The following is a 288358-nucleotide window of genomic DNA, read 5'->3' as shown; positions in this document are numbered from 1 at the left end:
TACACACACATACTCCTATACACACACACACCTATACACACACACACATACTCCTACACACACACACATCCATTCTCCTACACACACACACATACTCCTACACACACACACATACTCCTATACACACACACACATACTCCTATACACACACACACACACACACTCCTATACACACACATATACACATACTCCTATACACACACACACATACTCCTATACACACACACACACACATACTCCTATACACACACACATACTCCTATACACACACATACTCCTATACACACACACACACTCCTATACACACACACATACTACTATACACATACACACACAGATACTCCTATATACACACACACACACACATATACTCCTATACACACACACACACACTGATACTCCAATACACGCACACACACAGGTGCTCCTATACACACACAGACAGATACTCCCATACACACACACACACAGATACTACTATACACACACACACAGATACTACTATACACACACACACAGATACTACTATACACACACACACACACAGATAATACTATACACACACAGATACTACTATACACACATACACACAGATAATACTATACACACACACACACAGATAATACTGTACACACTCACACAGATAATACTATACACACACACACATACTACAATACACAGACACACACAGATACTACTATACACACACACACAGATAGTACTATACACACACACAGATACTACTATACACACACACAGATAATACTATACACACACACAGATAATACTATAAACACACACAGATACTACTATACACACACACATACTACTATACACACACACACACAGATACTACTATACACACACACACAGATACTACTATACACACACACACAGATATTTCTATACACACACAGACACAGATACTTGTATACACACACACACACACACACACACACACACAGATACTCCTATACACACACACATACTCCTATACACACACATACGCACACACATACACCTATACACACACACATATACTCCTATACACACACACACACACACACATACTCCTATACACACATACATACTCCTATACACACACACACATACTCCGATACACACACACACATACTCCTATACACACACACACACATACTCCTATACACACACACACATACTCCTATAGACACATACACACACAGATACTTCTATACACACACACAGATACTCCTAGACACACACACACAGATAGTCCTATACACACACACACAGATACTCCTATACACACACACAGATACTCCTATATACACACACACACAGATACTCCTTTCTACACACACATACTCCTATACACACACACACACCCATACACACACACACATACTCCTATACACACACACACCCATACTCCTACACACACACACACCCATTCTCCTACACACACACACACATAATCCTACACACACACACACATACTCCTACACACACACACACATACTCCTACACACACACACACATACTCCTATACATACACACATACTCCGAAACACACACAAACACATACTCCTAATCACACACAAACACATACTCCTATACACACACACACACATACTCCTATACACACACACATACTCCTATACACACACACACACACATACTCCTACACACACACACACACATACTCCTACACACACACACACATACTCCTATACATACACACATACTCCGAAACACACACACACACAAACTCCTATACACACACACACACATACTCCTATACACACACGCACACACACATACTCCTATACACACACACACATACTCCTATACACACACGTACTCCTATACACACACACACTCCTATACACACACACAAACTACTATACACATACACACACAGATACTCCTATATACACACACACACACATATACTCCTATACACACACACACACAGACACTCCTATACACGCACACACACAGATGCTCCTATACACACACACACACAGATACTACTAGACACACACACACACAGATACTACTATACACACACACAAAGATACTACTATACACACACACAGATACTACTATACACACACACACACAGATAGTACTATACACACACACACAGATAATACTATAAACACACAGATACTACTATACACACACACACACACAGATAATACTATACACACTCACACAGATAATACTATACACACACACACATACTACTATACACACACACACACAGATACTCCTATACACACACACACAGATACTCCTATACACACACACACAGATACTCCTATACACACACACACAGATACAACTATACACACACACAGATAATACTAAACACACAGACACACAGATACTACTATACACACGCACACAGATACTACTATACACACACACACAGATACTACTATACACACACACACAGATACTACTAGACACACACACATAGATACTACTATACACACACACACACAGATACTACTATACAAACACACAGATAATACTATACACACACACACAGATAATACTATACACACACACACAGATAATACTATACACACACGCAGATACTACTATACACACACACACACACAGATACTTCTATATACACACAGACAGATACTCCTATACACACACACACAGATACTCCTATACACACACACACAGAGATACTACTATACACACACAGATACTACTATACACACAAACACAGATAATACTATACACACACACACACAAATAATACTATACACACACATACAGATAATACTATACACACACACACAGATAATACTATATCCACACACAGATACTACTATACACACACACACAGATAATAATATACACACACAGATACTACTATACACACACACAGATACTACTATACACACACACAGATAATACTATACACACACACACACAAAAGACTATACACACACAGATACTACTATACACACACACACAGAAACTACTATAGACACACACACAGATACTACTGTACACACACACACAGATACTACTATACACACACACACACAGATATTTCTATACACACACACACAGATACTTGTATACACACACACACACAGATAATACTATACACACACACACACATAATACTATACACACACACAGATACTACTATACACACACACATACTACAATACACACACACAGATACTACTATACACACACACACAGATACTACTATACACACACACACAGATATTTCTATACACACACACACAGATACTTGCATACACACACACATACTCCTATGCACACACATACTCCTATACACACACACACACATACTCCTATACACACATACACACACAGATACTTCTATACACACACACAGATACTCCTATACACACACACACACAGATAGTCCTATACACACACACAGATACTCCTATACACACACACACACACACACACACACACAGATACTCCTATACACACACACACACACATACTCCTATACTCACACACATACTCCTATACACACACATACTCCTATACACACACACACACCTATACACACACACACACATACTCCTACACACACACACCCATACTCCTACACACACACACCCATACTCCTACACACACACACACATATACTCCTACACACACACATACTCCTATACACACACACACATACTCCTATACGCACACACACACATACTCCTATACACACACGCACACACATACTCCTATACACACACACACACATACTCCTATACACACACACACACACACACACACATACTCCTACACACACACACATACTCCTATACACACACACACATACTCCTATACGCACACACACACATACTCCTATACACACACGCACACACATACTCCTATACACACACACACACATACTCCTATACACACACACACAGATAGTCCTATACACACACACACAGATACTCCTATACACACACATGGTTACTCCTATACACACACACACACACACAGATACTCCTTTCTACACACACATACTCCTATACACACACACACGCCTATACACACACACACATACTCCTATACACACACACACCCATACTCCTACACACACACACACCCATACTCCTACACACACACACACATACTCCTACACACACACACATACTCCTACACACACACATACTCCTACACACACACACATACTCCTATACACACACACATACTCCGAAACACACACAAACACATACTCCTATACACACACAAACACATACTCCTATACACACACATACTCCTATACACACACACATACTCCTATACACACACACACACACACACTCCTATACACACACATACTCCTATACACACACACACACATACTCCTATACACACACACACACATACTCCTATACACACACACATACTCCTATACACACACATACTCCTATACACACACACACACTCCTATACACACACACATACTACTATACACATACACACACAGATACTCCTATATACACACACACACACATATACTCCTATACACACACACACACACTGATATTCCAATACACGCACACACACAGGTGCTCCTATACACACACAGACAGATACTCCCATACACACACACACACAGATACTACTATACACACACACACAGATACTACTATACACACACACACAGATAATACTATACACACACACAGATAATACTATAAACACACACAGATACTACTATACACACACACACACATACTACTATACACACACACACACAGATACTACTATACACACACACACAGATACTACTATACACACACACACAGATATTTCTATACACACACACACAGATACTTGTATACACACACACACACACACAGATACTCCTATACATACACACGTACTCCTATACACACACATACGCACACACATACACCTATACACACACACATATACTCCTATACACACACACACACACATACTCCTATACACACACACATACTCCTATACACACACACACATACTCCTATACACACACACACATACTCCTATACACACACACACACATACTCCTATACACACACACACATACTCCTATAGACACATACACACACAGATACTTCTATACACACACACAGATACTCCTATACACACACACACAGATAGTCCTATACACACACACACAGATACTCCTATACACACACACAGATACTCCTATATACACACACACACAGATACTCCTTTCTACACACACATACTCCTATACACACACACACACCTATACACACACACACATACTCCTATACACACACACACCCATACTCCTACACACACACACACCCATTCTCCTACACACACACACACACATACTCCTACACACACACACACATACTCCTACACACACACACATACTCCTATACATACACACATACTCCGAAACACACACAAACACATACTCCTATGCACACACAAACACATACTCCTATACACACACACACACACATACTCCTATACACACACATACTCCTATACACACACACACACACACACACATACTCCTATACACACACACACACAAACTCCTATACACACACACACACATACTCCTATACACACACGCACACACACATACTCCTATACACACACACACATACTCCTATACACACACGTACTCCTATACACACACACACTCCTATACACACACACATACTACTATACACATACACACACAGATACTCCTATATACACACACACACATATACTCCTATACACACACACACACAGATACTCCTATACACGCACACACACAGATGCTCCTATACACACACACACACAGATACTACTATACACACACACACACAGATACTACTATACACACACACAAAGATACTACTATACACACACACAGATACTACTATACACACACACACACAGATAGTACTATACACACACACACACAGATAATACTATAAACACACAGATACTACTATACACACACACACACAGATAATACTATACACACTCACACAGATAATACTATACACACACACACATACTACTATACACACACACACACAGATACTCCTATACACACACACACAGATACTCCTATACACACACACACAGATACTCCTATACACACACACACAGATACAACTATACACACACACAGATAATACTATACACACAGACACACAGATACTACTATACACACGCACACAGATACTACTATACACACACACACAGATACTACTATACACACACACACAGATACTACTAGACACACACACATAGATACTACTATACACACACACACACACAGATACTCCTATACACACACACACACAGATACTACTATACACACACACACAGATAATACTATACACACTCACACAGATAATACTATACACACACACACAGATAATACTATACACACACGCAGATACTACTATACACACACACACACACACACAGATACTCCTATATACACACAGACAGATACTCCTATACACACACACACAGATACTCCTATACACACACACAGAGATACTACTATACACACACAGATACTACTATACACACACACACAGATAATACTATACACACACACACACAAATAATACTATACACACACATACAGATAATACTATACACACACACACAGATAATACTATATACACACACAGATACTACTATACACACACACACAGATAATAATATACACACACAGATACTACTATACACACACACAGATACTACTATACACACACACAGATAATACTATACACACACACATAATACTATACACACACAGATACTACTATACACACACACACAGAAACTACTATAGACACACACACAGATACTACTGTACACACACACACAGATACTACTATACACACACACATACAGATATTTCTATACACACACACACAGATACTTGTATACACACACACACACACAGATAATACTATACACACACACATACATAATTCTATACACACACACAGATACTACTATACACACACACACACACATACTACTATACACACACACAGATACTACTATACACACACACACAGATACTACTATACAAACACACAGATATTTCTATACACACACACACAGATACTTGCATACACACACACATACTCCTATGCACACACACACCCCAATACACACACACACACATACTCCTATACACACATACACACACAAATACTTCTATACACACACACAGATACTCCTATACACACACACACACAGATAGTCCTATACACACACACAGATACTCCTATACACACACACACACACACACACACACACACAGATACTCCTATACACACACACACACACATACTCCTATACTCACACACATACTCCTATACACACACATACTCCTATACACACACACACACCTATACACACACACACACATACTCCTACACACACACACCCATACTCCTACACACACACACACACCCATACTCCTACACACACACACACACACATACTCCTACACACACACACATACTCCTATACAAACACACACATACTCCTATACGCACACACACACATACTCCTATACACACACGCACACACATACTCCTATACACACACACACACATACTCCTATACACACACACACACACACACACACATACTCCTACACACACACACATACTCCTATACACACACACACATACTCCTATACGCACACACACACATACTCCTATACACACACGCACACACATACTCCTATACACACACACACACATACTCCTATGCACACACACACAGATAGTCCTATACACACACACACAGATACTCCTATACACACACATGGTTACTCCTATACACACACATACACACACAGATACTCCTTTCTACACACACATACTCCTATACACACACACACGTCTATACACACACACACATACTCCTATACACACACACACCCATACTCCTACACACACACACACCCATACTCCTACACACACACACACATACTCCTACACACACACACATACTCCTACACACACACATACTCCTACACACACACACATACTCCTATACACACACACATACTCCGAAACACACACAAACACATACTCCTATACACACACAAACACATACTCCTATACATACACATACTCCTATACACACACACATACTCCTATACACACACACACACACACACACACACACATACTCCTATACACACACACACATACTCCTATACACACACACACACATACTCCTATACACACACACACACACACATACTCCTATACACACACACACATACTCCTATACACACACGTACTCCTATACACACACACTCCTATACACACACACACATACTACTATACACATACACACACAGATACTCCTATATACACACACACACATATACTCCTATACACACACACACACAGATACTCCTATACCCGCACACACACAGATGCTCCTATACACACACACACACAGATACTCCCATACACACACACACACACAGATACTACTATACACACACACAAAGATACTACTATACACACACACACAGATACTACTATACACACACACACAGATACTACTATACACACACACACAGATACTACTGTACACACACACACACAGATACTCCTATACACACACACACACACAGATACTCCTATACACACACACACACAGATACTACCATACACACACACAGATAATACTATACACACACACACAGATAGTACTATACACACACACACACAGATAATACTATACACACACACACATACTACTATACACACACACACAGATACTCCTATACACACACACAGATACTCCTATACACACACACACAGATACTCCTATACACACACACACACAGATACAACTATACACACACACAGATAATACTATACACACAGACACACAGATACTACTATACACACGCACACAGATACTACTATACACACACACACAGATACTACTATACACACACACACAGATAATACTATACACACACACACACAAATAATACTATACACACACATACAGATAATACTATACACACACACACAGATAATACTATACACACACACAGATACTACTATACACACACACACAGATAATAATATACACACACAGATACTACTATACACACACACAGATACTACTATACACACACACATAATACTATACACACACACATAATACTATACACACACAGATACTACTATACACACACACACACAGAAACTACTATAGACACACACACAGATACTACTGTACACACACACACAGATACTACTATACACACACACACACAGATATTTCTACACACACACACAGATACTTGTATACACACACACACACAGATAATACTATACACACACACACACATAATACTATACACACACACAGATACTACTATACACACACACACACCTACTACTATACACACACACAGATACTACTTTACACACACACACAGATACTACTATACACACACACACAGATAGTCCTATACACACACACACACACACAGATACTCCTTTCTACACACACATACTCCTATCCACACACACACACCTATACACACACACACATACTCCTATACACACGCACACCCATCCTCCTACACACACACACCCATACTCCTACACACACACACACATACTCCTACACACACACACACCCATACTCCTACACACACACACACCCATATTCCTACACACACACACACACAATCCTAAACACACACGCACATACTCCTTCACACACACACATACTCCTATACACACACACACATACTCCTATACACACGCACACACAAATACTCCTATACACACACACACATGCTCCTATACACACACACACACATACTCCTATACACACACACACACACATACTCCTATACACACACACACATACTTCTATACACGCACATATTCCTATACACACACACACACTCCTATACACACACACACACATACTACTATACTCATACACACACAGATACTCCTATATGCACACACACACATATACTCCTATACACACACACACACACAGATACTCCTATACACGCACACACACAGATGCTCCTATACACACACACACACAGATACTCCCACACACATACACACAGATACTACTATACACACACACACACAGATACTACTATACACACACACACAGATAATACTGCACACACACACACACAGATAATACTATACACACACACAGATACTCCTATACACACACACACAGATACTCCTATACACACACACACACAGATACTACTATACACACACACACACAGATACTACTATACACACACACACACAGATAATACTATACACACACTCAGATACTACTATACACAGGCACACACAGATACTCCTATGACACACACAAACACACACACAGATACTCCTATACACACACACACACACACATACTCCTATACACACACACACATACTCCTATACACACACATATTCCTATACGCACACACACACTCCTATACACACACACACACACATACTACTATACTCATACACACACAGATACTCCTATATACACACACACACACATATACTCCTATACACACACACACACACAGATACTCCTATACACGCACACACACAAATGCTCCTAAACACGCACACACACAGATACTCCCACACACACACACACAGATACTACTATACACACACACACAGATACTACTATACACACACACACAGATAATACTATACACACACAGATACTACCATACACACACACACAGATAATACTGCACACACACACACACACAGATAATACTATACACACACACAGATACTCCTATACACACACACACAGATACTCCTATACACACACACACACAGATACTACTATACACACACACACACACAGATACTACTAAACACACACACACAGATAATACTATACACACACTCAGATACTACTATACACAGGCACACACAGATACTCCTATGACACACACAAACACACACACATATACTCCTATAAACACACACACATACTGCTATAAACACACACACAGATACTACTATACACACACACACACAGATACTACGATACACACACACACAGATAATACTATACACACACTCAGATACTACTATACACAGGCACACACAGATACTCCTATGACACACACACACATACTCCTATCTACACACACACACATTTACTCCTATACACACACACACATACTCCTATACACACACACACATACTCCTATACACACACATATTCCTATACACACACACACACTCCTATACACACACACACACATACTACTATACTCATACACACACAGATACTCCTATATACACACACACACACACATATACTCCTATACACACACACACACAGATACTCCTATACACGCACACACACAGATGCTCCTATACACACACAGATACTCCCACACACACACACACACAGATACTACTATACACACACACACAGATACTACTATACACACACACACAGATAATACTATATACACACAGATATTCCTATACACACACACACAGATACTCCTATACACACACACACAGATACTACTATACACACACACACACAGATACTACTATACACACACACACAGATAATACTATACACACACTCAGATACTACTATACACAGGCACACACAGATACTCCTATACACACACACACACATACTCCTATATACACACACACACATATACTCCAATACACACACACAAATACTCCTATACACACACACATACTCCTATACACACACACACACACATACTCCTCGACACACACACACATACTCCTATACACAGACACACACACCTATACACACACACACATACTCCTATACACACACACACACACATATTCCTACACACACACACATACTTCTACACACACACACACATACTCCTACACACACACATACTCCTACACACACACACATACTCCTATAGACACACACACATACTTTATTACGCACACAAACACATACTCCTATACACACACACACACACACATACTCCTATACACACACACACACACATACTCCTATACACACACACACAGACTCCTATACACACACACACACACATACTCCTATACACACACACACACATACTCCTATACACACACACATACTCCTATACACATACACACAGATACTCCTATACACACACACACAGATACTCCTATACACACACACACACACAGATACTACTATACACACACACAGATACTACTATACACACACACACACACAGATACTCCTATACACACACATACACAGATACTACTATACACACACACAGCTAATACTATACACACACACACACAGATAATACTATACACACACACAGATACTACTATACACACACACACACACACAGATATTCCTATACACACACACAGATACTCCTATACACACACACACAGATACTCCTCTACACACACACAATCACAGATACTACTATACACACACACACACAGATACTACTATACACACACACACAGATACTACTATGCACACACACACAGATACAACTATACACACACACACAGATACTACTATACACACACACACACAGATAATACTATACACACACACACAGATAATACTATACACACACACAGATACTACTATACACACACACACACACACAGATACTACTATGCACATACACCCACAGATGATACTATACACACACACACACAGATAATACTATACACACACACAGATGCTACTAAACACACACACACACAGATACTACTATACACACACACATAGTTACTACTATGCACACACACAGATACTACTATACACACACACAGATACTACTATACACACACACACAGATACTTCTATACACACACACAGATACTTCTATATACACACACACACAAATACTCCTACACACACACACACAGATACTCCTATACACACACACACAGAGAATCCTATGCACACACACAGACACAGATACTCCTATCTACACACACACACACATATACTCCTATACACACACACACACAGATACTCCTATACACGCACACACACAAATGCTCCTAAACACGCACACACACAGATACTCCCACACACACACACACAGATACTACTATACACACACACACAGATACTACTATACACACACACACAGATAATACTATCCACACACAGATACTACCATACACACACACACAGATAATACTGCACACACACACACACACAGATAATACTATACACACACACACAGATACTCCTATACACACACACACACAGATACTACTATACACACACACACACAGATACTACTAAACACACACACACAGATAATACTATACACACACTCAGATACTACTATACACAGGCACACACAGATACTCCTATGACACACACAAACACACACACATATACTCCTATAAACACACACACATACTCCTATAAACACACACACAGATACTACTATACACACACACACACAGATACTACTATACACACACACACAGATAATACTATACACACACTCAGATACTACTATACACAGGCACACACAGATACTTCTATGACACACACACACACACATACTCCTATCTACACACACACACATTTACTCCTATACACACACACACATACTCCTATACACACACACACATACTCCTATACACACACATATTCCTATACACACACACACACTCCTATACACACACACACACATACTACTATACTCATACACACACAGATACTCCTATACACACACACACACACACATATACTCCTATACACACACACACACACAGATACTCCTATACACGCACACACACAGATGCTCCTATACACACACAGATACTCCCAAACACACACACACACAGATACTACTATACACACACACACAGATACTACTATACACACACACACAGATAATACTATATAGACACAGATATTCCTATACACACACACAGATACTCCTATACACACACACACAGATACTACTATACACACTCACACACAGATACTACTATACACACACACACAGATAATACTATACACACACTCAGATACTACTATACACAGGCACACACAGATACTCCTATACACACACACACACATACTCCTATATACACACACACACATATACTCCAATACACACACACACATACTCCTATACACACACACACATACTCCTATACACACACACACACACACATACTCCTCGACACACACACACACATACTCCTATACACAGACACACACACCTATACACACACACACATACTCCTATACACACACACACACACATACTCCTACACACACACATACTCCTACACACACACACATACTCCTATAGACACACACACATACTTTATTACACACACAAACACATACTCCTATACACACACACACACACACACATACTCCTATACACACACACACACACATACTCCTATACACACACACACAGACTCCTATACACACACACACACACATACTCCTATACACACACACGCACATACTCCTATACACACACACATACTCCTATACACATACACACAGATACTCCTATACACACACACACAGATACTCCTATACACACACACACACACAGATACTACTATACACACACACAGATACTACTATACACACACACACACACAGATACTCCTATACACACACATACACAGATACTACTATACACACACACAGCTAATACTATACACACACACACACAGATAATACTATACACACACACAGATACTACTATACACACACACACACACACAGATATTCCTATACACACACACAGATACTCCTATACACACACACACAGATACTCCTCTACACACACACAATCACAGATACTACTATACACACACACACACAGATACTACTATACACACACACACAGATACTACTATGCACACACACACAGATACAACTATACACACACACACAGATACTACTATACACACACACACACAGATAATACTATACACACACACACAGATAATACTATACACACACACAGATACTACTATACACACACACACACACACAGATACTACTATGCACATACACCCACAGATGATACTATACACACACACACACAGATAATACTATACACACACACAGATGCTACTAAACACACACACACAGAGATACTACTATACACACACACAGTTACTACTATGCACACACACAGATACTACTATACACACACACAGATACTACTATGCACACACACACAGATACTTCTATACACACACACAGATACTTCTATATACACACACACACAAATACTCCTACACACACACACACAGATACTCCTATACACACACACACAGAGAATCCTATGCACACACACACACAGATACTCCTATACTCACACACACATACTCCTATACACACACACACATACTCCAATACACACACACATACTCCTATACACACACACATACTCCGATACACACACATACTCCTATACACCCACACACACACACACACACACACTCCTATACCCACACACACATACTCCTATACACACACACACACAGATACTCCTATACACACACACAGACAGATACTCCTATACACGCACACACACACAGATGCTCCTACACACACACACACACAGATACTCCTATACACACACACACACAGATACTACTATACACACACACACAGATACTACTATACACACACACACACAGATACTACTATACACACACACACACCCAGATAATACTATAGACACACACAGATACTACTATACACATACACACACAGAAAAAACGATACACACACACAGATAATACTATACACACACACACAGATAATACTATACACACACACATACTACTATACACACACACACACACAGATACTCCTATACACACACACACAGATACTCCTTTACACACACACAGATACTACTATACACACACACACACACACACAGATACTACTATACACACACACAGATAATACTACATACACACACAGATAATACTATACACACACACAGATACTACTGTACACACACACACACAGATACTACTATACACACACACACAGATACTACTATACACACACACACAGATACTACTATATACACACACACAGATACTACTATACACACACACACAGATACTTCTATACACACAGATACTTCTATACACACACACACACAGATACTTCTATACACACACACAGATACTACTATACACACACACACACAGACATAGTCCTATACACACACACACACAGATAGTCCTATACACACACAGATACTCCTATACACACACACACACACATACTCCTATACACACACACACACACACACATACTCCTATACACACACATACTCCTATACACACACACACATACTCCTATACACACACATACACACATACTCCTATACACACACACACACTGATGCTCCTATACACACACACACAGATACTCCTATACACACACACACAGATACTACCATACACACACACACAGATACTACTATACACACACACACAGATAATACTATATACACACACACACACAGATAATACTATACACACACACACACAGATAATACTATACACACACAGATACTACTATACACACACACAGATAATACTATACACACACACACACACAGATAATACTATAATCACTCACACAGATAATACTATACACACACACACATACTACTATACACACACACACACAGATACTCCTATACACACACACACAGATACTCGTATACACACACACACAGATAGCCCTATACACACACACACACAGATACTACTATACACACGCACAGACAGATAATACTATACACACACACACATACTACTATACACACACACAGAGATACTCCTATACACACACACACAGATACTCGTATACACACACACACAGATAGCCCTATACACACACACACACAGATACTACTATACACACACACAGATACTACTATACACACACACACAGATACTACTATACACACACACACACAGATACTTCTATACACACACACAGATACTACTATACACACACACACACAGATACTCCTATACACACACACAGATAGTCCTATACACACACACACAGATACTCCTATACACACACACACACACACCGATACTCCTGTACACACACACACACACATACTCCTATACACACACACACACACACATACTCCTATACACACACACACACATACTCCTATACACACACACACACACAAACTCCTATACACACACACACATACTCCTATACACACACACACACACACTCCTATACACAGATTCACACACCTATACACACACACACATACTCCTATACACACACACACACATACTCCTTCACACACACACACACATACATCTACACACACACACATACTCCTACACACACACACACATACTCCCACACACACACACAAACTCCTATACACACACACACATACTCCTATACACACACACACACACATACTCCTATACACAGATTCACACACCTATACACACACACACATACTCCTATACACACACACACACATACTCCTTCACACACACACACACATACATCTACACACACACACATACTCCTACACACACACACACATACTCCCACACACACACACATACTCCTATACACACACACACATACTACAATACACACACAAACACATACTCCTATACACACACACACACTTCTATATACACACACACACTCCTATACACACACACACACATACTCCTATACACACACACACACACATACTCCTATACACACACACACACACACACACATATACTCCTATACACACACACATACACATATACTCCTATACACACACACACATACTCCTATACACACACACATTCTCCTATACACACACACACATACTCCTATACGCACACACACATACTCCTATACACATACACACAGATACTCCTATACACACACACATACAGATACTCCTGTACACACACACACACAGATACTCCTATTCACACTCACACACACAGATACTCATATACACACACACATGCTCCGATACACACACACAGATAATACTATATCCACACACGGATACTACTATACACACACACACACAGATACTCCTATACACACACACAGATACTCCAATACACACACACACTGATAATACTATACACACACACACAGATAATACAATACACACACAGATACTACTATACACACACACACACAGATACTACTATATACACACACACACACACAGATACTACTATGCACACACACACAGATACTACTATACACACACACACACAGATACTACTATACACACACACACACAGATAATACTATACACACACACAGATAATACTATACACACACACACAGATACTACTATACACAAAAACACACAGATGATACTACACACACACACACAGATAATACTATACACACACACACAGATACTACTATATACACACACACACAGATACTACTATACACACACACACAGATACTACTATACACACACACACAGAAACGACTATACACACACACACAGATACTTCTATACACACACACACAGATACTTCTATACACACACACACACACACAGAAGCTTCTATATACACACACACACAAATACTCCTATACACATACACACACACACACACATATACTCCTATACACACACACAAACATACACATATACTCCTATACACACACACACATACTTCTACACACACACACATACTCCTACACACACACACACATACTCCCACACACACACACACATACTCCTATACACACACACACATACTACTATACACACACAAACACATACTCCTATACACACACACACACACATACTTCTATACACACACACACACACACTCCTATACACACACACACACACATACTCCTATACACACACACACATACTCCTATACACACACACATATACTCCTATACACACACACATACTCCTATACACACACACATACTCCTATACACATACACACAGATACTCCTATACACACACACATACAGATACTCCTGTACACACACACACACCGATACTCCTATACACACACACACACAGATACTCATATACACACACACACATACACCTATACACACACACAGATAATACAGATAAACTATACACACTCACACAGATAATACTATACACACACACACATACTACTATACACACACACACAGATACTACTATACACACACACAGCTAATACTATACACACACACACACAGATAATACTATACACACACACAGATACTACTATACACACACACACACACACAGATATTCCTATACACACACACAGATACTACTATACACACACACACACACACAGATACTACTAAACACACACACACAGATAATACTATACACACACTCAGATACTACTATACACAGGCACACACAGATACTCCTATGACACACACAAACACACACACATATACTCCTATAAACACACACACATACTCCTATAAACACACACACAGATACTACTATACACACACACACACAGATACTACGATACACACACACACAGATAATACTATACACACACTCAGATACTACTATACACAGGCACACACAGATACTCCTATGACACACACACACATACTCCTATCTACACACACACACATTTACTCCTATACACACACACACATACTCCTATACACACACACACATACTCCTATACACACACATATTCCTATACACACACACACACTCCTATACACACACACACACATACTACTATACTCATACACACACAGATACTCCTATATACACACACACACACACATATACTCCTATACACACACACACACAGATACTCCTATACACGCACACACACAGATACTCCTATACACGCACACACACAGATGCTCCTATACACACACAGATACTCCCACACACACACACACACAGATACTACTATACACACACACACAGATACTACTACACACACACACACAGATAATACTATATACACACAGATATTCCTATACACACACACACAGATACTCCTATACACACACACACAGATACTACTATACACACACACACACAGATACTACTATACACACACACACAGATAATACTATACACACACTCAGATACTACTATACACAGGCACACACAGATACTCCTATACACACACACACACATACTCCTATATACACACACACACATATACTCCAATACACACACACACATACTCCTATACACACACACACATACTCCTATACACACACACACATACTCCTATACACACACACACACATACTCCGATACACAGACACACACACCTATACACACACACACATACTCCTATACACACACACACACACACATACTCCTACACACACACATACTCCTACACACACACACATACTCCTATAGACACACACACATACTTTATTACACACACAAACACATACTCCTATACACACACACACACACATACTCCTATACACACACACACACACATACTCCTATACACACACACACAGACTCCTATACACACACACACACACATACTCCTATACACACACACACACATACTCCTATACACACACACATACTCCTATACACATACACACAGATACTCCTATACACACACACACAGATACTCCTATACACACACACACACACAGATACTACTATACACACACACAGATACTACTATACACACACACACACACAGATACTCCTATACACACACATACACAGATACTACTATACACACACACAGCTAATACTATACACACACACACACAGATAATACTATACACACACACAGATACTACTATACACACACACACACACACAGATATTCCTATACACACACACAGATACTCCTATACACACACACACAGATACTCCTCTACACACACACAATCACAGATACTACTATACACACACACACACAGATACTACTATACACACACACACACATACTACTATGCACACACACACAGATACAACTATACACACACACACAGATACTACTATACACACACACAGATAATACTATACACACACACACAGATAATACTATACACACACACAGATACTACTATACACACACACACACACACAGATACTACTATGCACATACACCCACAGATGATACTATACACACACACACACAGATAATACTATACACACACACAGATGCTACTAAACACACACACACACAGATACTACTATACACACACACACAGTTACTACTATGCACACACACAGATACTACTATACACACACACAGATACTACTATACACACACACACAGATACTTCTATACACACACACAGATACTTCTATATACACACACACACAAATACTCCTACACACACACACACAGATACTCCTATACACACACACACAGAGAATCCTATGCACACACACACACAGATACTCCTATACTCACACACACATACTCCTATACACACACACACATACTCCAATACACACACACATACTCCTATACACACACACATACTCCGATACACACACATACTCCTATACACCCACACACACACACACACACACTCCTATACCCACACACACATACTCCTATACACACACACACACAGATACTCCTATACACACACACAGACAGATACTCCTATACACGCACACACACACAGATGCTCCTACACACACACACACACAGATACTCCTATACACACACACACACAGATACTACTATACACACACACACAGATACTACTATACACACACACACACACAGATACTACTATACACATACACACACAGAAAAAACGATACACACACACAGATAATACTATACACACACACACAGATAATACTATACACACACACATACTACTATACACACACACACACACAGATACTCCTATACACACACACAGATACTCCTTTACACACACACAGATACTACTATACACACACACACACAGATACTACTATACACACACACAGATAATACTACATACACACACAGATAATACTATACACACACACAGATACTACTGTACACACACACACACAGATACTACTATACACACACACACAGATACTACTATACACACACACACAGATACTACTATATACACACACACAGATACTACTATACACACACACAGATACTTCTATACACACAGATACTTCTATACACACACACACACAGATACTTCTATACACACACACAGATACTACTATACACACACACACACAGACATAGTCCTATACACACACACACACAGATAGTCCTATACACACACAGATACTCCTATACACACACACACACACATACTCCTATACACACACACACACACACACATACTCCTATACACACACATACTCCTATACACACACATACATACTCCTATACACACACACACACTGATGCTCCTATACACACACACACAGATACTCCTATACACACACACACACAGATACTACCATACACACACACACAGATACTACTATACACACACACACAGATAATACTATATACACACACACACACAGATAATACTATACACACACACACACACAGATAATACTATACACACACAGATACTACTATACACACACACAGATAATACTATACACACACACACACAGATAATACTATAATCACTCACACAGATAATACTATACACACACACACATACTACTATACACACACACACAGATACTCCTATACACACACACACAGATACTCGTATACACACACACAGATAGCCCTATACACACACACACACAGATACTACTATACACACGCACAGACAGATAATACTATACACACACACACATACTACTATACACACACACACACAGATACTCCTATACACACACACACAGATACTCGTATACACACACACACAGATAGCCCTATACACACACACACACAGATACTACTATACACACACACACAGATACTACTATACACACACACACAGATACTACTATACACACACACACACAGATACTTCTATACACACACACAGATACTACTATACACACACACACACAGATACTCCTATACACACACACAGATAGTCCTATACACACACACACAGATACTCCTATACACACACACACACACACCGATACTCCTGTACACACACACACACACATACTCCTATACACACACACACACATACTCCTATACACACACACACACATACTCCTATACACACACACACACACAAACTCCTATACACACACACACATACTCCTATACACACACACACACATACTCCTATACACAGATTCACACACCTATACACACACACATACTCCTATACACACACACACATACTCCCACACACACACACAAACTCCTATACACACACACACATACTCCTATACACACACACACACACATACTCCTATACACACACACACACTCCTATACACACACACATACTCCTATGCACACACACACATACTCCAATACACAGACATACATACTCCTATACACACACACACATACTCCTATGCACACACATACTCCTATACACACACACTCACATACTCCTATACACACATACACACACAGATACTTCTATACACACACACAGATACTCCTATACACACACACACACAGATAGTCCTATACACACACACACAGATACTCCTATACATACATACACACAGATACTCCTATACTCACACACACATACATACTCCTATACACACACACATACTCCTATACACACACACACATACTCCTATACACACACACCTATACACACACACACACCCATACTGCTACACACACACACACACATACTCCTACACACACACACATACTCCTACACACACACATACTCCTATACACACACACACATACTCCTATACACACACACACACATACTCCTATACACACACACACACATACTCCTATACACACACATACTCCTATACACACACACACACTCCTATACACACACACACATACTACTATACACGTACACACACAGATACTCCTATACACACACACACAGATACTCCTATACACGCACACACACATATACTCCTATACACACACACACACAGATACTCCCATCCACACACACACACAGATACGACTGTACACACACACAGATACTACTATACACACACACAGATACTACTGTACACACACACACACAGATACTACTATACACACACACACACACACACAGATAATACTATACACACACTTATACTACTATACACATACACACACAGATAATACTATGCACACACACACACACAGATAATACTATACACACTCACACAGATAATACTATACACACACACACAAACTACTATACACACACACAGATACTCCTATACACACACACACACTGATACTCCTATACACACACACACACAGATACTACTAAACACACACACACACAGATACTACTATACACACACACACACAGATAATACTATACACACACACAGACACTACTATACACAGACACACACAGATACTACTATACACACACACACAGATACTACTATACACACACACAGATACTACTATACACACACCCAGATAATACTATACACACACACACAGATAATACTATACACACTCACACAGATAATACTATACACACTCATACATACTACTGTACACACACACAGATACTCCTATACACACACACACAGATACTCCTATACACACACACACAGATACTCCTATACACACACACACACAGATACTACTATACACACACACAGATACTACTATACACACACACACAGATAATACTATATACACATACAGATACTACTATACACAGACACACACAGATACTACTATACACACACACACATACTCCTATACACACACACACAGATACTACTATACACACACACACAGATACTACTATACACACACACACACTACTATACACACACACAGATACTACTATACACACACACAGATACTACTATACACACACACAGATAATACTATACACACACACACACACATAATACTATACACACACACAGATACTACTATACACACACACACACATACTACTATACACACACACACAGATACTACTATACACACACACAGATACTACTATATACACACACACACAGATATTTCTATACACACACACACAGATACTTGTATACACACACACACACACAGATACTCCTGTACACACACACACATACTCCTTTCCACACACACATACGCACACACATACTCCTATACACACACACACACATACTCCTATACACACACACACACATATTCCTATACACACACACATACACCTATACACACACACTCATACTCCTATACACACACACACACACATACTCCTATACACACATACTCCTATACACACACACACACATACTCCTATACACACATACACACACAGATACTTCTATACACACACACAGATACTCGTATACACACACACAGATAGTCCTATACACACACACACAGATACTCCTATACACACACACACACACACAGATACTCGTATACACACACACACAAACATACTCCTATACACACACACATACTCCTATACACACACACACATACTCCTATACACACACACACCTATACACACACACACATACTCCTACACACACACACACCCATACTCCTACACACACACACACCCATACTCCTACACACACACACACCCATACTCCTACACACACACACATACTCCTACACACACACACACATACTCCTAAACACACACACATACTCCTATACACACACACACACATACTCCTATGCACACATACACCTATACACACACACACACATACTCCTATACACACACACAAATACTCCTATACACACACATACTCCTATACACACACACACACTCCTATACACACACACATACTACTATACACATACACACACAGATACTCCTATACACACACACACACATATACTCCTACACACACACACAGATACTCCTATACACGCACACACACAGATGCTCCTATACACACACACACAGATACTACTATACACACACACACACATACTACTATACACATACACACACAGATACTCCTATATACAAACACACACATATACTCCTATACACACACACACACAGATACGCCTATACACGCACACACACAGATGCTCCTATACACACACACACACAGATACTACTATACACACACACACAGATACTACTACACACACACACACACAGATACTACTACACACACACACACAGATACTACTATACACACACACACAGATAATACTATACACACACAGATACTACTATACACACACACACAGATAATACTATGCACACACACACACACACAGATAATACGATACACACTCACACAGATAATACTATACACACACACACATATTACTATACACACACACACAGATACTCCTATACACACACACACAGATACTCCTATACACACACACACACAGATACTACTATACACACACAGAGATACTACTATACACACACACACACAGATAATACTATACACACACACAGATACTACTATACACAGACACACACAGATACTACTATACACACAAACACAGATACGTCCATACACACACACACAGATACTCCTATACACACACACACAGATACTCCTATACACACACACACACACAGATACTACTATACACACACACAGATAATACTATACACACACACAGATACTACTATACACACACACACACACACACAGATACTCCTATATACACACAGACAGATACTACTATACACACACACACACACAGATACTACTATACACACACACACACAGATAATACTATACACACACACAGATACTATTATACACAGACACACACAGATACTACTATACATACACACACATACTCCTATACACACACACACAGATACTACTATACACACGCACACAGATACTACTATACACACACACACACTACTATACACACACACAGAAACTACTATATACACACACAGATACTACTATACGCACACACAGATAATACTATACACACACACACATAATACTATACACACACACAGATACTACTATACACACACACACATACTACTATACACACACACACACAGATACTACTATACACACACACACAGATACTATTATATACACACACACAGATATTTCTATACACACACACACAGATACTTGTATACACACACACACACACAGATACTCCTATACACACACACACACATACTCCTTTCCACACACACATACGCACACACATACTCCTATACACACACACACACAGATACTTCTATACACACACACAGATACTCCTATACACACACACACAGATAGTCCTATACACACACACAGATACTCCTATACACACACACACACACACACACACACAGATACTCCTATACACACACACACAAACATACTCCTATACACACACACATACTCCTATACACACACACACATACTCCTATACACACACACACACCTATACACACACACACATACTCCTACACACACACACACACCCATACTCCTACACACACACACACCCATACTCCTACACACACACACATACATACTCCTACACACACACACACATACTCCTACACACACACACATACTCCTATACACACACACACATACTCCTATACACAAACACTCATACACCTATACACACACACACACACACATACTCCTATACATACACACAAATACTCCTATACACACACATACTCCTATACACAAACACACACTCCTGTAAACACACACACATACTTCTACACACATACACACACAGATGCTCCTATACACACACACACACAGATACTACTATACACACACACACACATACTACTATACACATACACACACAGATACTCCTATATACAAACACACACATATACTCCTATACACACACACACACAGATACTCCTATACACGCACACACACAGATGCTCCTATACACACACACACACAGATACTACTATACACACACACACAGATACTACTATACACACACACACACAGATACTACTATATACACACACACAGATACTACTATACACACACACACAGATAATACTATACACACACAGATACTACTATACACACACACACAGATAATACGATGCACACACACAGATAATACTATACACACTCACACAGATAATACTATACACACACACACATACTACTATACACACACACACAGATACTCCTATACACACACACACAGATACTCCTATACACACACACACAGATACTCCTGTACACACACACACACAGATACTACTATACACGCACACAGATACTACTATACACACACACACACAGATAATACTATACACACACACAGATACTACTATACACAGACACACACAGATACTACTATACACACACACACAGATACGTCCATACACACACACACAGATACTCCTATACACACACACACACAGATACTCCTATACACACACACACACACAGATACTACTATACACACACACACAGATAATACTATACACACTCACAGATACTAATATACACACACACACACACACACAGAGATACTCCTATATACACACAGACAGATACTCCTATACACACACACAGATACTCCTATACACAGACACACACACATACTACTATACACACACAGATACTACTATACACACACACACACACACAGATAATACTATACACACACACACACAGATAATACTATACACACACACACAGATAATACTATACACACACACAGATACTACTATACACACACACACACAGATAATACTATACAAAAACACAGATACAACTATACACACACACAGATACTACTATAAACACACACAGATAATACTATACACACACATACACATAATACTATACACACACACAGATACTACTATACACACACACACACATACTACTATACACACACACAGATCCTACTATGCACACACACACACAGATATTTCTATACACACACACACAGATACTTGTATACACACACACACAGATACTCCTATACACACACACACACACACACACAGATAATACTATACACACACTTATACTACTATACACATACACACACAGATAATACTATGCACACACACACACACACAGATAATACTGTACACACTCACACAGATAATACTATACACACACACACATACTACTATACACACACACAGATACTCCTACACACACACACACAGATACTCCTATACACACACACACACAGATACTACTAAACACACACACACACAGATACTACTATACACACACACACACAGATAATACTATACACACACACAGACACTACTATACACAGACACACACAGATACTACTATACACACACACAAAGATACTACTATACACACACACAGATACTACTATACACACACCCAGATAATACTATACACACACACAGATAATACTATACACACTCACACAGATAATACTATACACACTCACACATACTACTATACACACACACAGATACTCCTATACACACACACACACAGATACTCCTATACACACACACACAGATACTCCTATACACACACACACACAGATACTACTATACACACACACACACAGATACTACTATACACACACACACAGATAATACTATATACACACACAGATACTACTATACACAGACACACACAGATACTACTATACACACACACACATACTCCTATACACACACACACAGATACTACTATACACACACACAGATACTACTATACACACACACACACTACTATACACACACACAGATACTACTATACACACACACAGATACTACTATACACACACACAGATAATACTATACACACACACACACATAATACTATACACACACACAGATACTACTATACACACACACACACATACTACTATACACACACACACAGATACTACTATACACACACACACAGATACTACTATATACACACACACACAGATATTTCTATACACACACACACAGATACTTGTATACACACACACAGATACTCCTATACACACACACACATACTCCTTTCCACACACACATACGCACACACATACTCCTATACACACACACACACATACTCCTATACACACACACACATATTCCTATACACACACACATACACCTATACACACACACACATACTCCTATACACACACACACACACATACTCCTATACACACATACTCCTAGACACACACACACATACTCCTATACACACATACACACACAGATACTTCTATACACACACACAGATACTCCTATACACACACACACAGATAGTCCTATACACACACACACAGATACTCCTATACACACACACACACACACACACAGATACTCCTATACACACACACACAAACATACTCCTATACACACACACATACTCCTCTACACACACACACATACTCCTATACACACACACACACACCTATACACACACACACATACTCCTACACACACACACACACACCCATACTCCTACACACACACACCCATACTCCTACACACACACACAACCATACTCCTACACACACACACACATACTCCTACACACACACACACATACTCCTACACACACACATACTCCTATACACACACACACACATACTCCTATACACACACACACATACACCTATACACACACACACACATACTCCTATACACACACACAAATACTCCTATACACACACATACTCCTATACACACACACACTCCTATACACACACACACATACTACTATACACATACACACACAGATACTCCTATACACACACACACACACACACATATACTCCTATACACACACACACAGATACTCCTATACACGCACACACACAGATGCTCCTATACACACACACACACAAATACTACTATATACACACACACACATACTACTATACACATACACACACAGATACTCCTATATACAAACACACACATATACTCCTATACACACACACACACAGATACTCCTATACATGCACACACACAGATGCTCCTATACACACACACACACAGATACTACTATACACACACACACAGATACTACTATACACACACACACAGATACTACCATACACACACACACATACTACTATACACACACACACAGATAATACTATACACAACAGATACAACTATACACACACACACAGATAATACTATGCACACACACACACACACACACACAGATAATACTATACACACTCACACAGATAATACTATACACACACACACATACTACTATACACACACACACAGATACTCCTATACACACACATACTCCTATACACACATACTCCTAGACACACACACACATACTCCTATACACACATACACACACAGATACTTCTATACACACACACAGATACTCCTATACACACACACACAGATAGTCCTATACACACACACACAGATACTCCTATACACACACACACACACACACACAGATACTCCTATACACACACACACAAACATACTCCTATACACACACACATACTCCTCTACACACACACACATACTCCTATACACACACACACACACCTATACACACACACACATACTCCTACACACACACACACACACCCATACTCCTACACACACACACCCATACTCCTACACACACACACAACCATACTCCTACACACACACACACATACTCCTACACACACACACACATACTCCTACACACACACATACTCCTATACACACACACACACATACTCCTATACACACACACACATACACCTATACACACACACACACATACTCCTATACACACACACAAATACTCCTATACACACACATACTCCTATACACACACACACTCCTATACACACACACACATACTACTATACACATACACACACAGATACTCCTATACACACACACACACACACACATATACTCCTATACACACACACACAGATACTCCTATACACGCACACACACAGATGCTCCTATACACACACACACACAAATACTACTATATACACACACACACATACTACTATACACATACACACACAGATACTCCTATATACAAACACACACATATACTCCTATACACACACACACACAGATACTCCTATACATGCACACACACAGATGCTCCTATACACACACACACACAGATACTACTATACACACACACACAGATACTACTATACACACACACACAGATACTACCATACACACACACACATACTACTATACACACACACACAGATAATACTATACACAACAGATACAACTATACACACACACACAGATAATACTATGCACACACACACACACACACACACAGATAATACTATACACACTCACACAGATAATACTATACACACACACACATACTACTATACACACACACACAGATACTCCTATACACACACACACAGATACTCCTATACACACACACACAGATACTCCTATACACACACACACACAGATACTACTTTACACACACACAGATACTACTATACACACACACACACACAGATAATACTATACACACACACAGATACTACTATACACAGACACACACAGATACTACTATACACACACACACAGATACGTCCATACACACACACACAGATACTCCTATACACACACACACAGATACTCCTATACACACACACACACAGATACTACTATACACACACACACAGATAATACTATACACACACACAGATACTACTATACACACACACACACACACAGATACTCCTATATACACACAGACAGATACTACTATACACACACACAGATACTACTATACACACACACACACATAATACTATACACACACACAGATACTATTATACACAGACACACACAGATACTACTATACACACACACACATACTCCTATACACACACACACAGATACTACTATACACACACACACAGATACTACTATACACACACACACTACTATACACACACACAGATACTACTATACACACACACAGATACTACTATACACACACACAGATAATACTATACACACACACACACACATAATACTATACACATACACAGATACTACTATATACACACACACACATACTACTATACACACACACACAGATACTACTATACACACACACACAGATACTATTATATACACACACACACAGATATTTCTATACACACACACAAAGATACTTGTATACACACACACACACACAGATACTCCTATACACACACACACATACTCCTTTCCACACACACATACTCCTATACACACACACACACATACTCCTATACACACACACACGTATTCCTATACACACACACATACACCTATACACACACACACATACTCCTATACACACACACACATACTCCTATACACACATACTCCTAAACACACACACACACATACTCCTATACACACATACACACACAGATACTTCTATACACACACACAGATACTCCTATACACACACACACAGATAGTCCTATACACACACACACAGATACTCCTTTACACACACACACACACACACACACAGATACTCCTATACACACACACACAAACATACTCCTATACACACACACATACTCCTATACACACACACACATACTCCTATACACACACACACACCTATACACACACACACATACTCCTACACACACACACACCCATACTCCTACACACACACACACACATACTCCTACACACACACACACATACTCCTACACACACACACATACTCCTATACACACACACACACACATACTCCTATACACACACACACATACACAGATACACACACACACACACATACACAGATACACACACACAAATACTCCTATACACACACATACTCCTATACACACACACACACTCCTATACACACACACACATACTACTACACACATACACACACAGATACTCCTATACACACACACACACACATATACTCCTATACACACACACACAGATACTCCTATACACGCACACACACAGATGCTCCTATACACACACACACAGATACTACTATACACACACACACAGATACTCCTATACACACACACACAGATACTCCTATACACACACACACAGATACTCCTATACACACACACACACAGATACTACTATACACACACACAGATACTACTATACACACACACACACACAGATAATACTATACACACACACAGATACTACTATACACAGACACACACAGATACTACTACACACACACACACAGATACGTCCATACACACACACACAGATACTCCTATACACACACACACAGATACTCCTATACACACACACACACAGATACTACTATACACACACACACAGATAATACTATACACACACACAGATACTACTATACACACACACACACACACAGATACTCCTATATACACACAGACAGATACTACTATACACACACACAGATACTACTATACACACACACACACAGATAATACTATACACACACACAGATACTATTATACACAGACACACACAGATACTACTATACACACACACACATACTCCTATACACACACACACAGATACTACTATACAAACACACACAGATACTACTATACACACACACACTACTATACACACACACAGATACTACTATACACACACACAGATACTACTATACACACACACAGATAATACTATACACATACACACACACATAATACTATACACACACACAGATACTACTATATACACACACACACATACTACTATACACACACACACAGATACTACTATACACACACACACAGATACTATTATATACACACACACACAGATATTTCTATACACACACACACAGATACTTGTATACACACACACACACACAGATACTCCTATACACACACACACATACTCCTTTCCACACACACATACTCCTATACACACACACACACACATACTCCTATACACACACACACGTATTCCTATACACACACACATACACCTATACACACACACACATACTCCTATACACACACACACATACTCCTATACACACATACTCCTAAACACACACACACACATACTCCTATACACACATACACACACAGATACTTCTATACACACACACAGATACTCCTATACACACACACACAGATAGTCCTATACACACACACACAGATACTCCTTTACACACACACACACACACACACAGATACTCCTATACACACACACACAAACATACTCCTATACACACACACATACTCCTATACACACACACACATACTCCTATACACACACACACACCTATACACACACACACACATACTCCTACACACACACACACCCATACTCCTACACACACACACACACACATACTCCTACACACACACACACATACTCCTACACACACACACATACTCCTATACACACACACACACACATACTCCTATACACACACACACATACACAGATACACACACACACACACATACTCCTATACACACACACAAATACTCCTATACACACACATACTCCTATACACACACACACACTCCTATACACACACACACATACTACTACACACATACACACACAGATACTCCTATACACACACACACACACATATACTCCTATACACACACACACAGATACTCCTATACACGCACACACACAGATGCTCCTATACACACACACACAGATACTACTATACACACACACACAGATACTCCTATACACACACACACAGATACTCCTATACACACACACACAGATACTCCTATACACACACACACAGATACTCCTATACACACACACACACAGATACTACTATACACACACACAGATACTACTATACACACACACACACACAGATAATACTATACACACACACAGATACTACTATACACAGACACACACAGATACTACTATACACACACACACAGATACGTCCATACACACACACACAGATACTCCTATACACACACACACAGATACTCCTATACACACACACACACAGATACTACTATACACACACACACAGATAATACTATACACACACACAGATACTACTATACACACACACACACACACAGATACTCCTATATACACACAGACAGATACTACTATACACACACACAGATACTGCTATACACACACACACACAGATAATACTATACACACACACAGATACTATTATACACAGACACACACAGATACTACTATACACACACACACATACTCCTATACACACACACACAGATACTACTATACACACACACACAGATACTACTATACACACACACACTACTATACACACACACAGATACTACTATACACACACACAGATACTACTATACACACACACAGATAATACTATACACATACACACACACATAATACTATACACACACACAGATACTACTATATACACACACACACATACTACTATACACACACACACAGATACTACTATACACACACACACAGATACTATTATATACACACACACACAGATATTTCTATACACACACACACAGATACTTGTATACACACACACACACACAGATACTCCTATACACACACACACATACTCCTTTCCACACACACATACTCCTATACACACACACACACATACTCCTATACACACACACACGTATTCCTATACACACACACATACACCTATACACACACACACATACTCCTATACACACACACACATACTCCTATACACACATACTCCTAAACACACACACACACATACTCCTATACACACATACACACACAGATACTTCTATACACACACACAGATACTCCTATACACACACACACAGATAGTCCTATACACACACACACAGATACTCCTTTACACACACACACACACACACACACAGATACTCCTATACACACACACACAAACATACTCCTATACACACACACATACTCCTATACACACACACACATACTCCTATACACACACACACACCTATACACACACATACTCCTACACACACACACACCCATACTCCTACACACACACACACACACATACTCCTACACACACACACACATACTCCTACACACACACACATACTCCTATACACACACACACACACATACTCCTATACACACACACACATACACAGATACACACACACACACACATACTCCTATACACACACACAAATACTCCTATACACACACATACTCCTATACACACACACACACTCCTATACACACACACACATACTACTACACACATACACACACAGATACTCCTATACACACACACACACACATATACTCCTATACACACACACACAGATACTCCTATACACGCACACACACAGATGCTCCTATACACACACACACACAGATACTACTATACACACACACACACACACATACTACTATACACATACACACACAGATACTCCTATATACAAACACACACATATACTCCTATACACACACACACACAGATGCTCCTATACACACACACACACAGATACTACTATACACACACACAGAGATACTACTATACACACACACACACAGATACTACTATATACACACAGACAGATACTACTATACACACACACACAGATAATACTATACACACACAGATACTACTATACACACACACACACACAGATAATACTATGCACACACACACACACAGATAATACTATACACACTCACACAGATAATACTATACACACACACACATACTACTATACACACACACACAGATACTCCTATACACACACACACAGATACTCCTATACACACACACACACAGATACTCCTATACACACACACACACAGATACTACGATACACACACACAGATACTACTATACACACACACACACAGATAATACTATACACACACACAGATACTACTATACACAGACACACACAGATACTACTAAACACACACACACAGATACGTCCATACACACACAGATACTCCTATACACACACACACACAGATACTCCTATACACACACACACACACAGATACTACTATACACACACACACAGATAATACTATACACACACACAGATACTACTATACACACACACACACACACACACAGATACTCCTATATACACACAGACAGATACTCCTATACACACACACACAGATACTCCTATACACAGACACACACACATACTACTATACACACACAGATACTACTATACACACACACACACAGATAATACTATACACACACACACACACAGATAATACTATACACACACACATGTAATACTATGCACACACACAGATACTACTATACACACACACACAGATAATACTATACACACACACAGATACTACTATGCACACACACAGATAAGACTATAAACACACACAGATAATACTATACACACACACACACATAATACTATACACACACACAGATTCTACTATACACACACACACACATACTACTATACACACACAGATCCTACTATGCACACACACAGAGATACTACTATACACACACACACACAGATATTTCTATACACACACACACAGATACTTGTATACACACACACACACAGATACTCCTATACACACACACACACATACTCCTATACACACACACGTACGCACACACATACTCCTATACACACACACACACACATACTCCTATACACACATACACACACATATTCCTATACACACACACATACTCCTATACACACACACACATACTCCAATACACAGACATACATACTCCTATGCACACACATATTCCTATACACACACACACACACACATACTCCTATACACACATACACACACAGATACTTCTATACACACACAGATACTCCTATACACACACACACTCAGATAGTCCTATACACACACACACAGATACTCCTATACATACATACACACAGATGCTCCTATACTCACACACACATACATACTCCTATACACACACACATACTCCTATACACACACACACATACTCCTATACACACACACACCTATACACACACACACACCCATACTCCTACACACACACACACACATACTCCTACACACACACACATACTCCTATACACACACACATACTCCTATACACACACACATACTCCTATACACAAACACACACACATACTCCTATACACACACACACACATACTCCTATACACACACACACACACACACATACCCCTATACACACACACACACATACTCCTATACACACACATACTCCTACACACACACACACTCCTATACACACACACACATACTACTATACACGAACACACACAGATACTCCTATACACACACACACAGATACTCCTATACACGCACACACACATATACTCCTATACACACACACACACAGATACTCCCATCCACACAAACACACAGATACGACTATACACACACACAGATACTCCTATACACACACACACACAGATACTACTATACACACACACAGATACTACTATACACACACACACACACAGATAATACTATACACACACACAGATACTACTATACACAGACACACACAGATACTACTATACACACACACACAGATACGTCCATACACACACACACAGATACTCCTATACACACACACACAGATACTCCTATACACACACACACACAGATACTACTATACACACACACACAGATAATACTATACACACACACAGATACTACTATACACACACACACACACACAGATACTCCTATATACACACAGACAGATACTACTATACACACACACACACAGATACTACTATACACACACACACACAGATAATACTATACACACACACAGATACTATTATACACAGACACACACAGATACTACTATACACACACACACATACTCCTATACACACACACACAGATACTACTATACACACACACACAGATACTACTATACACACACACACTACTATACACACACACAGATACTACTATACACACACACAGATACTACTATACACACACACAGATAATACTATACACACACACACACACATAATACTATACACACATACAGATACTACTATATACACACACACACATACTACTATACACACACACACAGATACTACTATACACACACACACAGATACTATTATATACACACACACACAGATATTTCTATACACACACACACAGATACTTGTATACACACACAGATACTCCTATACACACACACACATACTCCTTTCCACACACACATACGCACACACATACTCCTATACACACACACACACATACTCCTATACACACACACACGTATTCCTATACACACACACATACACCTATACACACACACACATACTCCTATACACACACACACATACTCCTATACACACATACTCCTAAACACACACACACACATACTCCTATACACACATACACACACAGATACTTCTATACACACACACAGATACTCCTATACACACACACACAGATAGTCCTATACACACACACACAGATACTCCTATACACACACACACACACACACAGATACTCCTATACACACACACACAAACATACTCCTATACACACACACATACTCCTATACACGCACACACATACTCCTATACACACACACACACCTATACACACACACACATACTCCTACACACACACACACCCATACTCCTACACACACACACACACACATACTCCTACACACACACACACATACTCCTACACACACACACATACTCCTATACACACACACACACACATACTCCTATACACACACACATACACAGATACACACACACACACACATACTCCTATACACACACACAAATACTCCTATACACACACATACTCCTATACACACACACACACTCCTATACACACACACACATACTACTACACACATACACACACAGATACTCCTATACACACACACACACACATATACTCCTATACACACACACACAGATACTCCTATACACGCACACACACAGATGCTCCTATACACACACACACACAGATACTACTATACACACACACACACACATACTACTATACACATACACACACAGATACTCCTATATACAAACACACACATATACTCCTATACACACACACACACAGATGCTCCTATACACACACACACACAGATACTACTATACACACACAGAGAGATACTACTATACACACACACACACAGATACTACTATATACACACAGACAGATACTACTATACACACACACACAGATAATACTATACACACACAGATACTACTATACACACACACAGATAATACTATGCACACACACACACACAGATAATACTATACACACTCACACAGATAATACTATACACACACACACATACTACTATACACACACACAGATACTCCTATACACACACACACAGATACTCCTATACACACACGCAGATACTCCTATACACACACACACACAGATACTACGATACACACACACAGATACTACTATACACACACACACACAGATAATACTATACACACACACAGATACTACTATACACAGACACACACAGATACTACTAAACACACACACACAGATACGTCCATACACACACAGATACTCCTATACACACACACACACAGATACTCCTATACACACACACACACACAGATACTACTATACACACACACACAGATAATACTATACACACACACAGATACTACTATACACACACACACACACACACACAGATACTCCTATATACACACAGACAGATACTCCTATACACACACACACAGATACTCCTATACACAGACACACACACATACTTCTATACACACACAGATACTACTATACACACACACACACAGATAATACTATACACACACACACACACAGATAATACTGTACACACACACACATGTAATACTATACACACACACAGATACTACTATACACACACACACAGATAATACTATACACACACACAGATACTACAATGCACACACACAGATACGACTATAAACACACACAGATAATACTATACACACACACACACATAATACTATACACACACACAGATACTACTATACACACACACACACATACTACTATACACACACACACAGATCCTACTATGCACACACACACAGATACTACTATACACACACACACACAGATATTTCTATACACACACACACAGATACTTGTATACACACACACACACAGATACTCCTATACACACACACACACATACTCCTATACACACACACGTACGCACACACATACTCCTATACACACACACACACACATACTCCTATACACACATACACACACATATTCCTATACACACACACACATACTCCTATACACACACACACACATACTCCAATACACAGACATACATACTCCTATGCACACACATATTCCTATACACACACACACACACACATACTCCTATACACACATACACACACAGATACTTCTATACACACACAGATACTCCTATACACACACACACACAGATAGTCCTATACACACACACACAGATACTCCTATACATACATACACACAGATGCTCCTATACTCACACACACATACATACTCCTATACACACACACATACTCCTATACACACACACACATACTCCTATACACACACACACCTATACACACACACACCCCCATACTCCTACACACACACACACACACACATACTCCTACATACACACACACATACTCCTACACACACACACATACTCCTATACACACACACATACTCCTATACACACACACACATGCTCCTATACACAAACACACACACATACTCCTATACACACACACACACACATACTCCTATACACACACACACACACACATACCCCTATACACACACACACATACTCCTATACACACACATACTCCTATACACACACACACACTCCTATACACACACACACATACTACTATACACGTACACACACAGATACTCCTATACACACACACACAGATACTCCTATACACGCACACACACATATACTCCTATATACACACACACACAGATACTCCCATCCACACAAACACACAGATACGACTATACACACACACAGATACTACTATACACACACACAGATACTACTGTACACACACACACACAGATACTACTATACACACACACACACACAGATAATACTATACACACACTTATATTACTAGACACATACACACACAGATAATACTATGCACACACACACACACAGATAATACTATACACACTCACACAGATAATACTATACACACACACACTTACTACTATACACACACACACAGATACTCCTATACACACACACACAGATACTCCTATACACACACACACACACAGATACTACTAAACACACACACACACAGATACTACTATACACACACACACACAGATAATACTATACACACACACAGACACTACTATACACAGACACACACAGATACTACTATACACACACACACAGATACTACTATACACACACACAGATACTACTATACACACACCCAGATAATACTATACACACACACACAGATAATACTATACACACTCACACAGATAATACTATACACACTCACACATACTCCTATACACACACACAGATACTCCTATACACACACACACAGATACTCCTATACACACACACACAGATACTCCTATACACACACACACAGATACTACTATACACACACACACACAGATAATACTATACACACACACACAGATAATACTATACACACACACAGATACTACTATACACAGACACACACAGATACTACTATACACACACACACAGATACTACTATACACACACACAGATAATACTATACACACACACACAGATAATACGAGAAACACACACAGATACTACTATACACACACACACATACTACTATACACACACACACGGATACTACTGTACACACACACACAGATACTACGATACACACACACACACAGATATTTCTATACACACACACACAGATACTTGTATACACACACACAGATACTCCTATACACACACACACACATACTCCTATACACACACATACGCACACACATACTCCTATATACACACACACACACATATTCATATACACACACACACACATCCTCCTATACACACACACATACTCCTATACACACACACATACTCCTATACACACACACACATACTCCTATACACACACACATACTCCTATACACACACACACATACTCCTATGCACACACATACTCCTATACACACACACACACACATACTCCTATACACACATACACATACAGATACTTCTATACACACGCACAGATACTCCTATACACACACACACAGATACTCCTATACACACACACACACACACAGATACTCCTATACACACACACACACACAGATACTCCTATATACACACACATACTCCTATACACACACACACATACTCCTATATACACACACACAACTATACACACACACACATACTCCTATACACACACACCCATACTCCTACACACACACACACACCCATACTCCTACACACACACACACACATACTCCTACACACACACACATACTCCTACACACACACACACATACTCCTACACACACACACATACTCCTATACACACACACACATACTCCGAAACACACACAAACACATACTCCTATACACACACAAACACATACTCCTATACACACACACACACATACTCCTATACACACACATACTCCTGTACACACACACACACACACACATACTCCTATACACACACACTCACACATACTCCTATACACACACACACACACACATACTCCTATACACACACACACATACTCCTATACACACACACACATACTCCTATACACACACATACTCCTATACACACACACACTCCTATACACACACACACATAATACTATTCACATACACACACAGATACTCCTATATACACACACACACATATCCTCCTATACACACACACACACAGATACTCCTATACACGCACACACACAGATGCTCCTATACACACACACACACAGATACTCCCATACACACACACACACACAGATACTACTATACACACACACAAAGATACTACTATACACACACACACAGATACTACTATACACACACACACACAGATACTAATATACAAACACACAGATAATACTATACACACACAGATACTACTACACACACACACAGATAATACTATACACACACACACAGATAATACTATACACACTCACACAGCTAATACTATACAGACACACACATACTACTATACACACACACAGATACTCCTATACACACACACACACAGATACTCCTATACACACACACACACAGATACTACTATGCACACACACACACACAGATACTACTATACACACACACACAGATAATACTATACACACACACAGATACTACTATACACAGACACACACAGATACTACTATACACACACACACAGATACTACTATACACACACACAGATACTACTATACACACACACAGATAATACTATACACACACACACAGATAATACGAGAAACACACACAGATACTACTATACACACACACACATACTACTATACACACACACACAGATACTACTGTACACACACACACAGATACTACTATACACACACACACAGATATTTCTATACACACACACACAGATACTTGTATACACACACACACAGATACTCCTATACACACACACACACATACTCCTATACACACACATACGCACACACATACTCCTATATAAACACACACACATACTCCTATACACACACACACACACATACTCCTATACACACACATATACTCCTATACACACACACACACATACTCCTATACACACACACACACACATACTCCTATACACACACACATACTCCTATGCACACACATACTCCTATACACACACACATACTCCAATACACACATACACATACAGATACTTCTATACACACACACAGATACTCCTATACACACACACACAGATAGTCCTACACAAACACACACAGATACTCCTATACACACACACACACACGCACACAGATACTCCTATATACACACACATACTCCTATACACACATACACATACTCCTATACACACACACAACTATACACACACACACATACTCCTACACACACACCCATACTCCTACACACACACACACACATACTCCTACACACACACACACACATACTCCTACACACACACACATACTCCTGTACACACACACACACACACACACATACTCCTATACACACACACACACATACTCCTATACACACACACACACACACACATACTCCTATACACACACACACACACACACTCCTATACACACACACACACATACTCCTATACACACACACACACATACTCCTATACACACACACACACACACACAGAGATACTCCTATATACACACACACACATATCCTCCTATACACACACACACACAGATACTACTATACACGCACACACACAGATGCTCCAATACACACACACACACAGTTACTCCCATACACACACACACACACACAGATACTACTATACACACACACACAGATACTACTATACACACACACACACAGATACTAATATACACACACACAGATAATACTATACACACACAGATACTACTACACACACACAGATAATACTATACACACACACACAGATAATACTATACACACTCACACAGCTAATACTATACAGACACACACATACTACTATACACACACACAGATACTCCTACACACACACACAGATACTCCTATACACACACACACACAGATACTACTATGCACACACACACACACAGATACTACTATACACACACACACAGATAATACTATACACACACACAGATACTACTATACACAGACACATACAGATACTTCTATACACACACACAGATACTACTATACACACACACAGATATTTCTATACACACACACACAGATACTTGTATACACACACACACACACAGATACTCCTATACACACACACACACATACTCCTATACACACACATACGCACACACATACTCCTATATACACACACACACACACATACTCCTATACACACACACACAAATACTCCTATATACACACATATACTCCTATACACACACACACATACTCCTATACACACACACACACATACTCCTATACACACACACACATACTCCTATGCACACACATACTCCTATACACACACACATACTTCTATACACACATACACATACAGATACTTCTATACACACACACAGATACTCCTATACACACACACACAGATAGTCCTATACAAACACACACAGATACTCCTATACACACACACACACGCACACAGATACTCCTATATACACACACATACTCCTATACACACATACACATACTCCTATACACACACACAACTATACACACACACACTACTCCTATACACACACACACCCATACTCCTACACACACACACACCCATACTCCTACACACACACACACACATACTCCTACACACACACACATACTCCTACACACACACACACATACTCCTACACACACACACATACTCCTATACACACACACACATACTCCGAAACACACCCAAACAAATACTCCTATACACACACAAACACATACTCCTATACACACACACACACATACTCCTATACACACACACATACTCCTATACACACACACACACACATACTCCTATACACACACACACACACACATACTCCTATACACACACACACATACTCCTATACACACACACACACATACTCCTATACACACACACACATACTCCAATACACACACATACTCCTATACACACACACACACACTCCTATACACACACACACATACTACTATACTCATACACACACAGATACTCCTATATACACACAGACACATATACTCCTATACACACACACACACAGATACTCCTATACACGCACACACACAGATACTACTATACACACACACACACAGATACTACTATACACACACACAGATAATGCTATAATACTATACACACACAGATACAACTATACACACACAGATAATACTATACACACACTCACATAGATAATACTATACACACTCACACAGCTAATACTATACAGACACACACATACGACTATACACACACACACAGATACTCCTATACACACACACACAGATACTCCTATACACACACACACAGATACTCCTATACACACACACACAGATACTACTATACACACACACACACATACTCCTATATACACACACACACACACATACTCCTACACACACACATACTCCTACACACACACACATACTCCTATAGACACACACACATACTTTATTACACACACAAACACATACTCCTATACACACACACACACACATACTCCTATACACACACACACACACATACTCCTATACACACACACACAGACTCCTATACACACACACACACACATACTCCTATACACACACACACACATACTCCTATACACACACACATACTCCTATACACATACACACAGATACTCCTATACACACACACACAGATACTCCTATACACACACACACACACAGATACTACTATACACACACACAGATACTACTATACACACACACACACACAGATACTCCTATACACACACATACACAGATACTACTATACACACACACAGCTAATACTATACACACACACACACAGATAATACTATACACACACACAGATACTACTATACACACACACACACACACAGATATTCCTATACACACACACAGATACTCCTATACACACACACACAGATACTCCTCTACACACACACAATCACAGATACTACTATACACACACACACACAGATACTACTATACACACACACACAGATACTACTATGCACACACACACAGATACAACTATACACACACACACAGATACTACTATACACACACACAGATAATACTATACACACACACACAGATAATACTATACACACACACAGATACTACTATACACACACACACACACACAGATACTACTATGCACATACACCCACAGATGATACTATACACACACACACACAGATAATACTATACACACACACAGATGCTACTAAACACACACACACACAGATACTACTATACACACACACACAGTTACTACTATGCACACACACAGATACTACTATACACACACACAGATACTACTATACACACACACACAGATACTTCTATACACACACACAGATACTTCTATATACACACACACACAAATACTCCTACACACACACACACAGATACTCCTATACACACACACACAGAGAATCCTATGCACACACACACACAGATACTCCTATACTCACACACACATACTCCTATACACACACACACATACTCCAATACACACACACATACTCCTATACACACACACATACTCCGATACACACACATACTCCTATACACCCACACACACACACACACACACTCCTATACCCACACACACATACTCCTATACACACACACACAGAGATACTCCTATACACACACACAGACAGATACTCCTATACACGCACACACACACAGATGCTCCTACACACACACACACACAGATACTCCTATACACACACACACACAGATACTACTATACACACACACACAGATACTACTATACACACACACACACACAGATACTACTATACACATACACACACAGAAAAAACGATACACACACACAGATAATACTATACACACACACACAGATAATACTATACACACACACATACTACTATACACACACACACACACAGATACTCCTATACACACACACACAGATACTCCTTTACACACACACAGATACTACTATACACACACACACACAGATACTACTATACACACACACAGATAATACTACATACACACACAGATAATACTATACACACACACAGATACTACTGTACACACACACACACAGATACTACTATACACACACACACAGATACTACTATACACACACACACAGATACTACTATATACACACACACAGATACTACTATACACACACACAGATACTTCTATACACACAGATACTTCTATACACACACACACACAGATACTTCTATACACACACACAGATACTACTATACACACACACACACAGACATAGTCCTATACACACACACACACAGATAGTCCTATACACACACAGATACTCCTATACACACACACACACACATACTCCTATACACACACACACACACACACATACTCCTATACACACACATACTCCTATACACACACATACATACTCCTATACACACACACACACTGATGCTCCTATACACACACACACAGATACTCCTATACACACACACACACAGATACTACCATACACACACACACAGATACTACTATACACACACACACAGATAATACTATATACACACACACACACAGATAATACTATACACACACACACACACAGATAATACTATACACACACAGATACTACTATACACACACACAGATAATACTATACACACACACACACAGATAATACTATAATCACTCACACAGATAATACTATACACACACACACATACTACTATACACACACACACAGATACTCCTATACACACACACACAGATACTCGTATACACACACACAGATAGCCCTATACACACACACACACAGATACTACTATACACACGCACAGACAGATAATACTATACACACACACACATACTACTATACACACACACACACAGATACTCCTATACACACACACACAGATACTCGTATACACACACACACAGATAGCCCTATACACACACACACACAGATACTACTATACACACACACACAGATACTACTATACACACACACACAGATACTACTATACACACACACACACAGATACTTCTATACACACACACAGATACTACTATACACACACACACACAGATACTCCTATACACACACACAGATAGTCCTATACACACACACACAGATACTCCTATACACACACACACACACACACCGATACTCCTGTACACACACACACACACATACTCCTATACACACACACACACATACTCCTATACACACACACACACATACTCCTATACACACACACACACACAAACTCCTATACACACACACACATACTCCTATACACACACACACACATACTCCTATACACAGATTCACACACCTATACACACACACATACTCCTACACACACACACACACATACTCCCACACACACACACAAACTCCTATACACACACACACATACTCCTATACACACACACACACACATACTCCTATACACACACACACACTCCTATACACACACACATACTCCTATGCACACACACACATACTCCAATACACAGACATACATACTCCTATACACACACACACATACTCCTATGCACACACATACTCCTATACACACACACTCACATACTCCTATACACACATACACACACAGATACTTCTATACACACACACAGATACTCCTATACACACACACACACAGATAGTCCTATACACACACACACAGATACTCCTATACATACATACACACAGATACTCCTATACTCACACACACATACATACTCCTATACACACACACATACTCCTATACACACACACACATACTCCTATACACACACACCTATACACACACACACACCCATACTGCTACACACACACACACACATACTCCTACACACACACACATACTCCTACACACACACATACTCCTATACACACACACACATACTCCTATACACACACACACACATACTCCTATACACACACACACACATACTCCTATACACACACATACTCCTATACACACACACACACTCCTATACACACACACACATACTACTATACACGTACACACACAGATACTCCTATACACACACACACAGATACTCCTATACACGCACACACACATATACTCCTATACACACACACACACAGATACTCCCATCCACACACACACACAGATACGACTGTACACACACACAGATACTACTATACACACACACAGATACTACTGTACACACACACACACAGATACTACTATACACACACACACACACACACACAGATAATACTATACACACACTTATACTACTATACACATACACACACAGATAATACTATGCACACACACACACACAGATAATACTATACACACTCACACAGATAATACTATACACACACACACAAACTACTATACACACACACAGATACTCCTATACACACACACACACTGATACTCCTATACACACACACACACAGATACTACTAAACACACACACACACAGATACTACTATACACACACACACACAGATAATACTATACACACACACAGACACTACTATACACAGACACACACAGATACTACTATACACACACACACAGATACTACTATACACACACACAGATACTACTATACACACACCCAGATAATACTATACACACACACACAGATAATACTATACACACTCACACAGATAATACTATACACACTCATACATACTACTGTACACACACACAGATACTCCTATACACACACACACAGATACTCCTATACACACACACACAGATACTCCTATACACACACACACACAGATACTACTATACACACACACAGATACTACTATACACACACACACAGATAATACTATATACACATACAGATACTACTATACACAGACACACACAGATACTACTATACACACACACACATACTCCTATACACACACACACAGATACTACTATACACACACACACAGATACTACTATACACACACACACACTACTATACACACACACAGATACTACTATACACACACACAGATACTACTATACACACACACAGATAATACTATACACACACACACACACATAATACTATACACACACACAGATACTACTATACACACACACACACACACATACTACTATACACACACACACAGATACTACTATACACACACACAGATACTACTATATACACACACACACAGATATTTCTATACACACACACACAGATACTTGTATACACACACACACACACAGATACTCCTGTACACACACACACATACTCCTTTCCACACACACATACGCACACACATACTCCTATACACACACACACACATACTCCTATACACACACACACACATATTCCTATACACACACACATACACCTATACACACACACTCATACTCCTATACACACACACACACACATACTCCTATACACACATACTCCTATACACACACACACACATACTCCTATACACACATACACACACAGATACTTCTATACACACACACAGATACTCCTATACACACACACAGATAGTCCTATACACACACACACAGATACTCCTATACACACACACACACACACAGATACTCGTATACACACACACACAAACATACTCCTATACACACACACATACTCCTATACACACACACACATACTCCTATACACACACACACCTATACACACACACACATACTCCTACACACACACACACCCATACTCCTACACACACACACACCCATACTCCTACACACACACACACCCATACTCCTACACACACACACATACTCCTACACACACACACACATACTCCTAAACACACACACATACTCCTATACACACACACACACATACTCCTATGCACACAAACACCTATACACACACACACACACATACTCCTATACACACACACAAATACTCCTATACACACACATACTCCTATACACACACACACACTCCTATACACACACACATACTACTATACACATACACACACAGATACTCCTATACACACACACACACATATACTCCTACACACACACACAGATACTCCTATACACGCACACACACAGATGCTCCTATACACACACACACAGATACTACTATACACACACACACACATACTACTATACACATACACACACAGATACTCCTATATACAAACACACACATATACTCCTATACACACACACACACAGATACTCCTATACACGCACACACACAGATGCTCCTATACACACACACACACAGATACTACTATACACACACACACAGATACTACTACACACACACACACACAGATACTACTACACACACACACACAGATACTACTATACACACACACACAGATAATACTATACACACACAGATACTACTATACACACACACACAGATAATACTATGCACACACACACACACACAGATAATACGATACACACTCACACAGATAATACTATACACACACACACATATTACTATACACACACACACAGATACTCCTATACACACACACACAGATACTCCTATACACACACACACACAGATACTACTATACACACACAGAGATACTACTATACACACACACACACAGATAATACTATACACACACACAGATACTACTATACACAGACACACACAGATACTACTATACACACAAACACAGATACGTCCATACACACACACACAGATACTCCTATACACACACACACAGATACTCCTATACACACACACACACACAGATACTACTATACACACACACAGATAATACTATACACACACACAGATACTACTATACACACACACACACAGATACTCCTATATACACACAGACAGATACTACTATACACACACACACACACAGATACTACTATACACACACACACACAGATAATACTATACACACACACAGATACTATTATACACAGACACACACAGATACTACTATACATACACACACATACTCCTATACACACACACACAGATACTACTATACACACGCACACAGATACTACTATACACACACACACACTACTATACACACACACAGAAACTACTATATACACACACAGATACTACTATACGCACACACAGATAATACTATACACACACACACATAATACTATACACACACACAGATACTACTATACACACACACACATACTACTATACACACACACACACAGATACTACTATACACACACACACAGATACTATTATATACACACACACAGATATTTCTATACACACACACACAGATACTTGTATACACACACACACACACAGATACTCCTATACACACACACACACATACTCCTTTCCACACACACATACGCACACACATACTCCTATACACACACACACACAGATACTTCTATACACACACACAGATACTCCTATACACACACACACAGATAGTCCTATACACACACACAGATACTCCTATACACACACACACACACACACACACACAGATACTCCTATACACACACACACAAACATACTCCTATACACACACACATACTCCTATACACACACACACATACTCCTATACACACACACACACCTATACACACACACACATACTCCTACACACACACACACACCCATACTCCTACACACACACACACCCATACTCCTACACACACACACACACATACTCCTACACACACACACACATACTCCTACACACACACACATACTCCTATACACACACACACACATACTCCTATACACAAACACTCATACACCTATACACACACACACACACACATACTCCTATACATACACACAAATACTCCTATACACACACATACTCCTATACACAAACACACACTCCTGTAAACACACACACATACTTCTACACACATACACACACAGATGCTCCTATACACACACACACACAGATACTACTATACACACACACACACATACTACTATACACATACACACACAGATACTCCTATATACAAACACACACATATACTCCTATACACACACACACACAGATACTCCTATACACGCACACACACAGATGCTCCTATACACACACACACACAGATACTACTATACACACACACACAGATACTACTATACACACACACACACAGATACTACTATATACACACACACAGATACTACTATACACACACACACAGATAATACTATACACACACAGATACTACTATACACACACACACAGATAATACGATGCACACACACAGATAATACTATACACACTCACACAGATAATACTATACACACACACACATACTACTATACACACACACACAGATACTCCTATACACACACACACAGATACTCCTATACACACACACACAGATACTCCTGTACACACACACACACAGATACTACTATACACGCACACAGATACTACTATACACACACACACACAGATAATACTATACACACACACAGATACTACTATACACAGACACACACAGATACTACTATACACACACACACAGATACGTCCATACACACACACACAGATACTCCTATACACACACACACACAGATACTCCTATACACACACACACACACAGATACTACTATACACACACACACAGATAATACTATACACACTCACAGATACTAATATACACACACACACACACACACAGAGATACTCCTATATACACACAGACAGATACTCCTATACACACACACAGATACTCCTATACACAGACACACACACATACTACTATACACACACAGATACTACTATACACACACACACACACACAGATAATACTATACACACACACACACAGATAATACTATACACACACACACAGATAATACTATACACACACACAGATACTACTATACACACACACACACAGATAATACTATACAAAAACACAGATACAACTATACACACACACAGATACTACTATAAACACACACAGATAATACTATACACACACATACACATAATACTATACACACACACAGATACTACTATACACACACACACACATACTACTATACACACACACAGATCCTACTATGCACACACACACACAGATATTTCTATACACACACACACAGATACTTGTATACACACACACACAGATACTCCTATACACACACACACACACACACACACAGATAATACTATACACACACTTATACTACTATACACATACACACACAGATAATACTATGCACACACACACACACACAGATAATACTGTACACACTCACACAGATAATACTATACACACACACACATACTACTATACACACACACAGATACTCCTACACACACACACACAGATACTCCTATACACACACACACACAGATACTACTAAACACACACACACACAGATACTACTATACACACACACACACAGATAATACTATACACACACACAGACACTACTATACACAGACACACACAGATACTACTATACACACACACAAAGATACTACTATACACACACACAGATACTACTATACACACACCCAGATAATACTATACACACACACAGATAATACTATACACACTCACACAGATAATACTATACACACTCACACATACTACTATACACACACACAGATACTCCTATACACACACACACACAGATACTCCTATACACACACACACAGATACTCCTATACACACACACACACAGATACTACTATACACACACACACACAGATACTACTATACACACACACACAGATAATACTATATACACACACAGATACTACTATACACAGACACACACAGATACTACTATACACACACACACATACTCCTATACACACACACACAGATACTACTATACACACACACAGATACTACTATACACACACACACACTACTATACACACACACAGATACTACTATACACACACACAGATACTACTATACACACACACAGATAATACTATACACACACACACACATAATACTATACACACACACAGATACTACTATACACACACACACACATACTACTATACACACACACACAGATACTACTATACACACACACACAGATACTACTATATACACACACACACAGATATTTCTATACACACACACACAGATACTTGTATACACACACACAGATACTCCTATACACACACACACATACTCCTTTCCACACACACATACGCACACACATACTCCTATACACACACACACACATACTCCTATACACACACACACATATTCCTATACACACACACATACACCTATACACACACACACATACTCCTATACACACACACACACACATACTCCTATACACACATACTCCTAGACACACACACACATACTCCTATACACACATACACACACAGATACTTCTATACACACACACAGATACTCCTATACACACACACACAGATAGTCCTATACACACACACACAGATACTCCTATACACACACACACACACACACACAGATACTCCTATACACACACACACAAACATACTCCTATACACACACACATACTCCTCTACACACACACACATACTCCTATACACACACACACACACCTATACACACACACACATACTCCTACACACACACACACACACCCATACTCCTACACACACACACCCATACTCCTACACACACACACAACCATACTCCTACACACACACACACATACTCCTACACACACACACACATACTCCTACACACACACATACTCCTATACACACACACACACATACTCCTATACACACACACACATACACCTATACACACACACACACATACTCCTATACACACACACAAATACTCCTATACACACACATACTCCTATACACACACACACTCCTATACACACACACACATACTACTATACACATACACACACAGATACTCCTATACACACACACACACACACACATATACTCCTATACACACACACACAGATACTCCTATACACGCACACACACAGATGCTCCTATACACACACACACACAAATACTACTATATACACACACACACATACTACTATACACATACACACACAGATACTCCTATATACAAACACACACATATACTCCTATACACACACACACACAGATACTCCTATACATGCACACACACAGATGCTCCTATACACACACACACACAGATACTACTATACACACACACACAGATACTACTATACACACACACACAGATACTACCATACACACACACACATACTACTATACACACACACACAGATAATACTATACACAACAGATACAACTATACACACACACACAGATAATACTATGCACACACACACACACACACACACAGATAATACTATACACACTCACACAGATAATACTATACACACACACACATACTACTATACACACACACACAGATACTCCTATACACACACACACAGATACTCCTATACACACACACACAGATACTCCTATACACACACACACACAGATACTACTTTACCCACACACAGATACTACTATACACACACACACACACAGATAATACTATACACACACACAGATACTACTATACACAGACACACACAGATACTACTATACACACACACACAGATACGTCCATACACACACACACAGATACTCCTATACACACACACACAGATACTCCTATACACACACACACACAGATACTACTATACACACACACACAGATAATACTATACACACACACAGATACTACTATACACACACACACACACACAGATACTCCTATATACACACAGACAGATACTACTATACACACACACAGATACTACTATACACACACACACACATAATACTATACACACACACAGATACTATTATACACAGACACACACAGATACTACTATACACACACACACATACTCCTATACACACACACACAGATACTACTATACACACACACACAGATACTACTATACACACACACACTACTATACACACACACAGATACTACTATACACACACACAGATACTACTATACACACACACAGATAATACTATACACACACACACACACATAATACTATACACATACACAGATACTACTATATACACACACACACATACTACTATACACACACACACAGATACTACTATACACACACACACAGATACTATTATATACACACACACACAGATATTTCTATACACACACACAAAGATACTTGTATACACACACACACACACAGATACTCCTATACACACACACACATACTCCTTTCCACACACACATACTCCTATACACACACACACACATACTCCTATACACACACACACGTATTCCTATACACACACACATACACCTATACACACACACACATACTCCTATACACACACACACATACTCCTATACACACATACTCCTAAACACACACACACACATACTCCTATACACACATACACACACAGATACTTCTATACACACACACAGATACTCCTATACACACACACACAGATAGTCCTATACACACACACACAGATACTCCTTTACACACACACACACACACACACACAGATACTCCTATACACACACACACAAACATACTCCTATACACACACACATACTCCTATACACACACACACATACTCCTATACACACACACACACCTATACACACACACACATACTCCTACACACACACACACCCATACTCCTACACACACACACACACATACTCCTACACACACACACACATACTCCTACACACACACACATACTCCTATACACACACACACACACATACTCCTATACACACACACACATACACAGATACACACACACACACACATACACAGATACACACACACAAATACTCCTATACACACACATACTCCTATACACACACACACACTCCTATACACACACACACATACTACTACACACATACACACACAGATACTCCTATACACACACACACACACATATACTCCTATACACACACACACAGATACTCCTATACACGCACACACACAGATGCTCCTATACACACACACACAGATACTACTATACACACACACACAGATACTCCTATACACACACACACAGATACTCCTATACACACACACACAGATACTCCTATACACACACACACAGATACTCCTATACACACACACACACAGATACTACTATACACACACACAGATACTACTATACACACACACACACACAGATAATACTATACACACACACAGATACTACTATACACAGACACACACAGATACTACTACACACACACACACAGATACGTCCATACACACACACACAGATACTCCTATACACACACACACAGATACTCCTATACACACACACACACAGATACTACTATACACACACACACAGATAATACTATACACACACACAGATACTACTATACACACACACACACACACAGATACTCCTATATACACACAGACAGATACTACTATACACACACACAGATACTACTATACACACACACACACAGATAATACTATACACACACACAGATACTATTATACACAGACACACACAGATACTACTATACACACACACACATACTCCTATACACACACACACAGATACTACTATACACACACACACAGATACTACTATACACACACACACTACTATACACACACACAGATACTACTATACACACACACAGATACTACTATACACACACACAGATAATACTATACACATACACACACACATAATACTATACACACACACAGATACTACTATATACACACACACACATACTACTATACACACACACACAGATACTACTATACACACACACACAGATACTATTATATACACACACACACAGATATTTCTATACACACACACACAGATACTTGTATACACACACACACACACAGATACTCCTATACACACACACACATACTCCTTTCCACACACACATACTCCTATACACACACACACACACATACTCCTATACACACACACACGTATTCCTATACACACACACATACACCTATACACACACACACATACTCCTATACACACACACACATACTCCTATACACACATACTCCTAAACACACACACACACATACTCCTATACACACATACACACACAGATACTTCTATACACACACACAGATACTCCTATACACACACACACAGATAGTCCTATACACACACACACAGATACTCCTTTACACACACACACACACACACACAGATACTCCTATACACACACACACAAACATACTCCTATACACACACACATACTCCTATACACACACACACATACTCCTATACACACACACACACCTATACACACACACACACATACTCCTACACACACACACACCCATACTCCTACACACACACACACACACATACTCCTACACACACACACACATACTCCTACACACACACACATACTCCTATACACACACACACACACATACTCCTATACACACACACACATACACAGATACACACACACACACACATACTCCTATACACACACACAAATACTCCTATACACACACATACTCCTATACACACACACACACTCCTATACACACACACACATACTACTACACACATACACACACAGATACTCCTATACACACACACACACACATATAGTCCTATACACACACACACAGATACTCCTATACACGCACACACACAGATGCTCCTATACACACACACACAGATACTACTATACACACACACACAGATACTCCTATACACACACACACAGATACTCCTATACACACACACACAGATACTCCTATACACACACACACAGATACTCCTATACACACACACACACAGATACTACTATACACACACACAGATACTACTATACACACACACACACACACACAGATAATACTATACACACACACAGATACTACTATACACAGACACACACAGATACTACTATACACACACACACAGATACGTCCATACACACACACACAGATACTCCTATACACACACACACAGATACTCCTATACACACACACACACAGATACTACTATACACACACACACAGATAATACTATACACACACACAGATACTACTATACACACACACACACACACAGATACTCCTATATACACACAGACAGATACTACTATACACACACACAGATACTGCTATACACACACACACACAGATAATACTATACACACACACAGATACTATTATACACAGACACACACAGATACTACTATACACACACACACATACTCCTATACACACACACACAGATACTACTATACACACACACACAGATACTACTATACACACACACACTACTATACACACACACAGATACTACTATACACACACACAGATACTACTATACACACACACAGATAATACTATACACATACACACACACATAATACTATACACACACACAGATACTACTATATACACACACACACATACTACTATACACACACACACAGATACTACTATACACACACACACAGATACTATTATATACACACACACACAGATATTTCTATACACACACACACAGATACTTGTATACACACACACACACACAGATACTCCTATACACACACACACATACTCCTTTCCACACACACATACTCCTATACACACACACACACATACTCCTATACACACACACACGTATTCCTATACACACACACATACACCTATACACACACACACATACTCCTATACACACACACACATACTCCTATACACACATACTCCTAAACACACACACACACATACTCCTATACACACATACACACACAGATACTTCTATACACACACACAGATACTCCTATACACACACACACAGATAGTCCTATACACACACACACAGATACTCCTTTACACACACACACACACACACACACAGATACTCCTATACACACACACACAAACATACTCCTATACACACACACATACTCCTATACACACACACACATACTCCTATACACACACACACACCTATACACACACATACTCCTACACACACACACACCCATACTCCTACACACACACACACACACATACTCCTACACACACACACACATACTCCTACACACACACACATACTCCTATACACACACACACACACATACTCCTATACACACACACACATACACAGATACACACACACACACACATACTCCTATACACACACACAAATACTCCTATACACACACATACTCCTATACACACACACACACTCCTATACACACACACACATACTACTACACACATACACACACAGATACTCCTATACACACACACACACACATATACTCCTATACACACACACACAGATACTCCTATACACGCACACACACAGATGCTCCTATACACACACACACACAGATACTACTATACACACACACACACACACATACTACTATACACATACACACACAGATACTCCTATATACAAACACACACATATACTCCTATACACACACACACACAGATGCTCCTATACACACACACACACAGATACTACTATACACACACACAGAGATACTACTATACACACACACACACAGATACTACTATATACACACAGACAGATACTACTATACACACACACACAGATAATACTATACACACACAGATACTACTATACACACACACACACACAGATAATACTATGCACACACACACACACAGATAATACTATACACACTCACACAGATAATACTATACACACACACACATACTACTATACACACACACACAGATACTCCTATACACACACACACAGATACTCCTATACACACACACACACAGATACTCCTATACACACACACACACAGATACTACGATACACACACACAGATACTACTATACACACACACACACAGATAATACTATACACACACACAGATACTACTATACACAGACACACACAGATACTACTAAACACACACACACAGATACGTCCATACACACACAGATACTCCTATACACACACACACACAGATACTCCTATACACACACACACACACAGATACTACTATACACACACACACAGATAATACTATACACACACACAGATACTACTATACACACACACACACACACACACAGATACTCCTATATACACACAGACAGATACTCCTATACACACACACACAGATACTCCTATACACAGACACACACACATACTACTATACACACACAGATACTACTATACACACACACACACAGATAATACTATACACACACACACACACAGATAATACTATACACACACACACATGTAATACTATGCACACACACAGATACTACTATACACACACACACAGATAATACTATACACACACACAGATACTACTATGCACACACACAGATAAGACTATAAACACACACAGATAATACTATACACACACACACACATAATACTATACACACACACAGATTCTACTATACACACACACACACATACTACTATACACACACAGATCCTACTATGCACACACACACAGATACTACTATACACACACACACACAGATATTTCTATACACACACACACAGATACTTGTATACACACACACACACAGATACTCCTATACACACACACACACATACTCCTATACACACACACGTACGCACACACATACTCCTATACACACACACACACACATACTCCTATACACACATACACACACATATTCCTATACACACACACATACTCCTATACACACACACACATACTCCAATACACAGACATACATACTCCTATGCACACACATATTCCTATACACACACACACACACACATACTCCTATACACACATACACACACAGATACTTCTATACACACACAGATACTCCTATACACACACACACTCAGATAGTCCTATACACACACACACAGATACTCCTATACATACATACACACAGATGCTCCTATACTCACACACACATACATACTCCTATACACACACACATACTCCTATACACACACACACATACTCCTATACACACACACACCTATACACACACACACACCCATACTCCTACACACACACACACACATACTCCTACACACACACACATACTCCTATACACACACACATACTCCTATACACACACACATACTCCTATACACAAACACACACACATACTCCTATACACACACACACACACATACTCCTATACACACACACACACACACACATACCCCTATACACACACACACACATACTCCTATACACACACATACTCCTACACACACACACACTCCTATACACACACACACATACTACTATACACGAACACACACAGATACTCCTATACACACACACACAGATACTCCTATACACGCACACACACATATACTCCTATACACACACACACACAGATACTCCCATCCACACAAACACACAGATACGACTATACACACACACAGATACTCCTATACACACACACACACAGATACTACTATACACACACACAGATACTACTATACACACACACACACACAGATAATACTATACACACACACAGATACTACTATACACAGACACACACAGATACTACTATACACACACACACAGATACGTCCATACACACACACACAGATACTCCTATACACACACACACAGATACTCCTATACACACACACACACAGATACTACTATACACACACACACAGATAATACTATACACACACACAGATACTACTATACACACACACACACACACACAGATACTCCTATATACACACAGACAGATACTACTATACACACACACACACAGATACTACTATACACACACACACACAGATAATACTATACACACACACAGATACTATTATACACAGACACACACAGATACTACTATACACACACACACATACTCCTATACACACACACAGATACTACTATACACACACACACAGATACTACTATACACACACACACTACTATACACACACACAGATACTACTATACACACACACAGATACTACTATACACACACACAGATAATACTATACACACACACACACACATAATACTATACACACACACAGATACTACTATATACACACACACACATACTACTATACACACACACACAGATACTACTATACACACACACACAGATACTATTATATACACACACACACAGATATTTCTATACACACACACAGATACTTGTATACACACACAGATACTCCTATACACACACACACATACTCCTTTCCACACACACATACGCACACACATACTCCTATACACACACACACACATACTCCTATACACACACACACGTATTCCTATACACACACACATACACCTATACACACACACACATACTCCTATACACACACACACATACTCCTATACACACATACTCCTAAACACACACACACACATACTCCTATACACACATACACACACAGATACTTCTATACACACACACAGATACTCCTATACACACACACACAGATAGTCCTATACACACACACACAGATACTCCTATACACACACACACACACACACAGATACTCCTATACACACACACACAAACATACTCCTATACACACACACATACTCCTATACACACACACACATACTCCTATACACACACACACACCTATACACACACACACATACTCCTACACACACACACACCCATACTCCTACACACACACACACACACATACTCCTACACACACACACACATACTCCTACACACACACACATACTCCTATACACACACACACACACATACTCCTATACACACACACATACACAGATACACACACACACACACATACTCCTATACACACACACAAATACTCCTATACACACACATACTCCTATACACACACACACACTCCTATACACACACACACATACTACTACACACATACACACACAGATACTCCTATACACACACACACACACATATACTCCTATACACACACACACAGATACTCCTATACACGCACACACACAGATGCTCCTATACACACACACACACAGATACTACTATACACACACACACACACATACTACTATACACATACACACACAGATACTCCTATATACAAACACACACATATACTCCTATACACACACACACACAGATGCTCCTATACACACACACACACAGATACTACTATACACACACAGAGAGATACTACTATACACACACACACACAGATACTACTATATACACACAGACAGATACTACTATACACACACACACAGATAATACTATACACACACAGATACTACTATACACACACACAGATAATACTATGCACACACACACACACAGATAATACTATACACACTCACACAGATAATACTATACACACACACACATACTACTATACACACACACAGATACTCCTATACACACACATACAGATACTCCTATACACACACGCAGATACTCCTATACACACACACACACAGATACTACGATACACACACACAGATACTACTATACACACACACACACAGATAATACTATACACACACACAGATACTACTATACACAGACACACACAGATACTACTAAACACACACACACAGATACGTCCATACACACACAGATACTCCTATACACACACACACACAGATACTCCTATACACACACACACACACAGATACTACTATACACACACACACAGATAATACTATACACACACACAGATACTACTATACACACACACACACACACACACAGATACTCCTATATACACACAGACAGATACTCCTATACACACACACACAGATACTCCTATACACAGACACACACACATACTTCTATACACACACAGATACTACTATACACACACACACACAGATAATACTATACACACACACACACACAGATAATACTGTACACACACACACATGTAATACTATACACACACACAGATACTACTATACACACACACACAGATAATACTATACACACACACAGATACTACAATGCACACACACAGATACGACTATAAACACACACAGATAATACTATACACACACACACACATAATACTATACACACACACAGATACTACTATACACACACACACACATACTACTATACACACACACACAGATCCTACTATGCACACACACACAGATACTACTATACACACACACACACAGATATTTCTATACACACACACACAGATACTTGTATACACACACACACACAGATACTCCTATACACACACACACACATACTCCTATACACACACACGTACGCACACACATACTCCTATACACACACACACACACATACTCCTATACACACATACACACACATATTCCTATACACACACACACATACTCCTATACACACACACACACATACTCCAATACACAGACATACATACTCCTATGCACACACATATTCCTATACACACACACACACACACATACTCCTATACACACATACACACACAGATACTTCTATACACACACAGATACTCCTATACACACACACACACAGATAGTCCTATACACACACACACAGATACTCCTATACATACATACACACAGATGCTCCTATACTCACACACACATACATACTCCTATACACACACACATACTCCTATACACACACACACATACTCCTATACACACACACACCTATACACACACACACCCCCATACTCCTACACACACACACACACACACATACTCCTACATACACACACACATACTCCTACACACACACACATACTCCTATACACACACACATACTCCTATACACACACACACATGCTCCTATACACAAACACACACACATACTCCTATACACACACACACACACATACTCCTATACACACACACACACACACACATACCCCTATACACACACACACATACTCCTATACACACACATACTCCTATACACACACACACACTCCTATACACACACACACATACTACTATACACGTACACACACAGATACTCCTATACACACACACACAGATACTCCTATACACGCACACACACATATACTCCTATATACACACACACACAGATACTCCCATCCACACAAACACACAGATACGACTATACACACACACAGATACTACTATACACACACACAGATACTACTGTACACACACACACACAGATACTACTATACACACACACACACACAGATAATACTATACACACACTTATATTACTAGACACATACACACACAGATAATACTATGCACACACACACACACAGATAATACTATACACACTCACACAGATAATACTATACACACACACACTTACTACTATACACACACACACACAGATACTCCTATACACACACACACAGATACTCCTATACACACACACACACACAGATACTACTAAACACACACACACACAGATACTACTATACACACACACACACAGATAATACTATACACACACACAGACACTACTATACACAGACACACACAGATACTACTATACACACACACACAGATACTACTATACACACACACAGATACTACTATACACACACCCAGATAATACTATACACACACACACAGATAATACTATACACACTCACACAGATAATACTATACACACTCACACATACTCCTATACACACACACAGATACTCCTATACACACACACACAGATACTCCTATACACACACACACAGATACTCCTATACACACACACACAGATACTACTATACACACACACACACAGATAATACTATACACACACACACAGATAATACTATACACACACACAGATACTACTATACACAGACACACACAGATACTACTATACACACACACACAGATACTACTATACACACACACAGATAATACTATACACACACACACAGATAATACGAGAAACACACACAGATACTACTATACACACACACACATACTACTATACACACACACACGGATACTACTGTACACACACACACAGATACTACGATACACACACACACACAGATATTTCTATACACACACACACAGATACTTGTATACACACACACAGATACTCCTATACACACACACACACATACTCCTATACACACACATACGCACACACATACTCCTATATACACACACACACACATATTCATATACACACACACACACATCCTCCTATACACACACACATACTCCTATACACACACACATACTCCTATACACACACACACATACTCCTATACACACACACATACTCCTATACACACACACACATACTCCTATGCACACACATACTCCTATACACACACACACACACATACTCCTATACACACATACACATACAGATACTTCTATACACACGCACAGATACTCCTATACACACACACACAGATACTCCTATACACACACACACACACACAGATACTCCTATACACACACACACACACAGATACTCCTATATACACACACATACTCCTATACACACACACACATACTCCTATATACACACACACAGATACTCCTATACACACACACACAGATACTCCTATACACACACACACGTATTCCTATACACACACACATACACCTATACACACACACACATACTCCTATACACACACACACATACTCCTATACACACATACTCCTAAACACACACTCACACATACTCCTATACACACACACACATACTACTATACTCATACACACACACATACTCCTATACACACACACCCATACTCCTACACACACACACACACCCATACTCCTACACACACACACACACATACTCCTACACACACACACATACTCCTACACACACACACACATACTCCTACACACACACACATACTCCTATACACACACACACATACTCCGAAACACACACAAACACATACTCCTATACACACACAAACACATACTCCTATACACACACACACACATACTCCTATACACACACATACTCCTGTACACACACACACACACACACATACTCCTATACACACACACTCACACATACTCCTATACACACACACACACACACATACTCCTATACACACACACACATACTCCTATACACACACACACATACTCCTATACACACACATACTCCTATACACACACACACTCCTATACACACACACACATAATACTATTCACATACACACACAGATACTCCTATATACACACACACACATATCCTCCTATACACACACACACACAGATACTCCTATACACGCACACACACAGATGCTCCTATACACACACACACACAGATACTCCCATACACACACACACACACAGATACTACTATACACACACACAAAGATACTACTATACACACACACACAGATACTACTATACACACACACACACAGATACTAATATACAAACACACAGATAATACTATACACACACAGATACTACTACACACACACACAGATAATACTATACACACACACACAGATAATACTATACACACTCACACAGCTAATACTATACAGACACACACATACTACTATACACACACACAGATACTCCTATACACACACACACACAGATACTCCTATACACACACACACACAGATACTACTATGCACACACACACACACAGATACTACTATACACACACACACAGATAATACTATACACACACACAGATACTACTATACACAGACACACACAGATACTACTATACACACACACACAGATACTACTATACACACACACAGATACTACTATACACACACACAGATAATACTATACACACACACACAGATAATACGAGAAACACACACAGATACTACTATACACACACACACATACTACTATACACACACACACAGATACTACTGTACACACACACACAGATACTACTATACACACACACACAGATATTTCTATACACACACACACAGATACTTGTATACACACACACACAGATACTCCTATACACACACACACACATACTCCTATACACACACATACGCACACACATACTCCTATATAAACACACACACATACTCCTATACACACACACACACACATACTCCTATACACACACATATACTCCTATACACACACACACACATACTCCTATACACACACACACACACATACTCCTATACACACACACATACTCCTATGCACACACATACTCCTATACACACACACATACTCCAATACACACATACACATACAGATACTTCTATACACACACACAGATACTCCTATACACACACACACAGATAGTCCTACACAAACACACACAGATACTCCTATACACACACACACACACACGCACACAGATACTCCTATATACACACACATACTCCTATACACACATACACATACTCCTATACACACACACAACTATACACACACACACATACTCCTACACACACACCCATACTCCTACACACACACACACACATACTCCTACACACACACACACACATACTCCTACACACACACACATACTCCTGTACACACACACACACACACACACATACTCCTATACACACACACACACATACTCCTATACACACACACACACACACACATACTCCTATACACACACACACACACACACTCCTATACACACACACACACATACTCCTATACACACACACACACACATACTCCTATACACACACACACACACACACACAGATACTCCTATATACACACACACACATATCCTCCTATACACACACACACACAGATACTACTATACACGCACACACACAGATGCTCCAATACACACACACACACAGTTACTCCCATACACACACACACACACACAGATACTACTATACACACACACACAGATACTACTATACACACACACACACAGATACTAATATACACACACACAGATAATACTATACACACACAGATACTACTACACACACACAGATAATACTATACACACACACACAGATAATACTATACACACTCACACAGCTAATACTATACAGACACACACATACTACTATACACACACACACACAGATACTAATATACACACACACAGATAATACTATACACACACAGATACTACTACACACACACAGATAATACTATACACACACACACAGATAATACTATACACACTCACACAGCTAATACTATACAGACACACACATACTACTATACACACACACAGATACTCCTACACACACACACAGATACTCCTATACACACACACACACAGATACTACTATGCACACACACACACACAGATACTACTATACACACACACACAGATAATACTATACACACACACAGATACTACTATACACAGACACATACAGATACTTCTATACACACACACAGATACTACTATACACACACACAGATATTTCTATACACACACACACAGATACTTGTATACACACACACACACACAGATACTCCTATACACACACACACACATACTCCTATACACACACATACGCACACACATACTCCTATATACACACACACACACACATACTCCTATACACACACACACACAAATACTCCTATATACACACATATACTCCTATACACACACACACATACTCCTATACACACACACACACATACTCCTATACACACACACACATACTCCTATGCACACACATACTCCTATACACACACACATACTTCTATACACACATACACATACAGATACTTCTATACACACACACAGATACTCCTATACACACACACACAGATAGTCCTATACAAACACACACAGATACTCCTATACACACACACACACGCACACAGATACTCCTATATACACACACATACTCCTATACACACATACACATACTCCTATACACACACACAACTATACACACACACACTACTCCTATACACACACACACCCATACTCCTACACACACACACACCCATACTCCTACACACACACACACACATACTCCTACACACACACACATACTCCTACACACACACACACATACTCCTACACACACACACATACTCCTATACACACACACACATACTCCGAAACACACCCAAACAAATACTCCTATACACACACAAACACATACTCCTATACACACACACACACATACTCCTATACACACACACATACTCCTATACACACACACACACACATACTCCTATACACACACACACACACATACTCCTATACACACACACACATACTCCTATACACACACACACATACTCCTATACACACACACACATACTCCAATACACACACATACTCCTATACACACACACACACACTCCTATACACACACACACATACTACTATACTCATACACACACAGATACTCCTATATACACACAGACACATATACTCCTATACACACACACACACAGATACTCCTATACACGCACACACACAGATACTACTATACACACACACACACAGATACTACTATACACACACACAGATAATGCTATAATACTATACACACACAGATACAACTATACACACACAGATAATACTATACACACACTCACATAGATAATACTATACACACTCACACAGCTAATACTATACAGACACACACATACGACTATACACACACACACACAGATACTCCTATACACACACACACAGATACTCCTATACACACACACACAGATACTCCTATACACACACACACAGATACTACTATACACACACACACAGATACTACTATACACACACACAGATAATACTATACACACACACAGATACTACTATACACAGACACACACAGATACTACTATACACACACACACAGATACTACTATACACACACACAGATACTACTATACACACACACAGATAAAACTATACACACACACACACACAGATAATACGAGAAACACACACAGATACTACTATACACACACACACATACTACTATACACACACACACAGATACTACTGTGCACACACACCCAGATACTACTATACACACACACACACAGATATTTCTATACACACACACACAGATACTTGTATACACACACACACACACAGATACTCCTATACACACACACACATACTCCTATACACACACATACGCACACACATACTCCTATATACACACACACACACATACTCCTATACACACACACACACATACTCCTATACACACACACATACTCCTATACACACACACACATACTCCTATACACACACACACATACACCTATACACACACGCACACATACTCGTATACACACACATACATACTCCTATGCACACACATACTCCTATACACACACACACACACACATACTCCTATACACACATACACATACAGATACTTCTATACACACACACAGATACTCCTATACACACACACGCAGATAGTCCTATACAAACACACACAGATACTCCTATACACACACACACACACACACACAGATACTCCTATACACACACACGCACACAGATACTCCTATATACACACACATACTCCTATACACACACACACGTACTCCTATACACACACACACAACTATACACACACACACATACTCCTATACACACACACACACCCATACTCCTACACACACACACACACCCATACTCCTACACACACACACACATACTCCTACACACACACACATACTCCTACACACACACACACATACTCCTATACACACACACACACATACTCCGAAACACACACAAACACATACTCCTATACACACACAAACCCATACTCCTATCCACACACACACACACATACTCCTATACACACACACATACTCCTATACAAACACACACACATACTCCTATCCATACACACACACACATACTCCTATACACACACACACACACACATACTCCTATACACACACACACACATACTCCTATACACACACACACATACTCCTATACACACACATACTCCTATACACACAAACACTCCTATACACACACACACATACAACTATACACATACACACACAGATACTCCTATATACACACACACACACATATACTCCTATACACACACACACACACACAGATACTCCTATACACGCACACACACAGATGCTCCTATACACACACACACACAGATACTCCCATACACACACACACAGATACTACTATACACACACACACAAAGATACTACTATACACACACACACAGATACTACTATACACACACACACAGGTACTACTATACACACACACAGATACTACTATACACACACACACACAGATACTTCTATACACACACACACACACACAGATACTCCTATACACACACACACATACTCCGATACACACACATACTCCTATACACCCACACACACACACACACACTCCTATACCCACACACACATACTCCTATACACACACACACACAGATACTCCTATACACACACACACACAGATACTCCTATACCCGCACACACACAGATGGTCCTATACACACACACACACAGATACTCCTATACACACACACACAGATACTACTATACGCACACACACAGATACTACTATACACACACACACACAGATACTACTGTACACACACACACACAGATAATACTATACACACACACAGATACTACTATACACATACACACACAGAAAAAACGATACACACACACAGATAATACTATACACACACACACAGATAATACTATACACACACGCATACTACTATACACACACACACACACAGATAATACTACATACACACACAGATAATACTATACACACACACAGATACTACTGTACACACACACACACACAGATACTACTATACACACACACACAGATACTACTTTACACACACACACAGATACTACTATATACACACACACAGATACTACTATACACACACACACACAGATACTCCTATACACACACACACATACTCCTATACACACACACATACGCACACACATACTCCTATACACACACACACACATACTCCTATACACACACATACTCCTATACACACACACACACTCCTATACACACACACATACGACTATACACATACACACAGATACTCCTATACACACACACACACTGACGCTCCTATACACACACACACAGATACTCCTGTACACACACACACACAGATACTACCATACACACACACACAGATACTACTATACACACACACACAGATAATACTATACACACACACACAGATAATACTATACACACACACACACAGATAATACTATACACACACAGATACTACTATACACACACACAGATACTTCTATACACACACACACAGATACTTCTATACACACACACACACAGATACTTCTATATACACACACACACAAATACTCCTATACACACACACACACACACATATACTCCTATACACACACACACACATACACATATACTCCTATACACACACACACATACTTCTACACACACACACATACTCCTACACACACACACATACTCCCACACACACACACACATACTCCTATACACACACACACATACTACGATACACACACAAACACATACTCCTATACACACACACACACATACTTCTATACACACACACACACTCCTATACACACACACACACACACATACTCCTATACACACACACACATACTCCTATACACACACACACACACACACATATACTCCTATACACACACACACATACACATATACTCCTATACACACACACACATACTCATATACACACACACACATACTCCTATACACACACACATACTCCTATACACACACACATACTCCTATACACATACACACAGATACTCCTATACACACACACATACAGATACTCCTGTACACACACACACACAGATACTCCTATACACACACACACACATATACTCATATACACACAAACACACATACTCCTATACACACACACAGATAATACAGATAAACTATACACACTCACACAGATAATACTATACACACACACACATACTACTATACACACACAAACACACAGATACTCCTATACACACACTCACAGATACTCCTATACACACACACACAGATACTCCTATACACACACACGCACAGATACTACTATACACACACACACACAGATAATACTATACACACACACACATAATACTATACACACACACAGATACTACTATACACACACACACACAGATACTTCTATATACACACACACACAAATACTCCTACACACACACACACACACAGATACTCCTATACACACACACACAGATAATCCTATGCACACACACACAGATACACCTATACACACATACACACACATACTCCTATACACACACACACACACATACTCCTATACACACACACATACTCCTATACACACACACACATACTCCGATACACACACATACTCCTATACACCCACACACACACACACACACTCCTATACCCACACACACATACTCCTATACACACACACACACAGATACTCCTATACACACACACACACAGATACTCCTATACCCGCACACACACAGATGGTCCTATACACACACACACACAGATACTCCTATACACACACACACAGATACTACTATACGCACACACACAGATACTACTATACACACACACACACAGATACTACTGTACACACACACACACAGATAATACTATACACACACACAGATACTACTATACACATACACACACAGAAAAAACGATACACACACACAGATAATACTATACACACACACACAGATAATACTATACACACACGCATACTACTATACACACACACACACAGATAATACTACATACACACACAGATAATACTATACACACACACAGATACTACTGTACACACACACACACACAGATACTACTATACACACACACACAGATACTACTTTACACACACACACAGATACTACTATATACACACACACAGATACTACTATACACACACACACAGATACTTCTATACACACAGATACTTCTATACACACACACAGAGATACTTCTATACACACACACAGATACTACTATACACACACACACAGATACTACTTTACACACACACACAGATACTACTATATACACATACACAGATACTACTATACACACACACACACATACTCCTATACACACACATACTCCTATACACACACACACACACTCCTGTACACACACACATACGACTATACACATACACACAGATACTCCTATACACACACACACACTGACGCTCCTATACACACACACAGATACTCCTGTACACACACACACACAGATACTACCATACACACACACACAGATACTACTATACACACACACACAGATAATACTATACACACACACACAGATAATACTATACACACACACACACAGATAATACTATACACACACAGATACTACTATACACACACACAGATACTTCTATACACACACACACAGATACTTCTATACACACACACACAGATACTTCTATATACACACACACACAAATACTCCTATACACACACACACACACACATATACTCCTGTACACACACACACACATACACATATACTCCTATACACACACACACATACTTCTACACACACACACATACTCCTACACACACACACATACTCCCACACACACACACACATACTCCTATACACACACACACATACTACGATACACACACAAACACATACTCCTATACACACACACACACATACTTCTATACACACACACACACTCCTATACACACACACACACACATACTCCTATACACACACACACATACTCCTATACACACACACACACACATATACTCCTATACACACACACACATACACATATACTCCTATACACACACACACATACTCATATACACACACACACATACTCCTATACACACACACATACTCCTATACACACACACATACTCCTATACACATACACACAGATACTCCTATACGCACACACATATAGATACTCCTGTATACACACACACACAGATACTCCTATACACACACACACACATATACTCATATACACACAAACACACATACTCCTATACACACACACAGATAATACAGATAAACTATACACACTCACACAGATAATACTATACACACACACACATACTACTATACACATACAAACACACAGATACTCCTATACACACACTCACAGATACTCCTATACACACACACACAGATACTCCTATACACACACACGCACAGATACTACTATACACACACACACAGATAATACTATACACACACACACATAATACTATACACACACACAGATACTACTATACACACACACACACAGATACTACTATACAAACACACACAGATACTACTATACAAACACACACAGATACTACTATACACACACACAGATACTACTATACACACACACAGATACTTCGATACACACACACACACAGATACTACTATACACACACACACACAGACACTCCTATACACACACACACAGATACTCCTATGACACACACAAACACACACACAGATACTCCTATACACACACACACACATACTCCTATATACACACACACACACATACTCCTATACACACACACACATACTCCTATACACACACACACATACTCCTATACACACACACACACATACTCCTAGACACACACACCCATACTCCTATACACAGACACACACACCTATACACACACACACATACTCCTATACACACACACACACATATTCCTACACACACACACATACTTCTACACACACACACACATACTCCTACACACACATATACTCCTACACACACACACACACATAATCCTATAGACACCCACACATACTTCTATACACACACAAACACATACTCCTATACACACACACACACACACACTCCTAGACACACACATACATACTCCTATACACACACACACACACAGACTCCTATACACACACACACACACATACTCCTATACACACACACACATACTCCTATACACACACACACATACTCCTATACACATACACACAGATACTCCTATACACACACACATACAGATACTCCTATACACACACACACAGATACTCCTATACACGCACATACACAGATACTACTATACACACACACACAGATACTACTATACACACACACACAGATACTCCGATACACACACACAGATACTACTATACACACACACAGATAATACTATACACACACACACAGATAATACTATACACACACACAGATACTACTATACACACACACACACAGAGATACTCCTATACACACACACACAGATACTCCTATACACACACACACAGATACTCCTATACACACACACACTCACAGATACTACTATACAATCACACACAGATACTACTATACACACACACAGATACTACTATGCACACACACACAGATACTACTATACACACACACACAGATACTACTATACACACACACACAGATAATACTATACACACACACACAGATAATACTATACACACACACAGATACTACTATACACACACACACACACACAGATACTACTATACACATACACACACAGATGATACTATGCACACACACACAGATAATACTATACACACACACAGATGCTACTATACACACACACAGATACTACTATACACACACACACAGATACTACTATGCACACACACAGATACTACTATACACACACACAGATACTCCTATACACACACATACACAGATACTAATACACACACACTCACACAGATACTACTATACACACAAACACACAGATACTCCTATACACACACACAGATACTACTATACACACACACAGATAATACTATACACACACACACAGATAATACTATACACACACACACAGATACTACTATACACACACACACAGAGATACTCCTATACACACACACACATAATACTATACATACACACAGATACTACTATACACACACACACACACAGATACTACCATACAAACACACACAGATACTACTATACAAACACACACAGATACTACTATACACACACAGATACTACTATACACACACACACAGATACTACTATATACACACACACAGATACTACTATACACACACACACAAATACTTCTATACACACAGATACTTCTATACACACACACACACAGATACTTCTATACACACACACAGATACTACTATACACACACACACACAGAGATAGTCCTATACACACACACACAGATAGTCCTATACACACACAGATACTCCTATACACACACACACAGATACTCCTATACACACACACACACATACTCCTATACACACACATACACCTATACACATACACACACATACTCCTATACACACACATACACACATACTCCTATACACACACACACACTCCTATACACACACACATACTACTATACACATACACACAGATACTCCTATACACACACACACACTGATGCTCCTATACACACACACACTGATACTCCTATACACACACACACACAGATACTACCATACACACACACACAGATACTACTATACACACACACACAGATAATACTATACACACACACACACATATAATACTATACACACACACACACACAGATAATACTATACACACACAGATACTACGATACACACACAGATAATACTATACACACACACAGATACTACTATACACTCACACACAGATACTACTATATACACACACACAGATACTACTATACACACACACACACACAGATACTTCTATACACACACAGATACTACTATACACACACACACACACACAGATACTCCTATACACACACACACAGATAGTCCTATACACACACACACAGATACTCCTATACACACACTCACACACACCGATACTCCTATACACACACACACACACACATACTCCTATACACACACACACACACATACTCCTATACACACACACACATACTCCTATACACACACACACATACTCCTATACACACACACACATACTCCTATACACACACACACATACTACTATACACACACAAACACATACTCCTATACACACACACACACACACACTTCTATACACACACACACACACACTCCGATACACACACACACACATACTCCTATACACACACACACATATTCCTATACACACACACACACATATACTCCTATACACACACACACACATACACATATACTCATATACACACACACACATACTCCTATACACACACACACTCCTATACACACACACACACACATACTCCTATACGCACACACACATACTCCTATACACATACACACAGATACTGCTATACACACACACATACAGATACTCCTGTACACACACACACACACAGATACTCCTATACACACACACACACACAGATACTCATATACACACACACATGCTCCTATACACACACACAGATAATACTATATCCACACACAGATACTACTATACACACACACACACAGATACTCCTATACACACACACAGATACTCCTGTACACACACACACTGATAATACTATACACACACACACAGATAATACAATACACACACACAGATACTACTATACACACACACACAGATACTACTATACACACACACACAGATACTACTATACACACACACACAGATAATACTATACACACACACACAGATAATACTATACACACACACAGATACTACTATACACACACACACACACACACAGATACTACTATACACATACACACACAGATGATACTATGCACACACACACAGATAATACTATACACACACACAGATGCTACTATACACACACACAGATACTACTATACACACACACACAGATACTACTATGCACACACACAGATACTACTATACACACACACAGATACTCCTATACACACACATACACAGATACTACTATACACACACACACACAGATACTACTATACACACACACACACAGATACTCCTATACACACACACAGATACTACTATACACACACACAGATAATACTATACACACACACACAGATAATACTATACACACACACACAGATACTACTATACACACACACACACAGAGATACTCCTATACACACACACACATAATACTATACATACACACAGATACTACTATACACACACACACACACAGATACTACCATACAAACACACACAGATACTACTATACAAACACACACAGATACTACTATACACACACAGATACTACTATACACACACACACAGATACTACTATATACACACACACAGATACTACTATACACACACACACAAATACTTCTATACATACAGATACTTCTATACACACACACACACAGATACTTCTATACACACACACAGATACTACTATACACACACACACACAGAGATAGTCCTATACACACACACACAGATAGTCCTATACACACACAGATACTCCTATACACACACACACAGATACTCCTATACACACACACACACACATACTCCTATACACACACATACACCTATACACATACACACACATACTCCTATACACACACATACACACATACTCCTATACACACACACACACTCCTATACACACACACATACTACTATACACATACACACTGATACTCCTATACACACACACACACTGATGCTCCTATACACACACACTGATACTCCTATACACACACACACACAGATACTACCATACACACACACACAGATACTACTATACACACACACAGAGATAATACTATACACACACACACAGAGATAATACTATACACACACACACACACACACAGATAATACTATACACACACAGATACTACGATACACACACAGATAATACTATACACACACACAGATACTACTATACACTCACACACAGATACTACTATACACACACACACAGATACTACTATACACACACACACACAGATACTTCTATACACACACAGATACTACTATACACACACACACACACACAGATACTCCTATACACACACACACAGATAGTCCTATACACACACACACAGATACTCCTATACACACACTCACACACACCGATACTCCTATACACACACACACACACACACATACTCCTATACACACACACACACACATACTCCTATACACACACACACATACTCCTATACACACACACACATACTCCTATACACAGATTCACACACCTATACACACACACACATACTCCTATACACACACACACATACTCCTTCACACACACACACACATACATCTACACACACACATACTCCTACACACACACACATACTCCCACACACACACACATACTCCTATACACACACACACATACTACTATACACACACAAACACATACTCCTATACACACACACACACACACACTTCTATACACACACACACACACACTCCGATACACACACACACACATACTCCTATACACACACACACACATATTCCTATACACACACACACACACATATACTCCTATACACACACACACATACACATATACTCATATACACACACACACATACTCCAATACACACACACACACATACTCCTATACACACACACACACACATACTCCTATACGCACACACACATACTCCTATACACATACACACAGATACTGCTATACACACACACATACAGATACTCCTGTACACACACACACACACAGATACTCCTATACACACACACACAGATACTCATATACACACACACATGCTCCTATACACACACACAGATAATACTATATCCACACACAGATACTACTATACACACACACACACAGATACTCCTATACACACACACACAGATACTCCTGTACACACACACACTGATAATACTATACACACACACACACAGATAATACAATACACACACAGATACTACTATACACACACACACAGATACTACTATACACACACACACACAGATACTACTATACACACACACACACAGATAGTACTATACACACACACACAGATACTACTATACACACACACACAGATACTACTATACACACACACACACAGATAATACTATACACACACACAGATAATACTACACACACACACACACACACAGATACTACTATACACAAACACACACAGATGATACTACACACACACACAGATAATACTATACACACACAGATACTACTATATACACACACACACAGATACTACTATACACACACACACAGATACTACTATACACACACACACAGATACTACTATACACACACACAGATACTTCTATACACACACACACAGATACTTCTATACACACACACACACAGATACTTCTATATACACACACACACAAATACTCCTATACACACACACACACATATACTCCTATACACACACACACACATACACATATACTCCTATACACACACACACATACTTCTACACACACACACATACTCCTACACACACACATACTCCCACACACACACACATACTCCTATACACACACACACATACTACGATACACACACAAACACATACTCCTATACACACACACACACACACACTTCTATACACACACACACACTCCTATACACACACACACACACACACATACTCCTATACACACACACACATACTCCTATACACACACACACACACATATACTCCTATACACACACACACATACACATATACTCCTATACACACACACACATACTCCTATACACACACACAAATACTCCTATACACACACACATACTCCTATACACACACACATACTCCTATACACATACACACAGATACTCCTATACACACACACATACAGATACTCCTGTACACACACACACACAGATACTCCTATACACACACACACACAGATACTCATATACACACACACACATACTCCTATACACACACACAGATAATACAGATAAACTATACACACTCACACAGATAATACTATACACACACACATACTACTATACACACACAAACACACAGATACTCCTATACACACACTCACAGATACTCCTATACACACACACAGATACTCCTATACACACACACGCACAGATACTACTACACAAACACACACAGATACTACTATACACACACACAGATACTACTATACACACACACAGATACTTCTATACACACACACACAGATACTACTATACACACACACACACACAGACACTCCTATACACACACACACAGATACTCCTATGACACACACAAACACACACACAGATACTCCTATACACACACACACACACATACTCCTATATACACACACACACACATACTCCTATACACACACACACACACATACTCCTATACACACACACACATACTCCTATACACACACACACATACTCCTATACACACACACACACATACTCCTAGACACACACACACATACTCCTATACACAGACACACACACCTATACACACACACACATACTCCTATACACACACACACACACATATTCCTACACACACACACATACCTCTACACACACACACACACATACTCCTACACACACATATACTCCTACACACACACACACATAATCCTATAGACACCCACACATACTTCTATACACACACAAACACATACTCCTATACACACACACACACACACACTCCTAGACACACACACACATACTCCTATACACACACACACACACACAGACTCCTATACACACACACACACACATACTCCTATACACACACACACATACTCCTATACACACACACACATACTCCTATACACATACACACAGATACTCCTATACACACACACATACAGATACTCCTATACACACACACACAGATACTCCTATACACACACATACACAGATACTACTATACACACACACACAGATACTACTATACACACACACACACAGATACTCCAATACACACACACAGATACTACTATACAAACACACAGATAATACTATACACACACACACAGATAATACTATACACACACACAGATACTACTATACACACACACACACAGAGATACTCCTATACACACACACAGATACTCCTATACACACACACACAGATACTCCTATACACACACACACTCACAGATACTACTATACACACACACACAGATACTACTATACACACACACAGATACTACTATGCACACACACACAGATACTACTATACACACACACACAGATACTACTATACACACACACACACAGATAATACTATACACACACACACAGATAATACTATACACACACACAGATACTACTATACACACACACACACACAGATACTACTATACACATACACACACAGATGATACTATACACACACACACAGATAATACTATACACACACACAGATGCTACTATACACACACACAGATACTACTATACACACACACAGATACTACTATGCACACACACAGATACTACTATATACACACACAGATACTCCTATACACACACATACACAGATACTACTATACACACACACACACAGATACTACTATACACACACACACACAGATACTCCTATACACACACACAGATACTACTATACACACACACAGATAATACTATACACACACACACAGATAATACTATACACACACACAGATACTACTATACACACACACACACACAGAGATACTCCTATACACACACACAGATATTCCTATATACACACACACAGATACTCCTATACACACACACACTCACAGATACTACTATACACACACACACAGATACTCCTATACACACACACAGATACTACTATACACACACACAGATAATACTATACACACACACACAGATAATACTATACACACACACAGATACTACTATACACACACACACACACAGAGATACTCCTATACACACACACAGATATTCCTATATACACACACACAGATACTCCTATACACACACACACTCACAGATACTACTATACACACACACACAGATACTACTATACACACACACAGATACTACTATGCACACACACACAGATACTACTATACACACACACACAGATACTACTATACACGCACACACACAGATACTCCTATACACACACACAGATAATACTATACACACACACAGATACTACTATACACACACACACACAGATACTACTATACACATACACATGCAGATGATACTGTACACACACACAGATAATACTATACACACACACACAGATGCTACTATACACACACACAGATACTACTATACACACACACACAGATACTACTATGCACACACACAGATACTACTATACACACACACAGATACTTCTATACACACACACACAGAGATACTTCTATACACACACACAGATACTTCTATATACACACACACACAAATACTCCTACACACACACACACACACAGATACTCCTATACACACACACACAGATAATCCTATGCACACACACACACAGATACACCTATACACACATACACACACATACTCCTATACACACACACACACACATACTCCTATACACACACACATACTCCTATACACACACACACATACTCCGATACACACACATACTCCTATACACCCACACACACACACACACACTCCTATACCCACACACACATACTCCTATACACACACACACACAGATACTCCTATACACACACACACACAGATACTCCTATACACGCACACACACAGATGGTCCTATACACACACACACACAGATACTCCTATACACACACACACAGATACTACTATACGCACACACACAGATACTACTATACACACACACACACAGATACTACTGTACACACACACACACAGATAATACTATACACACACACAGATACTACTATACACATACACACACAGAAAAAACGATACACACACACAGATAATACTATACACACACACACAGATAATACTATACACACACACATACTACTATACACACACACACACAGATAATACTACATACACACACAGATAATACTATACACACACACAGATACTACTGTACACACACACACACACAGATACTACTATACACACACACACAGATACTACTTTACACACACACACAGATACTACTATATACACACACACAGATACTACTATACACACACACACAGATACTTCTATACACACAGATACTTCTATACACACACACAGAGATACTTCTATACACACACACAGATACTACTATACACACACACACAGATACTACTTTACACACACACACAGATACTACTATATACACATACACAGATACTACTATACACACACACACACATACTCCTATACACACACATACTCCTATACACACACACACACTCCTATACACACACACATACGACTATACACATACACACAGATACTCCTATACACACACACACACTGACGCTCCTATACACACACACAGATACTCCTGTACACACACACACACAGATACTACCATACACACACACACAGATACTACTATACACACACACAGAGATAATACTATACACACACAGATAATACTATACACACACACACACAGATAATACTATACACACACAGATACTACTATACACACACACAGATAATACTATACACACACACACAGATAATACTATAATCACTCACACAGATAATACTATACACACACACATACTACTATACACACACACACAGATATTCCTATACACAGACACACAGATACTCGTATACACACACACACAGATACCCCTATACACACACACACACAGATACGACGATACACACACACAGACAGATAATACTATACACACACACAGATAATACTATACACACACACAGATACGACTATACACTCACACACAGATACTACTATACACACACACAGATACGACTATACACACACACACAGATACATCTATACACACACACAGATACTACTATACACACACACACACACAGATACTCCTATACACACACACACAGATAGTCCTATACACACACACACAGATACTCCTATACACACACACACACCGATACTCCTATACACACACACACACACATACTCCTATACACACACACACACACATACTCCTATACACACACACACACATACTCCTATACACACACACACACATACTCCAATACACACACACACATACTCCTATACGCACACACACACATACTCCTATACACAGATTCACACACCTATACACACACACACATACTCCTATACACACACACACATACTCCTTCACACACACACATACTCCTTCACACACACACACACATACATCTACACACACACACATACTCCTACACACACACACATACTCCCACACACACATACTCCTATACACACACACACATACTACTATACACACACAAACACATACTCCTATACACACACACACACACACTTCTATACACACACACACACACACACACACTCTCCTATACACACACACACACACATACTCCTGTACACACACACACACATACTCCTATACACACACACACACACACACATATACTCCTATACACACACACACACATACACATATACTCCTATACACACACACACATACTCCTATACACACACACACACATACTCCTATACACACACACACACATACTCCTATACGCACACACACATACTCCTATACACATACACACAGATACTCCTATACACACACACATACAGATACTCCTGTACACACACACAGATACTCCTATACACACACACACACACACAGATACTCATATACACACACACATGCTCCTATACACACACACAGATAATACTATATCCACACACAGATACTACTATACACACGCACACACAGATACTTCTATACACACACAGACACAGATACTTCTATACACACACACACAGATACTACTATACACACACACAGATACTACTATACACACACACACACAGATACTACTATACAAACACACACAGATACTACTATACAAACACACACAGATACTACTATACACACACACAGATACTACTATACACACACACACAGATACTTCTATACACACACACACACAGATACTACTATACACACACACACAGACACTCCTATACACACACACACAGATACTCCTATGACACACACAAACACACACACAGATACTCCTATACACACACACACACACACACATACTCCTATATACACACACACACACATATACTCCTATACACACACACACACACATACTCCTATACACACACACATACTCCTATACACACACACACATACTCCTATACACACACACACACATACTCCTAGACACACACACACACACATACTCCTATACACAGACACACACACCTATACACACACACACATACTCCTATACACACACACACACATATTCCTACACACACACACATACTTCTACACACACACACACATACTCCTACACACACATATACTCCTACACACACACACACATAATCCTATAGACACACACAGATATTTCTATACACACACAAACACATACTCCTATACACACACACACACACACATACTCCTATACACACACACATACTCCTATACACACACATACACACACAGACTCCTATACACACACACACACAAACATACTCCTATACACACACACACACATACTCCTATATACACACACACATACTCCTATACACATACACACAGATACTCCTATACACACACACATACAGATACTCCTATACACTCACACACAGATACTCCTATACACACACATACACAGATACTACTATACACACACACACACAGATACTACTATACACACACACACACACACACAGATACTCCTATACACACACACAGATACTACTATACACACACACAGATAATACTATACACACACACACACAGAGATACTCCTATACACACACACAGATACTCCTATACACACACACACAGATACTCCTATACACACACACACTCACAGATACTACTATACACACACAGATATTACTATACACACACACAGATACTACTATGCACACACACACAGATACTACTATACACACACACACAGATACTACTATACACACACAGATACTACTATACACACACACACAGATAATACTATACACACACACAGATACTACTATACACACACACACAGATACTACTATACACATACACACACAGATGATACTATACACACACACACAGATAATACTATACACACACACAGATGCTACTATACACACACACAGATACTACTATACACACACACACAGATACTTCTATACACACACACAGATACTTCTATACACACACACACACAGATACTTCTATATACACACACACACAAATACTCCTATACACACACACACACACACATATACTCCTATACACACACACACACATACACATATACTCCTAAACACACACACACATACTTCTACACACACACACATACTCCTACACACACACACATACTCCCACACACACACACACATACTCCTATACACACACACACATACTACTATACACACACAAACACATACTCCTATACACACACACACACACACATACTCCTATACACACACACATACTCCTATACACACACATACACACACAGACTCCTATACACACACACACACAAACATACTCCTATACACACACACACACATACTCCTATATACACACACACATACTCCTATACACATACACACAGATACTCCTATACACACACACATACAGATACTCCTATACACTCACACACAGATACTCCTATACACACACATACACAGATACTACTATACACACACACACACAGATACTACTATACACACACACACACACACACAGATACTCCTATACACACACACAGATACTACTATACACACACACAGATAATACTATACACACACACACACAGAGATACTCCTATACACACACACAGATACTCCTATACACACACACACAGATACTCCTATACACACACACACTCACAGATACTACTATACACACACAGATATTACTATACACACACACAGATACTACTATGCACACACACACAGATACTACTATACACACACACACAGATACTACTATACACACACAGATACTACTATACACACACACACAGATAATACTATACACACACACAGATACTACTATACACACACACACAGATACTACTATACACATACACACACAGATGATACTATACACACACACACAGATAATACTATACACACACACAGATGCTACTATACACACACACAGATACTACTATACACACACACACAGATACTTCTATACACACACACAGATACTTCTATACACACACACACACAGATACTTCTATATACACACACACACAAATACTCCTATACACACACACACACACACATATACTCCTATACACACACACACACATACACATATACTCCTAAACACACACACACATACTTCTACACACATACACATACTCCTACACACACACACATACTCCCACACACACACACACACATACTCCTATACACACACACACATACTACTATACACACACAAACACATACTCCTATACACACACACACATACTTCTGTACACACACACACACACACACACACTCCTATACACACACACACACACATACTCCTATACACACACACACATACTCCTATACACACACACACATATACTCCTATACACACACACACACATACACATATACTCCTATACACACACACACATACTCCTATACACACACACAAATACTCCTATACACACACACACATACTCCTATACGCGCACACATACTCCTATACACATGCACACAGATGCTCCTATACACACACACATACAGATACTCCTGTACACACAAACACACAGATACTCCTATACACACACACACAGATACTCATATACACACACACACACACTCCTATACACACACACAGATAATACAGATAAACTATACACACTCACACAGATAATACTATACACACACACACATACAACTATACACACACAAACACACAGATACTCCTATACACACACTCACAGATACTTCTATACACACACACACAGATACTCCTATACACACACACGCACAGATACTACTATACACGCACACACACAGATAATACTATACACACACACACATAATACTATACACACACACAGATACTACTATACACACACACACACAGATACTACGATACAAACACACACAGATACTACTATACAAACACACACAGATACTACTATACACACACACAGATACTACTATACACACACACACAGATACTTCTATACACACACACACAGATACTACTATACACACACACACACAGACACTCCTATACACACACACACAGATACTCCTATGACACACACAAACACACACACAGATACTCCTATACACACACACACACACACATACTCCTATATACACACACACACACACATACTCCTATACACACACACACACACATACTCCTATACACACACACATACTCCTATACACACACACACATGCTCCTATACACACACACACACACACATACTCCTAGACACACACACACACATACTCCTATACACAGACACACACACCTATACACACACACACATACTCCTATACACACACACATATATTCCTACACACACACATACTTCTACACACACACACACATACTCCTACGCACACATATACTCCTACACACACACACACATAATCCTATAGACACACACAGATAGTTCTATACACACACAAACACATACTCCTATACACACACACACACACATACTCCTATACACACACACACATACTCCTATACACACACACACACACACAGACTCCTATACACACACACACACATACTCCTATTCACACACACACATACTCCTATATACACACACACATACTCCTATACACATACACACAGATACTCCTATACACACACACATACAGATACTCCTATACACTCACACACAGATACTCCTATACACACACATACACAGATACTACTATACACACACACACACAGATACTACTATACACACACACACACAGATACTCCTATACACACACACAGATACTACTATACACACACACAGAAAATACTATACACACACACACAGATAATACTATACACACACACAGATACTACTATACACACACACACAGAGATACTCCTATACACACACACAGATACTCCTATACACACACACACACTTACTCCTATACACACACACACTCACAGATACTACTATACACACACAGATACTACTATACACACACACAGATACTACTATGCACACACACACAGATACTACTATACACACACACACAGATACTACTATACACACACACACACAGATAATACTATACACACACACACAGATAATACTATACACACACACAGATACTACTATACACACACACACACAGATACTACTATACACATATACACACAGATGATACTATACACACACACACAGATAATACTATACACACACACAGATGCTACTATACACGCACACAGATACTACTATACACACACACATATACTACTATGCACACACACAGGTACTACTATACACACACACACAGATACTTCTACACACACACACACACACAGATACTTCTATACACACACACACAGATACTTCTATATACACACACACACAAATACTCCTACACACGCACACACACACAGATACTCCTATACACACACACACAGATAATCCTATGCACACACACACACAGATACTCCTATACACACACACACACACACATACTCCTATACACACACACACACACACATACTCCTATACACACACACATACTCCGATACACACACACACATACTCCTATACACACACATACTCCTATACACCCACACACACACACACACACTCCTATACCCACACACACATACTCCTATACACACAGACACAGATACTCCTATACACACACACAGATGCTCCTATACACGCACACACACAGATGCTCCTGTACACACACACACACAGATACTCCTATACACACACACACAGATACTACTATACACACACACACAGATACTACTATACACACACACACACACAGATACTACTATAGACACACACACACACAGATAATACAAGACACACACACAGATACTACTATACACATACACACACAGAAAAAACGATACACACACACACAGATAATACTATACACACACACACAGATAATACTATACACACACAAATACACACACACACATACTCCTATACACACACATACTCCTATACACCCACACACACACACACACACTCCTATACCCACACACACATACTCCTATACACATACACACACAGATAATACTATACACACACACACAGATACTCCTATACACGCACACACACAGATGCTCCTATACACACACACACACATACTCCTATACACATACACAGATACTACTATACACACACACACAGATACTACTATACACACACACACACACAGATACTACTATACACACACACACACACAGATAATACTATACACACACACAGATACTACTATACACATACACACACAGAAAAAACGATACACACACACACAGATAATACTATACACACACACACAGATAATACCATACACACACAAATACACACACACACATACTCCTATACACACACATACTCCTATACACCCACACACACACACACACACTCCTATACCCACACACACATACTCCTATACACATACACACACAGATAATACTATACACACACACACAGATACTCCTATACACGCACACACACAGATGCTCCTATACACACACACACACATACTCCTATACACACACACAGATACTACTATACACACACACACAGATACTACTATACACACACACACACAGATACTACTATACACACACACACACACAGATAATACTATACACACACACAGATACTACGATACACATACACACACATAAACTACTATAATCACACACACAGATAATACTATGCACACACACACAGATAATACTATACACACACACACCTACTACTATACACACACACACACACAGATACTCCTATACACACACACACAGATACTCCTATACACACACACACAGATACTCCTATACACACACACACAGATACTACTGTACACACACACACACAGATAATACTATACACACACACAGATAATACTATGCACACACACACACAGATAATACTATACACACACACACAGATTCTCCTATACACACACACACACACAGATACTACTATACACACACACAGATACTACTATACACACACACACAGATACTACTATACACACACACACAGATACTACTATACACACGCACACACAGATACTTCTATACACACACACAGACACAGATACTTCTATACACACACACACAGATACTACTATACACACACACAGATACTTCTATACACACACACAGATACTTCTATACACACACACACAGATACTACTATACACACACACAGATACTCCTATACACACACACACAGATAGTCCTAGACACACACAGATACTCCTATACACACACACACACACACTCCTATACACACACACACACTCCTATACACACACACACATACTCCTATACACACACACACATACACCTATACACAGACACACACACCTATACACACACACATACTCCTACACACACACACATACTTCTACACACACACACATACTCCTACACACACACACACATACTCCTACACACACAAACACATACTCCTATATACACACACATACTCCAATACACACACAAACACATACTCCTATACACACACGCATATTCCTATACACACACTCAGACATACTCCTATACACACACATATACTCCTATACACACACACACACACACATACTCCGATAGACACACACACACACATACTCATATACACACACACATACTCCTATACCCATACACACACAGATACTCCTATACACACACACACAGATACTCCTATACACACACACACAGATGCTCCTATACACACACACACACAGTTACTCCAATACACACACACACACACACAGATACTCCTATACACACTCACACACAGATACTACTATACACACACACAGAGATACTACTATACACACACACACACAGATAATACTATATACCCACACACACATACTACTATACACATACACACACAGATACTCCTATACACACACACACAGATACTCCTATACACACACACACACAGATACTCCTATACACGCACACACACAGATGCTCCTATACACACACACACACAGATACTCCTATATACACACACACACAAATACTACTATACACACACACACAGATGCTACTATACACGCACACACACAGATAATACTATACACACACACACAGATAATACTGTACACACGCACAGATACTACTGTACACATACACACACATATAATACTATACACACACACACAGATACTCCTACACACACACACACAGATACTCCTATACACACACACACACAGATACTCCTATGCACACACACGCAGATACTCCTATACACACACACACAGATACTCCTATACACACACACACACAGATACTACTGTACACACACACACACAGATAATACTATACACACACACAGATAATACTATACACACACACAGATACTACTATACACACACACAGATACTACTATACACACACACACAGATACTCCTATACACACACACACAGATACTCCTATACACACACACACACAGATACTCCTATACACGCACACACACAGATGCTCCTATACACACACACACACAGATACTCCTATATACACACACACACAAATACTACTATACACACACACACAGATGCTACTATACACGCACACACACAGATAATACTATACACACACACACAGATAATACTATACACACGCACAGATACTACTGTACACATACACACACATATAATACTATACACACACACACAGATACTCCTACACACACACACACAGATACTCCTATACACACACACACACAGATACTCCTATGCACACACACGCAGATACTCCTATACACACACACACAGATACTCCTATACACACACACACACAGATACTACTGTACACACACACACAGATAATACTATACACACACACAGATAATACTATACACACACACAGATACTACTATACACACACACAGATACTACTATACACACACACACAGATACTACTATACACACACACACAGATACTACTATACACACGCACACACAGATACTTCTATACACACACACAGACACAGATACTTCTATACACACACACACACAGATACTACTATACACACACACAGATACGTCTATACACACACACAGATACTTCTATACACACACACACAGATACTACTATACACACACACAGATACTCCTATACACACACACACAGATAGTCCTAGACACACACAGATACTCCGAAACACACACACACACACACATACTCCTATACACACACACACACTCCTATACACACACACACATACTCCTATACACACACACACACATACACCTATACACAGACACACACACCTATACACTCACACATACTCCTACACACACACACACATACTTCTACACACACACACACATACTCCTACACACACACACACATACTCCTATACACACACACACATACTCCTATATACACACACATACTCCAATACACACACAAACACATACTCCTATACACACACACATACTCCTATACACACACAGACATACTCCTATACACACACATATACTCCTATACACACACACACACACATACTCCTATAAACACACACACACACGCATACTCATATGCACACACACATACTCCTATACCCATACACACACAGATACTCCTATACACACACACACAGATACTCCTATACACACACACACAGATGCTCCTATACACACACACACACAGTTACTCCAATACACACACACACACACAGATACTCCTATACACACTCACACACAGATACTACTATACGCACACACACAGATACTACTATAAACACACACACACACAGATAATACTATATACCCACACACACATCCTACTATACACATACACACACAGATACTCCTATACACACACACACAGATACTCCTATACACACACACACAGATACTTCTATACATGCACACACACAGATGCTCCTATCCACACACACACACAGATACTCCTATATACACACACACACAAATACTACTATAAACACACAGAGATACTACTATACACACACACACAGATAATACTATACACACACACACACACAGATAATACTATACACACGCACAGATACTACTGTACACATAAACACACATATAATACTATACACACACACACACAGATAATACTATGCACACACACACAGATAATACTATACACACACACACCTACTACTATACACACACACACAGATACTCCTATACACACACACAGATATACTCCGATACACACACACACAGATATTCCTATACACACACACACACAGATACTACTGTACACACACACACAGATAATACTATACACAAACACAGATAATACTATACACACACACGGATACTACTATACACACAGACACACAGATACTACTATACACACACACACACACAGATAATACTATACACACACACAGATAATACTATACACACACACAGATACTACTATACACACACACACAGATACTACTATACACACACACAGAGATACTTCTATACACACACACAGATACTTCTATATACACACACACAGATACTTCTATACACACACACACAGATATTCCTATACACACACACACAGATACTCCTATACACACACACAGATAGTACTATACACACACACACAGATAATACTATACACACACACAGATAATACTATACACACACACAGTTACTGCTATACACACACACACAAACAGGTACTACTATACATACACACACAGATACTACTATACACACATACACAGATACTACTATACACACACAGATACTACTATACACACACACACAGATACTTCTATACACACACACACAGATACTTCTGTACACACACACACACAGATACTGCTATACACACACACACACAGATACTCCTATACACACACACACAGGTCTTCCTATACACACACACACAGATACTCCTATACACACACACACACAGATACTCCTATACACACACAGATACTCCTATACACACACACACATACTCCTATACACACACACACACACATACTCCTATACACACACACACACACCTATACACACACACACATACTCCTATACACACACACACACATACTCCTACACACACACACACATACTCCTATACACACACACACATACTCCTACTATACACACACACAGATACTACTATACACACACAGATACTACTATACACACACACAGATACTACTATACACACACACACAGATGATACTATACACACACACACACAGATAATACTATACACACACACAGATACTACTATACACACACACACACAGAAACTACTATACACACACACAGAGATAATCCTATGCACACACACACAGATACTCCTATACACACACACACACACACATACTCCTATACACACACACATACTCCTATACACACACACACATACTCCTATACACACAAACACACACACACATACTCATATATACACACACACATACTCCTATACACACACATACTCCTATACACACACACACTCCTATACACACTCACATACTACTATACACATACACACACAGATACTCCTATACACACACACACAGATACTCCTATACACGCACACACAGATGCTCCTATACACACACACACAGATACTCCTATAGACACACACACAGATACTACTATACACACACACACACAGATACTCCGATACACACACACATACTCCTATACACACACACACACACATATACTCCTATACACACACACACACATATACTCCTATACACACACACACACACATACTCCTATACACACACACACACATACGCCTATACACACACACACACACACACACATACTCCTATACACACACACACACTCCTATACACACACACATACTCCTATACACACACACACATACTCATATACACACACACACATACTCCTATACACACACACACATACTCCTATACACATACACACACAGATACTCCTATCCACACACACAGATACTCCTATACACTCACACACACAGATACTCCTATACACACACAAACACAGATACTCCTATACACACACACACACACACAGATACTCCTATACACACTCACACACAGATACGACTATACACACACACACACACAGATACTACTATACACACACACACACAGATACTACTATACACACACACACAGATAATACTATACACACACACAGATATTACTATACACACACAGATAATACTATATACACACAGATACTACTATACACACACACACACAGATAATACTATACACACACACACACAGATAATACTATACACACACACAGATACTACTACACACACACACACACACAGATACTACTATACACACACACACAGATACTACTCTTCACACACACACACAGATAATACTATATACACACAGATACTACTATACACACACACAGATGATACTATACACACACACAGATTATACTATACAAACACACAGATACTACTATACACATACACACACAGATAATACTATACACACACACAGAGATAATACTATACACACATGCACAGATAATACTATACACACACACACATACTACTATACACACACACACACACAGATACTACTATACACACACACACACACAGATAATACTATACACACACAGATAATACTATACACACACACAGATACTACTATACACACACACACACAGATACTACTATACACACACACAGAGATACTTCTATACACACACACACAGATACTTCTATATACACACACACAGATACTTCTATACACACACACAGATATTCCTATACACACACACACAGATACTCCTATACACACACACACACAGATAGTACTATACACACACACACACAGATAATACTATACACACACACAGATAATACTATACACACACACAGTTACTACTATACGCACACACACACACAGGTACTACTATACATACACACACAGATACTACTATACACACATACACAGATACTACTATACACACACAGATACTACTATACACACACACACACAGATACTTCTATACACACACACACAGATACTTCTGTACACACACACACACAGATACTGCTATACACACACACACACAGATACTCCGATACACACACACACAGGTCTTCATATACACACACACACACACAGATACTCCTATACACACACACACATACAGATACTCCTATACACACACAGATACTCCTATACACACACACACACATACTCCTATATATACACACACACACATACTCCTATACACACACACACACATACTCCTATACACACACACACACACATACTCCTATTCAAGGACACACACACCTATACACACACACACATACTCCTATACACACACACACATACTCCTACACACACACACATACTTCTACACACACACACATACTCCTACACACACACACACATACTCCTACACACACACACACATACTCCTATACACACACACACATACTCCTATATACACACAAACACATACTCCTATACACACACACACACACATACTCCTATACACACACACACACATACTCCTATACACACACACATACTCCTATACACACACACATATACTCCTATACACACACACACACATACTCCTATACACACACACACACACATACTCATATACACACACACACAGATACTCCTATACACACACACACACAGATACTCCTATACACACACACACACAGATACTCCTATACACACACACACACACACACAGATACACCTATACACACTCACACACGGATACTACTATACACACACACACAGATACTACTATACACACACACACACACAGATAATACTATATACACACAGATACTATTATACACAAACACACACAGATAATACTATACACACACACACACAGATAATACTATATACACACACAGATACTACTATACACACACACACACACAGATACTCCTATACACACACACACAGATACTCCGATACACACACACACACATATACTACTATATACACACACACAGACACTACTATACACACACACACACACAGATACTACTATATACACACACACAGATATTACTATACACACACACACACACAGATAATACTATACACACACAGATACTACTATACACACACACACACAGATAATACTATACACACACACACAGATAATACTATACACACACACAGATACTACTATACACACACACACACACAGATAATACTGTACACACACACAGAGATAATACTATACACACACACAGATACTACTATACACACACACACAGATACTCCTATACACACACACACAGATACTACGATACACACACACACACAGATACTACTCTTCACACACACACACAGATAATACTATTTTCACACAGATACTACTATACACACACACACACAGAGAATACTATACACACACACAGAGATAATACTATACACACATGCACAGATAATACTATACACACACACACACATACTACTATACACACACACACACACAGATACTACTATACACACACACACACACAGATAATACTATACACACACACAGATAATACGATACACACACACAGATACTACTATACACACACACACACAGATACTACTATACACACACACAGAGATACTTCTATGCACACACACACAGATACTTCTATATACACACACACAGATACTTCTATACACACACACACAGATATTCCTACACACACACACACAGATACTCCTATACACACACACACACAGATAGTACTATACACACACACACACAGATAATACTATACACACACACAGATAATACTATACACACACACAGTTACTACTATACACACACACACACACAGGTACTACTATACATACACAGATACTACTATACACACATACACAGATACTACTATACACACAGAGATACTACTATACACACACACACACAGATACTTCTATACACACACACACAGATACTTCTGTACACACACACACACAGATACTGCTATACACACACACACAAAGATACTCCTATACACACACACACAGGTCTTCCTATACACACACACACAGATACTCCTATACACACACACACACACACAGATACTCCTATACACACACAGATACTCCTATACACACACACACACATACTCCTATATATACACACACACACACATACTCCTATACACACACACACATACTCCTATACACACACACACATACTCCTATTCACAGACACACACACCTATACACACACACACATACTCCTATACACACACACACATACTCCTACACACAAACACATACTTCTACACACACACACATACTCCTACACACACACACACATACTCCTACACACACACACACATACTCCTATACACACACACACATACTCCTATACACACACAAACACATACTCCTGTACACACACACACACACACACATACTCCTATACACACACACACATACTCCTATACACACACACACACATACTCCTATACACACACACATATACTCCTATACACACATACTCCTATACACACACACACACATACTCATATACACACACACACACATACTCCTATACACACACACACATACTCCTATACACATACACACACAGATACTCCTATACACACACACACAGATACTCCTATACACACACACACACACAGATACTCCTATACACACACACACACAGATACTCCTATACACACACACACACACACAGATACTCCTATACACACTCACACACGGATACTACTATACACACACACACACAGATACTACTATACACACACACACAGATAATACTATATACACACAGATACTATTATACACAAACACACACAGATAATACTATACACACACACACACACAGATAATACTATATACACACACAGATACTACTATACACACACACACACACAGATACTCCTATACACACACACACAGATACTCCTATACACACACACACACATATACTACTATACACACACACACAGACACTACTATACACACACACACACACAGATACTACTATATACACACACACAGATACTGCTATACACACCCACACAGATACTCCTATAGACACACACACACATACTCCTATACACACACACACATATACTCCTATACACACACACATATACTCCTATACACACACACACACACATACTCCTATACACACACACACATACTCATATACACACACACACATACTCCTATACACACACACACATACTCCTATAAACATACACACACAGATACTCCTATACACACACACACAGATACTCCTATACACACACACAGATACTTCTATACACACACACACAGATACTTCTATACACACACACACACATACTCCTATACACACACACACATACACCTATACACATACACACACAGATACTCCTATACACACACACACATACTCCTATACACACAAACACACACACACATACTCATATATACACACACACATACTCCTATACACACACATACTCCTATACACACACACACTCCTATACACACTCACATACTACTATACACATACACACACAGATACTCCTATACACACACACACAGATACTCCTATACACGCACACACAGATGCTCCTATATACACACACACAGATACTCCTATAGACACACACACAGATACTACTATACACACACACACACAGATACTCCGATACACACACACATACTCCTATACACACACACACACACATATACTCCTATACACACACACACACATATACTCCTATACACACACACACACACACATACTCCTATACACACACACACACACACGCCTATACACACACACACACACACACACACACATACTCCTATACACACACACACACACTCCTATACACACACACATACTCCTATACACACACACACACATACTCATATACACACACACACACACATACTCCTATACACACACACACATACTCCTATACACATACACACACAGATACTCCTATCCACACACACAGATACTCCTATACACTCACACACACAGATACTCCTATACACACACAAACACAGATACTCCTATACACACACACACACACACAGATACTCCTATACACACTCACACACAGATACGACTATACACACACACACACAGATACTACTATACACACACACACACACAGATACTACTATACACACACACACACAGATAATACTATACACACACACAGATATTACTATACACACACACACACACAGATAATACTATATACACACAGATACTACTATACACACACACACACAGATAATACTATACACACACACACACAGATAATACTATACACACACACAGATACTACTATACACACACACACACAGATAATACTATACACACACACACACAGATAATACTATACACACACACAGATACTACTATACACACACACACAGATACTCCTATACACACACACACAGATACTACTATACACACACACACAGATACTACTCTTCACACACACACACAGATAATACTATATACACACAGATACTACTATACACACACACACACAGATGATACTATACACACACACAGATAATACTATACAAACACACAGATACTACTATACACATACACACACAGATAATACTATACACACACACAGAGATAATACTATACACACATGCACAGATAATACTATACACACACACACATACTACTATACACACACACACAGATACTACTATACACACACACACACACAGATAATACTATACACACACAGATAATACTATACACACACACAGATACTACTATACACACACACACACAGATACTACTATATACACACACAGAGATACTTCTATACACACACACACAGATACTTCTATATACACACACACAGATACTTCTATACACACACACAGATATTCCTATACACACACACACAGATACTCCTATACACACACACACACACAGATAGTACTATACACACACACACACAGATAATACTATACACACACACAGATAATACTATACACACACACAGTTACTACTATACGCACACACACACACAGGTACTACTATACATACACACACAGATACTACTATACACACATACACAGATACTACTATACACACACAGATACTACTATACACACACACACACAGATACTTCTATACACACACACACAGATACTTCTGTACACACACACACACAGATACTGCTATACACACACACACACACAGATACTCCGATACACACACACACAGGTCTTCCTATACACACACACACACAGATACTCCTATACACACACACACACACAGATACTCCTATACACACACAGATACTCCTATACACACACACACACATACTCCTATATACACACACACACATACTCCTATACACACACACACACACATACTCCTATACACACACACACACATACTCCTATTCACAGACACACACACCTATACACACACACACATACTCCTATACACACACACACACATACTCCTACACACACACACATACTTCTACACACACACACATACTCCTACACACACACACACATACTCCTACACAGACACACACATACTCCTATACACACACACACATACTCCTATATACACACAAACACATACTCCTATACACACACACACACACATACTCCTATACACACACACACATACTCCTATACACACACACACACATACTCCTATACACACACACATATACTCCTATACACACACACACACATACTCCTATACACACACACACACACATACTCATATACACACACACACAGATACTCCTATACACACACACACACACAGATACTCCTATACACACACACACACACACACAGATACTCCTATACACACTCACACACGGATACTACTATACACACACACACAGATACTACTATACACACACACACACACAGATAAAACTATATACACACAGATACTATTATACACAAACACACACAGATAATACTATACACACACACACACAGATAATACTATATACACACACAGATACTACTATACACACACACACACACAGATAATACTATATACACACAGATACTACTATACACACACACACACAGATAATACTATACACACACACACACAGATAATACTATATACACACACAGATACTACTATACACACACACACACACACAGATACTCCTATACACACACACACAGATACTCCGATACACACACACACATATACTACTATACACACACACACAGACACTACTATACACACACACACACACAGATACTCCTACACACACACACACATACTCCTATACACACACATACTCCTGTACAAACAGACACATACTACTATACAAATACGCACACAGATATTCCTATACACACACATACTCCTATTCACACACATACTCCTATACAAACAGACACATACTACTATACACAAACACACACAGATACTCCTATACACACACACACAGATACTCCTATACACACACACACACAGATACTCCTATACACACACACAGGGATAATCCTATACACACACACATACACATACTCCTATACACACACACACACACACACATACTCCTATACACACACACACACACACTCACACACATACTCCTATACACACACACACAGATACTTCTATACAAACACACACAGATACTTCTATACACACACACACACATAGATACTACTATACACACACACAGATACTCCTATACACACACACAGATACTCCTATACACACACACACAGATACTACTATACACACACACACACACACACAGATAATACTATACACACACACAGATAATACTATACACACCCACAGATACTACTATTCACACACACACACAGATACTACTATACACACACACACAGATACTACTATACACACACTCACAGATATTACTATACACACACACAGAGATACTTCTATACACACACACAGATACATCTATACACACACACACAGATACTTCTATACACACACACACAGATACTACTATACACACACACACATACTACTATACACACACACACACACATACTCCTATACACACACACACATACTCCTATACACACACATACTCCTATACAAACAGACACATACTACTATACACATACACACACAGATACTCCTATACACACACACACACAGATACTCAAATACACACACACACAGATACTCCTATACACGCACACACACAGATGCTCCTATACACACACACACACAGATACTCCTATACACACACACAGATACTCCTATACACACTCACACACAGATACTACTATACACACACACAGACAGATACTACTATACACACACACACACAGATGATACTATACACACACAGATAATACTATACACACACACAGATACTACTATACACATACACACACAGATAATACTATACACACACACAGATAATACTATACACACATACACAGATAATACTATACACACACACACATACTACTATACACACACACACACACAGCTACTCCTATATACACACACACAGATACTCCTATACACACACACAGATACTCCTCTTCACACACACACACACAGATACTACTATACACACACACACACACAGATAATACTATACACACACACAGATAATACTGTACACAAACACAGATACTACTATACACACACACACACAGATACTACTATACACACACACACACAGATACTCCTATACACACACACACACACACAGATACTCCTATACACACACAGATACTCCTATACACACACACAGATACTCCTCTTCACACACACACACACAGATACTACTATACACACACACACACACAGATAATACTATACACACACACAGATAATACTGTACACAAACACAGATACTACTATACACACACACACACGGATACTACTATACACACACACACAGATACTACTATACACACACACACAGATAATACTATATACACACAGATACTACGATACACACACACACACAGATAATACTATACACACACACACACAGATAATACTATATACACACACAGATACGACTATACACACACACACACACAGATACTCCTATACACACACACACAGATACTCCTATACACACACACACACATATACTACTATACACACACACACAGACACTACTATACACACACACACACACACAGATACTACTATATACACACACACAGATACTACTATACACACCCACACAGATACTCCTATACACACACACACACAGATACTACTATACACACACACACAGATAATACTATACACACACACACACACAGATACTACTATACACACACACACACAGATACTACTATACCCACACACACACACAGATACTACTATACACACACACACACACAGATAATACTATATACACACACACAGAGATAATACTACACACACACAGATACTACTATACACACACACAGATACTACTATACACACACACACAGATGATACTATACACACACACACACACACACAGATAATACTATACACACACACAGATACTACTATACACACACACACAGATAATACTATACACACACACACAGATAATACTACACACACACAGATACTACTATACACACACACAGATACTACTATACACACACACAGATGATACTATACACACACACACACACACACAGATAATACTATACACACACACAGATACTACTGTACACACACACACACAGAAACTACTATACACACACACACACAGATACTACTATACACACACACACAGATACAACTATACACACACACAGATACTTCTATACACACACACACACAGATACTTCTATACACACACACAGATACTTCTATATAATCACACACACACAAATACTCCTATACACACACACACACAGATACTCCTATACACACACACAGAGATAATCCTATGCACACACACACGCACACAGATACTCCTATACACACACACATACACATACTCCTATACACACACACATACTCCTATACACACACACACACATACTCCTATACACACACACACACATACTCATATACACACACACACACATACTCCTATACACACACACACAGATAATACTATACACACACACACTTACTACTATACAAACACACACACACAGATACTCCTATACACACACACACAGATACTCCTATACACAAACACAGATACTCCTATACACACACACACAGATACTACTGTACACACACACACAGATAATACTATACACACACACAGATAATACTATACACACACACAGATACTACTATACACACACACACAGATACTACTATACACACACACACAGATACTACTATACACACACACACAGATACTACTATACACACGCACACACAGATACTTCTATACACACACACAGACACAGATACTTCTATACACACACACACAGATACTACTATACACACACACACACAGATACTACGATACACACACACAGATAATACTATACACACACACACAGATACTTCTATACACACACACACAGATACTTGTATACACACACACAGATACTTCTATATAATCACACACACACAAATACTCCTATACACACACACACACAGATACTCCTATACACACACACAGAGATAATCCTATGCACACACACACGCACACAGATACTCCTATACACACACACATACACATACTCCTATACACACACACATACTCCTATACACACACACACACATACTCCTATACACACACACACACATACTCATATACACACACACACATACTCCTATACACACACATACTCCTATACACACACACACACACACACACTCCTATACACACACACATACTTCTATACACATACACACACAGATACTCCTATACACACACACACAGATACTCCTATACACACACACACAGATACTCCTATACACGCACACACACAGATGCTCCTATACACACACACACACAGATACTCCTATACACACACACACAGATACTCCTATACACACACACAGATACTACTATACACACACACATACACAGATACTCCTATACACACACACACTCACATACTCCTATACACACACACACACATATACTCCTATACACACACACACATATACTCCTATACACGCACACACACACACACACATACTCCTATACACACACACACAGATACTCCTATACACACACACACAGATACTCCTATACACACTCACACACAGATACTACTATACACACACACACACAGATACTACGATACACACACACAGATAATACTATACACACACACACACAGATACTTCTATACACACACACACAGATACTTCTATACACACACACATAGATACTACTATACACACACACACAGATACTCCTATACACACACACAGATACTCCTATACACACACACACACAGATACTACTATACACACACACACACACACACAGATAATACTATACACACACACAGATAATTCTATACACACACACAGATACTACTATTCACACACACACACAGATACTACTATACACACACACACAGATACTACTATACACACACTCACAGATACTACTATACACACACACAGAGATACTTCTATACACACACACACAGATACTTCTATACACACACACACAGATACTACTATACACACACACACACATACTACTATACACACACACACACATACTCCTATACACACACATACTCCTATACAAACAGACACATACTACTATACAAATACGCACACAGATACTCCTATACACACACACACATACTCCTATTCACACACATACTCCTATACAAACAGACACATACTACTATACACATACACACACAGATACTCCTACACACACACACACACAGATACTCCTATACACACACACACAGATACTCCTATACACGCACACACAGATGCTCCTATACACACACACACACAGATACTCCTATACACACACACACAGATACTCCTATACACACTCACACACAGATACTACTATACACACACACACAGACAGATACTACTATACACACACACACACAGATGATACTATACACACACAGATAATACTATACACACACACAGATACTACTATACACATACACACACAGATAATACTATACACACACACAGATAATACTATACACACATACACAGATAATACTATACACACACACACATACTACTATACACACACACACACAGATACTCCTATACACACACACACAGATACTCCTATACACACACACAGATACTCCTCTTCACACACACACACACAGATACTACTATACACACACACACACACACAGATAATACTATACACACACACAGATAATACTATACACAAACACAGATACTACTATACACACACACACAGATACTACTATACACACACACACACAGATACTACTATACACACACTCACAGATACTACTATACACACACACAGAGATACTTCTATACACACACATACAGATACTTCTTAACACACACACACACAGATACTTCTATACACACACACACACAGATACTACTATACACACACACACATACTACTATACACACACACACAGATACTCCTATACACACACACACAGATACTCCTATACACACACACACACACAGATACTACTATACACACACACACACAGATAATAGAATACACACACACAGATAATACTATACACACACACAGTTACTACTATACACTCACACACACGCACAGGTACTACTATACACACACACAGATACTACTATACACACATACACAGATACTACTATACACACACAGATACTACTATACACACACACACACAGATACTTCTATACACACACACAGATACTTCTGTACACACACACACACAGATACTGCTATACACACACACACACAGATACTCCTATACACACACACACAGGTCTTCCTATACACACACACACACAGATACTCCTATACACACACACACACACAGATACTCCTATACACACACAGATACTCCTATACACACACACACACATACTCCTATATACACACACACACACATACTCCTATTCACAGACACACACACCTATACACACACACACATACTCCTATACACACACACATACTCCTACACACACACACACTTCTACACACACACACATACTCCTACACACACACACACATACTCCTACACACACACACACACTCCTATACACACACACACATACTCCTATACACACACAAACACATACTCCTATACACACACACAAACATACACACATACTCCTATACACACACACACATACTCCTATACACACACACACACATACTCCTATACACACACACATATACTCCTATACACACACACACACATACTCCTATACACACACACACACATACTCATATACACACACACACACATACTCCTATACACACACACACATACTCCTATACACATACACACACAGATACTCCTATACACACACACACAGATACTCCTATACACACACACACACACACAGATACTCCTATACACACTCACACACGGATACTACTATACACACACACACACAGATACTACTATACACACACACACACACACACAGATAATACTATATACACACAGATACTACGATACACACACACACACAGATAATACTATACACACACACACACAGATAATACTATATACACACACAGATACTACTATACACACACACACACAGATACTCCTATACACACACACACAGATACTCCTATACACACACACATATACTACTATACACACACACACAGACACTACTATACACACACACACACACAGATACTACTATATACACACACACAGATACTACTATACACACCCACACAGATACTCCTATACACACACACACACAGATACTACTATACACACACACACACAGATACTACTATACACACACACACAGATAATACTATACACACACACACACACAGATACTACTATACACACACACACACAGATACTACTATACCCACACACACACACAGATACTACTATACACACACACACACAGATAATACTATACACACACACACACAGATAATACTACACACACACAGATACTACTATACACACACACAGATACTACTATACACACACACACAGATGATACTATACACACACACACACACAGATAATACTATACACACACACAGATACTACTATACACACACAGATACTACTATACACACACACAGATACTACTATACACACACACACACACAGATGATACTATACACACACACACACACACAGATAATACTATACACACACACAGATACTACTGTACACACACACACACACAGAAACTACTATAAACACACACAGATACTACTATACACACACACACAGATACAACTATACACACACACACAGATACTTCTATACACACACACACACAGATACTTCTATACACACACACAGATACTTCTATATAATCACACACACACATATACTCCTATACACACACACACACAGATACTCCTATACACACACAGATACTACTATACACACACACAGATACTACTATACACACACACACACACAGATGATACTATACACACACACAGATAATACTACACACACACAGATACTACTATACACACACACAGATACTACTATACACACACACACACACAGATGATACTATACACACACACACACACACAGATAATACTATACACACACACAGATACTACTGTACACACACACACACAGAAACTACTATACACACACACAGATACTACTATACACACACACACAGATACAACTATACACACACACACAGATACTTCTATACACACACACACACAGATACTTCTATACACACACACAGATACTTCTATATAATCACACACACACATATACTCCTATACACACACACACACAGATACTCCAATACACACACACAGAGATAATCCTATGCACACACACACACACGCACACAGATACTCCTATACACACACACACACATACTCCTATACACACACACATACTCCTATACACACACACACACATACTCCTATACACACACACACACACATACTCATATACACACACACACATACTCCTATACACACACATACTCCTATACACACACACACACACACACTCCTATACACACACACATACTACTATACACATACACACACAGATACTCCTATACACACACACACAGATACTCCTATACACGCACACACACAGATGCTCCTATACACACACACACACAGATACTCCTATACACACACACACAGGTACTCCTATACACACACACACAGATACTACTATACACACACACACAGATACTCATATACACACACACACATACTCCTATACACACACACATATACTCCTATACACACACACACATATACTCCTATACACACACACACACACATACTCCTATACACACACACACACACACATACGCCTATACACACACACACACACATACTCCTATACACACACACACACACCTATACACACACACATACTCATATACACAAACATACTCCTATACACACACACACACACACACTCCTATACCCACACACACATACTACTATACACATACACACACAGATACTCCTATACACACACACAGAGAGATACTCCTATACACACACACACAGATACTCCTATACACGCACACACACAGATGCTCCTATACACACACAGACACAGATACTCCTATACACACACACACACAGATACTTCTATACACACACACACATAGATACTACTATACACACACACACAGATACTACTATACACACACACACAGATAATACTATACACACACACACAGATAATACTATATACACACGCAGATACTACTATACACACACACACACACAGTTAATACTATACACACACACAGATAATACTATACACACACAGATACTCCTATACACACACACACACAGATACTCCTATACACACACACAGATACTAATATACACACACACAGATACTACTATACACACACACACAGATACTACTATACACAAACACACACATACTCCTATACACACACTCACACATACTCCTATACACACACACACATACTCCTATACACACACATACTCCTATACACCCACACACACACACACACACTCCTATACCCACACACACATACTCCTATACACATACACACACAGATACTCCTATACACACACACACACATACTCCTATACACACACACATACTCCTATACACACACACACACATACTCCTATACACACACACACACACATACTCATATACACACACACACATACTCCTATACACACACATACTCCTATACACACACACACACACACACTCCTATACACACACACATACTACTATACACATACACACACAGATACTCCTATACACACACACACAGATACTCCTATACACGCACACACACAGATGCTCCTATACACACACACACACAGATACTCCTATACACACACACACAGATACTCCTATACACACACACACAGATACTACTATACACACACACACACAGATACTCCTATACACACACACACATACTCCTATACACACACACACACATATACTCCTATACACACACACACACACATATACTCCTATACACACACACACACACACACATACTCCTATACACACACACACACACATACGCCTATACACACACACACACACATACTCCTATACACACACACACACACACCTATACACACACACATACTCATATACACAAACATACTCCTATACACACACACACACACACACACTCCTATACCCACACACACATACTACTATACACATACACACACAGATACTCCTATACACACACACAGAGAGATACTCCTATACACACACACACAGATACTCCTATACACGCACACACACAGATGCTCCTATACAGACACAGACACAGATACTCCTATACACACACACACACACAGATACTACTATACACACACACACACAGATACTACTATACACACACACAGATACTACTATACACACACACACAGATAATACTATACACACACACACTTACTACTATACACACACACAGATACTCCTAAACACACACACACAGATACTCCTATACACACACACAGATACTCCTATACGCACACACACAGATACTACTGTACACACACACACACAGATAATACTATACACACACACAGATAATACTATACACACACACAGATACTGCTATACACACACACACAGATACTACTATACACACACACACAGATACTACTATACACACGCACACACAGATACTTCTATACACACACACAGACACAGATACTTCTATACACACACACACAGATACTACTATACACACACACACACAGATACTACTATACACACACACACAGATAGTCCTATACACACACAGATACTCCTATACACACACACACACACTCACAGATACTCCGATACACACACACACACACACACATACTCCTATACACACACACACACATACTCCTATACACACACACACACTCCTATACACACACACATACTCCTATACACACACGCACACACACACAAACTCCTATACACACACACACACATACTCCTATACACACACACTCACTCCTATACACACACACACATACTCCTATAGACACACACACACACATACACCTATACACAGACACACACACCTATACACACACACACATACTCCCATACACACACACACATACTCCTATACACACACACAGATACTACTATACACACACACACACACAGATAATACTATACACACACACAGATAATACTATACACACACACAGCTACTACTGTACACACACACACACAGATACTACTATACACACACAGATACTACTATACACACACTCACAGATACTACTATACACACACAGAGATACTACTATACACACACACACAGATACTTCGATACACACACACACAGATACTCCTATACACACACACAGATACTCCTATACACACACACACACAGATACTACTATACACACACACACACACACAGATAATACTATACACATACACAGATAATACTATACACACACACAGATACTACTATTCACACACACACACAGATACTACTATACACACACACACAGATACTGCTATACACACACTCACAGATACTACTATACACACACACAGAGATACTTCTATACACACACACACAGATACTTCTATACACACACACATACAGATACTTCTATACACACACACAGATACTACTATACACACACACATACTACTATACACACACACACACACATACTCCGATACACACACACACATACTCCTATACACACACATACTCCTATACAAACAGACACATACTACTATACAAATACGCACACAGATACTCCTATACACACACACACACACACAGATACTCCTATACACACACACACAGATACTCCTATACACGCACACACACAGATGTTCCTATACACACACACACACAGATACTCCTATACACACACACACAGGTACTACTGTTCACACACACGCACAGATAATACTATACACACACACAAATACTACTATACACACACACACACACACAGATACTACTATACACACACACACACAGATGATACTATACACACACACACACAGATAATACTATACACACACACAGATACTACTATACACACACACACAGATACTACTATACACACACACACAGATACTACTATGCACACACACACAGATACTTCTATGCACACACACACACAGATACTTCTATACACACACACACAGATACTTCTATATACACACACACACACAAATACTCCTATACACACACACACACAGATACTCCTATACACACACACAGGGATAATCCTTTCCACACACACATACACATACTCCTGTACACACACACACACACACACAAATACTCCTATACACACACACACACAGATACTCCTATACACACACACACAGATACTTCTATACACACACACACATAGATACTACTATACACACACACACAGATACTCCTATACACACACACAGATACTCCTATACACACACACACAGATACTACTACACACACACACACACAGATAATACTATACACACACACAGATAATACTATACACACACACAGATACTACTATTCACACACACACACAGATACTACTATACACACACACAGAGATACTACGATACACACACTCACAGATACTACTATACACACACAGAGATACTTCTATACACACACACACAGATACTTCTATACACACACACACAGATACTACTATACACACACACACATACTACTATACACACACACACACATACTCCTATACACACACACACATACTCCTATACACACACATACTCCTATACAAACAGACACATACTACTATACAAATACGCACACAGATACTCCTATACACACACACACATACTCCTATTCACACACTTACTCCTATACAAACAGACACATACTACTATACACATACACACACAGATACTCCTATACACACACACACACAGATACTCCTATACACACACACACAGATACTCCTATACACGCACACACACAGATGCTCCTATACACACACACACACAGATACTCCTATACACACACACACAGATACTCCTATACACACTCACACACAGATACTACTATACACACACACACACAGACAGATACTACTATACACACACACACACAGATGATACTATACACACACAGATAATACTATACACACACACACACACAGATAATACTATACACACATACACACAGATAATACTATATACACACACAGATACTACTACACACACACAGATACTCCTATACACACACACACAGATACTCCTATACACACACACATATACTACTATACACACACACACAGACACTACTATACACACACACACACACAGATACTACTATATACACACACACAGATACTACTATACACACCCACACAGATACTCCTATACACACACACACACAGATACTACTATACACACACACACACAGATAGTACTATACACACACACACAGATAATACTATACACACACACACACACACACAGATACTACTATACACACACACACACAGATACTACTATACCCACACACACACAGATACTACTATACACACACACACACACACACAGATAATACTATACACACACACACACAGATAATACTACACACACACAGATACTACAATACACACACACAGATACTACTATACACACACACACAGAAGATACTATACACACACACACACACACAGATAATACTATACACACACACAGATACTACTATACACACACACACAGATAATACTATACACACACACACACAGATAATACTACACACACACAGATACTACTATACACACACACAGATACTACTATACACACACACACACAGATGATACTATACACACACACACACACAGATAATACTATACACACACACAGATACTACTGTACACACACACACACAGAAACTACTATACACACACACACAGATACTACTATACACACACACACAGATACAACTATACACACACACACAGATACTTCTATACACACACACACACAGATACTTCTAAACACACACACAGATACTTCTATATAATCACACACACACATATACTCCAATACACACACACACAGATACTCCTATACACACACACAGAGATAATCCTATGCACACACACACACGCACACAGATACTCCTATACACACACACACATACTCCTATACACACACACACACACATACTCATATACACACACACACATACTCCTATACACACACATACTCCTATACACACACACACACACACTCCTATACACACACACAGATACTACTATACACATACACACACAGATACTCCTATACACACACACACAGATACTCCTATACACACACACACACATACTCCTATACACACACACACACACACATACTCATATACACACACACACATACTCCTATACACACACATACTCCTATACACACACACACACACACACTCCTATACACACACACAGATACTACTATACACATACACACACAGATACTCCTATACACACACACACATATACTCCTATACACACACACACACATACTCCTACACACACACACACACATACTCATATACACACACACACATACACCTATACACACACATACTCCTATACACACACACACACACACACTCCTATACACACACACAGATACTACTATACACATACACACACAGATACTCCTATACACACACACACAGATACTCCTATACACACACACACAGATACTCCGATACACGCACACACACAGATGCTCCTATACACACACACACACAGATACTCCTATACACACACACACAGATACTCCTATACACACACACACAGATACTACTATACACACACACACACAGATACTCCTATACACACACACACACACATACTCCTATACACACACACACACATATACTCCTATACACACACACACACATATATACTCCTATACACACACACACACATACTCCTATACACACACACACACATACGCCTATACACACACACACACACATACTCCTATACACACACACACACACACCTATACACACACACATACTCATATACACAAACATACTCCTATACACACACACACACACACACTCCTATACCCACACACACATACTACTATACACATACACACACAGATACTCCTATACACACACACACAGAGATACTCCTATACACACACACACAGATACTCCTATACACGCACACACACAGATGCTCCTATACACACACAGACACAGATACTCCTATACACACACACACACAGATACTACTATACACACACACACACACACAGATACTACTATACACACACACAGATACTACTATACACACACACACACACACATATAATACTATACACACAGACACAGATAATACTATACACACACAGATAATACTATACACACACACACTTACTACTATACACACACACACAGATACTCCTATACACACACACACAGATACTCCTATACACACACACAGATACTCCTATACACACACACACACAGATACTACTGTACACACACACACACACAGATAATACTATACACACACACAGATAATACTATACACACACACAGATACTACTATACACACACACACACAGATACTACTATACACACGCACACACAGATACTTCTATACACACACACAGACACAGATACTTCTATACACACACACACAGATACTACTATACACACACACACACAGATACTACTATACACACACACACAGATAGTCCTATACACACACAGATACTCCAATACACACACACACACACTCACAGATACTCTGATACACACACACACACACACACATACTCCTATACACACACACACACACATACTCCTATACACACACACACACTCCTATACACACACACATACTCCTATGCACACACGCACACACACACAAACTCCTATACACACACACACACACATACTCCTATACACACACACACACTCCTATACACACACACACATACACCTATACACAGACACACACACCTATACACACACACACACATACTCCCATACACGCATACTCCTATACACACACACAGATACTACTATACACACACACACACAGATAATACTATACACACACACAGATAATACTATACACACACACAGCTACTACTGTACACACACACACACAGATACTACTATACACACACAGATACTACTATACACACACTCACAGATACTACTATACACACACAGAGATACTTCTATACACACACACAGATACTTCTATACACACACACACAGATGCTTATATACACACACACAGATACTACTATACACACACACAGATACTCCTATACACACACACAGATACTCCTATACACACACACACAGATACTACTATACACACACACACAGATAATACTATACACATACACAGATAATACTATACACACCCACAGATACTACTATTCACACACACACACAGATACTACTATACACACACACACAGATACTGCTATACACACACTCACAGATACTACTATACACACACACAGAGATACTTCTATACACACACACAGATACTTCTATACACACACACATACAGATACTTCTATACACACACACAGATACTACTATACACACACACACATACTACTATACACACACACACACACATACTCCTATACACACACACACATACTCCTATACACACACATACTCCTATACAAGCAGACACATACTACTATACAAATACGCACACAGATACTCCTATACACACACACACACACAGATACTCCTATACACACACACACACAGATACTCCTACACACGCACACACACAGATGTTCCTATACACACACACACACAGATACTCCTATACACACACACACACAGGTACTACTATACACACACACGCACAGATAATACTATATACACACACAGATACTACTATACACACACACACACACACAGATACTACTATACACACACACACACACAGATGATACTATACACACACACACACAGATAATACTATACACACACACAGATTCTACTATACACACACACACAGATACTACTATACACACACACACAGACACTACTATACACACACACAGAGATACTTCTATGCACACACACACACAGATACTTCTATACACACACACACACAGATACTTCTATATACACACACACACACAAATACTCCTATACACACACACAGATACTCCTATACACACACACAGGGATAATCCTATACACACACACATACACATACTCCTATACACACACATACACACACACATACTCCTATACACACACACACACACACACATACTCCTATACACACACACACAGATACTTCTATACACACACACACAGATACTTCCATACACACACACATAGATACTACTATACACACACACACAGATACTCCTATACACACACACAGATACTCCTATACACACACACACAGATACTACTATTCACACACACACACAGATACTACTATACACACACACACAGATACTACTATACACACACTCACAGATACTACTATACACACACACAGAGATACTTCTATACACACACACACAGATACTTCTATACACACACACACAGATACTTCTTTTCACACACACACAGATACTACTATACACACACACACATACTACTATACACACACACACACACACACATACTCCTATACACACACACACATACTCCTATACACACACATACTCCTATACAAACAGACACATACTACTATACAAATACGCACACAGATACTCCTATATACACACACACATACTCCTATTCACACACATACTCCTATACAAACAGACACATACTACTATACACATACACACACAGATACTCCTATACACACACACACAGATACTCCTATACACACACACACAGATACTCCTATACACGCACACACACAGATGCTCCTATACACACACACACACAGATACTCCTATACACACACACACAGATACTCCTATACACACTCACACACAGATACTACTATACACACACACACAGACAGATACTACTATACACACTCACACACAGATGATACTATACACACACAGATAATACTATACACACACACAGATACTACTATACACATACACACACAGATGATACTATACACACACAGATAATACTATACACACACACAGATACTACTATACACACACACACACACACACAGATACTACTATACACACACACACACACAGATGATACTATACACACACACACACAGATAATACTATACACACACACAGATACTACGATACACACACACACAAATACTACTATACACACACACACAGATACTACTATACACACACACAGATACTTCTATGCACACACACACACAGATACTTCTATACACACACACACACAGATACTTCTATATACACACACACACAGATACTCCTATACACACACACAGGGATAATCCTATACACACACACATACACATACTCCTATACACACACACATACTCCTATACACACACACACACATACTCCTATACACACACACACACAGATACTTCTATACACACACACACAGATACTTCTATACACACACACACACAGATACTACTATACACAAACACACAGATACTCCTATACACACACACAGATACTCCTATACACACACACAGATACTACTATACACACACACACACACAGATAATACTATACACACACACAGATAATACTATACACACACACAGATACTACTATTCACACACACACACAGATACTACTATACACACACACACAGATACTACTATACACACACTCACAGATACTACTATACACACACACAGAGAAACTTCTATACACACACACAGATACTTCTATACACACACACACAGATACTTCTATACACACACACACAGATACTACTATACACACACACAGATACTACTATACACACACACACAAAAATAATACTATACACACACACACAGATACTACTATACACACACACACAGATACTACTATACACACACTCACAGATACTACTATACACACACACAGAGATACTTCTATACACACACACAGATACTTCTATACACACACACACACACACATACTACTATACACACACACACATACTCCTATACACACACAGACTCCTATACAAACAGACACATACTACTATACAAATACGCACACAGATACTCCTATACACACACACACATACTCCTATTCACACATATACTCCTATACAAACAGACACATACTACTATACACATACACACACAGATACTCCTATACACACACACACACAGATACTCCTATACACACACACACACTGATACTCCTATACACGCACACACACAGATGCTCCTATACACACACACACACAGATACTCCTATACACACACACACAGATACTCCTATACACACTCACACACAGATACTACTATACACACACACACAGACAGATACTACTATACACACACACACACAGATGATACTTTTCACACACAGATAATACTATACACACACACAGATACTACTATACACATACACACACAGATAATACTATACACACACACAGATAATACTATACACACATACACAGATAATACTATACACACACACACATACTACTATACACACACACACAGATACTCCTATACACACACACACAGATACTCCTATACACACACACAGATACTCCTCTTCACACACACACACACAGATACTACTATACACACACACACACACAGATAATACTATACACACACACAGATAATACTATACACAAACACAGATACTACTATACACACACACACACAGATACTACTATACACACACACACACACAGATACTACTATACACACACTCACAGATACTACTATACACACACACAGAGATACTTCTATACACACACACACAGATACTTCTTAACACACACACACACAGATACTTCTATACACACACACACACAGATACTACTATACACACACACACATACTACTATACACACACACACAGATACTCCTATACACACACACACAGATACTCCTATACACACACACACACACACAGATACTACTATACACACACACACACAGTTAATACTATACACACACACAGATAATACTATACACACACACAGTTACTACTATACACACACACACACACAGGTACTACTATACACACACACAGATACTACTATACACACATACACAGATACTACTATACACACACAGATACTACTATACACACACACACACAGATACTTCAATACACACATACACAGATACTTCTATACACACACACACACAGATACTTCTATACACACACACACAGATACTACGAGACACACACACACATACTACTATACACACACACACAGATACTTCTATACACACACACACACATACTCCTATACACACACACATACTCCTTTACACATACACGCACAGATGCTACTATACACACACACACACAGATACTCCTATATACACACACAGATAGTCCTATACACACACACACATACTTCTACACACACACATACTCCTACACACACACACATACTCCTACACACACACACACATACTCCTATACACACACACACATACTCCTATACACACACAAACACACACTCCTATACACACACACATACTCCTATTCACACACATACTCCTATACAAACAGACACATACTACTATACACATACACACACAGATACTCCTATACACACACACACACAGATACTCCTATACACACACACACAGATACTCCTATACACGCACACACACAGATGCTCCTATACACACACACACACGCATACTCCTATGCACACACACACAGATACTCCTGTACACACTCACACACAGATACTACTATACACACACACAGACAGATACTACTATACACACACACACACAGATGATACTATACACACACAGATAATACTATACACACACACAGATACTACTATACACATACACACACACAGATAATACTATACACACACACACAGATACTCCTATACACACACACAGATACTCCTCTTCACACACACACACAGATACTACTATACACACACACACAGATAATACTATACACACACTCACAGATACTACTATACACACACACAGAGATACTTCTATACACACACACACAGATACTCCTATACACACACACAGATATTACTATTCACACACACACAGATACTACTATACACACACACACAGATACTGCTATACACACACTCACAGATACTACTATACACACACACAGAGATACTTCTATACACACACACACAGATACTTCTATACACACACACATACAGATACTTCTATACACACACACAGATACTACTATACACACACACATACTACTATACACACACACACATACTCCTATACACACACACACATACTCCTATACACATACATGCTCCTATACAAACAGACACATACTACTATACAAATACGCACACAGATACTCCTATACACACACACACACACACAGATACTCCTATACACACACACACAGATACTCCAATACACGCACACACACAGATGTTCCTATACACACACACACACAGATACTCCTATACACACACACACACAGGTACTACTATACACACACACGCACAGATAATACTATACACACACACAGATACTACTATACACACACACACAGATACTACTATACACACACACACACAGATGATACTATACACACACACACACAGATAATACTATACACACACACAGATACTACTATACACACACACACAGATACTACTATACACACACACAGATACTACTATACACACACACACAGATACTTCTATGCACACACACACACAGATACTTCTCTACACACACACACACAGATACTTCTATATACACACACACACACAAATACTCCTATACACACACACACACAGATACTCCTATACACACACACAGGGATAATCCTATACACACACACACACAGATACTCCTATACACACACACACAGATACTACTATACACACACACACACACAGATAATACTATACACACACACAGATAATACTATACACACGCACAGATACTACTATTCACACACACACACAGATACTACTATACACACACACACAGATACTACTATACACACACTCACATATACTACTATACACACACAGAGAGATACTTCTATACACACACACACAGATACTCCTATACACACACACACAGATACTCCTATACACAAACACAGATACTCCTATACACACACACACAGATACTACTGTACACACACACACAGATAATACTATACACACACACAGATAATACTATACACACACACAGATACTACTATACACACACACACAGATACTACTATACACACACACACAGATACTACTATACACACACACACACAGATACTACTATACACACGCACACATACTACTATACACACACACACACACACACATACTCCTATACACACACACACATACTCCTATACACACACATACTCCTATACAAACAGACACATACTACTATACAAATACGCACACAGATACTCCTATACACACACACACATACTCCTATTCACACACATACTCCTATACAAACAGACACATACTACTATACACATACACACACAGATACTCCTATACACACACACAGGGATAATCCTATACACACACACATACACATACTCCTATACACACACACACACACACATACTCCTATACACACACACACACATACTCCTATACACACACACACAGATACTCCTATACACACACACACACATACTCCTATACACACACACACAGATACTCCTATACACACACACAGATACTCCTATACACACACACACAGATACTACTATACACACACACACACACAGATAATACTATACACACACACAGATAATACTATACACACACACAGATGCTACTATTCACACACACACACAGATACTACTATACACACACTCACAGATACTACTATACACACACACAGAGATACTTCTATACACACACACAGATACTTCTATACACACACACAGATACTTCTATACACACACACACAGATACTACTATACACACACACACATACTACTATACACACACACACACACATACTCCTATACACACACACACATACTCCTATACACACACATACTCCTATACAAACAGACACATACTACTATACAAATACGCACACAGATACTCCTATACACACACACACATACTCCTATTCACACACATACTCCTATACAAACAGACACATACTACTATACACATACACACACAGATACTCCTATACACACACACACACAGATACTCCTATACACACACACACAGATACTCCTATACACGCACACACACAGATGCTCCTATACACACACACACACACATACTCCTATACACACACACACAGATACTCCTATACACACTCACACACAGATACTACTATACACACACACACAGACAGATACTACTATACACACACACACACAGATGATACTATACACACACAGATAATACTATACACACACACAGATACTACTATACACATACACACACAGATAATACTATACACACACACAGATAATACTATACACACATACACAGATAATACTATACACACACACACATACTACTATACACACACACACACACAGATAATCCTATACACACACACACAGATACTCCGATACACACACACAGATACTCCTCTTCACACACACACACACAGATACTACTATACACACACACACACACACAGATAATACTATACACACACACAGATAATACTATACACAAACACAGATACTACTATACACACACACACACACACAGATACTACTATACACACACACACAGATACTACTATACACACACTCACAGATACTACTATACACACACACAGAGATACTTCTATACACACACACACAGATACTTCTTAACACACACACACACAGATACTTCTATACACACACACACACAGATACAACTATACACACACACACATACTACTATACACACACACACAGATACTCCTATACACACACACAGATACTCCTATACACACACACACACACACAGATACTACTATACACACACACACACAGATAATACTATACACACACACAGATAATACTATACACACACACAGTTACTACTATACACACACACACACACAGGTACTACTATACACACACACAGATACTACTATACACACATACACAGATACTACTATACACACACAGATACTACTATACACACACACACAGATACTTCTATACACACATACACAGATACTTCTATACACACACACACACAGATACTTCTATACACACACACACAGATACTACGAGACACACACACACATACTACTATACACACACACACACAGATACTTCTATACACACACACACACACATACTCCTATACACACACACATACTCCTTTACACATACACACACAGATACTACTATACACACACACACACAGATACTCCTATACACACACACAGATAGTCCTATACACACACACACAGATACTCCTATACACACACAGATACTCCCATACACACACACACACACACACACACATACTCCTATACACACACACACACTCCTATAAACACACACACATACTCCTATACACACACGCACACACATACTCCTATACACAGACACACACACCTATACACACACACACATACTCCTATACACACACACACACATACTCCTACACACACATACTTCTACACACACACACATAATCCTGCACACACACACATACTCCTACACACACACACACATACTCCTATACACACACACATACTCCTATACACACACAAACACACACTCCTATACACACACACATACTCCTATACACACAGTCACATACTCCTATACACACACACACGCACATACTCCTATACACACACACATATACTCCTATACACACACACACATACAGATACTTCTATACACACACACAGATACTACTATACACACACACATACTACTATACACACACACACATACTCCTATACACACACACACATACTCCTATACACATACATGCTCCTATACAAACAGACACATACTACTATACAAATACGCACACAGATACTCCTATACACACACACACACACACAGATACTCCTATACACACACACACAGATACTCCAATACACGCACACACACAGATGTTCCTATACACACACACACACAGATACTCCTATACACACACACACACAGGTACTACTATACACACACACGCACAGATAATACTATACACACACACAGATACTACTATACACACACACACACACAGATACTACTATACACACACACACACAGATGATACTATACACACACACACACACAGATAATACTATACACACACACAGATACTACTATACACACACACACAGATACTACTATACACACACACAGATACTACTATACACACACACACAGATACTTCTATGCACACACACACACAGATACTTCTATACACACACACACACAGATACTTCTATATACACACACACACACAAATACTCCTATACACACACACACACAGATACTCCTATACACACACAGGGATAATCCTATACACACACACATACACATACTCCTATACACACACACACACACATACTCCTATACACACACACACACATACTCCTATACACACACACACAGATTCTCCTATACACACACACAGATACTCCTATACACACACACACAGATACTACTATACACACACACACACACAGATAATACTATACACACACACAGATAATACTATACACACACACAGATACTACTATTCACACACACACACAGATACTACTATACACACACTCACAGATACTACTATACACACACACAGAGATACTTCTATACACACACACAGATACTTCTATACACACACACAGATACTTCTATACACACACACACAGATACTACTATACACACACACACATACTACTATACACACACACACACACATACTCCTATACACACACACACACATACTCCTATACACACACATACTCCTGTACAAACAGACACATACTACTATACAAATACACACACAGATACTCCTATACACACACACACATACTCCTATTCACACACATACTCCTATACAAACAGACACATACTACTATACACATACACACACAGATACTCCTATACACACACACACACAGATACTCCTATACACACACACACAGATACTCCTATACACGCACACACACAGATGCTCCTATACACACACACACACATACTCCTATACACACACACACAGATACTCCTATACACACTCACACACAGATACTACTATACACACACACACAGACAGATACTACTATACACACACACACACAGATGATACTATACACACACAGATAATACTATACACACACACAGATACTACTATACACATACACACACAGATAATACTATACACACACACACATACTACTATACACACACACACACACAGATACTCCTATACACACACACACAGATACTCCGATACACACACACAGATACTCCTCTTCACACACACACACACAGATACTACTATACACACACACACACACAGATAATACTATACACACACACAGATAATACTATACACAAACACAGATACTACTATACACACACACACACAGATACTACTATACACACACACACAGATACTACTATACACACACTCACAGATACTACTATACACACACACAGAGATACTTCTATACACACACACACAGATACTTCTTAACACACACACACACAGATACTTCTATACACACACACACACAGATACAACTATAGACACACACACATACTACTATACACACACACACAGATACTCCTATACACACACACACAGATACTCCTATACACACACACACACACACAGATACTACTATACACACACACACACAGATAATACTATACACACACACAGATAATACTATACACACACACAGTTACTACTATACACACACACACACACAGGTACTACTATACACACACACAGATACTACTATACACACATACACAGATACTACTATACACACACAGAAACTACTATACACACACACAGATACTTCTATACACACATACACAGATACTTCTATACACACACACACACAGATACTTCTATACACACACACACAGATACTACGAGACACACACACACATACTACTATACACACACACACACAGATACTTCTATACACACACACACACACATACTCCTATACACACACACATACTCCTTTACACATACACACACAGATACTACTATACACACACACACAGATACTCCTATACACACACACAGATAGTCCTATACACACACACACAGATACTCCTATACACACACAGATACTCCTATACACACACACACACACACATACTCCTATACACACACACACTCCTATAAACACACACACATACTCCTATACACACACACACACACATACTCCTATACACAGACACACACACCTATACACACACACACATACTCCTATACACACACACACACATACTCCTACACACACATACTTCTACACACACACACATAATCCTGCACACACACATACTCCTACACACACACACACATACTCCTATACACACACACACATACTCCTATACACACACAAACACACACTCCTATACACACACACATACTCCTATACACACAGTCACATACTCCTATACACACACACACACACATACTCCTATACACACACACATATACTCCTATACACACACACACACATACTCCTATATACACACACACACATACTCCTATACACACACACACATACTCCTATACACATACACACACAGATACCCCTATACACACACACACAGATACTCCTATACACACACACACACACACAGATACTCCTATACACACACACACACACAGATACTCCTATACACACACACACACAGATACTCCTATACACACACACACAGATACTACTATACACACACACACACAGATACTACTATACACACACACACACACACAGATAATACTATATACACACAGATACTACTATACACACACACACACAGATAATACTATACACACACACAGATACTACTATACACACACACACAGATACTCCTATACACACACACACAGATACTACTATACACACACACACACAGATACTATTATACACACACACACACACAGATAGTACTATATACACACAGATACTACTATACACACACACAAACAGATGATACTATACACACACACAGATAATACTATACAAACACACAGATACTACTATACACATACACACACAGATAATACTATACACACACAGAGAGATAATACTATACACACATGCACAGATAATACTATACACACACACACATACTACTATACACACACACACACACAGATACCACTATACACACACACACACACAGATAATACTATACACACACACAGATAATACTATACACACACACAGATACTACTATATACACACACACAGATACTACTATACACACACACAGATACTACTATACACACACTCACAGATACTACTATACACACAGAGAGATACGTCTATACACACACACACAGATACTTCTATATACACACACACAGATACTTCTATACACACACACACATACTACTATGCACACACACACACAGATACTCCTATACACACACACACAGATATTCCTATACACACACACACAGATACTCCTATACACACACACACACACACACAGATACTCCTATACACACACACACACACAGATACTCCTATACACACACACACAGATACTCCTATACACACACACACAGATACTACTATACACACACACACAGATACTACTATACACACACACACACACAGATAATACTATATACACACAGATACTACTATACACACACACACACAGATAATACTATACACACACACACACAGATAATACTACACACACACACAGATAATACTATACACACACACAGTTACTACTATACACACACACACACAGGTACTACTATACATACACACACAGATACTACTATACACACATACACAGATACTACTATACACACACAGATAATACTATACACACACACACACAGATACTTCTATACACACACACACAGATACTTCTATACACACACACAGATACTACTATACACACACACACACAGATATTCCTATACACACACACACAGGTCTTCCTATACACACACACACAGATACTCCTATACACACACACACACAGATACTCCTATACACACACAGATAGTCCTATACACACACACACACAGATACTCCTATACACACACACACATACTCCTATACACACACACACACTCCTATACACACACACACATACTCCAATACACACACACACACACATACTCCTATACACAGACACACACACCTATACACACACATACTCCTATACACACACACACATACTCCTACACACACACACATACTTCTACACACACACACATACTCCTACACACACACACATACTCCTACACACACACACACATACTCCTATACACACACACATACTCCTATACACACACACACACTCCTATACACACACAAACACATACTCCTATACACACACACACACACACATACTCCTATACACACACACACATACTCCTATACACACACACACACACATACTCCTATACACACACACATATACTCCTATACACACACACACACATACTCCTATACACACACACACATACTCATATACACACACACACACACATACTCCTCTACACACACACACATACTCCTATACACATACACACACAGATACTCCTATATACACACACAGATACTCCTATACACACACACACACAGATACTTCTATACACACACACACAGATACTTCTATACACACACACACACATACTCCTATACACACACACACATACTCCTATACACATACACACACAGATATTCCTATACACACACACACAGATACTCCTATACACACACACACACAGATACTTCTATACACACACACACAGATACTACTATACACACACACACACAGATACTCCTATACACACACACAGATAGTCCTATACACAGACACACAGATACTCCTATACACACACACACAGATACTCCCATACACACACACACACACACATACTCCTATACACACACACATACATACTCCTATACACACACACACACTCCTATACACACACACGTACTCCTATACACACACACACACATACTCCTATACACAGACACACACACCGAGACACACACACACATACTCCTATACACACACACACACATACTCCTACACACACACACATACTCCTACACACACACACACATACTCCTATACACACACACACATACTCCTATACACACACAAACACACACTCCTATACACACACACAAACTCCAATACACACATACTCCTATACACACACACACACACACATACTCCTATACACACACACATATACTCCTATACACACACACACACACACATACTCCTATACACACACACACACATACTCATATACACACACACACGCATACTCCTATACACACACACACATACTCCGAAACACAGACACACACAGATATTCCTATACACACACACACAGATACTCCTATACACACACACACACAGATACTCCTATACACACACACACACAGGTACTCCTATACACACACACACACAGATACTCCTATACACACACACACAGATACTACTATACACACACACACACAGATACTACTATACACACACACACACACAGATAATATTATATACACACAGATACTACTATATACACACACACACAAATAATACTATACACACACACACAGATAATACTATACACACACACAGATACTACTATACACACACACACAGATACTCCTATACACACACACACAGATACTACTATACACACACACACACAGATACTACTATACACACACACACACACACACAGATAATACTATATACACACATATACTACTATACACACACACACACAGATGATACTATACACACACACAGATAATACTATACAAACACACAGATACTACTATACACATACACACACAGATAATACTATACACACACAGAGAGATAATACTATACACACATGCACAGATAATACTATACACACACACACATACTACTATAAAAACACACACACACAGATACTACTATACACACACACACACAGATAATACTATACACACACACAGATAATACTATACACACACACAGATACTACTATACACACACACACACAGATACTACTATACACACACACAGATACTACTATACACACATTCACAGATACTACTATACACAGACACAGAGATACGTCTATACACACACACACAGATACTTCTATATACACACACACAGATACTTCTATACACACACACACACTACTATACACACACACACACAGATACTCCTATACACACACACACAGATATTCCATTACACACACACACAGATACTCCTATACACACACACACACACACACAGATACTACTATACACACACACACACAGATAATACTTTACACACACACAGATAATACTATACACACACACAGTTACTACTATACACACACACACACACAGGTACTACTATAAATACACACACAGATACTACTATACACACATACACAGATACTACTATACACACACAGATACTACTATACACACACACACAGATACTTCTATACACACACACACAGATACTTCTATACACACACACAGATACGACTATACACACACACACACAGATACTCCTATACACACACACACAGGTCTTCCTATACACACACACACAGATACTCCTTTACACACACACACACAGATACTCCTATACACACACAGATACTCCTATACACACACACACACATACTCCTATACACACACACACACATACTCCTATACACACACACACACTCCTATACACACACACACATACTCCTATACACACACACACACACATACTCCTATACACAGACACACACACCTATACACACACACACATACTCCTATACACACACATACTCCTACACACACACACATACTTCTACACACACACACATACTCCTACACACACACACATACTCCTACACACACACACATACTCCTATACACACACACACATACTCCTATACACACACAAACACATACTCCTATACACACACACATACACACATACTCCTATACACACACACATACTCCTATACACACACACACATACTCCTATACACACACACATATACTCCTATACACACACACACACATACTCCTATACACACACACACACATACTCATATACACACACACACACATACTCCTATACACACACACATACTCCTATACACATACACACACAGATACTCCTATACACACACACAGATACTCCGAAACACACACACACACAGATACTCCTATACACACACACACAGATACTCCGATACACACACACAGATACTCCTCTTCACACACACACACACAGATACTACTATACACACACACACACACAGATAATACTATACACACACACAGATAATACTATACACAAACACAGATACTACTATACACACACACACACAGATACTACTATACACACACACACAGATACTACTATACACACACTCACAGATACTACTATACACACACACAGAGATACTTCTATACACACACACACAGATACTTCTTAACACACACACACACAGATACTTCTATACACACACACACACAGATACAACTATACACACACACACACATACTACTATACACACACACACAGATACTCCTATACACACACACACAGATACTCCTATACACACACACACACACACACAGATACTACTATACACACACACACACAGATAATACTATACACACACACAGATAATACTATACACACACACAGTTACTACTATACACACACACACACACAGGTACTACTATACACACACACAGATACTACTATACACACATACACAGATACTACTATACACACACAGATACTACTATACACACACACACAGATACTTCTATACACACATACACAGATACTTCTATACACACACACACACAGATACTTCTATACACACACACACAGATACTACGAGACACACACACACATACTACTATACACACACACACACAGATACTTATATACACACACACACACATACTCCTATACACACACACATACTCCTTTACACATACACACACAGATACTACTATACACACACACACAGATACTCCTATACACACACACAGATAGTCCTATACACACACACACAGATACTCCTATACACACACAGATACTCCTATACACACACACACACACACATACTCCTATACACACACACACTCCTATAAACACACACACATACTCCTATACACACACACACACACATACTCCTATACACAGACACACACACCTATACACACACACACATACTCCTATACACACACACACACATACTCCTACACACACATACTTCTACACACACACACATAATCCTGCACACACACATACTCCTACACACACACACACATACTCCTATACACACACACACATACTCCTATACACACACAAACACACACTCCTATACACACACACATACTCCTATACACACAGTCACATACTCCTATACACACACACACACACATACTCCTATACACACACACATATACTCCTATACACACACACACACATACTCCTATATACACACACACACATACTCCTATACACACACACACATACTCCTATACACATACACACACAGATACCCCTATACACACACACACAGATACTCCTATACACACACACACACACACAGATACTCCTATACACACACACACACACAGATACTCCTATACACACACACACACAGATACTCCTATACACACACACACAGATACTACTATACACACACACACACAGATACTACTATACACACACACACACACACAGATAATACTATATACACACAGATACTACTATACACACACACACACAGATAATACTATACACACACACACACAGATAATACTATACACACACACAGATACTACTATACACACACACACAGATACTCCTATACACACACACACAGATACTACTATACACACACACACAGATACTATTATACACACACACACACAGATAGTACTATATACACACAGATACTACTATACACACACACAAACAGATGATACTATACACACACACAGATAATACTATACAAACACACAGATACTACTATACACATACACACACAGATAATACTATACACACACAGAGAGATAATACTATACACACATGCACAGATAATACTATACACACACACACATACTACTATACACACACACACACACAGATACCACTATACACACACACACACACAGATAATACTATACACACACACAGATAATACTATACACACACACAGATACTACTATATACACACACACAGATACTACTATACACACACACAGATACTACTATACACACACTCACAGATACTACTATACACACAGAGAGATACGTCTATACACACACACACAGATACTTCTATATACACACACACAGATACTTCTATACACACACACTCATACTACTATGCACACACACACACAGATACTCCTATACACACACACACAGATATTCCTATACACACACACACAGATACTCCTATACACACACACACACACACAGATACTCCTATACACACACACACACACAGATACTCCTATACACACACACACAGATACTCCTATACACACACACACAGATACTACTATACACACACACACACAGATACTACTATACACACACACACACACACAGATAATACTATATACACACAGATACTACTATACACACACACACACAGATAATACTATACACACACCCACACAGATAATACTACACACACACACAGATAATACTATACACACACACAGTTACTACTATACACACACACACACAGGTACTACTATACATACACACACAGATACTACTATACACACATACACAGATACTACTATACACACACAGATAATACTATACACACACACACACAGATACTTCTATACACACACACACAGATACTTCTATACACACACACACACACACAGATACTACTATACACACACACACACAGATATTCCTATACACACACACACAGGTCTTCCTATACACACACACACAGATACTCCTATACACACACACACACAGATACTCCTATACACACACAGATAGTCCTATACACACACACACACAGATACTCCTATACACACACACACATACTCCTATACACACACACACACTCCTATACACACACACACATACTCCAATACACACACACACACACATACTCCTATACACAGACACACACACCTATACACACACATACTCCTATACACACACACACATACTCCTACACACACACACATACTTCTACACACACACACATACTCCTACACACACACACATACTCCTACACACACACACACATACTCCTATACACACACACATACTCCTATACACACACACACACTCCTATACACACACAAACACATACTCCTATACACACACACACACACACACATACTCCTCTACACACACACACATACTCCTATACACATACACACACAGATACTCCTATATACACACACAGATACTCCTATACACACACACAGATACTTCTATACACACACACACACATACTCCTATACACACACACACATACTCCTATACACATACACACACAGATATTCCTATACACACACACACAGATACTCCTATACACACACACACACAGATACTTCTATACACACACACACAGATACTACTATACACACACACACACAGATACTCCTATACACACACACAGATAGTCCTATACACAGACACACAGATACTCCTATACACACACACACAGATACTCCCATACACACACACACACACACATACTCCTATACACACACACACACATACTCCTATACACACACACACACTCCTATACACACACACGTACTCCTATACACACACACACACACATACTCCTATACACAGACACACACACCTATACACACACACACATACTCCTATACACACACACACACATACTCCTACACACACACACATACTCCTACACACACACACACATACTCCTATACACACACACACATACTCCTATACACACACAAACACACACTCCTATACACACACACAAACTCCAATACACACATACTCCTATACACACACACACACACATACTCCTATACACACACACATATACTCCTATACACACACACACACACACACACATACTCCTATACACACACACACACATACTCATATACACACACACACGCATACTCCTATACACACACACACATACTCCGAAACACAGACACACACAGATATTCCTATACACACACACACACAGATACTCCTATACACACACACACACAGGTACTCCTATACACACACACACACAGATACTCCTATACACACACACACAGATACTACTATACACACACACACACAGATACTACTATACACACACACACACAGATAATATTATATACACACAGATACTACTATACACACACACACACAAATAATACTATACACACACACACAGATAATACTATACACACACACAGATACTACTATACACACACACACAGATACTCCTATACACACACACACAGATACTACTATACACACACACACACAGATACTACTATACACACACACACACACACAGATAATACTATATACACACATATACTACTATACACACACACACACAGATGATACTATACACACACACAGATAATACTATACAAACACACAGATACTACTATACACATACACACACAGATAATACTATACACACACAGAGAGATAATACTATACACACATGCACAGATAATACTATACACACACACACATACTACTATAAAAACACACACACACAGATACTACTATACACACACACACACACACAGATAATACTATACACACACACAGATAATACTATACACACACACAGATACTACTATACACACACACACACAGATACTACTATACACACACACAGATACTACTATACACACATTCACAGATACTACTATACACACACACAGAGATACGTCTATACACACACACACAGATACTTCTATATACACACACACAGATACTTCTATACACACACACACACTACTATACACACACACACACAGATACTCCTATACACACACACACAGATATTCCATTACACACACACAGATACTCCTATACACACACACACACACAGATACTACTATACACACACACACACAGATAATACTATACACACACACAGATAATACTATACACACACACAGTTACTACTATACACACACACACACACAGGTACTACTATAAATACACACACAGATACTACTATACACACATACACAGATACTACTATACACACACAGATACTACTATACACACACACACAGATACTTCTATACACACACACACAGATACTTCTATACACACACACAGATACGACTATACACACACACACACAGATACTCCTATACACACACACACAGGTCTTCCTATACACACACACACAGATACTCCTTTACACACACACACACAGATACTCCTATACACACACAGATACTCCTATACACACACACACACATACTCCTATACACACACACACACATACTCCTATACACACACACACACTCCTATACACACACACACATACTCCTATACACACACACACACATACTCCTATACACAGACACACACACCTACACACACACACATACTCCTATACACACACATACTCCTACACACACACACATACTTCTACACACACACACACATACTCCTACACACACACACATACTCCTACACACACACACATACTCCTATACACACACACACATACTCCTATACACACACAAACACATACTCCTATACACACACACATACACACATACTCCTATACACACACACATACTCCTATACACACACACACATACTCCTATACACACACACATATACTCCTATACACACACACACACATACTCCTATACACACACACACACATACTCATATACACACACACACACATACTCCTATACACACACACATACTCCTATACACATACACACACAGATACTCCTATACACACACACAGATACTCCGAAACACACACACACACAGATACTCCTATACACACACACACAGATACTACTATACACACACACACACAGATACTACGATACACATACACACACACAGATAATACTATATACACACAGATACTACTATACACACACACACACAGATAATACTATACACACACACACAGATAATACTATACACACACGCAGATACTACTATACACACACACACACACACAGATACTCCTATACACACACACACAGATACTCCTATACACACACACACACACATATACTACTATACACACACACACACAGACACTACTATACACACACACACAGATACTACTATATACACACACACAGATACTACTATACACACCCACACAGATACTCCTATATACACACACACACAGATACTACTATACACACACACACACAGATACTACTATACACACACACACAGATAATACTATACACACACACACATGCACAGATACTACTATACACACACACACACAGATACTACTATACCCACACACACACAGATACTACTATACACACACACACAGATAATACTATACACACACACACACAGATAATACTACACACACACAGATACTACTATAACACAGATGATATTATACACACACACACACACAGATAATACTATACACACACACAGATACTACTATGCACACACATACACAGAAATTACTATACTCACACACACAGATACTACTATACACACACACAGATACTACTATACACACACACACAGATACTACTATACACACACACACATACTCCTATACACATACACACACAGATACTCCTATGCACACACACACAGATACTCCTATACACACACACACAGATACTCCTATACACACACACACACAGATAATCCTATACACACTTACACACAGATACTACTATACACACACACACACACACAGATAATACTATATACACACAGATATTACTATACACACACACACACAGATAATACTATACACACACACACACAGATAATACTATACACACACACAGATACTACTATACACACACACACACAGATACTCCTATACACACACACAGATACTCGTATACACACACACACATATACTACTATACACACACACACAGACACTACTATACACACACACACACAGATACTACTATATACACACACACAGATACTACTATACACACCCACACAGATACTCCTATACACACACACACACAGATACTCCTATACACACACACACACAGATACTACTTTACACACACACACAGATAATACTATACACACACACACACACAGATACTACTATACACACACACAGATACTACTATACCCACACACACACACAGATACTACTCTACACACACACACACACAGATAATACTATACACACACACACACAGATAATACTACACACACACAGATACTACTATACACACACACAGATACTACTATACACACACACACAGATGATACTATACACACACACACACACACACAGATAATACTATGCACACACTCAGATACTACTATACACACACACACACAGATACTACTATACACACACACACACAGATACTCCTATACACACACACACAGGTCTTCCTATACACACACACACAGATACTCCTATACACACACACACACAGATACTCCTATACACACACAGATACTCCTATACACACACACACAGATACTCCTATACACACACACACAGATACTCCTATACACACACACACAGATACTACTATACACACACACACAGATACTACTATACACACACACACACAGATAATACTATATACACACAGATACTACTATACACACACACACACAAATAATACTATACACACACACACACAGATAATACTATACACACACACAGATACTACTATACACACACACACACAGATACTCCTATACACACACACACAGATACTACTATACACACACACACACAGATACTACTATACACACACACACACACACACACAGATAATACTATATACACACATATACTACTATACACACACACACACAGATGATACTATACACACACACAGATAATACTATACAAACACACAGATACTACTATACACATACACACACAGATAATACTATACACACACAGAGAGATAATACTATACACACATGCACAGATAATACTATACACACACACACATACTACTATAAAAACACACACACACAGATACTACTATACACACACACACACACAGATAATACTATACACACACACAGATAATACTATACACACACACAGATACTACTATACACACACACACACAGATACTACTATACACACACACAGATACTACTATACACACACTCACAGATACTACTATACACACACACAGAGATACGTCTATACACACACACACAGATACTTCTATATACACACACACAGATACTTCTATACACACACACACATACTACTATACACACACACACACACAGATACTCCTATACACACACACACAGATATTCCTCTCCACACACACACAGATACTCCTATACACACACACACACAGATACTACTATACACACACACACACAGATAATACTATACACACACACAGATAATACTATACACACACACAGTTACTACTATACACACACACACACAGGTACTACTATACATACACACACAGATACTACTATACACACATACACAGATACTACTATACACACACAGATACTACTATACCCACACACACACACAGATACTACTCTACACACACACACACACAGATACTTCTATACACACACACACAGATACTTCTATACACACACAGATACTACTATACACACACACACAGATACTCCTATACACACACACACAGGTCTTCCTATACACACACACACAGATACTCCTATACACACACACACACAGATACTCCTATACACATACAGATACTCCTATACACTCACACACACACATACTCCTATACACACACACACATACTCCTATACACACACACACACTCCTATACACACACACACATACTCCTATACACACACACACACACATACTCATATACACACACACATACTCCTATACACACACATACTCCTATACACACACACACACACTCCTATACACACACCCATACTACTATACACATACACACACAGATACTCCTATACACACACACACACAGATACTCCTATACACACACACACAGATACTCCTATACACGCACACACACAGATGCTCCGATACACACACACAGATACTCCTATACACACACACACACAGATACTCCTATACACACACACACAGATACTACTATACACACACACACACAGATACTCCTATACACACACACACACACATATACTCCTATACACACACACACACACATATACTCCTATACACACACACACACACATATACTCCTATACACACACACACACATACTCCTATACACACACACACACACATACGCCTATACACACACACACACACACATACTCCTATACACACACACACTCCTATACACACACACATACTCATATACACAAACATACTCCTATATCCACACACACATACTACTATACACATACACACACAGATACTCCTATACACACACACACAGATACTCCTATAAACACACACACAGATACTCCTATACACGCACACACAGATGCTCCAATACACACACAGACACAGATACTCCTATACACACACACACACAGATACTACTATACACACACACACACAGTCACTACTGTACACACACACACAGATACTACTATACACACACACACACAGATAATACTATACACACACACAGATACTACTACACACATACACACACATATAATACTATACACACAGACACAGATATTCTATACACACACACACAGATAATACTATACACACACACACTTACTACTATACACACACACACAGATACTCATATACACAAACATACTCCTATATACACACACACACTCCTATACCCACACACACATACTACTATACACATACACACACAGATACTCCTATACACACACACACACAGATACTCCTATACACACAGACACAGATAATCCTATACACGCACACACACAGATGCTCCTATACACACACAGACACAGATACTCCTATACACACACACACAGATACTACTGTACACACACACACACACAGATACTACTATACACACACACACAGATACTACTATACACACACACAGATAATACTATACACACACACAGATACTACTACACACATACACACACATATAATACTATACACACAGACACAGATAATACTATACACACACACACAGATAATACTATACACACACACACTTACTACTATACACACACACACACAGATACTCCTATACACACACACACAGATACTCCTATACACACACACAGATACTCCTATACACACACACACACAGATACTACTGTACACACACACACACACAGATAATACTATACACACACACAGATAATACTATACACACACACAGATACTACTATACACACACACAGATACTACTATACACACACACACAGATACAACTATACACACGCACACACAGATACTTCTATATACACACACAGACACAGATACTTCTATACACACACACACAGATACTACTATACACACACACACAGATACTCCTATACACACACACACAGATAGTCCCATACACACACAGATACTCCTATACACACACACACACACTCACAGATACTCCTATACACACACGCACACACACATACTCCTATACACACACACACACTCCTATACACACACACATACTCCTATACACACACACACACACACACAAACTCCTATACACACACACACACATACTCCTATACACACACACACACTCCTATACACACACACATACTCCTATACACACACACACATACACCTATACACAGACACACACACCTATACACACACACACACATACTCCTATACACACACACACATACTCCTATACACGCACACAGATACTACTATACACACACACACACACACAGATCATACTATACACACACACAGATAATACTATACACACACACAGATACTACTATACACACACACACACAGGTACTACTATACACACACACACATACTCCTATACACATACACACACAGATACTCCTATACACACACACACAGATACTCCTATACACACACACACACAGATACTCCTATACACACACACACACAGATACTCCTATACACACTCACACACAGATACTACTAAATACACACACACACACAGATACTACTATACACACACACACACAGATAATACTATATACACACAGATACTACTATACACACACACACACAGATAATACTATACACACACACACAGATAATACTATACACACACACAGATACTACTATACACACACACACACAGATAATACTATATACACACAGATACTACTATACACACACACACACAGATAATACTATACACACACACACAGATAATACTATACACACACACACACACAGATAATCCTATACACACTTACACACAGATACTACTATACACACACACACACACAGATAATACTATATACACACAGATATTACTATACACACACACACAGATAATACTATACACACACACACACAGATAATACTATACACACACACAGATACTACTATACACACACACACAGATACTCCTATACACACACACAGATACTCGTATACACACACACACATATACTACTATACACACACACACAGACACTACTATACACACACACACACAGATACTACTATATACACACACACAGATACTACTATACACACCCACACAGATACTCCTATACACACACACACAGATACTCCTATACACACACACACACAGATACTACTTTACACACACACACAGATAATACTATACACACACACACACACAGATACTACTATACACACACACAGATACTACTATACCCACACACACACACAGATACTACTATACACACACACACACACAGATAATACTATACACACACACACACAGATAATACTACACACACACAGATACTACTATACACACACACAGATACTACTATACACACACAAAGAAATGATACTATACACACACACACACACACAGATAATACTATGCACACACACAGATACTACTATACACACACACACAGATACTACTATACACACACACACACAGATACTCCTATACACACACAGATACTCCTATACACACACACACACACAGATACTCCTATACACACACACACAGATACTCCTATACACACACACACAGATACTACTATACACACACACACAGATACTACTATACACACACACACACACAGAAAATACTATATACACACAGATACTACTATACACACACACACACAAATAATACTATACACACACACACACAGATAATACTATACACACACACAGATACTACTATACACACACACACAGATACTCCTATACACACACACACAGATACTACTATACACACACACACACAGATACTACTATACACACACACACACACACACAGATAATACTATATACACACATATACTACTATACACACACACACAGATGATACTATACACACACACAGATAATACTATACAAACACACAGATACTACTATACACATACACACACAGATAATACTATACACACAGAGAGATAATACTATACACACATGCACAGATAATACTATACACACACACACATACTACTATAAAAACACACACACACAGATACTACTATACACACACACACACACAGATAATACTATACACACACACAGATAATACTATACACACACACAGATACTACTATACACACACACACAGATACTACTATACACACACACAGATACTACTATACACACACTCACAGATACTACTATACACACACACAGAGATACGTCTATACACACACACACAGATACTTCTATATACACACACACAGATACTTCTATACACACACACACATACTACTATACACACACACACACACACAGATACTCCTATACACACACACACAGATATTCCTCTCCACACACACACAGATACTCCTATACACACACACACACAGATACTACTATACACACACACACACAGATAATACTATACACACACACAGATAATACTATACACACACACAGTTACTACTATACACACACACAGATACTACTATACACACACAGATACTACTATACACACACACACAGATACTTCTATACACACACACACAGATACTTCTATACACACACAGATACTACTATACACACACACACACAGATACTCCTATACACACACACACAGTTCTTCCTATACACACACACACAGATACTCCTATACACACACACACACAGATACTCCTATACACACACAGATACTCCTATACACACACACACACATACTCCTATACACACACACACATACTCCTATACACACACACACACTCCTATACACACACACACATACTCCTATACACACACACACACACATACTCATATACACACACACATACTCCTATACACACACATACTCCTAAACACACACACACACACTCCTATACACACACCCATACTACTATACACATACACACACAGATACTCCTATACACACACACACACAGATACTCCTATGCACACACACACAGATACTCCTATACACGCACACACACAGATGCTCCGATACACACACACAGATACTCCTATACACACACACACACAGATACTCCTATACACACACACACAGATACTACTATACACACACACACACAGATACTCCTATACACACACACACACACATACTCCTATACACACACACACACACATATACTCCTATACACACACACACACACATATACTCCTATACACACACACACACATACTCCTATACACACACACACACACACATACGCCTATACACACACACACACACATACTCCTATACACACACACACTCCTATACACACACACATACTCATATACACAAACATACTCCTATATCCACACACACATACTACTATACACATACACACACAGATACTCCTATACACACACACACAGATACTCCTATACACACACACACAGATACTCCTATACACGCACACACAGATGCTCCTATACACACACAGACACAGATACTCCTATACACACACACACACAGATACTACTATACACACACACACAGACACTACTGTACACACACACACAGATACTACTATACACACACACACACAGATAATACTATACACACACACAGATACTACTACACACATACACACACATATAATACTATACACACAGACACAGATAATTCTATACACACACACACAGATAATACTATACACACACACACTTACTACTATACACACACACACAGATACTCATATACACAAACATACTCCTATATACACACACACACTCCTATACCCACACACACATACTACTATACACATACACACACAGATACTCCTGTACACACACACACACAGATACTCCTATACACACAGACACAGATACTCCTATACACGCACACACACAGATGCTCCTATACACACAGACACAGATACTCCTATACACACACACACAGATACTACTGTACACACACACACACACAGATACTACTATACACACACACACAGATACTACTATACACACACACAGATAATACTATACACACACACAGATACTACTACACACATACACACACATATAATACTATACACACAGACACAGATAATATTATACACACACACACAGATAATACTATACACACACACACTTACTACTATACACACACACACACAGATACTCCTATACACACACACACAGATACTCCTATACACACACACACACACAGATAATACTATACACACACACAGATAATACTATACACACACACAGATACTACTATACACACACACAGATACTACTATACACACACACACAGATACAACTATACACACGCACACACAGATACTTCTATATACACACTCAGACACAGATACTTCTATACACACACACACAGATACTACTATACACACACACACAGATACTCCTATACACACACACACACAGATAGTCCCATACACACACAGATACTCCTATACACACACACACACACACACAGATACTCCTAACACACACACACACACACATACTCCTATACACACACACACACTCCTATACACACACACATACTCCTATACACACACACACACACACACAAACTCCTATACACACACACACACATACTCCTATACACACACACACACTCCTATACACACACACATACTCCTATACACACACACACACATACACCTATACACAGACACACACACCTATACACACACACACACATACTCCTATACACACACACACATACTCCTATACACACACACAGATACTACTATACACACACACACACACACAGATCATACTATACACACACACAGATAATACTATACACACACACAGATACTACTATACACACACACACACAGATACTACTATACACACACACACATACTCCTATACACATACATACACAGATACTCCTATACACACACACACAGATACTCCTATACACACACACACACAGATACTCCTATACACACACACACACAGATACTCCTATACACACTCATACACAGATACTACTAAATACACACACACACACAGATACTACTATACACACACACACAGATAATACTATATACACACAGATACTACTATACACACACACACACAGATAATACTATACACACACACACAGATAATACTATACACACACACAGATACTACTATACACACACACACACAGATAATACTATATACACACAGATACTACTATACACACACACACAGATAATACTATACACACACACACAGATAATACTATACACACACAGATACTACTATACACACACACACAGATACTCCTATACACACACACACAGATACTCCGATACACACACACACATATACTACTATACACACACACAGACACGACTATACACACACACACACAGATACTACTATATACACACACACAGATACTACTATACACACCCACACAGATACTCCTATACACACACACAGAGATAATCCTATGCACACACACACACACAGATACTCCTATACTCACACACACACACATACTCCTATACACACACACACACAGATACTACTATACACACACACACACAGATACTACTATACACACACACAGATACTACTATACACACACACACACAGATACTACTATACACACACACACAGATACTCCTACACACACACACAGATACTCGTATACACACACACACACATATACTACTATACACACACACACAGACACTACTATACACACACACACACAGATACTACTATATACACACACACAGATACTACTATACACACCCACACAGATACTCCTACACACACAAACACAGATACTCCTATACACGCACACACACAGATACTACTATACACACACACACAGATAATACTATACACACACACACACAGATACTACTGTACACACACACAGATACTACTATACCCACACACACACACAGATACTACTATGCACACACACAGATAATACTGTACACACACACACAGATAATACTACACACACACAGATACTGCTATACACACACACAGATACTACTATACACACACACACAGATGATACTATACACACACACACACACAGATAATACTATACACACACACAGATACGACTATACACACACACACAAAAACTACTATACACACACACACAGATACTACTATACACACACACACACATACTACTACACACACACACACAGGTACTTCTATACACACACACACAGATACTTCTATATAATCACACACACACAAATACTCCTATACACACACACACACAGATACTCCTATACACACACACAGAGATAATCCAATGCACACACACACACACAGATACTCCTATACACACACACACACACATACTCCTATACACACACACATACTCCTATACACACACACACATACTCCTATACACACACACACACACATTCTCATATACACACACACATACTCCTATACACACACATACTCCTATACACACACACACACACACTCCTATACACATACACATACTACTATACACATACACACACAGATACTCCTATACACACACACACACAGATACTCCTATACACACACACACAGATACTCCTATACACGCACACACACAGATGCTCCTATACACACACACACACAGATACTCCTATACACACACACACAGATACTCCTATACACACGCACAGATACTACTATGCACACACACACAGATACTCCTATACACACACACACACATACTCCTATACACACACACACACACATATACTCCTATACACACACACACACACATATACTCCTATACACACACACACACATACTCCTATACACACACACACACATACGCCTATACACACACACACATACTCCTATACACATACACTCCTATACACACACACATACTCATATACACAAACATACTCCTATACGCACACACACACACACTCCTATACCCATACACACATACTACTATACACATACACACACAGATACTCCTATACACACACACACACAGATACTCCTATACACACACACACATACTCCTATACACGCACACACACAGATGCTCCAATACACACACAGACACAGATACTCCTATACACACACACACAGATACTACTATACACACACACAGATACTACTATACACACACACAGATAATACTATACACACACACAGATACTACTACACACATACACACACATATAATACTATACACACAGACACAGATAATACTATACACACACACACAGATAATACTATACACACACAAACTTACTACTATACACACACACACAGATACTCCTATACACACACACACAGATACTCCTATACACACACACAGATACTCCTATACACACACACACACAGATACTACTGTACACACACACACACAGATAATACTATACACACACACAGATAATACTATACACACACACAGATACTACTATACACCCACACACAGATACTACTATACACACACACACAGATACAACTATACACACGCACACACAGATACTTCTATACACACACACACAGATACTACTATACACACACACACAGATACTCCTATACACACACACACAGATAGTCCCATACACACACAGATACTCCTACACACACACACACACACTCACAGATACTCCTATACACACACACACACACATACTCCTATACACACACACACACTCCTATACACACACACATACTCCTATACACACACACACACACACACACACAAACTCCTATACACACACACACACATACTCCTATACACACACACACTCCTATACACACACACATACTCCTATACACACACACACACATACACCTATACACAGACACACACACCTATACACACACACACACATACTCCTATACACACACACACATACTCCTATACACACACACAGATACTACTATACACACACACACACACACAGATAATACTATACACACACACAGATAATACTATACACACACACAGATACTACTATACACACACACACACAGATACTACTATACACACACACACACAGATAATACTATATACACACAGATACTACTATACACACACACACACAGATAATACTATACACACACACACAGATAATACTATACACACACACAGATACTACTATACACACACACACACAGATAATACTATATACACACAGATACTACTATACACACACACACAGATAATACTATACACACACACACAGATAATACTATACACACACACACACACAGATAATCCTATACACACTTACACACAGATATTACTATACACACACACACACAGATAATACTATATACACACAGATATTACTATACACACACACACACAGATAATACTATACACACACACACACAGATAATACTATACACACACACAGATACTACTATACACACACACACACAGATACTCCTATACACACACACAGATACTCGTATACACACACACACATATACTACTATACACACACACACAGACACTACTATACACACACACACACAGATACTACTATATACACACACACAGATACTACTATACACACCCACACAGATACTCCTATACACACACACACAGATACTCCTATACACACACACACACAGATACTACTTTACACACACACACAGATAATACTATACACACACACACACACAGATACTACTATACACACACACAGATACTACTATACCCACACACACACACAGATACTACTATACACACACACACACACAGATAATACTATACACACACACACACAGATAATACTACACACACACAGATACTACTATACACACACACAGATACTACTATACACACACAAAGAAATGATACTATACACACACACACACACACAGATAATACTATGCACACACACAGATACTACTATACACACACACACAGATACTACTATACACACACACACACAGATACTCCTATACACACACACACAGGTCTTCCTATACACACACACAGATACTCCTATACACACACACACAGATACTCCTATACACACACAGATACTCCTATACACACACACACACACAGATACTCCTATACACACACACACAGATACTCCTATACACACACACACAGATACTACTATACACACACACACAGATACTACTATACACACACAGATAATACTATATACACACAGATACTACTATACACACACACACACAAATAATACTATACACACACACACACAGATAATACTATACACACACACAGATACTACTATACACACACACACAGATACTCCTATACACACACACACAGATACTATTATACACACACACACACAGATACTACTATACACACACACACACACACACAGATAATACTATATACACACATATACTACTATACACACACACACACAGATGATACTATACACACACACAGATAATACTATACAAACACACAGATACTACTACACACATACACACACATATAATACTATACACACAGACACAGATAATACTATACACACACTCACAGATACTACTATACACACACACAGAGATACGTCTATACACACACACACAGATACTTCTATATACACACACACAGATACTTCTATACACACACACACATACTACTATACACACACACACACACACACAGATACTCCTATACACACACACACAGATATTCCTCTCCACACACACACAGATACTCCTATACACACACACACACAGATACTACTATACACACACACACAGATACTTCTATACACACACACACAGATACTTCTATACACACACAGATACTACTATACACACACACACACAGATACTCCTATACACACACACACAGGTCTTCCTATACACACACATACAGATACTCCTATACACACACACACACAGATACTCCTATACACACACAGATACTCCTATACACACACACACACATACTCCTATACACACACACACATACTCCTATACACACACACACACTCCTATACACACACACACATACTCCTAAACACACACACACACACATACTCATATACACACACACATACTCCTATACACACACATACTCCTATACACACACACACACACACTCCTATACACACACCCATACTACTATACACATACACACACAGATACTCCTATACACACACACACACAGATACTCCTATACACACACACACAGATACTCCTATACACGCACACACACAGATGCTCCGATACACACACACAGATACTCCTATACACACACACACACAGATACTCCTATACACACACACACAGATACTACTATACACACACACACACAGATACTCCTATACACACACACACACATACTCCTATACACACACACACACACATATACTCCTATACACACACACACACACATATACTCCTATACACACACACACACATACTCCTATACACACACACACACACATACGCCTATACACACACACACACACACATACTCCTATACACACACACACTCCTATACACACACACATACTCATATACACAAACATACTCCTATATCCACACACACATACTACTATACACATACACAAACAGATACTCCTATACACACACACACAGATACTCCTATACACACACACACAGATACTCCTATACACGCACACACAGATGCTCCTATACACACACAGACACAGATACTCCTATACACACACACACACAGATACTACTATACACACACACACACAGACACTACTGTACACACACACACAGATACTACTATACACACACACACACAGATAATACTATACACACACACAGATACTACTACACACATACACACACATATAATACTATACACACAGACACAGATAATTCTATACACACACACACAGATAATACTATACACACACACACTTACTACTATACACACACACACAGATACTCATATACACAAACATACTCCTATATACCCACACACACATACTACTATACACATACACACACAGATACTCCTATACACACACACACACAGATACTCCTATACACACAGACACAGATACTCCTATACACGCACACACACAGATGCTCCTATACACACACAGACACAGATACTCCTATACACACACACACAGATACTACTGTACACACACACACACACAGATACTACTATACACACACACACAGATACTACTATACACACACACAGATAATACTATACACACACACAGATACTACTACACACATACACACACATATAATACTATACACACAGACACAGATAATACTATACACACACACAGAGATAATACTATACACACACACACTTACTACTATACACACACACACACAGATACTCCTATACACACACACACAGATACTCCTATACACACACACAGATACTCCTATACACACACACACACAGATACTACTGTACACACACACACACACAGATAATACTATACACACACACAGATAATACTATACACACACACAGATACTACTATACACACACACAGATACTACTATACACACACACACAGATACAACTATACACACGCACACACAGATACTTCTATATACACACACAGACACAGATACTTCTATACACACACACACAGATACTACTATACACACACACACAGATACTCCTATACACACACACACAGATAGTCCCATACACACACAGATACTCCTATACACACACACACACACTCACAGATACTCCTATACACACACACACACACACATACTCCTATACACACACACACACTCCTATACACACACACATACTCCTATACACACACACACACACACACACAAACTCCTATACACACACACACACATACTCCTATACACACACACACACTCCTATACACACACACATACTCCTATACACACACACACACATACACCTATACACAGACACACACACCTATACACACACACACACATACTCCTATACACACACACACATACTCCTATACACACACACAGATACTACTATACACACACACACACACACAGATCATACTATACACACACACAGATAATACTATACACACACACAGATACTACTATACACACACACACACAGATACTACTATACACACACACACATACTCCTATACACATACACACACAGATACTCCTATACACACACACACAGATACTCCTATACACACACACACACAGATACTCCTATACACACACACACACAGATACTCCTATACACACTCACACACAGATACTACTAAATACACACACACACACAGATACTACTATACACACACACACACAGATAATACTATATACACACAGATACTACTATACACACACACACACAGATAATACTATACACACACACACAGATAATACTATACACACACACAGATACTACTATACACACACACACACAGATAATACTATATACACACAGATACTACTATACACACACACACAGATAATACTATACACACACACACAGATAATACTATACACACACACAGATACTACTATACACACACACACAGATACTCCTATACACACACACACAGATACTCCTATACACACACACACACATATACTACTATACACACACACAGACACGACTATACACACACACACACAGATACTACTATATACACACACACAGATACTACTATACACACCCACACAGATACTCCTATACACACACACAGAGATAATCCTATGCACACACACACACACAGATACTCCTATACTCACACACACACACATACTCCTATACACACACACACACAGATACTACTATACACACACACACACAGATACTACTATACACACACACAGATACTACTATACACACACACACACAGATACTACTATACACACACACACAGATACTCCTACACACACACACAGATACTCGTATACACACACACACACATATACTCTATACACACACACACAGACACTACTATACACACACACACACAGATACTACTATATACACACACACAGATACTACTATACACACCCACACAGATACTCCTACACACACAAACACAGATACTCCTATACACGCACACACACAGATACTACTATACACACACACACAGATAATACTATACACACACACACACAGATACTACTGTACACACACACAGATACTACTATACCCACACACACACACAGATACTACTATGCACACACACAGATAATACTGTACACACACACACAGATAATACTACACACACACAGATACTGCTATACACACACACAGATACTACTATACACACACACACAGATGATACTATACACACACACACACACAGATAATACTATACACACACACAGATACGACTATACACACACACACAAAAACTACTATACACACACACACAGATACTACTATACACACACACACACATACTACTACACACACACACACAGGTACTTCTATACACACACACACACAGATACTTCTATATAATCACACACACACAAATACTCCTATACACACACACACACAGATACTCCTATACACACACACACAGATACTCCTATACACACACACACACACATACTCCTATACACACACACATACACATACTCCTATACACACACACATACTCCTATACACACACACACATACTCCTATACACACACACACACACATATTCATATACACACACACATACTCCCATACACACACATACTCCTATACACACACATACTCCTATACACACACACACACACACTCCTATACACATACACATACTACGATACACATACATACACAGATACTCCTATACACACACACAGATACTCCTATACACACACACACAGATACTCCTATACACGCACACACACAGATGCTCCTATACACACACACACACAGATACTCCTATACACACACACACAGATACTCCTATACACACACACAGATACTACTATGCACACACACACAGATACTCCTATACACACACACACACACATACTCCTATACACACACACACACACACATATACTCCTATACACACACACACACACATATACTCCTATACACACACACACACACACATACTCCTATACACACACACACACATACGCCTATACACACACACACATACTCCTATACACACACACTCCTATACACACACACATACTCATATACACAAACATACTCCTATACGCACACACACACACACTCCTATACCCATACACACAGACTACTATACACATACACACACAGATACTCCTATACACACACACACACAGATACTCCTATACACACACACACATACTCCTATACACGCACACACACAGATGCTCCAATACACACACAGACACAGATACTCCTATACACACACACACAGATACTACTATACACACACACACAGATACTACTATACACACACACAGATAATACTATACACACACACAGATACTACTACACACATACACACACATATAATACTATACACACAGACACAGATAATACTATACACACACACACAGATAATACTATACACACACACACTTACTACTATACACACACACACAGATACTCCTATACACACACACACAGATACTCCTATACACACACACAGATACTCCTATACACACACACACACAGATACTACTGTACACACACACACACAGATAATACTATACACACACACAGATAATACTATACACACACACAGATACTACTATACACCCACACACAGATACTACTATACACACACACACAGATACAACTATACACACGCACACACAGATACTTCTATACACACACACACAGATACTACTATACACACACACACAGATACTCCTATACACACACACACAGATAGTCCCATACACACTCAGATACTCCTATACACACACACACACACTCACAGATACTCCTATACACACACACACACATACTCCTATACACACACACACACTCCTATACACACACACATACTCCTATACACACACACACACACACACAAACTCCTATACACACACACACACATACTCCTATACACACACACACTCCTATACACACACACATACTCCTATACACACACACACACATACACCTATACACAGACACACACACCTATACACACACACACACATACTCCTATACACACACACACATACTCCTATACACACACACAGATACTACAATACACACACACACACACACAGATAATACTATACACACACACAGATAATACTATACACACACACAGATACTACTATACACACACACACACAGATACTACTATATACACACACACATACTCCTATACACATACACACACAGATACTCCTATACACACACACACAGATACTCCTATACACACACACACACACACAGATACTCCTATACACACACACACACACAGATACTCCTATACACACTCACACACAGGTACTACTAAATACACACACACACACAGATACTACTATACACACACACACACAGATAATACTATATACACACAGATACTACTATACACACACACACACAGATAATACTACACACACACACACAGATAATACTATACACACACACAGATACTACTATACACACACACACACAGATAATACTATATACACACAGATACTACTATACACACACACACACAGATAATACTATACACACACACAGATAATACTATACACACACACAGATACTACTATACACACACACACAGATACTCCTATACACACACACACAGATACTCCTATTCACACACACACACATATACTACTATACACACACACACAGACACGACTATACACACACACACACAGATACTACTATATACACACACACAGATACTACTATACACACACACAGAGATAATCCAATGCACACACACACACACAGATACTCCTATACACACACACACACACATACTCCTATACACACACACATACTCCTATACACACACACACATACTCCTATACACACACACACACACATTCTCATATACACACACACATACTCCTATACACACACATACTCCTATACACACACACACACACACTCCTATACACATACACATACTACTATACACATACACACACAGATACTCCTATACACACACACACACAGATACTCCTATACACACACACACAGATACTCCTATACACGCACACACACAGATGCTCCTATACACACACACACACAGATACTCCTATACACACACACACAGATACTCCTATACACACGCACAGATACTACTATGCACACACACACAGATACTCCTATACACACACACACACATACTCCTATACACACACACACACACATATACTCCTATACACACACACACACACATATACTCCTATACACACACACACACATACTCCTATACACACACACACACATACGCCTATACACACACACACATACTCCTATACACATACACTCCTATACACACACACATACTCATATACACAAACATACTCCTATACGCACACACACACACACTCCTATACCCATACACACATACTACTATACACATACACACACAGATACTCCTATACACACACACACACAGATACTCCTATACACACACACACATACTCCTATACACGCACACACACAGATGCTCCAATACACACACAGACACAGATACTCCTATACACACACACACAGATACTACTATACACACACACAGATACTACTATACACACACACAGATAATACTATACACACACACAGATACTACTACACACATACACACACATATAATACTATACACACAGACACAGATAATACTATACACACACACACAGATAATACTATACACACACAAACTTACTACTATACACACACACACAGATACTCCTATACACACACACACAGATACTCCTATACACACACACAGATACTCCTATACACACACACACACAGATACTACTGTACACACACACACACAGATAATACTATACACACACACAGATAATACTATACACACACACAGATACTACTATACACCCACACACAGATACTACTATACACACACACACAGATACAACTATACACACGCACACACAGATACTTCTATACACACACACACAGATACTACTATACACACACACACAGATACTCCTATACACACACACACAGATAGTCCCATACACACACAGATACTCCTACACACACACACACACACTCACAGATACTCCTATACACACACACACACACACATACTCCTATACACACACACACACTCCTATACACACACACATACTCCTATACACACACACACACACACACACACAAACTCCTATACACACACACACACATACTCCTATACACACACACACTCCTATACACACACACATACTCCTATACACACACACACACATACACCTATACACAGACACACACACCTATACACACACACACACATACTCCTATACACACACACACATACTCCTATACACACACACAGATACTACTATACACACACACACACACACAGATAATACTATACACACACACAGATAATACTATACACACACACAGATACTACTATACACACACACACACAGATACTACTATACACACACACACACAGATAATACTATATACACACAGATACTACTATACACACACACACACAGATAATACTATACACACACACACAGATAATACTATACACACACACAGATACTACTATACACACACACACACAGATAATACTATATACACACAGATACTACTATACACACACACACACAGATAATACTATACACACACACACAGATAATACTATACACACACACACACAGATAATCCTATACACACTTACACACAGATACTACTATACACACACACACACACAGATAATACTATATACACACAGATATTACTATACACACACACACACAGATAATACTATACACACACACACACAGATAATACTATACACACACACAGATACTACTATACACACACACACACAGATACTCCTATACACACACACAGATACTCGTATACACACACACACATATACTACTATACACACACACACAGACACTACTATACACACACACACACAGATACTACTATATACACACACACAGATACTACTATACACACCCACACAGATACTCCTATACACACACACACAGATACTCCTATACACACACACACACAGATACTACTTTACACACACACACAGATAATACTATACACACACACACACACAGATACTACTATACACACACACAGATACTACTATACCCACACACACACACAGATACTACTATACACACACACACACACAGATAATACTATACACACACACACACAGATAATACTACACACACACAGATACTACTATACACACACACAGATACTACTATACACACACAAAGAAATGATACTATACACACACACACACACACAGATAATACTATGCACACACACAGATACTACTATACACACACACACAGATACTACTATACACACACACACACAGATACTCCTATACACACACACACAGGTCTTCCTATACACACACACAGATACTCCTATACACACACACACAGATACTCCTATACACACACAGATACTCCTATACACACACACACACACAGATACTCCTATACACACACACACAGATACTCCTATACACACACACACAGATACTACTATACACACACACACAGATACTACTATACACACACAGATAATACTATATACACACAGATACTACTATACACACACACACAAATAATACTATACACACACACACACAGATAATACTATACACACACACAGATACTACTATACACACACACACAGATACTCCTATACACACACACAGATACTATTATACACACACACACACAGATACTACTATACACACACACACACACACACAGATAATACTATATACACACATATACTACTATACACACACACACACAGATGATACTATACACACACACAGATAATACTATACAAACACACAGATACTACTACACACATACACACACATATAATACTATACACACAGACACAGATAATACTATACACACACTCACAGATACTACTATACACACACACAGAGATACGTCTATACACACACACACAGATACTTCTATATACACACACACAGATACTTCTATACACACACACACATACTACTACACACACACACACACACACACAGATACTCCTATACACACACACACAGATATTCCTCTCCACACACACACAGATACTCCTATACACACACACACACAGATACTACTATACACACACACACAGATACTTCTATACACACACACACAGATACTTCTATACACACACAGATACTACTATACACACACACACACAGATACTCCTATACACACACACACAGGTCTTCCTATACACACACATACAGATACTCCTATACACACACACACACAGATACTCCTATACACACACAGATACTCCTATACACACACACACACATACTCCTATACACACACACACATACTCCTATACACACACACACACTCCTATACACACACACACATACTCCTAAACACACACACACACACATACTCATATACACACACACATACTCCTATACACACACATACTCCTATACACACACACACACACACTCCTATACACACACCCATACTACTATACACATACACACACAGATACTCCTATACACACACACACACAGATACTCCTATACACACACACACAGATACTCCTATACACGCACACACACAGATGCTCCGATACACACACACAGATACTCCTATACACACACACACACAGATACTCCTATACACACACACACAGATACTACTATACACACACACACACAGATACTCCTATACACACACACACACATACTCCTATACACACACACACACACACACACATATACTCCTATACACACACACACACACATATACTCCTATACACACACACACACATACTCCTATACACACACACACACACATACGCCTATACACACACACACACACACATACTCCTATACACACACACACTCCTATACACACACACATACTCATATACACAAACATACTCCTATATCCACACACACATACTACTATACACATACACAAACAGATACTCCTATACACACACACACAGATACTCCTATACACACACACACAGATACTCCTATACACGCACACACAGATGCTCCTATACACACACAGACACAGATACTCCTATACACACACACACACAGATACTACTATACACACACACACACAGACACTACTGTACACACACACACAGATACTACTATACACACACACACACAGATAATACTATACACACACACAGATACTACTACACACATACACACACATATAATACTATACACACAGACACAGATAATTCTATACACACACACACAGATAATACTATACACACACACACTTACTACTATACACACACACACAGATACTCATATACACAAACATACTCCTATATACCCACACACACATACTACTATACACATACACACACAGATACTCCTATACACACACACACACAGATACTCCTATACACACAGACACAGATACTCCTATACACGCACACACACAGATGCTCCTATACACACACAGACACAGATACTCCTATACACACACACACAGATACTACTGTACACACACACACACACAGATACTACTATACACACACACACAGATACTACTATACACACACACAGATAATACTATACACACACACAGATACTACTACACACATACACACACATATAATACTATACACACAGACACAGATAATACTATACACACACACAGAGATAATACTATACACACACACACTTACTACTATACACACACACACACAGATACTCCTATACACACACACACAGATACTCCTATACACACACACAGATACTCCTATACACACACACACACAGATACTACTGTACACACACACACACACAGATAATACTATACACACACACAGATAATACTATACACACACACAGATACTACTATACACACACACAGATACTACTATACACACACACACAGATACAACTATACACACGCACACACAGATACTTCTATATACACACACAGACACAGATACTTCTATACACACACACACAGATACTACTATACACACACACACAGATACTCCTATACACACACACACAGATAGTCCCATACACACACAGATACTCCTATACACACACACACACACTCACAGATACTCCTATACACACACACACACACACATACTCCTATACACACACACACACTCCTATACACACACACATACTCCTATACACACACACACACACACACAAACTCCTATACACACACACACACATACTCCTATACACACACACACACTCCTATACACACACACATACTCCTATACACACACACACACATACACCTATACACAGACACACACACCTATACACACACACACACATACTCCTATACACACACACACATACTCCTATACACACACACAGATACTACTATACACACACACACACACACAGATCATACTATACACACACACAGATAATACTATACACACACACAGATACTACTATACACACACACACACAGATACTACTATACACACACACACATACTCCTATACACATACACACACAGATACTCCTATACACACACACACAGATACTCCTATACACACACACACACAGATACTCCTATACACACACACACACAGATACTCCTATACACACTCACACACAGATACTACTAAATACACACACACACACAGATACTACTATACACACACACACACAGATAATACTATATACCCACAGATACTACTATACACACACACACACAGATAATACTATACACACACACACAGATAATACTATACACACACACAGATACTACTATACACACACACACACAGATAATACTATATACACACAGATACTACTATACACACACACACAGATAATACTATACACACACACACAGATAATACTATACACACACACAGATACTACTATACACACACACACAGATACTCCTATACACACACACACAGATACTCCTATACACACACACACACATATACTACTATACACACACACAGACACGACTATACACACACACACACAGATACTACTATATACACACACACAGATACTACTATACACACCCACACAGATACTCCTATACACACACACAGAGATAATCCTATGCACACACACACACACAGATACTCCTATACTCACACACACACACATACTCCTATACACACACACACACAGATACTACTATACACACACACACACAGATACTACTATACACACACACAGATACTACTATACACACACACACACAGATACTACTATACACACACACACAGATACTCCTACACACACACACAGATACTCGTATACACACACACACACATATACTCTATACACACACACACAGACACTACTATACACACACACACACAGATACTACTATATACACACACACAGATACTACTATACACACCCACACAGATACTCCTACACACACAAACACAGATACTCCTATACACGCACACACACAGATACTACTATACACACACACACAGATAATACTATACACACACACACACAGATACTACTGTACACACACACAGATACTACTATACCCACACACACACACAGATACTACTATGCACACACACAGATAATACTGTACACACACACACAGATAATACTACACACACACAGATACTGCTATACACACACACAGATACTACTATACACACACACACAGATGATACTATACACACACACACACACAGATAATACTATACACACACACAGATACGACTATACACACACACACAAAAACTACTATACACACACACACAGATACTACTATACACACACACACACATACTACTACACACACACACACAGGTACTTCTATACACACACACACACAGATACTTCTATATAATCACACACACACAAATACTCCTATACACACACACACACAGATACTCCTATACACACACACACAGATACTCCTATACACACACACACACACACACATACTCCTATACACACACACATACACATACTCCTATACACACACACATACTCCTATACACACACACACATACTCCTATACACACACACACACACACATATTCATATACACACACACATACTCCTATACACACACATACTCCTATACACACACATACTCCTATACACACACACACACACACTCCTATACACATACACATACTACGATACACATACATACACAGATACTCCTATACACACACACAGATACTCCTATACACACACACACAGATACTCCTATACACGCACACACACAGATGCTCCTATACACACACACACACAGATACTCCTATACACACACACACAGATACTCCTATACACACACACAGATACTACTATGCACACACACACAGATACTCCTATACACACGCACACACACATACTCCTATACACACACACACACACACATATACTCCTATACACACACACACACACATATACTCCTATACACACACACACACACACATACTCCTATACACACACACACACATACGCCTATACACACACACACATACTCCTATACACACACACTCCTATACACACACACATACTCATATACACAAACATACTCCTATACGCACACACACACACACTCCTATACCCATACACACAGACTACTATACACATACACACACAGATACTCCTATACACACACACACACAGATACTCCTATACACACACACACATACTCCTATACACGCACACACACAGATGCTCCAATACACACACAGACACAGATACTCCTATACACACACACACAGATACTACTATACACACACACACAGATACTACTATACACACACACAGATAATACTATACACACACACAGATACTACTACACACATACACACACATATAATACTATACACACAGACACAGATAATACTATACACACACACACAGATAATACTATACACACACACACTTACTACTATACACACACACACAGATACTCCTATACACACACACACAGATACTCCTATACACACACACAGATACTCCTATACACACACACACACAGATACTACTGTACACACACACACACACAGATAATACTATACACACACACAGATAATACTATACACACACACAGATACTACTATACACCCACACACAGATACTACTATACACACACACACAGATACAACTATACACACGCACACACAGATACTTCTATACACACACACACAGATACTACTATACACACACACACAGATACTCCTATACACACACACACAGATAGTCCCATACACACTCAGATACTCCTATACACACACACACACACTCACAGATACTCCTATACACACACACACACACACATACTCCTATACACACACACACACTCCTATACACACACACATACTCCTATACACACACACACACACACAAACTCCTATACACACACACACACATACTCCTATACACACACACACTCCTATACACACACACATACTCCTATACACACACACACACATACACCTATACACAGACACACACACCTATACACACACACACACATACTCCTATACACACACACACATACTCCTATACACACACACAGATACTACAATACACACACACACACACACAGATAATACTATACACACACACAGATAATACTATACACACACACAGATACTACTATACACACACACACACAGATACTACTATATACACACACACATACTCCTATACACATACACACACAGATACTCCTATACACACACACACAGATACTCCTATACACACACACACACACACAGATACTCCTATACACACACACACACACAGATACTCCTATACACACTCACACACAGGTACTACTAAATACACACACACACACAGATACTACTATACACACACACACACAGATAATACTATATACACACAGATACTACTATACACACACACACACAGATAATACTACACACACACACACAGATAATACTATACACACACACAGATACTACTATACACACACACACACAGATAATACTATATACACACAGATACTACTATACACACACACACACAGATAATACTATACACACACACAGATAATACTATACACACACACAGATACTACTATACACACACACACAGATACTCCTATACACACACACACAGATACTCCTATTCACACACACACACATATACTACTATACACACACACACAGACACGACTATACACACACACACACAGATACTACTATATACACACACACAGATACTACTATACACACACAGAGAGATAATCCTATGCACACACACACACACAGATACTCCTATACTCACACACACACACATACTCCTATACACACACACACACAGATACTACTATACACACACAAACACAGATACTACTATACACACACACAGATACTACTATACACACACACACACAGATACTACTATACACACACACACACAGATACTCCTACACACACACACAGATACTCGTATACACACACACACATATACTACTATACACACACACACAGACACTACTATACACACACACACACAGATACTACAAAAAACACACACACAGATACTACTATACACACCCACACAGATACTCCTACACATACACACACAGATACTCCTATACACGCACACACACAGATACTACTATACACACACACACAGATAATACTATACACACACACACACACAGATACTACTGTACACACACACAGATACTACTATACCCACACACACACACAGATACTACTATGCACACACACAGATAATACTGTACACACACGCACAGATAATACTACACACACACAGATACTGCTATACACACACACAGATACTACTATACACACACACACAGATGATACTATACACACACACACACACAGATAATACTATACACACACACAGATACTACTATACACACACACACACAAAAACTACTATACACACACACACAGATACTACTATACACACACACACAGATACTACTATACACACACACACAGGTACTTCTATACACACACACACAGAGATACTTCTATATAATCACACACACACAAATACTCCTATACACACACACACACAGATACTCCTATACACACACACAGAGATAATCCAATGCACACACACACACAGATACTCCTATACACACACACACACACATACTCCTATACACACACACATACTCCTATACACACACACACATACTCCTATACACACACACACACACAAACTCATATACACACACACATACTCCTATACACACACATACTCCTATACACACACACACACACTCCTATACACATACACATACTACTATACACATACACACACAGATACTCCTATACACACACACACACAGATACTCCTATACACACACACACAGATACTCCTATACACGCACACACACAGATGCTCCTATACACACACACACACAGATACTCCTATACACACACACACAGATACTCCTATACACACACACAGATACTACTATGCACACACACACAGATACTCCTATACACACACGCACACATACTCCTATACACACACACACACACATATACTCCTATACACACACACACACATATACTCCTATACACACACACACACACACACATACTCCTATACACACACACACACATACGCCTTTACACACACACACACATACTCCTATACACACACACTCCTATACACACACGCATACTCATATACACAAACATACTCCTATACACACACACACACACACTCCTATACCCATACACACATACTACTATACACATACACACACAGATACTCCTATACACACACACACACAGATACTCCTATACACACACACACATACTCCTATACACGCACACACACAGATGCTCCAATACACACACAGACACAGATACTCCTATACACACACACACAGATACTACTATACACACACACCCACACAGATACTACTATACACACACACACACACAGATACTACTATACAAACACACAGATAATACTATACACACACACAGACACTACTACACACATACACACACATATAATACTATACACACAGACACAGATAATACTATACACACACACACAGATAATACTATACACACACACACACTTACTACTATACACACACACACAGAGATACCCCTATACACACACACACAGATACTCCTATACACACACACAGATACTCCTATACACACACACACACAGATACTACTGTACACACACACACACACAGATAATACTATACACACACACAGATAATACTATACACACACACAGATACTACTATACACACACACACAGATACTACTATACACACACACAGAGATACTACTATACACACACACACAGATACAACTATACACACGCACACACAGATACTTCTATACACACACACAGACACAGATACTTCTATACACACACACACAGATACTACTATACACACACACACAGATACTCCTATACACACACACACAGATAGCCCAAAACACACACAGATACTCCTATACACACACAGACACACTCACAGATACTCCTATACACACACACACATACACACATACTCCTATACACACACACACACATACTCCTATACACACACACACACTCCTATACACACACACATTCTCCTATACACACACACACAAACTCCTATACACACACACACACACACACATACTCCTATACACACACACACACTCCTATACACACACACACATACGCCTATACACACACACACATACACCTATACACAGACACGCACACCTAAACACACACACACATACTCCTATACACACACACACATACTCCTATACACACACACAGATACTACTATACACACACACACACACAGATAATACTATACACACACACAGATAATACTATACACACACACAGATACTACTATACACACACACACAGATACTACTATACACACACACACATACTCCTATACACGTACACACACAGATACTCCTATACACACACACACAGATACTCCTATACACACACACACACAGATACTCCTATACACACACACACACAGATACTCCTATACACACACAGATACTCCTATACACACTCACACACAGATACTACTAAATACACACACACACACAGATACTACTATACACACACACACAGATAATACTATATACACACAGATCCTCCTATACACACACACACACAGATAATACTATCCACACACACACACAGATAATACTATACACACACACAGATACTACTATACACACACACAGATACTCCTATACACACACACAGATACTCCTATACACACACACACACATATACTACTATACACACACACACAGACACGACTATACACACACACACACAGATACTACTATATACACACACACAGATACTCCTATACACACACACACAGATACACCTATACACACACACAGATACTCCTATACACACACACACACAGATACTACTGTACACACACACACACAGATAATACTATACACACACACAGATAATACTATACACACACACAGATACTACTATACACACACACAGATACTACTATACACACACACACACAGATACAACTATACACACGCACACACAGATACTTCTATATACACACACACACACACAGATACTTCTATACACACACACACAGATACTACTATACACACACACACACAGATACTCCTATACACACACACACAGATAGTCCCATACACACACAGATACTCCTATACACACACACACACACTCACAGATACTCCTATACACACACACACACACTCACAGATACTCCTATACACACACACACACACACATACTCCTATACACACACACACTCCTATACACACACACATACTACTATACACACACACACACACAAACTCCTATACACACACACACACATACTCCTATACACACACACACACTCCTATACACACACACATACTCCTATACACACACACACACATACACCTATACACAGACACACACACCTATACACACACACACACATACTCCTATACACACACACACATACTCCTATACACACACACAGATATTACTATACACACACACACACAGATAATACTATACACACACACAGATAATACTATACACACACACAGATACTACTATACACACACACACACAGATACTACTATACACACACACACATACTCCTATACACATACACACACAGATACTCCTATACACACACACACAGATACTCCTATACACACACACACACAGATACTCCTATACACACTCACACACAGATACTACTAAATACACACACACACACACAGATACTACTATACACACACACACAGATAATACTATATACACACAGATACTACTATACACACACACACACAGATAATACTATACACACACACACAGATAATACTATACACACACACAGATACTACTATACACACACACACACAGATAATACTATATACACACAGATACTACTATACACACACACACACAGATAATACTATACACACACACACAGATAATACTATACACACACACAGATACTACTATACACACACACACAGATACTCCTATACACACACACACAGATACTCCTATACACACACACACACATATACTACTATACACACACACACAGACACGACTATACACACACACACAGATGCTACTATATACACACACACAGATACTACTATACACACCCACACAGATACTCCTATACACACACACAGAGATAATCCTATGCACACACACACACACAGATACTCCTATACTCACACACACACACATACTCCTATACACACACACACACAGATACTACTATACACACACACACACAGATACTACTATACACACACACAGATACTACCATACACACACACACACAGATACTACTATACACACACACACAGATACTCCTACACACACACACAGATACTCGTATACACACACACACACATATACTACTATACACACACACACAGACACTACTATACACACACACACAGATACTACTATATACACACACACAGATACTACTATACACACCCACACAGATACTCCTATACACACACACACAGATACTCCTATACACGCACACACACAGATACTACTATACACACACACACAGATAATACTATACACAAACACACACACACAGATACTACTGTACACACACACAGATATTACTATACCCACACACACACACAGATACTACTATGCACACACACAGATAATACTGTACACACACACACAGATAATACTACACACACACAGATACTACTATACACACACACAGATACTACTATACACACACACACAGATGATACTATACACACACACACACACAGATAATACTATACACACACACAGATACTACTATATACACACACACAGAAACTACTATACACACACACACAGATACTACTATACACACACACACAGATACTACTATACACACACACACAGGTACTTCTATACACACACACACACAGATACTTCTATATAATCACACACACACAAATACTCCTATACACACACACACACAGATACTCCTATACACACACACAGAGATAATCCAATGCACACACACACACACAGATACTCCTATACACACACACACACACACATACTCCTATACACACACACATACTCCTATACACACACACACATACTCCTATACACACACACACACACATACTCATATACACACACACACATACTCCTATACACACACATACTCCTATACACACACACACTCCTATACACACACACATACTCATATACACAAACATACTCCTATACACACACACACACACACTCCTATACCCATACACACATACTACTATACACATACACACACAGATACTCCGATACACACACACACAGATACTCCTATACACACACACACATACTCCTATACACGCACACGCACAGATGCTCCTATACACACACAGACACAGATACTCCTATACACACACACACAGATACTACTATACACACACACCCACACAGATACTACTATACACACACACACACAGATACTACTATACACGCACACAGATAATACTATACACACACACAGATACTACTACACACATACACACACATATAATACTATACACACAGACACAGATAATACTATACACACACACACAGATAATACTATACACACACACACACTTACTACTATACACACACACACACAGATACCCCTATACACACACACACAGATACTCCTATACACACACACAGATACTGCTATACACACACAAACACAGATACTAATGTACACACACACACACAGATAATACTATACACACACACAGATAATACTATACACACACACAGATACTACTATACACACACACACAGATACTACTATACACACACACAGAGATACTACTATACACACACACACAGATACAACTATACACACGCACACACAGATACTTCTATACACACACACAGACACAGATACTTCTATACACACACACACAGATACTACTATACACACACACACAGATACGCCTATACACACACACACAGATAGCCCAAAACACACACAGATACTCCTATACACACACAGACACACTCACAGATACTCCTATACACACACACACATACACACATACTCCTATACACACACACACATACTCCTATACACACACACACACTCCTATACACACACACATACTCCTATACACACACACAAACTCCTATACACACACACACACACATACTCCTATACACACACACACACTCCTATACACACACACACATACGCCTATACACACACACACACATACACCTATACACAGACACGCACACCTAAACACACACACACATACTCCTATACACACACACACATACTCCTATACACACACACAGATACTACTATACACACACACACACACAGATAATACTATACACACACACAGATAATACTATACACACACACAGATACTACTATACACACACACACAGATACTACTATACACACACACACATACTCCTATACACATACACACACAGATACTCCTATACACACACACACAGATACTCCTATACACACACACAGATACTCCTATACACACACACACACAGATACTCCTATACACACACAGATACTCCTATACACACTCACACACAGATACTACTAAATACACACACACACACAGATACTACTATACACACACACACAGATAATACTATATACACACAGATACTACTATACACACACACACACAGATAATACTATACACACACACACAGATAATACTATACACACACACAGATACTACTATACACACACACACAGATACTCCTATACACACACACACAGATACTCCTATACACACACACACACATATACTACTATACACACACACACAGACACGACTATACACACACACACACAGATACTACTATATACACACACACAGATACTACTATACACACCCATACAGATACTCCTATACACACACACACACAGATACTCCTATACACACACACACACACATATACTACTATATATACACACACAGATAATACTATACACACACACACACACAGATACTACTATACACACACACACAGATACTACTATACCCACACACACAGATAATACTATACACACACACACACAGAGATACTACTATACACACACACACAGATACTACTATACCCACACACACACACAGATACTACTATACACACACACACACAGATAATACTATACACACACACACAGATAATACTACACACACACAGATACTACTATACACACACACAGATACTACTATACACACACACACAGATGATACTATACACACACACACACAGATAATACTATACACACACACAGATACTACTATACACACACACACTGAAACACTATACACACACACACAGATACTACTATACACACACACTCAGATACTACTATACACACACACACAGGTACTTCTATACACACACACACACACAGATACTTCTATATAATCACACACACACAAATACTCCTGTACACACACACACACACAGATACTCCTATACACACACACAGAGATAATCCTATGCACACACACACACACAGATACTCCTATACACACACACATACTCCTATACACACATACTCATATGCACACACACACATACTCCTATACACACACATACTCCAATACACACACACTCCTATACACACACACATACTACTATACACATACACACACAGATACTCCTATACACACACACACACAGATACTTCTATACACACACACACAGATACTCCTATACACGCGCACACACAGATGCTCCTATACACACACACACACATATACTACTATACACACACACAGAGATACTACTATACACACACACACAGATACAACTATACACACGCACACACAGATACTTCTATACACACACACAGACACAGATACTTCTATACACACACACACAGATACTACTATACACACACACACAGATACTCCTATACACACACACACACAGATAGCCCAAAACACACACAGATACTCCTGTACACACACAGACACACTCACAGATACTCCTATACACACACACACATACACACATACTCCTATACACACACACACATACTCCTATACACACACACACACTCCTATACACACACACATACTCCTATACACACACACAAACTCCTATACACACACACACACACACATACTCCTATACACACACACACACTCCTATACACACACACACATACGCCTATACACACACACACACATACACCTATACACAGACACGCACACCTAAACACACACACATACTCCTATACACACACACACATACTCCTATACACACACACAGATACTACTATACACACACACAGATACTACTATACACACACACACAGATACTACTATACACACACACACATACTCCTATACACATACACACACAGATACTCCTATACACACACACACAGATACTCCTATACACACACACAGATACTCCTATACACACACACACACAGATACTCCTATGCACACACAGATACTCCTATACACACTCACACACAGATACTACTAAATACACACACACACACAGATACTACTATACACACACACACAGATAATACTATATACACACAGATACTACTATACACACACACACACACAGATAATACTATACACACACACACACACAGATAATACTATACACACACACAGATACTACTATACACACACACACAGATACTCCTATACACACACACAGATACTCCTATACACACACACAACCATATACTACTATACACACACACACAGACACGACTATACACACACACACACAGATACTACTATATACACACACACAGATACTACTATACACACCCATACAGATACTCCTATACACACACACACACAGATACTCCTATACACACACACACACACAGATACTACTATATATACACACACAGATAATACTATACACACACACACACACAGATACTACTATACACACACACACAGATACTACTATACCCACACACACACACACAGATACTACTATACACACACACACACAGATAATACTATACACACACACACACAGATAATACTACACACACACAGATACTACTATACACACACACAGATACTACTATACACACACACACACAGATGATACTATACACACACACACACAGATAATACTATACACACACACAGATACTACTATACACACACACACTGAAACACTATACACACACACACAGATACTACTATACACACACACTCAGATACTACTATACACACACACACAGGTACTTCTATACACACACACACACAGATACTTCTATATAATCACACACACACAAATACTCCTATACACACACACACACACAGATACTCCTATACACACACACAGAGATAATCCTATGCACACACACACACACAGATACTCCTATACACACACACATACTCCTATACACACATACTCATATGCACACACACACATACTCCTATACACACACATACTCCAATACACACACACACACACACTCCTATACACACACACATACTACTATACACATACACACACAGATACTCCTATACACACACACACACAGATACTTCTATACACACACACACAGATACTCCTATACACGCGCACACACAGATGCTCCTATACACACACACACAGATACTCCTATACACACACACACAGATACTACTATACACACACACACAGATACTCCTATACACACACACACACACATACTCCTATACACACACACACACACACACATACTCCTATACACACACACACACATATACTCCTACACACACACACACACATACTCCTATACACACACACATACGCCTATACACACACACACACACATACTCCTATACACACACACACTCCTATACACACACACATACTCATATACACAAACATACTCCTATACACACACACACACACACACTCCTATACCCACACACACATACTACTATACACATACACACACAGATACTCCTATACACACACACACAGATACTCCTATACACACACACACAGATACTCCTAAACACGCACACACACAGATGCTCCTATACACACACAGACTCAGATACTCCTATACACACACACACAGATAATACTATACACACACACAGATAATACTATACACACACACACACACACAGATACTCCTATACACACACACACAGATACTCCTAAACACGCTCACACACAGATGCTCCTAAACACACACACTCACAGATACTCCTATACACACACACACACACACACAAACATACTCCTATACACACACACACACACATACTCCTATACACACACACACACTCCTATACACACACACATACTCCTATACACACACACACACACAAAATCCTATACACACACACACACACATACTCCTATACACACACACACACTCCTATACACACACACATACTCCTATACACACACACACACACACATACACCTATACACAGACACACACCTATACACACACACACATACTCCTATACACACACACACATACTCCTATATACACACACAGATACTACTATACACACACACACACAGATAATACTATACACACACACAGATAATACTATACACACACAGAGATACGAATATACACACACACAGATACTACTATACACACACATACAGATACTACTATACACACACACACAGATACTACTATACACACACACAGAGATACTTCTATACACACACACACACATACCTCTATACACACACACACAGATACTTCTATACACACACACACAGATACTACTATACACACACACACAGATACTCCTATACACACACAGATACTCCTATACACACACACACACACACACAGATACTACTATACACACACACACACAAATAATACTATACACACACACAGATAATACTATACACACACACAGATGCTACTATACACACACACACAGATACTACTATACACACACACACACAGATACTACTATACACACACTCACAGATACTACTATACACACACAGAGATACTTCTATACACACACACACAGATACTTCTATACACACACACACAGATACTTCTATACACACACACACAGATAATACTATACACACACACACATACTACCAGGTAAATAGTGCGGTGAGGAAGGCATATGGCGTACTGGCTTTTATTGGTAAATTGAGTTCCGGAGTCCTGAGGTCATGATGCAGTTGTATAAGACTCTGGTACGGCCGCATCTGGAATATTGTGTGCAGTTTTGGTCGCCATACTATAGGAAGGATGTGGAGGCATTGGAACGGGTGCAGAGGAGGTTTACCAGGATGTTGCCTGGTATGGAAGGAAAATCGTATGAGGAAAGACTGAGGCACTTGGGGCTGTTTTCACTAGAGAAAAGAAGGTTTAGGGGTGACTTGATTGAGGTGTACAAGATGATTAGGGGGTTAGATAGGGTCGACAGTATGAACCTTTTCCCGCGTATTGAGTCGGGTATTACAAGGGGGCATAGCTTTAAATTAAGGGGGGGTAGATATAGGACTGATGTTAGGGGTAAGTTCTTCACTCAGCGAGTCGTTAGTTCATGGAATGCCCTGCCAGTAACAGTGGTGGACTCTCCCTCTTTATGGGCATTTAAGAGGGCATTGGATAGGTATATGGAGGATAGTGGGTTAGTGTAGTTTAGGTGGGCCTGGATCGGCGCAACATCGAGGGCCCAAGGGCCTGTACTGCGCTGTATTCTTCTATGTTCTATGTTCTATGTTCTATACTACTATACACACACACACACACACAGATACTCCGATACACACACAGATACTCCTATACACACACACACACAGATACACCTATACACACACACACACAGATACTACTATACACACACACACACAGATAATACTATACACACGCACAGTTACTACAATACACACACACACACAGGTACTACTATACACACACACGCAGATACTACTATACGCACATACACAGATACTACTATACACACACAGATACTACTATACACACACACACACAGATACTTCTATATACACACACACAGATACTTCTATACACACACACACACAGATACTCCTATACACACACACACACACACTCCTATACACACACACATACTCCTATACACACACACACACACAACATCCTATACACACACACACACACACATACTCCTATACACACACACACTCCTATACACACACACATACTCCTATACACACACACACACACATACACCTATACACAGACACACACACCTATACACACACACACATACTCCTATACACACACACACATACTCCTATACACACACACAGATACTACTATACACACACACACACACACAGATAATACTATACACACACACAGATAATACTATACACACACAGAGATACGAATATACACACACACAGATACTACTACACACACACACAGATACTACTATACACACACACACAGATACTACTATACACACACACAGAGATACTTCTATACACACACACACAGATACTTCTATACACACACACACAGAGATACTTCTATACACACACACACACAGATACTACTATACACACACACAGATACTCCTATACACACACAGATACTCCTATACACACACACACACGCAGAGATACTACTATACACACACACACACACAAATAATACTATACACACACACAGATAATACTATACACACACACAGATGCTACTATACACACACACACAGATACTACTATACACACACACACACACACAGATACTACTATACACACACTCACAGATACTACTATACACACACACAGAGATACTTCTATACACACACACACAGATACTTCTATACACACACACACAGATACTTCTATACACACACACACACACACAGATAATACTATACACACACACACATACTACTATACACACACACACACACAGATACTCCTATACACACACAGATACTCCTATACACACACACACAGATACTCCTATACACACACACACACAGATACTACTATACACACACACACTCACAGATAATACTATACACACGCACAGTTACTACAATACACACACACACACAGGTACTACTATACACACACACGCAGATACAACTATACGCACATACACAGATACTACTATACACACACAGATACTACTATACACACACACACACAGATACTTCTATACACACACACAGATACTTCTATACACACACACACACAGATACTACTATACAGACACACACACAGATACTCCTATACACACACACACAGATAGTCCTATACACACACAGAGATACTCCAATACACACACACACAGATACTCCTATACACACAAACACACACACTCCTCTACACACACACACAGATACTACTATACACACACACACACAGATAATACTATACACACACACAGATAATACTATACACACACAGAGATACGAATATACACACACACAGATACTACTATACACACACATACAGATACTACTATACACACACACACAGATACTACTATACACACACACAGAGATACTTCTATACACACACACACACATACCTCTATACACACACACACAGATACTTCTATACACACACACACAGATACTACTATACACACACACACAGATACTCCTATACACACACAGATACTCCTATACACACACACACACACACAGATACTACTATACACACACACACACAAATAATACTATACACACACACAGATAATACTATACACACACACAGATGCTACTATACACACACACACAGATACTACTATACACACACACACACAGATACTACTATACACACACTCACAGATACTACTATACACACAAAGAGATACTTCTATACACACACACACAGATACTTCTATACACACACACACAGATACTTCTATACACACACACACAGATAATACTATACACACACACACATACTACCAGGTAAATAGTGCGGTGAGGAAGGCATATGGCGTACTGGCTTTTATTGGTAGAGGAATTGAGTTCCGGAGTCCTGAGGTCATGATGCAGTTGTATAAGACTCTGGTACGGCCTCATCTGGAATATTGTGTGCAGTTTTGGTCGCCATACTATAGGAAGGATGTGGAGGCATTGGATCGGGTGCAGAGGAGGTTTACCAGGATGTTGCCTGGTATGGAAGGAAAATCGTATGAGGAAAGACTGAGGCACTTGGGGCTGTTTTCACTAGAGAAAAGAAGGTTTAGGGGTGACTTGATTGAGGTGTACAAGATGATTAGGGGGTTAGATAGGGTCGACAGTATGAACCTTTTCCCGCGTATTGAGTCGGGTATTACAAGGGGGCATAGCTTTAAATTAAGGGGGGGTAGATATAGGACTGATGTTAGGGGTAGGTTCTTCACTCAGCGAGTCGTTAGTTCATGGAATGCCCTGCCAGTAACAGTGGTGGACTCTCCCTCTTTATGGGCATTTAAGAGGGCATTGGATAGGTATATGGAGGATAGTGGGTTAGTGTAGTTTAGGTGGGCCTGGATCGGCGCAACATCGAGGGCCCAAGGGCCTGTACTGCGCTGTATTCTTCTATGTTCTATGTTCTATGTTCTATACTACTATACACACACACACACACACAGATACTCCGATACACACACAGATACTCCTATACACACACACACACAGATACACCTATACACACACACACACAGATACTACTATACACACACACACACTGATAATACTATACACACACGCACAGTTACTACAATACACACACACACACAGGTACTACTATACACACACACGCAGATACTACTATACGCACATACACAGATACTACTATACACACACAGATACTACTATACACACACACACACAGATACTTCTATACACACACACACAGATACTTCTATACACACACACACACAGATACTACTATACAGACACACACACAGATACTCCTATACACACACACACAGATAGTCCTATACACACACAGAGATACTCCAATACACACACACACACAGATACTCCTATACACACAAACACACACACAGATACTCCTATACACACACAGATACTCCTATACACACACACACACGCAGAGATACTACTATACACACACACACACAAATAATACTATACACACACACAGATAATACTATACACACACACAGATGCTACTATACACACACACACAGATACTACTATACACACACACACACACAGATACTACTATACACACACTCACAGATACTACTATACACACACACAGAGATACTTCTATACACACACACACAGATACTTCTATACACACACACACAGATACTTCTATACACACACACACACACAGATAATACTATACACACACACACATACTACTATACACACACACACACACAGATACTCCTATACACACACAGATACTCCTATACACACACACACAGATACTCCTATACACACACACACACAGATACTACTATACACACACACACTCACAGATAATACTATACACACGCACAGTTACTACAATACACACACACACACAGGTACTACTATACACACACACGCAGATACTACTATACGCACATACACAGATACTACTATACACACACAGATACTACTATACACACACACACACAGATACTTCTATACACACACACACAGATACTTCTATACACACACACACACAGATACTACTATACAGACACACACACAGATACTCCTATACACACACACACAGATAGTCCTATACACACACAGAGATACTCCAATACACACACACACACAGATACTCCTATACACACAAACACACACACTCCTCTACACACACACACACATACTCCTATACACACACACACATACTCCTATACACACACACACATGCTCCTATACACAGACACACACACCTATACACACACACACATACTCCTACACACACACACACATACTCCTATACACACACACACATACTCCTATACACACAAACACATACTCCTATATACACACACACACACATACTCCTATACACACACACACATACTCCTATACACACACACACACACATACTCCTATACACACACACATATACTCCTTTACACACACACACACACACACATACTCCTATACACACACACACACATACTCATATACACACACACATACTCCTATACACATACACACACATACCCCGATACCCATACACACACAGATACTCCTATACACACACACACAGATACTCCTATACACACACACACACAGATACTCCTATACACACACACACAGATACTCTTATACACACTCACACACAGATACTACTATACACACACACACACAGATACTATTATACACACACACACACAGATAATACTATATACACACACAGATACTACTATACACACACACACACAGATAATACTATACACACACACACAGATAATACTATACACACACTCAGATACTACTATACACACACACACACAGATACTCCTATACACACACACACAGATACTCCTATACACACACACACACAGATACTACTATACACACACACACAGACACAACTATACACACACACACAGATACTACTATACACACACACACAGATACTACTATACACACACACAGATACTCCTATACACACACACACACACAGATACTACTATACACACACACACACAGATACTACTATACACACACACACACAGATAATACTATACACACACAGATACTACTATACACACACACACACAGATACTACTATACCCACACACACACACAGATACTACTATACACACACACAGATAATACTATACACACACACACACAGATAATACTACACACACACAGATACTACTATGCACACACACACAGATACTACTATACACACACACACACAGATGATACTATACACACACACACACAGATAATACTATACACACACACAGATACTACTATACACACACACACACACACACAGAAACTACTATACACACACACACAGATACTACTATACACACACACAGATACTACTATACACACACACACACAGATACTTCTATACACACACACACACTGATACTTCTATATACACACAAACACACAAATACTCCTATACACACACACATACTCCTATACATACACACACACAAACATACTCCTATACACACACACACACATACTCATATACACACACACATACTCCTATACACACACATACTCCTATACACACACACACACTCCTATACACACACACATACTACTATACACATACACACACAGATACTCCGATACACACACACACACATACTCCTATACACACACACAGATACTCCTATACACGCACACACACAGATGCTCCTATACACACACACACACAGATACTCATATACACACACACACACACAGATACTCCTATACACACACACACACACAGATACTACTATACACACACACACACACACACAGATACTCCTATACACATACACACACACATACTCCTATACACACACACACACATATACTCCTATACACACACACACACATATACTCCTATACACTCACACACACACACATACTCCTATACACACACACACACACATACGCCTATACACACACACACACACATACTCCTATACACACACACACAAACTCCTATACACACACAGACACTCATATACACAAACATACTCCTATACACACACACACACACACACACACTCCTATACCCACACACACATTCTACTATACACATACACACACAGATACTCCTATACACACACACACACAGATACTCCTATACACACACACACAGATACTCCTATCCACGCACACACACAGATGCTCCGATACACACACACACAGATACTCCTATACACACACACACACACAGATACTACTATGCACACACACACAGATACTCCTATACACACACACACACAGATTCTACTATACACACACACACACAGATAATACTATACACGCACACAGATAATACTATACACACACACAGTTACTACTATACACACACACACACAGGTACTACTGTACACACACACAGATACAACTATACACACATACACAGATACTACTATACACACACAGATACTACTATACACACACACACAGATACTTCTATACACACTCACACAGATACTTCTATACACACACACACACAGATACTACTATACACACACACACACAGATACTCCTATACACACACTCACAAGTAGTCCTATACACACACACACAGATACTCCTATACACACACAGATACTCCTATACAAACACACACACACACATACTCCTATACACACACACACTCCTATACACACACACACATACTCCTATACACACACACACACATACTCCTATACACAGACACACACACCTATACTCATACACATACTCCTTTACACACACACACACACATACTCCTACACACACACATACTTCTACACACACACACATACTCCTACACACACACACACATACTCCTACACACACACACACACACACATACTCCTATACACACACACACATACTCCTATACACACACACACACATACTCATATACACACACACACACATACTCCTATACACACACATACACCTATACCCATACACACACAGATACTCCAATACACACACACAGATACTCCTATACACACACACACACAGATACTCCTATACACACACACACACAGATACTCCTACACACACACACACACACAGATACTCCTATACACACTCACACACAGATACTACTATACACACACACACAGATACTACTATACACACACACACACACACAGATAATACTATATACACACACAGATACTACTATACACACACACACAGAAAAAACTATACACACACACACACAGATAATACTATACACACACACAGATACTACTATACACACACACACACAGATACTCCTATACACACGCACACAGATACTCCTATACACACACACAGATTCTACTATACACACACACACAGACACTACTATACACACACACACAGATACTACTATACACACACTCACAGATACTCCTATACACACACAAACACAGATACTACTACACACACACACACACAGATACTACTATACACACACACACACACACAGATAATACTATACACACACACGCACAGATACTACTATACACACACACAGAGATACTACTATACACACACACACACACAGATACTACTATACACACACACACACAGATAATACTATACATACACACACATACTACTATACACACACACAGACACTGCTATACACACACACAGATGATACAATACACACACAGATAATACTATACACACACACACAGATACTACTATACACACACACAAACAGAAACTACTATACACACACAGATTCTACTGTACACACACACAGATATTACTATACACACACACACAGATACTTCTATGCACACACACACACAGATACTTCTATACACACACACACAGATACTTCTATATACACACACACACACAAATACTCCTATACACACACACACACAGATTCTCCTATACACACACAGGGATAATCCTATGCACACACACAGATACTACTATACACACACACTCAGATAATACTATACACACACAGATACCACTACACACATACACACACATATAATACTATACACACACACACAGATAATACTATACACACACACACAGATACTACTATACACACACACACACAGATACTACTATACACACGCACACACAGATACTTCTATACACACACACAGACACAGATACTTCTATACACACACACACAGATACTACTATACACACACACACACAGATACTACTATACACACACACAGATAATACTATACACACACACACAGATACTTCTATACACACACACACAGATACTTCTATACACACACACACATAGATACTACTATACACACACACACAGATACTCCTATACACACACACAGATACTCCTATACACACACACAGATACTACTATACACACACACACACACAGATAATACTATACACACACACAGATAATTCTATACACACACACAGATACTACTATTCGCACACACACACAGATACTACTATACACACACACAAACAGAAACTACTATACACACACAGATTCTACTGTACACACACACAGATTTTACTATACACACACACACAGATACTTCTATGCACACACACACACAGATACTTCTATACACACACACACAGATACTTCTATATACACACACACACACAAATACTCCTATACACACACACACACAGATTCTCCTATACACACACAGGGATACTCCTATGCACACACACAGATACTACTATACACACACACACAGATACTTCTATACACACACACAGATACATCTATACACACACAGACACAGATACTTCTATACACACACACACAGATACTACTATACACACACACACAGATACTCCTATACACACAAACACAGATAATCCTGTACACACACACACACTCACAGATACTCCTATACACACACACACACACATACTCCTATACACACACACTCCTATATACACACACACATACTCCTATACACACACACACATACTCCTATACACACACACACCCACATACTTCTATACACACACACACACACTCCTATACACACACACATACTCCTATACACACACACACATACTCCTATACACAGACACACACACCTATACACACACACACATACTCCTATACACACAAACATACTCCTACACACACACACATACGTCTACACAACACATATACTCCTACACACACACACACATACTCCTACACACACACACAGATACATCTATACACACACAGACACAGATACTTCTATACACACACACACAGATACTACTATACACACACACACAGATACTCCTATACACACAAACACAGATAATCCTATACACACACACACACTCACAGATACTCCTACACACACACACACATACTCCTATACACACACACTCCTATACACACACACACATACTCCTATACACACACACACATACTCCGAAACACACACACACCCAAATACTCCTATACACACACACACACTCCTATACACACACACATACTCCTATACACACACACACATACACCTATACACAGACACACACACCTATACACACACACACATACTCCTATACACACAAACATACTCCTACACACACACACACATACGTCTACACAACACATATACTCCTACACACACACACACATACTCCTACACACACACACAGATACTACTATACACACACACACACATACTCCTATACACACGCACACACATACTCCTATACACACACACACACATACTCATATACACACACACACACATGCTCCGATACACACACACACATACACCTATACCCATACACACCCAGATACTCCTATGCACACACACAAAGATACCCCTATACACACACACACACAGATACTCCTATACACACACACACACAGATACTCCTATACACACACACACACAGATACTCCTATACACACTCACACACAGATACTACGATACACACACACACAGATAATACTATACACACACAGATACTACTATACACACACACACAGAGATACTCCTATACACACACACACACACAGATACTCCTATACACACACACACAGATAATACTACACACACACACAGATAATACTATACACACACACACTTACTACTATACACACACACACACAGATACTCCTATACACACACACACACACACAGATACTCCTATACACACACACACAGATACTCCTATACACACACACACAGATACTACTGTACACACACTCAGATAATACTATACACACACACAGATAATAATATACACACACACAGATACTACTATACACACACACACACAGATACTACTATACACACACACACAGATACTACTATACACACACACACAGATACTACTACACACACACACACACAGATACTTCTATACACACACACAGATACATCTATACACACACAGACACAGATACTTCTATACACACACACACAGATACTTCTATACACACACACACATAGATACTACTATACACACACACACAGATACTCCTATACACACACACAGATACTCCTATACACACACACAGATACTACTATACACACACACACACACACAGATAATACTATACACACACACAGATAATTCTATACACACACACACATACTCCTATACACACACACACCCACATACTTCTATACACACACACACACACTCCTATACACACACACATACTCCTATACACACACACACATACTCCTATACACAGACACACACACCTATACACACACACACATACTCCTATACACACAAACATACTCCTACACACACACACATACGTCTACACAACACATATACTCCTACACACACACACACATACTCCTACACACACACACAGATACATCTATACACACACAGACACAGATACTTCTATACACACACACACAGATACTACTATACACACACACACAGATACTCCTATACACACAAACACAGATAATCCTATACACACACACACACTCACAGATACTCCTATACACACACACACACATACTCCTATACACACACACTCCTATACACTCACACACATACTCCTATACACACACACACACAGATATTACTATACACACACACAGATACTACTATACACACACACACAGGTAATACTATATACACACACAGATACTACTATACACACACACACACAGTTAATACTATACACACACACACACACACACACAGATAATACCACACACACACACACACACAGATACTACTATACACACACACACAGATACTCCTATACACACACACACAGACACTCCTATACACACACTCACACAGATACTACTATACACACACACACACAGATACTACTATACACACACACACACACAGATACTACTATACACACACACACACAGATACTACTATACACACACACAGATAATACTATACACACACACAGATAATACTATGCACACACACAGATACTACTATACACACACACAATCACAGATACTACTATACACACACACACAGATAATACTATACACACACACACACACAGATACTACTATACACACACACAGATACTACTATACACACACACAGATAATACTATACACACACACACACAGATACTTCTAGACACACACACACAGATACTTCTATACACACACACACACAGATACTTCTATATATACACACACACAGATACTCCTATACACACACACACAGATACTCCTTTCCACACACACACAGATACTCCTATACGCACACACAGATACTCGTATACACACACACACTGATACTCCTATATACACACACACACATACTCCTATACACACACACACATACTCCTATGCACACACATACTCCTATACACACACACACACACACATACTCGTATCCACACACACACAGATACTTCTATACACACACACACAGATACTCCGATACACACACACACAGATAGTCCTATACACACACACAGACACTCCTATACACACACACACACAGATACTCCTATACACACACACACAGACTCCTCTACACGCACACACACACACACAGACTCCTATACACACACACACAGATAGTCCTATACACACACACACACACACACAGATACTCCTATACACACACACACACAGATACTCCTATACACACACATACTCCTATATACACACACACACTCCTATACACACACACACATACTCCTATACACATACACACACAGATACTCCTATACACACACACACACACAGATACTACTATACACACACACACAGATACTACTATACACACACACACATACTACTATACACACACACACAGATACTACATTACACACACACACACAGATACTACATTACACACACACACAGATACTACTATACACACACACACACAGATACTACAATACACACACACACACACAGATAATACTATGCACACACACAGATACTACTATACACACACACACAGATAATACTATACACACACACAGATACTACTATACACACACACACACAGATACTCCTATATACACACACACAGATACTCCTATACACACACACACAGATACTCCAATACACACACACACACATATACTACTATACACACACACACACAGATAATACTATACACACACACAGATACTACTGTACACACAGATACTACTATACACACACACACACAGATACTTCTATACACACACACAGTACTACTATACACACACACAGATACTACTATACACACACACACAGATACTACATTACACACACACACACAGATACTACATTACACACACACACAGATACTACTATACACACACACACACAGATACTACAATACACACACACACACACAGATAATACTATGCACACACACAGATACTACTATACACACACACACAGATAATACTATACACACACACAGATACTACTATACACACACACACACAGATACTCCTATATACACACACACAGATACTCCTATACACACACACACAGATACTCCAATACACACACACACACATATACTACTATACACACACACACACAGATAATACTATACACACACACAGATACTACTGTACACACAGATACTACTATACACACACACACACAGATACTTCTATACACACACACAGTACTACTATACACACACACAGATACTACTATACACACACACACAGATACTTCTATACACACACACACAGATACTCCTCTGCACACACACACACACACACAGAGTCCTATACACACACACACACAGATACTACTATACACACACACACAGATACTACTATACACACACACAGATAATACTAGATACACACACACAGATACTACTATACACACACACACAGATACTTCTATACACACACACACAGAGATACTCCTATACACACACACACAGATACTCCTATACACACACACACACAGATATTACTATACACACACACACACAGATACTACTATACACACACACACAGGTAATACTATATACACACACAGATACTACTATACACACACACACACAGTTAATACTATACACACACACACACAGATAATACTACACACACAGATACTACTATACACACACACACACAGATACTCCTATACACACACACACAGACACTCCTATACACACACTCACACAGATACTACTATACACACACACACACAGATACTACTATACACACACACACAGATACTACTATACACACACACACACAGATACTACTAAACACACACACAGATAATACTATACACACACACAGATAATACTATGCACACACACAGATACTACTATACACACACACAATCACAGATACTACTATACACACACACACAGATAATACTATACACACACACACACACAGATACTACTATACACACACACAGATACTACTATACACACACACAGATAATACTATACACACACACACACAGATACTTCTAGACACACACACACAGATACTTCTATACACACACACACACAGATACTTCTATATATACACACACACAGATACTCCTATACACACACACACAGATACTCCTTTCCACACACACACAGATACTCCTATACGCACACACAGATACTCGTATACACACACACACTGATACTCCTATATACACACACACACATACTCCTATACACACACACATACTCCTATGCACACACATACTCCTATACACACACACACACACACATACTCGTATACACACACACACAGATACTTCTATACACACACACACAGATACTCCGATACACACACACACAGATAGTCCTATACACACACACAGACACTCCTATACACACACACACAGATACTCCTATACACACACACACAGACTCCTCTACACGCACACACACACACAGACTCCTATACACACACACACAGATAGTCCTATACACACACACACACACACACAGATACTCCTATACACACACACACACAGATACTCCTATACACACACACAGATACTCCTGTACACACACACAGATTTTCCTATGCACACAATCAGATACTACTATACACACACACACACAGATACTCCTATACACACACACACACAGGTACTCCTATACACACACACACACCCAGATACTCCTATACACACACAAATATACAGATACTCCTATACACACACAAACACACAGATACTCCTATACACACACACACACAGACCCGTATACACACGCGCACATATACTACTATACACACACACACAGATACTACTATACACACACACACAGATACTACTATACACGCACACAGATACTTCTATACACACACACACACAGATACTCCTCTGCACACACACACACAGATCGTCCTATATACACACACACAGATACTCCTATACACACACACACACAGATACTCCTATACACACACACACACACACATACTCCTATACACACACACACATATACTCCTATTCACACACACATACTCCTATACACACACACACATACTCCTATACACACACACACATACTCCTATACACACACACACACACACATACTCCTATACACACACACTCATACTCCTATACACAGACACACACACCTATACACACACACATACTCCTACAGACACACGCACACATACTTCTACACACACGCACATAATCCTACACACACACAAACATATACTCCTACACACACACACACATACTCCTATACACAGACACACATACTCCTATACACACACAAACACATACTCCTAAACACACACACACACCCACATACTCCTATACACGCACACACACACACACTCCTATACACACTCACACACACACAGATACTCCTATACACACACACACATATACTCCTATACACACACACACACACATACTCCTATATACACACACAGACACACACATACTCCTATACACACACACACATACTCCTATACACATACACACACAGATACTCCTATACACACACACACAGATACTACTATACACACACACACAGATACTACGATACACACACACACAGATACTACTATACACACACACACAGATACTCCTCTATACACACAGACACACAGATACTCCTATACACACACACAGATAGTCCTATACACACACACACAGATACTCCTATATACACACAGACACACAGATACTCCTATACACACACACAGACACACTCCTATACACACACACACACACACACTCCTATACACACACACAGATACTCCTATACACACACACACATACTCCAATGCACACACACACACATACTCCTATACACAGACACACACACCTATACACACACACATACTCCTATACACACACACACATACTCCTACAGACACACGCACACATACTTCTACACACATACACATAATCCTACACACACACACATACTCCTACACACACACACATACTCCTGTACACACACACACCTACTCCTATACACACACAAACACATACTCCTATACACACACACACACACACATACTCCTATACACATACACACACAGATACTCCTATACACACACACACAGATACTCCTATACCCACACACACACACAGATACTCCTATACACACACACACACAGATACTACTATACACACACACACACAGATACTACTATACACACACACACAGATAATACTATATACACACACAGATACTACTATACACACACACACACAGTTAATACTATACACACACACACAGATAATAGTATACACACACACAGATACTACTATACACACACACATACAGATACTCCCATACACACACACACACACAGATACTACTATACACACACACACAGATATTCCTATACACACACACACACAGATACTACTATACACACACACACACACAGATACTACTATACACACACACACACAGATACTACTATGCACACACACACACAGATACTCCTATACACACACATAGAGATACTCCTATACACACACACACACAGATACTCCTATAAACACACACACACAGATACTACTATACACACACACACACACACAGATACTGCTATACACACACACACACAGATAATACTATATACACACACAGATACTACTATACACACTCACACAGTTAATACCATACACACACACACACAGATAATACTATACCCACACAGAGATACTACTATATACACACACACACACACAGATAATCCCATACACACACACACACACACACAGATACTACTATACACACACACACAGATACTCCTATACACACACACACACACAGATACTACTATACACACACACACAGATAATACTATACACACACACACACACAGATACTACTATGCACACACACACACAGATACTACTATACACACACACACAGATACTACTATACACACACACAGATACTACTATATACACACACACAGATACTACTATACACACACACAGATACTACTATACACACACACAGATACTACTATACACACACACACACACAGATACTGCTATACACACACACACAGATACTTCTATACACACAGACACACAGATACTCCTATACACACACACACAGATAGTCCTATACACACACACACAGATACTCCTATATACACACAGACACACAGATACTCCTATACACACGCACAGACATACTCCTATACACACACACACACATACTCCTATACACACACACACACACATACTCCTATACACACACACAGATACTCCTATACACACACACACATACTCCAATGCACACACACACACATACTCCTACAGACACATGCACACTTACTTCTACACACACACACATACTCCTACACACACACACACATACTCCTACACACACACACATACTCCTATACACACACACACATACTCCTATACACACACAAACATATACTCCTATACACACACACACACACATACTCCTATACACACACACACACACACTCCTATACACACTCACACACACACACATACTCCTATACACACACACACACAGATACTCCTATACACACACACACAGATACTCCTACACACACACACACACCCAGATACTCCTATACACACACAAATATACAGATACTCCTATACACACACAAACACATAGATACTCCTATACACACACACACACAGACCCGTATACACACGCGCACATATACTAGTATACACACACACACAGATACTACTATACACACACACACAGGTACTACTATACACGCACGCAGATACTTCTATACACGCACACACAGATACTCCTCTGCACACACACACAGATCGTCCTATATACACACACACAGATACTCCTATACACACACACACAGATACTCCTATACACACACACACACACACACATACTCCTATCCACACACACACACATATACTCCGATTCACACACACACACACATTCTCCTATACACACACACACATACTCCTATACACACACACACATACTCCTATACACACACACACACATACTCCTATACACACACACTCATACTCCTATACACAGACACACACACCTATACACACACACATACTCCTACACACACACACACACATACTCCTACAGACACACGCACACATACTTCTACACACACACACATAATCCTACACACACACACACATACTCCTACACACACACACACATACTCCTATACACAGACACACATACTCCAATACACACACAAACACATACTCCTAAACACATACACACACCCACATACTCCTATACACGCACACACACACACACACTCCTATACACACTCACACACACACAGATACTCCTATACACACACACACACATATACTCCTATACACACACACACACATACTCCTATATACACACACACACACACACATACTCCTATACACACACACACACACATACTCCTATACACACACACACATACTCCTATACACACACACACACACACATACTCCTATACACACACACTCATACTCCTATACACAGACACACACACCTATACACACACACATACTCCTACAGACACACGCACACATACTTCTACACACACGCACATAATCCTACACACACACAAACATATACTCCTACACACACACACACATACTCCTATACACAGACACACATACTCCTATACACACACAAACACATACTCCTAAACACACACACACACCCACATACTCCTATACACGCACACACTCCTATACACACTCACACACACACAGATACTCCTATACACACACACACATATACTCCTATACACACACACACACACATACTCCTATATACACACACAGACACACACATACTCCTATACACACACACACATACTCCTATACACATACACACACAGATACTCCTATACACACACACACAGATACTACTATACACACACACACAGATACTACGATACACACACACACAGATACTACTATACACACACACACAGATACTCCTCTATACACACAGACACACAGATACTCCTATACACACACACAGATAGTCCTATACACACACACACAGATACTCCTATATACACACAGACACACAGATACTCCTATACACACACACAGACACACTCCTATACACACACACACACACTCCTATACACACACACAGATACTCCTATACACACACACACATACTCCAATGCACACACACACACATACTCCTATACACAGACACACACACCTATACACACACACATACTCCTATACACACACACACATACTCCTACAGACACACGCACACATACTTCTACACACATACACATAATCCTACACACACACACATACTCCTACACACACACACATACTCCTGTACACATACACACACAGATACTCCTATACACACACACACAGATACTCCTATACCCACACACACACACAGATACTCCTATACACACACACACACAGATACTACTATACACACACACACACAGATACTACTATACACACACACACAGATAATACTATATACACACACAGATACTACTATACACACACACACACAGTTAATACTATACACACACACACAGATAATAGTATACACACACACAGATACTACTATACACACACACATACAGATACTCCCATACACACACACACACACAGATACTACTATACACACACACACAGATATTCCTATACACACACACACACAGATACTACTATACACACACACACACACAGATACTACTATACACACACACACACAGATACTACTATGCACACACACACACAGATACTCCTATACACACACATAGAGATACTCCTATACACACACACACACAGATACTCCTATAAACACACACACACAGATACTACTATACACACACACACACACACAGATACTGCTATACACACACACACACAGATAATACTATATACACACACAGATACTACTATACACACTCACACAGTTAATACCATACACACACACACAGATAATACTATACCCACACAGAGATACTACTATATACACACACACACACAGATAATCCCATACACACACACACACACACACAGATACTACTATACACACACACACAGATACTCCTATACACACACACACACACAGATACTACTATACACACACACACAGATAATACTATACACACACACACACACAGATACTACTATGCACACACACACACAGATACTACTATATACACACACACAGATACTACTATACACACACACAGATACTACTATACACACACACAGATACTACTATACACACACACACACACAGATACTGCTATACACACACACACACAGATACTTCTATACACACAGACACACAGATACTCCTATACACACACACACAGATAGTCCTATACACACACACACAGATACTCCTATATACACACAGACACACAGATACTCCTATACACACGCACAGACATACTCCTATACACACACACACACATACTCCTATACACACACACACACACACATACTCCTATACACACACACAGATACTCCTATACACACACACACATACTCCAATGCACACACACACACATACTCCTACAGACACATGCACACTTACTTCTACACACACACACATACTCCTACACACACACACACATACTCCTACACACACACACATACTCCTATACACACACACACATACTCCTATACACACACAAACATATACTCCTATACACACACACACACACATACTCCTATACACACACACACACACACTCCTATACACACTCACACACACACACATACTCCTATACACACACACACACAGATACTCCTATACACACACACACAGATACTCCTACACACACACACACACCCAGATACTCCTATACACACACAAATATTAGATACTCCTATACACACACAAACACATAGATACTCCTATACACACACACACACAGACCCGTATACACACGCGCACATATACTAGTATACACACACACACAGATACTACTATACACACACACACAGGTACTACTATACACGCACGCAGATACTTCTATACACGCACACACAGATACTCCTCTGCACACACACACAGATCGTCCTATATACACACACACAGATACTCCTATACACACACACACAGATACTCCTATACACACACACACACACACACATACTCCTATCCACACACACACACATATACTCCGATTCACACACACACACACATTCTCCTATACACACACACACATACTCCTATACACACACACACATACTCCTATACACACACACACACATACTCCTATACACACACACTCATACTCCTATACACAGACACACACACCTATACACACACACATACTCCTACACACACACACACACACATACTCCTACAGACACACGCACACATACTTCTACACACACACACATAATCCTACACACACACACACATACTCCTACACACACACACACATACTCCTATACACAGACACACATACTCCAATACACACACAAACACATACTCCTAAACACATACACACACCCACATACTCCTATACACGCACACACACACACACACTCCTATACACACTCACACACACACAGATACTCCTATACACACACACACACATATACTCCTATACACACACACACACATACTCCTATATACACACACACACACACACATACTCCTATACACACACACACACATACTCCTATACACATACACACACAGATACTCCTATACACACACACACAGATACTACTATACACACACACACAGATACTACGATACACACACACACAGATACTACTATACACACACACAGATACTTCTATACACACAGACACACAGATACTCCTATACACACACACAGACACACTCCTATACACACACACACACACACATACTCCTATACACACACACAGATACTCCTATACACACACACACATACTCCAATGCACACACACACACATACTCCTATACACACACACACACAGATACTACTATACACACACACACACAGATACTACTATACACACACACGCAGATAATACTATATACACACACAGATACTACTATACACACACACACAGTTAATACTATACACACACACACAGATAATAGTATACACACACACAGATACTACTATACACACACACATACAGATACTCCCATACACACACACACACACAGATACTACGATACACACACACACAGATACTCCTATATACACACACACACAGATACTACTATACACACACACACACACAGATACTACTATACACACACACACACAGATACTACTATGCACACACACACACAGATACTCCTATACACACACACACAGATACTCCTATATACACACAGACACACAGATACTACTATACACACACACAGATACTCCTATACACACACACACACAGATACTACTATACACACACACACACAGATAATACTATACACACACACACACAGATACTACTATGCACACACACACACAGATACTACTATACACACACACACACAGATACTACTATACACACACACACAGATACTTTTATACACACAGACACACAGATACTCCTATACACACACACACAGATAGTCCTATACACACACACACAGATACTCCTATATACACACAGACGCACAGATACTCCTATACACACACACAGACATACTCCTATACACACACACACACACACTCCTATACACACACACAGATACTCCTATACACACACACACATACTCCAATGCACACACACACACATACTCCTACAGACACATGCACACATACTTCTACACACACACACATACTCCTACACACACACACACATACTCCTACACACACACACATACTCCTATACACACACAAACATATACTCCTATACACACACACACACATACACCTATACACACACACACACACACACACACTCCTATACACACTCACACACACACATACATACTCCTATACACACACACACACATACTCCTATACACACACACACACACAGATACTCCTATACACACACACAGATACTCTTATACACACACACATATATACTCCTATACACACACACACACATACTCCTATATACACACACACACACACACATACTCCAATACACACACACACATAATCCTATACACACACACACATACTCCTATACACATACACACACAGATACTCCTATTCACACACACACAGATACTCCTATACACACACACAGATACTCCTATACACACACACACACAGATAATACTATACACACACACACACACAGATACTACTATACACACGCACACACAGATAATACTGTATACACACACAGATACGACTATACACACACACACACAGTTAATACTATACACACACACACACAGATAATACTATGCACAAACACAGATACTACTATACGCACACACACACACACAGATACTCCCATACACACACACACAGATACGACTATACACACACACACACAGATACTCCTATACACACACACACACAGATTCTACTATACACACACACACACACACACACAGATACTACTTTACACACACACAGAGATACTACTAAGCACAAACACACACAAATACTACTATACACACACACACACAGATACTACTATACACACACACAGATACTACTATACACCCACACACAGATACTACTATACACACACACAGCTTAGATTAGATTACTTTAGATTACTTTACAGTGTGGAAACAGGCCCTTCGGCCCAACAAGTCCACACCGACCCACCGAAGCGCAAACCACCCATACCCCTACATTTACCCCTTACCTAACACTACGGACAATTTAGCATGGCCAATTCACCTGACCTGCACATCTTTGGAACTGTGGGAGGAAACCGGAGCACCCGGAGGAAACCCACGCAGACACGGGGAGAATGTGCAAACTCCACACAGTCAGTCGCCTGAGGCGGGAACTAAACCCGGGTCTCTGGCGCTGTGAGGCAGCAGTGCTAACCACTGTGCCACCGTGCCGCCCACGGTGGCAGATACTACTATACACACACACACAGATACTAGTATACACACACACAGATACTACTATATACTACTATATACTATATACACACACAGATACTACTCTCCACACACACACACAGATACTCCTATACACACACACACAGATAGTCCAATACACACACACAGATACTCCTATACACACACACACACAGATACTCCTATACACACACAGACATACTCCTATACACTCACACACACATACTCCTATACACACACACACACACATACTCCTATACACACACACACACAGATACTCCTATACACACACACACATACTCCTATGCACACACACACACATACTCCTATACACACACACACACACCTATACACACACACATACTCCTATACACACACACACACATACTCCTACAGACACACGCACACATACTTCTACACACACACACATACTCCTACACACACACACAGATACTCCTATACACACACACATACTCCTATGCACACACACACACATACTCCTATACACACACACACCTATACACACACACATACTCCTATACACACACACACATAATCCTACAGACACACGCACACATACTTCTACACACACACACATACTCCTACACACACACACATACTCCTACACACACACATACTCCTATACACACACACACACATTCTCCTATACACACGCAAACACATACTCCTATACACACACACACACACATACTCCTATACACACACACACACACACTCCTATACACACTCACACACACACACATACTCCTATACACACACACACTCGTATACTCCTATACACACACACACACACATACTCCTATACACACACACACATACTCCTATACACACACACACACACATACTCGTATATACACACACACATACTCCTATACACACACGCACACATACTCCTATACACACACACATACTCTTATACACATACACACACAGATACTCCTATACACACACACAGAGATACTCCTATACACACACACACACACAGATACTCCTATACACACACACACAGATACTACTATACACACACACACAGATACTACTATACACACACACACAGATAATACTATATACACACACAGATACTACTATACACACACACACAGTTAATACTATACACACACACACAGACAGATAATACTATAAACACACACACACAGATACTCCTATACACACACACACAGATACTCCTATACACACATACACAGACACTCCTATACACACACACACACAGATACTACTATACACACACACACAGATACTACTATACACACACACACACACAGATACTACTATACACACACACACACAGATACTACTATACACACACACAGATAATACTATACACACACACACACAGATAATACTATGCACACACACAGATACTACTATACACACACACAATCACAGATACTACTATACACACACACACAGATAATACTATACACACACACACACAGATACTACTATACACACACACACAGATACTACTATACACACACACAGATACTACTATACACACACACAGATACTACTATACACACACACACACACAGATACTGCTATACACACACACACAGATACTTCTATACACACAGACACACAGATACTCCTATACACACACACACAGATAGTCCTATACACACACACACAGATACTCCTATATACACACAGACACACAGATACTCCTATACACACGCACAGACATACTCCTATACACACACACACACATACTCCTATACACACACACACACACACATACTCCTATACACACACACAGATACTCCTATACACACACACACATACTCCAATGCACACACACACACATACTCCTACAGACACATGCACACTTACTTCTACACACACACACATACTCCTACACACACACACACATACTCCTACACACACACACATACTCCTATACACACACACACATACTCCTATACACACACAAACATATACTCCTATACACACACACACACACATACTCCTATACACACACACACACACACTCCTATACACACTCACACACACACACATACTCCTATACACACACACACACAGATACTCCTATACACACACACACAGATACTCCTACACACACACACACACCCAGATACTCCTATACACACACAAATATACAGATACTCCTATACACACACAAACACATAGATACTCCTATACACACACACACACAGACCCGTATACACACGCGCACATATACTAGTATACACACACACACAGATACTACTATACACACACACACAGGTACTACTATACACGCACGCAGATACTTCTATACACGCACACACAGATACTCCTCTGCACACACACACAGATCGTCCTATATACACACACACAGATACTCCTATACACACACACACAGATACTCCTATACACACACACACACACACACATACTCCTATACACACACACACACACATATACTCCGATTCACACACACACACACATTCTCCTATACACACACACACATACTCCTATACACACACACACATACTCCTATACACACACACACACATACTCCTATACACACACACTCATACTCCTATACACAGACACACACACCTATACACACACACATACTCCTACACACACACACACACATACTCCTACAGACACACGCACACATACTTCTACACACACACACATAATCCTACACACACACACACATACTCCTACACACACACACACATACTCCTATACACAGACACACATACTCCAATACACACACAAACACATACTCCTAAACACATACACACACCCACATACTCCTATACACGCACACACACACACACACTCCTATACACACTCACACACACACAGATACTCCTATACACACACACACACATATACTCCTATACACACACACACACATACTCCTATATACACACACACACACACATACTCCTATACACACACACACACACATACTCCTATACACATACACACACAGATACTCCTATACACACACACACAGATACTACTATACACACACACACAGATACTACGATACACACACACACAGATACTACTATACACACACACAGATACTTCTATACACACAGACACACAGATACTCCGATACACACACACAGACACACTCCTATACACACACACACACACACACATACTCCTATACACACACACAGATACTCCTATACACACACACACATACTCCAATGCACACACACACACATACTCCTATACACACACACACACAGATACTACTATACACACACACACACAGATACTACTATACACACACACGCAGATAATACTATATACACACACAGATACTACTATACACACACACACAGTTAATACTATACACACACACACAGATAATAGTATACACACACACAGATACTACTATACACACACACATACAGATACTCCCATACACACACACACACACAGATACTACGATACACACACACACAGATACTCCTATACACACACACACACAGATACTACTATACACACACACACACACAGATACTACTATACACACACACACACAGATACTACTATGCACACACACACACAGATACTCCTATACACACACACACAGATACTCCTATATACACACAGACACACAGATACTACTATACACACACACAGATACTCCTATACACACACACACACAGATACTACTATACACACACACACACAGATAATACTATACACACACACACACAGATACTACTATGCACACACACACACAGATACTACTATACACACACACACACAGATACTACTATACACACACACACAGATACTTTTATACACACAGACACACAGATACTCCTATACACACACACACAGATAGTCCTATACACACACACACAGATACTCCTATATACACACAGACGCACAGATACTCCTATACACACACACAGACATACTCCTATACACACACACACACACACTCCTATACACACACACAGATACTCCTATACACACACACACATACTCCAATGCACACACACACACATACTCCTACAGACACATGCACACATACTTCTACACACACACACATACTCCTACACACACACACACATACTCCTACACACACACACATACTCCTATACACACACAAACATATACTCCTATACACACACACACACATACACCTATACACACACACACACACACACACTCCTATACACACTCACACACACACATACATACTCCTATACACACACACACACATACTCCTATACACACACACACACACAGATACTCCTATACACACACACACACATACTCCTATATACACACACACACACACACATACTCCAATACACACACACACATAATCCTATACACACACACACATACTCCTATACACATACACACACAGATACTCCTATTCACACACACACAGATACTCCTATACACACACACAGATACTCCTATACACACACACACACAGATAATACTATACACACACACACACACAGATACTACTATACACACGCACACACAGATAATACTGTATACACACACAGATACGACTATACACACACACACACAGTTAATACTATACACACACACACAGATAATACTATGCACAAACACAGATACTACTATACGCACACACACACACACAGATACTCCCATACACACACACACAGATACGACTATACACACACACACACAGATACTCCTATACACACACACACAGATTCTACTATACACACACACACACACACAGATACTACTTTACACACACACAGAGATACTACTAAGCACAAACACACACAAATACTACTATACACACACACACACAGATACTACTATACACACACACAGATACTACTATACACCCACACACAGATACTACTATACACACACACAGCTTAGATTAGATTACTTTAGATTACTTTACAGTGTGGAAACAGGCCCTTCGGCCCAACAAGTCCACACCGACCCGCCGAAGCGCAAACCACCCATACCCCTACATTTACCCCTTACCTAACACTACGGACAATTTAGCATGGCCAATTCACCTGACCTGCACATCTTTGGAACTGTGGGAGGAAACCGGAGCACCCGGAGGAAACCCACGCAGACACGGGGAGAATGTGCAAACTCCACACAGTCAGTCGCCTGAGGCGGGAACTAAACCCGGGTCTCTGGCGCTGTGAGGCAGCAGTGCTAACCACTGTGCCACCGTGCCGCCCACGGTGGCAGATACTACTATACACACACACACAGATACTAGTATACACACACACAGATACTACTATATACTACTATATACTATATACACACACAGATACTACTCTCCACACACACACACAGATACTCCTATACACACACACACAGATAGTCCAATACACACACACAGATACTCCTATACACACACACACACAGATACTCCTATACACACACAGACATACTCCTATACACTCACACACACATACTCCTATACACACACACACACACATACTCCTATACACACACACACACAGATACTCCTATACACACACACACATACTCCTATGCACACACACACACATACTCCTATACACACACACACACACCTATACACACACACATACTCCTATACACACACACACACATACTCCTACAGACACACGCACACATACTTCTACACACACACACATACTCCTACACACACACACAGATACTCCTATACACACACACATACTCCTATGCACACACACACACATACTCCTATACACACACACACCTATACACACACACATACTCCTATACACACACACACACATAATCCTACAGACACACGCACACATACTTCTACACACACACACATACTCCTACACACACACACATACTCCTACACACACACATACTCCTATACACACACACACACATTCTCCTATACACACGCAAACACATACTCCTATACACACACACACACACATACTCCTATACACACACACACACACACTCCTATACACACTCACACACACACACATACTCCTATACACACACACACGTATACTCCTATACACACACACACACACATACTCCTATACACACACACACATACTCCTATACACACACACACACACATACTCGTATATACACACACACATACTCCTATACACACACGCACACATACTCCTATACACACACACATACTCTTATACACATACACACACAGATACTCCTATACACACACACAGAGATACTCCTATACACACACACACACACAGATACTCCTATACACACACACACAGATACTACTATACACACACACACAGATACTACTATACACACACACACAGATAATACTATATACACACACAGATACTACTATACACACACACACAGTTAATACTATACACACACACACAGACAGATAATACTATAAACACACACACACAGATACTCCTATACACACACACACAGATACTCCTATACACACATACACAGACACTCCTATACACACACACACACAGATACTACTATACACACACACACAGATACTACTATACACACACACACACACAGATACTACTATACACACACACACACAGATACTACTATACACACACACAGATAATACTATACACACACACACACAGATAATACTATGCACACACACAGATACTACTATACACACACACAATCACAGATACTACTATACACACACACACAGATAATACTATACACACACACACACAGATACTACTATACACACACACACAGATACTACTATACACACACACACAGATACTACTATACACACACACACACAGATACTTCTAGACACACACACACAGATACTTCTATACACACACACACACAGATACTTCTATATATACACACACACAGATACTCCTATACACACACACACAGATACTCCTTTCCACACACACACAGATACTCCTATACGCACACACAGATACTCCTATACACACACACACATACTCCTATACACACACACACACATACTCGTATATACACACACACACATACTCCTATACACACACACACATACTCCTATACACACACACATACTCTTATACACATACACACACAGATACTCCTATACACACACACAGAGATACTCCTATACACACACACACACACAGATACTCCTATACACACACACACAGATACTACTATACACACACACACAGATACTACTATACACACACACACAGATAATACTATATACACACACAGGTACTACTATACACACACACACAGTTAATACTATACACACACACACAGACAGATAATACTATAAACACACACACACAGATACTCCTATACACACACACACAGATACTCCTATACACACATACACAGACACTCATATACACACACACACACAGATACTACTATACACACACACACAGATACTACTATACACACACACACACACAGATACTACTATACACACACACACACAGATACTACTATACACACACACAGATAATACTATACACACACACACAGATAATACTATGCACACACACAGATACTACTATACACACACACAATCACAGATACTACTATACACACACACACAGATAATACTATACACACACACACACAGATACTACTATACACACACACACAGATACTACTATACACACACACACAGATACTACTATACACACACACACACAGATACTTCTAGACACACACACAGATACTTCTATACACACACACACACAGATACTTCTATATATACACACACACAGATACTCCTATACACACACACACAGATACTCCTTTCCACACACACACAGATACTCCTATACGCACACACAGATACTCGTATACACACACACACAGATACTCCTATACAAACACACACATACTCCTATACACACACACACACACATACTCCTATGCACACACATACTCCTATACACACACACAGATACTCCTATACACACACACACATACTCCAATGCACACACACACACATACTCCTATACACACACACACACAGATACTACTATACACACACACACACAGATACTACTATACACACACACGCAGATAATACTATATACACACACAGATACTACTATACACACACACACAGTTAATACTATACACACACACACAGATAATAGTATACACACACACAGATACTACTATACACACACACATACAGATACTCCCATACACACACACACACACAGATACTACGATACACACACACACAGATACTCCTATACACACACACACACAGATACTACTATACACACACACACACACAGATACTACTATACACACACACACACAGATACTACTATGCACACACACACACAGATACTCCTATACACACACACACAGATACTCCTATATACACACAGACACACAGATACTACTATACACACACACAGATACTCCTATACACACACACACACAGATACTACTATACACACACACACACAGATAATACTATACACACACACACACAGATACTACTATGCACACACACACACAGATACTACTATACACACACACACACAGATACTACTATACACACACACACAGATACTTTTATACACACAGACACACAGATACTCCTATACACACACACACAGATAGTCCTATACACACACACACAGATACTCCTATATACACACAGACGCACAGATACTCCTATACACACACACAGACATACTCCTATACACACACACACACACACTCCTATACACACACACAGATACTCCTATACACACACACACATACTCCAATGCACACACACACACATACTCCTACAGACACATGCACACATACTTCTACACACACACACATACTCCTACACACACACACACATACTCCTACACACACACACATACTCCTATACACACACAAACATATACTCCTATACACACACACACACATACACCTATACACACACACACACACACACACACTCCTATACACACTCACACACACACATACATACTCCTATACACACACACACACATACTCCTATACACACACACACACACAGATACTCCTATACACACACACACACATACTCCTATATACACACACACACACACACATACTCCAATACACACACACACATAATCCTATACACACACACACATACTCCTATACACATACACACACAGATACTCCTATTCACACACACACAGATACTCCTATACACACACACAGATACTCCTATACACACACACACACAGATAATACTATACACACACACACACACACAGATACTACTATACACACGCACACACAGATAATACTGTATACACACACAGATACGACTATACACACACACACACAGTTAATACTATACACACACACACAGATAATACTATGCACAAACACAGATACTACTATACGCACACACACACACACAGATACTCCCATACACACACACACAGATACGACTATACACACACACACACAGATACTCCTATACACACACACACAGATTCTACTATACACACACACACACACACAGATACTAATTTACACACACACAGAGATACTACTAAGCACAAACACACACAAATACTACTATACACACACACACACAGATACTACTATACACACACACAGATACTACTATACACCCACACACAGATACTACTATACACACACACAGCTTAGATTAGATTACTTTAGATTACTTTACAGTGTGGAAACAGGCCCTTCGGCCCAACAAGTCCACACCGACCCGCCGAAGCGCAAACCACCCATACCCCTACATTTACCCCTTACCTAACACTACGGACAATTTAGCATGGCCAATTCACCTGACCTGCACATCTTTGGAACTGTGGGAGGAAACCGGAGCACCCGGAGGAAACCCACGCAGACACGGGGAGAATGTGCAAACTCCACACAGTCAGTCGCCTGAGGCGGGAACTAAACCCGGGTCTCTGGCGCTGTGAGGCAGCAGTGCTAACCACTGTGCCACCGTGCCGCCCACGGTGGCAGATACTACTATACACACACACACAGATACTAGTATACACACACACAGATACTACTATATACTACTATATACTATATACACACACAGATACTACTCTCCACACACACACACAGATACTCCTATACACACACACACAGATAGTCCAATACACACACACAGATACTCCTATACACACACACACACAGATACTCCTATACACACACAGACATACTCCTATACACTCACACACACATACTCCTATACACACACACACACACATACTCCTATACACACACACACACAGATACTCCTATACACACACACACATACTCCTATGCACACACACACACATACTCCTATACACACACACACACACCTATACACACACACATACTCCTATACACACACACACACATACTCCTACAGACACACGCACACATACTTCTACACACACACACATACTCCTACACACACACACAGATACTCCTATACACACACACATACTCCTATGCACACACACACACATACTCCTATACACACACACACCTATACACACACACATACTCCTATACACACACACACACATAATCCTACAGACACACGCACACATACTTCTACACACACACACATACTCCTACACACACACACATACTCCTACACACACACATACTCCTATACACACACACACACATTCTCCTATACACACGCAAACACATACTCCTATACACACACACACACACATACTCCTATACACACACACACACACACTCCTATACACACTCACACACACACACATACTCCTATACACACACACACACGTATACTCCTATACACACACACACACACATACTCCTATACACACACACACATACTCCTATACACACACACACACACATACTCGTATATACACACACACATACTCCTATACACACACGCACACATACTCCTATACACACACACATACTCTTATACACATACACACACAGATACTCCTATACACACACACAGAGATACTCCTATACACACACACACACACAGATACTCCTATACACACACACACAGATACTACTATACACACACACACAGATACTACTATACACACACACACAGATAATACTATATACACACACAGATACTACTATACACACACACACAGTTAATACTATACACACACACACAGACAGATAATACTATAAACACACACACACAGATACTCCTATACACACACACACAGATACTCCTATACACACATACACAGACACTCCTATACACACACACACACAGATACTACTATACACACACACACAGATACTACTATACACACACACACACACAGATACTACTATACACACACACACACAGATACTACTATACACACACACAGATAATACTATACACACACACACACAGATAATACTATGCACACACACAGATACTACTATACACACACACAATCACAGATACTACTATACACACACACACAGATAATACTATACACACACACACACAGATACTACTATACACACACACACAGATACTACTATACACACACACACAGATACTACTATACACACACACACACAGATACTTCTAGACACACACACACAGATACTTCTATACACACACACACACAGATACTTCTATATATACACACACACAGATACTCCTATACACACACACACAGATACTCCTTTCCACACACACACAGATACTCCTATACGCACACACAGATACTCCTATACACACACACACATACTCCTATACACACACACACACATACTCGTATATACACACACACACATACTCCTATACACACACACACATACTCCTATACACACACACATACTCTTATACACATACACACACAGATACTCCTATACACACACACAGAGATACTCCTATACACACACACACACACAGATACTCCTATACACACACACACAGATACTACTATACACACACACACAGATACTACTATACACACACACACAGATAATACTATATACACACACAGGTACTACTATACACACACACACAGTTAATACTATACACACACACACAGACAGATAATACTATAAACACACACACACAGATACTCCTATACACACACACACAGATACTCCTATACACACATACACAGACACTCATATACACACACACACACAGATACTACTATACACACACACACAGATACTACTATACACACACACACACACAGATACTACTATACACACACACACACAGATACTACTATACACACACACAGATAATACTATACACACACACACAGATAATACTATGCACACACACAGATACTACTATACACACACACAATCACAGATACTACTATACACACACACACAGATAATACTATACACACACACACACAGATACTACTATACACACACACACAGATACTACTATACACACACACACAGATACTACTATACACACACACACACAGATACTTCTAGACACACACACAGATACTTCTATACACACACACACACAGATACTTCTATATATACACACACACAGATACTCCTATACACACACACACAGATACTCCTTTCCACACACACACAGATACTCCTATACGCACACACAGATACTCGTATACACACACACACAGATACTCCTATACAAACACACACATACTCCTATACACACACACACACACATACTCCTATGCACACACATACTCCTATACACACACACACACACACACACACATACTCGTATACACACACACACACAGATACTTCTATACACACACACACAGATACTCCTATACACACACACACAGATAGTCCTATATACACACACAGATACTCCTATACACACACACACAGATACTCCTATACACACACACACACACAGACTCCTCTACACACACACACACACACACACAGACTCCTATACACACACACACACACAGATACTCCTATACACACACACAGATACTCCTGTACACACACACAGATACTCCTATGCACACAATCAGATACTACTATATACACACACACACAGATACGCCTATACACACACACACACACAGATACTCCTACACACACACACACACCCAGATACTCCTATACACACACAAATATACAGATACTCCTATACACACACAAACACACGCGCACATATACTACTATACACACACACACAGATACTACTATACACACACACACAGATACTACTATACACACACACACAGATACTTCTATACACACACACACACACACATACTCCTATACACACACACACACACATACTCCTATTCACACACACACACATACTCCTATACACACACACACAGACACTCCTATACACACACACACACAGATACTACTATACACACACACACACAGATACTACTATACACACACACACACACAGATACTACTATACACACACACACACAGATACTACTATACACACCACACACAGATAATACTATACACACACACAGATAATACTATACACACACAGATACTACTATACACACACACAGATACTACTATACACACACACACACACAGATACTACTTTACACACACACACAGATACTACTAGACACACACACACAGATACTTTTATACACACACACAGGTACTTCTATACACACACACATACAGATACTTCTATACACACACACAGATACTCCAATACACACACACACACACACACACACAGATACTCCTATACACACACACACAGATAGTCCTATACACACACACACATACTCCTATACACACACACACACATACTCCTATACACACACACAAACTCCTATACACACACACACACATACTCCTATACACACACACACACACACACATACTCCTATGCACACACATACTCCTATACACACACACACACACACACATACTCGTATACACACACACACACATACTCCTATACACACACACACACAAACTCCTATACACACACACACACATACTCCTATACACACACACACATACTCCTATACACACACAGACATACTCCTATACACACACACACACAAACTCCTATACACACACACACACATACTCCTATACACACACACACATACTCCTATACACACACAGACATACTCCTATACACACACACACACATACTCCTATACACAGACACACACACCTATACACACACACATACTCCTTTACACACACACATACTCCTACACACACACACATACTCCTATACACACACACACATACTCCTACACACACACGCACACTTACTTCTACACACACACACATACTCCTACACACACACACACATACTCCTACACACACAAACACATACTCCTATACACACAGACACACACATACTCCTATACACACACACACATACTCCTATACACACACACACACATACTCCTATACACACACACACATGTATATTCCTATACACATACACACACAGATACTCCTATACACACACACACAGATACTCCTATACACACACACACACACAGATACTCCTATACACACACACACACAGATACTACTATACACACACACACAGATACTACTATACACACACACACACAGAAATAGTACTATATACACACACAGATACTACTATACACACACACAGTTAATACTATACACACACACACCGATAATACTATACACACACAGATACTACTATACACACACACAGATACTCCTATACACACACACACAGATACTCCTATACAGACACACACACAGATACTACTATACACACACACACACACGGATACTACTATACACACACACACACACAGATACTACTATACACACACACACAGATACTACTATACACACACACACACAGATACTACTATACACACACACACAGATACTACTATACACACACACACAGATACTACTATACACACACACACACAGATACTACTATACACACACACAGATAGTATTATACACATACACACACAGATACTACTATACACACACACACAGACAATACTATACACACACAAACACACACAGATAATACTATACACACACACAGATACTACTATACACACACACACACAGATACTCCTATACACACACACAGATACTCCTATACACACACACACAGATACTCCTATACACACACATACTCCTATACACACACACACTCCTATACACACACACATACTCCTTTACACATACACACACAGATACTCCTATACACACACACACACACAGATACTACTATACACACACACACAGATACTACTATACACACACACACACACATACTACTATACACACACACACACAGATACTACATTACACACACACACACAGATACTACATTACACACACACACAGATACTACGATACACACACACACACAGATACTACAATACACACAAACACACAGATAATACTATACACACACACAGATACTACTATACACACACACACAGATAATACTATACACACACACAGATAATACTATACACACACACAGATACTACTATACACACACACACACACACACACACACACAGATACTCCTATACACACACACACACAGATACTCCGACACACACACACACAGATACTACTATACACACACACAGATAATACTATACACACACACAGATACTACTATACACACACACACAGATACTACAATACACACACACACGCAGATAATACTATACACACACACAGATACTACTATACACACACACACAGATACTTCTATACACACACACAGATACTACTATACACACACACAGATACTACTATACACACACACACAGATACTTCCATACACACACACACACAGATACTCCTATACACACATTCAGATACTCCTATACACACACACAAACACAGATACTCCTAGAAACACTCACACACACACACACAAATACTCCTATATACACTCACACACACACACAGATACTCCTATACACACACACACAGATACTCCGATACACACACACAGATACTCCTATACACACACACACACAGATACTCCTATACACACACAGATACTCCTATACACACACACACACACACATACTCCTATACACACACACACACACACATACTCCTATACACACACACACATACTCCTATACACACACACAGATACTCCTATACACACACACACACAGATACTCCCATACACACACGCAGATACTCGTATAAACACACACAGATACTCCTATACACACACACACACGCACAGATACTCCTGTACACACACACACACAGATACTCCTATACACACACACCCAGATACTCCTATAAACACACACAGATACTCCTCTACACACACACAGATACTCCTATACACACACACACAGATACTCCTATACACACAGATAGATACTCCTATACACACACACACACAGATACTCCTATATACACTCACACACACACACACAAATACTCCTATATACACTCACACAGAGATACTCCTAGAAACACACACACACAGATACCCCTATACACACACACACAGATACTCCTATACACACACACACACACTCAGATACCCCTATACACACACACACAGATACTCCTATACACACACACACACACACACAGATATTCCTGTACACACACACTGATACTCCTATACACACACACACACACAGATACTCCTATATACACACACCCACCCACACAGACACTCCTATACACACACACACAGATACTCCTAGACAAACACACACACACATACACACAGACACTCCTATACACACACACACACACACACAAACTCCTAGACACACACACACAGATACTCCTGTACACACACACACACACAGATACTCCTATACACACACACACACAGATACTCCTCTACACACACACAGATACTCCTATACACACACACAAACACAGATACTCCTATATACACTCACACACACACAAATACTCCTATATACACTCACACACACACACAGATACTCCTTAACACACACACACACACAGATACTCCTATACACACACACAGATACTCCTATACACACACACACACATACTCCTATACACACACACACAGATACTCCTATACACACACGTACTCCTATACACACACACACACATACTCCTATACACACACACAGATACTCCTTAACACACACACACAGATACTCCTATACACACACACAAAGATACTCCTATACACACACACACACAGATACTCCTATACACACACACAGATACTCCTATACACACACACGCAGATACTCCGATACACACACACGCAGATACTCCGATACACACACACACGCAGATACTCCGATACACACACACACGCAGATACTCCTATAGACACACACACGCAGATACTCCTATACACTCACACTCATATACACACACACATACTCCTATACACACACAGATACTCCCACACACACACACAGATACACCTACACACACACACACACAGATACTCCTAGACAAACACACACACACATACACACAGACACTCCTATACACACACACACACACACACACAAACTCCTAGACACACACACACAGATACTCCTATACAAACACACACACACACAGGTACTCCTATACACACACACATACACAGACACAGGTACTCCTATACACACACACGCACAGACACAGGTACTCCTATACACACACACACACATACACACAGATACTCCTATACACACACACACACACAGATACTCCTATACACACACACACACAGATACGCCTATACACACACACACAGAGACTCCTATACACACACACACATACACAGATACTCCGATACACACACATAGATACTCTTATACATACACACACACATACTCCTATACACACACACACACAGATACTCCTATACACACACACACACACACACAGATACTCCTATACACACACACAAACACAGATACTCCTATATACACTCACACACACACACACAAATACTCCTATATACACTCACACACACACACACAGATACTCCTTAACACACACACACACAGATACTCCTATACACACACACAGATACTCCTATACACACACAGATACTCCTATACACACACACACACACAGATACTCCTATACACACACACACACAGATACTCCCATACACACACACGCGCACACAGATACTCCTATACACACACACACAGATACTCCTGTACACACACACACACAGATACCCCTATACACACACGCAGATACTCCTATAAACACACACAGATACTCCTATACACACACACACGCACACACATACTCCTGTACACACACACACACACAGATACTCCTATAAACACACACAGATACTCCTATACACACACACACACAGATACTCCTATACACACACACAGATACTCCTATACACACACACAGATACCCCTATACACACACGCAGATACTCCTATAAACACACACAGATACTCCTATACACACACACACGCACACACATTCTCCTGTACACACACACACTCACAGATACTCCTATACACACACACACAGATACTCCTATAAACACACACAGATACTCCTATTCACACACAGATACTCCTACACACACACACACACACACACAGGTACTCCTATATACACACACACACACACACAGATACTCTATACACACACACAGATACTCCTATACACACACACAAACACAGATACTCCTAGAAACACTCACACACACACACACAAAAACTCCTATATACACTCACACACACACACAGATACTCCTATACACACACACACAGATACTCCGATACACACACACAGATACTCCTATACACACACACACAGATACTCCTATACACACACACAGATACTCCTATACACACACACACACACATACTCCTATACACACACACACACACACATACTCCTATACACACACACACATACTCCTATACACACACACAGATACTCCTATACACACACACACACAGATACTCCCATACACACACACACACACACACAGATACTCCTATACACACACGCAGATAATCGTATAAACACACACAGATACTCCTATACACACACACACACGCACAGATACTCCTGTACACACACACACACAGATACTCCTATACACACACACCCAGATACTCCTATAAACACACACAGATACTCCTCTACACACACACAGATACTCCTATACACACACACACAGATACTCCTATACACACAGATAGATACTCCTATACACACACACACACAGATACTCCTATATACACTCACACACACACACACACAAATACTCCTATATACACTCACACACAGATACTCCTATATACACACACACACAGATACCCCTATACACACACACACAGATACTCCTATACACACACACACACACACACACAGATACCCCTATACACACACACACAGATACTCCTATACACACACACACACACACACACACAGATATTCCTGTACACACACACTGATACTCCTATACACACACACACACACAGATACTCCTATATACACACACCCACCCACACAGACACTCCTATACACACACACACAGATACTCCTAGACAAACACACACACACATACACACAGACACTCCTATACACACACACACACACACAAACTCCTAGACACACACACACAGATACTCTTACACACACGGACACACAGATACTCCTGTACACACACACACAGATACTCCTATACACACACACACACAGATACTCCTCTACACACACACAGATACTCCTATACACACACACAAACACAGATACTCCTATATACACTCACACACACACAAATACTCCTATATACACTCACACACACACACAGATACTCCTTAACACACACACACACACAGATACTCCTATACACACACACAGATACTCCTATACACACACACACACATACTCCTATACACACACACACAGATACTCCTATACACACACATACTCCTATACACACACACACACATACTCCTATACACACACACAGATACTCCTTAACACACACACACAGATACTCCTATACACACACACAAAGATACTCCTATACACACACACACAGATACTCCTATACACACACACAGATACTCCTATACACACACACACACACACACACGCAGATACTCCGATACACACACACGCAGATACTCCGATACACACACACACGCAGATACTCCGATACACACACACACGCAGATACTCCTATAGACACACACACGCAGATACTCCTATACACTCACACTCATATACACACACACACATACTCCTATACACACACAGATACTCCCACACACACACACACACACACACACACAGATACACCTACACACACACACACACAGATACTCCTATAAACACACACACACAGATACTCCTATACACACACACAGATACTCCTATACACACACACAAACACAGATACTCCTATATACACTCACACACACACACACAAATACTCCTATATACACACACACACAGATACTCCTTAACACACACACACACAGATACTCCTATACACACACACAGATACTCCTATACACACACACTCAGATACTCCTATACACACACACACACACAGATACTCCTATACACACACACACACACATACTCCTATACACACACTCACACATACTCCTATACACACACACACAGATACTCCTATACACACACACACACAGATACTCCTATACACACACACACACACACAGATACTCCTATACACTCACGCAGATACTCCTATAAACACACACAGATACTCCTATACACACACACACACACACAGATACTCCTATACACACACACACAGATACTCCTATAAACACACACAGATACTCCTATACACACACAGATACTCCTATACACACACACGCACAGATAATCCTATACACACACACAGATACTCCTATACACACACACACAGATACTCCTATACACACACACACACAGATACTCCTATACACACAGACAGATACTCCTATACACACACACACACAGATACTCCTATAAACACTCACACACACCCACACACAAATACTCCTATATACACTCACACACAGATACTCCTATACACACACACACACAGATACTCCTATACACACACACACAGATACTCCCATACACACACACACACACAGATACTCCTATACACACACACACAGATACTCCTATGGACACACACACAGATACTCCTATACACACACACACACACAGATACTCCTATACACACACACACACACAGATACTCCTATATATACACACACACACAGATACTCCTATACACACACACACACACAGATACTCCTATACACACAGATAGATACTCCTATAAACACACACACACAGATACTCCTATATACACTCACACACACCCACACACAAATACTCCTATATACACTCACACACAGATAATCCTATATACACACACACACAGATACTCCTATACACACACACACAGATACTCCTATACACACACACACACAGATACCCCTATACACACACACACAGATACTCCTATACACACACACACACACACAGATACTCCTGTACACACACACAGATACTCCTATACACACACACACACACACAGATACTCCTATATACACACACCCACCCACACAGACATTCCTATACACACACACACAGATACTCCTAGACAAACACACACACACATACACACTGACACTCCTATACACACACACACACACACACAAACTCCTAGACACACACACACAGATACTCTTACACACACGCACACACAGATACTCCTGTACACACACACACACACAGATACTCCTACACACACACACACACAGATACTCCTATACACACACACAGATACTCCTTTACACACACACAAACACAGATACTCCTATATACACTCACACACACACACAAATACTCCTATATACACTCACACACACACAGATACTCCTTAACACACACACACACAGATACTCCTATACACACACACAGATACTCCTATACACACACACAGATACTCCTATACACACACACACACATACTCCTATACACACACACACACAGATACTCCTATACACACACATACTCCTATACACACACACACACGCACAGATACTCCTGTACACACACACACACAGATACTCCTATACACACACACCCAGATACTCCTATAAACACACACAGATACTCCTCTACACACACACAGATACTCCTATACACACACACACAGATACTCCTATACACACAGATAGATACTCCTATACACACACACACACAGATACTCCTATATACACTCACACACACACACACAAATACTCCTATATACACTCACACACAGATACTCCTATATACACACACACACAGATACCCCTATACACACACACACAGATACTCCTATACACACACACACACACACACACAGATACCCCTATACACACACACACAGATACTCCTATACACACACACACACACACACACACAGATATTCCTGTACACACACACTGATACTCCTATACACACACACACACACAGATACTCCTATATACACACACCCACCCACACAGACACTCCTATACACACACACACAGATACTCCTAGACAAACACACACACACATACACACAGACACTCCTATACACACACACACACACACAAACTCCTAGACACACACACACAGATACTCTTACACACACGGACACACAGATACTCCTGTACACACACACACAGATACTCCTATACACACACACACACAGATACTCCTCTACACACACACAGATACTCCTATACACACACACAAACACAGATACTCCTATATACACTCACACACACACAAATACTCCTATATACACTCACACACACACACAGATACTCCTTAACACACACACACACACAGATACTCCTATACACACACACAGATACTCCTATACACACACACACACATACTCCTATACACACACACACAGATACTCCTATACACACACATACTCCTATACACACACACACACATACTCCTATACACACACACAGATACTCCTTAACACACACACACAGATACTCCTATACACACACACAAAGATACTCCTATACACACACACACAGATACTCCTATACACACACACAGATACTCCTATACACACACACACACACACACACACGCAGATACTCCGATACACACACACGCAGATACTCCGATACACACACACACGCAGATACTCCGATACACACACACACGCAGATACTCCTATAGACACACACACGCAGATACTCCTATACACTCACACTCATATACACACACACACATACTCCTATACACACACAGATACTCCCACACACACACACACACACACACACACAGATACACCTACACACACACACACACAGATACTCCTATAAACACACACACACAGATACTCCTATACACACACACAGATACTCCTATACACACACACAAACACAGATACTCCTATATACACTCACACACACACACACAAATACTCCTATATACACACACACACAGATACTCCTTAACACACACACACACAGATACTCCTATACACACACACAGATACTCCTATACACACACACTCAGATACTCCTATACACACACACACACACAGATACTCCTATACACACACACACACACATACTCCTATACACACACTCACACATACTCCTATACACACACACACAGATACTCCTATACACACACACACACAGATACTCCTATACACACACACACACACACAGATACTCCTATACACTCACGCAGATACTCCTATAAACACACACAGATACTCCTATACACACACACACACACACAGATACTCCTATACACACACACACAGATACTCCTATAAACACACACAGATACTCCTATACACACACAGATACTCCTATACACACACACGCACAGATAATCCTATACACACACACAGATACTCCTATACACACACACACAGATACTCCTATACACACACACACACAGATACTCCTATACACACAGACAGATACTCCTATACACACACACACACAGATACTCCTATAAACACTCACACACACCCACACACAAATACTCCTATATACACTCACACACAGATACTCCTATACACACACACACACAGATACTCCTATACACACACACACAGATACTCCCATACACACACACACACACAGATACTCCTATACACACACACACAGATACTCCTATGGACACACACACAGATACTCCTATACACACACACACACACAGATACTCCTATACACACACACACACACAGATACTCCTATATATACACACACACACAGATACTCCTATACACACACACACACACAGATACTCCTATACACACAGATAGATACTCCTATAAACACACACACACAGATACTCCTATATACACTCACACACACCCACACACAAATACTCCTATATACACTCACACACAGATAATCCTATATACACACACACACAGATACTCCTATACACACACACACAGATACTCCTATACACACACACACACACACAGATACCCCTATACACACACACACAGATACTCCTATACACACACACACACACACAGATACTCCTGTACACACACACAGATACTCCTATACACACACACACACACACAGATACTCCTATATACACACACCCACCCACACAGACATTCCTATACACACACACACAGATACTCCTAGACAAACACACACACACATACACACTGACACTCCTATACACACACACACACACACACAAACTCCTAGACACACACACACAGATACTCTTACACACACGCACACACAGATACTCCTGTACACACACACACACACAGATACTCCTACACACACACACACACAGATACTCCTATACACACACACAGATACTCCTTTACACACACACAAACACAGATACTCCTATATACACTCACACACACACACAAATACTCCTATATACACTCACACACACACAGATACTCCTTAACACACACACACACAGATACTCCTATACACACACACAGATACTCCTATACACACACACAGATACTCCTATACACACACACACACATACTCCTATACACACACACACACAGATACTCCTATACACACACATACTCCTATACACACACACACACATACTCCTATACACACACACAGATACTCCTTAACACACACACACAGATACTCCTATACACACACACACAGATACTCCTATACACACACACACACAGATACTCCTATACACACACACACACAGATACTCCTATACACACACACACGCAGTTACTCCGATACACACACACGCAGATACTCCGATACACACACACACACGCAGATACTCCGATACACACACACGCAGATACTCCTATAGACACACACGCAGATACTCCTATACACTCACACTCATATACACACACACACATACTCCTATACACACACAGATACTCCCACACACACACACAGATACTCCTACACACACACACACACAGATACTCCTATATACACACACACACAGATACTCCTTTCCACACACACAGATACTCCTATACACACACACAAACACAGATACTCCTATATACACTCACACACACACACAAATACTCCTATATACACACACACAGATACTCCTTAACACACACACACACAGATACTCCTATACACACACACAGATACTCCTATACACCCACGCAGATACTCCTATACACACACACACAGATACTCCTATACACACACACACACACACACAGATACTCCTATACACACACACACACACATACTCCTATACACACACTCACACATACTCCTATACACACACACACAGATACTCCTATACACACACACACACAGATACTCCTGTACACACACACACACACACACACACACACAGATACTCCTATACACTCACGCAGATACTCCTATAAACACACACAGATACTCCTATACACACACACACACACACACAGATACTCCTATACACACACACACAGATACTCCTATAAACACACACAGATACTCCTATACACACACAGATACTCCTATACACACACACACACAGATACTCCTATACACACACACAGATACTCCTATACACACACACAGATACTCCTATACACACACACACAGATACTCCTATACACACACACACAGATACTCCCATACACACACACACACACACAGATACTCCTATACACACACACACAGATACTCCTATGGACACACACACAGATACTCCTATACACACACACACACACAGATACTCCTATACACACACACACACACAGATACTCCTATATATACACACACACACAGATACTCCTATACACACACACACACACAGATACTCCTATACACACAGATAGATACTCCTATAAACACACACACACAGATACTCCTATATACACTCACACACACCCACACACAAATACTCCTATATACACGCACACACAGATAATCCTATATATACACACACACAGATACTCCTATACACACACACACAGATACTCCTACACACACACACACACACACAGATACCCCTATACACACACACACAGATACTCCTATACACACACACACACACACACAGATACTCCTGTACACACACACAGATACTCCTATACACACACACACACAGATACTCCTATATACACACACCCACCCACACAGACATTCCTATACACACACACACAGATACTCCTAGACAAACACACACACACATACACACTGACACTCCTATACACACACACACACACACACAAACTCCTAGACACACACACACAGATACTCTTACACACACGCACACACAGATACTCCTGTACACACACACACACACAGATACTCCTATACACACACACACACAGATACTCCTATACACACACACAGATACTCCTTTACACACACACAAACACAGATACTCCTATATACACTCACACACACACACACAAATACTCCTATATACACTCACACACACACAGATACTCCTTAACACACACACACACAGATACTCCTATACACACACACAGATACTCCTATACACACACACAGATACTCCTATACACACACACACACATACTCCTATACACACACACACAGATACTCCTATACACACACATACTCCTATACACACACACACACAGATACTCCTATACACACACACACGCAGTTACTCCGATACACACACACGCAGATACTCCGATACACACACACACACGCAGATACTCCGATACACACACACGCAGATACTCCTATAGACACACACGCAGATACTCCTATACACTCACACTCATATACACACACACACATACTCCTATACACACACAGATACTCCCACACACACACACACACACACAGATACTCCTACACACACACACACACAGATACTCCTATATACACACACACACAGATACTCCTTTCCACACACACAGATACTCCTATACACACACACAAACACAGATACTCCTATATACACTCGCACACACACACACACAAATACTCCTATATACACACACACAGATACTCCTTAACACACACACACACAGATACTCCTATACACACACACAGATACTCCTATACACACACGCAGATACTCCTATACACACACACACAGATACTCCTATACACACACACACACACACAGATACTCCTATACACACACACACACACATACTCCTATACACACACTCACACATACTCCTATACACACACACACAGATACTCCTACACACACACACACAGATACTCCTGTACACACACACACACACACACACACAGATACTCCTATACACTCACGCAGATACTCCTATAAACACACACAGATACTCCTATACACACACACACACACAGATACTCCTATACACACACACACAGATACTCCTATAAACACACACAGATACTCCTATACACACACAGATACTCCTATACACACACACACACAGATACTCCTATACACACACACAGATACTCCTATACACACACACAGATACTCCTATACACACACACACAGATACTCCTATACACACACACACAGATACTCCCATACACACACACACACACACACAGATACTCCTATATACACACACACAGATACACCTATGGACACACACACAGATACTCCTATACACACACACACACACAGATACTCCTATACACACACACACACACAGATACTCCTATATATACACACACACACACACAGATACTCCTATACACACACACACACACACACACAGATACTCCTATACACACAGATAGATACTCCTATAAACACACACACACAGATACTCCTATATACACTCACACACACCCACACACAAATACTCCTATATACACTCACACACAGATAATCCTATATATACACACACACAGATACTCCTATACACACACACACAGATACTCCTATACACACACACACACACACAGATACCCCTATACACACACACACAGATACTCCTATACACACACACACACACACACAGATACTCCTGTACACACACACAGATACTCCTATACACACACACACACACACAGATACTCCTATATACACACACCCACCCACACAGACATTCCTATACACACACACACAGATACTCCTAGACAAACACACACACACATACACACTGACACTCCTATACACACACACACACACACAAACTCCTAGACACACACACACAGATACTCTTACACACACGCACACACAGATACTCCTGTACACACACACACACACACAGATACTCCTATACACACACACACACAGATACTCCTATACACACACACAGATACTCCTTTACACACACACAAACACAGATACTCCTATATACACTCACACACACACACAAATACTCCTATATACACTCACACACACACAGATACTCCTTAACACACACACACAGATACTCCTATACACACACACAGATACTCCTATACACACACACAGATACTCCTATACACACACACACACATACTCCTATACACACACACACAGATACTCCTATACACACACATACTCCTATACACACACACACACATACTCCTATACACACACACAGATACTCCTTAACACACACACACAGATACTCCTATACACACACACACAGATACTCCTATACACACACACACACAGATACTCCTATACACACACACACACAGATACTCCTATACACACACACACGCAGATACTCCGATACACACACACGCAGATACTCCGATACACACACACACACGCAGATACTCCGATACACACACACACGCAGATACTCCTATAGACACACACGCAGATACTCCTATACACTCACACTCATATACACACACACACATACTCCTATACACACACAGATACTCCCACACACACACACACACACACACAGATACTCCTACACACACACACACACAGATACTCCTATATACACACACACACAGATACTCCTATACACACACACAGATACTCCTATACACACACACAAACACAGATACTCCTATATACACTCGCACACACACACACAAATACTCCTATATACACACACACACACAGATACTCCTTAACACACACACACACACAGATACTCCTATACACACACACAGAAAGTCCTATACACACACGCAGATACTCCTATACACACACACACAGATACTCCTATACACACACACACACACACAGATACTCCTATACACACACACACACACACATACTCCTATACACACACTCACACATACTCCTATACACACACACACAGATACTCCTATACACACACACACAGATACTCCTGTACACACACACACACACACACACACACACTGATACTCCTATACACTCACGCAGATACTCCTATAAACACACACAGATACTCCTATACACACACACACACACACAGATACTCCTATAAACACACACAGATACTCCTATACACACACAGATACTCCTATACACACACACACACAGATACTCCTATACACACACACAGATACTCCTATACACACACACAGATACTCCTATACACACACACACAGATACTCCTATACACACACACACACAGATACTCCTATACACACAGACAGATACTCCTATACACACACACACACAGATACTCCTATAAACACTCACACACACCCACACACAAATACTCCTATATACACTCACACACAGATACTCCTATACACACACACACACAGATACTCCTATACACACACACACAGATACTCCCATACACACACACACACACAGATACTCCTATACACACACACACAGATACTCCTATGCACACACACACAGATACTCCTATACACACACACACACACACAGATACTCCGATACACACACACACAGATACTCCTATATATACACACACACACAGATACTCCTATATACACACACACACACAGATACTCGTATGCACACACACACATACTTCGATACACACACACACACAGATACTCCTATACACACACACAGATACTCCTATACACACACACACGCAGATACTCCTATACACACACACACGCAGATACTCCTATACACACACACACAAACAGATACTCCTGTACACACACACATACTCCTATGCACACACACACAGATATTCCTATACACACACACACAAACACAGATACTCCTATACACAAACACACACACACACACACACACGGACAGATACTCCTACACACACACACACGTACACGGACAGATACTCGTATACACACACACACACACACAGATACTCCTACACTCACACACACACACAGATACTCCTATATACACACACACACGCAGATACTCCCATACACACACACACGCAGATACTCCTATACACACACACAAACAGATACTCCTATACACACACACACACACACACACTCCTATACACACAACACACAGATACTCCTATACACACACACACACACACACAGATACTCCTGCACACACACACAGATACTCCTATACACACACACACACACACAGATACTCCTATATATACACACACACACACACACAGATACTCCTATACACACACACACAGATACTGCTAGACAAACACACACACACAGACACTCCTATACACACACACACACACACAAACTCCTAGACACACACACACAGATACTCCTATACACACACACACACACACAGGTACTCCTATACACACACATACACAGACACAGGTACTCCTATACACACACACACACACAGACACAGGTACTCCTATACACACACACACACATACACACAGATACTCCTCTACACACACACACAGATACTCCTATACACACACACACACAGATACGCCTATACACACACACACAGATACGCCTATACACACACACACATACACAGATACTCCTATACACACACATAGATACTCTTATACATACACACACACATACTCCTATACACACACACACACAGATACTCCTATACACACACACACACACAGATACTCCTATACACACACACAAACACAGATACTCCTATATACACTCACACACACACACACAAATACTCCTATATACACTCACACACACACACAGATACTCCTTAACACACACACACACAGATACTCCTATACACACTCACAGATACTCCTATACACACACACAGATACTCCTATACACACACACACAGATACTCCTATACACACACACACACAGATACTCCTATACACACACACACACACAGATATTCCTATACACACACACACACATACTCCTATACACACACTCACACATACTCCTATACACACACACACAGATACTCCTATACACACACACACACACACACACAGATTCTCCTATACACACACACACACACAGATACTCCTATACACACACGCAGATACTCCTGTAAACACACACAGATACTCCTATACACACACACACACACACAGATACTCCTATACACACACACACAGATACTCCTATAAACACACACAGATACTCCTATACACACACAGATACTCCTATACACACACACACACAGATACTCCTATACACACACACAGATACTCCTATACACACACACAGATACTCCTATACACACACACACAGATACTCCTATACACACACACACACAGATACTCCTATACACACAGACAGATACTCCTATACACACACACACACAGATACTCCTATATACACCCACACACACCCACACACAAATACTCCTATATACACTCACACACAGATACACCTATACACACACACACACAGATACTCCTATACACACACACACAGATACTCCTATACACACACACACACACAGATACTCGTATACACACACACACAGATACTCCTATGCACACACACACAGATACTCCTATACACACACACACACGCAGATACTCCTATACACACACACACACAGATACTCCTATATATACACACACACACAGATACTCCTATACACACACACACACACAGATACTCGTATACACACACACACACACATACTCCTATACACACACACACACACAGATACTCCTATACACACACACAGATACTCCTATACACACACACACGCAGATACTCCTATACACACACACACGCAGATACTCCTATACACACACACACAAACAGATACTCCTGTACACACACACATACTCCTATGCACACACACACAGATACTCTTATACACACACACACAAACACAGATACTCCTATACACAAACACACACACACACACACACAGATACTCCTGTACACACAGACACACATACACACGGACAGATACTCCTACACACACACACACGTACACGGACAGATACTCCTATACACTCACACACACACACACAGATACTCCTATACACACACACAAACGCAGATACACCCATACACACACACACGCAGATACTCCAATACACACACACACGCAGATACTCCTATACACACACACACAGATACTCCTAGACAAACACACACACACATACACACAGACACTCCTATACACACACACACACACACACACACACAAACTCCTAGACACACACACACAGATACTCCTATACACACACACACACACACACACAGGTACTCCTATACACACACACATACACAGACACAGGTACTCCGATACACACACACGCACAGACACAGGTACTCCTATACACACACACACATACACACAGATACTCCTATACACACACACACACACACAGATACGCCTATACACACACACACACAGATACTCCTATACACACACACACACATACACAGATACTCCTATACACACACATAGATACTCTTATACATACACACACACATACTCCTATACACACACACACACAGATACTCCTATACACACACACACACACAGATACTCCTATACATGCACACACACAGATACTCCTATACACGCACACACACAGATACTCCTATACACACACACACATACACACACACAGATACTCCAATACACACACACACACAAATACTCCTATACACACACACACTCCTATACACACACACACACAGATACTCCTACAGACACACACACACAGATACTCCTATACACACACACACACACACACAGATACTCCTATATACACACACACAGATACTCCTATACACACACACACACACACGCAGATACTCATATACACACACACACAGATACTCCTATACACACACACACACACGCAGATACTCCTATACACACACACAGAGATACTCCTATACACACACACACACGCAGTTACTCCTATACACACACACACACACACTCATATACACACACACAAACAGATACTCCTGTACACACACACACACATACTCCGATACACACTCACACACACAGATACTCCTAAACACACACACACAAACACAGATACTCCTATACACACACACACACAGGTACTCCTATACACACACACACAGATACTATTGTACACATACACACGGACAGATACTCCTACACACACACACATTCAAGGACAGATACTCCTATACACACACACACGCACACACACGCACACAGATATCCTACACACACACACACAGATACTCCTATATACACACACACACACAGATACTCCGACACACACACACAGATACTCCTATACACACACACACACTCCTATACACACACACACACACACAGATACTCCTATACACACACACACACAGATACTCCTATACACACACACGCACACAGATACTCCGAGACACACACACACACAGATACTCCTATACACACACACACACAGATACTCCTATATACACACACACACACACAGATACTCCTATACACACACACACACAGATACTCCTATAAACAACACACCCACCCACACAGATACTCCTATACACGTACACACAGATACTCCTGTACAAACACACACACACATACACACAGACACTCCTATACACACACACACACACACAAACTCCTATACACACACACACACAGATACTCCTACACACACACACACACACACAGGTACTCCTATACACACACACAGATACTCCTATACACACACACACACACACACAGATACTCCTATACACACACACACACACGGACAGATACTCCTATACACACACACACACACACACACACACACACACAGATACTCCTATACACACACACACACAGATACTCCTATACACACACACACACACACACATACACAGATACTCCTATACACACACACAGATACTCTTATACATACACACACATACTCCTATACGCATACACACACATACACAGATACTCCTATACACACACACCGATACTCTTATACACACACACACCCAGATACTCCTTTATACACACACACAGATACTCCTATACACACACACACAGATACTCCTATACACGCACACACACACAGATGCTCCTATACACACACACACATACACACACACAGATACTCCTATACACACACACACAGATACTCCTATACACACACACACACAGATACTCCGACACACACACACACAGATACTCCTACACACACACAGATACTCCTACACACACAAACACAGATACTCCTATACACACACACACAGATACTCCGATACACACACACACGCAGATACTCGTATACACATACACACACACTCCCATATACACACACACGCACAGATACTCCCATACACATACACACAGATACTCCTATACAAACACACACACAGATACTCCTATACACACCCACACACACACAGATACTCCTATACACACACACCCACACCCACACAGATACTCCTATACACACACACACAGATACTCCGATAAAAACACACACATACACACAGACACTCCTATATATACACACACACAAACTCCTATTAACACACACACAGATACTAATATACACACACACAGATACTCAAATACGCACACACACACAGATACTCCTCTACACACACACACACAGATACTCCGATACACACACACACACAGATACTCCGATACACACACACACAGATACTCCGATACACACAAAACCCACACAGATACTCCTATACACACACACACACACAGATACTCCTATCCACACACACACACACACACACAGATACTCCTATACATACACACAGATAGACCTATACAGACACACACACACACAGATACAACTATAAACACACACACACAGATACTCCAGTACACACACACACAGATACTCCTGTACACACACACATATACAGATACTCCTATACACACACACACACACACAGATAGTCCAATACATACACACACACACACACACACACACAGATACTCCTATACACACACAGATACTCCTATACAGACACACGCACACACACAGATACTCCTATAAACACACAAACACACACACAGATACTCCTATACACACACACAGAGATACTCCTGCACACACACAAACACACAGATACTTCTATACACACACACACAGATACTCCTATGCACACACACACAGATACTCCTATACACACACACACAGATACTCCTATATACACACACACACAGATACTCCTATACACACACAAACACAGATACTCCTATATACACTCACACACACACACACAAATACTCCTATATACACTCACACACACACACAGATACTCCTTAACACACACACACACAGATACTCCTATACACACACAGATACTCCTATACACACACACAGATACTCCTATACACATACACACAGATACTCCTATACACACACACACAGATTCTCCTATACACACACACACACACAGATACTCCTATACACACACACACACATTCTCCTATACACACACACATACTCCTATACACACACACACAGATACTCCTTAACACACACACACAGATACTCCTATACACACAGACAGATACTCCTATACACACACACACAGATACTCCGATACACACACACGCAGATACTCGTATACACACACACACACAGATACTCCTATACACACACACACACACAGATACTCCTATACACACACACACACGCAGATACTCCGATACACACACACGCAGATACTCCGATACACACACACACGCAGATACTCCGATACACACACACACGCAGATACTCCTCTACACTCACACTCATATACACACACACACATACTCCTAAACACACACAGGTACTCCCACACACACACACACACAGATACTCCTACACACACACACACACACACAGATACTCCTGTATACACACACACACAGATATTCATATACACACACAGATACTCCTATACACACACACAAACACAGATACTCCTATATACACTCACACACACACACACAAATACTCCTATATACACTCACACACACACATAGATACTCCTTAACACACACACACACAGATACTCCTATACACACACACAGATACTCCTATACACACACACAGATACTCCTATACACACACACACACAGATACTCCTATACACACAGACACACACACACAGATACTCCTATACACACACACACACACACAGATACTCCTATACACACACACACATACTCCTTTACACACACACACACACATACTCCTATACACACACACACAGATACTCCTATACACACACACACACAGATACTCCCATACACACACACACACACAGATACTCCTATACACACACACACAGATACTCCTGTACACACACACACACAGATACCCCTATACACACACGCAGATACTCCTATAAACACACACAGATACTCCTATGCACACACACACGCACACACATACTCCTGTACACACACACACACACACACACACACAGATACTCCTATAAACACACACAGATACTCCTATACACACACAGATACTCCTATACACACACACACACACTGATACTCCTATACACACACACAGATACTCCTATACACACACACAGATACCCCTATACACACACGCAGATACTCCTATACACACACACACGCACACACATAGTCCTGTACACACACACACTCACAGATACTCCTATACACACACACACAGATACTCCTATAAACACACACAGATACTCCTATTCACACACAGATACTCCTACACACACACACACACACGCACAGATACTCCTATATACACACACACACACACACAGATACTCCTATACACACACACAGATACTCCTATACACACACACAAACACAGATACTCCTATATACACTCACACACACACACACAAATACTCCTATATACACTCACACACACACACAGATACTCCTATACACACACAGATACTCCGATACACACACACAGATACTCCTATACACACACACACACAGATACTCCTATACACACACACACAGATACTCCTATACACACACACACACACACATACTCCTATACACACACACACACACACATACTCCTATACACACACACATACTTCTATACACACACACAGATACTCCTATACACACACACACACAGATACTCCTATACACACACACACACGCACAGATACTCCTGTACACACACACACACAGATACTCCCATACACACACACACACAGATACTCCTATACACACACACACAGATACTCCTATGCACACACACACAGATACTCCTATACACACACACACACACAGATACTCCTATACACACACACACAGATACTCCTATATATACACACACACACAGATACTCCTATACACACACACACACAGATACTCATATACACACACACACATACTCCGATACACACACACACACACAGATACTCCTATACACACACACAGATACTCCTATACACACACACACGCAGATACTCCTATACACACACACACGCAGATACTCCTATACACACACACACAAACAGATACTCCTGTACACACACACATACTCCTATGCACACACTCACAGATACTCCTATACACACACACACAAACACAGATACTCCTATACACAAACACACACACACACACACACACAGATACTCCTGTACACACAGACACACATACACACGGACAGATACTCCTACACACACACACACGTACACGGACAGATACTCCTATACACACACACACACACACAGATACTCCTACACTCACACACACACACACAGATACTCCTATATACAAACACACAGGCAGATACTCCCATACACACACACGCGCAGATACTCCGATACACACACACACGCAGATACTCCTATACACACACACACAAACAGATACTCCTATACACACACACACACACTCCTATACACACAACACACAGATACTCCTATACACACACACACACACACAGATACTCCTGTACACACACACAGATACTCCTATACACACACACACACACAGATACTCCTAGACAAACACACACACACATACACACAGACACTCCTATACACACACACACACACACAAACGCCTAGACACACACACACAGATACTCCTATACACACACACACACACACACACACACAGGTACTCCTATACACACACACATACACAGACACAGGTACTCCTATACACACACACACACAGACACAGGTACTCCTCTACACACACACACACATACACACAGATACTCCTATACACACACACACACACACACAGATACTCCTATACATACACACACACAGATACGCCTATACACACACACACAGAGACTCCTATACACACACACACATACACAGATACTCCGATACACACACATAGATACTCTTATACATACACACACACATACTCATATACACACACACACACAGATACTCCTTTACACACACACACAGATACTCCTATACACACACACAAACACAGATACTCCTATATACACTCACACACACACACACAAATACTCCTATATACACTCACACACACACACAGATACTCCTTAACACACACACACACAGATACTCCTATACACACACACAGATACTCCTATACAAACACACAGATACTCCTATACACACACACACACACACAGATACTCCTATACACACACACACAGATACTCCTATACACACACACACACACAGATACTCCTATACACACACTCACACATACTCCTATACACACACACACAGATACTCCTATACACACACAAACACAGATACTCCTATACACACACACACAGATACTCCTATACACACACGCAGATACTCCTATAAACACACACAGATACTCCTATACACACACACACACACACACACACACACACAGATACTCCTATACACACACACAGATACTCCTATAAACACACACAGATACTCCTATACACACACAGATACTCCTATACACACACACACACAGATACTCCTATACACACACACAGATACTCCTATACACACACACAGATACTCCTATACACACACACACACACAGATACTCCTATACACACAGACAGATACTCCTATACACACACACACACAGATACTCCTATATACACCCACACACACCCACACACAAATACTCCTATATACACTCACACACAGATACTCCTATACACACACACACACAGATACTCCTATACACACACACAGATACTCCTATACACACACACACACAGATACTCCTATACACACACACACAGATACTCCTATGCACACACACACAGATACTCCTATACACACACACACGCAGATACTCCTATACACACACACACACAGATACTCCTATATATACACACACACACAGATACTCCTATACACACACACACACAGATACTCGTATACACACACACACACACACATACTCCTATACACACACACACACAGATACTCCTATACACACACACACGCAGATACTCCTATACACACACACACGCAGATACTCCTATACACACACACACAAACAGATACTCCTGTACACACACACATACTCCTATGCACACACACACAGATACTCTTGTACACACACACACAAACACAGATACTCCTATACACAAACACACACACACACACACACAGATACTCCTGTACACACAGACATACATACACACGGACAGATACTCCTACACACACACACACGTGCACGGACAGATACTCCTATACACACACACACACACACACAGATACTCCTACACTCACACACACACACACAGATACTCCTATATACACACACAAACGCAGATACACCCATACACACACACACGCAGATACTCCTATACACACACACACGCAGATACTCCTATACACACACAAACAGATACTCCTATACACACACACACACTCCTATACACACAACACACAGATACTCCTATACACACACACACACACAGATACTCCTGTACACACACACAGATACTCCTATACACACACACACACAGATACTCCTATATACACACACCCACCCACACAGATACTCCTATACACACACACACAGATACTCCTAGACAAACACACACACACATACACACAGACACTCCTATACACACACACACACACACACACAAACTCCTAGACACACACACACAGATACTCCTATATACACACACACACACACACACACACACAGGTACTCCTATACACACACACATACACAGACACAGGTACTCCTATACACACACACGCACAGACTCAGGTACTCCTATACACACACACACACACACACACAGATACTCCTATATACACACACACAGATACTCCTATACACACACACACACACGCAGATACTCCTATACACACACACACAGATACTCCTATACACACACACACAGATACTCCTATACACACACACACGCAGATACTCCTATATACACACACACACACACACTCATATACACACACACAAACAGATACTCCTGTACACACACACACATACTCCGATACACACTCACACACACAGATACTCCTAAACACACACACACAAACACAGATACTCCTATACACACACACACACACACACACAGGTACTCCTATACACACACACACAGATACTCCTGTACACATACACACGGACAGATACTCCTACACACACACACATACAAGGACAGATACTCCTATACACACACACACACGCACACAGATACTCCTATACACACACACACAGATACTCCTATATACACACACACACAGATACTCCGACACACACACACAGATACTCCTATACACACACACACACTCCTACACACACACACACACACACACAGATACTCCTATACACACACACACACAGATACTCCTATACACACACACGCACACAGATACTCCGAGACACACACACACACAGATACTCCTATACACACACACACACACAGATACTCCTATATACACACACACACACAGATACTCCTATACACACACACACACAGATACTCCTATAAACAACACACCCACCCACACAGATACTCCTATACACATACACACAGATACTCCTGTACAAACACACACACACATACACACAGACACTCCTATACACACACACACACACAAACTCCTATACACACACACACACACACACAGATACTCCTATACACACACACACACAGATACTCCTATACACACACACACAGATACTCCTATACACACACACACACACATACTCCTATACACACACACACACACACATACTCCTATACACACACACATACTTCTATACACACACACAGATACTCCTATACACACACACACACAGATACTCCTATACACACACACACACGCACAGATACTCCTGTACACACACACACACAGATACTCCCATACACACACACACACAGATACTCCTATACACACACACACAGATACTCCTATGCACACACACACAGATACTCCTATACACACACACACACACAGATACTCCTATACACACACACACAGATACTCCTATATATACACACACACACAGATACTCCTATACACACACACACACAGATACTCATATACACACACACACATACTCCGATACACACACACACACACAGATACTCCTATACACACACACAGATACTCCTATACACACACACACGCAGATACTCCTATACACACACACACGCAGATACTCCTATACACACACACACAAACAGATACTCCTGTACACACACACATACTCCTATGCACACACTCACAGATACTCCTATACACACACACACAAACACAGATACTCCTATACACAAACACACACACACACACACACACAGATACTCCTGTACACACAGACACACATACACACGGACAGATACTCCTACACACACACACACGTACACGGACAGATACTCCTATACACACACACACACACACAGATACTCCTACACTCACACACACACACACAGATACTCCTATATACAAACACACAGGCAGATACTCCCATACACACACACGCGCAGATACTCCTATACACACACACACGCAGATACTCCTATACACACACACACAAACAGATACTCCTATACACACACACACACACACTCCTATACACACAACACACAGATACTCCTATACACACACACACACACACAGATACTCCTGTACACACACACAGATACTCCTATACACACACACACACACAGATACTCCTAGACAAACACACACACACATACACACAGACACTCCTATACACACACACACACACACACAAACTCCTAGACACACACACACAGATACTCCTATACACACACACACACACACACACACACAGGTACTCCTATACACACACACATACACAGACACAGGTACTCCTATACACACACACACACATACACACAGATACTCCTATACACACACACACACACACAGATACTCCTATACACACACACACACAGATACGCCTATACACACACACACAGAGACTCCTATACACACACACACATACACAGATACTCCGATACACACACATAGATACTCTTATACATACACACACACATACTCATATACACACACACACACAGATACTCCTTTACACACACACACAGATACTCCTATACACACACACAAACACAGATACTCCTATATACACTCACACACACACACACAAATACTCCTATATACACTCACACACACACACAGATACTCCTTAACACACACACACACAGATACTCCTATACACACACACAGATACTCCTATACAAACACACAGATACTCCTATACACACACACACACACAGATACTCCTATACACACACACACAGATACTCCTATACACACACACACACACAGATACTCCTATACACACACTCACACATACTCCTATACACACACACACAGATACTCCTATACACACACAAACACAGATACTCCTATACACACACACACAGATACTCCTATACACACACGCAGATACTCCTATAAACACACACAGATACTCCTATACACACACACACACACACACACACACACACAGATACTCCTATACACACACACAGATACTCCTATAAACACACACAGATACTCCTATACACACACAGATACTCCTATACACACACACGCAGATACTCCTATACACACACACACAAACAGATACTCCTATACACACACACACACACACTCCTATACACACAACACACAGATACTCCTATACACACACACACACACACAGATACTCCTGTACACACACACAGATACTCCTATACACACACACACACACAGATACTCCTAGACAAACACACACACACATACACACAGACACTCCTATACACACACACACACAAAAAACTCCTAGACACACACACACAGATACTCCTATACACACACACACACACACACACACAGGTACTCCTATACACACACACATACACAGACACAGGTACTCCTATACACACACACACACAGACACAGGTACTCCTCTACACACACACACACATACACACAGATACTCCTATACACACACACACACACACACAGATACTCCTATACACACACACACACAGATACGCCTATACACACACACACAGAGACTCCTATACACACACACACATACACAGATACTCCGATACACACACATAGATACTCTTATACATACACACACACATACTCATATACACACACACACACAGATACTCCTTTACACACACACACAGATACTCCTATACACACACACAAACACAGATACTCCTATATACACTCACACACACACACACAAATACTCCTATATACACTCACACACACACACAGATACTCCTTAACACACACACACACAGATACTCCTATACACACACACAGATACTCCTATACAAACACACAGATACTCCTATACACACACACACACACAGATACTCCTATACACACACACACAGATACTCCTATACACACACACACACACAGATACTCCTATACACACACTCACACATACTCCTATACACACACACACAGATACTCCTATACACACACAAACACAGATACTCCTATACACACACACACAGATACTCCTATACACACACGCAGATACTCCTATAAACACACACAGATACTCCTATACACACACACACACACACACACACACACACAGATACTCCTATACACACACACAGATACTCCTATAAACACACACAGATACTCCTATACACACACAGATACTCCTATACACACACACACACAGATACTCCTATACACACACACAGATACTCCTATACACACACACAGATACTCCTATACACACACACACACACAGATACTCCTATACACACAGACAGATACTCCTATACACACACACACACAGATACTCCTATATACACCCACACACACCCACACACAAATACTCCTATATACACTCACACACAGATACTCCTATACACACACACACACAGATACTCCTATACACACACACAGATACTCCTATACACACACACACACAGATACTCCTATACACACACACACAGATACTCCTATGCACACACACACAGATACTCCTATACACACACACACGCAGATACTCCTATACACACACACACACAGATACTCCTATATATACACACACACACAGATACTCCTATACACACACACACACAGATACTCGTATACACACACACACACACACATACTCCTATACACACACACACACAGATACTCCTATACACACACACACGCAGATACTCCTATACACACACACACGCAGATACTCCTATACACACACACACAAACAGATACTCCTGTACACACACACATACTCCTATGCACACACACACAGATACTCTTGTACACACACACACAAACACAGATACTCCTATACACAAACACACACACACACACACACAGATACTCCTGTACACACAGACATACATACACACGGACAGATACTCCTACACACACACACACGTGCACGGACAGATACTCCTATACACACACACACACACACACAGATACTCCTACACTCACACACACACACACAGATACTCCTATATACACACACAAACGCAGATACACCCATACACACACACACGCAGATACTCCTATACACACACACACGCAGATACTCCTATACACACACAAACAGATACTCCTATACACACACACACACTCCTATACACACAACACACAGATACTCCTATACACACACACACACACAGATACTCCTGTACACACACACAGATACTCCTATACACACACACACACAGATACTCCTATATACACACACCCACCCACACAGATACTCCTATACACACACACACAGATACTCCTAGACAAACACACACACACATACACACAGACACTCCTATACACACACACACACACACACACAAACTCCTAGACACACACACACAGATACTCCTATATACACACACACACACACACACACACACAGGTACTCCTATACACACACACATACACAGACACAGGTACTCCTATACACACACACGCACAGACTCAGGTACTCCTATACACACACACACACACACACACAGATACTCCTATATACACACACACAGATACTCCTATACACACACACACACACGCAGATACTCCTATACACACACACACAGATACTCCTATACACACACACACAGATACTCCTATACACACACACACGCAGATACTCCTATACACACACACACACACACACTCATATACACACACACAAACAGATACTCCTGTACACACACACACATACTCCGATACACACTCACACACACAGATACTCCTAAACACACACACACAAACACAGATACTCCTATACACACACACACACACACACACAGGTACTCCTATACACACACACACAGATACTCCTGTACACATACACACGGACAGATACTCCTACACACACACACATACAAGGACAGATACTCCTATACACACACACACACGCACACAGATACTCCTATACACACACACACAGATACTCCTATATACACACACACACAGATACTCCGACACACACACACAGATACTCCTATACACACACACACACTCCTACACACACACACACACACACACAGATACTCCTATACACACACACACACAGATACTCCTATACACACACACGCACACAGATACTCCGAGACACACACACACACAGATACTCCTATACACACACACACACACAGATACTCCTATATACACACACACACACAGATACTCCTATACACACACACACACAGATACTCCTATAAACAACACACCCACCCACACAGATACTCCTATACACATACACACAGATACTCCTGTACAAACACACACACACATACACACAGACACTCCTATACACACACACACACACAAACTCCTATACACACACACACACACACACAGATACTCCTACACACACACACACGCACACACACACACACACAGGTACTCCTATACACACACACAGGTACTCCTATACACACAAACACACACAGATACTCCTATACACACACACACACAGATACTCCTATACACACACACACACACACACACACACAGATACTCCTATACACACACACACACACACAGATACTCCTATACACACACACACACACATACACAGATACTCCTATACACATACACAGATACTCTTATACATACACACACATACTCCTATACACATACACACACATACACAGATACTCCTATACACACACACCGATACTCTTATACACACACACACCCAGATACTCCTTTATACACACACACAGATACTCCTATACACACACACACACAGATACTCCTATACACGCACACACACACAGATGCTCCTATACACACACACACATACACACACACAGATACTCCTATACACACACACACAGATACTCCTATACACACACACACACAGATACTCCGACACACACACACACACAGATACTCCTACACACACACAGATACTCCTACACACACACACACAGATACTCCTATACACACACACACACAGATACTCCTGTACACACACACACACAGATACTCGTATACACATACACACACACTCCCATATACACACACACACACAGATACTCCCATACACATACACACAGATACTCCTATACAAACACACACACAGATACTCCTATACACACCCACACACACACAGATACTCCTATACACACACACACCCACACCCACACAGATACTCCTATACACACACACACAGATACTCCGATAAAAACACACACACATACACACAGACACTCCTATATATACACACACACAAACTCCTGTACACACACACACAGATACTAATATACACACACACAGATACTCAAATACGCACACACACACACAGATACTCCTCTACACACACACACACAGATACTCCGATACACACACACACACACAGATACTCCGATACACACACACACACAGATACTCCGATACACACACACACCCACACAGATACTCCTATACACACACACACACAGATACTCCTATCCACACACACACACACACACAGATACTCCTATACATACACACAGATACACCTATACAGACACACACACACACAGATACAACTATAAACACACACACACAGATACTCCAATACACACACACACAGATACTCCTGTACACACACACATATACAGATACTCCTATACACACACACACACACAGATAGTCCTATACATACACAAACACACACACACACAGATACTCCTATACACACACAGATACTCCTATACAGACACACGCACACACACAGATACTCCTATAAACACACAAACACACACACAGATACTCCTATACACACACACACAGATACTCCTGCACACACACAAACACACAGATACTTATATACACACACACACAGATACTCCTATGCACACACACACAGATACTCCTATACACACACACACAGATACTCCTATATACACACACACACACACATACTCCTATACACACACAAACACAGATACTCCTATATACACTCACACACACACACACAAATACTCCTATATACACTCACACACACACACAGATACTCCTTAACACACACACACACAGATACTCCTATACACACACAGATACTCCTATACACACACACAGATACTCCTATACACACACACACAGATACTCCTATACACACACACACAGATTCTCCTATACACACACACACACAGATACTCCTATACACACACACACATTCTCCTATACACACACACACATACTCCTATACACACACACACAGATACTCCTTAACACACACACACAGATACTCCTATACTCACAGACAGATACTCCTATACACACACACACACACAGATACTCCGATACACACACACGCAGATACTCGTATACACACACACACACAGATACTCCTATACACACACACACACAGATACTCCTATACACACACACACACGCAGATACCCCGATACACACACACGCAGATACTCCGATACACACACACACGCAGATACTCCGATACACACACACACGCAGATACTCCTATACACATTCACACGCAGATACTCCTCTACACTCACACTCATATACACACACACACATACTCCTATACACACACAGATACTCCGACACACACACACACACAGATACTCCTATATACACACACGCACACACAGATACTCCTATACACACACAGATACTCCTATACACACACACAAACACAGATACTCCTATATACTCTCACACACACACAAATACTCCTATATACACTCACACACACACATAGATACTCCTTAACACACACACACAGATACTCCTATACACACACACAGATACTCCTATACACACACACAGATACTCCTATACACACACACACAGATACTCCTATACACACACACAGATACTCCTATACACACACACACACACACAGATACTCCTATACACACACACATGCTCCTTTACACACACACACACATACTCCTATACACACACACACAGATACTCCCATACACACACACACAGATACTCCCATACACACACACACACACACAGATACTCCTATACACACACACACACAGATACTCCTGTACACACACACACACAGATACCCCTATACACACACGCAGATACTCCTATAAACACACACAGATACTCCTATACACACACACACGCACACACATACTCCTGTACACACACACACACACAGATACTCCTATAAACACACACAGATACTCCTATACACACACAGATACTCCTATACACACACACACACTGATACTCCTATACACACACACAGATACTCCTATACACACACACAGATACCCCTATACACACACGCAGATACTCCTATAAACACACACAGATACTCCTATACACACACACACGCACACACATACTCCTGTACACACACACACTCACAGATACTCCTATACACACACACAGATACTCCTATAAACACACACAGATACTCCTATTCACACACAGATACTCCTACACACACACACACAGATACTCCTATATACACACACACACACACACAGATACTCCTATACACACACACAGATACTCCTATACACACACACAAACACAGATACTCCTATATACACTCACACACACACACACAAATACTCCTATATACACTCACACACACACACAGATACTCCGATACACACACACACAGATGCTCCTTTACACACACACACACAGATACTCCTATACACACACACACAGATACTCCTATACACACACACACACACACATACTCCTATACACACACACACATACTCCTATACACACACACACATACTCCTATACACACACACACAGATACTCCTATACACACACACACACAGATACTCCTATACACACACACACACACACAGATACTCCTATACACACACACATACTCCTTTACACACACACACACATACTCCTATACACACACACACAGATACTCCTATACACACACACACAGATACTCCCATACACACACACACACACACAGATACTCCTATACACACACACACACAGATACTCCTGTACACACACACACACAGATACCCCTATACACACACGCAGATACTCCTATAAACACACACAGATACTCCTATACACACACACACGCACACACATACTCCTGTACACACACACACACACAGATTCTCCTATAAACACACACAGATACTCCTATACACACACAGATACTCCTATACACACACACACACTGATACTCCTATACACACACGCAGATACTCCTATACACACACACAGATACCCCTATACACACACGCAGATACTCCTATAAACACACACAGATACTCCTATACACACACACACGCACACACATACTCCTGTACACACACACACTCACAGATACTCCTATACACACACACACAGATACTCCTATAAACACACACAGATACTCCTATTCACACACAGATACTCCTACACACACACACACACACAGATACTCCTATATACACACACACACACACAGATACTCCTATACACACACACAGATACTCCTATACACACACACAAACACAGATACTCCTATATACACTCACACACACACAAATACTCCTATATACACTCACACACACACACAGATACTCCGATACGCACACACAGATACTCCTATACACACACACACAGATACTCCTATACACACACACACAGATACTCCTATACACACACACACACACACACATACTCCTATACACACACACACACACACATACTCCTATACACACACACACATACTCCTATACACACACACACAGATACTCCTATCCACACACACATACAGATACTCCTATACACACACACACACACACAGATACTCGTATACACACACGCAGATACTCGTATAAACACACACAGATACTCCTATACACACACACACACGCACAGATACTCCTGTACACACACACACACACAGATACTCCTCTACACACACACAGATACTCCTATACACACACACAGATACTCCTCTACACACACACAGATACTCCTATACACACACACACACACAGATACTCCTATACACACAGATAGATACACCTATACACACACACACACAGATACTCCTATATACACTCTCACACACCCACACACAAATACTCCTATATACACTCACACACAGATACTCCTATATACACACACACAGATACTCCTATACACACACACACACAGATACTCCTATACACACACACACACACAGATACCCCTATACACACACACACACAGATACTCCTATGCACACACACACAGATACTCCTATACACACACACACACAGATACTCGTATACACACACACACACACACATACCCCTATACACACACACATACTGATACTCCTATACACACTCACAGATACTCCTATACACACACACACAGATACTCCTATAAACACACACAGATACTCCTATTCACACACAGATACTCCTACACACACACACACACAGATACTCCTATATACACACACAGATACTCCTATACACACACACAGATACTCCTATACACACACACAAACACAGATACTCCTATATACACTCACACACACACACAAATACTCCTATATACACTCACACACGCACACAGATACTCCGATACGCACACACAGATACTCCTATACACACACACACAGATACTCCTATACACACACACACAGATACTCCTATACACACACACACACACACATACTCCTATACACACACACACACACATACTCCTATACACACACACACATACTCCTATACACACACACACAGATACTCCTATCCACACACACACACAGATACTCCTATACACACACACACACACAGATACTCCTATACACACACGCAGATACTCGTATAAACACACACAGATACTCCTATACACACACACACACGCACAGATACTCCTGTACACACACACACACAGATACTCCTATACACACACACAGATACTCCTCTACACACACACAGATACTCCTATACACACACACAGATACTCCTCTACACACACACAGATACTCCTATACACACACACAGACAGATACTCGTATACACACAGAAAGATACACCTATACACACACACACACAGATACTCCTATATACACTCTCACACACCCACACACAAATACTCCTATATACACTCACACACAGATACTCCTATACACACACACAAACAGATACTCCTATACACACACACACACGCAGATACTCCGATACACACACACGCAGATACTCCGATACACACACACACGCAGATACTCCGATACACACACACACGCAGATACTCCTATACTCATTCACACGCAGATACTCCTCTACACTCACACTCATATACACACACACACATACTCCTATACACACACAGATACTCCCACACACACACACAGATACTCCTATATACACACACGCACACACAGATACTCCTATACACACACAGATACTCCTATACACACACACAAACACAGATACTCCTATATACTCTCTCACACACACACAAATGCTCCTATATACACTCACACACACACATAGATACTCCTTAACACACACACACACAGATACTCCTATACACACACACAGATACTCCTATACACACACACAGATACTCCTATACACACACACACAGATACTCCTATACACACACACAGATACTCCTATACACACACACACACACACAGATACTCCTATACACACACACATGCTCCTTTACACACACACACACATACTCCTATACACACACACACAGATACTCCCATACACACACACACAGATACTCCCATACACACACACACACACACAGATACTCCTATACACACACACACACAGATACTCCTGTACACACACACACACAGATACCCCTATACACACATGCAGATACTCCTATAAACACACACAGATACTCCTATACACACACACACGCACACACATACTCCTGTACACACACACACACACAGATACTCCTATAAACACACACAGATACTCCTATACACACACAGATACTCCTATACACACACACACACTGATACTCCTATACACACACACAGATACTCCTATACACACACACAGATACCCCTATACACACACGCAGATACTCCTATAAACACACACAGATACTCCTATACACACACACACGCACACACATACTCCTGTACACACACACACTCACAGATACTCCTATACACACACACACAGATACTCCTATAAACACACACAGATACTCCTATTCACACACAGATACTCCTACACACACACACACAGATACTCCTATATACACACACACACACACACAGATACTCCTATACACACACACAGATACTCCTATACACACACACAAACACAGATACTCCTATATACACTCACACACACACACACAAATACTCCTATATACACTCACACACACACACAGATACTCCGATACACACACACAGATGCTCCTTTACACACACACACACAGATACTCCTATACACACACACACAGATACTCCTATACACACACACACACACACATACTCCTATACACACACACACATACTCCTATACACACACACACAGATACTCCTATACACACACACACACAGATATTCCTATACACACACACACACACACACAGATACTCCTATACACACACACATACTCCTTTACACACACACACACATACTCCTATACACACACACACAGATACTCCTATACACACACACACAGATACTCCCATACACACACACACACACAGATACTCCTATACACACACACACACAGATACTCCTGTACACACACACACACAGATACCCCTATACACACACGCAGATACTCCTATAAACACACACAGATACTCCTATACACACACACACGCACACACATACTCCTGTACACACACACACACACAGATACTCCTATAAACACACACAGATACTCCTATACACACACAGATACTCCTATACACACACACACACTGATACTCCTATACACACACGCAGATACTCCTATACACACACACAGATACCCCTATACACACACGCAGATACTCCTATAAACACACACAGATACTCCTATACACACACACACGCACACACATACTCCTGTACACACACACACTCACAGATACTCCTATACACACACACACAGATACTCCTATAAACACACACAGATACTCCTATTCACACACAGATACTCCTACACACACACACACACACAGATACTCCTATATACACACACACACACACAGATACTCCTATACACACACACAGATACTCCTATACACACACACAAACACAGATACTCCTATATACACTCACACACACACAAATACTCCTATATACACTCACACACACACACAGATACTCCGATACGCACACACAGATACTCCTATACACACACACAGATACTCCTATACACACACACACAGATACTCCTATACACACACACACACACACACATACTCCTATACACACACACACACACATACTCCTATACACACACACACATACTCCTATACACACACACACAGATACTCCTATCCACACACACATACAGATACTCCTATACACACACACACACACACAGATACTCGTATACACACACGCAGATACTCGTATAAACACACACAGATACTCCTATACACACACACACACGCACAGATACTCCTGTACACACACACACACACAGATACTCCTATACACACACACAGATACTCCTCTACACACACACAGATACTCCAATACACACACACAGATACTCCTCTACACACACACAGATACTCCTATACACACACACACACAGATACTCCTATACACACAGATAGATACACCTATACACACACACACACAGATACTCCTATATACACTCTCACACACCCACACACAAATACTCCTATATACACTCACACACAGATACTCCTATATACACACACACAGATACTCCTATACACACACACACACAGATACTCCTATACACACACACACACACAGATACCCCTATACACACACACACACAGATACTCCTATGCACACACACACAGATACTCCTATACACACACACACACAGATACTCGTATACACACACACACACACACACACATACTCCTATACACACACACATACTGATACTCCTATACACACTCACAGATACTCCTATACACACACACACAGATACTCCTATAAACACACACAGATACTCCTATTCACACACAGATACTCCTACACACACACACACACAGATACTCCTATATACACACACACACACACAGATACTCCTATACACACACACAGATACTCCTATACACACACACAAACACAGATACTCCTATATACACTCACACACACACACAAATACTCCTATATACACTCACACACACACAGATACTCCGATACGCACACACAGATACTCCTATACACACACACACACAGATACTCCTATACACACACACACAGATACTCCTATACACACACACACACACACATACTCCTATACACACACACACACACATACTCCTATACACACACACACATACTCCTATACACACACACACAGATACTCCTATCCACACACACACACAGATACTCCTATACACACACACACACACAGATACTCCTATACACACACGCAGATACTCGTATAAACACACACAGATACTCCTATACACACACACACACGCACAGATACTCCTGTACACACACACACACAGATACTCCTATACACACACACAGATACTCCTCTACACACACACAGATACTCCTATACACACACACAGATACTCCTCTACACACACACACAGATACTCCTATACACACACACAGACAGATACTCGTATACACACAGATAGATACACCTATACACACACACACACAGATACTCCTATATACACTCTCACACACCCACACACAAATACTCCTATATACACTCACACACAGATACTCCTATATATACACACACACAGATACTCCTATACACACACACACAGATACTCCTATACACACACACACACACAGATACCCCTATACACACACACACACAGATACTCCTATGCTCACACACACAGATACTCCTATACACACACACACACAGATACTCGTATACACACACACACACACACACATACTCCTATACACACACACATACTGATACTCCTATACACACACACAGATACTCCTATACACACACACACGCAGATACTCCTATACACACACACACGCAGATACTCCTATACACACACACACAAACAGATACTCCTGTACACACACACATACTCCTATGCACACACACACAGATACTCCTATACACACACACACAAACACAGATACTCCTATACACAAACACACACACACACACACACAGATACTCCTGTACACACAGACACACATACACACGGACAGATACTCCTACACACACACACACACGTACACGGACAGATACTCCTATACACACACACACACACACACACACACACACAGATACTCCTACACACACACACACACACACACAGATACTCCTATATACACACACACACGCAGATACTCCCATACACACACACACGCAGATACTCCTATACACACACACACGCAGATACTCCTATACACACACACAAACAGATACTCCTATACACACACAAACACACACTCCTATACACACAACACACAGATACTCCTGTACACACACACACACACAGATACTCCTGTACACACACACAGATACTCCTATACACACACACACACACATACTCCTATACACACACACACACACAAACTCCTAGACACACACACACAGATACTCCTATATACACACACACACACACACACACAGGTACTCCTATACACACACACATACACAGACACAGGTACTCCTATACACACACACACACTGACACAGGTACTCCTATACACACACACACATACACACAGATACTACTATACACACACACACACACACACAGATACTCCTATACACACACACAGATACGCCCATACACACACACACAGATACTCCTATACACACACACACACAGATACTCCTACACACACACACACACAGATACTCCTATATATACACACACACAGATACTCCTACACACACAGATACTCCTAAACACACACACACACACAGATAATCCTACACACACGCACAGATACTCCTATACACACACACAAACACAGATACTCCTATATACACTCACACACACACACACACAAATACTCCTATATACACACACACACACACATAGATACTCCTTAACACACACACACAGATACTCCTATACACACACACAGATACTCCTATACACACACACAGATACTCCTATACACACACACACAGATACTCCTATACACACACACACAGATACTCCTATACACACACACACACACAGATACTCCTATACACACACATACTCCTTTACACACACACACACACATACTCCTATACACACACACACAGATACTCCTATACACACACACATACAGATACTCCTATACACACACACACACACACACAGATACTCCTGTACACACACACACATACTCCTGTACACACACACACACAGATACCCCAATACACACACGCAGATACTCCTATAAACACACACAGATACTCCTATACACACACACACGCACACACATACTCCTGTACACACACACACAGATACTCCTATACACACACACACAGATACTCCTATACACACACAGATACTCCTATACACACACAGATACTCCTATACACACACACACACACAGATACTCCTATACACACACACAGATACTCCTATACACACACACAGATACTCCTATACACACACACACACAGATACTCCTATACACACACACACACAGATACTCCTTTACACACACACAGATACTCCTATACACACACACACACAGATACTCCTATACACACACACACAGATACTCCTATACACACACACACACACAGATACTCCTATATACACACACACAGATTTTCCTGTACACACACACAGATACTCCTATACACACACACACACACACAGATACTCCTATACACACACACAGATACTCCTATACACACACACAGATACTCCTATATGCACACAAACAGATACTCCTATACACACTCCTATACACGCAGATACTCCTTTACACACACACACACAGATACTCCTATACAAACACACGCAGATACTCCGATACACACACACACACACACTCATATACACACACACAAACAGATACTCCTGTACACACACACATATACAGATACTCCTATACACGCACACACACACAGATACTCCTATACACACACACACACACACACAGATACTCCTATACACACACACACATACTCCTGTCCACACACACATACTCCTATACACGCACACACATACTCGTATACACACACAGATACTCCTATACACACACACACACACACAGATTCTCCTATACACACACACACACAGATACTCCTATACACACACACACACAGATACTCCTAGACACACACACACACACAGATACTCCTATGTACACACACACAGATTTTCCTGTACACACACACAGATACTCCTATACACACACACACAAACACAGATACTCCTATACACACACACAGATACTCCTATACACACACATAGATACTCCTATACACACACACACAGATACTCCTATACACACACACACATACAGATACTCCTATACACACACACACACAGATACGCCTATACACACACACACAGATACTCCTATACACACACACACACACAGATACTCCTACACACACACACACACAGATACTCCTATATATACACACACACACAGATACTCCTACACACACACAGATACTCCTATATACACACACACACACACACACAGATAATCCTATACACACACACAGATACTCCTATACACACACACAAACACAGATACTCCTATATACACTCACACACACACACACACAAATACTCCTATATACACACACACACACACACATAGATACTCCTTAACACACACACACAGATACTCCTATACACACACACAGATACTCCTATACACACACACACAGATACTCCTATACACACACACACAGATACTCCTATACACACACACACACACAGATACTCCTATACACACACACACACACATACTCCTTTACACACACACACACATACTCCTATACACACACACACAGATACTCCTATACACACACACATACAGATACTCCTATACACACACACACACACACAGATACTCCTGTACACACACACACAGATACTCCTGTACACACACACACACAGATACCCCAATACACACACGCAGATACTCCTATAAACACACACAGATACTCCTATACACACACACACGCACACACATACTCCTGTACACACACACACAGATACTCCTATACACACACACACAGATACTCCTATACACACACAGATAATCCTATACACACACAGATACTCCTATACACACACACACACACAGATACTCCTATACACACACACAGATACTCCTATACACACACACACACACAGATACTCCTATACACACACACACACAGATACTCCTTTACACACACACAGATACTCCTATACACACACACACAGATACTCCTATACACACACACACAGATACTCCTATACACACACACACACACAGATACTCCTATATACACACACACAGATTTTCCTGTACACACACACAGATACTCCTATACACACACACACACACAGATACTCCTATACACACACACAGATACTCCTATACACACACACAGATACTCCTATATACACACAAACAGATACTCCTATACACACACACACACACGCAGATACTCCTATACACACACACACACAGATACTACTATACAAACACACGCAGATACTCCTATACACACACACACACTCATATACACACACACAAACAGATACTCCTGTACACACACATATACAGATACTCCTATACACGCACACACACACAGATACTCCTATACACACACACACACACACAGATACTCCTATACACACACACACATACTCCTGTCCACACACACATACTCCTATACACGCACACACATACTCGTATACACACACAGATACTCCTATACACACACACACACACAGATTCTCCTATACACACACACACACAGATACTCCTATACACACACACACACAGATACTCCTAGACACACACACACACAGATACTCCTATATACACACACACAGATTTTCCTGTACACACACACAGATACTCCTATACACACACACACACACACACAGATACTCCTATACACACACACAGATACTCCTATACACACACATAGATACTCCTATACACACACACACAGATACTCCTATACACACACACACATACAGATACTCCTATACACACACACACACAGATACTCCTATATATACACACACAGAGATACTCCTATATACACACACACAGATACTCGAATACACACACACACATACGCCTATACACGCACACACACAGATACTCCTATACACACACACAGATACTCCTATAGACACACACACGCAGATACTCCTATACACACACGCGCAGATACTCCTATACACACACACACAAACAGATACTCCTGTACACACACACATACTCCTATGCACACACACACAGATACTCCTATACACACACACACAAACACAGATACTCCTATACACAAACACACACACACACACACACACACACAGATACTCCTGTACACACAGACACACATACACACGGACAGATACTCCTACACACACACACACGTACACGGACAGATACTCCTATACACACACACACACACACACACAGATACTCCTACACACACACACACACACACACAGATACTCCTACATACACACACACACGCAGATACTCCCATACACACACACACGCAGATACTCCTATACACACACGCACGCAAATACTCCTATACACACACACACACAAACAGATACTCCTATACACACACACACACTCCTATACACACACACAAACAGATACTCCTGTACACACGCACATATACAGATACTCCTATACACGTACACACACACAGATACTCCTATACACACACACAGATACTCCTATACACACACACACATACTCCTGTCCACACACACATACTCCTATACACGCACACACATACTCGTATACACACACAGATACTCCTATACACACACACACACAGATACTCCTATACACACACACACACACAGATACTCCTATACACACACACACACAGATGCTCCTATATACACACACACAGATTTTCCTGTACACACACACAGATACTCCTATACACACACACACACAGATACTCCTATACACACACAGATACTCCTATACACACACATAGATACTCCTATACACACACACACAGATACTCCTATACACACACACACAGATACTCCTATACACACAGACAGATACTCCTATAAACACACACACACAGATACTCCTATATACACTCACACACACACACATACAAATACTCCTATATACACTCACACACAGATACTCCTATACACACACACACACAGATACTCCTATACACACACACACACACACACACACACACAGATACTCCTATACACACACACACACAGATACTCCTATACACACACACACACAGATACTCCTATACACACACACACAGATACTCCTATACACACACACAGATACTCCTATACACACACACAGATACTCCTATATACACACAAACAGATACTCCTATACACACACACACACGCAGATACTCCTATACACACACACACACAGATACTCCTATACACACACACGCAGATACTCTATACACACACTCATATACACACACACAAACAGATACTCCTGTACACACACACATATACAGATACTCCTATACACACACAGACAGATACTCGTATACACACACTCACAGACACACACAGATACTCCTATACACACACACACATACTCCTGTCCACACACACATTCTCCTATACACGCACACACATACTCGTATACACACACAGATACTCCTATACACACACACAGATAGTCCTATACACACACACACACAGATACTCCTATACACACACACACACACAGATACTCCTAGACACACACACACACACAGATACTCCTATATACACACACACAGATTTTCCTGTACACACACACAGATACTCCTATACACACACACAGATACTCCTATACACACACATAGATACTCCTATACATACACACACAGATACTCCTATACACACACACACATACAGATACTCCTATACACACACACACACACACAGATACTCCTATATATACACACACACACACAGATACTCCTATATACACACACACACACACAGATACTCGAATACACACACACACACACATATGCCTATACACGCACACACACAGATACTCCTATACACACACACAGATACTCCTATAGACACACACACGCAGATACTCCTATACACACACACACGCAGATACTCCTATACACACACACACAAACAGATACTCCTGTACACACACACATACTCCTATGCACACACACACAGATACTCCTATACACACACACACAAACACAGATACTCCTATACACAAACACACACACACACACACACACACAGATACTTCTGTACACACAGACACACATACACACGGACAGATACTCCTACACAAACACACACGTACACGGACAGATACTCCTATACACACACACACACACACACACAGATACTCCTACACACACACACACACACACAGATACTCCTACATACACACACACACGCAATACTCCCATACACACACACACACGCAGATACTCCTATACACACACGCACGCAAATACTCCTTTACACACACACACAAACAGATACTCCTATACACAAACACACACACTCCTATACACACACACAAACAGATACTCCTGTACACACACACATATACAGATACTCCTATACACGCACACATACACAGATACTCCTATACACACACACAGATACTCCTATACACACACACACATACTCCTGTCCACACACACATACTCCTATACACGCACACACAGATACTCCTATACACACACACACAAACACAGATACTCCTATACACAAACACACACACACACACAGATACTCCTGTACACACAGACACACATACACACGGACAGATACTCCTACACACACACACACGTACACGGACAGATACTCCTATACACACAGACACACACACACACACACACAGATACTCCTACACACACACACACACACACACAGATACTCCTATATACACACACACACACGCAGATACTCCCATACACACACACACGCAGATACTCCTATAGACACACACACGCAGATACTCCTATACACACACACAAACAGATACTCCTATACACACACACACACACACTCCTATACACACAACACACAGATACTCCTGTACACACACACACACACACAGATACTCCTGTACACACACACAGATACTCCTATACACACACACACAGATACTCCTATATACACACACCTACCCACACAGATACTCCTATACACACACACACAGATACTCCAAGACAAACACACACACACATACACACAGACACTCCTATACACACACACACACACACAAACTCCTAGACACACACACAGATACTCCTATATACACACACACACACACACACACACAGGTACTCCTATACACACACACATACACAGACACAGGTACTCCTATACACACACACACACTGACACAGGTACTCCTATACACACACACACATACGCACAGATACTACTATACACACACACACAAACACACACAGATACTCCTATACACACACACACACAGATACGCCTATACACACACACACACAGATACTCCTATACACACACACACACAGATACTCCTACACACACACACACACAGATACTCCTATATATACACACACACACAGATACTCCTACACACACACAGATACTCCTATATACACACACACACACGGATAATCCTATACACACACACAGATACTCCTATACACACACACAAACCCAGATACTCCTATATACACTCACACACACACACACACAAATACTCCTATATACACACACACACACACATAGATACTCCTTAACACACACACACAGATACTCCTATACACACACACAGATACTCCTATACACACACACAGATACTCCTATACACACACACACAGATACTCCTATACACACACACACAGATACTCCTATACACACACACACACAGATACTCCTATACACACACACACACATACTCCTTTACACACACACACACACATACTCCTATACACACACACACAGATACTCCTATACACACACACATACAGATACTCCTATACACACACACACACAGATACTCCTGTACACACACACACAGATACTCCTGTACACACACACACAGATACCCCAATACACACACGCAGATACTCCTATAAACACACACAGATACTCCTATACACACACACGCACACACACACACAGATACTCCTATACACACACACACAGATACTCCTATACACACACAGATACTCCTATACACACACAGATACTCTTATACACACACACACACAGATACTCCTATACACACACACAGATACTCCTATACACACACACAGATACCCCCATACACACACACACAGATACTCCTATACACACACACACACAGATACTCCTTTACACACACACAGATACTCCTATACACACACACACACAGATACTCCTATACACACACACACAGATACTCCTATACACACACACACACAGATACTCGTACATACACACACACACACAGATTTTCCTGTACACACACACAGATACTCCGAAACACACACACACACACAGATACTCCTATACACACACACAGATACTCCTATACACACACACAGATACTCCTATATACACACAAACAGATACTCCTATACACACACACACACACACGCATATACTCCTATACACACACACAGATACTCCTATACAAACACACGCAGATACTCCTATACACACACACACACACACTCATATACACACACACAAACAGATACTCCTGTACACACACACATATACAGATACTCCTATACACGCACACACACACAGATACTCCTATACACACACACACACACACACAGATACTCCTATACACACACACACATACTCCTGTCCACACACACATACTCCTATACACGCACACACATACTCGTATACACACACAGATACTCCTATACACACACACACACACACAGATTCTCCTATACACACACACACACAGATACTCCTATACACACACACACACAGATACTCCTAGACACACACACACACAGATACTCCTATATACACACACACAGATTTTCCTGAAAACACACAGATACTCCTATACACACACACACACACACAGATACTCCTATACACACACACAGATACTCCTATACACACACATAGATACTCCTATACACACACACACAGATACTCCTATACACACACACACATACAGATACTCCTATACACACACACACACAGATACTCCTATATATACACACACAGAGATACTCCTATATACACACACACACAGATACTCGAATACACACACACACATACGCCTATACACGCACACACACAGATACTCCTATACACACACACAGATACTCCTATAGACACACACACGCAGATACTCCTATACACACACACACGCAGATACTCCTATACACACACACACAAACAGATACTCCTGTACACACACACATACTCCTATGCACACACACACGGATACTCCTATACACACACACACAAACACAGATACTCCTATACACAAACACACACACACACACACACACAGATACTCCTGTACACACAGACACACATACACACGGACAGATAATCCTACACACACACACACGTACACGGACAGATACTCCTATACACACACACAGATACTCCTACACACACACACACACACACACAGATACTCCTACATACACACACACACGCAGATACTCCCATACACACACACACGCAGATACTCCTATACACACACGCACGCAAATACTCCTATACACACACACACAAACAGATACTCCTATACACACACACACACTCCTATACACACACACAAACAGATACTCCTGTACACACACACATATACAGATACTCCTATACACGCACACACACACACAGATACTCCTATACACACACACACATACTCCTGTCCACACACACATACTCCTATACACGCACACACATACTCGTATACACACACAGATACTCCTATACACACACACACACAGATACTCCTATACACACACACACACACAGATACTCCTATACACACACACACACAGATACTCCTAGACACACACACACACACAGATACTCCTATATACACACACAGATTTTCCTGTACACACACTCAGATACTCCTATACACACACACACACAAATACTCCTATACACACACAGATACTCCTATACACACACATAGATACTCCTATACACACACACACAGATACTCCTATACACACACACACAGATACTCCTATACACACAGACAGATACTCCTATAAACACACACACACAGATACTCCTATATATACACACACACACAGATACTCCTACACACACACAGATACTCCTATATACACACACACACACGGATAATCCTATACACACACACAGATACTCCTATACACACACACAAACCCAGATACTCCTATATACACTCACACACACACACACACAAATACTCCTATATACACACACACACACACATAGATACTCCTTAACACACACACACAGATACTCCTATACACACACACAGATACTCCTATACACACACACAGATACTCCTATACACACACACACAGATACTCCTATACACACACACACAGATACTCCTATACACACACACACACAGATACTCCTATACACACACACACACATACTCCTTTACACACACACACACACATACTCCTATACACACACACACAGATACTCCTATACACACACACATACAGATACTCCTATACACACACACACACAGATACTCCTGTACACACACACACAGATACTCCTGTACACACACACACACAGATACCCCAATACACACACGCAGATACTCCTATAAACACACACAGATACTCCTATACACACACACGCACACACACACACAGATACTCCTATACACACACACACAGATACTCCTATACACACACAGATACTCCTATACACACACAGATACTCTTATACACACACACACACAGATACTCCTATACACACACACAGATACTCCTATACACACACACAGATACCCCCATACACACACACACAGATACTCCTATACACACACACACACAGATACTCCTTTACACACACACAGATACTCCTATACACACACACACACAGATACTCCTATACACACACACACAGATACTCCTATACACACACACACACAGATACTCGTACATACACACACACACACAGATTTTCCTGTACACACACACAGATACTCCGAAACACACACACACACACAGATACTCCTATACACACACACAGATACTCCTATACACACACACAGATACTCCTATATACACACAAACAGATACTCCTATACACACACACACACACACGCATATACTCCTATACACACACACAGATACTCCTATACAAACACACGCAGATACTCCTATACACACACACACACACACTCATATACACACACACAAACAGATACTCCTGTACACACACACATATACAGATACTCCTATACACGCACACACACACAGATACTCCTATACACACACACACACACACACAGATACTCCTATACACACACACACATACTCCTGTCCACACACACATACTCCTATACACGCACACACATACTCGTATACACACACAGATACTCCTATACACACACACACACACACAGATTCTCCTATACACACACACACACAGATACTCCTATACACACACACACACAGATACTCCTAGACACACACACACACAGATACTCCTATATACACACACACAGATTTTCCTGAAAACACACAGATACTCCTATACACACACACACACACACAGATACTCCTATACACACACACAGATACTCCTATACACACACATAGATACTCCTATACACACACACACAGATACTCCTATACACACACACACATACAGATACTCCTATACACACACACACACAGATACTCCTATATATACACACACAGAGATACTCCTATATACACACACACACAGATACTCGAATACACACACACACATACGCCTATACACGCACACACACAGATACTCCTATACACACACACAGATACTCCTATAGACACACACACGCAGATACTCCTATACACACACACACGCAGATACTCCTATACACACACACACAAACAGATACTCCTGTACACACACACATACTCCTATGCACACACACACGGATACTCCTATACACACACACACAAACACAGATACTCCTATACACAAACACACACACACACACACACACAGATACTCCTGTACACACAGACACACATACACACGGACAGATAATCCTACACACACACACACGTACACGGACAGATACTCCTATACACACACACAGATACTCCTACACACACACACACACACACACAGATACTCCTACATACACACACACACGCAGATACTCCCATACACACACACACGCAGATACTCCTATACACACACGCACGCAAATACTCCTATACACACACACACAAACAGATACTCCTATACACACACACACACTCCTATACACACACACAAACAGATACTCCTGTACACACACACATATACAGATACTCCTATACACGCACACACACACACAGATACTCCTATACACACACACACATACTCCTGTCCACACACACATACTCCTATACACGCACACACATACTCGTATACACACACAGATACTCCTATACACACACACACACAGATACTCCTATACACACACACACACACAGATACTCCTATACACACACACACACAGATACTCCTAGACACACACACACACACAGATACTCCTATATACACACACAGATTTTCCTGTACACACACTCAGATACTCCTATACACACACACACACAAATACTCCTATACACACACAGATACTCCTATACACACACATAGATACTCCTATACACACACACACAGATACTCCTATACACACACACACAGATACTCCTATACACACAGACAGATACTCCTATAAACACACACACACAGATACTCCTATATACACTCACACACACACACATACAAATAGTCCTATATACACTCACACACAGATACTCCTATACACACACACACACAGATACTCCTATACACACACACACAGATACTCCAAAACACACGCACACACACACACAGATACTCCTATACACACACACACAGATACTCCTATACACACACACACACACAGATACTCCTATACACACGCACACACACAGATACTCCTATACACACACACAGATACTCCTATATACACACAAACAGATACTCCTGTACACACACACACACGCAGATACTCCTATACACACACACACACAGATACTCCTATACACACACACGCAGATACTCCTATACACACACACACTCATATACACACACACAAACAGATACTCCTGTACACACACACAGATACTCCTATAGACACACACACGCAGATACTCCTATACACACACACACGCAGATACTCCTATACACACACACACAAACAGATACTCCTGTACACACACACATACTCCTCTGCACACACACACAGATACTCCTATACACACACACACAAACACAGATACTCCTATACACAAACACACACACACACACACAGATACTTCTGTACACACAGACACACATACACACGGACAGATACTCCTACACTCACACACACGTACACGGACAGATACTCCTATACACACACACACACACACACAGATACTCCTACACACACACACACACACACACAGATACTCCTACATACACACACACACGCAATACTCCCATACACACACACACACGCAAATACTCCTATACACACACACACAAACAGATACTCCTATACACTAACACTCCTATACACACACACAAACAGATACTCCTGTACACACACACATATACAGATACTCCTATACACGCACACATACACAGATACTCCTTTACACACACACACACACACACAGATACTCCTATACACACACACACATACTCCTGTCCACACGCACATACTCCTAGACACGCACACACAGATACTCCTATACACACACACACAAACACAGATACTCCTATACACAAACACACACACACACAGAGATACTCCTGTACACACAGACACACATACACACGGACAGATACTCCTACACACACACACACGTACACGGACAGATACTCCTATACACACACACACACACACACACACAGATACTCCTACACACACACACACACACACACACACACAGATACTCCTATATACACACACACACGCAGATACTCCCATACACACACACACGCAGATACTCCTATACACACACACACGCAGATACTCCTATACACACACACAAACAGATACTCCTATACACACACACACACACACTCCTATACACACAACACACAGATACTCCTGTACACACACACACACACAGATACTCCTGTACACACACAGATACTCCTATACACACACACACACAGATACTCCTATATACACACACCCACCCACACAGATACTCCTATACACACACACACAGATACTCCAAGACAAACACACACACACACATACACACAGACACTCCTATACACACACACACACACAAACTCCTAGACACACAGACACAGGTACTCCTATACACACACACACACTGACACAGGTACTCCTATACACACACACACATACACACAGATACTACTATACACACACACACATACACACAGATACTCCTATACACACACACACACACACAGATACTCCTAGACACACACACACACACAGATACTCCTATATACACACACACAGATTTTCCTGTACACACACACAGATACTCCTATACACACACACAGATACTCCTATACACACACATAGATACTCCTATACATACACACACAGATACTCCTATACACACACACACATACAGATACTCCTATACACACACACACACACACAGATACTCCTATATATGCACACACACAGATACTCCTATATACACACACACACACACAGATACTCGAATACACACACACACATATGCCTATACACGCACACACACAGATACTCCTATACACACACACAGATACTCCTATAGACACACACACGCAGATACTCCTATACACACACACACGCAGATACTCCTATACACACACACACACAAACAGATACTCCTGTACACACACACATACTCCTATGCACACACACACAGATACTCCTATACACACACACACAAACACAGATACTCCTATACACAAACACACACACACACACACACAGATACTTCTGTACACACAGACACACATACACACGGACAGATACTCCTGCACACACACACACGTACACGGACAGATACTCCTATACACACACACACACACACACACACACACAGATACTCCTACACACACACACACACACACAGATACTCCTACATACACACACACACGCAATACTCCCATACACACACACACACGCAGATACTCCTATACACACACGCACGCAAATACTCCTATACACACACACACAAACAGATACTCCTATACACACACACACACACACTCCTATACACACACACAAACAGATACTCCTGTACACACACACATATACAGATACTCCTATACACGCACACATACACAGATACTCCTATACACACACACACACACACAGATACTCCTATACACACACACACATACTCCTGTCCACACACACATACTCCTATACACGCACACACAGATACTCCTATACACACACACACAAACACAGATACTCCTATACACAAACACACACACACACACAGATACTCCTGTACACACAGACACACATACACACGGACAGATACTCCTACACACACACACACGTACACGGACAGATACTCCTATACACACACACACACACACACACACAGATACTCCTACACACACACACACACACACAGATACTCCTATATACACACACACACGCAGATACTCCCATACACACACACATGCAGATACTCCTATACACACACACACGCAGATACTCCTATACACACACACAAACAGATACTCCTATACACACACACACACTCCTATACACACAACACACAGATACTACTGTACACACACACACAGATACTCCTGTACACACACACAGATACTCCTATACACACACACACACAGATACTCCTATATACACACACCCACCCACACAGATACTCCTATACACACACACACAGATACTCCAAGACAAACACACACACACATACACACAGACACTCCTATATACACACACACACACAAACTCCTAGACAAACACACACAGATACTCCTATACACACACACACACACACACACACACAGGTACTCCTATACACACACACATACACAGACACAGGTACTCCTATACACACACACACACTGACACAGGTACTCCTATACACACACACACATACACACAGATAGTACTATACACACACACACACACACACACAGATACTCCTATACACACACACACACAGATACGCCTATACACACACACACACACAGATACTCCTATACACACACACACACAGATACTCCTACACACACACACACACAGATACTCCTATATATACACACACACAGATACTCCTACACACACACAGATACTCCTATATACACACACACACACAGATAATCCTATACACACACACAGATACTCCTATACACACACACAAACACAGATACTCCTATATACACTCACACACACACACACACAAATACTCCTATATACACACACACACACACATAGATACTCCTTAACACACACACACAGATACTCCTATACACACACACAGATACTCCTATACACACACACAGATACTCCTATACACACACACACAGATACTCCTATACACACACACACAGATACTCCTATACACACACACACACAGATACTCCTATACACACACACACACATACTCTTTTACACACACACACACATACTCCTATACACACACACACAGATACTCCTATACACACACACATACAGATACTCCTATACACACACACACACACACACAGATACTCCTGTACACACACACACAGATACTCCTGTACACACACACACACAGATACCCCAATACACACATGCAGATACTCC

The sequence above is a fragment of the Chiloscyllium plagiosum genome, unplaced genomic scaffold, assembly GCF_037043375.1.
Source record: "Chiloscyllium plagiosum isolate Xiang-an unplaced genomic scaffold, Cpla_swu_hap1 HiC_scaffold_6, whole genome shotgun sequence".
NCBI classification, from domain to species: Eukaryota; Metazoa; Chordata; class Chondrichthyes; order Orectolobiformes; family Hemiscylliidae; genus Chiloscyllium; species Chiloscyllium plagiosum.
The sequence above is the reverse complement of the archived record's forward strand: the minus strand, read 5'-3'. Positions refer to the sequence as shown.